Below are 288,358 nucleotides of genomic sequence, written 5' to 3'. Positions count from 1 at the left end.
AAGGTGAGGACTTTCGCTGCTAGGCCACGGCACCAGGCCCGCTGCTCATCCTTAAATAGCTATTTACAAACATGATTTACTAGCTTATACACCAAGTTCCTTGCTGTATATTATAGTGACATTCTTTATAAAATGCCTTTTGAACCTGGTGATATGGAAATTGTCTTCATAATAAGAACACTCCTGAGGAAGAAGGCTAATTTTTGAAAAGAGAAGCGCTCGGGGAAAGATGTCTGATTTTTGTTCCAGAAGGCACGGATGCATCCAGGATGCAAGGTACGAAGGAATACAGAATATAGGAACACATGTGTTTAAAACAGATCAAAGACAGGAAAGGGAAAGAGAAGGAAGAAGTTCATTGGGAAGGCCTCACGTCACTGCTTTATGCTATTATTTATGATATTTGCCCTCAAATTTGGCCATCTTAAGTGGTCTTATCACTGTACATTAAACAGGACCTAAGGATGGGATTTTGTGGGCAATCAGAGAGCTTCTCGATGCTAACAGGGATGCTTTGAAGACAAGAAAGGTGCCACAGGAGGTGTGCCAGCTTGTGGGTGGCTTTCAGGAGGCACGGTGATGTCTGGAAATCAGTAACAGATGGAGAAATTATTGCGGGTGTTTAGGCATTTGGAATAATTAATAGGTCCAGTATGCTAGCACCAAATATTAGATGGATTCAAAGGAAATAACAGGAGGAAAATCTCCAAGAGACCTGCAAAATAAACCTCTAAGGTAGAAAAAACATCTTGAATTCTTTTTCAGGTTTAAACCACAGGTTATGACTATCACAGAAATTTCTCAGCTCTCTTCCAGTATTTTATTTATCCATATTTCCCCTCCCATAAGCATTATCTTTGATTTGCCCAATGGTCGTACCTGCTCTTTTGCAGGATGATGGATGGGGTTGGCAAGTTAAAACTACATCCAGGCTTTAAATTCAAATCATCTGCACTTCCACTCTAGTTTTTCTACTGACATGTTCTCTCAAGACGTGGTGCATTAATACTATCCTATAAACACAGGGACACACACAACTACTCACAGGAACTGAGGACATTAAATGAGATAATGCTGATGAACTACCTCACCACCAGTAAAGCATCTGAGGACATTCTCTTCTCCAGTTTATTTCTTTGGTGTGCCCAACCTTATCTGAGTCTTAGTTCTCCACCATCTTGACACGCTTCCACTCGTCACCCTGCCATTTTCAATATAAACCCACCAATGGGCACTTTTCCCTTCTGTAAGGCTTTGCTCAACTAAGAAAATCAGCGCTTAGAGCCACAAACACCCCCTCTCTGCACAACCAGCAAGACTCGGGGAAACTAAAGCTCCTGATTTAAATGACCCAGAATAGCAGCTGTTTCCTTCTGACTCTTCCGAGCCCTTTCAAAAGAGAATTTCCAGAAAGATTGGGGCTAAAGGCAGCAGATAGAGACTGTAGAATAACCAAGGTATTTTATTATCCCTCCCTCCATCTGCTCTCAGTTGTTGCCAGGAGTCACTGCTGGGGGGAAGGGAAGACTCTAGGTCTGAATCAGAAAAACAGCTTCCCCCTAATAGAGTTGAATTTTTTACTGGGAAGTAGAAAATTTAGCATTGTAACCCTATTAGACAAAAAAAAAATCTCTCCAGTGTAACACTTTTTGTCCAGAATGAAAGATTCCTTAATGAAATGTACTATGTATTAATTCACTGAGTTTTTAGAAAACGCTGGTATAGATTTTAAAAGTTACAATTTTCCCATTCAAATATTGTGCTACTTTTAACCTGTCAGGTTATAAATATCCAAGTAGGCTCTTCTCTATTTTTAAATGAATTTTTTTCAATCAGTTGCCCTAAAAATACAGATAGGATACAAAACCAGCCAAGCCTAGTAAATTTTCCCAGTGGCAGGTTTTCCAGATAAATCATCTCTCCATAGCTTATATATTCATTGGCAATCTGAAATAATAGTAAATCCATGTAATTGCTACAACCATAGGAGAATAATTAGATTCATTCACTTATTCATTCAGTACCCCACGAAACACCTTTGTAACACATACTGATTACTTTTGGAATGCATGCTAAAGACAAAGGGCAGCTGTATAGGTAAAAGTCACCAACACATAGAACCTAATATTTTACTATAAAGCTTTGCCTCTCACTTGGGAAACTGAAACACAAATCCCCTGGTCCCAGTCCAGATCCTCTGAATCGGACACCACTGAGGAGTGAGGTTCAGCAATTGTTTCACCAAGACCTCATATCTCACTCTGAGATGTGTGTCCTACTGCTTCCCCTCCCCACACCTGCCTCTCTCCACCTTGGTGATTAGTGCACATCCCGGTGACTTTTCTGTGATAATACAATGTATATGTTATTCTCCATTAGCTCTACAGCATCCACAGTGATGTTTAATATAATATAAGTAATCAATATATATTTAGTGCATAAATGAATAAGTGATATCACATGTGAGTAAGTAGAGATTTACAATCCAGGTGTAGTGTCATGTATATTAACTGTCTCAGGAAGTCGAGAAGAAGAGGAAATAAAAATAATGTGAAGAATTTTAATGATATTTTCCTCTATCAATGAGCTATCTAATAAGATATCTAATAAGATAGCAAGTTTGTTATATGAGCAAAACTCAGAGACATTTATTTTGCATGTAATATTCAATCCTGAAGAATTAAGTTTTTCTTCTGAATCATCAATAACAATTTCATCCAGGACACATTTTGATTTAAACAAAATCAGAAAGGTAAATGAAACAGCAAGTATATGACATAGAAAACAACAACCCATTGGACTTGCAATACAGATTTCAACCCTGCTTCTGTTACAATCTTTCATCGTCCTTTGGGGGATTCAATTCCCCTTGATTACTCAATCTGTAAGATGGGATTTATTAACACCTGCCAATCCATAAGAGGTTAGCAAAACACATCAAACTAAATGGTACATACGAAGTGTCCTAATGAAATTTGAAAGCACAACTTCCCTGGCTAATCTAACTAGTCTTCACAAAATATCTTATTTTAAAGAATTTAGTGATTTTTTTTTTTACTTGAAACCCAGAGTCACAGAGATCTTCCATCCTGTGGTTCACTCTCAAGGCAGCCTCGATGGCCACCTCTGTGCTGACCCAAAATTTCCAGGTCCCTCATAGAGGTGCAGGGGCCCAAGCACTTGCGCCTTCTTCTAATGCTATCCCAGTCACATTATTAGGGAGCTGGATGGGAAGTGGAACAGCCAGGACATTAACAGGCAACCATATGGGATGCTGGCATGTTAGGCAGAGGATTTGCTTGCTATGCTATGTCACTAGCTCCACACAATATTTTGTTTCCAAAAAAATCTTCTAGGTGTTAATGTTGTAAAATCCTTTTAACAGTCTTTGATTAGAAGCTATAATACCCTACTGAGTTTTTAATGAGAATTCTAAACGAAACTAAGTAAAGCTTCTAGTTACACTCTAAATTATTTTGAAATTTTAAATAGAATAAAATTATGCATGTGAATATTATGTAGGTACTGGAAAATAACCTGAAAATGAGGTTCACTCATATTAGGTCAGGAAATGACTGGACTCTCCTTCTCATCAGGAAGTTTATCACTATGCCAAGCTCAGTTTAAGCCCCATTTCTCCCATGGAGCTTATCCCACCTTTGCAATCCCATGACAATGTTTGGCTTCCACTAAATTCTTTACTGGTTTGTAGCAGAAATTGCCAATGCTTAGTAAACATCAACTTATAAACCTATGTACCCACGGCTTCCTCGGAAGGCTCATCCGCTGGTCAGTGAACTCGAGAGCAGGTAGAGAACTAATACTTATCTCCTCAATTGTTGATCCACCTTGGGAGCCACAGATTTCTCTAAATATGTAGGAGGAACAAGTGTTTGGCACAGTGGTTAAAATGCCACTTGCTCCAATTCCAGTTCACTGCTAATGCACACTGTGACAGGCAACAGATGTTGGTCAAGTGGTTGGGTCCCTGCTGGCTACTGGGCAGATCTGGATTGAATTTCCAACTACTGGGAATTTGGGAAGTGATCCAGTGAATTGCAGTGATTCTCTCTCTCTCTCTCTCTCTCTCTCTCTCTCTCTCTCTCCTCTCTCTGTGTGTTTTTGTGTGTTTTGTGTTTTGTGTCTAATAAAATCAATAATTGTTTCAAATGCAGAAGCAGTCTGAGTCACGGAAATCTGAACAGAAAAGAGATAAGATAAAAACTAGCCCAACCTGCTCCAACTTATGCATGAATGAGAAGTATACTTTCATCTTGTAGCCACTAAATTTAAAGAAGTATTCATATCATCACACTATGCCCCTTATCGATCTATCCTCAATAATAAAAGCATGTAATAGATGCTACAGAACTCTTTAGTTAATTTGGTTACTCGTAACAGAAATGAGTATTTCAATGTTTCTCCACAGGAATCTATAATCTAATAACACACACATATGTGAATAAATGCATTATTTCCACAAACATGCCCACGATCAGGAAAAATGTACAAACTTACATTTAACTCTTTCTATACAGGGACAAATCTAGAACAGGTTACTGAAAGAGGTAACATATTCATTCCGATAATGAAATGTGTTGCACACGTGATTTGTGCCAAGCACTAAGACAGTAGTTAAATTTTCAATAATAAAATTTAGTAGCAGAGAAAAATAAAGGTATTCTGAGTACAGGGGTCAATAAGCTCTAAATCAAAAAGACTAGAAATAAGCAACCTGATTCAGAATATACACATTATTGAAAAACATGAGTATGGAGGACTGGCCAATTCCACAAGTCTTATAACTACTATGTCAGATTTCAAGCTTTTGACAATGGAAAGAGGGCAGGAGACATACCTAAGCTATGCAGTAAACAGATCATAATCTTGTCATTTTTATTCAGGAGGTGACTAAATATCTCAGAGATCTTTACTAAGAGGTTATTCTGCAAGAAGAGCTGAGGGATTGAGATACAGTCATATTCTGGTAAATTTTCAACAGCATGATCTTCAGAGGGGGGGAAAACCCTGGCTTATGCCCATTGTTGAGCTCCAAATTGATGTCACTGTACACAAAGCAGAGGAATATGTTCACAGCTGTACAAGCCAGCTTCACCACACAAGTGCCATGGAAGGCATTGCTGGAGACTCGTTAAAATCAGACAGTTGTGGCAGAAGTCACAGCCACAATGGAAAAGGCTACAGGGTTTTGAGAAAACAGAAAGTTTTCAGAAAGCAAGGTAAACAGGACTTGATGTTACACAGCTAGCGAGGGTAAGATGAAGGAGTAACAGAAGCTAGTCTCCACGCTCCTATTTTAGAAGCGAAGAAACGTGACACCACTCCACCAGAATGATGGGAAAAGGAAGAAGAGGAAGTTTGCTGGGGATGATCATAAATTCATCTGCTGAATGTGTGAAACTTGCTGCTTCCCTCTATCCTATAGAGGCAACTCCAGGAAGTTTAGAATTCTGAGGTGAGGAAGCTCCTTTTAGTAATAATTATCTCATGTGCAGGACTGTAAAGTCACAGCCTACGTCCCATGATGAAATGGGTTGGTGTCCTGTCTGTCCACTTCTGATCCAGCTTTCTGCTAACAGCCTAGCAAAAGCAGCACCTTCTGTGGGAGACCCAGCTGAAGCTCCTGGCTTTGGCCTGGCTCTACCCCCTAGCTGTTTGTGCCCATCTGGCCAGTGAACCAGCAGATAGGAAATCTTTCTCTTGGTCTCCCTGTCTCTCATGTAATTCTTTCAAGTAAATGAATAAGTCTTTAAATGAGAGTAAGAATCAGCATCTCCTTCAAACAGTCCTATGTAGGTTAGATTTCATGGAAATTCTAGTAAAAGCTGCATGTTGATGAGCAAAGAGTCGTAGGAAGCATAAAAACATTTTAATTGCATCCCTCCCCCAAATCCCAAGAAAATAGAAAAAAAGTGTGTGGGGAAACACCAGCAATAACTGGTGTTCATATCACCAAAGAAAACAATGCTGTCTAAATGCTTAGCTCAGGTTTCAGGTATGAAACTGAGTGAGAAGTCCTAAAACGTCTTCAATCTTTGTCTTGTTCACTTCTAATCCCACCTTTGGAGAAGACAGGGAATCTTGCCATATTTGTCTTCTTCACATAAGACCAGGACCAGTTTCAGAGATAATAGTTTCCTGGGTAGCTGTTCAAAACCAGAAAGTGGGACAGTAGAGATCCAAGAGGAATTTTTTTTTTAAGTATGCTTATTATAGCCCACCAGGGCATTATCTGCAATGGCGACAAAAAGTCTTTAGAGAGCAGAGGAAATGTTCATTGCTTATTTTATAAATCTCCCGAAAGTTCCTGAAGGCTAATTCTATTCTCAACCAGAGTTCAAAGTCTAACCACCAGACAATGTAGTTTGAAGTAGAAAAGTAGGATGGAACAATTCCTATACTTTGAAGACCAGAGAAAGAAGATCATTTCAGGGGCTTGCAGCATACATACCAAATGCTTTCTTTCTCAACACCACTGCAATCAAAGAGTAACGCTGAATGGAACTTAGAAAACCTTAGAGGAAAATTAATTTGCTTCCTTTCAAATTAAATTTTTTTCCAATGCTAAGGGCCTGCTTTCATTGCCCTAAAGCATACTGAAGTCATAAAAATGAGTAAGTGGAAAGCAAAGTGACTCCCTGTATCTGGAGTAGCTGAATCTTTTGTTCCTTGTTGTTTTGCTTCCAAAAGAGAAATAAATATGTGTATTTTAAGCCCAAGGGATATAAAATGGTACACGTTATAGGCAAATGATACAAAAGACAACAGCATCACTATGAAGTTTTCCTTTTCATCAGCATTTGATGCATTCCATGTGTGCTTCTCACTCACAAAGCTGCACAAGGTTATTAAATAATCTTTCCATCTCTCTTCATACACTCTCCATGCTATCTTCTTTAAGGCAGCAAGAGCTATTTAAATTGTATATCCTTATGCTTGTAATTAATGGTTATAAACTGGCTTTCAAATAATTAATGGCCTTCTAGAAACTGTGCAACCATGGTAGAGTTTCAAAAGAATAAAATTTATTTGATTAGCAGGCCTAGTGGTTTTAATCTAAATTGATGGCAGGAATTGGCTTGTAGTTTCTTGGATCTGTGATATCATGAAGCCAAGTGCTCTGCATATAACTGATACTCATTTTAAAGAGACATTATCGCTGCTCTCAGAATGTGAGTAGGCATTCTAGAAGGACTGTTATGCATTTCACATGATCCCTGCCTACTGTTTCAAGGAAAAGCAATGGGGAAATGCAGACAGTTCTTTTGGCTTTGTAAAACACTTATAGGCACCAGAACCAAAAACCATCTACTGGACTGATGACTGGGCAGGGAGGAAGCTGAAGCTAAGAGAGCTGTGTGATCAAGTAGACTGAGCACCAAACTTCAGAAGGAGAATGTGACTCTTAAGCAGCATGTGAGTGAGCCGTGATTCTCCTTCGATATGTGTTTCTGGAAACCCCAACTGATCTCAGCATGAGTGAGACTGATGAGGGTGACCGTAAGGGAGGTGTAAGGCTGGTAGATTTTGTGGCTTGTTTGCAGCTTCAGCTTTGTGGTGTCAGTTGCTACACTGCTAATCTTCTCTGGGCCAGCATGAGCTGAGCACTAACTTGGGGTTCCTGCCTGCCTCTGACAGATGACTGAAATAGCTGACTGGCCTCTGCATGCTGGTGCTTTTGAGTGTAACTCACTTGTTTGCTGCGACCTCCACGTCCCTCCCCAGATGAGCCACTGCTCCCATCAGGGCTACTGCCAGAAGGTTAGCATCAGATCTGCTTAATGTCACTCTCCTGTAAATGGACCACAGTAAACATATTGGGCAGTCTACAAGAAACGCCAGAGATGAACAGTTCAGCCTTAATATCTGTCAGTGAGAGCCAGGACCATCTGGACAAGGCGGTTAATGATCAGCATTAGAGCAGCATGCATTGTGAAGCTTAACTATAATCTCGAGGCCTCCATTTAAGAAATGTAGGGGAACTGAGAGCTGATTTGAGCAATACATGCAAAGATTCCCCCGAGATCCTGAAAGAATGAGATGAAAAAGGGTCTCAACTGACCATAAATAAAATGTCCACACACTGTCACTCTAAAAAACCACCAGTATTACTGAGGCAAACGCAGTAGAGGATTAGGCTCCATATTCTGGGAATTTAAGTACTCATCTTCACCTCTCTTTATTGCAACTCTCCCCTAGAAGGAAACAGCTTTCACTCTGAAGTTCTTAGATACCAGAAATCTACTCTTGACCAACATGATCAATAAATTCTTACAGGGGTCCCATGGAGTAGACGGCAAAGAAGAGCCTCTATTTATTTATTAACTTGAGTGTTTGAAACAGCTCTAGGAAGAAGAATAGAAGAAGCTTTTATCCAGAGGTGCAAGACTGTGATCTATTGTAAATAGTCCTGCAGGTCAAAGGGAAGCATCCCCAAATCATGAAAATCCATTTCTGAAAAGTGTGTTTAATACTTCTAGAAACTAACACTACAATCATGTCTGGTGATAGGTTGTTTTATTTATTATGGTGCAACGGAGTTTCCAAAGCATTATCTGTTTGATTTTTCAAGTCAACGAACAAATACAGAAAGTGAGGCTGGCAACACTTTGGAAAACAATGCTCCTCTTGATGTAGGTAATGCCCACCCAAGGTGGCATGATTATTTTAGTTGCTTTGCTTACTTTTTTTTCTTTGAGATTTCCATTATCAACAACCAGTCTAAATAATCATGACAGAAATTCAACTTCATAAACAGAATCAAGACCCCCTGGCTTCTAAAATAAGCATATATTTTTGGGCTTGTCATTGGACTCTAAGTATTTATCAGTGCATTTCACGGAGGGTTGCCCTTGAATCATTCCAGAAACATTTGCATGGGTGAACCACATATCATCTGCATATATCAAGGTTAGAAAACACATTGCTTGCCTGCTGCCAACACTGCTATAGAATTTCCATTGCACATGTTATTAATTGCCTATGCCCTCCTGCCCAATGAGCTCAGACATAATTTCCCAATCCTCTATAAGATGGTCAGTTCCACTCACTGTCTCAGTAGGGTAGACAAATCTATGTGACCTATAAAGTATTTTTATTGGAGATACTCTATATCCTAAGGGAAAATGAGGTTGGACAACAGAAGAAAGGAAGGAAAGAAGAAAAGAGTAAGTTGATCTGTGGCGCAAACTTTAGAAACATCACCTTGTGGGTACTTAGCTTTAACAACAACCCGTGTATACTCTCTTTTCATAAACAGATCAAAGGTCAGGAGCCATCAGCACAATGAAGTCCTCACATGTTTCCATACACATGCACACATCCAAGTTCTCCCATCATATACATATATGACTATAACATAAACTACACATACTACTGTGTAAGCTACACCATGTCCTCAGAAACTAAATCAAACTTAAAAAAAAAATAGTGGACCTGGCACAATAACCTAGTGGCTAAAATCCCTGCCTTGCATGTGTTGGGATCTCATACGGGTGCCGGTTCCTGTCCCAGCTGCCTCCCTTCTTTTCCAGCTCCCTGCTTGTGGCCTGGGAAAGCCTTGGGACCCTGCACCTGTGTTGGGAGACCCAGAATAAGCTCCTGGCTCCTGGGTTCAGATTGGCTCAGCGGTGGCCATTGCAGACGAAACATATTTCTCTCTGTCTCTCCTGCTTCTCTCTGTAAATATGATTTTCTGATAAATAAATAAATAAAACTTTGAAAAAAAAAACCCTGGTGAGATACTGGAAGGCACCAGAGTGGGAACTATTGCAGTCTTAATTCAACAAAGGAAAAGTAATGCCCAGTCATGTGTCTGTGAGTGGATGACCAAGAACGAAGGCATGAAGTAGAAGGTAAACTGTCCAATTCATATATACACCTAATAAATTTCAAACCCTAGACTCTCCTCCTCTCCTCAAGCATTACAGGGATTTGAGAGCAGCCACTGCTTATCAGCACTACCACACTGCATCCTCCAAGCCCATTTCTGGGATAGTGTACTGGCTGAACTTCCTCCAGCGTGAGAAACCCCAATTCGACTAGTGGACTAATAACTGACAACTTCCCCTTTTGGATGCTAAGGAGATGGGGGTCCTTTTTCTTTCTAGTTTCCTACAAATTCGCCATCTGAAAAGGAATGTGGGGGTCAGCAGTTTTAGCATAGCAGTTAAGATGTGATTTGGGATGCCCACATTCCCATATCAGAATGTGTGGGTTCAAATCCCAACTCTGCTAAAGAATGCCCTGCAGGAAGCCACAATGACTGAAGTAAGCAGGTCCCTGCCACTCACATGGCAGATCAGACTGAGTTGTGGACTCCTAGCTTCAGTCTGGCCCAGGCCCAGCTGTTGGAGGCGTTTGGTTAGTAAACCGGCAGACAGAAGATACTTCTCCTTTTCCCCACCTCTGCTCCTTTTTCCCTCCTCCTCCTCCTCCATTTACTTTTCCTCCTGTTTCTCTTTGAATCCCTATAGCTCTACCCCATCTGTCCCTCTGCCTTTCAAATAAAATCAAGGTTTTTATACTTTAAAAACTATAAAAGCAAATAAAAGAAATGTTGCTTCACAGCATTCATGCCTTTCATAGCAGATCTATGCAGGGTTCCACCTGTGAATTATTTCTTCAGAAAGGGAATCAAGGCTCCTTGACACAAAGTAACTTCTGTGCTACATGACAAGTGGGGAACTGCTCAATTAAGCCCAATTGTTCCCATCTCCCCCAAACCGAGCAGCTGAACTTACATGAAGATAGCAACCAAAGCTCTTTGAAAGTAGAAATAGATTATGATTGACAAAAAAATTCGGACTGCCCTCTGTCAATTGTTTATTGTGCATTATTCCAGCTCTGACCAGTTCAATCAATTTTTTTTTCAGTGACCTTGCCTTCATTGTGTCTTCAGGCTTAGTCTTGGTACCATAATCATCTTCTTGTTTCAAAACACTAATCAAGCACATTTTAGCCTTTTATAATTTAACAAGAATACACACACACTTACTTTAGAAGTGAGGAATAATGTATAATTTATGGTCAATAATGAATGAAATATTGAAAGGCCCTGCTCAATATCATAGGAAAAAGTGAACACTTGAACCTGAACCTTTCATGACAATTCTGAAATGTCTTCTATAAAATGACATCACGAGACATAGCTTGAAAAGTTCCAGAAAACAGCAAATGAAGATAAGGGCGATGGAAAATCAGGAACAAGTTGCTGATGTGATATCATCAGAAATGTTTTGAAGCACAGATAGTATCTTAACATGTAAATATAGGTAGAAAGGATTTCAAACAAAATCAAAGAAACACAAGCAGGCTTCACAGAGAACAGTATGTTTGAAAGGACTAATGAGCCCTTATGTGTGGAGCAAACTGTCTATAATAATGCTTGGTGGAAAATTAATAAAATAAAAACAGGCAAGTGACATACCATGAAGGAACACATTAACTCATGCCACGACGTCGAGACATTTTCTTCTGGTTAAGGGATTTTGAGAAGAAATTATGCTGAACAGATTATGTTTTCAGAAGATGCTTTGTTTGAGGCAGTGAAAACAACATATTGAAGACAGCCGCCCCCACCTCAATTCCCCTCAAAGTGAGTCTGAAATGAACGACAGAAAAGAAGGAATAAAGAAGCCAAGAGAAGGGTTTGTGAATGTGAGTAAGCTCCTGAGTTTGAGTACTAAGGAAAAGAATGAAATTGAAGATATAATCACTTTAACAGGAAAATAAGAAGTTTGGCATAGGACTTCATGAATGTAACTGCTTATGTCCAAATACGTGGTTGTAAATGTGGAAAAAGAGCCCATGGAACTGAAAGGGGGTAGACAAATACTGGCGAGATTTTTTAGTTGTCAAGAATAGACAGCAAGGGATCGTGCATTTAGTTTTCAAAGTGATAAGGAAAGGAGTTTTGGAAAATCTTATTGAAAAGCTGATGTGAATGTGAGAACTTTTGTTGGCTTACAGATTCTATGTTGTAGTGTTAGGAGCGCTGGGACAGAATGCTGGGTTGTGCAGGGTGGAGGCCAAGCTAATAGTAATGAGTTGGAAAAATGTGAATGTAGGCGTGTCCTGTGAGCATGCATGTTAAAAACCAATACAGAAGGTGCCCTGGCTTGGCTGTTGGCCTCGTGCGCAGCCCACAAATTCTCCTTTTGAGTTACAATGACAGCACTCAGCCTCGTGGCACGTTTCCATGCTTGGGAAGAAGTCCATTTCCAAAATTAGGTTTTTCCTCTAAAAGGTTTCTGAATCGTGCAAGATAATTAGGAAGTCATGCTTCAAAACAGAATCTGACGTAACCCACTTCGTTTTGCTGGCAAAGGCTGGCGTTTCAGAGTTGGTTGTCATCTCAGGCTTTCTTACAAGACAAAAACACCTTATTTTCTTTGTAATTTCAAGGTAGGAATTGATACTTACTATACCTGGGTTCAACTCTTGGCTCTGGCTCCCAACTCCAGCTTCCTGCTAATGCAGGCCATAGGATGCAGAGGAATGACTCAAATAACTGTCATCCTCATCAAAGATCCAGATTGAATTTCTTATTCCCAGCTTAGGATCTGGTCCAGTCCCAGCTGTTGGAAACATTTGGGATGTGAACAAGCTCTCTCTGTGTATCTCTCTCTCTTTCTCTCTATTCTCTTCCCTCCCTTCTTCCCTCCCTCTCAAATAAACATTTTTAAAAGAAAAAAAATGCATTTCTTAAAAAAAAAAAACAAGTCAACTCTTGAAATTTCCAAAATTAAATCTTATTGGGAACCCGAAATACTAGGCTCTGACAGGGAGACTCTAGTTAGGAAAGAACTCTAACACAGATTTTGTTGATACTGCAAAGCTCCCAATTGCCAGCAACTTTTTTTTTTCATCGATTTGAGGCAAATGTTAAGTGAGAAGTGACAGGAGGCTCTGCCTTCACAAGAAGTTTGTGCCCGCTGGAGAGGAGTCGGTTGTTACGACTCCAACAAGCAGCAGCTGCAGAGGCCAGAGCGGCAGAGCAGAAGCAGTGCAGCACCTGGGAATGCTGAGAATCTCAAAGGAAGTGAAATGGTGGCATTGGCCCTCCAGCTAGATAATAAATACCCCTGCTCTGGAGCCCACGTCAGGACCCCTCACAGTCCTGGAAATGTGACTGCTGTTGCTGTGTCTTGCTCTTGGCCTCACCCCTCTTCTCTGGTCTGCCCTTCACATTCGTAAATCCTCCCCATTCCTGTCAATCTAACACAGCCATCCCTCATTTGGAAAGGTTTGTTTCAATTCCTATCCAGTCCACACTCTTCACCTGCTTCACATGCTTCTCTATATCATTTCCTAAATACAAGCTCACGTGGCATTGGTGCCAGCCTTTCCAATCATTGGTATTTTGACTCCACTGCAAGGTTTGACGTTGCTGAAGGGAACTAACAGTATCCCGTGTTATTCTGTAGGACACAAACAGGTTGTAGTTACAGAGTTACAGAGTTGTGGTTAACACGTTAAGCCACTACTTGCAACCACTAGCATCCCACATCATATTCCATTTCTGTTTCAGCTTCCTGGGAAGGCAGGGGATAATGGCTCAAGTATTGGGCCCCAGCGCCTTTTTAGGAGACCCAGATGGAGTTCTCTCAGATGGCTGCTGTGGCCATTTGTATAGTGAATCGATAGATGGAAAAAAAAATCTCTCTTCTCACTGTCACATTCTCCTCATGTCTGGAATAAAACAAGAATGCCCATTTACACCAGTCTTATTCAACACAGTCTTGAAAGTAATAGCAAGAGCAATTATGGAAGAGAAAGAAGCATCAAAATTGGAAAGGAGGAAGACAAAATAACCATATTGCAGATGATGTGATGCTCTGTATGGAAAATGCTAAACACTCCACCAAAAAGCTGTTAGAACCGATGAAGCAGCTCCGTAAAGTTAAAGGATACAAAGTCAGCAAACATGAAACAGCATGTACACACATAAACAACTCTCTCTCTGAAACAGAAATCGGAAACGAAACTCTACTCACAACAGCTAAGAAAAAAGGAAAAATAGATAGGAATAAATCTGTCTTTCAAATAAGTAAATCACTTTGAAAAATACCAACAGTCCAGGGAGTACCAGGCAACCTCTCTTGTGAGGATACATTGATTGGTATGCGATCATGTGTTAACTTTTCTAATTCAGTTGCATCTAAATGTAAGGTTAATTTATGTTTGCCTTGGATAATAACTCAGATAACCATCTTCCAGGACAAATGTTTTCTAAAATCAGGTAGTAGATAAAAACAAATCAATCCTAATGGATAGCAGAGAGGAAGACTGCTTACAAAACAGAGTATTGAAATTTCTGCTTCTTAAATAGTATTTATTAATTATTTTGAAACAGGGAAGAAAGAGAGAGAAACCATCCATGAAACTATTCGCTTCCCAAAAGCCTATGATAGCTGGTCTAGGTCAGGCTGGAGTCAGGAGCCAGGAACTCCATCTAGATCTGCCATGCAGGTGGCAGGGATCCAAGTGCTTGAGCTGTTCTCTGCAGCCACTCACGGTGTGCTTTGGCAGGAAGCTGGATCAGAAACAGAGATGTATATTCCATACATAAGCAATCCGGGGGGCACCACACCATCCCTGTAATCCTAAAACCCACACTTTAAATCTTACAACTGTCCCATGTTTTAAGATAGGGAATCCTTTTGCACTAATTAGAAACCAAGGTGACCTAATAACTGGTACTACAAATGGACAGAAAGGTCAAGATGATTTTTTTTTCAAAGAGTGCATTAGCTATGCATGGTAACAGTGTGTAAGATTTGTGCCCTCATGAAGTGGCTGAAGAGTTTTCAAGGTGTATTATTAAAAGTCTTGGATAATTCTAGAACCACTGTATCTGAAAATGTCTCTTGTGTCTTGGCCCCCTGGCCAAATCTAAAAAATACTTGATTACAGAATAGACTTTTACTGTCCCTTTAACATCCAAAGTTCACAGGCCACTTGAGCACAGGGAAGGGGTAAGAATGCTTCCTCCCCTCTACCGTTTTCTTGAAATAATTTATAATGGGAGATTTTTTTGTTGCTTTTGTTGGATTTGGTGTCCTGTCCACACCTTAGGTCATGTAGCTGATAGTCTTCAAGAAAGCAAAAATTTAGACACTCTTTGTGTCTAAAGGAAGCAATCTGCCCACTAACCTTGCCCAAGTTTTGGTAGCACTAGCTAGTGTAGGCCAGATTCCCACTTCTCCACAGTGCTTCTTATATTTCATATAAATCAAGAAGAAAATACAAACGGCAAAGCAATCATAACAAATACAATACAGGTATAAACTGAGTCATTTCTAAGAGCATACAATTACCCAAAAGCAGGGGGAAAAGACAAAATGACAAATAATCCAAAAGAAGTTTATGTTTTTACTAAAACATATGTCTGGTATTTAAGCATCAAAAGCTGGTTATTTCTCTAATAGATTTTCATTGTGAATAAAAACTCACTCATGTTCCTCGAAATCCACAGAGAGAACTGTAATAATCTTCTATTGTTGTTATATCAAATTGCTACACAATATAATAGATGAAAGCAACAGTTATTTATAATCTGGACATCAGAAGACTTAAACCAGGACATTTGCATTGCTGTCCTCTGTCTCTTCCTTCCAGATACTTTCCTCTTTTTCTCTATTTTTTTTTTCTGTTTCTCTATTTTTTTTTTTCTGTTTCTGGAGGTTGTTTGCATTACCCTTCCATCATTGTCACAGCTCCATCCACTGGTCCCAAAGTCTCATCTCCTTTTTCTCCTTTGACTCTCATTTCACTGCCTCCCTCTTCAAAGAACCCTTGAGAATTCACAGGGCCACCCATTGAGTCCCAGGTAATCTTCCCAACTCAAGACATAATACATCTGCCTAGCCCCTTTTGTCATCAATTTAACATACTAACAAGACTCAGGGTTAAGGCAACATGTCTTCCCTAGGTGATGGTTCCAGTCAACATAATGGCCAACTCAATCTATGATCAATCATATAATCCAGAGAATTTAGATACTATACAAGTAATTAAGCTTCATCTACAATTAACAATCTAAGTCTCTTATTTAAGGCTACTATAATGAAGTACCTTATGTTTGGTGGTTTAAAAAAATAGGAATTTGTTTCTCACAGTTCTGGAGGCTAAGAATATAAGATAAAGATGTCAACATGGTCACGTTCCAGGGAAGATTCTATCCCAGGTTTCAGAACCCTAAGTTCTCCTTGTATCTTCACATGTTGAAAACAGATGACAGCTGTCCAGCTTCCCTTTTATAATGGCACAAATCTGCTCATGAGGTCTCCACTCTAATGAATTAATCATCTCACCAAAGCCCACTCCTAACTCCTTCACATTGTGGGTTAGGGTTCCACTGCATGAATTTAGAGGGGAACACAAACATTTTGTCCCTAACACTAAATCTTTAAAAAAAAAATCAAATAACTGTGTTGAAAAATGACATACTGCAGAGATTTCCAAATTATACTCCTCTTTCTAGCCTCAGGCATCTTTTTTTTTTCTTCTATGGTATGAGGTTACAGAGAAATACAGTATGAAATATAAGGGAAAATGACCATACAAGTTGATTTGTGTGTGGAAAAGTTCTCTTCAGTACAAACTAAGCCAAGAAAAAAAACATAAATCAAAGTACAAAAAGAAAGGTTTTTTTTTTTTAAAAAAAAAGACTGATGAAACGTTTCGAACTGCAAAACTAAAACCTATTTCTTCTTTTTTTTTCTTTTTTCTTTTTTTTTTTTTTTACAGAATTGAGTTCTCCTATCTCTCTGTCCTGCATACCTCTTTCTCCAAACACACTACTATAGTGGAGATATAAGCCTAGGAAACACTGAGCAAACGCCAGCAGATTAACCAAGGTGATTTAGATATATTATGTTGATTTAGATATCAATGTGCTATGAGAGATTACTTCCAATGATCACAGCAGTGAAGGAGACTGGGTATTAATCAGCTAAAGTCTGCAGCTCTTGGGGGGACAGAGGTAGCAGATAGAAAGTAAGAATTATAAAGGGAACAAAAGGAGCATTAGTCAGATAGGTAGGAATAAGTAAACACCATAAATTAGGTTAATAGCAGGACTCCACATTTTTCCCTTCTCTCATACCTTGAAAAAAAAAACTTTAGACCTGAAATTTAATACACTCCGTGTTATTCACATATATTTATTTAACACATGTTCTATTCAATATTAACGAAAATTAATTTCCATGGTGTTTAAATAAAGTCCAGGATAAAGTCCAAATAAAATCTTTAAATTTTCAGCTTATTTAAAATCCTTGGCTCTAATTCTTGTTCTATGCATTTAGAAATCAGTGTACAGTAATGAAAGCAAGACGGGAATAGATGATGATGAAAGATCAAGGCAATAAGCTCTCTGACTTCAAACAGATCTCTTCCCTCACTCCCTTCTTAAGATAAACAAAAATATTTACATTAGCAAAAATAACTTAATAAATCAGAAACTGTATATGCATATACAATTTAACTGTTGATGTGGGTTATGCTGTCTATATGCTAAAGCAGAAGGAACACCGTAAACAGAGTTGTAATTCACTTTTAAGAAAACATGTTCATGTGGGTCACATAGCAAAAGACAAGAAATGTCAATATTAGCAAGAGTACCAGTATTGTCTGGTAAATACTGATTGGCAAACTACAATCACAGGTCCAAATCAAGCCTATTATCTGCTTCTGTAAATGACATTTTATTGAAACACATTTCTTTATATATCATCTATAGTTAGTTTGGGGCACCAATGACAGGACTGAATAGTTGGAACAGAGACTGTAGAGCACAGAAACAATAAAGTATTTTCTCTCTGTCTTATATAGAGAGCTAGTTTCCCAATTCTTCTAATAGGAAAAAAATGATGCAGATCAACAATAATACCAAGTAAAATGAGATAAAGCACAGTTTGGCTGAATAATTATCATACAACATATAAACACTGATATCTCAAGGAGGGTATTGTGCTTCCCATTTGGGATACCTACATCCCACATTAGAACACCCGATTTGAGTACCAGCTACTGTACTTCTGATCCAGCTCCCTGGCTAATGCTTCTGGAAAGCAACCAATGATCGCTCAGGTATGTGGGACACTGCCTACTATCTGGTAGACCCATAGGGAGTCCAGCTAACCTAGGCCCAGATGTTGTAGTCATTTGGAGAGTGAGCCTGAAAATGGAAAATCTCTCTCTCTCCTTGCTCTCACCCTCCTCACTACCCCCTCATTATCAAATAGATAAGCCATTCCTCTTGAAATAGTATCTTATTAGTAAATCGTCTGTGATACGTAATACATTTGCAGCCCTCAAGTGGTTTGTGGATGTGGAAAGGGTATTTAGCTCAATGATGAGAGATCCCACATCACAGTGCCGGGGTCAATTCCAGACTCTGGCTCCCAATTTCGCTTTCCTAATGCAGACCATGGGAGGCAGCGATGAGGCTCAAGTGGTTGGGTTCCAGCAGCATCATACACCAGCATTGCATTTCTAGGTATGAGATTCAGCTTGCCCAATCTAAGTCATTATGGGTATCAAGGAAGTAAACCAGCGAATGACAGCTCACTCTCCTCTCGCCCCTCTAAACAAACAATCTTATTAGCAAAAAAAAAGTTGAAATTCATGCATAATTTTTTCATACTATGCATTTTCCATAAAATTTTGAAAACTCCACTTATTTCTTTCAGTAGGTTTTCTCTTCTGTATAGCAGCTAATCAATCTGCTCATGTTTTTGTGATTATTTATATCAAGTAAGAGTAAACAGAATTTTGTAACGGTAATAAACAGTCTTCCAGATCTTAATGGCCTATAACAAGACAGACTTAACTTCTCACATTTCTTGAATCATCTGGGGTTCCACATGCTCTGTCTCTGGGAACCCTGGTGCCAGGGACACCTCCCCTGGAGAGGCACCCTTCATTATAGCAAAAGGAAACAGAATATTGCCAAGGGCAAGCTTTTGAACCTGCTGAAGTATTCACTCAGAGAAATACATTACCTTCAATCAGTTCATTGCTTAAAAGAAGTGACATGGTCGTGGCTAATTTCAAAGGGCATGGAAAGTGCCTGCCAAATGCCCAGAAGGTAGAAAGCTGGAGTATCTTGGGCTCCTGTGCCAGTCATTGGAACCGGCCAAGATCAATCTGAAAGATGAAGGATAAATGCCTCCTGTTTTGGAGACTGCACCGAAGATGCTATTGCACAGAAAGCAAGATAACTGTGTTTCCACAACGACTGACCAAAATCTAGATTCCCTGGCCTTGATCCACATAATATGGGTAAAAGTGCTAATGAATTTTTATAAATCCTATAAGAAAGATCTCTTTAACAATATGAAGTAACCTTTCAACTAAAATGTTATTTTTCATTTTCCAAGCTCTTTGACATTTCCAAACAATTCTTTGGTTCTTTCCAATATTTAAGAAAAGTGGCTGAGGTTTAACTATGAATCTTCTTTATGTCTACAGAAATTCTGAGTAAAATGTACTTTTCTTAAAAAAAAAACTGTGAAAGCCAAAGATACAGACAGGGAGACAGATCTTCCATCTCCTGGTTCACTCCCCAAATGTCTGTGACGGCCAGAGCTGGCCATCCACAAGAGGTCAGGGGCACAAGGAATTGGGCCAACTTCCCGCCTTTCCCTGGTGCATTGCAGGGGGCAGGATCAGAAGTAGAGCAGCCAAGACTGGAACCCAAACAGAATGCCAGCACTTTTAGGCAGAGAATCAACCTGATACTATACGGTGATGGCTCCTAAATGCACTTTTCTAAAACTCATTTTTCCACTATTAAAATGAACATACAAATGGTAGTCTATTTTACTTTCCATTATTACCTTTCTGAATTTTTGAAAGAAAGTAAACAATTCAAACAGAACTCACAAATGATATTTTACATTCTTCTCATTTAAAAACCTATTAAAAGGGAATGAACGAGGCTTTACTTAACAAATTGCATTTACATATTAGTTACTTATCCTAATTTCACTTTATTGGAATAGTCAGACTTAATCAAGAAATTTGTGCCATGACTTCCTTTTGAAAGTCACATCTTTAAACCATATGAACCAATAAACTCCCAGTGATACGCAGTATGAAAAGGACATCAAAAGTATAAACTACTTCCAAATTTCAAAAATAAACAAAGGGAAGCTTTTTGTTGAAGGCTAGAAAGAGAATCCACAGCAAACCCTTAAGGCGCAGTGTACCTTCTTAAACTTGTATTTACAATGAATGTTCAGTGTTCAGGCTTGGGACTACTCCACTACTCTACACTACCGGTAGCTGTTGTTTTTGTTTTTGTTTTTTTTCCCCAATAATGGATTGAAGAAAACGATGTACCAACACAAAATGTATCATTTTCTTGGTTAGGTATAAGCTGGCTTTTTTTAATGCAAGATTATTTGCAGTCTGAAAGTCTTCACTATTGATAAAATAGACTGTGAATGGGCTCCTGGAGCTGGAGGAGGCACATGCAGAAGAAACTGCGTGCAATGAAAATGACATATGTCACACCATGTGCCAAATAGCATCCTAGATCTGTAAGTGACAATTTTCTCGTGCGTACTGGCACTTGGAGCTCTGGAGCGCTGGATTTATTCTTTTCCATGAGAACTCAAATGGCATCACGTGTGTTGCAGAAAATCTTGCTAAGAGGTTTTCTGGCAATTATAGTCCTTATTTGATGTCCTTTCGTTGGTGTGTTTGCAAACTCTTTTTATTGTACTTCTCAAATATCAAATATGGAGCCGAATTATTGACTCTATAATCTCCAGATTTCTAAGGAAAATCTAACCACACCCTTCCCTTGCACATAAAAAGCAGACAAGGTTGCTTCTTTATGTGTGAAAGTGACTTAGTTTCTCTAGAAAATGGGACTAACTCTCCTATCTCTGTTCTCTTACCATTCTCGTCAACTCACAAAAAACACAAACTCATACGCTGAATGGCTCATGTCCAGATTTTCTAATGAATCCATTCATCAAAATATGTGCTTCTAAAAAAGCAACTTCTTGAAAGGCTTAAAGCAATTTATAAGGGATGGGATGGCTTCTGACATTTGGAGGATTTCGGTCGTCTTACTTGACTGATTTTTATTTCAGAATTTCATATGGAAATTTTTCAGCTTATGCTAATGTCTCTCCAATTCTCTCCTTGATCAATGCTCTTTCAAAATTCTGATACTCGATTACCAATTTTCCAAGTAGCCAATCAGCATCAGTGTAATTAGTATTATTAGTATAATTAGTATTAGTATAATTAGTATTAATAATTAGTAGCCAAAACAAAACATATAACATGGTGATGCTTTACCTTATTAAAACTTCTTCTTTTTATCAGGTTTATGACTTCAGGATTTTTAAGGTTAATTTGTACTTTTTTATTCAATTATTTCTTTTGTCCCTTATGCTTCCTGTCTTGCCCCTGTTATTGTAAGTGTGGGAGTTTCCTATGACCTTCACTCTTTGATAGGCTTGAAGGTTTTCTGCAGCACATCTCACTTGTTACAAACTTCATTTGTGTGTATGTGTGTGTGTGACATGATTATTTTTGCATTTCTTTCACACACATTTAATAGCCATTTACTTTCTGTTCGTTTAATGGCAATGTTTAGTGTCCCTGTGTCAATTCCCTTTGTTAACACATAAGCCTTAATTTGTGTTTCTAGCAAAAAAGGCTTAAATTTCAATAGGATGTGGCTACTTTTCCATTTATAAATACCTCACACTAAAAAAAAACTGAAATGGACACTCTAAATATTTGAAGAATTGGCCAGTTAATGGATTGCTTATTGAATTGGCTTTGGCTAAATTGGCCTGCTTCCCTAGATCACAGATATGGTGATGGTTAGGATACACACACAGACAGACAGAATTATCATATTTAACTGCCTATGTTTCAAATACACACCTTAAATTTCATGGATCACCTTTCTCTAGCATATTCAGGGAAAATGAAATTTCTACCTCTTTGTTACTGGTTGTCCAGTTGGAAGTGACTACCACAAACAAATATGCTTCTCCACCATTCCCCACCATCACCCAGGATCGTGGCCCTCTTCCATGATAATCCGCAATGGGAATGCCTCTACTGAGCCATTCCAAAGGAGGCTTTTCTTTTCTGGAAACAGCAGAGACCTGTAGGGCAGCCGGCACATCCCTCTACAAGCCTGCCTTTCAGAATTGCAGCATTGGTAGTAGAGTGGTAAAGGTGCTTAATGGAGGTGATTATTTCTAGATCATGGGGGTAGAAGATATTAATCATCCAGAAAGTTTATTCTCAGGGTATTGTTCAGTCTCAACCTGGTTCTTCATTTTTTCAATCCCAGTCAAGTCAAAGAATCCAGCACCATTCTTCTAATATTTCCTCCCTCACCCCACCCCATCTCCAGTGTCTATCCTCTTCTCTAAATTTCAGTACAGACCAGTGATATTTAAACCCAGCTGTGCATTGCATGCAAATATCCTGGAAAGCCTTTGTTCGACTATCGCTGTCCAGCCTCCACAAGAAGCTATGTAGTTGTTTGGTTGCTCTTGTTTGTTTGTTTGTTTTTGGATGGGGAGTATAGAAGTACTTTTTCTTTAGTACATTTTTATATGTAAAGATCCCCAGGTTCTCCTAAAGTACAGCTGGGCCTAAGAACACCACACACACACACACGCACACACACACACACAGACACACACACACACACTAACAGAGAGAGAAATTTTCCCAAGCATTTCCACCTCATTTCATAAATGATCATGCCAATATTTCTGAGGTATACTGGACTGCTAGAGGTTGAAGGCGCTAGAGTGGTTCTAGAGCAGAGAAGCCATTACCTGCCTAAACCCCAACTTTTAACCATTTAACCATCCAGCTTCCATACATGGGAACTGTTTGTGGTACTGCCCTTTACTTGTGGGAAAGGGGTTTGGTTCTTATGATCTACACCAAATCAGGCAAGCTTCCATGTTTAGATCGGGATGACTGTGAACACTCCAAGACCATAGCATTTTCTGCTCCAGGTGTTTTATGTGGAGATCATTCACTGGTATGAAATCTATGCATACACTTTTTAAATTTGTCATGCACTTGCTCTTAACATAAACATATGTGAAAGAGCCATGTAAGTGTTCCTTCTACCACCCAGCCTGAAGTCAGACTAACAGGACATTTCTAATAAGCACCAGACAACAGATTAATCTCTATCCTGATCCACCATCACCCAAAGTCCACCATCAAACTCATCAACTATTGAAATTTGAAGAACGGGGGAAAAACAAGAACCTTGCACAAAACAAATGACAAATTCAGGAGCTGCTTTCTCTTTAAGTAACCCAGCAAATGTCATTCATTCATCCCCAACTCAGATCACAATGGGGCTGGAGAGTCAGAAGGTTCAACATTGGGGTTCAACTGTCACTGTATCATCCCACTCGAGGCTGAGCTCACGGCTTGGTTTAGGAAGAATGAGCAGCAGATTTCTCTCAATTGAAATAAGCAGACTTCATGGTGAGTATGCATGGTACACGCTCACACATGAACACATCAGCACAATGAGATGAAGAGCTTAAGCCAAGAAATAAGGTGGTGATGCTGAACAGACCATCCAGACGCCTTTTCCCAGCCAAGGTCAGAGAGTGCTTTGTTTTCACATACTAGGTTAGGTCCTCGTGCAAGGCCTAGACAATCACATAATAACACAGCTAATTGAGTAAGCAAACTCAAACACATTATGGGTTCACTGTCAAGACTTGTGCTCTGCCTTTCCCCAGATTTCTTCTTTCACTTATAGTAATTAGAATACACGTAAGATTTTTATCTCTCTGGAGACTTGTGATCATTTCCCTCAATAGGGGTAGCACCTGCAAGAAATAAGCGACGAGGAACACACAGAGTAACCCTCTCTGCAGAACCCTTTGTGTCCAGGTGGCATTACCCATGTATGCCATCCTATGCCTACATCCTAGCATAATCAGAACTGGACTTAGCTGTAAAGGATGAGATGAAGAACATTATGTACTTAGAGTAAGCAGTATCACCTTTCATTTTCCTGGTTTCAAATATTGCATAGCTTATTGAAAGCTGAATGACCATGAGACTCATTCAATCAGAGAATTGATTCAAGGAATTGATCCTTTCTGTTTGGGATGTTAGCCCCTGCCCTGTTTTCTCTAATGGAACAGTATGGCTCAGTTTTCAGTGACTGGTGGACTGTATGACAGAAGTAGAAAAAGTCCTACACAAATACAGGATGCCCTCGTAAGACCAAAAAAAAAAAAAAAAAAAAAAAACAGCTCTGTAGGATAGCACCAAGATCAAACACAGAGCTACCTCATACCGGTGAAAATCGGAGGTGAGGTGGATGGTAGTCTGTGCAGCTGCTGAAGTTCATCCAAGCACAAGGAGGGGAGGATAAGGTTGAGTTATCATCCTCCCAATCTGAAGATTCTGTGGCTGCAGCAAAGAGCAAAACTGAACTTGCATTTAGTCAGGAATAAGGGGCCAGCCTGGGGAAAAAGACATGAGGAATTCTATCAAAACAACAGTTACCCTAACTCAGTCAAACTTTCACCATCTCAATGGGAAAAAAATGCAGTATTACATAACTCAGAAATTTAGGTGTCCCCAATTGTTCGAATTATCTGATGATGTTCTGCAGAAAAAGATTCCTTTGCAATTGTGTAGACATATAAGCCCAGGGCAGAGGTAGCATAAAGAATAACTGACTTCTGAGAGCACTTATTAGAGACCTGTGAGTGTGAGTCCAATTGCATTAGCATGAAGAGCAGCGAGTTGTGATCTTACACACCAAATCTCTAATTACATTAGGAGGAATGTAATGAAAAGGGGACTTTAAAAAACACAGTTTGTTATTTTATTGCCAAAATGTGAAATAAATGCCTAGATTTTTTTATCATATGTATTTTCTATGGACTGTTTTGAACATCCTTGTGTGTATCCAAAAGAGCCCATAAAAATAACCCTCTCTTCCTAAAGTAATGCGTGGAAAATTTGCCTGTGCGTTTCCAGCAGAAGCTAAATTGGAAGCAACATGATGCGTGTGGCACTTCAGAAATTACCTACTGTAGCAGCAGTGCAAATTTACATGGAGGGGAGCCAACGGATCACAAAGAGTTCAAACCACAGGCTGTTTTTATTCTAACCAGGTAGCCCAAAACCTTTTAATTGTCCTGGTCAGAACCTTACTATTGACACTTCTGGAGTGCACTGAAATGAAATGGAAACAAGGAAATTTGCCTTTCAGCCCCCTGGCAGTAAGTGGCAAGAAAGTTTAATTTTGGAGGAGCTATTACAACAACTAAAAATGCGTTGGGGACACGGGGGAAGTCAGGTCCATTTGCCTAAGAAGACAGATATAGAAATGCTCATCCAAACGTTGTCTGTATAAACTCAACACTGGAAACAGACTAAACGCCTATCAAATGGTTAAGTGGACAGCATGGATCTTCAATAGAAGATCACCGAGGAATTACAATAGACAAAAAAAATATGAGCTGAGTGTTTCAAAATCATAATATTGCTCACAAATAAAAACTAGTTTTAAACGCTTCTTTACACAATGCCACTTGCATAAAACAGGAGTATTTATTTGTGTTAACATGTGATTGCTTTCTTTAGGATCATGTGGGGAACAATGATAAAAATACATGAATAGAGATGACAAATAACAGGCTAATATTGAAGGAGGCTGCAGTATGATTGAGAAAATAAAAACAGAAGAATCCAAGTGACTGTAATTGTTTCTGCTCTGTTTTTGGCCTTCTAAACACGCGAAACAGGTTTGAAAAAATGTCAACATTTGATTGAACTTACTGGTGAACAGGTGTTCATTGTTCCTTTCTATTACTATTCTCCATGTTTGAAATACATCACAGAAAAACACCACAAAGCAGTATGTGTGGGAAGAGGAGGGAGGATTGCAGTACAAGCTAGGAAAATACCAGGAAAACGGGACAAGAAGCAGAACAAAGTTATTTCTGACAACCAAAATATACCACTTCTGGAGTTAGCAATTAGGCCTTTTAAAAGTGGAAGTCACTTAGGGAAGAATAGAAGAGTTGCATTATCATAAGAAAATATCATGCTATAGTTTTAAGTATTCTATATGAAGAAGCATTATAAAAATAAAAGGATGAATCCTCAAAATATGTCAAAAATGGAATACTTTCTATAGAGCAATAAACTCTGGATGGCCCAAAAGTTACTAGAAGTTCCTTGGGCACAGAGGAAATTTGGATTAGAGATGGAAAATGCATCAGAACTATTAGAAGAAGAGAATGTGGAATGTCATTAGAAAGGGGTGCACAGGTCAGAAAAACCTTTTAGGAAAGCAAACATGTGAAGAGGTTGTACATTTTTGCAACAACAACAAACGCAAAAAGAAATAAGACCAGGCTAGAAGGAAATTAGAACAGGACAGTGAGTTCAAGCAAATTAGGTGCCAGTTTCCTTTGAAGATGGTTATGTGCCTGATCCTTCCTGCTTGCCTTGGCTGGGCTAATCTTTTCTGGCATTTTCCTAAGGAAGCATCTTCAAGGTGGTGAGTCAGTAGCTCTGCAAGGTGTTGGAACTTTTATACAGGAGGCTCCACTTTGGAGCAGGTTGGAGAAGTGAAGTCTCCTTCTATAAAGGATCCTGAATGTGGACCCAGTTCAGCAGCTCTCCCTCAGCCATGTTTCCGGGAAAATCCCCGTGCTGGCCAGAAACTGCAGCTCATTCTCTGGGTATCTTGTGTAAACCAGCCAGTAACAGGAAGTGCACTTATGGCACAGAACAGGGCATCAACACGCAACTTTCTGCACACTGAGATATGCATCAAATTAGGAGGGACAGATGGAGAGAAACCTAAAGACACTCATCCACAAGAGGACTCAATGTGAAGTTCTCTCTTCCCCACTGGCTATTTGCTCAGTCTCCCTGGTTCTTAAATACAAGAGCACAGAGTATGAGCCAGGAGCCGCCATCATGCTGGCTCTGCCACCAACCCGGGCCAGGAAAGCTGAGAAAAGCTGATGAACTTCATCAAAATGCCACAGGCAGTTAATGCTGTCTCTGGTCCCCAGGCCTACTTAAGAGCCACAATCTGGAAAAATAACCTGGATTCCTTTTTCAGCATATATTCCTGAATAACTGATTGTTTCCTCCATTTCGGTCATTTTAAGAAATTCAACAAAACAGGCTTGAGGAGGTTCTCTTGCTTGCTTGCTCATTGGATTGGCAAAGAGTCTCTGGATATGTTGTGCATTTTTCTGTTCTGATTAATCAATTCCATGACAAGGAGGAAAAATAAAAGATACTTTCCTAGACCATAATTTTCCAATTGAATATATTTTGAATATTCCAAGATTTTTCCTCAAAAGAATCAAAATGGTTTAACTGCATTCAGTATAACCCATGATATGGCAAAGACCACAGTGACTGGAATTGAGTGAAATGGGGTGCTTGAACTTTTGTGTTTTAGTGAAAGACACACACATTAAGAATATTTAAAAGCACAGAATGTTTGAGTTAGGTGCTCTGGTAAGAAAGGGCTATTCTAGTTTAGCATTTACTTATAGTGGTCCTTAATGCTGACACAATACAAAAAGTACCTAGACAGCTTTGAAAATATTCTGATGCCAGGGCACCACCTGGACCAATTAAAGTGGTCTCTCTGGAGTTGGGGACTAAGCATCTGCAAGTTTTGAAAACGCCCTAGGTGATTCTAGCATTCAGGGAGGGTAGAGAACCACTGATTTAGACATTGCTGTCCCAATTAATATTTAAACAGTCACAGCCCGTTGGCTCCACTAATCCAGTTGCATTACCACTGGAATATAAAAGATTATTTTTTAAATACCATATGAAAAGGAAGATCAATGGGCTCATGAAGTACAAGTTACTCTGTAATCCTTCTGAGGAACTGTCCATTCAGAGAGTCCTCTTGTGTTTTAGTTCATCGCCCTGGGCTTTTGTAGAACTGAAAGTGTTAATCCTTCTCCACAGACTCTAGTGCAAACCTTGATATTGAATAATCCTCTGAGTTGTGTGTTTAAAGCCTTTGCTTCATTAAGTCACTAGATATTCCTGGCAGTAGAAGAGTGGCAAGATGTCAACCTGAGCTTTGCTGAGCCAAAAAGAATGAGCTTTTACCGTATTTCCAAAGACGAATGTGCTCTTAGAGCATGTCCATTAGCCCTGGTACTCTAATGAATGTATGGCTTGACAGACACAATAATTGGCATAGTTCAGAGTGTAAGAGAATCAATTTGATGAATCAGAATAAGGTCAAGTGAAAGAAGAAACAAGAATTTAGTTTGCACATATTTCTAACCATAGCAACAAGGAAGATTAAATAGCAAAAAACAAGATTAGGCAGACTCTGATAATCCATCAGTGTGGGGGCCCCCTCATCTCATTAACACTAATCAATAGAAAGGTGGCTGTGCTGTAAAACGGTGGCACTCAAGTTCTTTGCAGTCCCTGAGTATCCTAGCAATGTCTTTTTCCCTTTAGAAGTCTAGGAATCTTATCTAGTGTAGCTAATCTCTGGAATTTCTGGCCTTATCTCATCATTACTACCCAATGAGATAGTTCACTTAGGGTAGTATTGACTTTTATTTCCCCACGGGTTGACCATCAACATTTTTTCCTCTTAGAACATCATCCCTGACCTTAAATGTACTAAGGCTGTCTCTGGTGGCTCCAGAAACATTTATAGCACTCAGAAGTAATTCTTCTGATTGAAATATATTTTGCTTCCACTCTTCAGTGAAACAATAAAGGTGGATTGCAGAGTAGGCCCTTTTATTTCCCCTAAAAGGGCCTGCTGTGAACTACAAAAGGGAAATACAAAAGTAAATCGCCTAAAACTAACATGAGACCTGCTCACTCATGCTGGGCTGTGCTAAAAGAGACTTCCCTCTTTCCTGGCAATAACGTAGGGGAGTCTAATTTTTAACCAAGCTTGACATGTGTCTGAGACAAGACTTTAGTTATGCTTGGCTGCTTCTTCTCAGGAATCTCTTGTTTAATTTAACTCAATGACTTCAGATTGTGCGGGAGGAGCTGCTCCTAAACCTGAGTCAGATGAAAGAAATCTAAAGAGACCTAAAGCCATTCCCATCTCCTCTGGTTTCTGAACTTACCGTAATTAAGAAAAGCAAATGAAGCTAAAACAGGATCCCTTTCCCTGATAGAATCATAGATCTGCGGGTTTAAGAAAATGGATTTCATTGTGAAAAACTATTTGGAGCTTTTGAAGGTTATTTTCCATAATTGATAACAATTGCGTGGCCCATTTTTAATAAACTTAAAACAGATTTGGAATAAAAGTGCATGCAGATAGAAAGTTGACCTGGGTACTACTGATGGACAGAACCAGAGGGCTGTGATGCATGGTCAGCTAAAACGGTATAGGCTGCATTCAGTCTTCAGTGACCCGCCTCTGTTTTTTCAATTTGTCAGATTTTTCTAAAAAAGATCTTTCATGAGTCACTCTCCGCAACACTGCAAAACACTCAGATGAACTAAATGACCACTTGCATTTGTTGACCACACATCCGATTAGGGAGCCCAAACCGCGTTAAACAAGCTGTGACTCATCAGGGGTTAGTGTGGCACCATGTTTAATTACTGAGTCCAACACTTTCTCTTCAGCAGCTCGCCAACTTTGTTTTTCCACTTTTAATTTAATTAACAAATAATAATTGTATGTATTTATGGAGTACAGTGTGATGTTTTGATATCTGCTTGCAATGTGGAATAATTAAATCAGGCTAATTAACAAATCCATTGTGGTGGAAGCATTTAAGACCTATTCCTTCAGCTAGGTAGAAACACATAATGCTTTATGATTTATTGTAGTCATCATTCTGTGCAATAGATCACCAAAGCTTATTCCTCCTGTCCGACCGAAACTTTATGTCCTTTGATCAACTTCTCTTTCGCCACAGTTTTTTGCCTTTGAATTCAGGGACAATTTAACTCTCTATTGGGACAATGGTATGCATATCCTTGGGAAAATTCTCTCTGTTAATTTTTCTTTATTTTGGGTCAGAAGAACCTAAACCAATTTAACCTAATATGCTCTGATGGCCTTCAGAAAATGTTTTGGCCCTTTTCATAATGAGCAATGCATTTTACACAATAATTCCAAACATATTGCAGTCTATAACTGACAGAAAATTCCAATGAAGCTGTTGGAAACTTTACAATGCATCATGCCCTCTGATCCTCTAGATTTGATTTGATTCTATTCTATTTCCTTTTAAAAAAAAAGAACCATCTTGCTAACCAAGGCCTACTGAGTTGATTTTATAACTTATTAGCAGATCATCCTGCTACAGTTTGGAAAATATTATACCAGAGCCTGAAATGTCATGAAACGATCATAGATGTAAGGATTGCACAGCATTTAAATAAATTACAAGTGCTGCTCTGATGGGAGCTTTACATTTTTTTAGTTGGCTTCATAAGAAATGGCATGCACTGGTCACAGTAAAGTGTTTGAATCAGCCCTCAAGTCTAAATACTCCCCATGTTTTCAGTCTGAGTGAATCAGAAGCTTGTTTTTCCAACCTTGAAACCTTCTGGGCACTTTTTCCAACTTCTAATATTAAAGCAGAAGCTTTATTGGACAAAATACTGTCCTATTGCTGAGATGTAAGGTCAATCAAAAAGCAGCCTTAAGGTCCCCCCCAAAAGCAGCCCTGGCCGTAAGTTGTCTGCTGGCCTCATTGTCAGGCATCCATCAACTCAAGGGAGGACTTTCTCAACATTCTTCTCTTACATATGAAGATCTTTATAACATTTGGCCTTAAGATTTTGAAATTAGGGCTGTCTCTCACTGAAGCAAAAGTTAGAAAGAAGGACAAGGCAGAATTATGCTTTAATGCTGAAGATCAAATGCAGTACTCAAATTAAGGACAGGAAAAAAAAAATGAAACCTATGCAATACCCACCCTGATTTCTGACTCCAGCTTTCTGGAAATGCAAACCCAGCAAGGCAACAGTGAAGACCCAACCACCTGGCTTGCTGCCATTCAGGTGGAAGGTCTAGACTGAGACTAATTTCTTGCTTTGGCCTGGCTCGATGCTGGCCAATGAGATTGTATGAAGAGCAAACTACGAAGTAGGAGTGACTCTCTCACTTTCAGTTTCACTCCTCTGCCTTTCTTTTATTTTTTTTTAATAGAAGCACATCAGAGATACTCTGTTTCATTATAGGAAAGAGAAATTCTCCCACTATTTACCTAAGGATTGCAATTAGTCAATCGAAATAGTGATAAGGCTAGAATATTTATCATGTGTTTATAGTAGTACATCTCAGGTGGAAAATGTAAAGATGATTTTTCATTCAGTACATACTTATCTGGGAAACACTACAGAGCAAGTACACTACAAACCAAATAGGCAAACAAGTCAGGCATGGTCCTGGCCATAAAAGCTAGATTTTTATGCATTTATTGCTTCAAAAGCAAGTGTATGCAGAGACTTGAAAGAGGAGCAGCTTACCCACTTTCTCTAACTGTAACTGGGTAACTCAGAGTAGCAGAGGCTTATTTAGCTCATGGCTCTGGAGGCCAGGGAGTCTAAGCGCATGCATGGCCTGCTTGGCCTCAGGTTGGGCCTGCTTGCTGTGTGGAGACATGGAAGGGCACACCACATGGAGAGACCCAGCTAGCATGGGTCAGCTTAGATCTTTTTCCTGCCATAGTGAGGCCACTTGCCTCACTATGGGGCCCTACCCTATCCATCTTAAACATCTTTCCAAAGTTCCACCTCCAAATATCACCAGTGTACAAACTGGGAGGTTCAAGTTCTAACTTATGAAATTAGGGCAACACATGCAGGCCACACCAGTGATGGGATGCTATTGCACAGTTAGTTCAAGTGAATTGGCTAGGAAGACCCTTTGTACATACGACAATGCAATCCCCAGCTCTGCGACAGTACTGGGTGGTCATGGGACAATGGGAGAGCAGCATACACAATGAAAAGAGGTGTTAGAGGAATCCAAAGGAAACTAATGGGCTTAGATTTGATGTGCAAGAGATGGAACTGTGTGCTGAGAGGGAGAAAAAGGGGATCAAATTATGTTTAGATTTTATTTTTAAATATAGAAAGCCTTTGGAGTGTTTCAGGCAAATCTAACTTGTACATTTAAAAGACTACTTTGATTGCTGTGGAGACAGTGCATTGCAGAGATAAGAATGAAAGCCGGGGAATCAATAAAGCAAAGCAGGTAGCCAGGAGAGAGCTGACATTAACTTAGATTGGGTTGGTTGGAAGTGATAATAGCATTATCACCTGGTGATAACAAATGGTAGAGCTGACTCAAGGGTGAAGGGTGAAGGCAAAATGATGCTACATTAAAAAAAATTATTTGTGTAACATGTCCTTGTGTAAATACCTCAAGAACAAAGCAGAAAACACAGGACAAGAGAATGTTGAACCTCTCATGCCTGCATGTTTTCAAGATGCAACAAGTGAAATTCAGTCATTGTGTTTGTGCTGAAAGTCTTAGGAATAAATCATTGTTCTATGTATCCTTGTTAAAATATGGCATCAAATCTGACATGGTTCAGAAATTACTCTTTCATCAAAGAACCATGGCTGCATAAAGAACTTCCCCATAACTGACTGACTGGAATGCTACAAAGGAACTAATGGAACTAGGAAGGAAAAATGGTAACAAACAAATAGGAAGTTTCTGGAAAACCAAGGAGGAATGTGGAAAGAAAGAATAAATTTTTTAAAAAATGTGTTCCAGCGCTCTGGTCCAAACTCCTTGCAACCCAATGGGCAGCAATATTGAACTACAGCTTCTGCAACTAGGTATGATACTGCAGGGGAGTCCCTGAGGTTCATGGCGCCTCAAAGTTGATTGTGGAATTAGACTGAATTTCATTTGACAAAAGGGGTTCTTTGCCTTTATCCTGACAATTTTAATGGCTATTGTAAATTCCATGCTAATCTCCAAAGTGGAGACATTAAAATAATAATTTAATTTCAAAAGTGCGTTAAGAATAGGATTTGCCATTCATGTCTCTCTACAGACATATGCTCTGGAAGTTTCCATATGAATTTCTTTTGTTACTCAATGTATAGGGATAGGATTTCTTGTTTTAAGTCAAAATTCATTCAGAGTTCAATTTTCACTGTTGGAGGGGTTTGCACCGCATTATTTGGATTACCTTTAAGTTTCATTACCTTAGTTAAATAAATCATCTCAATTCTCTCCCCTTCTAGACTCACATTTTTCTAGTCTGAAACCACTTTTCCTTAAGGCATATTCACTCTTCCCCTTCTTTGGCTGCCTGCCTTCTACCTTCATAGTAACAGGAATTAATTTTAATCAGAATCTCTCCTGTATGGGCTCTCATAACATCAACATCATAGTAATGGAGCTTTTTATTCTAAAAAGGAAAGTAGTTAATGTTCTTTAGGCCATGATATACATAATTTTCTTAAAATAAGCTTTGATAGAAGCCAAAATTCTTTGTCTTCTTCTTCTTCCTCCCCCACCCCCAGTACTCACTTGATCAAATTTTATAAATACTTTCAGGTCTAAAGCATTTATATAACCACATTTTTTCTTGTCAAGTTCTGCTTGATTCATTGCTCTTGGCTTGTTCCTAGACTGATACCTAAAAAGGCTCTGACTATGGAAACTAGAAAACTCAGAGAATGGCTTCTTGTTAATGCCAAGAGGAAACTGTGTTACCCAGCTGTGCTGTGCTGATCTCAGTCAATGTGTCAGGAATTAAACATACTAGTTTCAGTTCTGCCAAAGTCATGGTTCTTATAAAAAGTTTACCCATCTGTTCTTTGTGACTGGATATTCAACAGGTAATATTAAATAGGACAGGCTGAATTATAGAAATATTGTCCAATTCTATAAAAGAAAAGGGAGACCCCAATAAATAAAACATATTTAAAACAAAGACTAACAGAGTAGTTTCAAATATTCACTGTTGGTTTTATTGCTTCTACATTTTTCAAGAGTATAGCAATCTCAAAGTCTGAGGAAATGATATCCTAGCAATCCACTACCATTATCTCTCATTTGATGGTCAATAGGATCTTGCATCTTTGCATAGTTGTCAGTGACAGGCAAAATAGATGAATAAATTAAATATAAACAAAGACTAATGAAAGTTTAAATCTTTCTATATTATAGTTTTCAAGGTTGTGATTTCATAATGGAGATTCCACACCCAACACATCCCACCCTTTTTTTTATTTTAAATAAAGCAAATGTCCTCTAGAAAAGGTTAATTGACATAATATTGGAGGAGAGATAATCTGCCTGACTCCCACTTTCCCCTTAACTGATGATGGAAGGGGGGAGATTGATTAGAGCCAGGGGAGACTGTCTATTGGGAGTGTCTGAGCACCAGGGAGTTTTTGAACATGCAGAGTAAGGCTTGGAAAAATTCACAATGCCATCCTAACTGACCTGAAAGAGAGCTGGTGCTGGAGATATTTCTTGGGCCCAGAAGAGGACAGAGAAAAGGGATGAAATGCAAAAAGAGTCCTTCAAGGCTTTCAGGGGTAGGGGCCCACGGAAGAAGAATCACTGCATTCTAGACACCACGTCTTACTATAGGGTGGTACGCCTAAATAGTCAAGTGACTCATCAACCTGGAGGCTGCAGCTGAAGTTAGAAACACCCAGAGCAACCTGATAAGAAAACAAGAATGCAATGACCTGTGAGCTGGGTTCATCAAAGCAATGTACAGGAAAGAACAAAGGACACAGAGAGGGCAGTGATGAAGAAACAGGGCAGGAAGGCAAACATCAAGGAAGGCGGGGATGGTACTTCATGGAAATTGCAGTCTGTGTCTCTAGGATTACTTACACAAAGTGAGTTCCCTTTATAACCTGTGACCTTTCTAGCATCGCCATCTGACAAGCACAGCATCAGCCCATGGATTGAGGCATGTGTTTCTTTAATTAGCCCAACTTTAATAATGAATATATTACAGATAGTATAATGTGATTTTGAATTATTTCCCATAAGACATTTTTTTCCTGTGGGTTTTTTTTTTATTCTTTTTCATGATACAGTTCCATAGGCATAGGGATTCCCCCTTCCACCATCTCTCACTGTTTTCTCACATATCATTACAATAGTATGTATAGTGCTTTAACAACAGTTATAAGTTCATCATTCTGCTTAAGTGTATCATGGCACTGTAGGTACAGACAACAGTAGAAAGTCTAGCATCCTGTTGTCAGGGTATATTTAATAGTTTCATTGGGAGTCCTTTTTTTTTTTCGGGAATAGAGATGCATACTGCAACTTCACTTCCTGATATGCTAGTCTCCATTCTACAGTTCATCTATGAAAATACAGTTCATCTATGAACCCATCGATGAGTTCATCTATGAAAATATGAGACCATTCTCATGCATGTTTATTATATCTATTGGTTTCATATTTTACATAAAGCTTGCCTGGTATCAGAAAGAACATACAATTTTTTGGGTTTTGAGGATTGGCTTATTTCATCTAACATAATAACCTTTAGTTGGGACCATCTTGTTGCAAATGGTTGAATTTCATTCCACGGAGTAGATGTACCATGATTTCTTTATCCATTCTTCTTTTTATGGTCATCTGGGTTGTTTCCATGTCTTTGTTACTGTGGATTGTGCTGCTATAATATAAGATTGTATGTCACTTTTTATGCTGATTTCATTTTCTTTGGACGTATTCCCAGAAGTGGGATAGCGGGGTCATACAGCTCATTTCTTCAGTTGTCTTAGCACTCTCCATCTTGATTTCAATAGTGGTTGTACCAGCCTATACTCCCACCAACAGTGGAATGGGGTACCTTTCTCCTCACATCCAGGCCAGCAAGTGTTGTTAATAGATTTCCAAATGTAAGCCAATCTCACTGGAGTTAGGTACATCAATGTGGTTCTTATTTGCATTCCCCTAATAGCTAGGGAGCCTGAGCATTGCTTCATGTCTATTAGCCATTTGAATAGTTCATTACTATATGTTTCTATTTTTCTACTCATTCATTGGCTTCATAAACAACAATTCTGTTCTTCTTACTTGGTTTTTCTCACTTTCAAGTTGCATTGGATTTTAAAAATGTGTTAAATACAAAATCACTCTTCATTCATCCTGCTGCAATAGTGCAATGTGTGTGTGTGTCTGTATGTGTGCAATGTGTGTATGTGTACCATGCTGATCTGTTTGTTTTGCATTAGCTTTTTGAGTCAGGGGAACAATGACTTGACATAATTTATTACCCATGCAGTTTTGTTTTCCTGTAGCAAAGGACTTGGCACACTGTAGCTTCTTTAATCAAAAGAAAAAAAGTTGTACTCACTTGCTCTACAGAGCTTAGTTAAATAGTTGAAGCAGATATTACATATCTTGAATAGGCTGAAATGTTTACTTTCTAGCTCTTCAAGGGAAATTTGCAGACACCTGCCATAGCACATTATTAGCAGAAATGACTCCCATGGCCTTCATAGGTCCTTAGTAAAATATCTGAAGTATATTCAGGTTTCCTGAAATTTAAATTGGCTTGGGAGTTTGCCCTCATCCCTTTCATTTTATACTCCTCAGCCAAACCCTGAGCCCTGCAGCCCTGCCCTCAATGGATGCAACACCAAAGATTCCTTTCCCTTCCCCAATCTAAGGTTGGGAGGTGAGTGTGCTGCAGGGTGTTTCCTCCCACAGCTGCCTGGCAGATGTGAAGTGAACTACATGCCTTCGCTCTGGGCTGTTTGTCCTCTCTGAGGCTGCGGCCCTTGTTCTGGGCTATGATAACTGCTCCCTCTCCCACCCCTTCAGACCTACCATAACATCGAGCAGGTATTGCGGGAAGGAACGGGGATATTCCTGTCCCCATACATAACTGTGTACTTGGCTGAATTCTCAGGTGTCATGTCATGGGAGTGGATTCTTCCTGCAGGGATTTTCCCTGTTTCATATAGTAAACTTCCAGTCCCAAATAGGGCCATATAGTTGGGCATATACTCAAGGGCAGTATAGGTGCAGGAGAGCTGAGAGACTTCAGGTAATTGAAGTTACCTCACTGAGCCTCTTCTAGAGGAGGATGGCAATACTTATGGGAAAGAATTGCTAAGATCATACTGGGGTATGTGCTAAAGTAGTTCATTCACTCAGGATCTGCACTGAAGAAGACCTTGATAGAAGACCTGACTGGCAACTATTGCTCTTGCTAGTCTACATGATCAAGAAAAGAAACACTTCAAGAATTAAGTAGACGGTGTGTTAGAGCTTATTAGTTTACTAATTTGGACAATTCTACCAACATTAATTGTTCCTCCAAGAATTTTAATTCTAACAACATCCAATCAGTAGTTTCTAACTTGCAACAATCTCCTTCCCACCCACAAGACATTAACAATATGTGAAGACTTTAAAGTCTTTATTTTAATGATTTGAGAGACAGAAAAGGACAAAGAGTGATAAAGTTCTCATCTGCTGATCCATCCCCCCAAAAAACTGCAGTGAGTGGGCTGGAGCAAGGCCAGGAGCTGGCAGTACCAGCTGGCTTTCCTAGTGTGGGTGGCAGAGATTCAACAATGTGAGCAACTACCTGCTGCCTCCCAGGGTCTGCATTAGCAAGAGCTGGAATTGACTGCAGAGTCAAGACTCAAACTCATGCACTCTAGTATGAGAGGTATCTTATTCACTAGCCCAAAGAACCCCACCTGGAGAGATCAGTTATTATTATTAATAATATTAAAACAATACATTGGAGAGTTAGGAGAGCAGCACCTATAGGTATCTACTCAAGGAAGCTGATGAACTTTGTACAGTACACCAGACAGTTTCCCAGAACAAAGAATTCTCTTATTTAAAGTGTTGAGAAGTTTTGCATTACAGGATGATTTTTTGGGTTCACAGTGTTCAGAATTGAGACCAGTGTTGTGGCATAGCAAGTAAGGGCTCTACCAGTGCCGGCATCCCAGATATGTTCCAATTTAGATATTCAAACTACATCAGCAGGTGAATGAAGACTGGTTTCCTAACTTGTTCATGCCAATCAGAAGGACTTCTCATAAATACGCAAATTAATAAAAACAACAATTATCTTTAAAATGTAAGCAAATAAAAGTCTTTTGAAGAGTTTCACTGCCCACTAAATATGAAAATCAGCAAACAGCGCCAACACTCATTTTAATAATTTAAACATGGAGGAAAGCATTTCAGCTGTTTTTAATTATCACCACATGAACTAATCATAATACAGGTGGCCTCAATTATTCTTTTTATCTTATTCCCTATCATCACTGCATTCAATGAGTATAGTGGGGCCCTTTCTCCCAGTTCCCACAACATTGCCATGTATTTTTCCAAAGCCACATCCATTTCCCCATCACCCCACAACTGCACATACGATAGGTTCGTAGGCCCATCAGCAGTCGGTCCGGGCAGCAACAGTGTTTGGTTGGTGGTTGTTTGACTTTTGTGGAGGTTTTCTGGTTTTTTGTTTGTTTTTTCCCCTTACAAAGCACACAGGTGGTCTCATTCCCACTGTGTTTGTTGTGTTTGTTAGATGCGTTAGCATCTAAGCAGTACTGGAAACTGCCCCTAGCCACCTGACTCTTTTGGTTTTTATTTTATTGACCTTCCTCTCCCGTCCACCCATGCTCCTTCCACACACACTCCACAGAACTCAGAAGGTACAGGAAACAGTCTGTGAGGGAGCCGGAGAGGAAGGCAAATCAGCTACAAACAAGACTCCAGCTGAACTCTGAATGCCTGCTTCCTTCTGAAGCTGAAGCCTTTGTGACTGAGTCAAGCTTGGCTGCTTCCCTCCTTCCTGCCCTTGGGAAGAGACACCTTTTCCCTCGTCCCTCTGAAAGCATCTTCTCCTCCATCCATCATCCATCATATAAAAGGTGGGCTGAGCCCTGCAGGGCTGCGGACATGGCCAGGTATGTCTGCAGCCAAGGATTCCAGTTCAACAAGACACTACTTTTTCCTTTCAGCCGAACCAAACATTAGCATGATCCCTCCCTGACCCGAAGAAATTGGTTCATGACCAATTTTTTTTGCTCACTGAACTCTTTATTAGCTATAATTTTTACCCAATAATATCCAAATATTTATGCCAATTTAAAGAAAAAAACTACTTAGCATAGAAGCCTCTCAAGCAAACACTGAGAAAAACAAGTACTGAGATGCTTTTCCAGATAAGGCCTTGTTGGAAACAGATGCTTACTATAAATAAGGGCAAAATAGAATAAAACCCTATTATGAGTTGCTTTCCTTTACCACCAATCCAATTATACTGTGACACAAAATTGTATTTCTGCATTAAAATGAAATACACTTTATTTCTCTTTCTATGATACAGAAAGAATTTTGAGCTATTTTCCTTGGTAAAAGTGACTCAGTGGTGATAAATCACACTTGACTACCTTGAAATTAATTCCTGATATATTACATTATGTTTAAATATGTGAAATAAAAAATATGTGGGAAAAAAGCCTATTTTTCATACTGAGAAAGTTCTATCTCCTATTTATGTGCAGAGCTAGGGCAGTTCATGTATTATAATCACATGTTTCCTTTCTCTGGATTTTGCAGAGGATCTGCCAAATATTTGAAGCTCAGAGATCTGTGAAAGGGTTTTTCGAACAGTGTAGATGAAATGGGGAAGTGAATTTACAGAGAGGGAATCCACGGGGTCAACTTGGGGCTTTGTCTCCTGAGAGTTACTTCCAATGGCACCAGAACGGTTTACATAAAACAGTGCAACACAGCAGGGAGACTCTATGATCGCAGAATCTCAAAGATAGTGAGCTGCTGAAGCTCAAAGAACGCAGAAAATGGTATGTGCAATGATTTATAGTCTAAGAAAGAATGTTTCGCTAAATATAAATGTTGACTGGAGACAAAAGTAGTATTTTAGCGATTGTACAAAAAATGGAAAGAATTTAGTAAACTGAGCCTGCTACGTTCTTCTCAGGGTCAGCATTGTGAAGCCAAAATCACCCTGAATAGGGTGATTAGTTCAACATGCATTATTTCGTGTAAATGTGCTTTGCTGTATGATTAGAGTTCTTCCAAGGAGATAGTTTATTGAATCAGTTTTTCAACTTTGCATGTTCACATTCTTGGAAGGCTAATGGATCCTTCATTAAACAGATCACAGCTTTTCAGGTGTTATGCTTGAAAACACACAATGAATTGGTCATTAAAGAAATGCAGCCACGCAGAAAGGACAGGAGAACAACTGGTCGACCCTTCTAATGACTTAGACAATACTGGCAGAGTGGCTCTCATTCACATGCTGGTTTACAGTTGCAGAACAAGCATTAACTTTTCAGACGTGACAAAGAGGTGAAATAATCAACCACCTTGACAGGAAGTGTGGAAAAAGTTGAAACAGCTATTTTTCATCAAAACCTATCTCTTCTCCTGTGGCTGCTACCCCATCCTCCTTCTTTTAGCTGTACAATGTTTTGCATCCTAGACATAAGCCTAAGTAATCACACTTAGGGAACCAATTATATTCCTATTCAATCATATGCATTCAAGACAACACACCTTCTAGATTATCATGATATTTTGAAATATAAGTGCATGTTGTGTTATCTTAATTGCTTCACGTGGACTTGTTTATCTTCTGCTGAGTCAGTTTTGATTTCCTTGCTGGTAATGAAAGACACTTTATTCTCCCATTGTGGCTGGTTAATCAGGCCTTACCAGGAAGCTCTCAGGAATGAGTAAATCTGAATTCCTTTATTTTAGATTGTCTGAATATTTCAACTGAAGGCTCTTCTGTCTAACTGAATGGTGGACAAGAATTAGGAGACTAGTTCCTGCCAGAAAGTTCACAATCCCTTTGTTGCTTTTATGTCATTATCGTAGAGGGAAAAAAAAAAAAAGATTCTGGTAGAGGCTGTTCATTCAAGGATAAGTGATAGTTTGCTATGCCCGAATCAAAGCACTCTGTTTAGCTTTTTGATTAATTCAGAGAACTTTTTTTTTCACCTTGTGGTGCGTCAAGGACAAATAAGCCTTACAGGAGATCATAGGAACACAAGAAATGCCATAATAGGTCAAATTAATGAGCCAGTTAGTCTGATGTGCTTTCTACAAGAGTGGCAAAGTACATTTTGTGCATGTTGTCAACCTCAGAATATTGGAGGCTACAAACAGGAGTGTTTCCTTAAATCAAATTTCTATTTCAAATGTTCATAATTTTTGTTGTAAATCTGTAATACATCTTTAGTCACGAATTTGTTGAAATTCATTAGATGCTATTTTAAGCCCTGTGCTTTTTTTTGCATAATACGTTTTATAAAGTGGTTAACTATCGTTTTGCCTACACTACCTGTTGCGGGTTTTTAAGGGCTTTCTGGCTGGAGTATGCCTGAATCCAAGACAAGTCCTGGAGTTGTGTGCAATATAGTTGCTTAAATATTAAAGACTCCCAAACTTTCTCCTAGCACTTTATTATTGTCTCTGGGCCAATATGTCCTATCCCATGGTCTGCTCAGGTTTTTCCATTGGTTAGTGTCTTCATTTGCTTGGGCTGCTTTAATGAGACAACAGGCTAAGGTGGACTAGGCAAAAGACATGCATTTCTCAGTTTCAGAGTCTGGAATGTTCAAGGTCAAGGTTCAACCCTTTTGGTTCCTGGAAAGAGTATCTTCAAATAGGAGAGAAAGAGAAATGGGGGTGAGAGAAAGGAGAGAGAGGGAGAATGAATAAGAATACAAACTCTAGGGGCCCAGCGCAGTGGCCTAGCGGTAAAGTCCTCGCCTTGAACGCGTCGGGATCCCATATAAGCACCGGTTCTAATCCCAGCAGCTCCGCTTCCCATCCAGCTCCCTGCTTGTGGCCTGGGAAAGCAGTCGAGGACAGCCCAATGCTTTGGGACCCTGCACCTGTGTGGGAGACCCGAAAGGAAGTTCCTGGCTCCTGGCTTTGGATCGGTGCAGCACCGGCCGTTGCACTCACTTGGGGAGTGAGTGAATAATGGGATGGAAGATCTTCCTCTCTATCTCTCCTCTCTGTATATCTGACTTTGTAATAAAAATAAATAAATCTTTAAAAAAAAAAAGAATACAAACTCTAATCTCATGTCCTCTTGCAATGAGGGTATACCAAATCCTATCATGGGACACCACTCTCATCTAAACCTAATTACCCACCAAAAGCCCCATTTCCTACTCTCACCACATTGGGAATTGGAGCCTCAGCATAGTAATTCAGGAGGAATATATTCAATCAGTCCGTAGCACTTTACCTACTTCCTTCTTTTTAGCAGAAAGAGCAAATGATCATAATTCCTCTCACGAAAGAAAACAGCATTGTTTCCCAGGGCTTAACATCAGAAACCTGACTGTCAAGGAAACAGGGTGTAGAACCGGCATGGGTGCATGAGCAGCCGGGCTGTTGAGATGTGTTTTTAATTGACAACAAAGAATTAGCAATTCGGAAACCCATTGAAAAGGCAAAAATAAGGCACAAAGAAACATGTATTGAGTTATTTCATCCGCAACAGTAAAATAACGTGGGTATATCTGTGTGGCGTGTGTCCCATAAGTAAAATCCCAAGGTGCAAAGGGGTGAATATGACAATCTCACAGTCCCCGCTATGCCACCGTAGCAATTTCTGATAAATGGTCCAAAGTTAGAGATGGGAGGAGTGTGAGAGGTGTTTTGTTTGTTTGTTTTTGCTTTTGTTTCTCCTTATTAAAAACAAAGAAACCAGAGCCCAATCCATTTAGATGGTTTCTATTGCAGACACCTACCTGTTTTCTGGCAAAAACATATCAAAGACACCAGTGGGGCAGCCACCAAGCAGTCCAGTTGTAAGGTCTCTAAGGCGTGGGAATGGAGGGGATGTGTTCTTTCTTAGGACTACCTAAGGTCACGGGCAGATCTGTGTCTTCTTTTCTACAAGGCTTTGTTTTCTCCTAAACTCACACAGCACATGCACTTATTTAGTGTGTAATTAAAAAGAAAAAAGAAAAACAAATACACCTAAATCCTACTTTCATTTCTCAATCTACCAAGTAATCCAACAAATTATTTACTTTGGGATTACTTGGGTTAAACAGCATTCCCTGCATACTGTATGAGACGTCTTTGATTTTGAGCTTGCTTTAAATAAATAGTTCCATCAAAATAGAATGGCCCTAACTTTCAGCCCTGGGAATAAACAAATAGTCTCAATCAATGATGCTGAGACAACCATTTAACATTTTTCAAGAGGCTAAGAAAAGAAATATCTTCATGCCTACAACATTAAGTCAGAAATAGCCTTTGGCACATATTTAGCTTGGTCTTTTCAGAGGTTGTGGGAAAATATGGGGGTTGGGAAATATAAGCAAAATTAGCAAGGCTACCATGACAACAGCAAGTAGTCAGAATCAAAGCTAAAACCTTGGAAATCTCAAAGGGAAAGAGAGGAGGGTCCTGGGGACAGTTCATCAAGGAAGAGGCATCAAGCATAAAGAGAATTATTGCTAAATGGACAGACACTGGAACAGATACTTATTGTAATGGATTTCCTGTGGTGTGAAATTTTTACCAAAAGGGCACCATTACCAGGAAGAGACCATTTGCTTGAAATTATAAGTGTTTTTAGCTGTATTGAACTCAATCTTGAAATACATGTCTTACATTCTTGTTTGTATGGGCTGTCATTTGTTTCTGTGCAACAGACACAAGATGCTATATGTTTGAGAGTAAAGGGAAAAATATGTGATTTCTTAATTGAGTTTGTCAAAGTGGCTGAGTCAGGACTCTGGAGAAGACATTGGGCCCCCTAGAATTATTTCTCTCACAGAATGATTACTTTTCTACTTAAATTATAGGCTTACATACTTACATTCAGTTGTTCAATCGACAAATATTTACAGATAATTACTGTGTGCTGGTCCTCCATAGCTTTTGGGACTATGGGGTTGCACAGGAAGAGAAAGCAAACATTACATCCTGACTAACAGGAGCAGGAAATGAGAAAACAAAAAGGTGAGCCCATATACAAACAAGAAAATGTCTAGACAGGAGGGCCAACTCATGCTGGGGTTTTGAGTGAGGAAAGAGTTTAGCTGGAGTTGAGAACAAGAGGAAGCAAATCCACCTGGAACACATAGTCAGCCAAAAGGACTGTGGCTTGTGGTGATGTAAGTGGGAAACAGACCCTTGGAGAAGTACACTGTGAAGCTTTAATTCTTGTCCCCATCTATTTTTTCATACCTCTGCAAAATGATCTAAAAACATAAACAATCTCTTATCTGAGCAGGTATTGAAGCTGTAACTAGCAATATAATGATGACTTGAATGTGAGCTATAAAGGGAAGCATAAAACAATTCTCAGAGTTTGGCCTAACACAGTAACTTGAATCGCACCTGCTGATGACTGAGATGGGGGTGACAGAGAGGACAGATTTGAGGGAAATCTGCGTCATGGACATACCAGCTTGGGAATGTCCAACAGACATCCAAAGTTACATAGTCCACAGCTTAGGGGAAAGGCCAGGGTTGATGATATAAACTTGGATACCATTATTTGACACAAAACAATGAACCCGTGTGAGGTCATGTGATAGGCAGAGAATCCAGAGTTAAAGAGGCAGCTTTTTGATGGAGAAAAGATTCATGAGTGAAGCAGGCACAGGAAGACAAATATGTCACAATAAGAAAAAATACAAGGGGGGGCAGCATTTGGTACAGCTATGAGGTCACCATTTGATAGGCCTGCATCCTGTATCCTGGTGCAAATCCAATTCAACTTCCTGATAATGAACAGTCTGGTTGTCAACACATGATGGTTGGGTCTATGCCACTCAAATGGAAGATCTGGATTAAGTTCTAGGCTCCTAGCCCAAGCCTGGCTATTGTGATCTTCCAGGGAAGTAATTTCAGTAGATTAATTGTGTGTGTGCCTTTCTACTTTTCAAGTGAAAACTTTAAATTTTAAAGATAAGTCAAAAAAATATGTTAAAGAAACCCAAATAAGACTGACACAGAATAATCAGCTGGACCACTTAAAAAACTGAGGTTCCATTAGAAGAAAGAAGTGTGCCCTGGACTGGAAGGTTCACAGAGATGCTCAGATTTCCCTACCATGCCACAGATGACTCTCATTTTGAGAGGACTGGATTAAGCAGGAGATACAGAAAAAAGAGAAATTGACTTTAGGGAAACACTTGAATGAGGAAACAAAGTTTTATTCTACAAAAACCTACTGCATATAAACTGAAAGGAGGTTAAGTATTTAAAATCATTATGTTGACTGAAAAACACTCAGAATGTATGATCCAATGTATTTTTACCTCTGTCTTCTTTTTTAACTCTAGTTGGGGTTTACTTTCTTTCCCTTCTCCCTGTACAAAAAAAAAAGTGGGCATTCCAGAGACCTTCCTATGAACTCTTAATAGTTCTAAACTCACAAGGCATGATTTCAATTTGATAATTACAATGGCCTGTGCTATTTAAAAATAAGAACTCTCCAATTTCATTCAATGGACAGTCTTACACGTAAACTGTGACTCCTTAAAAAAATCTGTATGTAGAGCTTTAACCTTGAATCTAGTTACATCCACACAAGTAACACACTGTAAACTCCCTAGATAACCCAAGAAATATCGGGAAGAAAAATGTTTATTCTTTCTTGCTGCCCCTTCTCTCCTTCCATGGCTGTGTACTGTTGTTTTCTCTTTTTTTTCCTCCTGCTTGGGAACAGAAGGCAGAAATCATGAGTGAAAACAGACTGACACTTGTGAGCTGGCTCTGCAGCCAGTGGCTTCACCAATCTTTCAGGCCGTCTGTCTTCGAGACTTCCGCATAAGCTCCTCCATCTCCAGACCCCTGTGGCCTCCCACGTGTGTTTTCCTAGGCCAGATTGTGGCACTCTACTCCAGTTGTTCCTCCAGCACCTTCTCTACTAAGGCTTTTCCAATCCTCTCAAGATGATCTGGAGCAGCCATTTCTGCTACAGACCTCAACAAGTCCACAAGAAACCTTCATGCATTCTTTGCCCAGCTAGAGCATAGGACTGCAGGGACACCATAGGGAGCATAACATATTTTTTCACTTGTTTTGTTTTAAACCCTACCATAACTCTCTTCTGAGAGTCTCCAGAGGGAGCTGCAAATGTGAGTTCACCAAGCTTTCAAGTGGTGGTGTTGGAGGTCCTCTCAACATGTCTGGGAAGAAAAGCAGTGCAGGGGGACAAAGGCTCATCACAATAGCCTGTATTCAGTGAGGTCCATCCCAAATGCTGCTTTCTAATCTGACCCTTTTCTACACAGCAAGTGCCTGCAGCATTCAAGAATTGTGCAACAACTTTTCCAAAACTCCTCTTGAAATTCTACATATGATTTAGCACCTACTCTGAAATATAGCATCTACAGATGGTCCCTGACTTAGGATGGTTTGACTTACAATCTTTCAGTTTCACAATGGTGAGAAAGCAACAGACACTTAGTAAAACCTGTACTTCAGATTTTGAATTTTAATCTTTTCCTAGGTTAGCAATTGTGTGGTCAAGTCTTTTGAGTAAGGGTTGCTCCCCATGGTACTTACATGTTTGATTGGGAGCTGTAGCTGACTGTTGAAACAACTCAACAGTCAACTACAAAGGCATCTGTACTGCTCAGCTAAGACATGCATCATGTCAGTGGTATTAAATGTATTTTGGTCTCAGAACCTTTTCCACATATGAAAGGTTTCAAAGGGAAAGTAAACCCATTGTAAGGTAAGGAGTATGTGCTCAGCTGTGTTGGAAAGTCAGATCTTGCTGCAGATTGTTTTTTAGCACAGGGTAATCTACTGTCAGCTCATAAGTTTTTGTGAATAATTAAGAGGGAAGAAATGATTACTCAAGAAGGACGTGTCTACAGAGGGAAATTTCCTGCCATGGGAAAGAAGCAATGGAATCAAGAAAACCAGAGAAGGGACGTGATCATGACATCTCTAAAATCCTGATACTCAGAGACCACAATGAAAATTTGTGAGATTGAAATACCTAATCTCGTCTCACTTTTTCAGCTGTGGAACAAATACTTTAAATATATCATAAAAACTTTACCATTCTCTCTATTGTCAGGCACTTAAAAGCTCTATGATTTCCATGAAGTTATTGCAAAAAAGCAAAATTGAGACAAACTCATATTTTTACTTGACATTCAAAAAACTCAGAAAAATCTCAAGGATTTTCCTAAGTTTTGGTGACTTGAACTGAGGATAGGATGTTTAGGATCTTTATTTAATCCCACTTCCTATGAACATGTGCTCTTTTTTTTCTGGGAAAATTCTAACCCATTTTTATCATGAATTTTTCCCCCCAGACCTTGCTGTCAGTAACACAGATGTACAATATTACCTTTCTGAAATTTGAGGTAAGGGAGAATCAGAATTCTTTAGTTTTTTTTTAAGATACATTTTTTTATTAGAAAAGCAGATTTAGAGAGAGAAGGAATGACAGTGAGAAAGATTTTCCATCCTTTGATTCATTCCCCAAGCAGCCACAAGGGCCAGAGTTGAGCCAATCCAAAGCCGGGAGCCAAGAGCTTCTTTTAGGTCTCCCACGTGGATATAGGGTCCCAAGGCTTTGGGCCATCCTCCACTGCTTTCCCAGGCCACAAATAGGAAGCTGGAAGGGAAGTGGAGCAGCCAGGACACAAACTGGAACCCATTATGGGATCCTGGTGCTTCCAAGTTGAAGATTTAGCCATTGAGCCACTGTGTGAGGCCCCATTTGTTATCCAGGCACATTCAAGGTGGTGACTTAAGGCACTAGGCTACCTACCCCACCAGACTCAAGAATCAGAATTCTTAAGTGTTTTTGTCCCAAAAAGTTTTTAATGGCAAATTAACAACTTTTCAGGTAGATTAAAATGTAAGATTTTTGTGATTTGTGGGAAAGCCTATATATTGCTGGAAGCCCAAATGTACAAAATTCACTATAAAGGAGAAACTGCATTGGAACGATACTTTAAAAAATCTCAGAACCTTTTCTTACCTCTATCACCAGTAATACTCAAAGACTCCAAGGAGCAAAATTAAAGCAAGATAGATTGTACTGTCTCCCAAGAAAGCTGGGCTTTTCTGCTAGCTTCCTTATTTCATCTGGCTTACAACATTAAGCATGTTAATAACCAGAACACTCATAGAAATCATTTGACCGCACAATGTTTCAGATCCCTGGAGTCTCAGCAGAACTTCATGGCAAAATCTATTGTAGTACTTCACAATATGTACTACAAATACAAAAAGAATCTACATTTAATCTGCCTCTGAAAAGTCATATTTTAAAATCACTGGAGAGGCAGACGGGGTTTTTGGAGCATAATCCTGTCCTCATGGAATGTTGCTTGACCATCAAAATACCTTTTCATACCACAAATCTGTTCTAATCTTCCAGAAGTTCTGCACTAGACCAAAAAGATTTTTTTTTTTGAAAGTAATGCTGCTGACACTGGGAGTGTAGTTAGTCATTATGTGTGGAGTCCTGCACCACTCCCTGGGATATCACTAAAGGAAAAGAATTACAGCTACAAAGATGTCTGATTCTAATGTGTTAAATCTGACTCACAACTAAATTATAGAGCAAACATGGTTATGTGTAAATCCTGGGCTAATATTTTGCAACCTAAATCACAAGGAACAAACATCTTTTAAAACCCTTCAATGACAATCTATCAAAAGAGCTGAAAACTAAGTACATGGCACCTACTTGCTGCTTTATTTATTCCTCTGCAGCTTGACTGCTGAGGCAACAGGATATTAAAAAGTTCAATAATGAAAATGCAATTTTTGTTAGAAATGGATAATATTTCTGAATTTTATTAGAACTGGTGTCTAAGCATCAAGCCTATGGTGATCAGAGGAACGTCTAAGATGTTGTAAGCTCTGAGAACACATTCTAAGTTTAAACCTAGATGCTAATGATGGTTTTGCAAAAACAGGATCTAGGAAGCGACTGACATGAGAATCATCCTTCGATGCCTGCACCTCAACAGTATCAACACATTTATTTTCTATTACAGTGATATAATTTTGCTCAGATTTTATTTATCAATGGTCGACATGAATTCATAGCAATTTTTATTTACAGAAAAGAAGGTGAGGAAAGAGAACAAGATGAAGCGATAAGGGGATGTTGCCAACTCTCATCCTCTTGCTTGCACTAACCAACTGAGGGAACATGGCACTGACTGCTTTAGCCCGACACGCTAGGTAGGTTCTCCTTTTTTTGTTGGTTTGTTTTACTTACCTCATGTTTTATTTTTCCTAGATGTGCAATTGTTTTGACTCTATTTTGATTTAATAGATTCTACACTTGCCTAGAAGTATTCCTTCCTGTTTTTAATTTAATGATGTTCAAAATTTGCAAAAGTATTGAAGAGACATAGAAAACAGTTACTCTAAATATGATTTAAAAAATAAAGCTACTTATTCATCAAATAGAGTTTACCTAGCTGGCATTGGGTTTTAGACCTAAAACTCCAGTTCATTAAAAGGAAAAACGTTGTGACTGTGTAAGAACAAGACCATCAGACGATATCGTTCAGGTGATTGCCTTATTTTTTTTTTGAACTGGCAGATGAAATTTGCTTCATTCACTTCCCTTCCAGTATCTTGAGAAAATGATGTGACTTAAAACAGGAAGCTGAGCACCCAGCTGTAACAGTTTATTTTCCCACACCTGATGTTAGGCCAGGCTATGCTTCTGCACCACATGTTGTAAAATAGCACCTCGGAGGTCAGACGTATTATTACAGTTGGATTTGCCAGACTTTTAAGAGGGAAATGTATGCTTTGGTCAAGCTTACTAGGTTTTATATGCAGTCTACTGTACCGCCTCATAACTACAAATATTTTTATATAAAAGTTTTAAATGCAGAACCAATGGAAATAATGGTAACATTAGCTCTGAGGTGATACCCTGTTCCACTTAATACGGCTGAAAAGAAACCTGTAGATACGACAGAGTACCTAACTCCACAAATAGATTTCCATTCCCAGGTGAAAATGGTAGGCTTTCCTTCTGATACCTTTCCTTCTTTATTTCAAACTATAATGCCTTCTGTTTCTAGCTAGGTGTGTGTCTAATTCATTTTTCCAGTTTACCAAGCCTTGTCCTCACTCATTTCCTGTTTCTCTCCTGCTGTACAGATGGGCACATCTCTGCAAAACAGGCTTCAGTCAGGGCTTGCTCATGTCCAGCCCAGTGTGGCCAGGAAGATGTCTGATCTGCCAGGAACAGGCCTTAATTGAGAGGCCAAAAAAAAAAAAAAAAGCCAACATAGGAAATTTAAAAAAAAAAGAAAGGAAAAAAGTAATGCTCAAACTAAGGAAACCTAGCTTCAGCGTCCCTGGAAAAATAAATACAACCTTTATGGCACAGTCCTATTTGAAACTTTAGTTAAAAATTTTTAATGACATTTTATAAAACACAGATGTAGCTTCAAGCCCTGTCTGTTGTTTTAAAATTGTGTTGTTGAGACTAAAAGAAATTAAAGAATAAAGATCTGTTCTTTATTAAGAAAATAATTTAAGACTACGTCCATTTTTTGACCTCACTGCTCATTATATTTCCATTAAGGGCATTACTTTCGATTTGGCATACTAGTCACTGGAATACTAAACTTTTGCTCAAAAAGCATATACCCACATTTTATATTTTAATACATACTAGATGAAAATTACTTTATTTTGGCTTACATTTCCTTAAATAGATTTTGAAAAAGACCTTTTTGGTGTGTATTTGGGCCAATAAAAATCTTATCAAGGCTATTGAGTTCCATGTCCCTAAACTTAACTCTCTTAATTGCAACTTTAACATTCTTGTGATTTCTGAATCTCTCTCCAGCTCTGGCTCTCTCAATCTCTCTGTGTATAACGTGTCAGTGGATAGGTTGACATCCATGGAAAAATATGAAATACATCAAATAGTTATTAAATACACTTAAAATGATGTGATTTGGATTTTATTATTACATTTTTTAATGTGTACTCAGTGCAGAAGATGAAAAGTGTAAAAATTTTAAAAATCAACCAAGAGACTTGGACCTCTTAGGAATATATCTATTTTATGTTTTATTTATTTTCTTTTTCTTCTACTTGCTATGTTACGAGACTTTTACATATCGGAAAGTTAGGCTAGTTACTACAAAGTGAATGAATATAATAATCTGTGGGGTGTATTAAGGCAGAGAGAAAATTGAGAGGAGGGGAGGAATCCCTACGCTTTCAACTCGGTGTCATGGAAATGTAAAATCTACTCATTTTATATAAATTAAATAATCATAATAATGAAGTAAAAAAAGAAACTGTGGAAGCAAACTGTATCTCGTTATTAAGGATTTTGTGGTCAAAAAAAATCATCATTTAATTAAATTCAACGTATACCAGCAAAATGCACAGAAATTTCTTTGTCCTCATGTGATAATCCACTTTTTACCATACAAACAGAGTTCAGCAGTGTGGTTATTTCCCAAAGGTAAGTACATGGGCGGGGAGGAGAGGAAGGGACAGCTTATAATTGCTAAAATTTGTCTCTTAATTCCCAGTTAGTCATGCCCCCAGGTGACATGATTATCCACAGCATACTAATAGTAAAAATGGCTCATGTATTTTGCGAGCATTGCTTCAGGAAGCATCCTGTAATTCACTTTACCAGTTCTTCTCAGTTACCACATGAACCCACGCCAGGCTTCAGGGCCATTCACAAAGGTCCCATTCCTCTTCAGCTTTGTGCCATGAGACTTATTGTTCTTAAATTATCATGTCTTTACTTTTACTTTATTTGAAAGGCACAAACAAGGAGATAACAATCTTCCAATTAGTGATTTATTTTTCAAATGCCTACAACAACCCTAACTAGGCCAGTTGTAAGCCGAAGGTCCACATACTTGAGCCGACATCTCAAGCCGTGCTTCCTCTCAGGGCATAGCATTAGCAGGAAGTTCCACAAGGCAGGAGCTCCAATATGGTGGTGGGCAGATCAAGCAGCAACCTAACCTCTGTAACAACTGCCTGCTGTAACACCAATTGTTTTGGATTTTAAAATTAAGAATCCATTGCTTTCCCATTTTAACAAGAGAAACGGGGTTTTTTAAAATGCCATACACAAATGAGTTCAACAAAAGGGCTAAGATATTATTCAATAGCAATAACATTTGCACAGCACCCTACAACAATTTTCATCCATGTTTTGTAATAATTTCACTATGAGGAAAAGATTATTAGGAGGTCATTCGTTTTATTATATATGTCGTACAGGAAGTGACAGGACAATTCTTATTTCACACTGATTAAAATGTACTCTGTAAAGCAGAAGCAGAATAAGTGAATCTACTACATAAGTATTCACAATGAAATTAAGTACTATTTTATCAAAAACAGAAAATTATTCCATGCTAGATGCTCAAAGGCATTATCTGTAAGGGAGAAAAAAAGCAGTAACTCTGTTGAGGCTACCTGTCAAAACTCCTGAAAATATCTCAAAGCAATCATTTGGAACTTAAAGCGCATTTGCTCAAGGTCTCACTGTACCCTCACAGTAGCTGGCAGGGTTGTGAATCCCCTCTGAATGCTGTGGTTTCCCCAAGGCTCTCAGAAAAGTAAAATGACAAAGAAAGTCACCAAATGGTATCACGTACAAACCACAAGAATTGACAATGTCATAAAGGGACTGATCTTTCCACAAAGCCTGACAAATGATACTTCCCAGCTTCAGGCATTGGAATTAACAGAGGAAAGTGTGAACTGGAGGAAATCTTAGGACCCAGGGTCATCCAATAACATTTACAAACTCAACAGGGAAAAAGCATGTATTCTTTCAGTAATATTAATTCTATATAAAAATGTGAGTGTGTGTGTTCTGCACAACAGACCATTACTTAACAAATGTCTGTCTCATGAAGATGTGTATAGAAATTTCTGTCTTTGCCACCGTGGCCAGAATAAAGACACTTGAAAAAATCCTATCTCTTACGGGCTTCAGAACAGTACAGCCTAGATCATGCCTAGCATTTTCCATCTTTGAGGAATGACACATATTCTCAAGAGCATTTGCAAAAAGCTCATACTTTGGCTGAGGGAAAAACTTCACAGATGTTTATCTGAATGACTAAACAATGGTTAGCATAAACGTCCTCAATGTATGTTCCATACGTAAAGTTCAATTCCTGGAAATTTGCCATTCTTTATTTGGGATATTCAAAAAAGTTCCAGCAATATAGATTATTTCCTCTGCAGCATGATGAGTTGGTTACAGGAACATTGTGAATATTTCATAACAATCACTAACCTGCAATTTAAAGTATATAGCCAATGGCATACATTCTTACATGAGGATGCTTCAAAAAGCATATGGAAAATGCATATTATGGCTAAATTCCACATAATTTCAAATTTTTTTACACCAAAACAGATTTATTTTTAAATTTCATTGCTTAAAAAAAATTGGTTTGGGGCCCACTGTGACAGCTCAATGGCTAAATTCTCACCTAGCAAACACCGGGATCCCAGAATGGACTCCAGTTCATGTCCCGGCTATTCCGCTTCCCATTGAGTTCCCTGCTTGTGGCCTGGAAAGCCGTGGAGGATGGCCCAAAGCCTTGAAATCCTGCACCAGCATGGGAGACCTGAAAGAAGCTCCCAGTTCCTGGCTCCATGCTTTAGATCAGCTCAGCTGCAGCTGTTGCAGCTATTTGGGGAGTGAACCAGTGGATGGAAAATCTTTCTTTCTGTCACTCCTTCTCCCCATAAATGTGATTCACCTTTCCAATATATAATAAAGAAGTAATTTTTAAAATGTTTTGAAGTATTCTTATATATCAAAAAGTTTAAAAAATGGCCAAGATTTAAAAACTAGTATATGGGATAATGATTCTAATCATGAACATTGTAATAAAGCGTTCTATAAAGTTTGGAATGAACTCATTCTTGTTTTCTTGTTAATTAGAAGCAATGATTACATATATTAAGTAGTGTTCTCTTTAACTTCCATGGTCTTTCTATGCCAAAAAATATGATCATAGCAAATCACATTTACCAAGGTTCAACCATATGACACATGAGTATGTATGTGTATGTGTACATATATTTTTCTCTTATTCTAGCATTATGTAAAATAAAGCAGGTTATCTGGATATTTAGGTCATAAATAATGAATAAAACCTACTCAAATTTCAATAATAGTTGATAACCTCATTTATCAAGTAGGTTTGACCAATTAATTCAGTTGATCATGAATGTCCTCAAAAATTTCAGATTTATTCAAATTTTCTTTGAGCCATCCTTGCCACCTTTGCTATGGATTTAGAGGTCATCCCTGTTGAGCGCTCTTCCAAGTAGAAACAAAAGGAGGAGATGGCTTATCCGGTATGTCTTTTCATCAGTGAGAAAAATCTCCAGAATCCCTCAACATGCTCCTCCTCTCCACATCTCATCAGCTACCCTGGATCACATGCCTATGTCTAAATTCTTCAGTGCAAAGGGACTAGGGTATCTCCAGGCACTTGGTAATTGGTTATGAGTCTGCAAGAATTCAGAGCCCATGGCTACACAGAGAGCAGCAGACCCAAAGCTTTCAAAATTAGAAAGTACCCACGAAAACAAAAAGTGGATAAGAGGCAAAAAAAAGTGTCTGCTGAACGTATTTTTGTTTTGCATCTAGATTCAGTTCTGTTATTTGAGATTGCAGATTTGCAAATCCATCGACCAGCTATAATTCGTTTGTAACTGCAATACTTTTTCAGTTACTCGGGGACATAGGCAGGGCCATAAAAATTCCAAGACACTCAATACACAGGCTTGTTGTCAGCCTAACACAATAAGGAAAATGTGCAAGTTCCATAATCTATCTCACTTTAACTCTCATACTATAAGCAAATGTCCTTTCTGATTTCTAGTCACACTGAATTCTTGTACCTTTTGTTGCTGACTTCGCCCTTTTAAGATGGCCCTTACACATGGGGCTCAAATGCTGTGTCACATTTCTCAAAAGCTATGTTATATGTTAGGCAGAAAACATATGTTTTAGGTAAGCTTTTTGTGGGCTTGAATCATAGCACTGTTGATTGTGTGCTCCATTTTAATGAGTCAATAGTACGTAATAAATAAGGTTTCTGTTAAACAGAAGCATACATTTAAAAGGTTATATATTAATCTTCTGGCCAAAATACTGTGACCACGGGCTCACAAAAAAAAATTTTTTTTTAAAAACTGACCTGTATTTCCCCAAGGAGCAGTGGCTCACTATTATCCAATTCAGTGTTCATGGGAACTTTACAAATCATAACTACCACAAATAATAGAAACCAAAATATAATTAAACTGTGATATGGCTAAGTCAAGTCACACCAGCCATAAATGCCAGACCAGACCACAAATTCAAATCCTATCAACCCTGTAAGGTTTTGAATCTTCAACTTTAGAGCAGTGGAAAAACTTGAAGTAGGAGAAATATGAGCAGAGGTGTGTTTCTCGGTAAGTCCTTTTGGATATAATCTGAAGAACAAATTTAAAAGGAAGATTGGATTTATGCAGATTGGGTAAAAGGACAATCACATTATTCCAGCAAGGAGCGATGACAGAGAGGTGATGATGGAATAGGAAGCCGGAGACTTAGGTCTCTAATTATTTTCCTCTCAGAAAACATAAAGCAGAATCCTACAAAGATGCAAACTCTGGTCACCAAAAGGGGAGACAGGAAAAGCTAATTGTGAAAGGGACAGGGGTGCAGAACAGAAATTTTAAAAGGAGAGGACATCCAATTTCAAAATAGTACTGGGTATCAGTTAAAGCTGGCCATTTTCAGATTCACATCTGAAAATCTAAGCAAGAACCTAGTTCATGGCCTCTATTAATATTAGAACATCAAATTTTAATAAGTGGAAAACTAGAATTCATAAGGTTTCTCAGTTGCATCCAGTAGGGAATTGACAAGTCACTTATGATTTGACACATCCCTTAGTTGAAACAGAGTTATGATTACAGATTTCAGCACTGGGATGTATCAGAGAAGTGCTTGACTCTCCCTAGAGGACTTTCTGTCCCCAAAGTAACGGCTGAATGATAACTGAGTTATAAATATGATATTTCTACCTGTAAAACTGTGATCAATATTAAGCTTTTCCTGCCATAGTATTTAAAGTAAAAGTATCCTCCACCTCCTATTGTATTCTTGCATGCACAAAAGTAAAACGATGATTGCAAATCTTAATTTTTACTAACACATCACATTTTAGTTGAGCCAATTTGGAATTTTGATGTTTTGTCAAGTATCCGTGAAATTGAAGCTGAAGACAGGTACATGTATTCAATTTGATTCTTCCTACTGTTGACTACTTGGCATAGGATGGTGCCGAGTGCCTATGAAGTACAAAACAGAATGTTTTCTATTTTGTTGACCAAGGTCAATTTCAACTTCTCTGTGACTGACCATAACAAAGTTTACTTTCTTACATCAGAATCCATGAGGGGTCTTTCACACATCTGCCTAGGGTGTGTACTGCCTCTGTCCTGGGGCCCTGTATGCTGCTAGGCCATGAGAGCCTCTTCATTCAGCCAGTGGATGGTCCACCTGTGTCTTCATGACCGTGATCTAAAAGTCACCTCCCTTGGAGTCCCATCATCCACCTTAGGAAGGTGTTGATGGACTTCTTGGGTAGGACCCACGGGCTGTTCAGTGTGGTGTCTCTCCACATGTGTCATTTGCATTTCTTCATTTCTTGCCAATATCCTTTGCCTTCGAGGATCTAAAATTGGTTACAGAGGAAGTGAAAAATCACAATACACATGCCATATGAAATGAAACTTTTTGCTATATTGCAGAAATATCTGTTATGATTCTTCCTAAATACTAAAGTAGACTTTGCTAACATATGGATCCATAGATGAAACAGTGCTGCTACTACCGCTAACCAAATTAATAACAAAATTTGGGTGAGAAATGATTTAAAAAATCAGACTATGCAAAGAATATCCCTCTTTTTCCATCCCATTACTCACTCACTCCTCTTCAAAGTTCTGAGTTTGTGATGAAACATATACCCCATTTTATAGACAGACAGCATAGAAATGTTTAAGAATGCTGGTAGAACACTTAATCCACAGTTTAGCCTCAGTGTCATGTTAGTCCAGGTTGGTTTCCTTTATATACGTTTTGTAAGATGTTGCCAAATTGCTGAGATGCACACCACACAAGTAGGCTGCACTGCTCAAACTACCACCATTTATACAAACACTCACATAATTTCCTGAAGTTGTGGAGTCTTACATGTGCTTCTTATCCTCGGCACTAGAAAAATTAACCAAGAGGCAAGGAAAATCAGTGCTTGCCTTTTGATTTTCATGTAAATGGGAGAGTAAATTTCTAAAATATTCATGTGAATTAGAAATACAAAAATTACCCGCAGATCCTCTGGAAGACAAAGGGAACAGGAGAGACTGCATACAAAATAAGGCATATTACCTTGCAGAGAAATAGAAGAAAAGGAAGTAGTGGTATCTTCAAAAGAAATTACATTATCCCTGAGCTCCAGGATCACACAAGAAGAAATACACAAAGTTGTTGATGGTCACACTGTCATCATTAGTAAATAATGTCCTTGCTCTTGAAAGATCAGTTAATTGATACAATAAATACTTCTTTTTAAAAACAGGGCAATGAGGCAATGAAATAGTGTTTCTACTTTCTAGTAGACAGATAGTGAATGACCCCAGGTGAGGACCTCGGGCTACTCAAGTATTGATGAACTGATCACATAAAGTGGAAGCAAAGTGAGACAAAATGCTTTTCACCCCAGCACGGGGGTTGACTATAGTTCAAAAATGAATCGTATTTACCAAAAGGTGGAGATCGGTCTGTATCTTTGTCCCAAAATTGTTTCAAGCCTTCATTAAAAACACCACAGAAAAGATGTTTCTATAGAATGAGATTCTTTTGCCCTGGTTGCAACCACTCCAAGTCCATGTTGCATATGATTCCCACTTAGTGCACAACTTGTATTCAATAGGATCTTTTTAGATTTTTTTTAAAAAGTCACTTACTGGGTTTCAAGATAATCCTTTATTTAACAGCTCGATTTGGCATGCATTTCTTTTTAATTTAAACTGAATGATAATTAATTTTCTCTTAAAATGTTCACATGCCACTTTCTGCAATGATTGGAGCCACCCTGGAGGGTGATGAAGCTAGAGTTGGGGATCGCAGCTTTAGTCTTTAGAGAGTAAGAGGTAATTTTCATAATATCAACATCATTTCATTAGTGGGTATGGATGGTCTGAATTCTCAAATCTAGGGAGGTGACCATATGCTCCCTCTCTTCTGGAGGAAATAGTGGCAAACTGCCACCATCTGACATAGAAAGAATGTGTGCTGTCTAGTAACAAAGTATTATTAATGCGAACACAGGGGCACTTCAGTACCCATATTACTTAATATAAATGCATAGTCTCCATGTTCAGTGGAAGGTTTCTTTCGTTCCCAACACTTACAGAATAATATATCCTGTCTTGGAGTTACTAAGAGGTCAGGCAAGCGCTGAATATAATGCAAGAGACAACGACTGAGGAAGAAAAATGCACAGAAAAATAGGCCCTGTAATCTATTGGAAAGAGTCACTCCCCCATGAAGCAGCATCACCCGTGACTTCTATTTCGTGAATTGTTAGTAGGACATGGGGTTGCAGTGGTAACAATAGTCCCTGGGGAGCAAATTCATTCTCCTGTGTGCAAATCAACAGCACATTCCTACCAATTTGTCTAGATAATCTATAGAATGCTGCCATATACATAGCATATAGTTAAATGAGGTGTTACAAAAAAAAGATTCAGAAGCCATGGTTTTAATGAAATTAGAAAATGTAATTATGCAATTGAAATGTTATTTCTAAAAAAGCACGCATTGTTTTCCAAAACAAAATATGCTTTGTATTTAACATTTTTGTATTGAGCCATTTTAAAATCATGCTTGCATAGAGCTTACGGAATTCAAAAGAACTCGTCCACCTGATCCAGAAGCTCAGATCAGGCGTCCCTGGGAGTTCAGGAAGGTAAAATTACATTCTCCTGACTATTTCATAAAGAACGTGGCAGTGAGGAGATAGATAAGGTGGCTTATTTCAAGTCACAGGCGGCAAAGTGCAGACCAAGGAATCAAACTTGCAACAACCAATTCTGTTATGGGAAAGGGCTGTCACTCACATGCAAGGTCTAATGTGCCCTTTTACCTTCCAATATGTATAAAGCATGCATTGCCTATGCAAACAGAGCCCCAATTCATTCTTAAATTTGCAAGGTAACAAGTCTAAAATGAATTAAAAGGCATATCATGCCATGGCCTTGGGAAAAAAACAGCCTCTCTCATCGCCATTACACAGAGAGACAAAATCATATCAAAGTAAGCTAGACAGTTAAAAGGGAATAGGAAATAAAAAGGAAGTGGCCAAGCAGTGCTGGTGGCAGCTGTCTGAAAGGGAACATCAGCAGGATCAAATAACAGAACTTTCTTAGTTCATTCTTGAAAGCACAAACTACAGAAAAAAATCATACACACTGTTATGCTGAATCTAAATACATTTGCACATACACTCAGTCTGGTTTTCGAGGTGTAATGGCCAGTGTCTCACAGTAGACCAGATTAAGCACCCAAACCAGCAGCCTTTGAAGTCAGCCTCAACAGTCACTTACATATCCTAGTTTAAGATGAGTTGAAAGCTCACAGCCCTTCAAGCCTAGCATGGAACCTGAAATCTCCTCCAGGACAACCATTTCCAAGCAGTCAGGCTCAAACGCAAATATGAGTCAAGGGAGGGGAAACCAATTAAGATTGACCCCGATTGTAAGTTCGTCAGGGTATCTGGGAAAGAATCAAGCATTTGAAAAACAGAGATGAGAAAACAGTAAAGAAAAGTCCGGAGGAATTTACTGCTCCTGTCACAGGGAAGCTCAGCAAATTGCTCTATTTGGTGGAAAGACTGTGGGTTCATGAATCCTGGAGAGCACGATTCGAGCAGCTGGCTAGGTGGTGTGATAATGGAGTCTACAGATATCCCTGGGCTCCAAAGCAACATGATAAGTAACTCATCTTCCATAAGCAATTGATTATCTCCTTAAAATCTCTCACAGAGTCCCCTACTCTCCAGGCTCCAGGATGCTTTTTCCTGCCTCACCTCACTCTAAGGAAGCTTACTTTGACACTTTGGCCCCGCCTCCTTTCCAGACCTTATATCTTTTCTCTCTGTATAATGCCTATTCCTTGCATTCATATACTTGGTTCCAGAAACACTATATTTTAGGAATATTACATATTTTCTTCTCTGTGGAACTTTTTAATTCATAGTTTCTTGCAGCCATAATTCGTATACCATACCTCCTCCCCAAACAGACAAACAAATAAAAATCCACCCTTACAGGTACCAGTTCAAGTCCAAACTGCTCTGTTTCAAATACAGCTACTGGCTAAAGACCTGGAAAAGCTTGGCCTGGCCCAGAGCTAACCACTTGGTCATCGGGGGAGTGAACCAGCAAATGCAAGATTTCTCTGTCTCATCCTTCTCTCTCTCTGTAACTCTGCCTTTCAAATAAATCAGTAAATATTTCTTTAAAAATGAATCAAAATGTTTGCAAAGAATCTATTTAACAGAAAATCCTTCTTTTGTTCTTAATCATTTCCAGAACTATCAATCTTTTGTTAAAACAATGAAGTCTGGCAGGGGTTATTATGACTCTAAAGACACCGACCTTAATGGCAATAAAAAGACTGTAGCTAAAGCAAAAAAAAAAAAATCATAGGTCCTCTAGCCATTGTGCAAGTCAATCATGCATGAAAGAACATAGCTAACACGCAACTCCTAAAAGTGGAGGGACATGAGTGGAAGGGAGATTATTTTGATCTTCAAATTTAAAAATATCAGCTTGAATTTGGCCTCCTAACTTGAAAATAAATAAGCCGATATAGCCACAAGCAAATAGAAATTAACCATTAAGATAATTCACCTCAACATCAGGTTTTTCTTTAAGAACAAACCCTAGAAAACATAAAATACCAAATAATGATAAAGTTTTGCTGAAAAGTATGTGCTTTTACGTCAATTTATCATACTTCAAAGAGGTGGCCCATTTTCTATAAAGAGTACCCTATGTGACTAGGAAAAAAAGGTATTTTGGAAAGAGTGTATAATGATAGCTCATTCATTACAACTGATTCTAATCCTAGCAAGTTACACAGAAAAGGAAAGTAGATACAATGACCTTATTTATGACTCTAAGTTTGACCATGTGCAGTGACTTAATTGAAAAGCATTCTAATCAGACTGGTGGCTGAAAATTTGAAATGTATGTGTAAGAGCTGTGTCTGTTATTGGGTATGTGTCTATTACTGGGTCCCTTTTCATCTACCTTTGACAATAGTGAATGGAACTACCAGCAAACATAAATGGAGTACCCTTAATGTGAAAATTTAAAACCCAAAGAGCCCAAAATCCAAAACTTTGTGAAAGCTGACATGATTGCAAAAATAGAAAATCCTACACCTGACCTCCCATGGTAAGTTGCAGGCAGAACACAAGGGCACTGAAAAATACTGTGTCAAATTATACTCAGACCATGTAGAGCAGATGCTTACAAAACAGATGAATTTCATGTTTAGATTTAGGTCCCAACCCCAAGATATCTCATTATGTGTATTCACATTTTCCAAAATCCTTTAAGAAATTTAAAAACCTGAGCACTTTTGCTCTAAAAACACTTCCGATAAAAGACGCTAAACCCTTATGAGAAATAAAAGCTTTCCAAAATGTTGCTGAAGCCGCTGGGAAGAGTCGGTTACTGGCTTTCCTTCACCCATTAGACTCTGCTCTTCATATGGTTTTCTATCTATATAGACAGCACCCAAGTTGGGATAAATAGCCGGAACATAGGTGTAATTTCATCAAACGTCCTCGGTGCCTCGTCCGGCATTTTCAAGTTGAGAACTGAGATCCAGCTCCTGCATTTAAAAAATCAAATCCATTCTCCACAGATTTTTTTTACAAAACATCTTGGCACCTGCAATGCTTAAAATAGAATCAGTTCTATTTAAGAGAAAGTAACAGCAAATTGGGGATTTGTGCAATGGCAATAAAAAGTGCAGTTAAGTGTGGTAGTGCCAGGTTTTAGTCCAAAGACAGGAGGTTTTATAGCACGTTATAAACTCCTGCAATGGGAGGTTATTAGAGGATCAGTTCTCTAACTTTGTGTGGTTCTAGCAGGCTCTGGTCCATTGCACTCTTTATTCTTCTGCTGGGAGCTCTGTCTGCTGAGGTGCGGGACACATCCATCAGCCTGTTTGGGATGTGCAGGCACTTCATCTATTCCAGTGTTCTCTTCATCTTCTTCCCTTGCTCATGCTCCCCTGGGCCTCAGACATCTACAGTGCTCGTTGGCCTCTTAACTGGCATAACGGATCACCAGCTGAACTATCATCACAAAGCTCTTTTTGCTGGGAAAATCATTTCTTTCTTGACTCACATGTTCTTCCACTTCACTTGGTGCTGTTCACTCTGCCTCTCCTCTTGCTGTGATTATCTTTATGCAGAGAGAAAAGCTTGGCTCAAACATTGGCATCCTTCCTGAAGTTGTCACATGAGTGTTGATCCCTTGATCTTTGCCAACTGACAATACAGACAACAGACACAGGGAAATTCATCGTGAAAATCCTGGCTCGAGCCCAGTAGGGTCTGTGGTTGTTGTCCAGTACAGAGGCTACGCCGTCACTTGGGATGCCTGCATCTCAGTGTCTGGATTCTAAGATAACTTTGCAGAGTACTCCTCCAGTTTCCTTTCAGTGTGCACTCTGGAAGCATGAGAAGATGGTGCAAGTAACTGGATCCCTGGCACCCACATGTGCTACCATTTAGTTTACTTAGTTCCAGGCTCCTCCTGGCCTAGCCGAAGCTATTGGGGGTCTTTGAGGAGTGAGCCAACAAACACATGGGAAAATTTCTCTCTCCCTCTCTCTCCCTTTCTTTTTCTCTCTCCCTCTCCTTCTGCAAACACCCTTTTTCAAAAAAAGAAAATAAATAAAAATATAAGAGATGTTATTATCGTTGCATCCTTCTTTGGTGTTTCCCCCAAAGGAAAATGAGTTGTACTGTTAGTATTACAAAGAATACTATCCTAAACACAATATCCTGTTTTAGAGGAAAAAAAGCCAACTAAATTTGTCAACCAGGGAAAATACACAAAGTAGCAAGATTTCCCAAATACGGCAATCCTGAATCTTTGAGATTATTAATCATCTGCTGTACTGAAATCTGGATCTGTTCCACACAACCTTCATCAAGTAATGATGATCTGGTTGATCCAGATGATCTAATACATACAGGAAGAATCAAAATACACGTTACTGCAAACATTACTGGGTTGTGACAACAGCATGTGGACTCCAGGTTCTGATCTATGCTGACTGATCAAATGACTTTGGGCAAATCACCGAAATTCCTAGGGCCTTAGATTCTTCCTCAGGTGAAAACAGAGTGGAGTGGTCATTAAGATATCCACTGCAGAAGTAGCACTCTGGGAGGAATTTTATATCAGCTCCTCTATTTTCCATCGCCTAATTCTACCATTTTTCTTTCTTACACTGTTTTTTCATTCTCCTGCACATTTTTCTTCTCTTCTCTTTCACTCTTAAATTTCTTCCTTCGGAGCCACTACCCTCTGTCCCTCTGTCCACGATGCGTCAGTGACAAAGTGTCTTTCTTAGACCAGTTTCAGAACAGTCGCAAGCTGAAGATTTGAGGTCCTCTTGTTTCCCAAGGAGAAGGTGTCCCAAGGTGAAGGTCCCTAAGGTGACAAAATTAACCCAACCTCCTGAGTGGCCCCTGAGTGTGAAAACAATGGCTCAGGACAGAATTGAAATCCTAAGAACACCAAGCTATTCCCTCAGCCTTGTCCAAATCCAATGTTACAACATGGACACAATTGAAATGCACAGATCATTAATTCCTATCATAACCATATGAAAGAAACATAGGTATAGCCAAGAGAAATTTCTTTCTTTTAGGAACACAACTTGAGAGTCATTTTGGATATGAAAGTTGAGTTCATCCTATTCTATGTGCTGAAAAATCAAGAACCAACTTGGTTTTGGAAGGATATTTTAAGGTTCTGTCCCTGAAATAGAAGGGGAGAGTGTCCCAGAAATTTAGAAAGAGAGGATATGTTAAAGCAGCTTAAGGAAAAGGATTTCTAAACACAAACTTTAAGAAATACTTAGGCCTCTGCAGCAGGTGCAGAGGTACAGCAGGCTAATCCTCTGCCCTGTGGCACAAGCATCCCATATAGGCACAGGCTTCTGTCCTGGCTGTGCCACTTCCTATCCAGCTCTCTGCTTATGGCCTGGTCATTGGGACCCTGCACTCATGTGGGAGAACCAGAAGAAGCTCATAGTTCCCAACTTCAGATTAGCTCAGCTCTGGCTGTTGCAGTCATCCAAGGAATAAACCAGTCATTCAATGGAAGAACTTAGCTCTGTCTCTCTTTCCTACTCTATCTTCATATGTCCTCTAAAATGCTGATCCATAATAGGTTTTCAATTGAAACAATAAAAAGGCTCAGCATGAACTGTTAACCTAGAAAGAGTTGGGAGAACATATTTAGTCACTCAACTCTCTCTAAAGCATTGTTGTTCATTGACTGTATGCATCCATTGAGTTAAGACTTTTCTGAGCTCATTTGTCCATCAGTTGAGAGAAGTTATTTTATTCCTACTAGCTCTTCTGTAGCAGATTTTTCACACAATACACATACATATCTTAATTGTCCTATTTTTATACGCTTTACAATTTTCCTATTTTTCCTGTAGACTCCATTTAGTGTTGGTGTTCCAATATGCAACCAAAAGTTCCCAGTCAATGTCTGACTTCTAAGAGAGCTCCAGAAAATGTCCACCAGTGAAAGCATTGTGTTTCCTTTTTCTTCTGAGACTCAGAGCAGCAAATATAGAAACATGTTCCTGGATGGAAATTTGCCCAGTTGAGCTTTCTCAGTAGACTCTGATGGTAGTTTCCGGATCCTTAGTTCATCATCCCTTAGGCACCTGCTATGTATTAGAAATCCACACAGAGAATGCTACCACTATCAGCTCGTCCACAATCACTTCTTACTCTGTCTCATTCCCACTAACAATGCACCAGTAAAGTTTTAAATGGATCAGAGAACCCTATCAAACCGTGCAACGTTTTACAGATATTTTGGAGCAGCTAAACTTTCCTTCAACCTTCCTTTCTACATTCATTTAACAAATAATCATAGAGGGTATTCTAATGCCCAATGATTTTTTTTGTATCAATATCTGAATGTGAAGCGCAATTAGTCATTGAAATAAAATTGGTAATGAATGCTAATTGCTTCATTCAGTGGGTTTTTGGGTAATATATTCCAAGCCATTCCTCATTACTTTGAAAAATTGAGAGGTGGCTCTATAGTGATCTACAGAAATTCTGAAAAGTACTTAAAAGCATCAAGCACTAGTTGGAGCTCTGTATAACTGGATCTGTTCTGCACCCTCTTGAGTATAAGTTTTCTTGATGCAGAGCCCTGAATGCAAAAACAAAAAGATAACATGGAGAGAAGAGCAGCTTCCCTCTGCTTTGCCGTCATTTGGATCTTTTGGGTTCTGAATTCCTTTGGCAGCTCTAATCTAACAGAAGAGCTTTTCCTCCAGCGACTATACAATCCCCATTGGGAGTGCTTCTCTCACACATTCATATGGATGTTGCCAATGGTTACTTTTCTCAAAATTAATTCTCACCCCCAGTAATGATGCTCAGAAGTTTACAATCATGCTAATAGTAAACACAAGTAACTGCAAAATAGGTACCTTTGCCACTCAAGAGAAGTGCTTTCTCTATTACCCAAGAACTCAGAAATCAAGCATAAGCAGTTTCGTGAGAAGCTGAAATAAATGTTGAAAAATGAAAATGTCACTCCATGTAATACATTATATTCTGAGATTTTGTATCATTAAGTTCTGTCTATCATCACAGGAAAGGCAAATGAATCACTCTATGAAAGGGGGGCAGAAAAGGGATACTGATGCTTGGGAATACAAAGAAGACAAAAGTGTTTTCCTCTCAGTCTTACTCAAAATCCTAAGGAAAGATAGACTCTAGTTTCAGCTCTAGAAAAGGGGACTGGAAAAAGTTGCTAGATGTGCCTCAGAATTCCTTATCTAGAAAATGAATGTTAGTCACATTATTAAGAGCCATGCGCAATCCAACTTTCGCTTTGTCATTTCCTATAAAAACCTACCAAATTTTACCAGTGGCAATCAAACTAGATCAAATTTAACCCCTCTTAGTCTTCACCAATAAGGACTATTAAATATATATATATCTTTAATTGAAATTTTCCCAAGCCTTAAACAATAATAACAGTAAGGATTCCATTTTAAAATGTTAGAAATCAATCTTTGCATGAGGCAACATATGCATGTTTTGCTTTTGTGCCAAATGTATCTGCAGTAAAACTAGTGAGGAGTCATTTCTGGCAGGTAGCAGGTGCCCTGGTGATAAACCTACTATCTCCAACAGAGATGGCCTGAAAAACAGCCACATGCTCCTAAATCTCGTTCTGACCTCATGCTGTTAAAGACAGGATTTGCCATCTCCTCCTGGAGCCATGGTTATTCACCAATGCACATGTCCTCAATAAGGTCCCACGCTCTCATTACTGCACTCTGGAATGTCCCAGGTTGTGGATGAGTGACTACAGGGAACCTAACGTGTGTGCCTCTGCGGCCTGGAATGCCAGCACAATTAGCCCTTGTGCACGTCTTCAGGATCGCCAGACGATGAATAGCACGACGTGGAGTCATATTCTGTTCTATCCTAGTCCGTTTATTTCTGGTGAGCTCAGGAGCAAGTAGCTTGAACGTTAAGGTCAGCCAATGCCATGGCAAGGGGAGCACGACAGGAGAAGTGGACTTCCAGCTCTCAGCACCAGTGAACGCAAAAAGAACTAGAAGGCAGTGGGGGCGGTTCACAGTGGATTGTTGCCCATTGCAAACTAATACAGACCTGCTCCTCTTTCATTTATTTTCAACTACTACTATTGATACAATGCTCTGAATGAATCCATTGGTTCCTGTTTTTTTTTTTTCTAGAATCAAACCCTGCACAGGAGAAGGGTAATTTGTCTTTTCCTTCTCTCTCTATTCTCTCCCTGAAAACAGAAAACAATCCCCACAAGAGTAGGAGCAGAAAGACAAGGGGAAATATCTGGTAGGGAATAAATTGGCTGTGCTGAAACATTTGTAATTAAGCATGATAACCAATTACAGAAATACCTGGGGTAGTTCGGTGGTTCACTCTCCCACATAAGAGGTCTGCTAATCAGTTTGAAATAACCAGACGCTGCTATAGAAAATAAGCAAGATCACAGCGTCTGCTAATGAGTCTCAAAAATGGATTTCTCTGCATGAAAATGTTCATTGTCAGGAGAAAGACTGTTTGCACAATCTTGCAGGTCATTTGCATTTGCATTTGATTGGAGCAAAATCCTTTGTTCTTTTCTCCCTTCTTTTCATCCTTTGCAACTCTACTGGATTTTCTTTTGTTGATTTTGTTCTTGTTATTTAGGATCTTTGTATCAGAGTGTTGTATCGAGTCCTAAAGATATACCAAAATAAAACCTTTTGTGCTGCAGTAGCAAGTATCCCCGCAATAATTACTTGATTTTCCTACTTTGAATGAGTTTCCTGGAATCTGAAATTGCAAGTGTATGACATGAGAGAAATTTTTGACAGAAGTTGCAGCAGTGGAATGTAACCAATACGAACACCACATAGTATATCATGCGCAGTATAGCATTTAAACATAGCTCAAGAATAAATCTGGGCAATGCTCTCTACAGAGAGCTGAGCTATGGTGGGCAAGCATTTTGAGGGCTACCAATCAAGAGAAGAAAAAGAAAGGAAAGACCTCTCAAATGATGTGATGGGTCATACATCACAGCTGATGAGTTTCTGCAGTTTTCAGAGAAAAAAACATGGAGAGAAGAGGTATGGGCTTGCAAGAGGTGAGAACATGACATTTCTGATTTCTGAAAGGTAACATTGCTTAGACATTGGCAGCTTTGTGCTGGCCATCAGTAGATCATGTAATAAAAGGGAATCTCTTCCTTTCATTCGTAAATATCTTTGTAAACTCATAACTAATACACACCTCTCGGCAGTTTACAGTTTAAATATTCTTTCCCACATTTCAAGGGAGGATTCAGCCTGCCCCCTTCTTCTTCATCTGTCCCATCCTGTTCTGCCCTGGAGCATTCTGTCTCCCATCTTCTCTCCCAGTCCCTGCTGTCTTGCTTAACTCGGCTGGTTGTAGTTGCAGCGCTCTGTGATGACATGCAATGTGTGCATGACTGATTGTGTTTGATCTCTCTTCCTTAGGACAAAAGCAGCGCGTGTTCCAAGGCTGGTTCACCTTGGCCATTTCTGTAGTAATCCTCACCAAGCCCTTTGGCTGCCACCTTTTTCACATAAGAAAATTGAAAGGTCCACAAATAAAAGTTGTACTTGTTGAGTTATGTGGCTTGGGTTCAACAATTTATTCCCCTCTACCCAAGTGGAATATATTTCAGAATATAAACAGTTAACTATACCTTGTCATTATGATACTAAATTTTTCATCTTTGTCTTTGCCTACAATGCCATGGTGAACTTAAATAGCAGAATATCAACCCTGTAACTGTTGCTAAAGGACCAAACTATCGTGATAATATGGTGAAAATGGTACACCTAAGTGTACCATGAAAAATAATAAAGATAATTTAAAATTTGAGAATATAAGAAACTTCTATCTCAAATTATTATCAGAACTCTTATATTTTTTAATTAGCAAAGGAATCAAACTTTTGCAGGATAGTTGGGAAGCTATAACTATTCTTCACACACTTCAAAAGAAAATTATCGAATTTTATTCTTAGTAATAAAGAGAAGAATCCAGGAAGGTGCTAGGCCTAGGGAAATATCACTTGGGACACCTTTGACCCACATCTGAATGTCCAGGTTTCAATGCTGGCTTTGTATTCCATTCGAACTTTCAGTGCCCACAAGTAGGTAGGTAACTGCAACTCAGACAGGATACCTGAAGAAAGTTCTGACCCCTGATTTTAGCCCACCCTACTCCCAGTTATTGCAGGCCTTTGGAGAGTGAACCAGTAGACAAAAGACCTCTCCATGTCTGCCTGTTGTGTGTCTGTGTGTGTGTGTGTGTGTGTGTGTGAGACTCTCAAGTCAATATACATTTTTTAAATGAATGTTTCTTTTTAAAATATATATAAGAATCCTGCATCTTTAAAAAAAAAAAACTTTGGGTTCCATTTTTGAAACAGTCTGTGTAACTTTTCTCTCTTGCTTTCTCCCACCCTACCACTCCAATAATGTAAGTCATATGCACACACATAACCTAAGGAATTAATGTAATTCTAACAATTAGGTGTTAAAATGCATACCTTTGTTTGCCATGTTATTTCTTCATGCCTTCTGAGGGCTTTTGATTCTCCATCTTTGGTGACAGTCAAGTGTCTTTCGCACAGAGATGCTGCCTAACCACCTTGGGTACAGTTAATCCCCTCTGTCCAGGCTGCCACCATCAAGCTGGCTTATATTGATCTCATATATTCCAATAGCTCTTATTAGCACAGAAACGTCTCCTATTTATCTCTTTATATGCATATGCATTTGTATAAAATGTGTTTGTATATATGCATACATGTGTATATAAGTAACTACATGTGCACGTTTGTGTGTAGATGTGGCATTCTCATCAAGTAATGCTGCAGTCTGTCATGACTCCCCACAGAGATTGGAAGCTCAAGGCCAGTCAGGCCTTCTCCCTTTGAACCAGTGGTTCACACCACAGTCCTGCAGCCATGACAACTCACTAGACTTTCATTTTCCACCTTGAAAGCTTCACTCTCATATTGCCTTGTAAACTCCCCCCTGGGAACGTCTAGTTCCTCTCTATGACCTCCTGTATGTCCTGCAGACTGGATATTCAGTTCTGCTGTTATGAAGCTGCAGCCAGCTCTCTTCCCTCACTGCAATCACTACAGTCCATTATCAAAAGTCATAGGAGAAACCTCAGCCACATGGGTAACACAGTCCCTCTGTTCACTAGCTCCTACAGACATCATTTTAACACAGCTTTTAAGCTAATGAAAAAATTGATTACAGAGAGTACCCATTGAACCTCTCTACACCAACATCCTACATTACTATAGTATGCCGTTTACAATTGATGAAGCTACACTGATGCATCATTTTCTCCACAAGGCCATACCTGACATTAGCATTCACTGTTGGTGTGGTATATTCGATGGATTTGGAAATGAATGCATCCACCATCACAGTATCACACAACTTAATGTCACAGACCCCAAAACCCCTGTGTCCTACATATTCATCCTCTTCTCCTTTCTCTGCCAGCTACTCATCATTTCATTTTTCCAGAACACCTTGTAGTTGGAAGCATACAATGTATACTCTTCCCATATTAACTTCTTTCACTTCATATTTAAATTTCTTCCTTGTCTTTTCACAGTTCAACAACTGATTTCCGTTTTACCACTAAATATAATATTCTATTAAATGACTGCACCACAACTTGATTATTTGGTCGCCTATTGAAACATATCTTAGTTGCTTTGGAGTTTTGACTTTTACGAGCACAGCAGCTATGAACACAGAATTACAGAGCTTTGTAAAGACCTATCTTTTCAACCCCTTGGACAAATACTAAGAGACCAATTACTGGGTCACACAGTAAGAATATATTTGAGGTCCATGATTGTGGTATAACAGGTAAGACCATCACCTGTGATGCTGGCATTCTAGATGCTGGGCACTGGTTCAACACCTGGCTGCCACACTTCAAATACAGCTCCTTACTTAGGTACCTGGGAAAATAACAAAGATGACCCAAGTATTGGTACCCACATGGAAGATCTGGAACAAGTTCCAGCCTCCTGACTTCAGACTGGCACAAATATTGCGGCCATTTGGGGAGTGAACCCCAAATGGAAGACCTCTTTCTCTGTCCCTTGCTTTTTCTATGTAACTCTGCCATTCATATAAACAATGAATAATTATATACTTTTTAAAATAATATGGTTGCCATCTGGACAATAAGTAGCTGGACTCAATGCTTGGTATATGTTTGCAAGGAAACAATCTTGATTGAATTTGAACTGTAATATTGCATCAAGGTGGAGGAATCCACCAGGGGGGAGGGGAAGGGAAGGGTGGGGGGATTCCCAGAGCCTATGAAACTGTCACATAATGCAAAGTAATTAATAAAAAAAAATAATATGGTTGGTTTTTAGGAAACTGAAAAGCCTTCTTACAAACTAACAATACCATGGAAAGCTACCAGCAACAATGAATGTACAACCTTAGTTCTCTTTCTCCTTGCCTTCATTTGGTGTGGTCACTGCTTTGGATGCTAGACATTCTAACAGGTGGACAGTGTATCTCAGTATTATTTTCATTCAGCCTTTTCCTTATTGAAATGTTTCTTCTATTGGGAAAAAAGGTAACCTGTGGGTGACTTGTGAACTGACTATTAAAAGTTGTTTTCTGGGGCCAGTATTGTGGCACAGCAAGTTAAGGCTCCTCCTGTAACATCAGCATCCCTTAGGAGAGCCAGTTCAAGTCCCAGCTCCTTTACTTTCCACCTAGCTCCCTGCTGACAAACATATGAAAAGCAGGGCAAGAGGTCCCATATCCTTGGACTCCTGTCAGAAAGACAGGAAATATGGATGGAATTCCAAGTCCCTGGTTTTGGTTTGGCCCATACCTAGCTATTGCAAACATTTGTGGAATAAATGAGTGAATGAGATTCATTATCTCTCTCTCTCTCTCTCTCTCTCTCTCTGTCTCTGTCTCTGTCTCTCTTTTCTCTCTCTCTTCTGTCAATTTTGCCTTTTCCAATAAATAAATAAATCTTCAAAAAACAAATGCTCTTTCCTTAGATTTAGCCACAGTTGTTTGCCCTTCTAGAAAACTGTTAATCAAATCTTTGGGACCAGGTAGTCCTAGAGAGTCTCTTTTCCTCATGATGGCACATCAACTTCTTAAAAAAGAAGAGTATATCTTCTCTTATCATAGAAAGATATTCAGCTAATAGCATAGATTTCAGATCCTTTTACATTCTCTAACGACATTCCAATATGTCTATATATCTTTGAGAACAGAGACTTCAGAATCATGCTTAACATTTGGATGACTCTGATCAATGTGGGGGCTGAGGGCGTCGATCTTCAACCCCTTCTTGGATATCAAGTAAGTCTAAGAATGTAATGCTCCCTGTGTCTGTCCTAGCACAGGGGACCCTTCCTGAAAATCCCGTACATTCAGCTGTGAACCAGGAAGGCTTCTGCCTTTCGCATAGGACTTTACATTCATTCCTATTAAATGTAATCCTATTAAAAAGAAGATTGTCAAAATGTTTCCAGACTCTGATTCTGCCATCTAACATGTCGCTACCCGGTCCAGCCTCAGGTCATTTGCAAATGTGATAACCATACATTCTGTGTAGTCATAGCCATCATGGATACATGAATTTAGCAAGATATGACTAAGCATACAGCTGAGCCACCCACTGCTAGAATCACCTGCAGGCTGACATCTTCCAGTTAAGCAGCATCCATGGAGGAGCTCTCTACAAGGTATAGTGCTAGGTACTGTGAAGAAACTGAGGCAGTTCAGTTTACTCTTCCCAACAGGGAGATTTTAAAGGATCTGAGCAGAAAGAAGACATAATGGAAAAGTGATTCTAAAATATTAGCCTAGCTGAGATGCCAACGAGAACTGATAACTGGGAACATGAATATAATATCACGAATAGGAAATAGAAGAGCCTGATTTTTATTTGCAATCTTTATTTAACATGATAAAGCATTATTCGCAGAGGAAAGCATTGTATCACTTTATCCTCCATGTTCCTACTAAAATTAAGCAACCTTCATAAGTTTAGAGATGAAGCTAAGATTTATCCTTATTCATGTCAGTATGCGGTGAATATTGTGCCATGTATTGGGCTAGAAGATGAGTAAAGATACTGATAGAACTTTCTTCTTACTGCCCCCCCTCATGTCACCCAAAGGCCAGCTATATACACAACATAAGCAAATCAACCATAATATATGTGACACATTACTCGAATCATGTACCTATAGTTAGAAAATACCTCCCAGAGAGAAAAACACTACTGAATCAGAAACTTGCAGGGTAGAATCTTGCTTAATGAAATTCAGATTTCTTTTGAGATGGAATACTGGAAGCAAGCATAATTCATTCAATCTATAATATCTCTGGATTGTCCCAAATTCCAGAGAGAAAAAAAAACTCAGGCTGACAGGCTGATCAAGGTGTCTACCTATTAAGTTTAAGCATTTATTGCACCTAAAATTAGACAATGCTTAAAACTTTCAGTCAAAAGATGGAAGCAATTGTATACCTCAACAAAATAAAAGTCTGGATGCCTAGCATTCTTAGCAGAAATTAATGGTAGATGTTGGGCTGAATATAGAAGCTAAAGGGAAATATGTGGGTACTTCCTCTTTCTGCATTTTGTGTCCTTGGAGTCTCCTTTTCATGCCTTGCCCTAAGCTAATTTGTCTGGGGCAAAGTTCATTGAGGATTTGCACAAAAGAACAAAGAATGGGATCACCAAGCAGGAAGCTTCTGAATACATTTCCTATGTCCATAAAGTCCAAAGGCTCTGGAATGTCTGTCAAGGCAAGTTGTAACTTTCACTTCCTGGGGTGTCTATTCAGAAGAGAGAAGAGAAACAAGGGAAGGTGAACCTTTAGCCCAGCAGTAAAGCAGTAACTCAGACATGAAAGCCTGCAAGCAAAGCATGCCATTGAGTCACCAAGGATCCCAACAAGCTTGCTACGACCCAGGCCATTCACGGATTATTCGCTGCTTCCACACAGCTCCTTTTCTTCTCATACTGCACTTATAAAACCGAGTGGCACAATGTCTCTAAATATAAACACATCAGTACTTAAACCACAGAACCAAAATGCTTTTCCCACTGTTACCTTAACTCACCCCAAGGTGTTTGAACAAAGTTTGAGGAAACCTGTTGGAAGACTTTTTTTTTAGTATTCAACTCATTTTTCTTCAGTCTTGTAAAGTTGCCATTCATCTCTGGCAGGCACTTTAAAATTTACTCTCTTATTTTTTACTGTAATGAACTAATTTGATAAGCATCATTAAAACCAAAAAAAGTTTAGTATAATCCAATCAAATGATTCTATAGATAGCTATTAAATATCAAAACATTACTAAATAGTTTAATGCAGTGGGGCAAAAGCCACAAGAAGCATACATTAATCTCCTAGACTCTTATTGGATTTTTTTCTGAAGTGATATGCAATTATTGAATTTTAGAAGAAATATGTAATGTTTACTCCAAAACCTATTGTATCCTCTACATATAACTAATCAATAACCATTTCCTTTTAACCAGATTCTACATTTTCTACATAACACACAGTTCATTTGAATAGTATTTTCCTGTCTATGTTTCACATTGAGATCTAGTTAACAAATGTTTTTTTGAGAGCCTTCTAATATGAACAATATATTCTTGGGCCCCAGAAATACAAAGTAAGATATCAAAATTCCTTGCTTTGAAGATGATATTTGTCAGAAAAGTAAATACACAGAAAAAGTCTCTAGTCATTAGGATTTATGAAAACCCAGAAGTAATACTGACATAATATAAAGCAGAGAATAATCTCTATATGACAATCAGGGTTTAGATATATGCGTCTTAAAAATTTGGAACCTCAATCTGACCGTTCCTGAACAAATGACATTATCATTTTCCTTGGCTGTAATTCTAGGCTCTTCTAATTGACACCCTGTCTAGAAACCAGCCCAACCAAAAGAGAGATTAAAAAATTCGAGCTTGGCTCTGGCACAGTTGGTGGACTCTCCTGTTAGATTGTCAGTGTCCTCATTCTTCAAGATAACCACTACAATAGTCCAACAACCCTAGATCATAAGGGCAATGACCACTCCAATGACTCAGTGGAACAGTGTTGTAAATTCTGAGTCTCCACAACTTTCATAAGTTGCACTCTCCTTTCTTTGTACATGATGTGAACAAAAAGGCAGTTTAATTTTGAGACAGTGGAGGGAAAACAAGAAATCAGGCACCCATAAACATAGCAGCCTATACCTGGGAAGCTTCAGAAGGAGCTTTGCACTTGGAACCTTCTTCATACCCCAGTGCCGATCTCCTTACCTGTTGCCAGCATCTTAAACTGAACTAACAATACCTGTTGGTACCTTACCAAAGCATCCACCAGAAAAAAGCAGAGATGTTGCCAGACCTGCACAAAATACATGCTAATACCCACCCATGTCTTCAATCCATGACTCTTCTATGGGGCAGACCAGTACCACTTGGCTACGGGGGTGGATAAATAGGAAAGACTGGGATGACCCTCTTCAGTCAGTCCTTCCAAAACCAACAACTCAGTCACCTAGACTGCAAGACCTAAGGCTCAGTAACAGTCAGATGGCCACACTACACTCCCCGTCAACCTGTCTCTGACTGATTCTCCAACGACATCAGAGGGACCCTAGGGACTACTGTACTGTGGAAAACCAGACATTTCCTTGCCTCCCCTTCACAGAATACCTTGATGCACACTACAGCTGGGCATAAGAAATGTGTGAGTGTGAAGAAAAACTAGCTCAAAGATTATGGCAAAGATATTTTCAATATAGGGTCAGGCTTGGTGGTTCAGGAGAACTTTCTGAAGGAATAAACTGGTTTGCTGTTTCTATATACCACATGGGCAATTATCCCTATGACAGGAACCATCCAATTTGAAACATTCACACGAAATCTGTCCCTGGGGCGTGGCGTGATGGCTCAGTGGCTAAATCTTTACCCTGCACGTGCTAGGATCCCATATGGACACTGGTTTGTGTTCCAAATGCTCTACTTCCCATCCTGTTCCCTGTTTGTAGCCTGGAAAAGCAGTAGAAGACAGCACAAAGTCTTGGGACCCTGCAACAGTGTGGAAGACTGGAAGAATCTCCTGGCTCCTGGCTCCTGGCTCCTAGTTCCTGGCTCCTGGCTCCTGGCTCCTGACTCCTGGTTCCTGGCTTCAGATCAGCTCAACTTCAGCCTTCATAAGCACTTGGGGAGTGAACCAGCAGATAGAAGATCTTTCTGTATCTTCTTTCTGTCAATCTGTCTTTCCAATAAAAATAAACAAATCTTACAAATAAAATCTGTCCCTGCCTTAAGTGAACAATCACAAATCTAGGGTTCCAATACACTCAGGTAAGCTTTACCTCAATGGTCAGAATTGTAAATGACAGAATTACAGCCAGGCATCCTTCATATAAACCAAAAAGAAAGCACAACCACAGAATCATCACAATGTGACCAGATCAATCCCTTGGGCCAGGAGGAAAGTCAGTATAGAAAGTTACCTGGGCTTCTAAGAAAGACCCAAATGCCTTGTATGATGTGCTCAACCCACAGCTTCCAGGACTGTGGTAAGCATAATTAAGATTAATCCTCTTGGGCCCGGAGGCGTGGCCTAGCAGCTAAAGTCCTCACCTTGAAAGCCCCAGGATCCCATATGGGCGCCGGTTCTAATCCCGGCAGCTCCACTTCCCATCCAGCTCCCTGCTTGTGGCCTGGGAAAGCAGTTGAGGACGGCCCAATGCATTGGGACACTGCACCCGCGTGGGAGACCCGGAGGATGTTCCTGGTTCCCGGCATCGGATCGGCGCGCATCGGCCCATTGCGGCTCACTTGGGGAGTGAATCATCGGACGGAAGATCTTTCTCTCTGTCTCTCCTCCTCTGTGTATATCTGGCTGTAATAAAAATGAATAAATCTTTAAAAAAAAAAAAAAAGATTAATCCTCTTAACTGCCCAACCAGCTAAGAATCGAGCTGGACTACAACGCCCGTTGGTTCACAAGGAAGTCAGGGCTGGAAACAGAATGAACCCAGCAATCCCAACGACCAGCATGTGCGTAAGCTGATTGGTGTGACGGACGGTGTTGGGACTGTGTACTAGCAAACTCGCACAAGAATCAGGCCTGGGATCATCTCAGATGAAGTTTCTTTGGAGATCCCTCCAAGTGAACTGCTGATCTTAGAACCCCAACCATGAAGAAACTGTCAGCCAGTGGACTCTGAATAGGTTTCATTGCGATTGGAACTGAGAGATTGGCAGCAATTCAGAACTGATGAACTATCAAAACTGTTTGAGCAGGACCCTTGGAGCGCGCCTCCTGTTGGGGATCTGGGGTGGGTGGGAGGTTGGGTGGGGCTTTTCCCTTTGTTTCTCCCCTGGCCCCAGATACAGGGGAAAATGATAATATTAGTGTGGAAACAATGGTATCACCCACTTTCACCCTGTAGCTCAGACCTATATGGGCACCAGTTCATATCCCAGCTGCTCCACTTCCCTTCTAGCTCCCCATTTGTGGCCTGGGAAAAAAGTAGAGGACAGCCAAAGGCCTTGAGACCCTGCACCCATACAGGAGACCCAGTAGTAATTGACCCCTGATTTTGGATCAGCTTAGCCACTTGGGGAATGAACCAGCAGATGGAAGATCTCTCTGTCTCTCCTTCTCTCTGTAAATCCACTTTTCCAATAAAAATAATTAAATATTTAAAAAGAGAGAGAGGGGTTGCATCAAGGTAGGAAGCTGTACAGCAGAGGTAACATGCAAAAAGTAAAGAGCCAACCAAAAGAATATATCCAAAATTAAAAAGACAACCCCAAAGTTGCAAGAGAAAAGAAATAAATAACATATAAAGGAACTCTCATTTGCCTGACCACAGACTTCACAGAAACTTTATAGGCCAGACATGAGTGGGATTATCCTTCTAAGCATGAAAGTAACCACATTGCTAGCCAAGAACATTGTATCCAGCAAAGCTATTATTCAGCTATGAGAGAAAGATAAAGACATTTCCAGGCAAGCAAAAGCTGAGAAAATTTATCACCCATAGCAGACCTGCTTTATAAGAAATGTGACAGGGAGTTCTTCAAACTGAAAGATGAAAATGCTAACAAGTAAGAAGAAAACATCAGAAGGAAGAAAACTCACCAGGCACAGTAAGTATGTAAACAAATCTAGAATGTTCTAAAATTGTTAACATGGTGTATAACCTAAATCTTTACTGCAAAGATTTAAAAATGCTAGCACTGGATTAAAATGAAAAGATTTTAAAATATTGAAAAAAGTCAAAGGTAACATCCAAAATTCAAAATGCTGGAAGGGATGCAGCACAGATGTAGAACTCTTTATTTGGAGCTCTTACTCTCTTCCCCATCTTTCCAATCAATGTTAAGTTGTTATTATTTAAAGATAATTTGGTATAGCCAAAAGAATATTTCTATAAAGCTCATGGCAACCACAAATGAAGGACCTTTAATAGAATTACCAAAACTAATAAGTGCCTGAAAAGTATACACAAAAATGTCATTTAATCAAAAATGAAAATTGTAAGAGATAAAGAAACAAATACAATAAAAAGACAAAACAAAAATCAAAACTCCGGTAATAAAACTTACCTATCAATAATTATTTTGCATGTCAATGAAACAGATTCCCAAATTAAAAGACACAGACTAACTAAATGAATTTTTTTTAAAAGTCCAACTATAGGGCCCGGAGGCGTGGCCTAGCAGCTAAAGTCCTCACCTTGAAAGCCCCGGGATCCCATATGGGCGCCGGTTCTAATCCCGGCAGCTCCACTTCCCATCCAGCTCCCTGCTTGTGGCCTGGGAAAGCAGTTGAGGACGGCCCAATGCATTGGGACACTGCACCCGCGTGGGAGACCCTGAAGAGGTTCCTGGCTCCCGGCTTCAGATTGGCGCGTACCAGTCCGTTGCGGCTCACTTGGGGAGTGAATCATAGGACAGAAGATCTTCCTTTCTGTCTCTCCTCCTCTGTGTATATCTGGCTGTAATAAAATGAATAAATCTTTAAAAAAAAAAGTCCAACTATAGGCTGTTTAAAATAAAATTCACCTATAAGGATATATATATTCTGAAAGTGAAAGGATGAAATGGGATATTTCATGCAAATTGATTGCAAAAGAAATCAGAAGGTATCATAGTCCTAACAGGCAAGATAAAGTTCAAATCAAGAATACAGGGCCCAACGTGGTGGCCTAGCAGCTAAAGTCCTCAATTTGAATGTGCCAGGATCCCATATGGGCGCTTGTGAGGTCTCGGATTCATCATCATGTGAGGTCAAAAAACAAGTATAAAGAAAATTAAGAGTAGAAACAGTATCAAGTATCTTTCCTGATCAGAGTGCAATGTAACTAAACATCTAGAAAAAGAAAACTATGGAAACTGCACAAATACATGGAAAATTACATAACTTACTCCTAAAAATGACTCAAAGATGAAATTTATTTTTTAATATTTATTTACTTCAATTGTAAAGGCAGATTTACAGAGAGTAGGAGAGACAGAAAGATCTTCCACCCGCTGGTTCACTCCTGAAATGACCACAATGGCCAGAGCTGAGCTAATCTGAAACCAGGAGCCAGGAGCTTCTTCCAGGTCACCCATAAAGATGCAGGATCCCAAACAATCAGGTCATCCTCCGCTGCTTTTCCAGGCTATAAACAGGGAGCTGGAAGGGAACTGGAGCAACTGGGACATGAACTGACACATATGTGGCATACCAACTCTTCGAGGTGAAGGATTAGTTAGTTGAACAATTGTGCCAGCCCAAGGAGAAAATTCTTGAAGCAAATGACAGTGGGAACACCATATACCAAAACCTATTAACACAGCAAAAACAATACTTGAGAGGAAAGCTTATAGCAACCGATGTCTGTGTCAAAAAACCAAAGTGATGGGTAATCTCAAAAAACAACTTATCACCGCACCTTAAGAAACTGGAAAACAAAGAAAAAGTCAATCCATACCAGTAGAAGAAAACAAACAACAAAACTCAGTATGAATGAATGACATACAGACTGTAAAACGATGCCAAAATATAAATGAAAAACTAGGTCTTTGAAAACAAAACAGATAAGCTCTTATATTAATGAAGAAAACAGAGTATTCAGAAACCTAGTAATGAAAATGGAAACATTTGTATTCATGTGAGTGACATCACATTAATACAAAGTATTGTTAGAGACCACTATGAACAATTATATAGCAACAAATTCAATAAGCAAGAAGAAATGGACAAATTATTGAACACATATACCTTAACAAGATTGAATCATGAGGAAATAGAGTACCTAAACAGACCAGTAATGAGTTGCAAGATTCAATCAGTCACAAAAAAAAAATCTTCCAAGAAAAGTCCAGGACCAGATGGCTTCACTGATGAATTCTAAGAGACATTTAAATAATTAACAACAATTCTTAAGTTATTCCAAAAACAAAAAAAAAAACAGAAAGAAGAAAGAATTGTTTCAAATCCATTTTAGGAGGAAAGCACTGTCTTAATACCAAAACTAGAAAAAGAAACACAATTAAAAAGGGGAGGTCAGCTGGAAGGGGAAGGGAAAGCCACAGAATAATTTGGGAGAGCACAGATGAAAAGTTCCTCAACCAAATATCTATAAATTGAATTAAACATCAAATTAAATAAAAATCATGGACCATGATGAACTGGAACTCACCCCAGGTTATGAAATAAAAAATAAAATATATTAATATAATAAACCATATCAGCAGAATGAAGGGCAAAAATCATATGATCACCCAACAGATGCAGGAAGACATTCAATAAAACTAAACATCCCTTCATGATAGAAAGAAAGATAAAATTCTGAACAAATTAGGTATAAAAGGAACACCCTCAACACAAAAGAGGCCATGCATATGAAGCCAAGAGCTAACATATTGAATGGACAAAAGATGAATGCTTATCCTTATCCAAGACAAGGATACCCAACTTCACTGCCTTCATTCAACATACACAGGAAGATCTATCTAGGCAAGAAAAGAGAATAAGGAGCATCCAAATTGGACCAGAGGAAGTCAAACTGATAGTATTTACAGATGACATGAATTTATGTTTATAGAAAACCAAGAAGACTCCACCAAAAGGTGCAAGAATTAATAAAAAAAACTCAGCAAAGTTGAAAGATAAAAGCCAATTTACAAGGAAAGGTAGCACTCTCATACATCAAAAGTGATTCATGTGAAAAACAAATTAAGAAAGGAGTATCATTTCCAATCGCTATACACACAAAAAAAAACTTTGAAATAGATTTAACCAGAGCAAAACAATTTCTACAACAAAACTATAAATCATTGACGAAGGAAATTGATGAGGACACAAAGAGATAAAAAGACATCCCATGTTCATGGACTGACAGAATCAATATCATTTGAAACTGCATACTACCCAAAAGGGTTTACATATTCAGTACAATTTCCATCAACATCCTTATAACATTTTTCACACAATTGGAAAAATCATACTGGGGCAAGTATTGTGAGTAAAGCTGCTACCAGCAGTGCCAGCATCTGAGTCTCAGGAGAGCTCTGGATGCTTCACCTACCATTCCAAATCGCTGCTAATGTGCCTGGGATAGCAGCAGCGGGACCTGGATGAAGCTACTGGGTCCTGTATTTGGCCTGGTCCAGCCATGGTTGTTGATGCCACTGAGGAAGTGAACCAGCAGATGAAACATTGATTTCACTCACTCATTCCTGCTATCGCTCTCTGCCTCACCCTCTCTGTAACTCCGCCTTTCAAACAAATAAGTATACATTGTTAAAAAGAGCAGACCTAAATGTGAGAACTGAAAGCTTGAAACCATTTAAAGAAATCATAGAGAAAAACACTTCTGAGTATTGAAATAGAAAAATATTGTTGATGTCAGATCCCAAATTCATAGGAATTAAAAACAAAATAGATGGAATTTTTCTCAAATGAGAGGATCTTTGCACTGCAAAGTAAATAACCAAGAGAATAAAAAGACAAGCCATAGAATGGAAAAAGCATTTGGAAGCTGTGCATCTAATAAGGAGTTAATAGCCAGAATATATAAGGAACTTAAACATTGCAAAATCAAAATACACACAGACACACACGTAAATAATTCAATTTTAAAGTGGTGCACAGATTAAGAAGTCATTTGTTGAGAAAATGCTCAATATCACTAACCATCAAACATATGCAAATTAAAAAACCCAATGGGATATTGTCTCATTTCAGTAAAATTGGCTATTGCCCAAAATACAAACAGAAGCAAGCATAGGGGATGATGCAGAGACTCTGTTGATGGAAATGTACATTAGTGCAGCAAGTGTAGAAAACTGTAGGAAGTTTCCTCTAAAATCAAATAATAGAGTTAAAGAATTACTATATAATCCAGCAACCCCACTCCTGGGGTTCTTTCCAGGGAAAGTGAAATCTGTCTGACAAAAAGACATCTCCATGACTATGTTGATCATGACACTATTCACAACAGTCAGAAAACAGAATCAACTTAAATGTCTATTCATCCATGAATGGGCATAGAATATATGGCACATACGCATAACAACATACTACTGTTCACAAAAAGGGTAAAATCTTGTCATTTTTAAGAACTCAGAACTGGAGGTAATTACACTAAGTGAAATAATCTAACCACAGAAAGACAAATAGCAGACAATCTCACTCATACACGGAGTCTGAGAAGACCTTGTTACCCTCAAAAGTTTAAAATTTCATGATGCTTTCCTCAGTAGTTGGGGAAGGAGATGTAGAGAAAAGCTCATTGATGGGTACTAGGTTATATCAATAGAGAAGTAGCAAGTTCTGGGGTTCTATTACACAGTGATAATGTTAATGTACTGTTTATTTCCGTTTATTTTTATTTTATTTTATTTAAAAAAAAAAAATCTAGAAGCCGGCACAGTAACTTAGTGGCTAAATCCTCACCTTGTCTGTGCCAGAATCTCATCTGTGCACTGGTTCGGATTCCAGCTGCTCCATTTCCCTTCTAGTTCCCCACTTGTGGCTTGGGAAAACAGTACAGAATAGCCCAAGACCTTGGGAGCCTGTGCACATATGGGAGACCAGGAAGAAGTTCCTAGCTCCTGGCTCTTGGCTTCAGATCGGTTCAGCCATGGCCATTGCAGTCATCTGGGGAGTGAACCAGCAGATAGAAGCTCTTTCTGTCTTTTCTTCCCTCTGAAAATCTACCTTTCCAAGAAAAAAAAAATCTTTAAGAAATATCTAGATGATAGGATTTTAGATGCTTTCACTAAAAATAAATGTCAAGTGTTTCAAAATATAAATATGTTTACTCTGGCTGGATGAATACATGGACAGAAGCCATACACTGTAGCTGAGAAATATGCACAATCTGTACATGTCTATTAATTTCAGTTCAAAAAGAGAAAAAAAATACAGGGAAATTAGAAAGATGGCAAAAAAAAACGTTTTACAAAACTGTTTTTTAAGCAATGTCAAAATGTTTATGTCTGGATCACATCGCTGTGTCAAAACAGTGTTTCTTAACTTTATGAAACTACTTATCATTCATGTTTACTATATTACCAAAGAAATCAATGGCTGCCTTCAACAACAACAAAGAAGACTAAAGGACCCAAAACTCAAATAAGCGTTCCTAAACCACCTAACTATGAAGTGACAGAAACAAGATGTGGCATAGCATTCTGCTTCGCGAGTTGGTACTCTTAACTACACTGCCATGCAATCTTCATTAGCACATCTATTCACCCAACAAACTTTTGTTAAATACCTACTGTCAGGTACTCTTCAAGGTGATGAATCTATAAATCTAGAGACAAACAAAATAAACATTTGTACTCTTATGGAATTTGTTCTGGTGACAGAGGACAACAGATAAGTAATTGAGTAATTATACATTTATAAATTAGTAAAATATCTATGAAATACATGGAATGCAGCAAGATAGAAAACAGAATAGCAGAGAGTTTGTGTTAGCTTCAGAAATACTCACAAGGTAACATTTAAAGCTAGACACAAAAATGTTTCCTAAAAAATAATTAAAACAGAACAAAATGATAGATGCAGATGTAAACATTACCACAGTAACTGCAATAAGCTACTTACAGATATTAGAAAATTCTAAGAACAATGATATTCTGACATAAAATAACATCGAAAGTCTGTTACTGCCTACCCATTATTGTAAGGAATCCAGACAGGAAATGGCCACATCCCAACCTTCTTTCTGCACCTTTTTTACTTTCTATACACACTCAGCATGGAGAAAAAGAATTCATTTACCTGCACTGTGTTTCCACAATCCCACGGAAGGCACAAACGGCTGCCTACTCCAGTAAATCCCTGTGGATTGTACCTTGTTATGTAAACAGATGTGAACTTTATGTTGTTGGGAGACTGTTATATATATTCAGCAGAAAGTGTACTTTAAATTCTGAATTTCAATCCTTTTTATCATTCCCCTGGCTGGTGCCCTGCAGAACTCTCCTGTAATGCTGAGCAGTGGACACAAGCACAGCTTCTAATCAACCCCACGATCAGGAGGCGAAACAAGTAAGACGTTACTGCATATTGCTAAACTATTCAGAAGAGTAGGCGTTTAAATGCATTTTCACCTCCTGATAAATTTACTACTAACTTCATTATGATTCAGGAACCCCATTGATATGTACATACACACAAAAAGGTGCATCCAGAGTCTGGTGTGAAAATGCCAGGATCCCTTATGGGCACTGGTTCTAATCCCAGCGGTCCCACTTCCCATCCTGCTCCTTGCTTGTGGCCTGAGAAAGCAGTCAAGGATGGCATAAAGCTTTGGGACCCTGCACTCTGCGTGGGAGACCCACAAGAAGCTCCTGAGTCCTGGCTTCAGATTGGCTCAGCTCCAGTCGTTGCGGCCGCTTGGGGAGTGAATCATCGGACAGAAGATCTTCCTCTCTGCCTCTCCTCCTCTCTGCATAGCTGCCTTTCCAATAAAAATAAATAAATCTTAAAAAAAAAGTGTGCATCCAAATTTTAAAAAATCTTTATGTATAATTATTTAAAGAGCAGAAAGAAAGAGAAAAGAAGGAAGGAGGGAGAAAGAGAAAAACAAAAAGCTTCCATATTCTGGTTGATTTCTCTAAACCCACACTAGCCAAGGCTGGGCCAGGCTGAAGCTAGGGGTCCTGATCTCAGCCAGGGTCTCATGTGAGTGTGGCAGGGACTTGGGTCACTTGAGCCCCCAAGATGCTCATTAGCATAAATCTAGAATCAGGAGAGAAGCTAGGACTCAGACCCATGCACTCTGAAGTGAGATAAAGGTCTCCCAAAGAACATATTAACCTCTGTGCCAAACAGTCACCCCACTGACATGAAATTCAAAGAAACAGGGCCAGTCACCTTTTCCATAAACTGCCACATGGTTGTCACCCAGGCTTCAATCTTGTGAAGTGTAAGTTTCTACAAAACTGATTTGTAGAGGTTTGGTTTGGTTTTGTTTAATTAATAGGCTATTTTTTTTTAGGATAGTTGCTTGGGTTCAACATGTGCTACCTCGAAACCCAACACCTTGGCATTTCAGAAAACAGCAGACACAAGCAGAACTATACACCCCTGACCTGTATCTTAGCCCTTGAAGTAAACCATGCAAGAATCACTCATCTGACTCCAAAGAAGGTCCCAAGACCCTCATTCAAGGGATGCCCACACTGCCTCAGGATTCGGAAGGACAGGCCCAAGAATCTGAACAAACAGGCCTCTGGGTTCACCACAGACTAGTCCCGCCTCCAGTAACATAACTGCATTATTGCCACTCCTTATCTTGGGAAAATTTTCATTTCTGAAGGTTTTTGTGTCACAGAAAACTTAAATGAATTTGTATGCTTGTCTCTTGTTGGTCTGTATGTTGTTACAAGGGTTTCAGCCAGGAACCTAGCAATATGTGAGACGTCTTTCTTCCCCTACACAGTTTTTGCCTAGCAAATAACAGGCATTCCTAGATGCCTCCCTCGCCACTCACTTCCACAATTTTCCCTAATGTAAACATCTTGCAATAATGTGATAGAATTATTCCAACTGATGAGCCAACATTGATATACTATTACCAGCAAAGCTCAGAATGTATATTAAAATACATTGCTTGTACTGTACATTACGTGTTTTTACAGCTGCATGATACTGTGTTTCTCATGAGTCAATCCAAGTAACTTTCACTGTCTTAAAGATCTCCGATGCGCCATCTGTTCAGCTCTCCCCAATGACCCTTCCTTATTCCCTGAAAACCACTCACCTCTTTCTGAATCAGTAGTTATGCCTTTCTCAGATTGCCATATGGTTGGGAAGACCACTGGCTTTATAGCTCACACTGAATACTGTCTCATTAGAAATATATGTAATGTTTATTTACCCATTTACTCATTGAGAGACATGTTGCATACTTATAAGGGATGTTATCAATAAAGTTACAGAAGAGAAGATTCTTAAAACTTTATTTCTAAGCCACCTGATGGAAGTCCCTCTGGAGTGTATCTTAAACCATGGCAAGAAACAAACAGGAGCTTTTAACTGTGATTTCACTTTCACTGAACACACAAAAAAAATTAATTTTCAACTTACACTAAGGAATTTGAGTATAAACTCAATTATTTCTGTCTAAATGTTATTAAGTTGCCTGAGACATTTATATTTCCTTTCATCCTCTCATCTCAGGAAATTTATAATGATATCCCATAAACTATGTTTTTAAAATCTGCATGTAAGCCTGTGCTCATGGAGTGAGCTGTGGCTCTTTGTGCATAAGAGAAAGATGTTTTTCTCTAAAATTCTACCTATTTGTGAAAAATATAATAACACTTACTCAAACTATTACACTGAAGCCACCACTTCTGAACGCACTAATTATGTCAATGTCTGACCCTAACAACTCAACATTATTAGAATTTCATTTATAACATATTGACAGTCTCAATTCCTTATTCTTCTGCTAAGAAGTTCAAACTAAGGCCTCATTATCCATTATTGATAGCTGTCAATAAAATAACATCATTTTATCTTGTAAGTCTCATATTGATTTCTTAACACAATGTCAGCTATATTGAAAACACTAGCTCTAAATTAAAGTGACAGAGGGCTCCCTGCCAAATAGACACAAAAACAAGAGAGAGGAAACCTAATCACCAGGTTCACAGAGGCACATGGTAGTGAGGGCCTTTGCTTGTGGTCCAACCACACCAGATCCAGAGCAACTCCTTTTCCAACTCCTGACGCACGTGAGGTGAGCTCCAGGACTGATTAAACCTCAGGAAATGGGCACAGGTCTGTGCCCTTGCATCAGTGCGAGCCACCTGCAATTCCTCCAACATGAGTGATTCAGCTCAGGATTCATCTGTCACCAAGCAGTTTTGCACATCCAGCCCTTTTGTTGGGATCTAAACGCTGCTGCAAACTTAATTATATCCCATTGTTTTTCACTTAAAATAATGCCTGTATCATTTCACTACAAAATCACATGTAAATCCTTGTTATCCCATGTCCACTCAGTGGCAGCACTTCAGTGTTATTGCAACAATTGTGTGCTTCACCCCAACCATCACCACCCTACCACCTCTTGATTTCTAGCTGACCCCGCCCCCCAAAAAACTGCCCTGCATCCACAGCAAACATTAAGGACCTCCCTGCCTAGAGTCTGAATTACGGCTACCAAACCTCGTGAATTTACCCCCAAAGTGTTGGCTTTTAAAACGCTAATTTTTACTCCCACATATAAAATTCTTACACAAATAAATATCCATTTAGCTGTCTGTTTTTTTGGAAATAGGCCTTGACTTGCAACTTTGCCATTTCATGCCTCTCTCTCTCTCTTTCTTTCTCTCTCTCTCTTTCTTTTCTCCACAGGGAAGATAAAATACATTGCTGATGTCATGGTTCTTCTTCCCTGTAACATCTACTTAAGCCATTGTGAGTTCTTTCAAGACTTGTCCTGCCACTCTCTCAGCTGTTTCTTAGCATTATCCAACCTTTCATGTCCAAAGCTGCAGTACCAGATTCTAGACAGAGCTCAGGGTAAATTTTTTACTTCATTTTGTGAAGGTCAAGATATGCTAAAGAATTGAAATATCTAAAATTTTTGAGTACTAAACTGACAACTTGAAAATAGCATTTTGGAGAGACTAATCTGCCTAATTCTTTCTAGATTTTATTACTAACTGAGGATACACCATAAATCACTCCCCATCAGTGACTACATTTATGATTGTCCTTTATAAAAAACAAAATAATTTCTCAAAAGACATCACAACAAAAGGTGGACGTTTGGATAATCTGTTAAAGCACCCCTTGAGCTGACCACAGTCCATGCATCAGTGCCAGGTTTGAGGCCCAGACACCCTTCCAGTTCAGCTTCCTGAAGGTGTATCCTGGAACAGATGATGGCTCCAGGAGAAATTACCAGGCTCCAGCTTTGGGTCTATCCCAGCCTTGTCGATTTCCGTTATTTTGTGTCTCTTTGCCTTTTGAATAAAAGAAAGTATATAAATAAAACATCTTAAAGATGAATGACAACTAGAAACTACAGATTAATAGAAGTTCACATACAATCTGGCAATGAAATATTTCCCATGTGGGGAAGAGCATCTTGAAATCATAACTACAAGTTAGGATGCTGCTTGTGCTAAAAGAGATCTATTTAAATATGAAAGTATAACTGTCTAGCTTGATGTATGCCGCATAAAAGCAGGAAAATATCCACTCCAAAGCCTGTAACTAGGAAAATGTCATATGAAAGACAGAAAAAAGTAGGAAAGAAAAAGTGATTGTGAAAGCAATTTGGCGCTTTAGAAACTAATTCCTTACTCTAAAAACATCAGAAAACAGATTTTGATTCTGCCTTATAAAAACATAACTAAGGAAAACACATTTTGCATCTTAGAAATTAGAAAAATTTTGTCATACTTTAAGAGAAACTTGAGTTCTCCCCTTGATTTAAAAGACAGTTTGACAACGTGATCTGTTAACACTGTTTAAATGAGAAATCTGCAAGGGATAAGATGCTCCTCATTGTAAAATCTTCAAGAATTATTAAAACATTGAATTTCAAAGTTAACGCTTCAAGAATTTTTTTTCCAATTTGCTATCAATGCAGAGAGGTGATAGTTATTGGCAGTTAATTTATGGTCAATAATGCATACAGACAGGAAAGGGAACCAAAGGTACAGCTGTGAAATTAAGCCCCAGCGACCAGAAGTCAAACATTCACCCAGGAGCTGAGAGACCACACTGTGCTTTGACTTACACCTCAAGAAGGGGCATTCCTCAAAACCCCGCTGATGCTCTGATCACTCACAGTGGACAGATCTGACTCGATGCTTTCATGATCAGACTAAGCTCCAATGACTGTTCCTATTTTAGACTGACTGGGAAAATGCAAGTTGACAGCAGTGTGCATGGTGCATGGCTACACGGCAAAACATCTACCTCTCAGAAAAGCCCTGAATATGAAATAAAAACACTTACTCATATTCCCAGTCACTTAAAGAAGTAAGAATCGTATCTTGGCTTCCCCAATTCAGTTACATTTTCAACTATTTTCACTTGTTAGTTACTTTGAACAATAACAGTCCTACACTTCTCAATACTTTCCTACAATTATACAGAAATGCAGGCACAAATACAAAGAAGTAGCAATACACTACAGATTTCTTCATCCTGCAATATAGCATGCATTTTTGTTAATGAATATGACTCTACCTCACTCTTTTCGTAGATGACATGGAACCCAACTGTAGAGACATTTCATAATTTGCTTTACCATTGTGTTTGTGATTGCCAAACATGTGCCTTTGAGTTCAAAACTGTAAGTACGATTTCTCAAGATGATGTTTCTGGTTATATGAAAGGTGCATTTAAAAGTCTAATATCTATAACCAAACTAATCTGGAAAGGGGTTGTAAATTTACTACAGGGACGTGAAGGTTATTTTCCTGACAGAGTTTCCCAGTATGGTGCAGCGCATGATGTTTTCAGCTTGCTTTGTACTGTCCCACTCTGATAGCCAACAGCTGCTTGTATTTTTATTCCTCCCATTAGCACTAAGATTGTGCAACTTCTTGTCAGCCATTTCTACTTGTTTGGATCTGAATTGCTTATTCATATTATTTCCATTTTTCTATTAAGTGATTAGTATGTTTTCTAGCTGCATAAAGAGCTTCAGATATCAGCAATATTTGTTACACACAACTATTACAAATGTCACGGGTATTTCCACATGATGTTTGCATTTCACTTTTGTATTTAGAATCATAGGTGCATCCAATCGACCCATATGGCCCTCTCTATGTCTCTCAGTTCATGTGTCTTGTTAAGAATGCCACTCTAAATTCAAAAGCATTCTCTTTAAATACCTTATACCTGTTCGAATTTTTTTGTCTGTCTACAGTTTGTTCTGTGTATGTGGTATGAAGGAGATTTTAGTTTTATGTTTTGCTTTAAATATCCCATGGTCCAAACATTTCATGGATATGAAATGTACTTTTAAAAATATAGTTTACTTATCTGAAAGATGAGTTACAGTGAGAAAGAAGGAGAAACATAAGTCTTTCCTCTGCTGGCTCATTACACAAATGATACGCCAGGCTGAGAATAGGTGTCAGGAGCTTCTTCAGAGTCTCCCACATGGGAGGCACCCAGGTACTTCCATCTTCCACCTCTTTCCCAGCAGATTAGTAGGGAGCTGAATGGGAAGTAGAGCAGCTGGGACTCCAACTGGCACCTACACGAGATGCTCATGTCATAACCTACGGCTTAACCTATTATGCCAAAATGCCAGTCCCAAAATATCTTCCAAAGAAATACTAAGTTTCTTCTTGTAGAAAAATTTTTGTCACTGTTTAGTTGAGTTCCATTGATCTGCCTGGTTGTTTAAATTCCAAACTCATCTCGTTTTGTTGTAATAATTCTCTTCTCTTTTCTAAGATCATGTACATATCTCATTACCATTCATTGTTTGAATTTTTTCCATATGGACTTTAATATGAACTTCTTGGATGCTGGCTAGGGTTAAGCCACATTTTATGTAGAGACTGACATCTTCAAATTATTAGTTTTTTTTCCCAACCAGAGATTTCTCTAAATTTCATTTTATGTAGCACAAAATTATTTCTTAAAAATTCTATAAGCACTGAAAAATAAACATTGATGAGAGTAATCTTAAGTAAACTTTCCAAAACAACAGAATATAACACAAAGAAACTGTGCAGCAAATTATATGATCTATTTTAAATTCTGGACTTCGCTCTCAATAAAGAGACACATCTGTCATTTAAAGGACTTTTTAAATTCTCTAATACTGATTTTGCATTTGTCCCCACAAAACTGAAGGTGTGAAACTAAATTCAACATATATAGATTCAGTCACAGAGATAATCAATGGAATTGAAGACAAGTCCTTTAAGAAAGATACAGTTTAAGTCGCGATGTGAAGTTACCTCCTCTCTGCCGATGAGATGACCTGTTACCAGGAGCTCAACAAATGAGCAATGGTGCAAGAAGAGCATTTTGTCACCTCTTCTTACGACCTCTTTAACCCTGTTGCTAAGACTATCAGCTGGGAGACAATTAGTACTAGTCACATTTTAGTCTTGTGACATGGACAGCTATGCGCTAGGAAACACACCAATTCATTTCACTCAGGTCGCTGAACAATCACTGGATCATAAAGACTTTTAGTCATTGCCAAACTGAACTCCGTTTGAACCACCAGACCCAGAAATGTGAGTTAATCTATCACTGCCATGCCAACTGGTCACCCCTACACACACTGTGTTAAATACAAGAGTCTCTGAAATGATTTATAAGTTCTCTTATAAATACAAGTTCCTATCTTGGATATGGAAAAAAAGCACACAGATGGCATGTATGGATATTTTTATATGGCTCCTGCCTCCTACTTTTAATTTGTTTTATGGACTACATCATCATTTGCTGCATGCAGTTGTGAAGCTCAAATCGTAATTATTATTTCTCTTCTATCTCAATTTTTCTTGCTTATTTTACATCGATAGAACCTAGGCAGAAGAAAGAACAAAGAGATTCAGAGTGAAAATTCATGCCATGACTATCTCATAAAACACAGAGGTTTCTATTCTAACATCCAAAAGTCAAAGCGACAAATGCTTTTACAACTAGTATTGTTCTTTTCTTCAAACCTAGATAAAAGCCATGAGGTAGCTAATTGTCCATTCAGAGTGCTTTCACAGAAATAACAGAAGCCAGAAGAGTCTCAGATGCTATGTGGGGCTGGCAGAGCATGTAGCTTGGAGTCTGGCTCTGCCTTCTAAATAAGACATGAGGTGTGAATGGGATAAATTTCTGAGCCATCCCTCTGGAATATCTACCAGTGTATCATCTTCCTGAGCACTGGATTTTTCTGGCAAGCACTACAAATGAAGACAAATCCATTCTCTAGATAAAAGAAAGGATCAGAGCCTTCCTGTTTCTTTTTCTATTTGCTGGAGTTCATCTTTAACAGATAACAGATTCTGGAGCTCAGAGCAAATATACATCACATAGCTTCATCATCACTCTATATTTTTAAAAACTGAATTAATTGCATATTTTGATGCAGGAAAAGAGATGTTTCAACCTGGTGCAAGTAATCAATGAAATCACAATTAGGTGTTTTCTGGTCATTAAGTCTGTGATTAAGATGCCAATTCACCATACAAAGATGCGATAAAGATATACCAGAAGATTCTGTTTCGAAAGTCTTCTTGTTGACACACAAAACCAGAGAAAGCAACATCCCAGATGACAGAACAGAAAGTGGTCCTCAACCTCCCACAGTCAGGAACATACTGGTGACATTCAGTGTGCAGTGGGGAAGTGCAAGATGGCAGAAGAGGGTGAAGACAGGTTAAAACACATGGAGAGGGATTGGCCAAGGAGGAAGCAGAGAAGATATGATCCTGGGAAATAGGAGAGGACAGGCCAATGGCACAGGGACACCTGGAGACCTGTGGATATAGCACAGCAGCAGAGGCAGCAGAGCAGTGCTGCAGTGAACAGATGCCCCAGCAGCAGACATTGCTCTACAGTGGCCAAGTACTGCTGGAACCAGGAGTGGGAAAAAAGACTGAGCAGACAATGGTACAGCCACAACACAGCATCACAGGAAGCAGAGCGTGGCGACCCAGAAACCATGGCTGCAGAGGTCATGAAGCAGAAGCATAGCACAGGAGCCCAGGTCTGAAATTTGCTGACGGGAGTGGCATGGGTGATGGCAAACAGAGAACTTGGCACTAAATGGGATTGGAAAAGTCAACCTGTAGATCTCTGGATGATGCAGCTTTAAAACCAGCCCAAGGATAAGAATCTGCTCATTAGCATTGCAGTGGCCAAGGGCAAAAGTAGAGGCATAGGCACAATGTATGATGTTACTGATACCTCTCCCAAAAAAGGAGCAAAAGACTATGCCAAACTCAGTGTTAACTGAGGAAGACATCAAAGAACTGCCAGAGAAAGAATTTTTTAAAATTATAAAGCTCTTGAGAACAACAAGCAGCACATACAGGAGTTCAAGAAGTACGTTATAAACAGGAAATAGCAATATTGAAACAAAGTCAAACTGAGTTATTAGAAATGAAGAATACAATACAGCAAATTAAAAGTTCAGTGGAAAGTCTCAGTAATAGAATGAGTAAGGCAGATGAGAGAATCTCAGAATTGTAAGATACTTCCTGCAAAAAGTGCTGAAACAGTCAGAAAACTAGAAAAGAAACTTTATACATGTGAGATAAGTCAATTAACTTATAGAGGAACCCCATTCAGACTCATAACTGACCTTTCAGCAGGCCAGAAGAGAATGGAATGACATATTTCCAAATCCTAAAAGAAAAAGCTTGTCAACCCGAAATAACATACCCAGCAAAGCTTTCCTTTGTATTTGAAATGTAATAAAATATTTTTAAATCAAGCAAAAGCTGAAATTCAGAGTATAGTGAGGACTTAGCTCCAGAAACCAAAAGGAATTAATGACATCTTACCCATTATGGTCCTAGTCTTATAACAAATCACTCACTTACATAAAGTGAAGCCATGTTTATTGCTCTCTTAGTTCATCTGAAAGAATTCCACTGAGAAATTTTATAGAATATAATGCATCTTCCAAGAGAAAAAAAATAACCTGTCAGCAGCAAGAAAACCCAAATTTGAAGTTAGAAAGAATCATAAAATCCAATGCAGCCATGCTATATTTTTATAAAATTAAGTTCAAAGAAATATTTGAAAAGTTATTCTGTACAGAAAGACTATCTGTATAGACTATCCAAATAAACAACACTATGTGTAAACCTTAGATTTCCAAGGTTTTAAAATATGGTCCCATATTGCAGCCATGAAAGGCTTGAACAAGTTAGCTGAAAGAAAGCTTATACTCGCGTATCAAGAACACATTACACCAGGAGTGAAAAATAGTCTTTAGTAACTATTGCTTGGAACAAGAAGCAGCACCTGCTGAAAAGAGTGTAGAATTTATACTACAAATAAAATGCAAAGCCTCAAATACAATTTTGTGAGAATGGGAGTATCATTTTACCTGCTTAATGGAAAGTATATTCAGTACATGCATTATTGTTTTTACTCTTGCTTTCCCTCCTCTGAATATATTCCTTGAGCTTGTGTTCCTGTCCCAGGAGAAAGAGAAATGACCTTCCTCTTAATGCCTTCCCACTTTAGTTTTCATCTTCCATAAAGCAAGAATAAGGGCATGATGTGAAAATGGACTTGAATATGACACACGATTGAAAAGAATGATTGGGAATGTCATGACAGAATAGGAAAACTGTATTAATAGGCTGAATTGCCTTCCCTTGATCACTTCCTACGCCCTAGAAACTGCATTAGGCCCTTTACACGGATGATCTCAATCTTACAACAAAAGAATAAGAGGTTTTAAAAATTACCAAGGTCATGAAGACAATGCAATAATTTCAGGCACAAAATTGGTATGAAAGGGCAGGACAAGTCACAAAAGCACAGAGAACGCCAGCTCTTTTCAGGCAAGAATCATCTGGAGATCAACTAATTTAACAACTGCTACCTGCCTACCATGGGCAAGCTGAAGTTGTTGGGTTACTAACACTGTGAATCAAAACAACTAAGAAAGAGAAGATGACAGGGTGACACTATCAGAACACATACAAAGCATTGAGTAGAGAGATTTTTTTTTCCTTTCAAACTGTGATGGCAATGACACCCAGAAGTGTACTACGCAAAAGCACCCTAACATTTTATTTCTCAACTAACTTACAACTTTGTTGAAGACTGGAGCAATTTCTTATAGGCCAATTATCCCCAACACAGCCCTACATACACTCAACCAAAGCAAGTTTATTACATATTGATATTAAAAACTAGGTGAGGCTGGTATGCTTAAAAAATCAACATTTGGAGTGTTTTAAATTTTATTTTTTTAAAATTTATTTATTTATTATTTTTAATTCATTAATTACATTGTATTATGTGACACAGTTTCATAGGTACTTGGATTCTCCCCACCCCTCCCCAAACCCTCGTGTTTTAAATTTTAAAAGATGACCCTGCAGATCTTCTCATGACTCCAGTTACAAGCCATGATTTATCTTCAGCTGCAAAGGGGATTGTATGCTCTGCCAAGAGTATCTAAAATATAGCTCCACTGTGAGGGCATAGCAAGAAGAGATGACATACTTTATTATTTTTTTTTTTAGTACTGACCAGCAATGAGAGAGTATTGCTTTAAAGCCAGTGGATATTCCCCCAATGGACATCTCTACATGTCTTATCATAATGGTCCTACTCAAACTCATTCTCATTCAGCACTTTTATTGTTTTTGGCCCAGAGGGGCAGTCAGCTGAGAATTAATGCTGTGCTATAGAGAAATATTACTGGTGCTACAAGGCTATGTTGCTCCCAGTCTGGTTAGTTAAGTCCTTTCTGGCTCAGTAAGTTTGTGTTACACAGCACAGCCAAAGAGAGAGACAAAAACCAACAGCCGGGGGTGGTCTTAACAGAGTTAATGTTTACTGAGTGCTCATAACATGCCTGTGAATCTACTAAACTCTGTATAGATCGATTCATTTTATCCTCACACCAAGAGGAATGGGTAGGTGGATACTGCAATGACCTCCAGTTTAGGCTGAAGAAATTTAGGCAAGGAGATCTTAAGAAACTTGCTGGATACCAAACAGCTGTGAAAGGGAAATGCTGGGATTTGATCCAGGCTTTGTGGCTCTCAGAGGTCATCTGCCAGCATACCTGTTGAGCTCACTGTCACATCACTCTTCCTTCCTAGAATTCTGACAGTTTACTCCATATTCCCCTCCAACTGCTTTGTTCCATACTGGGCATCTGGGGAGTCTATCCCAGTCTGTTTCTGATCACTAATAACACAGTGCCACAGGTTGGGCACATTTTACAGAACAGGGATTCATTTCAGCTTGTGCTTCTGGCGTTCCAAGGTGGAGGAGCTGCACCTTGTGCTGCTGCTCTTGTTTGCGGCATACTGAGCATGCATCACCTTGTGAGAAATAGGGAGTGTGTGTGTGTGTGTGTGTGTGTGTGTGTGCTCTGTTAAAGTCATCACTGCTTGCTCATTGGGGCTTCAAACTAAAGACATGCTCTAACACCAATCACTTTCAAAAGGCTCCACTTCTAAACATCATTATTGGATTAAACTCTCTTAACATTTCACAATAAATATTCAACTCCAGCAGGAGTTTCAGAAGGCACAAGCCATATTCAAACCAAAGCACCCTCACTTGACTCTCCTAAAGTCTTGCTTTTCACTCCATCTGCTCACTTTCCCCAGCATACTTCCACTATTTGCTCATTACCATGCCCTGTGGAATCCCCTGCTCATCTTCACACTCTTCCCTGGGGTGCATTTTTATGAAAGAGGTTCTAGATAAAGAAGGCATTGACCACATGGCAAAAATGCAAGAAGGCTTTGTACAGTTTGGCAAGCACAATATTGGGGAACCCTTTCATTATCTCACCAAGGGTAACAGCAATACACAGAGCTCACAGGCCAGAGAAAACTAACATTACTGAAGAAAGAAAATGTGAATTTCATTAGTAGGCATTTTTTAAACAACAGAAACACCATGAAAGCAACTCTGCTTGTTCAGAGTGAGGCCTTCATGTTGTTCCTATTTGCAAGAATATGTCCCTGGCATAACGAATATCATCCCCAAAAGTCACTTTGAAAAATTCTGAGTCTGGCTTCCAGACTCATTCATAAAGAGCGTAAAAAATTTACTGTCCACTGCAGTCAGTGTCAATGACCATCAAAGGATGATAAATTCATTCTAGTATCTTCCCCAGCTGGTGATGTGGGTTGGCCTGCCAAGGGAAGAACTGTACTGTGACCAGATTTCGCAGGCCAGTGATTAGGGAAAATTATTTTTCTGGTGTCTTCAGATTTCACTTTTTTTTCCTCATGTTGTTTATGTGTGTTGTCTGATCCACTCTTAGACACAGATGTGCAGCCTTTTTTTAGTTTTACATTTCTCACCCAAAACATTAGTCTTGGCCTCTTTAGTATCAATTCCACGGTAAACATAGGTGGTTCCATAAAATCTAAAGGCAATCGTGAGAGAAGGCTGAAGATACTGCGAGTTTGATGTCATTTCTTTACTAGGCAGGAAACTAGACTTATGACTGTCGGGTATGTTTTTATTCTTTCACTTGCAAGGAAATAAGCAGTTGTGAGACAGGGTTCTGGGAATGATCAGTTCCAAAATGGGCTTTATATTTCCTCTTCCATTTCACTCAGAATCAGGTAGAGTAACCATATGATTGTTTATTACCCAAGCCAGAACATTTCTGATAGTAAATGAAGGCACCATTCATAACGAAGTCAGCACAACAGGCATACTAGAACTTTCCCAGGCACACAAGGATGGAGTATTACCCTAAAACCAGGCAATCCTCCTATAAACTGTTTTTCCTAATAGCAACCGAGGTTGGTAGAACTTCCTATTGATGCTCTTTCCATATAGGGTAAGCCACCTGGCCAATATTTCACTGCTTCCAACCTCATCACAGCCTCTCCTTCACTCCACTGCGGCAGCTCCACCTCTTCACCCATGTCTAGTTTCCCATGTGGATATGTATCAGCTAACACTGAATCTATTGAGAACTATTGAGAACTTCCCAGGTGAAGTTCATAAGTGAATTACATAATGTACCCAATCATCATTTGAGACTTCACTACAGAAATCAAAAAGTCATTGAACTACATTGTTTCCTTTGCGATCTTTGTGTCAGTAAGTAAACAAACTCATCATGTAGTCAGAATGACCAAATCATTCATTAGCCACAGTTAGCCCTGTGGATATATGGAAGATTCCAGTGTGTTAAGCTTAGCAGAGTTCTAGGGCCTGAAAACGTGAACATTGGACAACTGTTTTGTAGAATTAAAATAATGTGAGTGAATGTATCCTCGAAATCTTCTGCCAAGGATCCAGAGCATGGAGAGAGTTATAGCTCAAGAAACACAGAGATGTCCTTTTGAAGTATAATTCTCATAATATCCTGCTGCCAGAAAAAAAAATCTAGTAATTTAATCCCTTGGGAATTATCAGGGTACAGTAGCAAAGGAATTCCCACTGATTACCAGAGTACAATTATTTTAATTTTAGCAGGTTTGTGGAAATGAAAATTCCTTCAAGGTCCCTTGGGGGTAAACCTCTAGATGATGATTACAGAACTCTGACCCATAATAGAACTCTTTGTAATATTGCTCTGGGAAAGGTAGACTTTTGGAATTTGTATGACCCAATTCAAATTAATGATTGGCACGACCAGAGACCAACTAATACACATAAGTTTATTTTTCAAATTACTGAACCGTATTCATGTGCCAGACTCCATCCCCAACTCACTCATCAACTTATTATTGAAAACACCATGAGCATTCTAAGGTAAGGGTGATGTTCCTGTGACTCTCTTGACCCTGAGACCCATCTGTGGGAGGATGCTGCAGGATGTTTCTGCTGGAACGCCCTCGGTGCCCGCCTGTTCTATGTTAGCTGTTTTGTCTCTGCACTCTAAGCTAGCTGTCATAAACCCTTCACTGTCACGAAATCTCCATACAACCTTTCATTGCCACCCCCTTCCAGTTCACTGTCGTAAGACTGCCAAGCAGCCAAAAGCTACACGGAGAAAATAACTAAGGATAGCTTGTTTTGAAAAAAAAGTCACTTGGATACCAAGTCTTTATTTTTCCCTGTTTTGAATTGTAATTATCAAGCATCCAAGATGAATCTTTTACATAGAATGAGACCGTCATCCCTTACTAAGTCTTCCTTCCAATCCCTTCTGTGAAAAGCTCTAATTTTCTTCTCTTCTCCATTGTCCCTTTTCTTTGGTTATTTTTTTTTTTAATATCCCTTTGCTTGGCTGACTACATCCAAAACCTACTTGTCCTCCCCTCACCACCTTTTTATTTACATTGCGTTTTAAAGACATCACAAGGATAAGAAATCCAAACACACACACACACACACATACGCACACACAAAGGGTTATCCATTTCCAAAAACCCAGCATGTTCTAAGGAAAGCAGACAGTGAATCAGGATTTCCTATGCTGGGCTCTAAGACTGAACAGTGATTTGGAACAGCTGTTTACCATCGCCAGTGATTGCATTCCAACTGCACATTCCACAGTGCAAAATCCTGGGCTCAAATAATGTCTTGTGAAAGTCCCATTGCCTTACCTTTGTGAAATATCCTAAAAATATCATCCATAGAAAATCCAGAACACTGAGCAATGCAGTGATTGGCTGAATTACACAGATCCTAGGAAACCCTCAGTGTGAATTTGACAGTCACCAGGGTCTCTTCCAACCCACACAAACCAGAATGTCACCAGCAAAACAAAGCTGAGCCCAGGCACAATTACCTGGCTAATCTAAACAGAAATAAATGCCTTTTATTTTTGGCTACATCATTGAGGAAATTCAGGTAAAAGTTGGATTAGCAAAACAATTACCACCAACCTTGCCTTCATTCCGAATCCTATCAAAAAACACCCACTCTTTAAATTTATAAACAATAGCATCTAAGCAAATTACTTAGACAACATTCAGATCCAGCTGTCGATCCCTCATTGGTGAAGTTCATAGCATTTGATTTTACAGCTAGCTTTGCTGAGAAAGGAAATGGCTGAAAGAAATACTAAAATCCAAGCACAAATTTGCTATAGAATTAATATCACAATTTTTCACTGATAATGAAAGCATATAAAACAGGTCCTGACAACATGTTATTTCTGTAGCGGATCATTCTTTATAAAACCCAAACGAGGTTTTCCTTTTGCAACTGTGAAAATTATTTTTCCCCTAAATTTACAAAGCAAAATAATATTAATATTGTGGTTAGTAGCCATCTGCTTCATGAGAATCCTGTGCAATCATTAGTCTAAATTGATGGCATTATGGCAAGTTGCCACGTCCCCATGGACCAGCCTCTAACCCTGTCAACAACGCAGAAGCAGTCTCTTTTCCAAGAGGGCAACCTACAAAGGGGAGAGCCGTCTCCCTACACTCTGTTTTTAGATACTTAACCCCCAAACTCTCCCCCACCCCAGTCTCCATTCAGACTCACACATTATATGGGCAACCAAATGGAGTCAACAGGAAGCAACATGCAGACATGAGGCTTTTGGGTCCAATGCCAAGTCCAACAGAGCAGCTAGCAACCAACCTGTGTTCCAGTCAACATCAGTGGTTTTCACTACAAAGTCAGGAAAGGATCAAGCTGTGTGGAGTGGTGCTTATCACAAAGTCTTGCTGAAGTCACTGCAACTTTTTAGTAGGCAAACACACACACACACACACACACACACACACACACACACACACACCAGAGACAGCAACATCCATAGGGATTCAAAGAAGACATGCACTAAGTAATATTTCTCACACGGCTTCCACCGTAAAAACTTGTGCCAGAAATAACTGAATGTAAATGGCTCCTTCAATAAGCTATGTACTCTCTTGCCATTTTTAATAGCCTGTTCTAATGATTTTCATTTAGAAATGCAAAAGGGTGCTGTATTTCTAATGTTTAATCAATCTTCAAGCACCCTATATGTTTGTAATCATGGGCTGTATGAATGCTTACAGAATAAGTTATGTGCCCCAAAAATGATTCAGCAAGACAAGCTGTAACTGCTTTTCTCCAGGATCATAATCACATAATCATTTTATGGGGATGGAATTAGGTGAGCCAAGAAGGTGGAGAAGGGGGATAAGGTAGTTTGGAATTGAGTCAGTACAGAATATCCCAGTGCAAGGCAGTTGTGGGATGGATCCACCCAAACATTCTGCCTTAGGTAGAACTGTGTGAGAAGGCCTGAGTACAAGCACTGGAGACTTGCATGTCCTGGGATTGGAGTCACTTTATGCACACATTAAACAAGTCACACTTTGAGAACGTGCTAGCTTTCCATGCAAAATTATGCCTTTTGTTGATGCTTAGGTGCTACATGCAAGTGCAAAAAAATGGTGGTATGAATAAAAATAACCAATGAAATTATGAGCTTTAAACGCAGAATGTAACTTGCATGCACATAGCCAAAGCAGTCTTAGACCAACTATCACAGATTTATAAGGAAAAATACTGCCAAAGGAAAATAATAAAGAGGCACATAACATTGTTCTGTTTCCTGGACTAATTTTATGTGTCCTGTCAGTTACTTAAAATGAAACTCTTAGAAGAATGATCCATTGAAATCTGAACAGCATATAATCTTTGAGGGTCTTCTCCTTTTCTTATGGAACCTCCAAGGAGGCAAAGAAACTAAGTGGGAGAGGCTTTGCACTCCCTTCTCCTTCCTCATTCAGCAAATATCATAGCAAAATGAATGGAAAGTGAAGGAATTCTTAATCAGTGTAAGGCTGAGGCAGCACATGGGAAGATCCTCCTCTCCCTCCAGTGCTGGGAATTGCAAGAGCCTGAGAGACTTGCTGGAACCATCCTACAAACAGGCAGTGATTGAGTTCCAAAGGCCAGGATTGACTGCTCACGGTCAACCTCCATAGAACGGCCCCAAATTGTTTTCTGATAAGATAGTTCTGCCCTAATTCTTAAAGTAAAACTATCGTGTTTTGCAAAACAAACCGTTAACTACCAGAAATCTCACCCTCTCTTCTACTGCACAGTTCCTCACATGCACAAAGCCGTGGCTGGCTGCCTTGCCAGTGCCGTTTGGACAAGCTCTTACCTGGGAGTAGGGAGTATCACCACATCCACTTAAACGTGTTCCTGAACCTCATTAAGTATATTGAATTTAATTCATACTTAAGATCTGGGTTCACTTCTGATCACTTTTTACCTGTGTGACTGTGATAAGTTATTAACTCTCTCTCTGAGGTGCATGTTTCTTATCAGCCAGTTGAGATTAATGTTGACCTTGGAAAACTTTCATGAGAATCAAACAAGTCAACTTACAAAGCACTGACTGTAGTCCCTGGCACATCATAGGCATTAGACAAATGAAACAACTATTGCTATGCAAAAATCATGAAGCCCTAGTTTTCCTAAGAAAACTGATTTTGAAAGTAGAGTCAAAAAGAATGTATGTATGTACTTTCAAAACAGAGAGGTCAGGAAATAGAAATGTTCATTCTTTAGCAAGACTCCAGATCTGAAACAGTTCAACATAAAATACTCTACTTTCCAGATTCATTCTGTGCAACTTCAAACTGTAGATTCTTGATCATGATCCCCCTCCTGCATTTTTTTGTTTGTTTGAGAGAGAGAGAGAGAGAGAGAGAGAGAGAGAGAGAGGCAGACAGCCAGAGAAATAGCAGTTTTATCACAGATTCTTGTCCTAAATTCCAGCAATGATCAGATCTGGGCCAGGCAGAAGCTAGAAGCAGGAATCCATTCTGGAGCTCCCCTAGGATGGGTAGGGATCCAACCACTCAGAGCATCACTGCTGCCTTCACAGTGTGCATCAGCAGGAAGAGCCAGGACTCACACACAGGTGCTCCGATGTGGGAGGCTAATGTTCTACGTAGGATCATAATCACTACATCAAAGGCCTAGTCCTGTCCAGGGACTCTGTACCTCTCAGAGGCTGTGTATTCTGCCTGGAATCCTGAAGGTTAAAAATATATGCACCTTCTCCTGCACAGAACTATAATAAGCATGCATGCAACAATGAATAGAATAAATAGGAAGCACTGGACATGCCGGATGGTGCTGTGTGGCACAGGCTGTCACCGTTGGACATCAATCCAACTGTTGGATAGGAGTGTGAACCACTCTGCTGTGTGAACGCCTGCCGAAGTTCAAAGCTCCACTCTGCCACCTGCCAGCTGTGTGAGGAGCCACGGTAATTAAACTTTCCAAATCCCCTGGGCATGATAAGAGTAATTACTTCCCACACTTGAGAGAATCAAAAGAATATAAACAAAAACTTTTAACACATTGCCTGGCACGTATGAAGTGTTCAGTCACGGTTAGTTACGAATATTAAAGATTATTGTGTTTGGTGGACCTTTTTCCGTTTCGAAACATTGAGTTCCTTTTCCATTTTGTAACTGAAATTTCTCATTTGTGTTGCTTTCACTTTTGTAGAAGATTAATTGTTAACAACTCTGATAACCACCAAAACATTTCAAAACATCCTTCAAGTGTCTTCATCTGCATTCTTAAAACACTGTGGTTTGTGATATTTTTCCAACAAGCCTCCCATGCCCAATCCTTAATGGGTAGAGTGAAATCTCCTACATAGTAATGCTTACAGATATACGTGATCATACTTACAATGCCTTTATGGTCACAGAAATAATAATCACTTTCCTCAAATCCTTAGAGTTCACGAAAAAAGACTAGCTCATATCACCATTTAAAACCAATTCATGAAAAGGCATTTTTAAATATTAAATGTCTCATTAAAAATATTGGCTTAAAAAAATGTATATTGGCTTTCCCTGTGGCTGTTCTTTGAGACGGCTGTTCCAAATCCATAATGGGCAGCAACTGTTCTACAGAAAGCTCTCTTTTGGCCCCCTAGTGGCCACACACAAAATAACATCCGGCAAAGAAGAAACTACAGGAACCATGTATTTCATCCCTTCATTTTACAAATAAAGAAACAAAGACCCAAATACACAATTTTTAGGCAGGTCAGCACCGATTTGAAAAAAAATGGGATTTGATTTTAAAAAACCAATACCGATTTGAAAATAATACATTTTGAGTGTTAGAATGTCTGGAATTAATTATAGTTCTTTATAAAAAAAAAAAAGATAGAAAGCTTAGCAAATAGCAAACGGAAATTTTACTCCAGTTATTTTTCCTGTTAAAGAAACCACAATATCTTCATGGGACAAGTTCCAAGACCCCTTTTGGCTGATGCCTGAAACCATCAATAGTACAAAATTTCATATCATATATATGAATTATATATATATATATATATTATATGAATACATATGAAAAAACCTTAGATATGAAATGAACATACATATATGCATTCCTGTGATAAAGTGTAGTGTATAAATTAGATGCAAAAAGAGATTAAAACAAAATAAACTGATTTATTACAACAATGTACTATAATAAAAGTCATGTGAATGTGGTCTCTCTTGAGTTGAGACAAACATTAACATCTGTGGAGAGTACCAAAGTGTGGAAAGTGCAGCTATGGACAGGAGGGGACTACTGGGACTTTGTCCCCAAGGGCAAAGAAAAGACCTCCGCTGGGACTAGGAATGTGGCCTGCGTCCTCCATGAAGGATTGCCTCTTGAGGGCACAGACTGCCCTAAGGGCCAAATGCACCAAGACTGCTCCCACACAAAGCCCAGCAAACTACCACTCTTCAGTGCAGATGGCCCAGGGTCCCACAATGAATGAGAAATAAATATCAAGAAATGGAGTAAATGTTGATTTTTCTCAACTCTAGGGCACCCCTAGATAGAGGAAAATTGAAAAAAGACAGCTCACTCACTATGGCAGAGATGAAAGCTGAAAATGTTCTGAATTTGAAAGAGAAATTCTTTGAATTATTGGTAAGCCCATTGCTAGCCCTTAAAAGGTAACAGAGTATATGTCAGTTTGAGCTTAACGCATTGGTGAACTGAACTAACTATTTGAGGTCATTAATAAAGAACATAGTAATATAACATTCAAAATATGTTTATCTTAAAATCAGTGATTTCAGATTATGGTAGGTTTTGATTTTCATATCACTGAACATTGATTCTGCAGTAAATTCTATGAAGCTCAAAGTACCTAAGAACTCAAGAATACAGGAACTCACATCAAAGAGTGTGTTTGACTCTTATCTCTGGCTCTTACTGACTGCATAACATTAAATAAATTACTTAACTTCCCAGTCCTCAATCCTCTCATGTACAGATGATAATATAATAAAATCTAGAGTCATGTTCTCCAGATTGAAGGAGATAATATGCACAAAGAAGTTCCTGTCATATCATATGGTCAAAGGTAGCTATTTTTCATATCAAAATAATGATATGCTCGTGTTCTATATTGAAGATATAAACAATGGATGAAATTAGCTCCAGAGAGTGGAAATGGAGGCATTCAAGTTCAGTCTCTCTTCTACTAATGAGATGTATGACTGTGGACAAACCATTCAAACTATGTGATCCTCATCTTCACACATGACAGGGGTGGGTCCAAATTCAAGAACCTCAAAGTTAACAAAGATGTGAAAGAACACTCAACCCCAAAGGGAAAGCTTGAAATCACTTATAAAAAGAGTTTCTCCAAACTGCAATGGAACTCATTTTTATCCTAAAGGAACCAGCACCTTTTCTCTTGAACATCACCAACCGCTTGAAAATCCTTCCATATGCTGAGCTGAAATCGACCATCTGTATGTCATCAGAGCTAAGATGCCAAGAGGAAAAAGTATAATCATCATTTGTCACTTGAAAAAGAAGAGCCCCTGTCAATCACACCATGACATGATGCTTTCTTGTCGTGTTATGTGTAGAATATCAAAATTTCAGAGAGGTTAACATGAAAATACGGTATCTTAGAATCAACAAAATTCAAGATATTCCAGTGGCTTTCTCATTTGATGCTATCTGATGCTTCTGGCACATGAAAGTTAATTTGCTTCGATTAAACAGATTCTCAAATACAAGAAGAATGATTCTGAAAAGTTGAAACTTCCCTTTTCTAGTCTTCTCATATTTAACTATGATCTTGTCTAAAACTATCTCAAGGTTGTCTACTCAACCCATTGCAGTTTAGCTGACTCTCCACTATTCATACATATAAGCACCAAACACTTATCAAGCACCAGAGACAAAATGATAACCCAATAAATGTTCCACTTTCAATAATTCAATGGTTATAGTCCAGTAGACAAAGAACATGTAAACAATTAAGTGTAGACAAAATACTATAGTGATTTTGTGAAATTCATTAGACACGCAAAGAGAGACCAAAAAAAAAGGATATTTAAGTGCCATATTCAAATAGGCTGAATGTAGGCAGAGTCCAGTCTAGTCTAAAAAGAATATTCAACAACTGCACACAGGGTAATCTTTATTTTCCATCTTCTCACCTTTGTCTTTTTTTTGACACGCATAATACATTGTAAAGTTCTCATGTTCTCACAACCTGTAAAGTCCCCATATATTTTTAACTCACACTGCAATATTGTCCTTTCCATTCCAACCTTTAATTCTCCCCATCAAATACCTCTCTTTGGAGCAGAGCTGGTAAGAAAAATTCTTTTTCCCCCTAGAGGGAAGTGTAGGATTTTTGTGTTTATTTTGTTCTACATCACTTGCTTAGAAGAACATACTGACACCTTTCCTCTCCGGGGACAATTCCCTCTAAACAGGAATATACCCCCTTCATTGCTATCGTTCAATCTTGATCCCCAGTCTACCAAACCTGAGTTGTGCATAACTGACTGGATAGATTTGTATTTTACAAGACAGTGAATAAAATATAAAAAGAATTCAGCAAGTCTGGAGTCCACTCCACCTAGCCTGAGATTCCCACAGTGCCAAAATACCCTGTGTAGGTCAATAACATTGTGCAGCTGTGTGTTTATCTCATTTGGAAATCACCCAACTTATTGTAATCTACCTATAGTGATGAATCAAATACAAGGATCAAGAGGGAAATGTCTTAATGCATTCTGGGATCCAACCCACTTTCACATGGTATTGGAAGCTCTCCCAGGCATAGAACCCTGGATAAGCACGTGCAGCTCGTGTGAATTTCTTTTAGCTTACTTTGAAATGTCCAGGGCTCTCACCAAAGGGGGATTCCATTGAGGTTTCCTGTCTTAGTTCAGTAACACCCAGAGTGGGTAAAGCCTCTTTCCCTCTTAAATACTGGTTCAGAAGCACACCATACTTGCACACATAACAGGGGTGGGTTAGCATTCATTCCTCAATGTAATATGTTCACCTGTGTGTACCACGATGTGCACTGCTTAAGTATTGTAATGTCTGGGGTCTTTCTATCAGCAACACACACAGAGTGAGTTACAGAGAAAGAAATTTTTGATTGGTGAATTAAAATGAACCTATGCCAAGACTCTTAATTAGGCACATGCTTTAAAACTTTATTTCTTCTAATCAAGAATAATTGTCAACAATCATGAAAATGTTTTCATCAGATAATCATTGCATACAGATGTATATTATTGAAAAAAGTTAGAGAACTTGTAACTATTTATTTATATGCAATCCTATTATAAGGATAAGATAGCCTCTTAATCATCTGGAGAGAGATTTAGTGGAAGTTGGAAAATCCTTCATCAAAATTAATATCCTAGTAAAGGTCTATGAAAGAGGCTTTTTAAAAATAATTAAACTTTGCAAGCTGTAAATGGATATAAGTACAAGTAATTTTGAGCGAGGAATATAAAATAACAAAGTAACCCAAAACTGGACAAAACACTTCCGCTATACTAAAGTACAAGAGAATATGGAGCATGCAACCTATTTGAACCGTGTTTCAAATCCACTAGAAAATCTGTAACTACTCTGTCGCTGTCCCGCAGCGATGGACTTGGTGCACGGAGCCGATAATAACACGCGTGGACCCCTGACTGATGGTCAAAAGCCGAGGTTTATTAGTAGCATCAGACTTTATACTCTGAGGGTCATATAGGATAAGGGAGGAAGTGCTGAGCTTATCAACAAAACCATTAATGCTTGTTTGGAACTCCTTTTGTCTTGTATATTCCACCAGGTGTTCTCATATACATATGCAGATGATATCCAATAAGGTATACAAAAGGTAGCCATTTGGTTATTCTCCTCCAAATATTATCCAACCAACTGTAGTCCTGTGCTCACTGACCTTTTCGGGTCACAATGTCCTCCTACAAATCCCCCTTCTGTGTTTTGTAAAATTAGGCCTGAATGATGTATGTAGGGGAAACATGCTCTTGGGAGAGCAGAAAAATCGGGAGAAACAATATTATTTAACCAAAAGCAGAGTGGCACAGGAACAGTGTAAAGACCAACATTGACATACATAGCAGCTGAGTTCAAGCATAACATCAAAGTTCTTTACAGTTACATCTTGTTTAGCATTAACAGTTTTAAATTAATAAAAGCTTTTCAGGGAGATTCTTAACCCAATTTAAATTTTGCAGTTTATAGAGGTTAAGCACAGTTTTGCATTTAACAATTGAAGAATAGAAAAGTTTTAGGTAGGTGAGCAGGGAAATCCCCAACAACTTAGTGAGTGAGGAAGAATTTAACTCTACATGGGACTCACAAGCAACCCTGATGGTTGGTGTAAGAGAGGGCTGGGAGCCAAGGCTGGAACTAGTTAAGAACTAGAGGAAGCTCCTCCTACAATCCTTTTCTCTCTGAGTGCCTCCCGGGGCTCCTGGCTTAAGTTCCCAGGTCACCAGACCCTATGAGCAGGGTACTGGGCTGCTTCAATCCCTTGTGAGAAATCCAATAGGAAAGGACTGACCTCAGAGTTCTCGGCCTCCAAGGGCACTCATCTTCCTTGTGATCTCCTTGGCAGTCGGGATACGGTTCTCGATGTCCTTGATGAGGCAGATATCCACTGCTTCTGCAGCGAAAGCACATGGGAGGCCTCCGGGGGTCTCCGGGACTAGGATAGAGGGCTCCTCTTATCCTCCTGCTCCACCCTGAGATCCCCCTTGCTCTATACACACAACCTCCTTTAAGAGGGTGTCAGAGTCGTCCTTGGATGCCACCACAAATTTCTATGGCTTTTCTAATGTCTAAGGTCATTAAAATCTATAAATAACAAGTTACACTTAAAGTCTTCCTCAAACATTCTAAGAAGGTGGAGAATTTCTCTGCACTCCTGACCTGTAGTAGAACCAGAGGAATATTAAACAAATTTAGCTTTTCAGTTCTTAGAGGCAGCTCCACTGGGGGTCCCATCTTCTCCAGGGGCAGCGTTGAGTTCAAGGGAATTGCAGCACTTTCGAGGTCAGATGAGCCAGTTTTGAGGATCCATCAGGAAATTCTAGGGACAAGAGCATAACCTTTCCCACGGATTATTAGTGTTTATCAAATGCATCATAATGTCAAGGACAGTTGCGCTTGATGCACCAATCTCTTAGGATCCCTCACGTCACCCGGTGTTGGAAGGGTTCTGGCCTCCTCCTCCTCCTCCAATGTCTCCTTGATGGAGATGGATCTTTCAGAATGAAGTCGCGAATTTGTCTTACTGCAGGCGCTTCCTCCGCTGAATGGAGTCCAGGGCTTTACATTACCAGCTGGCACCCACACAGGCTGCAGCTCAGTTTCTGGAAAAACACAAACAAACCCTCTTCCCACAGTTAGCAAGGGATCAGGATCTCTCCACTTGTGAGTGGCTGGGTCCCTCCATCAAACCAAAGGCATTTGTGTTGGGCCTGCAAGCAGCCTCTAGTGACGCAGAGCTGGTGCTCACCAGGAGACAAAATCTGAACAAAATTTAAGGTGAGTAAGACCAAATTAATGCATTTACAGGGGTAGCATATTCCCCCCTCTGCTTTTAAAGCATAACTTTAACATCTTTGTGATTTTACAATCCTATCAGAAAGCTCTGGGCATGGCTGCAGGTTGCCACAGCCCCAAGGCAACCTGCTCTTGATAAACAAACAGCAACACATGATAACAATTTGAAACAACTTTTTACAAAGGACAAAATGTTAAGACACACATGTATGCGCGCACACACACAGACACACACACACACTTTTGGAGACTTGAAAATATTATTCTCAACCAAGCTTAGTAGTAGTGTTCACCAAAAACCAGTAAGTGAAACCATTAAGTCAATAGTTTTGAACTGAGAAACTCAGACAAAAACATTGATCATGCTATGAAATCCCTCCATCAATCTAAAATTGCAAATTTCAGTCTTCCCAGCAATACAGCCATGCTAAGAATACATAATTAGCAACACAAACTAAAATTAAACCTTCACAACTCCATGGATGTATATAACGTTTTGACACAATAAAATTTTACTCCATTTGTTATTTGGCAATAATCTTAGTATAATCCAATAGCCTGGTCAACTGTCTCCACAAAACGGGAGATAGATCCGTTGGCATTCTTGAGGCCTCGTAAGAATACCAAGGGAATCCCTAGGATTTGAAACCTTTGAATTCTTAAATGCTTTTTTAAGGATAGCTAAAAATATCTGAAACAAGATTTGTTGTTGACATTAGCATAACACATGATAGATTACAATTGGTTATTGATGCGAGATCATCACTCAAATATCTTTAAAACAAATACAAAACCTTGACACATTAAAGGCAGTGAGAGATTTGATAACCAGCCAAAAACACAAGAATTACATTAATACATGCAATTAATACATGCAAACACTTTGTAGACAATGAATATCACATTAACTTATACCTTGAAATAATCAAATAGTGTTCGAGTTCAATTTTATACCAAATTATTTATGATAAAATTTCACATTTTTATTAAATGTCCCCCCAAAAAACCCTCAGGATTTACAAAAGCCTAGTATCTTCTTTGAATTCCAAGCTCCCAAAAGTTGCAATGGATATACAGATGAAGTCAGTTTGCTAAACATCTACCACAACAAAAGACCTTGAAATTGGTGATTATTGTGAAAGCTAGCCATCAAACTGAAGGCCAGCTTCCTCAGCATTATAAGATATTCCAAAAGACATGCGGTTACAACTTGGGTACATTAACAAACAAAACAGCAAACATTCACTTTATAATGATATAATGACATCACCCAAACACTCCTTAAAGCAAGAACATCGCTTTTGTTAATTTTAAACAATGAGAACGCAATGAGGCAGTGAACATAAAAATTAACTTAATATAAAGACTTGTACTTAAAAATTAGTATACATGATTAAGCAATGCTGTATAGGAAAAAGCACTATATGAATAACATGCATACACCACAACTGATTGGAATTTCAGCCTCCAGGATTTATACTTGCAGGGTGAGGAGCACAGGTGGGGCAATGAGACAGTGGCAGTTTTAAGTTTGTAGCTTCTCTGCAGATTCCCATTTTGTAAACCTGTGAATGTTTGGGACCTGGGGCTGGCCCCTCCCAGAGTCTTCTGGCCACAGGCATCTGCCATCACGGTCAAATTTGGATTTACATTCTTTTTTCCAGTGTTGGCACTTAGGACATATTCCAGGGGAGTGACTGTTAAAAGTATCCGCAGGGTATTTTTGAGTTGAAGGAAGCATTCGGCAATCTTTTCTAAGGTGTCCTGGCTTGCCACAATTAAAACATTTAGCCTTCATTTGTTTTTGAATAGCAAAAGTTTCAAGTGCTGCTAGGCGGGCACGGTGCTTAAATGTCCCTATGTTGCGACAGGCTTTCAAGTAACCCAGAAGATCCTCTCTTTCTTTTATAGGACGAATAACAGCCTGGCAGTCCTCATTCGCATTATCAAAGGCCAGTTGCTTTAACAACAATTTCCTAGTGCCTTCTCCCTTAACTTGTTTTTCTATAGAGTCTGTCAAACGTCTTACAAAATCAGCATAAGATTCTCTGGCTCCTTGAATGACTTTTGTATAACTGCCTGCAAATTCAGACCCAGTCTCAATTTTCTCCCATGCCCACAATGCTACGTCTCGTATATGCATGAGCGCAGCTTGAGGTAGCTGTATCTGTTGCTCTGTAGTAACCCACTGTCCATCTCCAACCAACATATCATAAGTCAGTTGTCCTCCACCAGGGAGTTGCCGACCTGATGCTCCTAAGGTTCGCAGTTTTTCCTTAGCCATATCGCTTCTCCACATTTTCCATTGTAAATATTGAGAAGGAGAAAACCCTATTTTTGCTATTACTTCAAAATCATAAGGAATCCAGTTTGCTCCCTGGCTCCAGCCATTTAAATATTCCCACACATAAGAAGAAGTAGGTCCGTAGGACACGCAAGCCTTTTTAAAAGCTATGATGGCATTAACATCTAGGCTTTCATAGGTAGGTTGGTTATTTTCTTGACTAAGTATGATTGGAAAAAGCAATCGGAATTCATGAGGTCTCCGGGGAACATCAGTCATTTGGAAACATTTTTGATCAGATTTAAGAGCAAGACGGCATGGGCTGATATTTAACTGTTGCTTTATCCCAGCCTCATTTACCTCACTAGAGAAATCCTGTGGTTTAACACTGAAAATTTTCTTTTTCTTAGTTCTGATTTCATCTTCAGTCACATTGTGGTAACATCTTCCAAGCTTTCTTTTCCTAATTTCCACATCTGTAGTATAAGGCCTTTCTCTTTTAGCTGCATTACAGTGGCATCTCCTCGTGGGAGGGTCTCTCACACATTCTTTCTCATCTTCATCTGTAGTAGAAGCCATTTCTTTCCTAGCCACATTACGGTGGCGTCTCCCGTTAGGGAAATCTCTCACGGGCTCCTCTTTGCTGTCCTCCTCATCTGTACTATGAGGCGTTTCTTTTTTAGCCATATTACAGCGTCCTTTCCTGTTAGGTGGGCCTCTTAAGGATTCCCTTTCTCTTTCTTCCTTGTCCGTACTATGAAACACTTCTTTTTTAGCTACATTCTGGGGGTGTCTCCCCTTAGAGGAATTTCTTGCAGATTCCCCTTCTAAAATTATAATAATAGCTCTAATTAAAGCCGATATAATCCAAAAACTAACTTGAATATCTTCTATCCTTCCGACCTTTTCACCATTTTTCTGAGTAAAATTCTTAAGTCCAGTTTCTAGTGTCCATTCATCTGGAGACCAAGGATTATATTCACTAACAAGCTCTAAATAAGAATGCAATTGCTGCCTAGTTATCTTCGTTCCACTTTTCACTAAAAAATTCTGCATAAGAGAGATAAAAGACTGTGCCCTACACTGGTTCTGGCCCATTGTCCCACTCACCACTTTCTGTGGGGGTCTCCGCTGCACTTTCTCTTCTTCTTTCAAGTCCCCGTTCAGGCGCCAGTTGTCGCTGTCCCGCAGCGATGGACTTGGTGCACGGAGCCGATAATAACACGCGTGGACCCCTGACTGATGGTCAAAAGCCGAGGTTTATTAGTAGCATCAGACTTTATACTCTGAGGGTCATATAGGATAAGGGAGGAAGTGCTGAGCTTATCAACAAAACCATTAATGCTTGTTTGGAACTCCTTTTGTCTTGTATATTCCACCAGGTGTTCTCATATACATATGCAGATGATATCCAATAAGGTATACAAAAGGTAGCCATTTGGTTATTCTCCTCCAAATATTATCCAACCAACTGTAGTCCTGTGCTCACTGACCTTTTCGGGTCACAATGTCCTCCTACACTACTCCTCCTCTCACGGTGGTCCTGAGGTGGCCAGTGTGTACCACACAGTTCCTCCCTCCCTAACCTCTGACCATCCACCTATGGGAGCACCTGACCAACCAGCCCACCTAGAGGAGCACCTGACCAAACAGAGCTACTATCTAAGAAACTGTGAAGGAAGCAGAAACAGCAACAATCCCCAGCTGGTCAGTGTGACCCATTCATGAACGCAGGACAGCCATGGTGTGGATGTGGCCTGTCCCCAAGGTGGCCATGTACCGGGTGCTCAGTCCTCAAGAAGGCAGTGTTGGACCTTTAAGAGCTAGAACCCAGTGGGAGACGGTGTTAGCATGACCAGGGGCTGACCATAGAAGATGCCCCAGGTGGTCAGCTCCTCTGAGAGTGAGCTGTTAGGAAAGAAGCAAGTCTGGCCACTCCCTCGCTCTGGCTTCCTGCCTGTTCAGGAGGCGCATAGTCACCTACTGTGATGCCACCTGCCGCAAGGCCCTCACCAGAGGCACAAGAGATGAAACTGTGAGCTAAAAAAACCCCCTTTGCCTTACACAGGATACAGGGCCCTTCGCTTCCGCCAGGAAACGCAGACTAATTCCAGGACAGAAGCAGCATGTGGGAAGCAAGATGAAGTGAGAGCAGCAGCACAGTCCAGAGAAAACAGCGCCCTCGGTGGCGGGCGGGTGGCTTTGCAGCGTCTGTGCTCACACCTTTCTAGAAGGCCTGTACAACTTCCCCTCTTAGGTTTCATGAGAAAATCCAGCATGAGGATAACAGTGACTGTTTCTGGTCATCTTGTGTTACTTCTGCATGTTTCTCGTGTACTGTAGAATGAACTAGAAACAGCACCCACCCAACACCAGACAATCATTTAAACTTATTGACCCAGTTCTTTGTCTGAAGCAAGGACAAGGTAACTAGATATTTATATCAATCTTGTAATTGAAAATGAATAATTATTGTGGTAACTGCTACTCAGAAGCCTCGAAAATCCCATAAAATCCATCAGGACAAGAAGTGCCATCCTTTATGCAATTTAAGGCTGTCAACTGAACTGTTGAGAAGCAAACTGATTGCTTGTCCACTCTTAATAACAAGTAGTTTTTCTAACCACCTTTGATGTGTGGTTTAATGGGGTCTGAAGAATAGCATATTGCAAACAATTAGAGATTTCCTCTGTGAGATATTAAGTGGTTCAGTGGATAGAAAATCAACCTCACTGTCATCTTTCTTATACCATAAAAATCAGTCAATTTGCCCTCCTCCTGCTAAAGGTAGTTTTAACATGGTCTTCCTCTGACTGATAGACTTACACTATGGAATCATTTAGCAACCTTTCGGAGATGTTAATTAATAAATAAAGCATACATTCACTTTTAATTGGTGGGTCTGCACATCCGCCTACACCTGTGCACATGGCTGTTTTTGGCATATGCTCCTCTTGTGCCTTGGACGGGTTGCTTCACCTCTACTGCGGAGACAGCAATCAATTACAGGTTGAAGGAAAAATAATAGAACAGCCTGCAAAATATACTGAGCAAACAGTAAAGGCCAATTTACGTAGAACTGTGTTTCCAATGAAATGTGCCTAGGACTCAGAGTCCGAGAAACGGGCAGTGCATCCGAAGCCGCTTTCCTGGTCTTGACCCTTGCTCAGTAAAGCCTTTCAAGTGGCTGCCTGAAGGAAAGATGTTCGTCCTCTTTTTGTAAATGGGTGGCAGTTCTTTATTAAGGGGAGGGTCTGTTCCTGAAAGAAACTCAAACATCTTTCTAACATCCATGTGAAGAACATCTGTGCTACAGCCATTCCATACACACTTCTGTAAAGCACTGGCTGCCAGGAGGAAACACTTTGATTTTGGCTCTACTTAGATGCCTGAGCTTCTATTGGAGAAATAAAAGGTTTTCTACTAAGAGCTCATTTGGGAACCTGATCAACCTCTGACCAGTTTAAACCTTGGGAGGCCCAGAAACCAAACATTTCTTAGAGCAGGGAGCATCTTCTGGGAAGTTACAGCAGACAAAAACAGCTGGCGTGGGATGTGCCTGGCCCGGGGTGCAATCTCTGTGGTAATGAGATTTAACGTCCCTAATCCAAGAGTGCCTGACTCCATCATGTCTACTCCTATGTTGAAAATCATGACTCTTGCTTAATAACACTTTGACATGTATATGATTTTTTTTGTAGCTTAGTCCTTTTCAGTTAGAATACACTTCTTTGTAACTGTAAATATAGCCATCCCAACAGCTCTGTGTATCAAGGAGTTTAATTTGGAGCTTATCTTACTTTGGTCACTTTCCAGAAAGATCTCGAAACGTGGAGCAGACTTTGAATACCATTATGCATTCCGCTTCCACACGTCTTCTGTATCCTTATAGGAATTCACTTAGAAGGAAGGCATCAGCCATCAAGCCTTGTGCAAGCCTGAATGGGTTTGGCTTGAGGGTATTTCTGCAAGCCCATGAGATCAGAGCTTCGTGCGACAACATCCTAGAGCTACACCCTTCCGACGAGCAGCGGAGATTTGGGGGTTCTGTAAAGCTATGTCTCCCTGGAAAGAGGAGGCAAGAACAGCGTGAATTCAGATCTGCTCGCATCTGGAGGACGCCTGCTTCGGTTGAAAAGAATCAGCCCTCTGCACTGTTCGCGCAGGGGACCGGGGTCTTTTCCAAGTGTGCATTGTTTTTGCGTGCAACCCGCTGACTGCACGACGACGAGAGACCGAATCCCTGGGAACTGTAACTGCTTGGTCCGTGAAAGGAAAAAAAAAGAGCAAAGAAAGAAAGAACGTCAGACCATTGCTGATGCTAGCACGGAGTGCATTTTGATAGCAAGAGAGAGGAAAAGAGACCCACACAAGTTCTGAGGATGTCTTAAGCACCCTCCACCCCACCCCCAAAATATAAGAAAAGCAGAAGAAGGGGGCGCCAGGGACTGAGGGAGTGTTGCACGGAGCGCCAGCTTGGGACTTAAAACACTGGGAGTCATTCTGTCGAGGGGAGGGGGCGGGCGGGGGCAGGCACTGGGCCTCTTTAACAAAGTACTCCTCTCTCTGCTCCCTCCCACTTTATTCACTTGCAAATCAGTGTGTGCCCACAAGAGCCAGCTCTCCCGAGCCCGTAACCTTCCCATCCCGAGAGCTGCAGTTGCAGCCGCGCGCCAGCAAGGACCGCAGAGCCGGTGGCCGCGGCAGTGTGGTGGCGGAGGCTGAAGCATCCTGCGCGGGTCGCAGGCCCCCGACCCTGGACACACAGCAGAGGTGGGTTCGGTCTCCGTTGGCGGTGCCAGGGTTTGGGCAAGCAGGATCTCTCTCGCGCTCTCTCTCTAATTTTGTAGCGTTGATGGAAGCCAATCAGAGAGAGAGAGGGAGAGAGAGAGAGAGAGAGAGAGAGCGAGCGAGCGAGCCCTGTCCGCCCAGTGGGTGTCACACGCCCGAGTGGGGAGGGAGTCAGCTTGAGAGCCCGAGCCCGGGTCCGGGTCCAGGTCCGGGTCCAGGTCCGGTCCGGTTGAGCAGGCGGCGCTGCTGCCGCTGCCCGAGACGCGCACGGCTGGCCGGGAAGCCTCACCGCCGCTCCTTCTTCGCCTTCTGGTAAGAGAGATGCGCGGTGAGACTGAGCTAGGCGGGGGGTGCGTGCGGCGGAACCGTGGGAGAAGAGCCTGCCGCCTCCTCGCTCTGGGCCGGCTCCGGCTCGCAAAGTTGGCTAGTCTCAAGGACCCAGGGCGCCGGTTTGCGCACAACCAGCGGAGCGGGTTGGGGTTCCGAGTATTTTCCACCTGCCCAAATCGCAAGGGTCTGTGTGGTGGCGGCTGCTGGGGCTGGGTGGCATGTCTTGGTTTTGAGGGTACCCCAGGAGAATCGCGGAGTCTCTGAGAAAGCTCTCAAAAGCTACCGAGAAGGAAAACTTCAGCTTAAAGAGGTGCTGTGGCTGAGAAAGAGGCAGAGGGAACAGGAGTTCCCGGACAACTGAGCTTGCTCCTTTGGGGCTGCGCCTGTGGGCTCCTTGAGAACGGAAATGCTTGGGTTGCAAACAAAGTCCAACACTGGACTCCGAAAATGGAGCACACTATCCAGGGAAAAGTCATGTGGAAGAGGCCGCTCTCCCACGCTCCTCCACGGCTGGCTAGGCACCCATCGGGGGTTGGAGGTGGGAGGAGGATGGGGATGCCTTCCGTGCCAGGATGGAGAGTGGATCCTGAGTGCCTGGTTGCAGGTGTCGGTGCGGGACCGGCGCAGCCCCCAGTGTGTTCATCTGGAATTGAATAGATGGGAAGTCGCGCTGTTGTGTGCCGCAGCAGCTGCAGTGTTGGATGACTTGTTCGGCAGTTAGCTGTCCTCCTGCCAAGTTACCGGTAGATCTCGAGGTGGGAGATGCTGGGAGAGGTCAGTGTGGCGTGCTGAGATGTGTGGTCGCTGCTGCTAAGATTCGTCCTTTAAGGGAAGTTAAACGCAGGGTCTCCGTTAATGCGAGGGACTGGTCACCTCGGTTCACTGCTACCAGAAACACTCAAGAACCAAGAAGTTTTCATCATCTGGGATCACCACGAGTTTCTTTTCTACTCTTAACTTTTTTTTTCTTTTTTGTCAAGATGTGAGAATGATGGTAGTGGATAGTTCACTACAGAGATGTGCCGGCCGTCTTTTCCTGGGGAAGCACACAGCACAGGAGGGGAGAGGTTTTCTTGCAAGGGTGCAGCTGGAGGGGCTGGGGCGGACCTCTGTGGCTGCTTCGCAGGGCAGCCAGAAGCTAAAGATGGGCTTTGTGCTTGGGGAATGACCCAGGGAGAGCCACAACTTCCCTGGGTTGCAAAAGGGATCTGGGCTGAGATCTCATCAAAGCACAACTCTTCCAAGAATGAGCAACAAACAAGCTTCTATGAGCCAGAGCCAAGAGTAGGTTATTTCCCCTCCACTCGGGCTGACAGCCTTACCTGAAAAGGAAAATCTTTAGAATTCTAGAGAGAGGGGGAGGCAGAGAGAGAGAGAGAGAGAGAGAGAGAGAGAGAGAGAGAGAGAGAGAGAGAGAGAGAGAGAGAGATGCTCCTCATTTAGGCTTGAGCGTTGTCCTTTGCGCATGAACCTTTATAGGGCTCTGTGCTTGCTCCTTTACAGAAGTGGAAAACCAGTTGTATGAAGACAAGGGATGCGAACAAGCAGAGTGTGCGTGATGTCAGCAAGAGGAGGGCAAAGTTTGTGCCCCAAGCCAGATTTTTTTTATAATGCAGAATCCAGGAAATTAAAAGAAATCCAACGATCCACTGAAAAATATAATCAGATCAGCTCCCCCTTTGCTCTTTGGGGTATGCTAATTACAAAAGTAATGGAAAAAAAAATAAAAGCAGATCTCTCCCCCCCTAATAGGAGGGACCCTGCCATACTCTGAACAGAGGAAGTAACCAATTTCTTTAGAAAAAAAAAACATGAAGCAACAGCAGTTTTACAGGAAAATGGCAATGGTTAATTCTACTATATTTGTCTACAATTGTCATTTGCTGCCATTATAAGAAAGTGACAGGCTGGTGTCTCCATAGGGACTTTTAGTCCCTCTACTATCTGGCTTTTACACCAATTTATTGCAATTACATTTCTCAATGCTAACTCTGCAAAGATAATACATAGAAACACTCATTTCCTACCAAGTTGCCTACAATCAAAAACCATGTACCTTGCCTTCTCCACCCACCACTTCCATCAGCTTTGCAAAGAAAAACTTAACTGTGAGGCACTCTTCCTTTTCAACAACAACAAAAAAAAAGCTATCTTGCAAAAGGCTGCTTGAGATACTTGAAAACAGCTAAAATTTCTGGAAAGCACCACTATAGTCACAGGGCACGGATTGTATCTGTAAGATGGAACAAGTTTTGAATACCTAATTAGAACTGAGCCAGTGTCCCACATAGGGATTGATAAAAGGATTGGGGGGGGGGGGCGTTGGTGGCAGGCGTAGGTGACAAGTATTCTGAACACAACCACGTATCTTCCATAGGAATTGATTTGTGTGGTTCCTCCCTTCTGCCCCTCACCCTACCCCGGCCCCCTTGCTTGGCTTGTGAATGTCAACTGCCAAGACAGGAAGCATTCTTTGAACTACTAGGACTTTTTCCAGCTGGAAGGGACCTCTAGTGGGTCACTCCATGTATTTCTCCACGTAGAGCAGTTGTGACTTAGATTTGATTTGGAGTAATGAGAGAATAACAGCATTTCCTTCCTAGACAAGTAAACATTCTCCGTGTGAGATTTTCTTATTGCTGTCCTGACCAAAGCCCTATTTCTATAAGTCTTATTTACTCAATAGTAATGATAATAATAATAATAATAATAATAATAATAGAAACTCCCGTGTGAAGAACTCACACCACTAGGAAGTCATTGCATAAAATTTTAATTATCCTTTCAGAGATCCATGAAGATTTAGACATTGTTTTGAGCAGCAGCAGCTAATTTAAGAAAACCTTCATTCAAATAGACATATGTTAAATTTCTCAGGGATATTTAGATACATGTATCTTCCTTGTTCTGTGAGCTTTTTAAACAATTTCTCTCTTCGCTGCACCACACCGTATTTTACGTACCTACCCTTTACAAAACTCTGCCTGGAACTTGGAGTAAGATGAGTTCTATGGGGTTGAGTCAGCCTCCTCTGCTGACAGTCTGCAGGTTTCAACTTCCAATTTAAAAATCTGTTCTAAGGTCTGAAATGTGTTCCAAATGAGATAACATCCAGCAGAAGCTGGTTGGTTGCCTTGTGTACTGGCTTAGTCACTGCTGCTCATTCTTTGGGGTCCATCAGAATCAGGGTCTTTCTTACAAAAATGACAGCAGTGACTCAGTCCAAAACACAGTTGTTTTTTTTAAGTGTTCAGTCTAGTTAGTGTCTTCCAAACCTACCTTATTTGCTTCACACAGAAAGTAAAAATGTAGATCATCAGAAAATCTCCTACGGCTGAATTTTTTTTCTGAGTAATGATTCTAAATACAAAGATTCATGAACCTTATGGTAATCAGAAAAATTGCAGAAAGAAGAAAGTTAAAGATGCATGTTCATAGCACCCAGGTATAAAAATGTTCCAATAATATTAAAGATCTAAGACTTGGCTTAGTTTCCCATTTTCTTCTCTCCATTAGGATTTCTGTTTTATTTTGGAGACATAAAAAAGGTTGAGACCGTTGCTAGTCCTAAACAGCAGTGTCAGCAGGAGTGTTTAGCCTAGCAGCTAACATAAACACACTGCACATCACAGTGCGGGCTCCCGACTCCAGCTTCCTGCTATTGCACGTTCTGGGAGGCAGCAAGCACTGGCTCAAGTAGTTGGCTTCCTGCCACCAACACTGAAGAACTGGATTAACTCCTCAGCTCCTGAATGCTGACTGGTTCTGTCCCAGCTGTTGCTGGTATTGGGGGAATGAACCAAAAGGTGGAATCTCTCTCTCTCTCTCTCTCTCTCTCTCTCTCTCTCTCTCTCTCTCTCTCTTTCCCTACCATCCTCCCTTCTTCCCTCCCCTTGCTTTCCTCCCCCGAATCTCAAATTTTATTTTTTAAAAAAATAGTGTAAACAGTAATATTTCTGTTCGAGCTGGCCTCTTAGAAAGTTTTGCTGGCCTACATTTTAAAAATTTTGTACCTCAGAGGATGCCAATACAGTTATAGGAGGGACTTGAAATTCCCTCTAATTAAGGACTGAACTAAGTATTTAGTCTTTGTAATGTTATCACCTACCAAGTAGGAAGATAAGGGAGGACAGGAAAGTATAAATAACTCTTCCAAGTAAAATAGGAGCAGACTCTTTAACCCAAAATAGTTGGATGCGGGGGAACCAGCTACTGTCAGTATCCTAGCTGTTCAAAACTGAACTATGCAGGAAGCTTGCATCTTTTCCAACAAAGAAAATCTAGTGAAGATGACTACCTTATGTAGTGGACTCATGGAGAGAGGGTGCTGTGTCCCCCATTCTCACGAGTTTTCAGAGAGTAAGTCTGTTTAATAGCTTTACAGTAACACTTCTGGGTGCCCATTTCCCCCTTAGAAAAGTCTAGAAGAGAAGTTTAGTAAAAATCAGGATGATACTTCTAAATTTGACATGCACGATAAATGGACAGTATTGGTAAAAAGCTTTTCCTACCAAGTGCAGTACTGTACTTGGATGAGAACAACTTAGAAAAGAGACAAGAAACCAGAAGCCAGCATACTGTAGGGTTAGATTTGTCTTCCTACTTCATTATGTGAAGCAGCACTGTGGTTTTCTCATTCTATAATTTCTTACATGGATATGTTCAGCTAAAATGGCTCAAGAGATCTCACAAGTTATAGGAATGGAGAACAGCAAGAGAGAAATATATATATATAAATTGAGGTGTCTAAGAGGATGTAAATTTTTACTTGAATAAATAACAAAAATTGGAATCAGAACCAAATTGCCATCTTTATGCACAGTAGTCATCTCCATCTTTATAAATACTTACATCAGAAACAACTTTGTAAACAAGATTACATTCTGTTTATAAGCATTACTCCTCTACATCATCGCAGGTAGGCTTGAAAATTATACTTTAAAAAATCACTGTCCAAGAGAGATGACCCTGGATGTATAAAATTAACCAGAAGAGTGTGGCTTTTATATTTTCATTTATTTTTCAATTTATTTCAAAGGCAGAGAGGGCATGACTTCCCATTCACTGGTTGATTCCTCAAATGCCTACAACCGCCAGGCTTGGACCAGACCAAAGCCAGGAGCTGGGCACACAATGACAGCCTCTCCCATGTGAGTGGAGGGATCCTACACCTTGGGGCATTGTCTATTGCCTCCCAGTGTGTGCATCAGCAGGAAGCTGGAGTTGGATTCAAACCCAGGTCCTCCTACATGACGCAGGCATCTCAAGCTGTGCTCCAGATGCCCATCCTCAAAGTACTACATTTTCAAGAAGTGATCAAGAAGAGGTTGTCTTAGTGTTCTGAAGAATGTCAATTCTTCTCTTTCCATTAGCTTTATTACTATGCTAGTAGAATAGATATACTCTGTGTTCTTCCAATGCCTACAACTCAAAACATGCAGTAGCAATATAAACCGGATACCACAATTGTTATCCAGTTGTATCATCTATGTGGTATCACCTTATGAAAGGCTGAATCAGCAAGACTACTTGATACACATACACACACACACACACACACACACACCATAAAAAAAATGAAACGACCCACAGGCTCAGAATTTTTGACACCCAAATAATGATGAAAATAAATAATAGCTTAACCCTTAGTGACCTTTTTAGTCATATACTGGTCTAAGTATTTTGTATGGCAATAATTATGCAGTAAGTCAAAAGGAAACCCATACTTTTATACTCTATTGAGCCCTTTTAGGGTTTGAATGCCCAGGAAATCTCCATTTGATTGAAGTATTTAGTGAGTATGCATTCAGTAGACACTCATCAGGTCTTAAAAATATAAGTAAGAGCCTCTCTACGAAATAAAGAGCCACTGTCCAATCCTACATCAGAATTTATAACTGTGGTTTAAAAAATATTGTGTGGCCCATGTCTGAACATAACACTGATTCTTGTAATGGTAGGATAAATAATCTCCTGCCTTTGAAGAGAGCTTCCTGATGTAGGGGGTCACTTTAATGGTGTCCTAATTGGCTGTTGCTTTCAAGGATGGGAAACAACATATCATAAGCTCACAGTCCTTTTAGGGGATTAGACCATTCTCAGCACATTAACATGTTCACTGTGTACAAGGCATTTGGAACTACGGGTAGAGCTAAGAGTAAATTCACTGCCTTTTTATATGATAAGTAAAACTACTTAATTTCTTCTTTTGTGACCCCAATTTTATTATTATTGGTGTTTTTTTTACTGAATGATTTTTTAACAAATAAAATTTCATCTCACACACACACACACACAGACTCCCACAAAATAAGGAAAGGAGGGAAAGAATACGTAAGACAGGGAAAGAGAAATCCTCTTGACAATACATCCTATTGTATATGGTTGACATTGATGGGCAGTTTTCATTGTACTCTACTGTTTCTCTTACCACCACTCAATACGTCATGTGGCTAATCCAGCCATCAAGGAAAGTTCAATCATTAGAAACACAATCAGACACTGTGAGACAGGAATGAGCCTGGAGTTTGCTCTTCCCAGCACCCATGATTTGCACCTACAATACTGATAACCAGTGAGATGAAGCCATAGATTCATGGATGTACTAAATTCATCTTGTTCTTTGATCTAGAGCCGTCTCTTCCGTAGCTTGCTTTCTCATTGTCAGGTGATCTTGCTTTTTTATCATGTCCACTTAATTTTGACATTAAAAATCAGAGAGGAAATTTAAATCTACAATATTGTTAACTATACATGATGTCAAAATTGGGTGAAAATAACATTTTGAGCTTCTTTGAGTATTTTATGTGTCTATATGTTTTTGTTCAAGCTTTTCTTGCAGAAGATAACTGAAATTTTCCTTCAAAATTTTGGTGGCTGCTTGGGAGATAAAAGATCGAGTTTAGATAATTACTTATTTGTAACAACTTAATAGCAGTTTTTAGGGAAATTTACTTTATTAGTGACTCCTGAGGATATGCTAGATCAACTATTTTTTGAGGAATTGGTCAGTGGTCAGATTGGAAAGGTGATGGCTATCTATTATGTTTTTAGTAAATCTTACTTTGATTTAAAGGATTCATTGAAGGACCTTTCCACTCCTCTGTAGCCAAAATGTCAGTTCTCTGATGAAAGTGTACAGAGAGCTGTATGGCTTTTTCCCTGGATAAAATTAAACTACAAACCACCCAGTGTTAACTATCCTCTTAAAAAAAGTTAATGTATGAATGCACCACAAATCCAGAAGTCTGATGACCAATGGCTTAATAATGAATGGCATCATGCTGGAAAAAAAATGACTGGCCTAGTTCTCTCTCCTCTTACTTAGATGAACAAAAAGCAAAAGTGATTAGAATTCTATTTAAAATAGTCAAAAATACAACCTACGTCAAAAACATCTCATCATAAGGTTCTGTTAATTAAAACTTGTGGAGATTGATACTAATGTTTGCACTACGATGATCTCTGTCATATTAACAGGTACTCTAAAACTTCATAGACAGCTATGTCATGAAAAATTAATTTTCCCACTTGATAACATAGTGAATTATTTGGTAGAAACAAAAAACCTTAATTTTACATCCAGCTTGATAAGTTAGAACAAGCACAGCTCACCTTAAAAAAAAATGTGAAAGGGTATGTCATTTTTCCTTAAAAATGGACACTATAGCGCTCAACGTGGTAGCGTAGCAACTAAAGTCCTCGCCTTGCATGTGCCAAGATTTCATATGGGTGACAGTTCTAATCCTGGCAGCCCCGTTTCCCATCCAGTCCCCTGCTTGTAGCCTAGGAAAGCAGTCAAGGACAGCCCAAAGTTTTGGGACCCTTGTATCCACATGGGAGACCCAGAAAAGCTCCGGGCTCCTGGCTTCAGATCGGCCACTTAGGAAGTGAATTAACAAACAGGAGATCTTCTTCTCTGTCTCTCCTCCTCTCTGTATATATCTGACTTGCCAATGAAAAAAATAAATAAAATAAATCTTTCAGAAAATGGACATCATAGAATGTAGACAAACAAAAATTGCCTAAAATGTTGGTTTGCACTGTACGCTATGCATTTTTACTTCAAAAAGCAATTTCCTTCTCGTATATGATAGACATGAATCATGAAAACAAATTTGTCACATTTTTAACCACAAACCTTAATTCTACTTTTGCAGTAATACGAGAGTTTTATTCATCCATCATCATTCATGTTATAAACTGTTTGAAACTACTCAAATTCATGTTCAGCTAAGATATGCTAAGTCCTCACGAGTGGGTTCTAGTTTGCCACCATTCACAATGAAGTGTGGTGAGACTAAGAATGACCAAATCCACCTTGACTCTTGTATTGCTGGTAATCCCAGCTTGAACCAAGTTAAGCCACTCTGTCTCCCAGTCATTGTTCCCATAGTAAACTCCTTGTTCAGGATCTTGTGTTTCATACAGAGACTTCTGTGAGGCTAGCTGTGTGCTAGGCAGCATTATCACAGTTTTACTGTCATACCTTTTTATGAGAGAACAAGGTAGGTGTGGGGAGGGGAAAGTGTCTGAGGTAGGTCCTGATTGGGGCAGCAGAAGGAAGTGAAGTTCCCTGCAGCTCTGTGCTCCATGGGAGGTGGTCCAGACCTCCAGACATGTGAAGTACCAGCTCTGTAATAACTTTTGCATCCCCAGGAAGTATGTTTGTCCAAAAGTAAACTGCCTTAAGAATAAAGCTCAGGCATGCCAAACATGGGTTCTTGTGCTACAAATCAAGTTCGCTTTTAATTTGCAGAATACACTCCAAAAAGCCCTGTCATTGGTTTCCTTTAAAAAACTCCCTATTCCTTGAATTTAAATGGGCACATAGTTTGTGTCCTGAAAAAAAATGAAATTAAAGGGGTATCCACAATAGGAAAGAGTGAACAGGGCAAGTTGTCTACCGATGGTCTGATAAGCACCTTCCTCCAGAACAGAACACTAAGTAGACAGTTACTTTATTTCAAATATGGAGTTGCAAGCTGGACCAAAGTAAAATGTTCTCAAGCTACTGAGGTTAGTATGCTGTAATGAAAGAGCTTTATATGGTGGTCAGAGATATGAGAAATTACTGAAACCTTTGACTGTTTAATTGGGAATCCTAGAAATAAACTTTGCTTTGTGCCTGAACTAAATGAACTTCTATATCCATTATAATTTTTCCTCTTTTTTTAAACATCTTTTTATTACTGTCAGCTAGAGAAACCAATCAGAAAGGACAAGAGCCAAACTTGCCTTGTTTGATAACTAAGAAATAGGTACTGTGTTGTATTACTTAGAAATATCCACTATCTTATGAAGAAAGATTTTAAAGCAAGGAGTGGAATTTGGACTGTGCCTTAAATACAAAAATATGGAAAAGCTACCATGGGGCTCTGGCTGCTAAGGCGACACTGTGTTTGTCAAATACCTTCCAATTTAGTTTTTACCTGATTGACAAGTGTTCCTAAGAATCATATTCAGCCAAGACTTTCAGAAAATTCATTATTTGATTCCCAGCACAGCAAAAGCCCATCTGATACAAATATAAGATGCTTTATGGAATAGATAAATCTGGATTGGAGAGAAATGAGAAAATGGTTTTAAAATATCACTTCTGCATCTTTGAGTTTCATGATGAGGCTTCACTGGTAGCTTAAGTACAAAGCACAGGCTCAAGAAATGCTTACTTGATGAAACTCTTCACATACAACAGGACTTTAAAGAGTTTGTGGAAACACGGAGTTAAAAGATAAGTGTATTTTCCTGCAAAACAAATGTTTGGAATTCGATGCATATTTTTTCCCTAATAGGCATTTTCCACAAACTTTCTGAAGCCCCCTGTAGCAGCAACAAAAGATAGTGCAAATATTTTTCCAACTTTTTTAAGTTTACTCATGCCAGTGAAATCAACTTACAGTTCCTAACCAATGCCAACAACATATTAATAAGTTGGATTTCTTGAAAAGAAGCCTCTTTCAAAGGAAACCCCATCAATGGTGCCCTGAGAGGCAGAGGGCACTAGGTCCAAAAAAACAGAACCAGCCAGCCCTCAAACCCAGCCACCAGGCCTGGCCTCTCCTTTCTACAAGTAGCCTTTCTATTGTAGCAGTCAGCATTGGTGCCTGGATCCAGAAGAACAATTTGTGCCTTCCCAAGCAGGTTAACAGACATCTGTCATTTTGATTTTTTAATTCTTAATTTGTGTTTGGAAACAAAATGTATTTCTTGAATTTACACTTCCAATATTCCTTACTTTCTAGAATTCAAACCTGAATAAAACACTGGTCTTTCTCATATACTTTTGCTTTCATTGTAAAAGCAGATTCCAGGAGTATTACTATATACTTTCCATGATAAATAAATCAATTGTTTTTATGTTATATGAATAACTTTTTTCACCTCTCATTCAATCAATCCTCTATGTTATTTTAAAAAAACATTTTTAATTCTGTTACTTAAAGAGCAAAAATAAGAAAGATGATTGGGAAATGGAGTAGGATAATTATAAAAGCTAACATTTAGAAAGCAATTACAGGATTTCAGACACTATTCTAAATGTCGTACATAAATTAAATATTCATAGCAAAGCTCTGAAGTAAATACTGTCAATCTTCTCGATTTTAAAGATAAACCAGGAAACAGAGCAGCTAAACAACATGCTCAAGATCACATAGCTACTACTTATTGAAGCTAAAATTAAAAGCTGACAGTCTGGAGAAAACGTACTGCTTTAATTATTAGATTCTTGTAGCTTCTGTCCTTAATATGGGTGTATATATGTATACAATATACATATATATATACACACACACACACATACATACATATTAATTCTCTGTGTGTGTATCTCAAATACAAAAACACTAGGTAGGGTATAATACTTGAGATATCGTCAAAATTTTTACAAAAAGCATGTATTCTAAAGAGCTATGTATGAATTTCAGCAGGGGGATTGTACCAAAAATAAACACATTTAATTCCACTTTCCACAAAATGTTTGAAATAGCCTTCTATTACTGGTCATGTATACACATTTCTCAGTATTCAGAAATAAAGTTTTTTAAAAAGACTCCTTTTTCCTTGCCATCCCTCAATGAGTGTATCAGGATATCGTATAATAAGTGAAATCAATTAATTACAGCTCAAAGCGGCAGATTTCAGCCTCACAAAGGCCACTTCGCTTTAGGCCTGCTCTTCACTTTAATTTGAGTCCTTCTTGTAATCACTTATTGTTGGTCCCGAGGGAAACCTGGTTAGAGTGTTTGGAAGGTTTGGATTCATCGTTCATTAATGTATTCATCCTCTAATATTTATGGAGAGCCCCCTGTGCTCGATGCTAGCAAGACAGTGGGTAACAAGACAAACAGGCACTACCAATTTGGGGGAAATAATTAGATTCATTTTTCACATTGCTCAACACCACTACTATCAGCTTTGCATGCAATGAGTAGAGCAGAAGAGGACACCCAGAATGAATTATTTGTTCTTTTTCCCCTTGCTTACATTTTACAGACATTCGCTTTTAGTTCCAGGTCCTGATTATATATTCCTTTTCAGGTTTGGCTTGACCACCTGCCTGGCTTAGAAGAGTGACTACATTCATCTCCACTACCAAAAACTTATTATAGTTTTGTATGTATGTCTGAAAGTGTGTCTCAGAATATTTTCATGGTGTTTATCCCACCATCCCTACAATTGTCACCATGATTGTACCGTAAAACACAAAGCCACATGGATATTGGTCAGCAGAAACACATTTCAGCAAGAAGTCATTCTACACTAGAAGACTGGCACAAATGTAGGATTTAGATGATGGGATTTTAATCTGATACCAGGTCATAAATATTCCTGTGCAATAATATTGGGTGCCACAGAGAGCAAAATACTTTCAGTATCAGGTAGGGAATATAATATGTATTCAATAATAAAAATTACTGTTATAAACTACCAGTTAGAAATTGATTGAATGAATCAATTTTCAGGATTGAGTCTTTCAGCTATCAAATAGATTAGGTTAACCCTAGAGTTTAACATATGGTTATACATTATGAATATACATTAACCTAATGTATATTCAGCCATTGTAAACTGGAACCAACCTCTTGCTGACCCTGGCTGTGCCCACTCACCTTCATCTGCCCAAACCTTACAGGACCTCCAGAAAAAGGTCAGGAGTTGGCTTCTCTAAGAAACTTCCCCTGACCCACCTACCTATCCTGCTCCTGGCTTAGTTTTCTTGCTCCAGGATCGGTAATAGGCTTCATCTGATGGTCCAGGTCTCACCTATCACACTGTATAAGCATCTTGAGAAGGCAGTCACTGAGTCTTCCTTTTAGCACTAAGACTTCGTGCTGTTTTTTGACAAACGTCAAGAACTCAGAGAATGCTACTGAAAAGAACAAATGGAGGCCGCTCATTATGAAACTGTGGACTACATTTATATGTCTTTACATTATTCATGTTAAATTTTTACATTTTCTTTTCTGATGATCTGTTTCCTTTGAATGGATGTATTATGGGATATATTTAGAAAGCAAGAGAGTTTGTGTCCTCCTTCTAGACTGCCCAGAGAGGTTTGCCTGTCAGGAGGGAGAGCTGTAGAAAATGCCCTTGCTGCCTTTGACAAAATGTCTGATATACAGCCTCAGATCCTACAACTGAAGGGTCTCTGAACAGAACAACTGAGTGTCATATCTACAAGTCAGCATTTCTTTGATCACTCATCCCAAGTACAGAACTATTGACAGGGTTTATCTATGTGGTCATTTTGAAAGCAGTGACCGTAGGTTTTTTCTCCTAGGTTGAGGCAAGGCTGATAAACCTTGGTTATTTTTTGGCTTGTTCTCCACCCATGGTAGTACATCCAACTGAATCTACAAAACCATCTGTGGAACACTCCGTATACATGCTGCATGAACAACATCAGTTTTCTCTAAAACTCCCACCTTAGAAATGTTTTCTTGGGTTTCTACAGAGTCAAACGTCAGCTTCTAAGTACCTTGCTGTAACCTTGAGCATAACCATACTAAATAGATTGAATTCAATTCAACTGATTATGTAGTCCTGTTTCATTCCTTAAGTGGCCGTCAATGCATGGAATAGGATCTTCATGAATAGTGCTTGGCAATGAAATATGCAGCGCAGCCAAATTCTATCTTAGCATGCCAAATGTTTTGTAAAGTTGTGAGATGGAGTGGGAGAGGTTGGGATGTTGCTCCTTATACTCCCCCTACTTAATGTAAAATCCTTCAGCCTGAAGTCAAAGCTGCATAAAGAATTTTGAGTCTACTAATCAATAGAATAAAATTAGCTTTTTTTTTTCTTTACATAAATAGCTTTCCCAGACTAAAATAGGTATCATGACACCTTCTGGCAAGCTTTCCCATTGTATCTGATTACGATGGGAAATATTAACTCACAAGAGGAGCAGAAACAGTGGGTGCAAGAAAATTGGAACACTGATTCCCAATATTACTTTAATGTCCCTGTGACAGCCCCTTTATTAACCCCTTCCAATCAGTAACCTCTCTCATTAACAGGAGTAACATAAGCTAGCTGAAGGGCAAAACTCTCCCACACTGCTCATCTCCAACTTTAAAACAAGAAGTACAGAATTAAAAGATCTTCACAAATGATTAAGCTAGTGGGAGCAAAGGGGAGGTCAAAGTGGAACCCCCTTTACAGGGAAAGAATCAGAAAGGCAGGCTACAGCATGTACGTTCAGCATCCTGAAGGTCTGGTTACACATTACTCTATTTCACTGTCTCCAGTCTCCTAGTATGGCTAGAAAAATTCCATCTCAAACTAGATTTTTAAATCAATTAAATGACTACTTTCCATAATGAACAATCCATAGGAATGCAGGCACCAAGTGATCTGTAGATCAGTGATCAGAACGCAAAACTGGAAATCTTTCTGTCTTCTTCCTCCTATCCTAGGCATACAAGTTTTTGTTGGGTAATTTACTTCAGAGTTTCACTTGGCTACCAGCAACAGTTGAAGCTCCCTCCTTACTTGTTCTTGTGGAGGAAAAAAAATATATCACGCAAAGATTAAGGATATTTCCCCAGGCTGCTGAGATGGCCCTACTGGCTAATCCTCAACCTACCAGTACTAGCATTCCATATGAATGCCAGATCATTTCCTGGATATTCCAGTTCTGATCCAGCTCACTGCTTATGGCCTGGGAAAGCAGTGGAGGACGGCCTAAGTCTGTGCCGCCTTACACCCACAAGGGAAACCCAGAAGAGGTTCCTGGCTCCCAGTTTAGGATCAGCTCAGTTGTGGCCATTTGGGGAATGAATCAGCAGATGAAAGATACTTCTCTCTATCTCTTCCCTCTGTAAAATCTGCCTTTCCAATAAAAATAAATGAATAAATATTTTCAAAAAACGTGGCAGTAAATGCCTTTGGGTTTCAGTGAACCAGCTCAGGTCATGTGACCACCCTCAATACAATATTAATTTTGGAAAATCCTAGGTACAGAATGTTTTTATTGCTTAAATTCCGTATGAATGTGCATGCATTCTCTTCTCTTCTCTTCTCTCTCTCTCTCTCTCTCTCTCTCTCACTCTTTCCCTCTCTCTCTCCATTACAGACACACACACACACACACACACACACACACACACACACACACAGATACTTGAACAAACCTGGAATTCTATTACGAAGAAGGAAGGTACAAAAGGCAACTTGGGCAATCAGCCAGCACCATCCACCAAAACTCAGTCACATAGAATCAATTTTTCTCTACGTGAAGCATTATATAAGTGAGGGATTCACTGGCATTCACTTTAATAAACTATAGCTTTAGAGGTAATAGATAACAAGATCAAACCTACCCACCTATTCTGCTGAGTGACAGTTACCGGCAAAATGGCAATTTAGAGCAATCCTTAACCATGTGAATAGCCTGTTCCCATCTTCCAGTCTGTGCGTGAAATGGGTTTTAGTATGTGTGTTTGAGAACAGACTAGAAATACATCACTGTCCAAAAGGGAAAACATTTTTTTTTCATCTGGGCATTTGAGGCTTAACTAGCTGGAAGGGAAATATAATTTCATTTTGTTCTCATAGGCTCATTTAGAAAATAACCCTAAGAGATTCACAGAATACAAGCCACATGAATATTGCCTGGTTCTGGGGGGGCCATGACTTGGGCCCTAGCTTTTCTAGCCTATTCTAAAGTGTTTTCTTAAGCAACATTTTTGCCTTTAGCCCTGTCTTAACCCCTGGAGCCTTAAGAAATTTTTGAAAATCATTCTTTAAAAACAGTGTCACAAAACAAGTCTTATTTTTCTTTCTTACTGTAAATATCCTAAATCCTGTTAGAAGGTGTTTTTTTCTTTAAGGTTTTCTGTGTAAGGCAAATATGCTTAAATGCACGTGTTCAGCAAAACAGTTTCACAATTAATTATAAGATGTAAAATGAGAAGGTAGAAGAATTCTACACCCGTTTTATGGGTAATTTTAGGCAAAACTAAAGTTTTAGGGTTACCTGTTTTGGACATGCTTTTTTATTGATGTGACGCATGTCACACAAAAGTAAGTTCTTGAAATGTAATAAAATCTAAAATGTGAATTTTTTTCTAACCTTATACATACCCTCTTATAACTGACCTTGCCAAAATGTGACTTAATTTTCTTACAAATATAACAAAAATGATTTCCTTTTTAAAAAGTTATTTATTTTTATTTGAAAGTAAGATATACAGAGAAGAGGAGAAACAAAGAGGAAGATCTTCACTTCCCAAGCAGCCACAACAGCCAGAGCTGCGTAGGTCCCAAACCAGGAGCCCGGAGTCTCTTCCAGGTCTCTCACACGTATTCAGGGTCCCAAGGCTTTGGGCCATCCTCCACTGCTTTCTCAGGCCGCAAGCAGGGAGCTGGATGGGAAGTGGGGCTGCTGGGATATGAACCTGTGACCATACAGGAGCCCAGCACATGCAAGGCGAGGAATTTAGCCACTAGGACCAAATGCCTTCCTTTTAATTTTTGAGTATATACTAGGGGTCAAAATTTTAAACCACCATGGAATATGTTTATTATGAAAAACCATGCCTGGGTTTCAAAACAATTTTTTTTACACCAAAACAAACTCACCCCTGGACTCTTTGAAGGACACTTGAATATGAAATATGAAGAAGGGCCATCTGTGTCATGGAACTTTAAACTGCCCTGCTTAGGTATGCCCACAGGAGTCTCAGACTGACTGTGTAGGGACAAAGACTACCTGGTCTGACAGATGTCCTGTCAGACTTTTCTTTGTAAGATTTATTTATTTTTATCTGAAAGTCAAATATACAGAGGAGGAGAGACAAAGAAGGAAGGTCTTCATCTGCTGATTCACTCTCCAAGTGGTCCCAACAGCGAGCACTGAACTGATCCAAAGCCCTGAGTCAGGAGCTTCTTCCAGGTCTCCCACATGGGTGCAGGGTCCCAAGGCTTCGGGTCATCCTTGACTGCTTTCCCAGGCCACAAGCAGGGAGCTGGATGGGAAGCGGGGCAAGCTGGAACAGGAACCCACACCCATATGGGATCCTGGTGAGTTCAAGCCGAGGACTTTAGCTGCTAGGCTACCATGCCAGGCCCCAGATATTTTTTTAAGTGCATTTTCCTCCAAGCCAGTGAGGATCATGCTAGTTCTAACTTTATCAAAGTGCTGTGAAGAGTCACTAAGATAATGCTGAAAAGCACTTTGATATGTTACCTAGGCTGTAGGCAGTATCCCAAAATATTAGCTGTTGCTGCTGCTGTCATCGTCATCACTGTTTTTCCCAAGGTTGCAGTCAACTTGGGAGTCTTGGGTATTTTAAGTGTCCTGCTTTTTTTTTTTTTTTTTTTACATTCCGCTAAATGGAACAGGGCCACACATTTCTTTCAAGTCACACTGTAATTTGCCACTGGGGCACTGTGCCCATAATTCTCGCTACAATGTGTTTTGGCTGACACAGTGAATGCACCAAATGTGGCTTCTACTTAGAACTTCTCAGAGCCTCTTCAGCACCCTTCCCCAGGAAATTCACAGTCCAAGTCAGGCTCTTTTGGGCTTGTAAAGTAATGATTTTCTGTAGCCACAATGAAACCAGAATGGAATATGTGACTTCTGTTACAAATACTGTGACCAGTTTGCCAGCCCAGGTGGTAATGACTGCAAGAAGGCAAGAGATAACAGCAATGTTACCAAAAACACATGTGCCCAAACATCACAGCGCAGCTCCATTAGCCAGAAACACCTCACGTAAAATGAGAGTTTACGATTCTAGAGGTCAAGGCCACCAACTGGCCAAGACTGGCTTTCAGTCCAACCTGTGCCTCTGAAGTCCTCCCTTTCCACTCTCAACCTCTGTCTGTGAAACAGTCACTCACTCATTGATTCACCCGCATTTTCCAATAACTATTGAGTGGTTGGCTACCATATGCAAACCACAGCAGATACAATGATAACCATAATCCCTTTTCTTCAGTGGCAAGCTTTATATTTCCTGGAAAACTCTCAACAAAAGGAATCACAGAGGATACACTGAATGCACATTCCCTCAAATCTGAAAGCTCAGGATGCAAGTTACCTCGCAGCTTGCTAACAGACGACAGGGAGGGATGTTAGCATCCGTGCAAACAAGGGCGGTATAGAATGAGGGCTGAGGCAAGCACATCACAAAGTCTCCCACGAAGCACAAGTCGCAGATATGCAGATGTGAGGCAGAGGGCAAAGTCCCAGAGAAGCTGCATCCCTGGAGTCCACGCAGGGGTGGAATCTAGCTGGGCTCTCGGTGTCTCTGTTCTATGCAACCTTCAGGGGAAAGTGAGGTGCTGCTGAGGTGCTGCTGAGCTCTTGCATGAGCTGCATGCTGTTTTGCAGGTTGATGGGAGAAGGAAAACAGCAGACAGTTCAGCGAAAGAGTCAGTCCAGGCTAAGCAATAAATCGTTGCCTAAACAGGTTTACACGGGATGTTATTGTATGTCTTCTTGACATCTTCTAAAAGTCTTTTTTTTTTTTCCTTAAGCCATTTCAGAAACAGTTCCCTCTTTTCCTGTTGGACTGTCAGCTGTCAGATGCCTGGGAGGGGAGGGGTTTGCTTTCTAAAAGGTTCTTAAATAGTGCTTATTAAATAATGCTTATTAAAAATTCTTTCTAAAGCTATCTGCTGAGCAACATACTGACCTCTCCCTCTCCGCAGGCCCAACCCTATCTGATTTGCCAATTACTTCCTTCAGAAGCCTCTCTCATTCTTTGACACCTGTGCTGACATAACACCCCCCCCCCCACCGTCCTGGCAGGCAACTGCCAAGTTTCATTGACAAATAATTCTTAAACATTTTTGCACCAGTGTCTAAGGAGAGTTCTCTCTTCTGCCCATTTGCATCATAGAAACTGACTCTGAGTCCAAGCCATGCTGCTTTGAGAATCACTGCCTGGATTCTGTAACGTGCAAGAAGGAGCAGTCCATCTTCAGAGGCCCATGCCTTACTAGAGGGTGGCTTGAGGACCAGAAAGGTGCACAGAAAGGAATGTGCACCTTTAAAATCAACTGACCAGGGAGCAAGCAGGGAGAGAAAGCCAAATACATGGGGCAATGCTGCTGACTTCAGAAAAGAGGTCATAGGGGCATGTCATACAACTCAAGCATTCTTTTAACATTTTTCAGGATTAAATTCTGCAGGCCATTTTCATACATCCTAAGGAGAACAAAATACCACCCATATATTGTTAAAAGGCATTAATTGGGTTTAGCTCTGACACCCAAGAGTAATAGTCTGTGACCTAAAGCCCCAACCTCCAACCAGGGGATTTGGATGAGGCTAATGGTTGTTGCACGATCAGATCTGTGTCACATACTGAATGTAGGTCAAAGGCTGACTGCTTCCTGCAGAAAACAAAAATAACCTTTCCAAGGCACCGCTCCATATTAGCATAGGCCCACATGCTCAGGATCAGGAAGAAATTATATTGACTCTGAAAGAAATCAAGTTGAAAGAAAATGACATTTGAAGCCAAGGCAGCTGGTACTGGAACCACACTGCCTTTTTGACTGATTGCAGATAAATCTTGACCAGAAATTAACAGGGGGAAAAAATGTGAGCATGCCATGGTACAGTTTTGGAAATTTATATGAGCTCCTACCTTCAAATGATTTCGTATTTTCTCTTGCTACTTTCAAAATGTCTAGTCTGAAACTTTGATGAGGAAAGCATCACAACTGATATTAGTTAATTCATGAAGTCCACATGAATGGATCAAGACATATATATGATAATTAGATTTGACTTTTTGTTTCAATCCAACTGCTACAATTAAAATTACAGTCCTGTCGCTGGGACAAAATCCAACCAATTTAGGATAAATTGGCAACTCCTTCCTATGGTAATTCTCACTGGATATTCTCTTGAACGATGCCTATCATTAACTTTAATATATCTTCAGTTACAATTACAAGAAAAGTCTTTTAGTGAGCACCCATCAACTAGTTGGTGAAGCTTTCTATGGCACTTTGCTTTTTTATTGAAAATACAGAATGAATTTTTTAATCCTTTAAATATAATAGCACATAGAATTAGATACTACATTCACTGAGCCACAGTAAACAGCTGTGGGTATGAATACTATTCACCTCATGATTCAATATAGCTCCTGCACTGGATCCCAGAAATCATTTAAGACATTTAATTTTCTGTTTTTGCTAATCATGCCTTTAAAAATGCAGGGAAAGAAATAGGTTTTGGAGTGACACCAAAACCTAGGTAATAGAAAACATAAAAACCAAAGCGCTTGGGGCCAATCCTGTTCTACTATAGAAAATAATCACTGATTGCAATAAACCAATGCTTTGAAGCTGTAGCGTAAGAGAATATAATTCAGAGAGTCAAGTAAATTGGAAGTTCTGTGCCGGGTGTGCAGGACTCATTTGTTGTTGCAAAATGATCATTTAATGTTTCAATCTCTACATGAAAGGATATATCCATATATGGTAATAGGAGGAGTTTTCAAAAGTCCATGGGCAAGGCAGGTATTTTTTCTAATAAGTAAGACACCAGTTATGAGTTACATTGGATTTTCTGGACTTAGTACTTGATGTTGGCTCCTGACTCCAGCTGTCTGCTAATGTGGACCTTGGGAGGCCACAGAGATGGCTCAAGTGTTTGATTTTCTGCCACTCTCCAGGGAGACCTTAAACTCATTCAAGGTCCTGGCACTGCCCTACCCTAGCCTTAACTATTGCATTTATTTGGGAATTAAAGCAGTGGATGGAGAACTCCCCACTCCACCAGCATCTGCTTCTCAGACTGTCAAACTAAAAAAAAAAAGTTTAAGGTAAAATAGATGTTATGAAGAAAATCCATGGATTTAACATTTTTAAACCAAAATAATGTATTCTGAAATTCCATTTTCCATGTACTTTCCAGAATCCCTTGTACATACAGATCAAGAGTGGCTACTACACATAGGAGGCCAAGTCTTCATCTAGGTGCCTTATCAGCAATGTGAGCTTGACAGGCCACTCAATCACTTTTTCCTCGTCACTTTCCCTTTTAATTCAGTCAGTCTGAGCCATTTTGATAATATTATTACACACACACACACACACACACACACCCCACCCATCCTTCAGGAAACCAGCCAGCTCTCCACATAGAATCAAACCTGAATCTTCTGGTATAACAATGCACAAGAAAGTTCTCCATGGATGTCAGGAGACTGATGATGCAAAACCTGTAATTCCTGGCAAGGACTGAGATGCAAAGCATAGTCATTGTTGCAGAATAAGTAGAACATTCTTTGCCTTTTCAAAATATGCCACCTCCTGCCACAGAAGCATATAGGGGTCATACATATTTATAATTTCTATCAGAGAGTCTATTGTATTATTTAAATCATCCCTTTGTATACACATGTAATATAGTTCGAGAACATATAAAACATCTGATTTGCTTTGGCAACTGGGCTGTATTTTTTATCTGTAAGGAAGAGAGACAGACAAGGAGAGAACCAGATCTTCCATTCACTAGTATACTCCTCACAAAGTCAGGAGCTTGGAACTGAATCTCGATCTTCCACATAGAAAAGGAACACAAGGGCTTGAGCCATCCCTGCAGCTCCCCAGTTTGTGCATCAGCAGGAAGGCAGAACCAGAGCAGAGCCAGGAGTCTACATCAGGCACTCCGACATGGGGTGCCTGTGTCCAAGCAGTGTCTTAACTGACAAGTGTCTTCCTCTGTTTTTTTCTTTCAATGTGATTATTTCTGGGTTTAAAAAGTTTGCTTCTAAAGTTTAGTTTTTGGTTTCAGTTGTTCAAAAATATTACATTAAATTTCTGGAGAAAAAATAATATTTGGACCAGCGTGGTAGCACAACAAGCAGCACATTACAAAGCCAACATCCCATATCAAGAGTGTTGATTCAAGTCCTGGCTACTCTGTTTCTGAAGCAGCTTCCTACTAATGCACCTGGGAAGGCAGCAGAAGATGGCCCAAGTGCTTGGGTCCCTGAAGGCCACATGGGAGACGAAAGCAGAGTTTCTGGCTCCTAGCTTAGGCCTGTTTCAGGCCTGGCTGTTTAGCCACTTGGAAAGTGAACCAGTGGATGAAATATTCCTCTTTCTCTCTCTCTTCCTCTTTCTGTATAGCTCTGCCTTTCAAATAAATCAATACACACACATGGACAGCAAAAATAAATGGCAATTTGGTAGGCTAGGCCACAAATGATGATTAATTTTTAATTTATTTGAACTATGGTGTTCAGAGTGTGAATGATGATGTCTGGAAATAGGTGGCTGTAAGTTACAGAGGACAGGAAGGCAAGATGGCCCCAATCCATCTATGTTGAAAGACCTCAGTTGCACACTGGATAGGCTGAGGGCCTTTGTCCATGTCTGCCCTCACACTCCTCCAGCAGAGGGGCCTTATGCTGTCTGTGCATTTTGATACTCCTTGCAGTATTTAGGAGAGGGCCTTAGTGTACAGCATGTACATATGCACTGAATGAAGTGGGATCCATTTCTTCCTACATTGCGTGTACTGAATGGCCAATGTGGCTTCAATTTGCCAACCCAATCTCTGTGCCTCTCATTTGGAAACTTTTCCACAAATTTGAACACTGTGCCTGATTCTGAGAAGCTCTGTAAGATACAGTATGCACAAGTTACAGTAAGACATTTCTAGCAATAAGAAAACAAATCTCAGTCCCAGGTCAAGCTTTGCATCTATTAACTAATATTTTAATTAGCTTTGGATTTAGGGCTTGGTTTCCTGTTATGCTATTTAGTTCACTCCCCAAAATTTAAACCAGTTTTTGAAAACTAAAAAAAAAGCAAAAAAAAAAAAAAACAAAACAAAAAACCTTGCAATCTGCATTTACCTTAAACACTGGTATGACTTGAGTATACCTAGAAAGGAACCTGGAATTAGATATTTAGAAAAGTACTTATTTAAGTAGAAAAAGTGCTAATTTCTTCAATTGTTACTAACAACTTGGAGTTTTTAGATTCATCTTATAACCAAACTGATAAATAGTGATATCATTATTGTTATTATTATATTATTATTATCCATTTGAAACTTCAGAGCATATGTAATCATGAAAATACCAACTTGAAATTCACTCACAATATTTTTTTGCAATGAATACTATTTTAAACTTAATTATATTATCCAATGAAGCAATTAGATATTTTGTAAGTAGAAAACTTCACAGAGACACAAAAAGGACACAATACCGATTGTTGTATTTAAAATTATAACCAAAGAATGTTGTATCTGAAAGAAGTTTATCTTACATGTCTTAAAGATTTATAGCTAATTAAAGTAAAACATGGTTAGGTAATTCCAAATGCACTGCAATTTCATCCATTTAGCAAAAGACTTATTTTACTTGTATTCAATTGTGGATGTGACAAAGCAAAAGGATGTTTTTCCTCGTTTTTAACAGGAATTATATCTACTCCTGTCAATTTTGATGCCCAATGATTCCTTCAATTTCCCCTTGTCCATCAAGGCTGGATCCCTTCTGACAGCCCCCTATTCAGGCCGGGAGAGCCCAGTTCTCTCTGCCTCCTGGACACAATTGCCATCCAGCTCTTTCTACTCTGTACACTTCAGAACCCAGTCCAAAGCACCATGCCCTCCTGCAGAAACCTTCAAGCTGCTCTTTTGCTCATTCCCCTACCCTTCTCACTGTCTGTCTGTCACTTCTGTGGTTCCCATGGCCCTACAGAAACAATCATCTGTGAGACTTAAATCAAAACATGCCCCCTCGTGCTGCCTCTAACACATCTGAGGTTCCGTGGCATTCCTCTGCACTTGTCTCGCACCACCCTTTATGTCACTGCACTTCAGTCACGTCAGCACGGTTTTTACTTTTTGTGTTTGTTTTTTTCCTTCCCAGATGTAAAGATAATTTTAGGTGTTGACTTGGCTGGGACAATGTGTTCAGATATTTACACAAACACTCCCAGTGTTCTATGCAGGTAGATTTTGCAGGTGAGGTTAATATTAAAGTGAGTGGACTTTGAATAAAGTGACTTCACCTCTATGATGTGCCTGGGACTACGGTAGAACAAACGCTGTACACACAGAGAGAGAGAAACAAGAAGGAATTCGGCCAGCAGGTGCCCTTTGAACTTAACCTGCAACTCTTTCCTGAGCCTCCAGCTCACTTGCTTACCCCATCAGATTATAGTTGACTCATCAAAACTCCATCCAAATTCTATGAGGCAGTTCCTTAAAGTCTCTGTCTCTCTCTCTCCTTCTCTCCCTCCCTCTCACTCTCCTCTCTCCTTCTCTCTCCACACATTCACATACATGCCCCAAACATGCCCAACCTGCTCTCACTTTAATTTCTTTGCTCACCCCTTGTCCCTGCATCTGTAGTCCCAGACACAGCTTACACCTGTGTGCTTCGCACCATTCATGTTTCAACTCAAAGCAGCTCACCCCAGACGTGCCATCACATCTCCCCTATAATTCATTACCTGCATGGAACTTCTCACTAATGTGACTCGTGTTTACCCACGGACTGCTTTATGTCCTGGTGGAGCCCAAGTTCTGAGAGGAAAAAGATACCTGTTCTGTTGTGTTTCCCGTTGGGTCCCCAGGACCCACAATAATACCTGGGCATAATAGACTTTGATTGAATCAATGCCTAAATTAGAGAAGCATTTTTGTTAAAGTTCAAGTTATTTCTTGAACACTGTCAAGAATCAGAATTTATTTAGTCCAAGGGGTCAGTCACCTGTTGACCTACAGAGTAAGTCTGAGGAAAGCTAGTTAATATTACCTACAATACGTGTGATTCTCATTCACAGTTAAAGCTAATCTTACATCTTTAAAAAAATTTTTTTTATTTATTTATTTTCATTTCCTTTGAATGGGAGCGGGGAATGGGAGAGACATGTTCCATCTGCCAGTTCATTCCTCAAATCCTGTTTGAACTGATACAGTCCGAAGCCAAGATTTCAATCCACAACTCCTGCCTTGATATGCTTGAACTATCACCTCTTTGCCTCCCAGAGTGTTCATTAGCAGGAATCTGAACTTGGAAGCAGAGTAGAAAGTAAACCCAGATGTCAGTGTCCCATCCAGCATCTCAGCCACACAGCACCAACCACCCATTCCAGCACTTATATCACAAATGGGAAGAAAAAAACTCAGATAAACAAAGATACAAAAATTATCCTAAATTTCTCTTTTGCCTGGCTTAGTCCAGAAAGTCTCTTAGTTGGAACAAGGCCTTTACTGTTCCTTTGTCAACTTCTACAAATGAAAATAGTTCTTTTGTTTTATTTTTTCTATTACAAATCTATGTTGGAGAGCACTAGAGGTCTTGTCGGCATTTAGACACAGATATGGAGGCGTTTCCTGCGAATTGATTTCTGTTTAGAATTGATGAGACAACACTATCCATATTGCCAAAATCAAAACGAAATCCTGATTTTTTCAAATGAGAGAACTCAGGAAGCAGAATCAGTTCCAAAAAGATTAGTTCACTCCACTTTTAAAGGTGTTTGGAATATTTTAACTTCATAAGGAAATTATACCTAATTCCTCAGATCTCATATCATCTGATACTATGGTTCTTATAATTTGCATAGGCAATTACAGCAAGGGAGAACACATTCTTATTCATTTCTTCACTATTGTATTTATTCAATACACTATAATACAATAAAAAAGAATACAATATTCTTTTTAAATTAGGAAGCATTGCTATGCACCCTATGAGAGCTAGGTGGTAAGTACACATTAATGAATAAAATAGACATATTCTCTGCCCTTGGAAAGCTTACAGTTTGGTAGAAAAGGAGAAATGGGCTAAGCAAGTCTACTAGCACACAGTCACGGTATTTTAATCTGTGTTTTAGATGTGCTGTGCGGGAGATGGTCCTGGGTAGACAGAGACTGACTGGGGAAGCACATTCAGAGAGAGCGAGGTCATGAAAGGCCTGTGAAGCCAGGCTATTTTATTGCAAAATCTGAAGGAGGAAAAGGAGGAAGCCAGAGGAGAGGGAGGTGGCGAGAACACCAGGAAGAGGGCAGCAGGAGTAAGGACTGATAGGAACAATGTTGGCTCCAACAACTGAGGGAGTCTTTTCACAGAGCATCATCCCCAACATCTTTGGAATATTTTTCTTTGCTTTAGACCTTGGCTAAGACTCTGTCTTGTCTCGATTCTCACTCTGTCCTGGACATGGGGTGTCTGCAGAGGCAGACATCTGAATGGAAACCATGTAGTTGGTCATGCAAATAGAATCTTTTGAACAGCGTTCAGTTTAATAGATGTGCTGCTCGTTCATTATGCAAGCACAGCCTGGCTGCACATTGACGAAGTCCTTTGTCAACTGCAGCAACTAGGTTTGTCCCCAGTCACTCCTCGCTCACTCCTCAAGCCTCTAGTCTGCTGACAGAAACCTTTAGTGAGCAAACACTTCTGACTGGATAGATGGAATCAATAGTCCTTTTCTTTACATACCAGAAGCGTTGATTTTGTAGGACAAATAAGAAACTTCCTATGAGTCTTGTTTCCAGCCTACAGACACGTAAGTCATTGGAAATCAACCTGGTTTCTATCCAGAAGGAAATAATGTATAATAACTCCAAGCCATACAAAAGCTTGGAGTTATGAGAGGAGTTACCCTCCAGATGCAAAGAAAATTTATCTCATTGTTTACTTTTTGAGGGGTATTGTTTTCCAGTGGCCTTGATTAAACATTTTATTAAATATACCTAGAGGAAGACTTGTTAAGGATCAATAATGCCTGGAAGGAACTGCAATCAGAAAACTAGGCTGAGACATGATAGAATTTGGTGACCGTGTGCACCTGCTCGGATGACTTTTGCCACCTTGTTCTTAATTTCTTTTATTGCTCGTTTGCTCATCTAGCAAATATGTTAAATATCTTTTCTAAGGGAAGCTGTTCATTAACAGAGGTAGGCACATTAATTAGTTAATGAAAATAGTGTTTCAGGTATTAGGGAAAAGTTGTTAATCAAAACATGATGTGGTGGTAAACCTTGAATTTCAGAGAATTAGATTTCCAACCTGATCGTGAGAGTGATGAGATTTTTTTTGAGAGAGGCAGTTCCTTGAGTTGTGCAAACTAGAGTTTTTCCATCTATAAAAGCAGAGATCAAAGCTGCTCGATTTCTAGTGTGGATTATGTGAGGAGCCAGGTGGAAAAGCAGTGGGAGCACCTTTTTCTCAGACAGTAAGCTTCCAGTGTGTGCTAGTTTGCCTTTCTTTTACTTACTAGCATTTAAAAAAAACTCAAAATATCTTTTCCTGCTGTGGTTTTAAGAATAGGAGAAACTTCCCCAAACAGATTTTCTGTAAAACTCCTTAAAAGAGAAATAAATCCAAGAGTGACAACTGATTTTAGATATGAATGCTCAAGAGATGCTTTATATTGGACATACATTGCTTTAAACAAATGATATACACGGACCAAACTCACTATCAAGTGAAATTCTATAAGACCATTTTTTCCCTTACTCTAAGAATGTAATCTTGTCATATTGTAAGAGTGATTGATGTAGATATAAAGTTAGCCCTGCATGGAAATCAGACAGTGATTTAGATATGTCAGGTATTTTTTCAATTTCTCATACATACCAAGGTGTATGCATTTTTATTTTGTCTAGGACAGTGCCACAGAGTTTAATTAAAAACAAAACCTTCCAATGTACACATTAAATTAAGCTCAACGAGAAGCCGTTTTCTTTTGATGATTCAGATGTCGATGTAGACTGACCTTTCGGATGCCAAGCTCAAGCCTCAAACTTCATCTCGCTCAGGCCTCGTCACCTTATCAGTCGATTCATTATACAGATGTGACCGCTGATGATACGTAGTTAAGTGTAAAAACAAAATGCCCACAGCAGCCACAGCTGAGCCCTATAAAGGCAAGAACCCAGAAATCAATCTGGATTTCCCATATGAGTGGCAGAGACCCAGCTGTTTGAGCATTAGTGCTGTGCACTTCCCAGGGTGCACATTAGTAGGAAGCTGGATTGGAAGCGGAGAAGCTAGAATACAGACCAGCATATCAACAGGGGATGTGGGTGCCTCTCGAGCAACCCCTTAACAAACTCATCAAATACCCTTCTTTCGGTGATGGTTTGATAACCTATTCCAAAGCCCACAAAGCCTCTATTCATTAACTGCACATGGCAGGAATTAAATTAAGCCCAGCTAATCTGAATTTTAGCTCATTTGCTGTTTCATTAGTTTGAGGCTGAACCTGACTCTTACTACGATCATTAGCTTCTTAAACAACTGTTTTCTTGCAACATCTTCATGTTTCAAAATGGTGAAATCTTTTCTTTCCCTTCCCTCCCTGTCTCTTTTTTCTCTCTCTCCTGCAGTCTTTCGTATAGCTGTCACTTCAATCTCTCAACCTACACAGTATGTTTCAGTACCTGAAAAAAAAAGTACCTCCCATTTTCTTTCCCAGTTGACTTAGCTTCAAGCTTACTGATGCCATATGGATCTTTTGAGCCGAGGAGATTTGTTTAGAAGCCTTTTTCAAAATGAACCAGCTTTTAAAGACATAGATTCACAGTGAGGGATGTAATTTGCTCTCAAGATTCACTTGATGTATTTTCCTGTCCTTTTTGTTAACTGCATTGCTCACATATATCCAACTCAGTACTTATTCCTCCTTTAAGAATTTGTTGTTGTCACAAAAATTAATTACTTTGCTACTAATAAAATTAGGGTCTCAGAAAAATGGAAGCTTTGTAACATTATTCTTCCTTCTGGGAAACATACCTGTGCTCTCTAATGTGGAACTTAGGAGTTTTATAAATCCAGTACTTTGTTTAAACAATTTAATGAGATTCTTATTTTATTCTTTTCTAAATTATTGTAGAATGCGCAGCTCTTGGTGATTTAATTCTTAAAAAACTAATTAGTGTGCCATAGAATGATTTGTCTTTTGTTAATTTCCATTAACATTACATTTTGGTTTGGGTGGTGTATACTGCAATGGGTTCCCTGTGGGCATTACTGGATGAAACGCATATTTAACTGTGTCCAATAGAATCATTGCTAATGAATGAATGAGTCAAAAGAGAAAAGAATGGAGACTTCGATGAGCCTTTTATTTGGGAGACTGAAATTTGAAATCCTATAAAGAAGCAGAAAAAAAATCAACATTTACCCAAATAACTCATCCGTAAAGCTATCCTTTATGGTTGTGGGATGGTGTCCTTCTCTTTCGAGAAGGATCTACCAGTTAGGATGATAGTAGCAGAAATTGTAATCTTCACAATAACCCTAAATGCATGAATTTTCTCCCTATTTCACCAATGAAAGAACTTAAATTCTAGGAGATTATGCAAATTATCTAGGTTACTTGGATAGAAGCAGTTAAACTCTTGAGGGGACAGAGTCCTAACCACACCCGTGGTTTTAGCTTTATGAATCTCACAACATTTATCTTTCATTCAAGCTCTCTGTATGTTTTAAGTTTGTGAATTTCAGGCAGTGACTTGCAAGCAAGGGTGATTCTTCCCCTAGGGGAACATCTGGGCTGTCACAACTGAGAGGTGCTGCTATTTCTAGCGAGTAGAAACCAGGGGAAAAAACACAATATCCCCCCATGCACGGGATAGCCCCAGCATTAAAATATCTGCCCTGAGTTAATATTACTAAAACTGTGAAGCTGTATTTTAAGGAGTTGCGAGTGAGTGATTTTTCTGATCATCATGACTTCACGTGGCTTTGTATTCTAACTCCGGGCTTTGCGTTAGAGCACTCAGCGTCCGTCCTGGACATGTGCTATCTGTGTGGCATATTCAGCTGTTCACAACAACACTGCGGGTGGACACCTTTTCATATCTTTTCACAAAGCAGATACAGACATTTGTTATCTTTTGTTTACAGAAACTATTTAGGACTGCAAATATATTGTGAGAAATTAGGGCTTCAGAGAAGAAAGATGAGTTAGTGAAACCCCCCAGTTCTCATTTTTATACCATCAGACCATTTTGTGAAACTAAGGATTTCTGTAGTATTTATGTTCCTCAGGATCAAATAGGAAAAAAAATTATCATCTAATCACCTTTCAAACTGGGGAGCTTGCTCAGATTACATAAGTCCTTAAGTTCAAAAATGTACATACACAGAATTACATATACACAAGAATATGTTATATGTACACATATATGTTTGTATACATGTGTGTGTGCATATGCTGCCAATTAATATTTTCTTGCCCAGTGCTATACTACAACATTCGACATTAGTACAAAGTACTCCTTACAACTGGCACATCTGGGGGCTGTTTGATTCGTGGTGTCTGGAGGTCACGGCTCTCCAGGCTGCAGAACAGAAGCACTTCCTGCGTCTTTTCCAGCTCCCTGGCAGTGCAACAGAGGCAAACATCCTCTTGCCTTCACCTGGTAAATTTCACAATCACGGTTTCAGCAAGGTTCCTCCAGAATTTGCACCCCTATGGTCTCCAATCCTGTACTTATTTTTGTAAAACATCCATTACAGGGATCCTGTCCCAGCCACAAGCTGTGGCTGTGCTCCTCAGATTTGCCCTGTCAACAGGCTTGACCCCCATGACCCATCCCACTGTGTGATTTAAGAGAGTCTACATCAGCCACCTACAGCTGAACAAGCAGATCTTGGGGATCTCAGAAAAGACAAGGGCTCGGTATCAGCTGCCTCTTGCTACTATAACACATTTCCACAGCTTAAAGCTTAACAAACAAGCTTAACAAGACATTCTATACGTCTGATGTCTCACTGGACTAAAATCAGCCTGTCGCTGTGGTTGTGTTCCTTTCAGGAGCTCCAGTGGAGAATCCATTTCCTTGCACCTCCTACTTCCGGTCATCACCTACATTGCTGATTATGACCCCTTCCTCCATCAGCAAAGACCACATTACAGCATCTTCCGATCTCTGAAACGAGCCATGTCAACACACCTCCTTGACCAATGTTCCTTCCTCCCTCTTAGAAGAATTTATAATGATGACACTAAATTCACTCCAGTGATCCAAGGAGAATCCCTCAGCAGAAGTGCCTTAACTTTATCACATCTGCAAAATTCCTTTTATCATATCGGGTAACACAGGCCCTTGGACTGAGACAGGGACATATCTGAGAGGAGCAGCTCCTCAAGGCCTGGGGCATGATTCAGCCGAAAAAGGAAGCTGTCCTCATTTTGCTTCTAAACTTTAAGGGACAGAGAAAATCAGGATCCCAGGGGCAAACATTATATGGATTCCCATCCCAGCTTTGCAAGTAACAAAGCTATATATATTTTAGTCATGTGATTTAATCTCTCCATCATTGTTTCTCCTCATTCAAGATGAAAAATAATAATAATAATACCTCTCTCTTAACATATAAAAAGAACAAAGAAATAGCCACATAAAGACAGACTTTAGCAAATGCACAGTAAAGGTTAGGTTCCTTGCCCCATTTTGGATCTACAGCTCTAATCTCTTGTAGTAATAATTATTTGCATTTCCAAAGTTAGCAAGTGTCCTCACCTTGTCATCATGTCTTATCTACACAATAGCCCACAGCTCTTACACATCTCCAAAACTTGAATCAACTGATAGTCAAGGGACTTGATAAGAAAGGATGGGGTGCAAAGCAAGGACCACCCACCGAGCACAGAAAGCCCTTTTAACCATGCTTTTGCTTTGCAAGGTTACAGCTGTTTGTGACCTAAAAGTATCAAAGGAAAATTACAAAAATAACCAGGCCCTAAGTTGTAAATTGTGCGTCCTTCTCATGCAGGTAGTGAAATCTCATATCATTATGCCCAGAATGTGAATCATCCTTTTGCCCTTGCTTTATCCACATTATACACTCTACCCTCTCATTGGTCCCTTAACAGCCGTCTCAGCAGATGGGACTATCAGTAATACAACGCTTGTCTTCAAGCAACTTTATTTTACTTCACAGAAGTCCAAAAGGGAAAGAATAGAGATGCCAGCATTAAGTGTTTCCTGCAAGTGAAAAAGTGAAAGTATAGTTATACATTCTGAGAAAGTGACAGATCACATTCACATAGCCCTTCTTTACAGTATATTGTTACAATTGTTCTATCTTCTGATTCGTTATTGTTGTTCAGTGCTTACTATGCCTGATTTATGTGGTAAGCTTTATCAGGGATACATATGAAAAAAATAGATATGTAAGAAAAAAACATCATGTATAAAAATCAGTAGAAGCCACAGTTGTAGAGATCCACTGGGACTCTCCTGAGATAAGGAAGACTTACTGCATTTGATTCCAAATCTGATCACTTCTGTTTTATATACCAGGCCCCTTATTTTCCACTTGTGGTCACCGCACTGCTCAGAAATTAAATGTTTGCCCTGCATAGGTTGGTGTGCAGGAAATGAAGCATATTGCCCATTATCTTTGTGAAGCAAGCAGTAAAGCAAAACAGAAAGAGAAACTGTAAGCTCAGGGAAATATTTCCTCTCTGGAGCCGTTAGGCATTTGTAACAAGTTGTTAAGGCAGCTTGGCTCTTACGACCGCATGGCTGCCAATCTGGAAGCTTTGATAGATCTCTGGTTCCCTTGATATTAATGGCTAAATCAATAACTGTGGTTAATTATTTTTATGTATAAAGGATAGCAACTCTGAAAACACTTGAGAACATTCAAGAAACTTTAGAGTCCCACCTAAGGAAATTGCTGCCATCTTAGTCACCAAATAAACACTTCCCAGAATTTCAGGTTACAGAAAATAGGAAGACACTTCTAGCTGTTTTTATAGTTGTGGTGCCTAATTGGGATTATTAAAGGGCAGTGTAATTATGGCCTGAGGCCTTCATCCTGAAGGGACACAAGGCACTCAGCTATCCGTTCTCCTGACTGGTAATGAACAAGCCAGTGATTCGGATCCTGGTATATCAATTAGGATTGAGTAGTGTTGTCTGTTTCATAATTAAATTCTATCTTCCATATCCTTTGAACGCTGTGTTGGCATTTAACTGGCAGATGCTATTTCTGCTGCCACCACAGCTTGTCTCCACAACAAAGTCAGGACAACAATGGTCCCACTCACTGCAGAATCTGCAGCTGAACAGATGCTGCTTTCTCACTGTGGCGCAGAAAGAGCCCTCACGTCCCAAGTGAAAATCTGTGGTTAAGAAGCCAAGGGCCTACAGAGCCCTCCGGGTTCCTGTCACGTGATGCTGGGGTCTCCCACCGCAAATTAAAAGATCAGCTCAACCAAATGGGAGAGAAGTCCTCTCTGTCCCATTGAGGATCTCTCCAAAGAAGAAGGAAACTTACTGAAGGACAATGTGCCTAAGCAGCAGGCACACAGGCTTGTCTATAAAGCCATCACACATAGACAAATCTGACAGGAACAAGAAGCCCAGCCCATTTCTGCTCACTTGCCAGCATAGCTCTGTGGGTACGTAGTAGGCTCTTTGCACTAAACATTATCATTACACACTTTCAAATTACTTGTTAGGAGGGAATTCGGGAGCATTAGGTTAGGCTTCCTCTGCAGATCCATCTCTTAAGATGCTCCTCAAACCCAGCATTCTTTGTGGTCCAGCAGGTTAAGCTGCCACTTCCAATGCCAGCATCTTGGATCAAAATGCTGGAGTTTGGATTACTGTGCTTACGGTGTTCCCGGGAAAGCAGCAGATGATGGGCCAAGTATTAGGCACCTGCCAACCAGGTCCTAAGTGAGAGACCAGGATGAGGTTCCTGGTTCCTGTCTGTTGTCGGCATTTGGGGAGCAAATTGGATAGAAAATATGTCCCTCTGTGTCACTCTCCCTTTCAAATAAACAAGTCTTAAGTGTTAAGGCTAGAATTGATGTGCTTAATGAAGAAATGAGAGCAGACATTTGTAGGCAAAGCAAAACAAAAGTTCTCTATAAAAACTGGGAATAGTTTTAGAAGGCAATCTATGATTTCAAAAAAAACTTTCTCAAAACAACAAAACCAAATGCAGTTTATTTAAAATTAAAATAAGGCTGAAGAGAAGTTTAAGATGCATATGTAGGAAGGTTAAACACGCAACATAGCATTCAGGTATGAATACAGTTATGTTCATCAGTAAAGAAGCACCTGGGGCAGATCCCATGAGCTGTATGAAAGGATTAACAAGAGTCTTTGTGCAAACTGCCTTAAAATATGGTAAGGGGAACAAGCTTTTTAAAATTTAAGATCTGAACACACAAAGAATATACAGAAGGCACACTTGGCCCTTTTTAATTTTCTCCTAATCACATGATTATATTTTCGTTACAGCTCCCGTTTGCTGAGCACAGACCCAAACGCAGCATCTTCCTTGTCCTCAGAATAGCAGCTTACCTTGCCATACGTTCAACCTTTTGCTGACTCAGCCTGTGATGATTTAGGGGCCAAATGTTCAAACTCTTTTTAAGAGCTCACCCATGATGCAATTAAAGTTGAAATATGTCATGCGATTGATATTTTAAGAAAAACCATTGTGTTCCTCCACAGTAGTTCAGAAATAAGGCAAGAAGAAATGGCACAGACCCTTCGGAGTCATGCCTTCATTGTCCTCTGGGAATTCGGCTCTTCTTCATGTAGAGGGCAGTTTTCTCAGGCCAAAATTCCCACGGAAAATATTTAGAGACATTTTAATACTTTTTTGGTCATTTTCTTTGTAGCTCAGCCATCAGTTGGGAAGAGACAAAGCGTGGTATTACTCTGTTTAGTTTTATAACTAACTGCCTTTGGAAGAAAAAAAATATTCATTTGAAAGAGTATAGTAAGCTTCTCATAACAACTTTCCTTTTTCCTCTTGTTCTATGGAGATTGTTTGGTATCTTCCCATTCCTGACCCCAAGTCAAATGACTTTTTCACACTTCACAACTTAGACTTTGCCATTTAGCTCCTATTTCTGGTCTTACAGTACTTTATTTCCAGCTCTTTAATTAGAACTGGTTAATTTGACTTCTTAAGGCATGGAGAAAATGAGTCTTAAACAGTATTAAGTTCCCATAAATATTTCACTTTATGCTAATTCCATGCTTCCAGCTGGGCTGTTTGAAGTTCTCAAGAAAGTGTTTCTGTTCCCCTCAGTTAAATACATAACTGGAAAACAGTAAAGTAAGTATCCATCTTACAGTCCACACTTTGTTTTTATTCAAATTCTAATTCTGGATGTTCAAAAAATTTCTCTGCAACAGTTTACATAAGCTAAGCCCAGTGTTGGTGCCCTGTCCCAAGACTAAGACCACAGCTAGGTGAAATCTTAGAGCTCCCTCAAGTGGACACACGTTTAATGCACCCTTAGGCACAAGAACCTACTACTCTTCCATAGCCCTGTTCGGGGCCGCAACACTGAGTTGTCCCTACCTAAAAGCAGAAGAGGTTTCCTCTTTAAGCTAGAAATATTCCAGAAAGAAATGAAAGTCCAAACTTGTCAAGTAAATGAATCAGTCAGTGAAAAAATATCAAGTCAGATGTTATGATTATTACTTTTATTCTGCCAGTGTAAATCGGAATTAATGATTATATTCTAATCCTGCCATTTTGATAAAATGTTATTTGTTGAGGACACTCAGAAGCAACATTTATACAGCACTTGGGCTGTGTGCCACATACGCTAGGAGCCGGGCACTGCCCTAAGAGCTTTACAGAGATTGATTCATTTAATCCTCACAATACCCTTCCAAAGAAAGCACCTTCTTAGGGTATTGGCTCCAGAATACCAAGCTCTCAGTACGCTCAAATCCCTCATATATAAAATGGGGCTGTATTTGCATAAAACCAGTATACATTCTTCCATACACTTTAATCACCTCTTGGTTTCCCAGATACCTACAATAATGTACGTGCCATACAAATAGTTGTTTGGTTGGTTTGTTTAGGTACAGGGACATAAAGTTTATGCATGTAGGCAGATAAAGTGATATTCCTGAAGATTTTTCTCTCCATAATCAGCTGAATGCAGAGGCACAGAGGGATAACCTAATTTAAGTCTCTCCTTTGTACAATGAGGAAAAAGGCACAGAGAGGTTAAATAACCTTTCAAAGGCCACAGAGCTGGAAGACACAGGCCACCCAATATAGACTGAAAAGTGTTGTTTCTTCCCATGCAATGGGCAACTGACTATACAAATACATGCATCTGCATGTACAGACACATCTATACACACATGTGTGCACCAATTCACATCACCTATGCACATATGTAGACATGTGCATATGGAGAAAATATCTATAAAGAGCACATTTTATACCAAAAGTGCATTCTAAGCTATGACAACTAAAAAGAGCAGAAACACGAGTTAAAAAAAATGGCCATCAGTGAGCTTTGTTTATCATGTTTTCTCATTATTATTTGTCATTGTCATAACAGCTTCTGGTTGTCCCACCTGGGACTCACCTGCAGGTACTCTGGTGCCTCCTTATTGAGACCGACCACTGAAAGTCTATTTCTCCACGTCTCTGGTACTGGTTATTTCCACTGCTAGAAACTGCCACCAGTTCATCCCACAACAGGCTCACTGCCATGATTTTTGTTTCCTCATAGAGAAGTCCTCCTGTGAAATACTACCACCTCCCTCTGCCACTCAGGACCCACCGCCCCATCCATTTTATCCACATCAGCTTTATCAATGATTCAAACACCTATTACCTACCTATCATGATTTGCTCAGAGTCCAGTCTGTCCCTTCTATTAGATGTCAACTCCACAAACCAGGACATATTAAGAATTCCAAAGCTACACCCCAACAAATGATTGAAGTATTAAATTGTTAATTCTATTGGAGTTTCAAGTGAGAAAAAAACACATGCTAATCACCAAAATCCAAAACTCCTTTTTTCATAATGCTATTCTGTCTGTAGTATATTCTTAAACACTTCTTAAGTATCATATTTCAAAGTATGAAAATGTTTCCATCTTTAGCCTAATGATACTTGCATTTAAGGGTACATTTAATGTATCACTCTTACCCAGTATTGTATCAAGAACTTACGATACACTAACTTTTAAATACACTCAAAAATTATGCTAAAACAGATTTGGAAAAGAATATTTGTAAATCTGTACATTGCTAGGATAATATTTGAAAAGACCATTCTTTCATTCTGAAGGGGCTGCTGTGACTTCAGAATCTTACACTGAGTATATGTCTGTCTGCAAATTAACTCAGATCCTTAACCAGCAAGCAATCACAGAGTGATAATGAGAAGATATTTGGACTCACGAGTGTACACACATGCTTGTGTGTGCATACACATACAAATGCATGTGTGTGTATGTGATTACATTAAACCTACACAAAAGCTCTTTTGTGTTCTTTTCTATTGGCCTCTGTAACCCACCGCATCACTCAAGTATCCCATTCTCCACGGGTCTGTGACACGAGGGCCCCATGGCATTCCTGTGGAAGTAAGTTGGCCACAGTTAGTCCATACTGTCTGTCAAGTGCCTTAACTTGTTATCAATTCTGAAAGTATCAGTAGTTGAGGGGCTCCTGAGTGGAAAGAAATCTTCCAATCACTCTTTCAATGTGGGGTCTTATATTGTCTAAACTCTTTCTCTATGAGAGAACCATATTTTTACAATACTGTTTTCTTTCTTTCTTTCTTTCTTTCTTTTTTGGCTTTGTATATGCCATTATCTCAAACCCAAAGTTAGAAAAATTTCACTTTTTCAGTCAATACATTACATCAGAGCTAACAACAACAGGAAAGTAATTTTGTGATCTGAGAGTGGTTTCTCTGTGCCCATATATTTGTAAGGAAATATTGTTCTGTGATTTCATTTCAAAGCCGACATTATATTGCTGTCTGCCTTCACGGCACATTTAGAGTTTTCCTCTATTTGGTTTCTACTATTCTCCCACAGTTCTCTGTCTCCGGTTTGCTGTAATGATAGCAAAAACTAACTACTCATGGGGTTTCCCTTCAAGCAGTTCCCGGATTAAACGGGGGAAAATATCAAATTTTATGCATGACTGACTGCATAAAACCTTCATTTTAGAGAAATAAGCCCCAAATGAGTAATCTATTTGTAGTAATAAAAATCAAATGAATAACTTCTTGTTTTGAGGGAACAAATGAAAGTCTCATTTCCAAACATTTTCTGTTTTGTTTTGTTTTTTTTAAACTCAAAAGGAAAGACCAAAAGCTGAATTCAGGTATAATATTCCACATACAAGAAGCAATAGTTTTGTTATATTATAAAATATTAAGAAAATTGTGGAATCTAATTTTTTTTTATAAAATAACTATTTTATAGTCTTTTTATTCTTTTGACCAGAAGGAAACTGTGGCTATTTCAATACATTAATTCAACTTATTTGTATTAATTTATACCTCTTGGTTTTGCTAATATAATTGATATTTGCATCTTATTTCCTTTCCATTTCTAAGAATTTTTTCTTTTGTGACATTCATTTGAAAACATTTGTTAAATATCTGAGTAAGAAACAGATATCTGAAAATATGCAATAATCTGTAATCATCTATTATGAGGTTCACATTTAAATACGTATAGTATAGTAATTTTATACTATGGCCAATGATGTTTCTATTCTATATTGAAGTGGTTAAATTTTGTTTAATCACAGGAAAATTATAAAATTTAAAGACATTCTGTATATAGTGACAGAACCCACACAAATACTCATCATTGTAATTTACAGCTTCCTAACAACTACTTCAATCATGGTGTCTTTCATTAAAAAAAATCATGCAACTGTATTTCTGCTGTAGCTTATGAAACATGACGGAGACTCAGGGTCAAGCAAGGCAGGGACCTGAGGCGTGTCCCTGTATGATCTAGTTAGCTCTCGGAGGTATGCAGCCCTTTCCAGGCTCAGGCATGTGGTGACCTCAGGCCACGTGCACTGCCACTGCTCTGTCCTGCCACAAACACCATCAAACTCTTTCCAGCTTCCTTGACTGGCACTGCTGCTTTAATCTACTACAACACTACTGGGGATAAAAAGGAAGGCTCTGCTTGGAAGAACTCATACCCAGTGTCGCTGTGTCCTCTACATGAACTTGAGTATGCTCTGGCGATGAACCTGTTTTGATCAGCAGAATTTGAAAAATCGGGTCCCTGGTGCTAGGATTTAAAGCCAATATTGGTGCCCAACGTCTGAATGGGGGAAAAGGGTCCCAATGCACTCACTGTCTTTTATCAGTTACTGACTGATTCGATGTGATTTCTGATGCTCGGGGAGTACTGAGGAATCATGCTGATAAGATGGTAAAGAGCCAAATTTATCTCATTTTGGAAGGAAATCCGCATAGGTTTGTACGTTGAAAAATACATTGCCATTTAGCCGTCTTATATTTTTTGAACATGCAGGAATAGAGCTTTCTGGCATGAGAGTGTGTTTAAGAATAAATGAACCCAATTTGTTTATTTAAATCTTGCCTTGCTCCAGAGAGGATTTGAGGCAGCAGAACAAGACAGGTAGTGTGAGGAATCATGTAAGTAAGTGGCTAAGTCATCAGAGGCAAATTGTCTGGAAATGAATGACGTAGGGGGTGCATTTAGCACTGACATATGTTACCACAAGGCATGAGAGGGCTCTCAGGAGACTATTGTAGATGCTCTCCGACCAGAGCAACCCCCGTGACCCCAGCAGAGGATGGAAGTGTCAGCAGATGCTAGTGGCCTGTGACTCCCCACATGCTAACAGCACCTTGGAATATATGGCACCCACTCTGAACCATGGGTTATTTATGTATTGTCCAGGAAGAATACTCCACATTGCTAACGTCAGAGTCAAGGGCAGGCTAGAGGCAGAGAGATTCCAGTCTCTACCCGACAAAAAAAAAAAGTTTTATTCTTCCATAAGCAGTAATAAATCTGAGCTTTGCTCCATATTTAGTCCACAACCTGAACTCAGCATTTTTGATGCATTCGCCCCCAGGCAACCTTTCCCATATAATTAAAAATTGACTTTTCATTCTTGAGACAGAGGTAGAAGAATGGATATGACCTCTTTCTTCTCCCAGTATTTCTTCCCATGTAAAATATGTTTCACATCCTACATTCCTCTCTTGTATGCCATGCATCTCCTCTTACACTCTTTCCTGGGAGATAAAACAGGCAAAGTAGCCAGATAAAATGAGATTCAGGGTCAGAGGACATAGAATCCATTTCTGACCCTTATATCACATAAGGTGCAAATGTGGGTCATTCATTCAACTTAGAAAGATCAGTCTTGATTTCTTCGTTAGTCAATGAAAATCATCGTGTCCACCTTGTGTAGAATTGCTTCACAAGAATTCTAGCTATGTTCAACCACCCTCGATAATTCTTTGCACATTGAAATCATTCCATGGACCATAATTTCTTTCTTTCTGAGGTTCTCTTCATGGTAAATTTACAGCAGAAAAAAACAAGATACTCTCCAAAATTAGGACCACTGAAATCTTTCTTTGTTCAGGTATTCCTGTATTGGGCTTTTTAAATAACTAGAAAATTGAGTTTTTAAATTACCTTGGTCTTACATTTAAGGATTTTTTAGTCTGGAATATAACTGTCAGATAGTGGTAGCTGAGGAAAATTTAGTCAGGTTCTGTTGTGCATTTTAAGCATTTTGGAAAATAATCTAATGAGCAAACTGCTCTGCAGCTTGAGTGGAATGCTCCCTGCAAGAACTGAAATGCACCTGGTGCAAAGGTCAAGTTCAAAGATAGAAGAGGCAAACATAAAAGTGGCCTCCACTTCCACCTCTCCCCACACCCTCTCGCCCCAAAGCTGATATACGTCTCCCTAAATCAAACCAAGTTATCCTGGCCCAGGAGTTCCTGGGAAGGCAGGAAGAACTGTCTCTCTAGATTCTTTTTGTATTTATGACTGTAGATCAAAATAACTACTACAATCATGACAATGAAGAGAGAGTATTAAAAGGATCATATACTTGTTTGTCTAAGAGGAGATGAAAAACATAAATTTTGAAATGAAAACAGACACGCAGAAAAGATGGTTTAAGTCTGTGGAAATGTCCCCAAAGTTCACATGAAAGGTCTCCATCTTCAGAACTGACAGAATTAGACAGAAATGTGTAAACAATGAATATGATTTTAAAATTCCTTTCTTATTTAATTAAATAATGGTCAACTTAATGGTAACATTTTCTAATATTTCCATTCCTTCTTTGCCATATTCTAATTGTAAAGTTTAAATAAGCTTTAGAGCTGATCTGGGAAACTAACCTATCTTTCTTAATTGCATTACTGTTAAAATTTCATATTATTTCTATTCCAAATGAGACAGAAATTACATAAAATTTTGGAACGTGGCCTATAAAGAAATTAGGAGTCACTTGTACTTGTTAACATTTCTCTTCTGTTTGTTTTATTTGAGAAGCAGATAGAGAGAATAAAATATAGTGAGACAGTGAGCAAGTTCCCATCTGCTAATTCACTTCTCAAATGCCTGTGACAGCCAAGGTAGGGCCTTGGTTGGAGAGTGGAATTGCCAATGCCATACACATTTCCATCCCGGTTAGCAGGAGCACAAGCCGGTGAGCTGCCACCACAGCTTCCAGGGGTCAGCACTGACAGAATCCACTGCTGGAAACTGAACCCATGCCTTATGCAGTCAACTGAATCAATAAATCAAATGCATATTCCCTTGATGAAGGTTTGTATGGGATTAAAGCAGAGTACAGTATTACCATCTGAAGCATCTTTACAGTGTAAAATCTCTTACAACATTGCTGTCCACTAGAAATATAATGAAAATCCTATTTGTAACTAAATTTCTAGTAATCATCTTTAAAAAGCAAAAAGAAACAAGATTCGTTTTAACATTACATTGTATTTAAACTAATGCTACCAAATGCAAATTCAATTCATAGTGATAAGAGTTTAATTTTCCTGCACCAAGTCTTCAAAATCGTGTATGTGTTGTGTGTATATCTAAATTCCAACCAACAAGATCTCAAGAGCTCCACAGACCCACGTAGCTAACAGCCGCCACACTGGTCAGCGAAATCGTGTATGTGTTGTGTGTATATCTAAATTCCAACCAACAAGATCTCAAGAGCTCCATTTTGTCTCTTCTCAGTGCTATGTACGTATCTGCTTTTCTCTAATCCTGTGCCTAACTTCACTGCAGGATAGGCAGAAGTTAAAAGCTAATCTGAGTTGCGGATCACACATTTACTTCTCTATATACATTGAGGGGGAAAAAATGACACACTTAAGTAGCCAAATGCCCAAAGACAATTTTGACCAACAGCTGGGAAAACCAAGCTGGTTTAGACTGTGAAAATAATGAGGTATGATATTGCTGCATAGGTCATCCATTTCAACATAGCATGGATGTGTAGCTCTGGAAGTCATAACCGTTCCTCTGCAGGGCATCACTGTAATAGATAATGAAACCTACTAAATGGAGAAATTGGAGGAAAATCAGTATGAGACTCAGAATTTTACAGCATGACAAGTCCCCAGAAGACATCATCTCCACCCCCTCTCATTTTACAGTTGAGGAAACTGAGGCTTCGAGAAGTGAAGAAACTTGCCAAGGGCCACACAGAACCTATTAGGAACACAGACAAAATGGAAACTCAACTTCCTGACACCGAGTACAGATTTATTTCATTTCATAAGTAGCAAGAAGTGAATTTTAATTTCATTATTGTTCAGATACCTCCAGTGATTGCTAACACCATATTCCTAATCCATATTATTTCACTGGAAATTTATTTTTTATTTATGTTCAGAAGGGCTTTTAACGAAGTCTATCTCACTCATTAGGGAAAAAATGATATAAAGATATATAAAGTGATACAAGGAAACATTCCTGGGAGCATATGGAAACACATTCATAAGTGAGTGCATATGGAAGCTAATTTTGAAAGCAAGGTAGAGGTAGCTATTTGATGTAGCAGTTAAAAATGATATTAGGAACACCTGCTTTCCACACTAAAATGCCTGGTATGCGTTCCTGCGCTGTTCTCAATTCCAGCTCCCTGTTATAATGTATCCTGAGCGACATGGATCCCTTCCAGTTACTTAGGAGACCCAGATGTAACTCATGGCCCCTGGCTTTGACCTGGCCCAATCCTGCTTGTTGTATAATTTGGGCATCTGGACAGTGAATCAGTGGACTTCACATCAAACTCATCCTCCCTCCTTCTCTTCCTCTCCTCCCCTCTCCTTTTACAACTAATGAATATTAACATGCAGAGAAAATTAAGCTATAGGGATGTGTGGATTTAGGGTTTGCCCTGATTCAAGTGCTGCTCCTCTTCTCCTTGTGGGCAGTTTAAAGGTGGAGCATGTGAAGCAAACTGAAGCATCTGACAAGGCAAAGGCATGCTGTTCATTTTCAGACTCGCTCCCACAAAGGTTATCTATCAGCAGAGTCACAGAGGGAGCCCCAGCTCTTTGGCGCTGGGATGAAATGCGCTTTGCAGCTTCACGAGCCTCCACTTTATCAAGGGATGATCTGGCTTCTCTCTCTAGTCTAGGGAAAAGGCCTATAATTTTAACACAGATAATTCTTCAAATAGTCTTTCAGGTAAATGAATAGAATATTACCATCTTTTTATTCACACGAATTCATTACCTGTGAATTTTTCTGCAAAGTGGGAGAATGAATTGAACCAGCAGGTCTCAAAGTATGGACTGATGAACACTCCATCCTCCGAAACAATCTGGGGTAGAAAGAAAGATCTAGCATAAAGAAGTCTGGGAAACCCTGCTGTTGCACTGGATTGAGAACCACACTTCAGCATACTTAAGATTAGGAACAGGAAAAAGGAAAATTCATCCCCTTTAGTTTAATCTAGCTTTCCCCAAGCCACTTCCCATCGCAACTTTTGCTTCTGTGAGCAACCCATAGAACCAGAGTGCACAGAAAAGCCTTGTCAGGAAACAGTGGCTCATATCTCCTTCTCCATTTGCAGCCTGGAGGAGCAAGTTCACCTCGCCCACATTCTCATGAATATGTCTCAGAAGCACCTTGACCTTCATCCAGTCATAGTGTTGTAGGACATGGATCATTTATGATGCTGAATAAATGACACAGCTCCATCAATACTGCCTCCCTCCATTATGCAAAATTTCATTCTTCTCAGAAAGCCCACCGCTGTCCAGAAAGAACTCAGCATTTTTTATGAATAGGAATGCATCTTTCTCATGATTATGAAACACTGCTAGGGTTCATTCCAGTTATTCTCCATGCTCATCTGGCATCGCAGAGGGAGAAGTAGATAAATGAGTTGGGTAATGATAGTGCTACACTAAGTTGTGTGCAACAGACTTGAGCAGTATGAAATAGACCTTTTTTTTTTCTTAACATTTTTCTCCACCTGCTACATTTTTTCAAGCTTTCTTGAATCTCGATTCTCCACCCTGTCAGTGACATCTTGGACAAGTTCCATAACTTTCCAGATGCCTTGTCATGTTTTAATCCTGTCCATATCCTATTGAAAACTCTTTCCAGTCCTCTTCTCAGCCAAGTGACAGCCCCAAGACCCGAAAGAGGCTGTTTCTTTCTCACTCCTGCCCCACAATGGGTTTGTTCTGTTCTCCTCATCAGATACAAAAAGGAGACAGATAGACCAAGAAAGTATCTCTTGTCTTCCTGGTCATCACAGGATCTCTTGGTGTACATCTGCTCGTCTTCAAAGCTGTTTGGCAGGCCGAATAACGTTCGAATAATGTTCCCACATGAAAGCAAAGTGACAGTTTTTAGGTATCTAGCAAAAGCTGCCAAGTGCACAACTTACTAATATTGACAGCCACTCCATCTCAGCTTCTTCCAACTCTTGGGGTTTCATCTCCTGCAGTCTTTGGCTACGTGCACCCTCTCATCTAGAAAGTATCACTTCCTGATGGAATACAGCTGTTGAAGCATTGTCCTGTGATGGGTGCTGTTGAACTAGAGAAAAATCATGTTTTTAAGAGATTCGGTACTACTTTGGGTAGTGCTAGCTGCCTTAACAGATAAACCTGAAAATTAAGTTTGTTTCTTATTTAAATTAAGCCCAAAGAAGATGTTCTTGATAAGACAGTGCTGACCTTTGGGTATCTCAGCCCTTTCTGTTCACACTGTGGTCCTTCTCTCTATGGAGTTCTGGGGTTGTCATGTTCAGCCACGGAGGAGTTAGACTGCAGCGGATTGCATGGGAATTTATTTTTAAGAGTTTTTTTTTTCTTTTGGTTTTGCTTTTGGGGTTTTTAAAATTACTTTCAGAGTGATGGGGAGATGGACAAACATGGGGTGGGTCGGGGTGGGAGCAGAAGACAGAGAGAGAGAGAGAGAGAGAGAGAGAGAGAAATTCTCCATTTCCTGGTTCACACCCCATGTGTAAGTCTCAAGCTGCAATCAGATAGACCCATTGTTACATCTTCTAGTGGAACCACTTTTCTCTACCCTGAGATCTTTAAACTAACAACAAAGCTCCAATGCGTAAGCCTGGACAATAAAATATTTACTGCAGAGGCAATTTAGAGATAATGCTGAGAGCTGTCATTCTATCCCATGCATTCCGTCTTTAGAGAAACTGTACCCTATGTTAGTCACTAGGTCAAAGCTTCTAGGACTATTACCCAAATCCCCAGTGTCGTCTTTCAACCATGGCTATGACAAAAAGTTCCATGGGAAACCTACTGTTCTTTAAAGACAGCTGCTCTGAGTAATCAAGTAGTAAAATAAATAAATAAATAAATAAATATGTTTAAAAAAAACCAGAATCCCATGATCAACAAACGTGCAATATCAGGTTATGGAGAGTATTAGTGGCAGAATCTTGGTGTGCAGGGAAAGCAATTCTGTTCCAGAAGGGAAATACTCTGGAGGAACTACCCTGCGATCCAACTATTGCCTGATCCTCCCTTTGGAATGATCAGAATTTCTTTGGGTTTGACAGACAAATAGACCCTGTTTGGCCATGATGCTCCAATTAATTCTCTGCTTATGCTCTATAACTTTAAAGAGGGCCCAAGCTCCCCAATCCTAATCAGTTCATAGAGTGATTCAATTTAACCACCTACATTAAGAAAATAATCACAGTATGTGTCCCCACACCAATGGGCTAACTGCCCACAGACAGATGGGCTTAGTCCCCAAATACCAATTTCCGCTTAATCCCAGAAGTTCTCATTCTGACCAGTGCACCATAGTGTTTTATAGATCCCAAACATTACTAGTGACACTGGTAAATGGCCATGAGTCCCTTGGGGAAAATAGGATCTGCAGTAGGTCTGACCTCAGAGATATTACACTTCCTCTTCATTCAGTGTACCTGGTCCAAGGAGCATTTGGAATTCTGTCATTTCGTTAGTGATCTGGGCTCTACATGAGAGCTGTACGCAGAACGTGATTTTTCAGCTCTACACATCAAGGAGACCTAGGTAGATTTTCTACTTCAGGCTTAAGATCTCTATGATCCATCGCTCACCAGCAAAGATTTCCAAGGGTCACCTCTCTCCATTCACCAGTCTGGATAGGGTCCCTTTCTTGATGCCACACATTGAACTGTATAATCACTCTGGCAACTAAGAAGCCCCTTTTAGGGGTGGCACCTCCATAAATCATCAGCAGACACAGAGAACAGCACTTGCAGCACTTGAGGGATGCAGGGGCACCTGGGGGCTGGGGAAAGGAGGCTCCCTAGTTAAGGTAGATGAACTGTCACAAAAGATAAGAGCATTTCAGCTTCCTATCCCACTAGGTTTGGATTCCTCCTACCATGTTATACCAACAATTTGTAGCCTCTCAACTCAATAGTTTTTAAATAGCAAATAATAATTCTTGCTATTTATGGGGTACAATGTGATTTTGGTTTTGGATTAATGTATGATACTTATACCTTTGAACAACACAACCAAGAATACCCCGGTAAGCAGACACATGCCCCATCTGAAATTGTACACTCCTCTCCAAAATGCTCTCACAATCCAATCCCACACATATGCCATGGAAAGCTCTTCATCCTTCTCAAATCAGAGCTTGCTTCTCTTGGATCTTCTCACGCAGCCTGTTGATGTCTACTACTGAATTCGGGTCTGAGGCAGTGGAGGCTGGTGAGATGGGGACATAAGGAAGACCACCACCCCCTTACCAGGTAACTGGGGTAACAGGACCTTCTCTAAGCTATACTTCCTGTGTCAAGTGCCAATGGGCAGAGAAGGAAGGCTTATTTGGCCAGCAAGGATGATACGCAGAGCAACTGGGATTTTACAACATTCACGTCATTTAATTCCTCCATGTCTCTGAAGATCTTGGTGAAAATAGCTCTTTCAGTTTCTACTTGCAATCCCCTCTCTTGTGGTACCCACACCTGAATCCCTTGGAGAGACACATCCAAATGGCAGCATCATACTGTGCTCAGAATTGGCCTTCCAATCTGACACAGAGGCTTCGTTTCTGGTTTGAGTTTGCCGTCCCTTAGCTTCTCTCCTGGGAGGTATCATGGCGCGTCAAGCCCAAACAGCACGGGCAGGCCAACCCCAAAGGCCTGCCACACACATTCAGATCTATGTGATCCCAGAGAAAACACAGCTCCGGCTTAAATGTGGGGGCCCTGCACCCTAGCCTAAAGCAAACCTGTTATTTGTTCACTTTCTGCCCAAAGTAATCAAAGACATCACATGAAAATGACTGAAGAAGGAATTGTTTGTTTCCAGTCTCACTTACAGATTAGGCATCAACCTTATAAACATTATGTTTAAAAGAAAAGTTCACAATGTAACTTTGATACAACTCTAAAGTTCCTTAAATGACAATTTCAGATCGATTTGTACAGACTTGTTTTTATGATGAAATCAAACTCCAAGTACTGATTCACCTGCCCAGAGAAGTTAAATACATTGCTGTGGCTGAGTCTCAAGTGACATTCACATTTTTTACATTTTATTTATTACAGAGAGTTCGCTTGTTTTTCCTGAGTTAAGACTTAATCGTTAGGAGGAGTGAACTGTTGAGATAACGTAGACAAGGACATAGAGCTCACTCTTGCTTTCCTAAGTAGAATTTACAGATGGGGTGAGGCAAAATCTCACAAAATTAAGGCAAAGAAATGGGGATTCAGGGGGAGGTTCCGAAGATGAAATGAAGGAGGAGATTGTTTTGAACAGCCCTGTTGCTGCCCATACTTTGTAAGAGGGACTCCTCCCTTCCCAATCCTATCATCACTTAAGGGAGACCCCAGTATTAAGGGAGCCCCAGTGGGATCAACCAGAGAGCTGAGAAATGTGTTCCCTGGGTCTGGGTTCTGACACTTGCTGCAGAGAACACAGCATGCTAGGCTGGAGTTCCAGAAAGGGGCTGCCTCACCACACAGGTGACAGACCCAGGGACATGCTTGCCTCACTGGGACTGGGAAGTTTGTCAGCAGAGAATTATGTGACAGCTTCCTCAGGATGTGGTACAGGCCACTCAGGGATGAGCTAGTATGGGGTCACCTTGGGCTCTATGCAGTAGCACTTCCTGCAAGGGTAATGCAGCTTTGGCAGAAGTTTAGAAGTGCCCAGATCTTACCAAAGGAGTCCTTGGAGGCCAACCTGTATAGAATGATGCATGCCTGGGGCAAGGGAACTGTAAGAAAATGAGCCAGAGTTAGGGGACTCCAGAGAGGACACATCCATTGTAATCATAGGTCTGAGCCACACAGAAACACAAGCTTGAACAATCTGTCAGGTTCAGAAAGCAAAGCAGTGTCCCAAGACCTCATCATGCTTCTCCACTAGCATCTTCAACATCAGCATGCAACAGAAAGCTAATGAGCCAGGAGCCCAGACAGAAAACTGAAGAACAGTGCAGGTTTGTAGCAGGAAGTAAGTCCAGAAAGGCAGGGAGGGGCACACCCAGCCGAGCGTCAATGTTTGATGGCTGCATGGCTGTGACACAGCCTAATTACTGCTTTCATAGACGGCAGCCTATGAAATAAGCAAGGGGAAAATAGCCATGGGCACCAGGAGCGAGTAAACATTACATCCACCTCATAAATTTCAGCAGACAGTGGTAGGTAAGTTGGCATTTAGATTTCCATTCTTTTGCCCGTCATTATTATTATAAATGGACCCTCGCTGAGTTTGCTCTAACGCACCCTTACTTCCTCTGTTTTCCTTCCTCTCTCCCGTGCACTTTAGTGGCTTTTGTCCTGGATGAAATGTTAGCAGCACCACCCTACCTCTGCAATTCCCTCACCCTTTGTGTCCCAGATCATGGGGTTAGAATGGTTGCTGGCTAGTAGGAGAAGCCTTGTGGCTTTTGTTGTTAAGTTGAAGAGTATTTTAATCACTCACAGTGCCAGACAGTTGAGAAGCAATGCAAACTCTAAGTGTTCTTTATCATGGACTTTTATTTTAAAAAGAGTGCAATTTAATCTAAGCAAATAATCCAGTTGCTTACATATCCAGCCTTCCAAATGACTTTTTTTCCAATCTTCTCACTAAATTTTCAAAATAACCTACAAATTTCCTTAGGTTTCTAGGATAAAATTCAACCTCTACAGAGCATATACTGTAAATTCTAGAGCAATTCTCCTGAATCTAGCTAGGTTATCTTAATATTTTCTTGAAAGACTCCAAAACATGAATATGTAAAAAGACCCCCCCACACACACACATTTCTATACTTGTATATGTATTACTTATTCATATCTTCTTCCATTTTGTCCACTAAAGAATGGAAACTGGCCCCTCCATCCCTACCCCATCGAAACCATTCTTCAATCAAATGAGTTAAAATTTTAATAAAGATGGCATGAATAAACTATAAGTACGAACCTACTCTATGTTTCAATTTGTGATGTGAGTGTGGTGGTCAGAGGGAGGGAGTGACACTTGTCACTTGCACGATGGATATTTCTCGAGGACACCTCACGTGAGGTGTCTCATGCTCAGTGAGAGTGACATCAGCACCAAGAATTTATGAAAAAGATTTGAGGAACAAAGATGTTTTGGGTAATAAAACAATATATGTAGATGTTGAAGATAAAGGTATAGACTAAAAGTTCACATTTTACATTCTACCCTACCTGCCAAAGAGCTTTGTAGAAAGATTGGAATGAACTGGCATAAATTATCAATGATCAAAAGGTTTTAATTCACTAAAACATGATGTGGTAATAGCTACGCGCTATGGATAGACCCAGTACACTTGATTATTTCATCTTCATCTTACCCCATAGGACTGGAAGACAGTCATCACCAGCCTGCAGGTGGAAAATACAACACATCACAAGATTGTATCGATTAAAGTCTGTTTAAAGGAAAGGAAACATTTCCACCCTGTATCTGGGTGATTTCAAAGCCTATTCTCTTAACCAGAACATTCCATCTGCTTCTATTTGGTAGCATATTGCTTGGCACCCTCACACTGATTGAAGAACACTGCCTTGGACTAGGAAACAGCCAGAGATGCTGTGGCAGGTGTGCTGGAGTCTCATAGGACAATTGCAGCTTCAATCTCTCATCAAAAAGATAAAGTGCCAAAGTCATTTCTCTTTACTTGTAAGCACTAGGAAATGTCATACTCTCAGACAGTCAAAGTGTTGAGCTGCTGAGTTATGAGAAAGGGATTCATATTAAAAAAAAAACTTTTGATTTTATTTTAAATAAAAACAAATATACTCCTGTTGCAATAGAATCCATAGCAGCATTCCAGAGCACTTGCACTGCAGAATTTATGGCCAAAGCTTTATGGTGACCCCCTATCTTATTCTTAGCAGTTGTTTGGGTCTTATATTGAGTGTGACTTACTCTAATTGTATTAGCAAAATAAAGGATCCCTGCAAAATTACCCTGCAGCCCAAACAGATATAACCAGAGAAGGTTCAATAACAAAGAGCTGGGAGAGCTTATTTATTTGCTAACATCTTGTTTAAGAGATTTTTTCCATGTGGTTCAATGTAATTTAGTCTTAAAAACTAAAGCCTATGTTATGTACACTAAGGTACCTCGCCAACATCAGGAAATTGTTTTAAAGGCTTTTATTAAATATGTGTTATATATTTCCTCTTCTAAGCAATTATACTATTCACTCTGGCCAAGAAAGCTTTCTTCCTAATGATATTAAAACAAGAAAAAGGATTCATTGGCATGAATATGATATTTAACTGTTCAAATTAAAAGCAGACCTCAAAGCCGTCTTTCAAAGCCAGTATTTGAAATAACTTTTCTGTGAACTAAAACTGGTAATGACTTGAGGGGGGGAGAGTCTTTTTTTCCCCACTCATTTCCAACTATTCTGGGCCAAGGTATTTCCTGCTAATCATACATATTTTATTTTCATCCAACTTACTTAGGCACCCTAATTTAAAAAAGAATCCCGTAGTAAAGTACTTACTCAACACGATGAAAGTCCCCTGACTTGTGCAATTTCTATTTCATGACAGCCATCCCTTGATACAGTTCTTTTCATCTCTTTACTTTAAGGACATGTTCTAGACGATAATTATTCTTGAGACTTCAGGTTAACACTACATTTAAATCTTGGATAGGTGGATGATAAATTGGAGGCTAACAAGTTGTGATACTTTCTTCAGAATTCTGCTTGTTTGAACTCAACCAACATAAGGCATTATGAAGAAATAACTATGCTCCAGTAACCTCACAAAAGTAAAGCAAATGCCCACACACACATACACACACAATACTATATTGCCAAAAAAATCTAGACATGAACATTAACATAAACTATGGCTTATTCACTTAAAAATCATTTCTATGGAGCCCTTGGCAGGCAAAAATGGAAAGAGATTTTGGGGTAAAATTCTCAGTAAGGTATGTCATAGTTTATAAATTTTACATTTAGTGGCTTTAGCCATTTCCAAGAGCTCCTAGTTGCCTCCTCTGGTCCCTCGGTGGAAAATCATGCAGCTCCCTTCTAGAGATTAAAATAAAATACCAACGTGTAAAAAGAGCTAACTTTAACCATTCTATAGTATGTGTACTTATCATCTGCTTCAAAATATCCTATTGTACAAGATCAATACGTACAGTTCTACCTGTTAGTACAGACAATTTAATTAGAGGAAAGCAGTGGGTAGAGAAAGTGGGGGAGGGAAAAGAAAGGACTGACGAAAGGAAGGGAAGAAAAAAGGACGGGAGGAACCTCTCAGCATAGAGAGATTTGCCACACTTTGTGATTGCATTAAGTCCCTTACCTTCTGTCCATGGACAATCCTGCTTGGTACCATCCATGGTGTGACCCTGGGAAAAAGCCACCAACATAATAATTTCTCCTCCATGTCACACCACTGACATCAATCAACTGATCTGACAATGAAACAAAAGTGACCCGGGAAAACCAAGGAATGTGCACAACAAGTGCATGTACAAGGAAGAGACTCTTGGTCTTGGCTATCCTGTGGGCTTAGAATTTCACACAGAAAGAAGAGTGCTTGAATATAAAACAAGCTGTTTGCAAACCTCAAAACTAAACAGCCGGAATCACAGTCACATTTGGAAAAGTGTTATGAAAGATGCAAAACTACCTAGAACCATATGTACTTCCACTTAAAATTCAACTTCTGCTGTGTCCTCTGAGTCCATCCCAGGCCTTAAATATTGAACTGGAGGGCCTAACCTTGGAAAGCACTGAAGTGGTGTGTGGGCTTTGCTGGATCCTGCTGAGCCTTGATTTCCAGGAGTTGCTCTATGGAATCCAGGTGACCCTTAACAAACTCTTCATGCCAGTCTCCCCCAGAGAATTTCAATGATGCTAAAGTTTTTTAATCCAAGTCTAAAAAGAATTGGTTTGCAAGCTTTCTTTTAACAGACAACTCCACACCCCCATACCATGGTTTAACTATCAGAGAAAAGCTGGATAAAGAAACTGGCATTTTCAAGCCTAGAAAGTGCTTTTTGTTTCAGAGCCAGAGAACCCCAGACCTGAATCAGTCAACTTGACACAGTAGCTCCAGACACAGGTCCAACCTCAGTCTTGATCTGGTGGCAGACAAAGGTAGCATCCACCTTTAGCACACAAATCACTATCTCCCTTCAAAGCTCTGAAGTGCTACCAGGGAAGAGATGATTAAACCAGTGGGCATCCCAAAGCCCTGAATGCAGGCATGGTTTCATAAGAACTTGCACCCAGACCAAAGCAGAGTTGGACCTTGGAATTCCCTGGAAGAAGGTCCAAGGCAGTATCTTCACAAAGCTGTGCAGCTGGAGCAAGGGAACCTATCCTATACATTGCCCTCGGTAGCTCCCATCACCTCCCTGCCTCCAGTAATGGTCATCGGGTGCCAGCTCTTTCACCACCTGCCAGGACCGTGGGTGCTCCAACCCACACAGACTTTGGCAAGAGATCATTCAGCTTCCTCTAACATCAAGAAGTCACACATCGATATCATCCATTCATGGAGTCAAGTACCATTTCAGTACCCTAAGCAGCAGAGTCTGAGCCAGGGAGACACATTCTGCCTGAAGACATGGTCAATGAGAGGCCTCAAGGCAGAAGGGTCCAGTGGGAAGTGAAGAGGCACTTAGGGCAGCCACCCCAACTGAGCCTCTGCTGTGACAACACCAAGCCCTACCAACTTTAGGAGCAAGCTTAATTGCTCTGCACACCCCTCAAGGCTTTCACATCCACTCTGGGTAACCGCCAGTTTTAGGAGAATGCACAGCCTTCCTGAATCAAGACCCACAGGGGAGAGACTCAACCAGAAGTATCCCTCATGGAGGATCAATGGCAGCTTCTGTTTCTCATGCTACTAGGCTCACCAGGGCAGCACTAGGGGAAGAGGAAGACATCCTTTGGCCATCCCAGCTATATAGGCCTCCCTGCTTTGTAAGCAGCAGCAGTGGGCCACCAGGGAGACTGAACACATGACATGCTGTATGAAGAAAACAGTGAGGGAAGATAAAGCGTTGACCGATCACAGTCCCAAAACATGGGTTCTCATGAGCTCTGCCTGGACCTGAGTCTGTTCCACTGGGTCATGAAGCCAATCCTGCAGCAGCAGACCATTTTCACAGCACGTGTCACTTCCTCCTTTCATTTGCCACTTTCTGAGCATTCTGAATAACACACCAACTAGAACTGAACTAAGTCCAGGAGAACAAGACTAAGGCGGATATGTCCAAAAAAGTCATATCTGAAGACCGGTGGTGGGTAGAAAATAGGGGAAAGGCTTCTGTTTGCCTTTCCTGTGAGTTCATGACAAAACTCGATCCAAGCTCTGGCAGCTGGAAACAGGAACCCAGATTCCTTCCCTGTACATCTCTCAGGAATTGATGCTACACGCGCTTATCTGTAATTCAGAATAGCTTCTTGTATAACTTTCTCTCTCAACAGAGAAAACAGCTTTGCATAGCCAGAATAACAACTCCATGAAATCACTGAGCAATGAATCCAAGCATTACCATGTTGTTAGCATTTTCGTATGAGAGGGTACTTACAAAGTTTATAGAAAATGGAATTAAACATTGGTTTATTTTGGGGGAAAAAGATGTTGAAATCCATACATAATTTTTTGTAATACACACTTTGCATGAACTTCCTAAAGATCCCTTATATATATTCACATGCACACCTGTCTTATCAGGGAAGTTGCCCTTTCTTGTTATTGTAAACAGATTGCTTATTAAGCTTAAAAAAGCAACCCAGGGCCAAATTTGCCACACGGTGAGTTAAGCCACTGTGTACAACACTGACATCCAATTCTGGAGTGCTGGTTTGAGTTCTGGCTGTAGCACTTCCAATCCAGTTTTCTGTTAACGCACCTGGGAAGGCAACTGATTATGGCCAAGTGCTTAGAATCCTACCACTTATGTGAAAATCCCAAAGGGAACTCCTGGTTCCTGGCTTCAGCCTGGCTCAGCCCCAGGTATTGCAGCCATTTGCAGAGTGAACAAGCAGATGGATGAAATCAGTCTCTTCTCTTTTCAAATAAATCAACCTTTAGGAAAATAATCGTTTTAAACTAAAAGATTAAAATTCTGAAATAACATTTTTCATTTTCATAAATGACACAGTTCTATCAAAAATTCCCAATCAAGAAAAAAAAAAGAGTACACCTAATTCCCCCTTTCCTATATAGCTGAAGCTGCATTTTTACATGTGTTAGCTCAAACCCATCAAAAAAAAATCTGGGACAAAAGAAAATCCCTTCCTGAGGGTGTTTAGTGCTGATCTTTTGCATCTTAATTAATGGTTGTCCATGACCTGGAACACCAAGTATTGCACTTCTGGCATTATTTGTGGTTGGCTGTTATTCAATTAATTGAAATTTTTTGCTGTGATGAAAGAAAATTTGAAATGGGGTATTTATAACCATGGATACCTGACTATTATTCACAGTTATCAGAAAGAAATTCTACATTTACCTAGAGCCATGGAATATTTTAAAGTCAGGAGCCAGAAACACTTGACTCCCAAATATGTTTTTAGATGTACTGTATGTATATATATATATATATATATATATATATACTGTATATATATATGTATATATATTCTTCAAAAAAATGTTCACTGCACAAAGACTTTTTACTGTATCCAAGAAAAAAATCTGCATTATAGTCCATTAAGCAATTGCTAATCAAATAGTAATCCTGGATGCTCCAAATGGGACCTGAGATGAGTTTGACACAAACTTATGGGCTAAGTTATATTTTGGCTTACTTTTCATATTCAGGAAAATGCATTCCATAATTGGTAGGTGTGCAAATATGCTGGGACTTCGGGTTCTTATCTCATAAGGAAAAATACACTGGGAACTTCTATTTCTCTTGCTAGCTGAAATTAAAAAAACAAGTCAATAGCATTTTTAAGTACCAAAACATGCTTTTTTAAAACAGAAAAATAACACAAGGAAGAAAGAGATGTTTGCCTCATTCATTGTTTAAGAAGGCTGCCTTTTGTGAAACTTTGACTTAATATACTTTACTGATATTAACTGGCTTCAAAGAAAATGGACCACAGTGTGTACTATTTGCACATTGCTTTTAGTAGGCAATATCAAAAGCAGTTCTGGCCTTCATGTATTTGCTGCATTTGTGACAATGCACTAAGTGTTTTACAGACCACATCATCTCAGTTTACGTGGCTGCTATAAGGGAAGTATCACTGAGCAATGAGATTTACACCTCAGATATCTGGAGTCTGGGAAGTTCAAAATCAAAGAACATGCAGAGTGGGTACTTTGGTGAGTGCTAGCTTTTCTGTTTTCTCACATGGTGGAAGGAGGCATGCCATCTGGGTATCATGGTCGTTACTCTTGCTTTAATAAGGTCCCTAACCCCATTCATGATGGCTCTGCCCTCATAACCTAGTCAATCAACCTCTCCAATAATGATCACATTGGGAATTTGGTTTCAAATTATGAGATTTGCCAAGCTAATAAATCCAGTCTATAGTACTGTATCCTATCTAACTTTTTTAAAGATTTACTTAGTTTGAAAGACAGATTAGAGAGCAAAAGAGGGACACACACAGAGAAATCTACTGATTCTTTCCCCAAATGACCACAATGACCAAGGATGGACTAGGCCAAAGCTAGCAAGCCAAGAAAAACCATCCGGGTCTCTCCTGTAGGTGTCAGGTGCTCAGGTATTTGAGCCTTCTTCTGTGCCTTCCCAAGCTCAGAAGTTAGCTTGGATGTGGAGCAGCCAGAACTCAAAATCAGTGCCCCTACAGGATACCAGTGTTGTAGGAAGCAGCTTAACCTGTAACACCACAACATGAGCCCCCACAATTAATTTGTTAAACAGTTAAGCTTAGGAGAAACCTAACTCAACTATCTCAACTAGAGTGGTATCAAATAAGACTTCTAGAAGGCCTACACCCAAGTCACTGCCGTTCCCCAGACCTGAACAGATGCGGTAGAACTTGGTGCGTTTCAGGACTGTGGTGATCAATTTCAGCAACATGAGAATCAATTATAACAGAAGTGGTGTAGGTTTTTCCAGATCTTCTATATGAATTGTCAGTATCAGAAGAGTTTGCGGAAAAAAAGTCTGAAAATGGTCTACCCTTAAAAAAAAAAAAAAGACAAACAGTAAACACTATACTGTTCAGGAAAATAAATTTAATAATAAAGTTGGTGATAATGGGATATATTCATTGTATATCTCTCAAAAGTTTTCAAAATTGGTTTGGTTATGTTTTCTAAATTTTTATAAAGTTATTGAGACATCTGGGCATATCTCAGAAAGGTTGATTACATTTTGCTGATCATCTACTGCTTTTCGAGATCAACTTTTACTACATAAGTAATCGTGGTTTACACAGATCAGGAAAACAGGGAATCTAAATGACCAGATGAGACAGTTTTAGACACATTAAAATTAGAACTAAAAGCTCAATACCATTCACATTTTGTATGCACATATGTTCCTTCTATAAAAAGTCATTTTTCTGTATTTTAAATAATTAAAAGTCCATATCAGTGCCTATTGAAAAACCAATATCTGAATCTCATGCTATTCCACCATGGAGCAAATACATGGTTGGATAAAGTTGAAAAGTGCTTGCTTTGATGGCTACAGAACATCCAACAACAATAAGCAATTATTTTGAACAATAATTTCCAGTGCATTTCCCTGCATTGTGTCTTAGTGCCCAACTGTTTGCAATTACACGTATACTGTGACAGCATAGTTGTTCAATTAGAAATGGGCATTTCTTTGGTGATATAGTTAAAATTCTCTCTAAAAATGCTTTGCATAAATTTTATGTGGAATTTGACTCCTGTAAACAGAGGTTCTAATTAAAAATTTTAAATTAGAAAGTTTTAAAGTATATATACCAGCATGCCATTCAAGAACATTTGCCTTCCTAACATGAGTTTAATTTGATGGCCAGTTAACATCTGCCTAAATTAAATAAGATGTCTCCCACCTTTACAAGCAACCTCCTATTCAACTGATCCCAGGGAAGAACACCTTTAGTGTCCCAATGTCACTGGAAGTGATTGTGTAACATTTATTAAATGAAGTTTATTTGAAGTTATTATACCAAGACAGTATGAGAAGCATCTTATTTAGCTTATGAATCCTCTGCAGATAAATTGTTACATAAGACACAGTGGATGCACAAAGCTACAAAGTACAAAGGGGCCTCTGGTGGCTTCTCCCCATGATAACTTCCTGTACACACTGCTACCCACCCCTCTGGGTGAGGCTTGCCGTGGCAGCTTTCCAGAGCTAGTAAGCAAATGACTGAAGCACATAAAAATAATACCTGATTCATTATTATTTGGGGTGTATGTGTGTGTGTACATGTGTCCTGTGGGAAAGGCAAGGTGAGTGGAAAAAAAACTCATTTTACTTGTAATGCATTGATTGACCTGCAGCAAAAGATATTTTTAGGAATCCTTTAAACTTTAAATTATTCATTCTTTTTTCCTTTTAGTGATGTTGTAAACAAACCCAAAAAGCAAAGCTTTGAATAAAAGAATTGTCTGTAAGCCATAAGTGACTAGCTGCTAGGATCACAGATATCCATAAGGATCTTGTTGAATTAGAAGGGATTAAAACAGAATCCTATGGATCGTTTTCTTCAGACTTTGGGTTCTGCATCTAAGCTGGCCAACGATGGGACAGAAAGTCACACCTCTGCTCTGAGCTGTACACCTGCAGTCTATAATTCATGGTTGAAAACTACTTCTACCTTTGTGAAAGAAAGAGCAAGATACAGTGAGATTCTGATGCCACAGGAACCGGCTCAGTTTGGGAGTTTATTTGGCAAGCCCATGTAATTCCCATTCAGCCACTCTTTCAGCCTGTTTCATTAATCATATATATTATATATTAGCATATAATACACATTATTGTACCTGCTATATATTATATATACTTGTACCATCTACCACTACTCTCCCAGGAACATTGGCAGAAAGCTGGATCAGAAATGGTGCAGTTGGTACTTGAACCAATGTCTGGGATAACAAGCAGTAGCTTAAACTCTCACACAACACTGGCTCCTCGTTTATTCCCATAGGAATAAAGGAGATATTTTGTAGCGACCTAATACTTCCTCATTTCTTAATCTTGCTGGAGTTTAGAAAAGGGAATGCTATTTATATGGCACTTTATACTTCTTAATATAAAGATGAAGAATTTGAACTAGACTCTATCAAGTGACTTGACAATGTCTCATGCTTAATACATACTGATTCTGGGATCTAAATTGGAAAAAAAAATTGCTCCAGTATGTCTTTCCATCCTGGGTATTGGCCCTAATTTCTTACATAAAAAACCAAAGCTCAAAGATATGGAATAGTTACAAAGAAAAAAAAACCTAGCACGACAAATGTCCCACAACTTTTGACAGTAATTTTCCTCACAGTATGCAGCCCATTGCATTTTCAAGCCAAATGCACAGCAGAACTTGGGTTTTTTCTTTCTTTGTCCTCTTACATCATCAGCATGAGTATCTGTGTGCTGCATTTGCAACATGGCAATGCACTCAAACACTGTTGGGCACGCACCTGGTCACCCTTAACAGGTACCAGTCTGCCATCACGCATTCAGGCAGGCAGTCCCTCTTGGATCCAGTCTCCACGCATTCACCCCCACATGCCCTTACTTCACTCATGTTTTTCTGGTATTATTATGTCAAGTCCTACTTGTGACATAGGATTGCAGGACTCTGTTAGTCTACCAAGGCCAGATTCTGACGCCCTCCATCCTGTCTTCAATTCCTCTGCTCCCTTCTGCAGCTTCTCTCCCTGAACTTTGGAGCTACTCTTTTCCGCTCATGTGGATACTCCAAGTCTCCAGCATTCCTTGCCTCATGCCTTCAGTTTGCTGGGGATTAAAAAAACTGTACAGTTGTCCAAATCTTGTCTGAAATAAGAATAAATAAGATCCAGATGCTGCTTCCATGAGCAAAACTTCAAGGAGATAGTGGGTGTTAGGGTTCAGAAGAAACCTCAGGCGCTTTGTCCAGTTCCTCCTGCTCACTAGCCATGAACCACTGGAAGCGCCCAGGCCCTCTGAGCATGACCTTGCCATCTCTAAAGTGCAGAAGACAGTCCCCATCACCAAGGGCTATTGTCAGACTTCCACATGCATAAAACATTTATCCCACTATTTGGGTAAAGAGGAAACCCTTGTATGCTCTTATTTAGTTTATACACTGTGTGACAGCTATACTCATCTCACCAAAACCTACACTGGAGTTATTTTTTGGGGGGAGTCTCAGGTGGCATCTATATTGAGAGCTTATTGTGTGGGCAGCGGCCTGTGTGTCACTGCAGTGGGTTCACAGTGAGGACAGCCTAGTTTGAGGCTTCATTTAGCACGTGGCTTCATTACAAACTCACCGCATGACCTTGCACATGTCATTCAGCCTCTCCATGCTTCAATTTCTTATCTGCAGAAGCTCAAAGAATATTATCCACCTTATGGGGCTGTCTGGAAATTAAAGGAGGGCATCTTTGTGATGTACTTAGCATGGTGCCTACCACACAGAAGCTCAGCAAGGAAACACAGCAAATGTTAACCAGCATTATCATGTGGGACTTAGATGTCCTATAAGTGACTTCAAAAAAGAGACTTAGACACCATATCAGCAAAAATAAATAAAACATCTGCACTCATCAGAACATTTTACACAGTAGAAACCGTTTAAAACCATCTGTGATGTGTCAAGTTCACAATTACCTCATAGTAAGCCCAACCATAGGACTCCTTCTGCACTTGAATAAGGTTAAAATCGGCTTTGAACTCCACATTCCCAGTAAGAAACTCTTGTTTCCTGCTGGCCCATTACTCACAGACAGTGCTCTCTGGCTGTCCTTCCACTGAGCTGTTCAAAGAAGAGAAAGCTCTGGAAGCATTCACACTAATTGGTAAATGGGTTTCTGATATCTCCCACTCTTGTATAAGCTTGTCAAAAAATTAACATGGCTGCCAAAGAAACTACCATATACATGGAGTAATATGAACCTAGTGTGTCACCATAACTTAAACATGCACTGTGCTACAGCAATGCTTACGGTCCACGCCCTGACACCTAGTTAAAAGCATAAAATGCTTCCTCCTTTGTTAACACGAGTAAATCTTTTATGGAAAAGTTGGGATCCACAAGCTAAAAGGCCATCAGAAGCCAGGCAAAATGCATCAAGAAATGACTCCGACAGATTAAAAGACACAGACACAATCACAGTGACAGTGAGATTGCGAACGGCTGCTGTGCGGGTTCAGCAGTAAGTACAGTCAGGCATGGCAGGAACTGGGGCAAGCAGGCCAGTGGCTCCAAAGTACCGGGAGGCAGCTCCCTCCACGCTAGAAATCAACTGTTGCCAGAACTTTGGCCATTTTGAGTTAATTCAGAAACAAGAACTATGGGCCTGTGAAGATGAGCAATTTATTTCAAGTTATTAACCTGTAAAAGACAAAACAAAACAAAAATGTCCAAGGGGGAAAACATGGGCTAGAAATGGCCTACATGTATCTTCTACATGGGTTCTCTGACGGTGCAAGGGGTTATGGCCATTGTTACATAGTAGCCAAGCCCTCACATGAATTCATGCCTTTTATCCTCACAGCCATTCCACAAGGTAGGCACTGCTCCTATCATCCCCCTGTTACTATCATCCCCCTGTTACCATCATCCCCCTGTTACCATCATCCCCCTGTTACCATCATCCCCCTGTTACTATCATCCCACTGTTACCATCATCCCCCTGTTACCATCATCCCCCTGTTACCATCATCCCCCTGTTACCATCATCCTACTGTTACTATCATCCCACTCCATAAAGACACCGAGGGGCAGACTGATCCCTTATGTCTACAGATTGCCCTGCGTAGGGCTTAGATTCTAACCCAGCCCTGTGTTCTGCCACTGCTCTCAAACACATCCTGATTCATCCCTCTACAATAAGACAGCCTGAACTTTTCCCCTCTGTGGAAGATGAACTTTTTCCACAGTTGGAATTCAAGTTGTGTTTGTTTGTTTTGTCCTATGTGAGTATTTCAAAGCAAATATTCCTTGAACCTAAACTATGTATAAAATCCCATTTTTATGTGCTGTAACCCATTTGATTTTATCTTCATTAATGCAATGTGTGGAATGTGATTTGAGCGCAAGGATAATATTGTTGAAATAGCTTCATCTGGAGATACATCAGTCTGCAAACAGATTGGCATATTATCCACAAATATAAACATTTATGAAAAAAATCAGGCATCATCTGATGACTGTTGCCATAATGATTCATTGGCATAAGAGCAATGCAACGTGGTGAGAAGCGCCAAAGCTGTTTGACACATTTCAGTGGGGTTCATTACACACAGAGAACGGAACCAATTTTACTCAACAGTGACTTTGACAGTCACAGAAAAATAAAACCGAGGTTTAGAAATGAAGACTTCATGTGAAATCCTTACCAAAAAGCATAAACAGGTTCTGTCCTGGGGTTGCCACTGCTAGATCTACCATATCCTAGAGATACATTCTTTCATATACACTCATATATAAGGGTTTTTTTGCTATTTTTCATGATATGGTTCCATAGGCACAGGGAGTCCCCCTCCACCCTCCTGTTCTCCCCCCCTCACTGTTTTCTCCCGTGTTATTACAATACCACTGCTCTTCAGCAAAAGTCACAAGGCCAGCAGTACTCTATCTAAGTGAAGCATGGCACTGCAGGTGTAAGCAACGGTAAATATACACTCTTAAATGTTTATTTTGCTTGAAAGGCAGAGACAGGAGTGGGGAACGGGGAAAGGGGAGGGAGACATCATGCAATGCTTCAGTGCCAGAATGCCTGCAACAGCTAGAGCTGCGTCAGGCCAGAGCCAGGGAGCCAGAACTTCATCCAGGTCTCCCATGTGAATGACAAGGGCCCAAGCCCCTGTGGCCTCTAAAGATGTATTAAAAGAAAGCTGGATTAGAAATGTAGTAGCCCAGACTCAAAAGGGCACTGCAATAGAGAATGCAAATGCCCCCAAGCAGTGGCTTAACCCACTGCACCACAACGCCTACTTGAAGATACATCTTTATGCACAGCAGGTGACAAGCTAGTAAAAACAAAGGTTCTTGGGTAATCAGAAAGCTGATCCTGTACACATTTAATTAGCAATAAAACTCTTCTCTCAGAAGATACAACCTAGACAACTTTAAAGATTTACTTGTGGGAAGTCACATTTCCCTACAGCTTCATTCAGTTTAATTCATCATAACGTGATTCGTTTTAACTTATTAGATAATTGGTTGTTCACAGAGTTGTCTTCTTTGTTTTGACATTTTAAAATGTATATCTCTGAGAAGCAGAGATAGACAGGAGGCACAGAAAAAGGGAACTCGTCTCCTAGATCAGTCCCTGAATGCCGCAGGTGTGGGGACGCTGCCAAGCCAAAGCTGGAGCAAGAAATTCTATCCACAACTACCATGTGAGTGGTCGGAACCCGTGGACTTGAGCCAACGTTGCTGCCTCCCAGGGTTTGCATGAGCAGGAAACCAGGAGTCACAGTCAAACCTCAAACTCACAGCACGCTGCGACACGGTACGCAGACATCTCAAACGGCAGCTTTACCACCAGGCCAAATGCCTGCCCTGATTGGATAGACTTTAATGGAGTCAACACCATACTAATTGCCTCTGCGCCCAAAAACAGATGAGAAAATTTCAGGCTGAGAGTGGAAGCCTGAGTGAGAAGTTAAATAGTAATAGTAAATCACGAGCTATTTTTAACTCCATTGTATAATGTGAGACACTGTTTCCAAAACACAAAAAGATTTATCCTAAGTATGCCTTAAAAATTGCTTAGCAGTCAGAGTCCAATGGGGTATACGTAAGCTTTTCAGTGGGTTGGGATGCCTACAGTATTGCCAACGTAAGGGTCTTTAAAAATACATTTAAACATTTACTTGAAAAAAACTATGCATGAATGAAAGAATCATGACTGGATTTGAACTGTAATACTGCAATAAGGTGGAGTAATCCACCATGGGGGGAGAGTACGGCGAGGGGTTGGGGGAACCCCAGAGCCTATGAAACTTTGTCATAAAATGAAATGTAATAAAAAAAACTGCATGAATTTCAAACTTTCTTGCACAAAATAAACTAATTTTTAAATTTCATTTTCCATTTTCATGAACCTTCTGAAACACTTTCACGTTTATGGAAACATTTGGTTCTGAGGAGCATCATTTAAAGGATCATGCTACCAAGCAACACCATTTACCTAAGAACAATGTAACAGCCGACTCTGAAGCATTCTCTCCCTATGTTGCATTACTGAATGCTGGCTATGCTTTCAATGCCAAAGTTCAGGCTTTGCCTACCAAAGAACGAATGGGCTTGGTTTAATCTGTATCCCTAGACAACATTTTAGTCACAGAACACTAATGAGAATTAATCAGAACTATCAGAACAAAGGTATGCCAACTGTGAATCTTTTTCTTTATTTTCTTATTTCACAATGTGGAACTTGAAATTATATCGCTTTCAAACCTAATATTTACTTGTTGATCTGTAAACAGTGTGATGGAATCAGTATCTCAAAACAAAATAATGCGTTGAATCTTCGAAACTGTTAGCAAACACCAGTCACTGGAGAAGCAATTCAATCAATCGGGAAAAATTCTAATTAGCATATCAATTATTTGTGAAGAAAAGGTGATTTCAAAGTACTCTAGGGAACTTGAAGACATTGTAGTTTGTCTTCTCATTCTACGAATACTATGAGATATTTCTACATTATTCATTTCTAATAATGTAGGGGAAAGGTTTTGCTAATCAGAGGAAAAATTCAGCCCAGCTCCTGCATTAATTATCACATATTCTAGATTAGAAAAACTTGAATTAATAAGGTCTAGGCTAACCCTAAATGACACATATTAAACAAAACCTGGACTTGACAAAGTCATCTTGTGCACATGAAAGCATATATGCTTATTACCCAACAGGAAAATAAACTGTCGAGGTATACAATTATCAAGGCAACTTGGGTCTTCTCCCACTATCCATACACATCTTAATCACCTCCTACACATCAGTAAGGTAAAGTTGCTGCAAATATTTGAACTTGTTTCCTGAATCAACCACTACTGCATATTGAATTTCAAAGTGCACAAATGATTGTATCCAAGAAATGGAAAGCGCCCCTCCTAGAAGAATATCCAGCTCCCAGTGCAAAACAAAAACACTAAAGTTAGAAACATGGTGTATGAGTCTGTTAAGTCCATTGTGAGAGGGTCATTAGACTCTAATCAGACAGCTCACTTTTGATCTTTAAGAGCTGTGGCTGTGGCCGATTCTGATGGGCCCTGATGTCCAAGAGGGCAGGGTGAGCAGGAACACACATCTGCTCTTTGTGTTGCTTCTCCCTCTCACTCCCTCACCTCCTTGCTCTTTCCTGATGGAATAGCCAAGTCTACTACTTCCGAATTCTATCTGCCTCTGCCCCTACTTCTTAGTCACTTCAGTTTACATCCCAGCATCTCCCAGATGACCCCCCCCACTACCGCCAATTCCTCCTGGCCACCACCCTGCCCCTCTTGCCTTTCCACCACCCAGAAATCCACAGCTTCTCCCACTTCTCAAGGCTGCATCAGGCCCTGCCCTGCACCTGCGCCCTGCCCTTCCAACACTGCAACTCAAGACCATTCAGATCCTTCACAGGTGAATTTTTGCATCTTTGAACAGGATTTCAGTGTATTATAATTTGTTGGGTTTTTTTTAAATATTTATTTTTTTTTTATTTTTATTACAAAGTCAGATATACTGAGAGGAGGAGAGAGAGAGAGGAAGTGGAGCTGCCGGGATTAGAACCAGCGGCTATGTGGGATCAAGGCAAGGACCTTAGCCACTAGGCCACGCTGCCAAGCCCCATTGTTGGGTTTTTTTAAACATTTCATTTCTTATGAAGTAAAATCTAAACTACACCATTCATTTTATTTTCACTTTTTACCTTATTTTTTAAAGATTTTTTTGAATTTTATGACACATTTTAATAGGTCCTGGGGTCTCCCTTCCCCTTCCCCAAGTTCCCACTCTTCCTCCGTTCTCCCCTCCAGTCTTAGAATGAGTGTCTTTCATGAGTTTTCACAAGTCCATCATGCCACCACTGAGACACCATTCATTTTAACTGCATAAAATTTTCATCTGGTACAACATTAGGATTATATCAGCATGTTTGTCAGCTGTCCCTGATTACAAAGACAGAATTAACTTTTGTTCAATCTGAATCAAGATGATTTTTTTTAACATTTTGACATATTAGAGACCAGTGCAGCGAGTGGCATAGCAGACCTGTAGTGTCCGCATCCCATTTGGGCACCAATTCATGTCCCGGTGCGTCCCAGCTGCTCCACCTCTGATCCAGTTCCCTGCTTATGGCCTGGGAAAGTCTCAGACGATACACCTGTGTGTGAGACCCGGAAGAAGCTCCTGGCTCCTGGCTTCGGATCAGCTCAGCTCTGACCAGTGCAGCCCTTTGGAGAATGAACTAACAGAAGGAAGACTTCTCTCTCGATCCTTCTCTATCTGTAGATATCTGCCTTTCAAATAAAAATAAGTTTTTTTCACAATAAAATGCAAAGATAAATAACTTCGATTCTATGAGTGGCTCGCTGTGTAGTGAGCTTCCGCTCCTGCCTTCTTGGTGTAGACAGAGGGCAGCAATGGGGTAACTGCCTTCTCTGCTTCCTGCCACACTACTACTGTTAAAGGCTTGCAAAGCAAAACAATTAGCACATTCATTCATTCTGATTTTTAAAGCTCTTCTATTCTTAATTGTAAAAGAATTTTTATTTGCTTGGAGACTCTCTGAGCAACAAAAACCTACTTAGGCCTAAGAACCAAGTGATCTTCTACAAACCGTTTCAATGTGTTACAGATGGCTCACCACGCAATAGAAGCAGCAGAAACAATAGTAATACATGTTGATACTTATTAATGCCTGTAAATGCCTGGCATTTGCTAAATGCTTCGCATGTGGTGACTCATTTAATCAGTACAACACCCTCCCTATGAGGTAGCTGCGGTAGCTGTCTACCTTTACACATGAGGCAACTGAAATACAATGAAATGAAGCCATTTTCTCAAGTTCAAGAGATTAAATTGCAAGCAACTACATCTCTTGTGCATGCTTGCCTATTTTTATCTGTTTAAAAGTCAGAGCAGCTGATTCGTTTCACAAAAGGTCACGACAGCCAGGACTGGGGTCAGGTTGAAGCCAAGAGTGAAGAGCTCCATCCTGGTCTCCCTTAAGCACGGTGGGGCCTGAGCACCTTGGCCATCCAACACTGCCTCCCAGGAAGTTAGCAAGAAGCTGGAGCAGAGATGGAACAGCTTGGACGCAAACAAGCACGCCAATACGGGCTGTCACCATTGCAAGGAGCAGCTTAATGCAGTGTGCCACCATGGAGATCCCAAGAGCCTCCAGCTGAACTCGGGCAGTCTGGTTATAGCACCAATGATTTTGAGCTTATTGCAATCTTATCTATTAAGAAATATTAAGAGAATGGCTAACTTACACATTCAGCAGTTTAGAGGGGATATTTTAACCATAGCATTTCACAGGGAAAAGCGGCCCTCTAAAAAGCCAGCATCAGACCGAGCAGATCACAGTAATTCAGATTTACATGTTGAAATTTGAACAAGGCTTCACCCTGTCAAATTAATACAAAAAGAACTGGGATGAAGCAAAACTAGATGTTAAAGCATAGTTGGAAATAACTGCTTAAATTTGCATCACTTTACAAGCTCATTATCAACTCGGGGGAAAAAAATAGAATACTTGACATTTTGGTATCTGTGATATTAAAAAAGAACTAATATTTAATATTCAAGTGGCAACAGCTTGAAGAGTTTGCACACAATACCCCCAGGGATCAACTTTCCCGTGAAATGGCCTTTCGAGTCTGCCTTTGAACGAGCTGACACCTCCATTCTCTTGCTTCCCCCTTTGCTGCCAGCGTCATGGGGCGCATGCGGAGTGCGGCAGCAGGCGTGTAATTCTTCACTGCAGGATTTGTCTTTGCAAATAATGGGGAATGTGGGAAATTAAGAAAAGATGTAATTTCCTCCGACTCAACCTCAGTGTAATATCTACTCCCAAAATTGAACAGAAGCCTTCCTAGGGCTTTTCTCCATATGCCCTTACAGACGCCTGTAGGCACCAGCCACCAGGAAATGGAAGAATCGGGGTCTTCTGTTTGATCGTCACTCAGCCCGCACCTGTGCCAGAGTCTCATCCTGCCAAGCATAGTGTTGCCTGGCATTTTTCCAGGGTGATTAATTGTCCCAGTATTCATTTGCTCACCTGTGGAATTTTCAAGTTCCCCAGCCTGCTGTCAAGAAGATGCATAATAATGGTATAAAGGTTTCGAAATGCTGAATACCCTGAAATACTCCACTTATCATCTACCCGAACGCTTTCCCTAAGCCATGTATTAGATAGTTGCCACTGCTCATCACTGGGGAAAAAAATAGTAAACAACAACAAAGACCCGATAAAAGAACGGAATCATGGGAGCTGATCTTCCCTGGCACCAGTGGAAAAAATACTCACCAGATTATCTAAAACGCATTTTTTATCAGCATGCTTTGGAATAAATATGCCAGTTCAATTACTGTTATGTTCTACTTTTAAAAAAATACATCCTTGGGCCAGCACTGTGGACAGTAGAATAAGCCTCTATCTGCAGTGCTGGCACCTCATAGAGAAGCTGGTTTGTGTTTTGGCTATTCCAATTCTGATCCAGCTCCATACTTACGACTTAGAAAGGCAGACAAGGAAGATCCAAAACCTAGGGACCCAACACCCACACGGAAAACCTGGAAGAAGCTCCTGGCTCCCGGCTTTCTATCAGCGCAGCTCTGGCCATTCTGGGAGTGAATCAGCAAACGGAAAATCAATATCTTAATCTCTCTTCATCTCTCCTTCTCTCTGTAAATCTGCCTTTCAAATAAAAATAAAATAAATAGTTTTCAAAATGTCCTTTTACTGTAATGGTAAGAATCTGTACCCTGAGGTCCCCGGAGAGAGACCGGGAAACCTCAAGTGGGAGACGCAGGATCCCTGGGGAAGCAGAGTATTAGTATTCTGAGTCATTTTTTTCTATATCAAATGCCAAGGTAAACTTGCTGTTTCCCTCTACTCCCCAACACAGTGGAAAGTTTATAAAGGAGATAAAAGCATATTTGACTTAAATTACATGTTAGTAAACCAACTTGGATTTTTTGCCAAACAGCCTGACTTCAGGATGTCTTAAACAGTAGGATGCTTTCTTGTAAAACAGTGTCTGCCTTGGAAAATTATTTCCAGTGAGAACAATAGCTGAGTTTTCAGAATGCCCTGCCCTGGATGGCTCTCACTGCGATACTGAGCTATTTCTGAGGCATCTGTGGAAATCACATGGAAACTCTTGGACCGCTCACTTATATACTTGATTATTTATAAGACGAGTGAAATTTCACGTAAACACCCAGGATTTCCTAAACATATTTAGGTAGAATTGCTCCCCTCGTTTTTATTCTATTAAATTCTATAGGTTGTTCATTAATCCATCCTGTAATGTTACTACAAGGGGGACAAGATGCTTCTAGTTACATTCAGGAAATGCTGGGTTCCATACAGGCTTGTTATCATCGCGGCAAAAATCTCTCTTCAGCAACTTCAGTATGTAAACCTGCATTCTGAAGAGAAGTGTAAGGTCTTTTCCAACCTCGTTTGACCCAAAGTGCTCTAGCGCAGCATCTCCCTGAAGCCAAGAGTCTGCAGATCAGGCTCTGCGTTGGCTCCTATGGAAGTGCTCAATACGTCCCGGTGGAGCTCTCCCATTATCCACTTCCAACTGGGTGGGAATTTGTCTGTCGATATCCCTTGCCCTAGCCCTGTTCATGAGGAGAGAGATGCAAATAGAATCAAAAACACAAACTTGTTTCTTCTAACCGGATCTCAGCCCACATACTCCAAGGTAAGAGAACAGAGAAAGAATCCCTTCTGGCAGGTTGACCTGTACCAACACTGCTACTTGAAATAGAATTTTTAAGTGATAGGAAAGGAGAAAGGAAACAGAAGCTTCCTACATGGCATGTGCCTTCCACTCAGCAGAGCTGAAAGACCATTCTCTTCATTTCGAAATGGATAGCCAACTTTCTCTGTTGTTGTTTTGCTATTCAGATTTCTGTCCTCTTTTTCCAGCCTATTTGCTCTAACACTGAATTTTAAGCATCTCTAAAAATGCTTGATACGTTATTATTCTTTCCAGATATCCTCTGAGAGCCAAGTGGAGAACGTTAACGAAGGAAAGGGAAATGTGGCTGGCCACGGTGCAGTGAGAACAGGCGCTTCGACGAGAGGAGGCTCCCCAGCCAGACTTGACTGTGCCATCAGCATGAGAACTTACCAGTACTTCTTGCTGCTCTTTTGGGTCGGCCAGCCCTACCCAACTTTTTCAGCTCCGTTATCTGAGAGGACTAGTGGTTTTCCAGCCAAGAAAAAGGCCCTGGAGATCTCCGGAAACAGCAAAAATGAGCTGAACCGTTCCAAAAGGAGTTGGATGTGGAATCAGTTCTTTCTGCTGGAGGAATACACAGGATCCGACTACCAGTACGTGGGCAAGGTAGGATTCCTTTGGGTGTGTTGACAGTCTGGGTTTTAAAAGTCTGAAGAAGTTACTGCTTATAAATAGAGTGGGAGGGTGTGAACTCTTCGCATAAGAGTAAGAATCTTTGCTGATCTAGGAAGACCTTTTTTTCTTTCTACTTGAGTAGTTTCAGGAAGACGACTGTAGCAAGGAGCTTAGAAACGTTAGCATTGCAACAAAGGAAGAGAAAATGTTCCTATTGCAAATGAAACACCCACAACCATCCACATAGGATTATCATAAATCCTTTAATTTTTACTGCAGCCTAAAAAACGTAGCCTAACTATTCAATGAAGGAAGGTGTACTAAAAATAGGCATGGGATGATTAAGCTGTAAGGAAAGTTAGGCTCCCTTACCTCTTTCTGAAAGCGAACATACTACACTTGACTCCTTTGGCCAGTTTCATGCTCACTGTTTCTCCCTACTGCTGGCTTCTGGGTGTCCAGTCTCTCTGATCTAACACAGTCCTTCGCAGCCAAAACCCCCCATCACCTTAGTCTGGGGGCCGCTGCTGCTGATACAATGATGATTACTCCTAACTGGCAAGAGTCCAGCATTTCAAAACCTTGTGATTTAATTGTACTAAGGCTTACAAAAGAGAAAAATGGTTACATAAAGATACTATTTACGAGTATCATCCAAGATTTTATTGACTCAGAAAGTAGACCAAGGAGAAATCACTAACTGTAGCTCACGCAGAGTCAGGCAAGCAGTTTGCACTGACTGTCATCATGGGGGTCCCTGAAACTTGACCAGCAGCCATGTTCTTGTTCCAGAGTATCTGCATACTGCCACAATGCAACACAGAACAAGGCTCTTTGTACTTGCAGGTTCTAGGTTTCATGTGGTAATACAGATAAGAAAAGTTACTGTCACTCATCTCTTGAATGCACAGACTGACGATGAAAGTGAAAATACAGAGGATCAAATGTCTTCATTTGGGATTATAGCTCTGGGTTTTTTTTAATATCTTTCTTAGGACAGTATGCAAATAATTTCAAATTTGCAGATGGCAAGAGCTTCACGTTACACTTCATTCTGTCATCAAATAGCTCTGAATATCTGTGTATAAATAGTTCTTGTCAAGTATTTACCACTGCAAATGAAGACAACCCATCTATGATTTGAGCTGTGGTAACTCGTCAGTGTTCCAATGAAGTAAATTATTAATGTGGAATAAAGTAGGAAAGGAAGTACTGAGCAAAAGGGTGCACATCCACTCAGGTCCCCAAGGATCTAGCCACATATCTACCCTGAAATTCACACACTGTGTGAATACAGATGACAATTCCCTTCTCATCCTTCCTGAAGTCTGAATAACAAGAAGATAATAAGATGATGGTTCTAAAAAAAAATACTAAATTCTTTAAAGCACATCTCACAACAATGTGGCATTATTATCACAGGAGGTTTTCTTTTTTCCAAAAGTGTTTTATCTCAAAGGTTGATCTCCTCCCCACCCCCTTTTCCCTTCCTGCTTTTCTTACAAAGGTGTGATGCCAGTTCACTTAACTATAGTGTTTAGTCTAGAAGAAGGATGAGGATGTTTGGGGTCCTGAAGACAGCCGTGGAGTTGTTAACAATGATTGCTGTGGGCTGTAGCACAGCCAGGGCTGCAGTTGCAGGCTGCAAACTCCAGCAGATCCAAGAATGCGGTGATGTGCCACCACTTGCCAATTTTGTGACTAGGCAGGTTAAGGGCCTTGCCAGAATGTTTACACAGCAGTGTCTAGCCAATGGAGTCACTGTGTGTTTGAGACAGGCACTGGCAGCTGGTGCATAGTAGGTGCATAAAGTCATTACTAGCGGGGAAAAGAAATCTGGTGTGTGGGGTGTATGTTCTATGAAATCAACATGTAACTTTTTATCACTGCAGAAATGAAATGGGTTAATTAAGGAATCTCTCTGTGAGTGGGGAATGTAGAGAATTGTGACAAAAATTCCTTCACAGCCACAGCTTCACCTGGATTTGAATATTCCATCCCAACCGGACAACTTTTCCTACCTTACCAGCTTGTGAGCCATTCCCTGCTGCTCTCTTAGTTACTCCTTGGAGCTGTAACACATGGGGGAATGTTAGTCCCATCTGCTTACACTGCCCTATCAGATATGTCCAAAAAGTGTTCCTGAACAATAGCTTTGGAATTTCCCCAAAATTGTCTTTGGAAGTTAAGTGATCTCAACAGACAAAAGGATTAGCCCACAGTGTTTTTTCACTGCAGCTAAGAATAGAAAGAGACAAGAAGCCCAAAATGAGAAGATAAGGATTTTCTCCTCCCTTGTAGCAACAAACGGGACCATTTTTAACTGACGTGGGATGGAACAGACTCCTGGAGTTATCATGCAGTTCCACTAAGTCAGGAATCATTGGGAGAGGAAAAAGTTCCCAAACCTTTCTTGGTTCTCAGAGCCTATTTTCACAATGTCTATAGGCTAAGAGAAATACCAAATAGTTCCTTGTATAGACAGTGAGGTGTAAACAATTTAATCTGTTCCAACAACTTATAACCATTTGAAAAACTGATACAAATTGACAGAAAAAAATCTGTATTTTGCTTTTAAATAACTAGTTACTTACAAGTGGAACATGTGCTTGCATTAGGCATTGCACAGTTTCTCAGTTGTTTCCTTGTCTACATAGACTTGGGTGCTATGATTGCTTTTTACTACAGCAATTACTCAAAACCCAACTCTTCAATATAACAACACTGTCAAAAGGAATGCAGCGCCACCTGCTGTTGAAACTCTGGACTTATATAGGATTCTGGTACTAAAATCCTTGCTTAGAGTGGGTAAGCCAGACTTGTATTCCTGGAAGGACAGAGTTGACTGTGACCTAGTACTGCAGCTGAGCAAGCAGCACTCACAGTGGAGGGAAGACAGGGTCACACTGTCAACCTCTTTGTGATTTGTTCTAGTTACCGTGGGTTCAGGCCACGGTAGACTCAGGACAAAGTGAGACATCATGTGGGGACATGCGGGTATAGAGGAGAGAAAACAAGGAGACGAACCGAGGGTCACAGAAGCAAAACAGGGAGTGCAGTTGCAGGATCCAGGAGCAGAAGAGTGAGGACAAGATGGTACTTTGCAAAGGCGCTTCCTCCTCCTGTGTCAGCACTCCCTGGTGCACAAACATGCACACGGCATGGCTGGGAAGGGAAAGTGCTGAAGGCCTATTAGAGCTGAGAAGTTCTCACACCAAATTCTGATGTTGGAGGAAATCTCAGCACGTCACACCTAAAATGGACAAGACAAGTAGGGTTAAGGAAGAACTGCCAGGTAGGCAGAAGGGATCCTGCCTACGGAGAGAATTTGTTGGCTTGAGACACAGATGTGGATACAGCTAGGATAGCTTTCCTAAAAGGCGTGACCATTTGGAAGCCACTTAGAGATGTTTTGCCATAAGTAATACATAACAATTGCATGGACACTTGTTAAGAAGGCAGAATTTTGCCCCCTTTGTCCCCAAGATCTTATCGTATCTAAATCTACATTTTAACAAGACTCCCAGGTGAGCCATGGGTACATTAAAGTTTGGAAATGCTGCTTTCGAAAATGCCTTGCCTGGGTCGCACCTCCCCAGAGATTTGGGCTTTAATTAAGTATTTATGATTCTACTATATTGCAAAACTTGAGAACTGCTGCCCTAGGAGGATATCATTGCCAAGTATGATAACAAAGTGTGGCAAGTTCAATGACAAAATGGGGATTCACAAAAATAGCATCAAAACAAAGGAGAGGGACCAAGTGGGCTCTGGCATTTCACAGAGCTTCCTAAAAGAGCTGATGCTGTTTGAATACTGTCCTGAAGGATAAGCAGGGACTCAGTTGTCACTTGGGAGAAGAAAAGGCCAGGACTGTCCAGTTAATGGGCTGCAAGAGCCGAAAGAGAGGTTCAAAGGTTGAGGGGGTTAAGATGCAAGGGCAGTAATGTAACAGAAATATTTTAACCTCTTCTGCCAACTTGACATAAGAAATACACAATTCCTGCACAATGACTGAAACAGAGCCTAAGATTATGTTTTATATGAAAAGAACACAGGTGGATCTAGGTACGGATGAGATTTTGAAGATGTGAACATTCACAATAGCAAGATGAATATGTTTAAAATCTCAGAATTATGCCTCGTTTTCAGCAAGATTTGTACATTCTTGTTAAATACCATTTGTCTGATTCCCTTGATTCCTCATCTTTATTGTTCAGCCTCTCTTTGATAATATTTATAGAAGAGTGTTCTCCAATTGAAGCGTTTGAGATGTTTTCATTTTACTAGTGCACCAGGAGATCTGGGATTTGGGGGAGGAGAAATATGACCAACTATATACTCGTACATTCATAGATATCTTCCAGTGTTCGGTTTCTGAAAGTCGGTGAAGAGTTTCTTTTTTGGGACTTTTCCAAAAATTTGATATGCTGGTTTTTAAAAATATTATAAAAAGTTATGTTTTATTTAAGGCTGTTAATATAGCTTTCCTAATACAGCTTTCTCCTGAGCTCTTGAAGTGAGCACCTACCCAATTCAATGAAGCTACTTTTCTCAAGATAACTAGACAATAATGTCTTAATGGCCCATAAAAATAAAAGTTGTCAGCCATAAACCCCTTTACAATTAAGGATAAACAATTATTTGTTCCTATAATTACATGCTTCAATTTCAACAAACATGAAGCACTATATTACCTATCTGATAGAGTTCTTGAAAGATGCAGTCAATAAAATATTGCTTTCTTTTATTCAATTATTGTCATTTTATTATCATCATTATTATTATTAAAAGGGGCATAAACATAACAATAGAAATATCCTGGCATGAATCTGATTGGGACTCCTGTGAAGCTCCCTGCTTCGAGTGTACTATTTCATTGGATCCAACTGTGGTTTGGCTGTGGTTTGGGCCCAGCAAACCTCAGGCTAGAATTTAATTGCTCTGCAACATACTGTGGTCATGGGAGCCCTGTCCTCCTAAAGGGATTGAAGTAACTACCATGCAGCCAGGATCATTATCACAAAAATGGTGTCATAAAACATGTGGCCACCTCTGTCCGCTGTGCTTGCCTGCGAGCTTTAGCAGCCTGGGTCCCTCACCAGAAGCTGAACAGAGGCTGGCACCACTGCCCTGGACTGGCAGCCTCCAGAACCATGAGCCAAAAGAAATCTCAAGTTTTCTATTACAAACAACTGAAAATGAGCTCCAACTGATCTGCACAATAAACCTGATATGAAAATATTACTTCTATTCCCCGTTCTGCAAAGGAGTCCCCTGAGGTGCATAGTTTGTCAGCCCAGCATCTCCCACTGCTGGGAACCTGACACTGAGCCTCAACTGCCTAGCCACTCAGCGCTCTCCCCTCCCCATGTGCCCATCACCACACACAGCCACTCAGGATGCATATAACAAAGAAACCCCTAAGCACACTGAGGTATTCAGAGACGGCCATCTCTGCAGTGTCTCCTGAGAACCTACTGTGTGGAATCCAAGCGAGGCAAGAAAAGGAATGTTTAAAAAAACCACTTGCAATACCACATAATTATTATTATATATGAGTTATCCTTGTGCACATTCATTTTACTTTTTCTTGATTTTAGTTCCCAGAATACATCGGTGATATTCAAAATAGTTATATCTGAGACTTTTTAAATTAGATATGCAATTAGTGATGTTGTTGGCCATTGTGATTTTAACATGTAACTTTTTCTCTCCCTTGATAACCTTCTCAAAATTTCTGTTCTGGTTCAATGGCCTGCAATCATCTTTTCTCCTGGAGACAGAGCAAGTGCCTTGGGCACATTTTTCTTCTTCATCATTTAAATTTAATGCTGAGCCATTTAACATTTTTATATTTCGACTGGTAAGTGTATTTAAGAGCAAGTATGAGCTTGCACTCAATCATCAAATGTACTTTTAAAAAATAGTAAAGTTAACAGCTGTGAATAGTGGCAGGAATCCTCATTTATTTCTGCTGATATCCCTTTCATATTGACAAAAGCTTCAGTTTACTATTTGATGCTAAGGAAATACCATATGTAGCAATTTTATGACTTAAACTTCCCGCTATGCACCATAGCTCATGCAGAGTGCATTTAGAATGTGTGACCTTGGTCATAATCCCAAAGGCAAATATTTAACTGCCCAAGCAATAGAAATAGCAAAGGAACACAGAAAACGTTAAATAATGACCAACTCCAAATACTCCAACTTTCATGTCACTGTTTCTTGTGGAATCCTAGAGCCTCCTGCCTGATTACAATTTGTTGAACCAAAGAAGAAGGATCAAGCTGAATGAAAGAGAATTAAGAGTTCCTATCTTTGTTTCTAGTAGAGCTATTTTACATCCATTTCAAGACTCAGATACTAAATTCCTAACACGTGGTAATCAACTGTCAACTGAGGGGTGAACGTTGGGCACGGGGGTTAAACGCCACATGAGCTGCCCAAGTCCGATGTCAAAATGTCTGGTTCAAGGCTCAGCTGCATTGCTGAATCCAGCTTTTTTTATAATTCCCATCCTGGGGGCACAGCAGATCACAGTTCTAGTGATTGGATCTGCCCCCTACCCCTTGGCTGGGAGACTCAAGTTGAGTTCAGGGCTCCTGGCTTTGACCTAACACCAAACCCCAGGGTGCACTCTCTCTCTCTCTCTCTCTCTCTGTCTCTCTCTCTCTCAACCCCAGCTCTTGTAGGTATTTAGGGAATGACCTAGAGAATTAGCACTCTCACTCTCTCTTTTTCTTTCTCTCTTTCTCTCTCTCTCTCCCTTTCAAATACATTAAATAAATAAGTGATATTTTTTCAGTGCCAAGAGATACTAGAACCATTGCCTTTTTTACTTCCATAGATATGCCTGGGATACACTATGACCAGAATCATAAATTTAACTTTTAGAGCTCCTCCACCTATCTAGCCAAAATTAAAAGGTGTCTTCATTATGCTCTATGTTTTATCATAAACTATTTAGGCTGCTGGTACAGTGGTTCTTCTTTTAATCACCTTAATCAAGACTAACAATCATGTTTAGATTTTAGTGCTCCATTGGAAACTCAAGGAGGCAAGTGCTTCTATGCAGGTGTTGGCTCCTGGTAGTCAAGGGCACTGCCTATAGGTGTCTAGGCGGTCCATTATAAAGATGCTAAATTTGATCCTCATGAAGATGGGAAACATGCTAGCATTCTTTGTAAGACTCTCTTTCCAGCCTGCATCAGAGAAGAAGCTGAAAGGGAACAGAGTTCCCCATAACAGACTCAGAAAAAGATTTTTTTACTGCCATTATTGATAAATGAATAGAAATAACAAGTGTTCTCTAAGGACATAGTAAGAAATCAAATTTGAAATTATGTGACCTGGAATAGGGGGAAAAAAAGAGCTTGCTAAAATTTTTCACAGGGGAAATATTTATAGTCCATTCCAGTTTTCTCTTCACAGAGAATACATAAACCTAAGAAAAGAGGCATTTTTGAAGATTAAAATGTGTACATGTGTGAAATACATGAATACATATATTAGGTGAGTCAGTGTGCTTCAAAGGACTTGAGGGAAGTAGCAGAGGCAGAGCCAGAAGTCTGAAACATCATTCTGCATCACTAAAGGGAGCGGAGATTGGAGTTAAGAAGGCAATTGAAGGAGTTGTCTGCGCTGTGGCATTTTTTGAATAAATTTAGAAATAAAATGCTTTTCATTCACTCAATGATTATTCACTCAAGAGTCTGAGTTAATAGCTAGGCAGACTGTCTGAGTCCCAGCTATATGCAACTACCTGGGTATTGTCAGAAAGTCCTCAACTGTTTGATGAGAGGAGTTAAAAAAATGATTGTGGTGAGGATTAAATAACTGAAGACCCAGAAAACACACAGAACAGAACCTAGCATGTCATACTTCCTAGTAAGGACCCGAGGGAAGACCGCTTGGTCAGGAGGTAAGACAGTGTGTTATAAAGTGTTGCAGTGTGCCTCAGATGGGGGAGATATGCAGAGAAAGAGAAACCCAGGGTGAACTCATGACCACCCCATCAGGGTCCAAAGGTTCTGTGAAGTCAGGTCTGACTAAAGCAGCTGAGAAATGACTTATCAACTACACTTCACTGTGATAAGGATGGGGGGGAAATGAAGATATTTTCTTTTATCACCCAAAGCAAAAGCAAAAGAAAATGTACAGCACACCTCACAACATCGGAGCCTGGACAGTTTTGGTAGCTTCTTGTTATTAAGGCTTTCCATTATTTAATTGGAAAATATCAACACTTCACTCCTTTGAGTTGTATGATTTAAGATGCCATGAAATGTTAGAGTGAGTTAGGCCTTCTTCCTTTCCTTTAGAAAAAGAGTAGTTTTTTTTCCTTTTGTCTATTTGAAAGGCAGAAAGATGAAGAGAGAGAAAAAAACAGAAATGCCTTCTTCCAGTTGTACACGCCCAAATGCTGGCCACAGCCACGACTGGATGTGGCTTAAGCTGCTATCCTGTAACTCAACCTGGGTGTCCCATATGGTTGGCAGGGACAAAGTGTATGAGTTGTTACACTCTAGGTGCACATTAGCAGGAAACAGGAATTGGAAAGCCAAGCTCCCAAGCAGCCTCTTCACTCCTGCACCACTGACTCACTCCAACATCTTACATCTTTTGATAGAAAAGCTGGATAAAGAAGTTAAAATTAATATCGCTTCCTATTATTGAACCAAAGTTTTATTGTGGGGAAATTATACTTGATTCAGTTATTTGATTGCCCTGTAAATTTTACAATTCTACCTTTTTACAGGCAAAATAATTCATTCCTCTTTAAGGTGGAAATCTGGCCTTAAACATGTTGAGTTGGATTTTTTATTCACTCCCACGGCTGCTCTTTCTATTAGCAGTTGATATACTGAAGTTAAACCTGTGAATATTTAGACCTTTGTAATTCCTTCAAATCCCTAAATTACATGTCTTACTCATCTAGCACAGATTTTGCATAATGGAAATGACCAAATACTACTTGAACCAAGATGCAAACACCATGAAGATAAAAATTCATCTTGTTATCTAAACAGCCTCCCAATTTATCCCCAACTGTATTACATGTATTACACAAATTAAAAATTGCATATAAAGAGTGTAATATTTGATAGATGCATGCACTCTGAAATGATAATGACAATTATGCTAATATATAGTTACGCTAGTGTCAAATAGTTACCACAGGTGTCTATGTGATGAGAACATGGTTTGTCTCTGCCAGTTTTCAGATTATAATACAGCTTCATTAATTACATAGCAAGATATGTATCTCTCCCTGCCTTCCAATTTATTGATGCTACGGTTTGATTAACACATTATGGAGAGTGTTTTGTGTCACTGAGTTGACAACTCAAAATCTGAAGAAACTACCTATGGAAATTTTACTTCAAAACAACACAACTATTGCATGATACAACAGAAGAAACCTCAACCTTCCTATGTAAACCAGAAGCAAAAAATGAAAACACAATTATACATGCATAAACTAACCTCCCCTAAAAAAAGAAAACATATAACAAATGATATCATATCACAAATTTTGGCCCCATTAAGTCTCTTATAAATAAAAATCAGACATTATTTAGGGTCTTAGAAGAACATTTGAAACAAAATGATCAAAAGCCACCTAAAGCAATTTCTTTTTCTTAAAATTCCTCAGAAGCTACTTTACACAGACAAATGTTCAGGAGAAAAGTTAATCATTTAGAATCTGAGAATGTTGATTGTAATGCTCCCCCCAAAAATAAAATCAACCATAGAGAAAATTGATAATACAGACACAGAAAAAATCCATATAATGACTAATTCTCTTTTTTTAACCAGCTTTATATTCTAATCAACTGAGTTAGAGTTCTCCAGAGAAAAATCATTTCTGAAAAGCAATCTCACCTTCCTTCTTTCCACCACTTATGAGTACAATTTATAAGAGGAATATGCAAGAGAATTGGTAAATTCTGCTTTCAACCTGTTATGCAGCACTTTAACGTGCTTGATGGTTTAATTTTCATAAACCATAAATGCTTTTCCTTAGTTGATATGGAAAATTTTGGAAGGGAAGCGAGAAACCCAATGATGGTAAATACCTTCCAGGAACTGGCCCTCCCCTTTAACAGTCAAGTAGAGCCGCATTTTAAAAATCACACCCCTGTCTTGAATGTGCCTTCCAGCCGCCCAGTGTAGAGAACACAGGAGGGGCTGTTTGTCTTGTAGCAAAGCTACTACCTTAGTGGTCTCCTATTCATCTGCCTCTTAAAAGGAAAGGCTTTTTTAAAACCAGCTCAAGAAAATTAAGTGACATGGGCAAAGCTGTATGGTAGTATTTTATCCAATTTTATCTCCTTTCAGCAGCTTCAACATACCTCATTTGAACGTTACCATAAAAGTGTGACAGAATCTTGACCAGGGGAGGGCTCTGGATGGGGAAGGACAGCAAAAGAGAGAGAGAGAGAGAGAGAGAGAGAGAGAGAGAGAAATCATCTCCTAACAGGCTATCAGGGATGAAGGGTTTTTTCCCCAGCATTTTAATTTCATAAAAATTCTAGAGATAAGGAGTAATAATAGCATTTTCCATGGTGTTGATGGCTTTATGGTTTATAAAATGCTTTGCGTTCCTCAAGCCCATGCTGTTGCACTTGAGGACACAGAATCTAACAGGGCTTTAAGGATCACACAGCCATGGTCGACAGAGCGCCAGAGCTGGGACTGGAGCCCAACTATTTGACGAGGTTAAGTTGAATAACTCTTTCCATACACTACATCATTAAGGGACTGTTTTATACAAGGTGAACAAATAGAACAGCGGCACAAATGCTTAAGTGGAGGAGGCTAGAAGAGCACCCAAGTTCACAGCACTGACATCAGAGTGAGGACACATCACCTAGTATAGCCATTAGACAATACCTATTTCTCTTCATTCATCATTTCCATTCATTTAGTTTCCTTAAAGCAGAGGGAAACATTTTTTAAATCATTTAAGACCTTATAAGCTGGTTTTAAAGCAAAAAAAAAACCTATTGACTGAATTCACAATGCTCTTTCAATTTTACAACTTTTTAAACATTTTTCTCATTGCTTTTCATGACACAGTCCCAACGGCCCAGGGATCCCCCCTCAACCCACCAATTCCCAGCCCTCCACTATTTCCCCCATATTATTACAGTAGTATATTCCTTCAGCAACAGTCACAAGTCCAACATTCTTCTATTTAAGTGTAGCATGGCATTATAGGTATAGAAAATGGTAGATGGTCTACCATCTTATAATCAAGGTATATGTAAGTTTCACTGGGAGTCCTCCTTGATTCATGAGTAGAGATGCATACTGAAAGGTATCTTCACTTCTCTATATCCTAATCTCCATTAGGATATAGTTTCTCCATTATACAGTTTCTCTATGAGAATATATGTACATATATGTACATATATGTACATATTTACCTGCACATCTATTTATCCTGTATTTTGCATGAAGGTTGCCTGATATCAGACAGAACATATAGTATTTGTCCTTTTGGGATGACTTGTTTCACTGAGCATAATGGTCTCTAGTTGGGACCATTTTGTTGCAAATGGCAGAGTTTCATTCTTTTTAATTGCTGAGCAGTATTCCATAGAGTAGATGTACTGCAGCTTCACTGTCTACCCACTCTTTCAGATGGGTTGTTTCCATGCCTTGTTTAGATTTTTTTAGATTTGCTGCAAAGACAGAGTTGCGGATCACTTTTTCATTTGCAGATTTTGTGTCCTTTGGACATATTCCCAGGAGTAGGTTAGCTGGGTCACATGGTAAATACATTTTCAGTTCTCTTAACACTCACCATACTGACGTCCATAACAGCTGCACTAGCCTACACTCCCACAAACAGTGAAGTGGAATATATTCCATGTACATCCATGCCAGCAGATATTATGAGATTTCTGACTGTAGGTCACCCTCACTGGAGTTAGTTGGAACCTCAGTGTGGTTTTTATTTGTATTTTCCTGATAGCCAGGGAGCCTGAACTTTTTTTTTCATTTGTCTATTAGCCATTTGAATTTGTTCTTTTGAAAATGACTGTCCATTTCCTTCTCCCATTTCTTCACAGGTTTGTTTGTTTTGCTGTCATTGAGGTTCTAAAGCGCTTTGTAATTCCTGGATATTAGTCCACTATCTGCTGCATAGTGTGCTAAGATTTTCTCCCACTCTGTTGGTTGCATATTCACTTTGTTGATTGTTTCCTTTACTGTACAGAAGATTCTTAGTTTGATGTAGTTCCATTTATTTATTTTGGATTTAACTGCCTGTGCTTTTGGTAACTTTCGTAAGTTTTCCCAATTGCTATATCTTGTAGCGTGTTTCCTATGTTTTCCTGTTAACAGTTTAGTGGTTTCTGGGTTCAGATTTCGGTTCTTGATCCATTTAGTTCTTTTCTGTATAAAGTGAGTGGTAGGGATCTTGCTTTTTACCCCTGCAGGCTGCTATCCAATTATTCCAACAGCATTTGTTGGAGAAGTCCAGACTTTTTTCCCTGGATTATTTTCAGTTCTCTTGTACAGGATGAGTTGGCTGTACATGGGTAGGCTCCCTTTTGGGGTTTTTATTCTGTTGCATTGATCTTCCCTTTTTCTCTACCAGTACCAAACTATTTTAATGACCACTGCCCTATAGTATGTCTTGAGGTCTGAAATTATGATTCTTCCAACTTGATTTTTATTCTTCAGAACAGCTTTAGCTATTCTCGGTCTCTTGTGTTTCCAGATGAACTTTCATATCATTTTTTCTATTTCTGAGAAGAATGTTGTTTGGATTTTGATTGGGATTGCACTGGGTGTGTATATTACTTTTGGTATTATGGACATTTTGATTATGTTGATCCTGCTGATCTGGGAACATGGTAAATTTCTCCATCTTCTTATTACTTTTTTCATTGCTTGTAATTTTCATCATAGAACCCTTCCACATCTTTGGTTAGGTTTATTCCATGGTATTTAATATTATTCTCCACCGTTGTAAAGTGCTCTGTACTTACAAGTCCCTTCTCAACCATGGAGTTATTTGTGTATGCTAGTATCATCAATTTATATACATTAATTTTGTGCCATGCTATCCTGTCAAATTCTCTTCTTTATTGAATCTTTTGGTACTGCAAACAGAAATAGTCTGTATCCTCATTTCTGATTTTAATTTATTTAATTCCTTTTTTCTTTAATAACTCTAGTGAGGACTTTCAATACTATGTTGAATGGCAATGGTGAAAGTGAACATCCTTGTCTAGTTCCAGATCTTTGTGGAAAAGCTTCCAGTTTCCCCATTCGGTATGATACTGGAATTGGGATTTGTATATTGTTTTGATTGTGCTGTAAAATATTCCTTCTATGCCTATCTTGCTCGGGGTTTTTAGCATGAAGTGGTTGGATTTTATCAAATGTCTCTATCTATTGAAATGATCATCCAGTTTTTGTTTTTCAATTTGTGGATGTGTTATACAACATTTATTGATTTGCATATGTTAAACCATCCCTGCATGCCAGAGATGAATCTTACCTATTCCCGACAAACAGCCTGTCTGATGTATTGTCTAGTATTTAGTTGAGGATTTTTGCATCTGTGTTCCTCAGGGAAATCAGTCTGTAGTTCTCTTTCTCTGTTGTATCTCTGACTTTGGTATTGAGATGATGTTGGCTTCACAAAAAGAGTTTAGAAGGATTGTCTGCATTTGCCATTGTTTGGAGTAGTTTGTGGCAAATTGGAGTAAATTCTTCTTGGAACCTTTGGCAGAATTCAACAGTGAAACCATCCAGTCCTGGGCTTCTCTTTGTTGGGAGGGATTCCATTACTGATTCAATCTCTGTGCTGGTTATAGCTCAATTTAGATTTTTAATTACCTTATGATTCAATTTTAGTAAATTGTACATGCCCCAAAATCTACCCATTTCTTCTAGGTCTTCTGCTTTGCTGGCACATAGTTGCTTATAATAGTTCCTGATTATTCTATGTATATCTGAGGTATCTTGCTATATTTTCTTTTTTGTCTCTGTTGGTTTTCTCTAAAACCCAGCTCTTTGATCCGTTCATCTTATGTATTGTTCTTTTGATCTCAATTGGGTTTATTTCCTCCTTTATTTTGATTATTTCTGTTTTTTTCTGCTAATCTTGGAACTATTTTGCTGTTGTTTTCCCAACTCATTCAGATGTATGGTTAGCTCATTTACTTGGCTTGATTTTGATTTTTTAATTTGCTGAGGCTTGTTCTGTGGTGTACAATGTAATCATTCCTAGAGAAGTTTCCATGTACTGATGAAAAAAAGTGGATTGTGCATGTGCAGGATGAAAGGCACTGTAGATATCAGTTAAGTCCATTTGTTCTATTACCTGGGTGAGCTCTATTGTTTTCTTGCTGAGTTTCTGTCTCTCTCATTGAGGTTAGTTGGATGTTAAGGTCCCCCATTACTACTTTATTGAAATCTATTTCTTCCAGAAATGCATACTTTTTTTTTCATGTAGCTAGGAACCCTGGCACTTGTTCCATATACATTTATTACAGTGATTTCTTCTTGCCAAATGGATCTCTTGATCATTATGTGGTGTTCTTCTTCATCTCTCGGTGATTTTCATGTCAAAGTCTCTATTATCTGATATTAGAATGGCTACACCAGCTTTTTTTTTTCCTTTCCATTAGCCTGGAATATCATTTTCCATCCTTTTACTTTGCTTCTGCATATCTCTACTGGCGAGATGTATCTCCATTTGGAAAAGTTACATGAGTCCTGTTTTTTGATCCAATGCACTTTTCTGTGATTTGATTGATCCACCTCCTGAGTTCCCGGTGATCTCCGCTTCCCACCTGATCTCCGTTGGAGCTCCAATCACCACAGGAGTATCTTAGTAGTATGACCCTGCTATCTCTGCTGCTTCCCGGTGCCCATGGGTCTCCAGGTGCCCCTCTGCCATTGACCTGTCCTCTCCTAAATCCATGATCTCACCCTCTCTGCTTCTCCTCAGCTAATCCTTCTTTGTTTTAACCTGTCCTCCCTCTATTCTACCACCTTGCTCACCTTTCCACTATATTCTTTCCCAGTAGCATCCACCATTAGTTTCTATCTGTGTGAGCAGGCTATGGATTTCAATGGCAACTTCAGTTATTATACACATACACAATGCTTAAAAGCTAGGAACTTGAAGAAGAAATAGTCTCTCCTTGAAGAAAGTACCCAAAGGAAATGAAAACTGCATATGAGAAAGGGATCTGTCACCCTATATTTACAGCAGCACAATCTACAATAGCAAAGACATAGAAACAATCCAGATGCCCATCCAAAGAGGAGTGGTTAAAGAAACTGTGGTACATCTACTCCATAGATTATTACTCAGCCATTAAAAAAAATGAAATCATGCCATTTGCAACTAGATGGACCCAACTAAAGACCATCGTCCTCAGTGAAATAACTCAAATCCTAAAGGACAAATGCCATATATTCTCTCTAATATAAGAAAAACATCATGCAAATTAGGCTTTTGTGTTTTCTTTATATCACCCATGCGTTGGTTATTCAGTGATGTATTTTTTCGACTCTATGGTGCTGTGTTTTTTTCTTTTTTTATGTTGTCTTTGTTTTAACTTCATATCTGTTGTCAACATTATTTTGTGGCTTCTCACTTAAAGGAATGTAGAGTGATGAAGTAATAGACTCTACCATATCCAGATGTGAAGATACAATATAATATGCATCCCTACTTCCAAATCAAAGTTGGACTCCCAATGAAACTGTTGGACATATCTAGAAAATGGGGTACTGGATCACCTGACATTGTACCAGCAATGTTGGGGCACACTTAAATAACAGAAGGATGGAATAATAACTTGTTATGAAGGACTATACTATCATAACAACACGGGGAAAATCAGTCAGGGGGTGGAAATTTGAAGGGAATCCCAGACCCTACATAATTGCATCACAAAGTCTAAAATAAAAAATTACTGTCAAATAAATAAATAAATAAACTTATTTTGTAAAGGTATTGTTTTAACTTTTTAGATCTTAAGTAAGAATCAAAAGTTAAGAATATTACACCTGTATATTTTTAAGCTTTGATGAAAATGCATTTTGGAAAAAATCAATTAGCTAGCAAGGAACATTTTTTTTAATTTCTGCCATTTACACCCTCTAGTCTCAGATGTCTCATTTTATCTATTAATGTTTTCCTTTAAGGTGTATATGTCAGAAAAAGAGAGAGGGAGAGAGAAGAGTCAGGGGCCACAGCAGGGAGTAGGGGTGGAGAGACTGCCGGCAGTTGCTGAAGAGATCGCACTGCAAGGCAAATTTTAAGTGGTGAGTTACAATGCTGTACTAAATCAGCTTTTGACTAGGTATCAGGCTCTCAGCTTGATTTACCACTGGCTTTTTGAAAATGAAAATGTTAGACTAAGCAGGATCTGAGACTAATGTCCTTGTATGCCAAGACAACCCAGACCTTGGGCTTCAAAAGCCAAGCAAAAGACAGGAAACATAGCCTTCTTGGGGAAACAACTTCATGCACTTAATAAAGCAAAAAGCATTTGTTTAATTAATAAATCCCAAATGAACAATAACATCTATCACAGTTTGTATCATTTGTGCCAACAGAATTTACAAATAACTTAGCCTGAGGTCTAATGTAATAAATAAAATGACTCCAGAAATATCTGGAGTCATTGTGGGAAGTGCTGTTTTAGTAACTTGCTCTGATGACAACAAGCACAACCTTGGAAGTCAGGCAGATCTTGGTGTCCTTCTTGGTTCTGCCCTTCTTTTTTAAATCTTTTTAAATTTATCATTGTTATTATTATCATTTTATGATACAGTTAAAGAGGCTCCTGGAATTTCCATTATCCCCTCCCCATTTCCCCCCACACACCTAGTTCCCCTATATCATCACTGAAGTATAGTTCTTCATACACAGTCAAAAGACCATTTTTGTGGGCATGGACAATTGCAGAGTCCAGCATCCTATTGATAGAGTAAACAGTTTCATTGTAAGTCCATCTTTGCCTGGAAGTAGAGATGAATACCACATTGTATCCTCACATCTGGATATGTTAGTCTCCATTTCACAGTTACTGTACATCCCCTTAAATGAAAAGTAATAGTACAAAATCAACAACAGAAAGAAAAACAGAAATTTACAATGCCATGAAGTTACATAACATGTTACTAGATATGACAGTCTCCATTTCACAGCTACTATACATCCCTTTAAATAAAAAGTCACAAAACAAAATCAACAACAGGAAGAAAAAAGAAATTAACAACACCATGAAGTTAAATAACATGCTACAAAATGACTAATGTGTTGCTGAAGAAATGAAAAAGAAAATCAAGAACCTTCTTGAAAATGATGCTACTATATGATCTATGAGTCATTGAGGAATTTAATCAGAAGAAACTGCTTTGAAGAGATTAAGCTAACAAAAACAAAAACATCAAAATTCACTCTCCTCCTCCTGTGATACCGTGCTGAGGCTGCACCGTTGTCTCTGCAACCTTTCTCCCACTTCCAGTTGGAGCAGGTCCGAGGATTAGAGAGACACCAGGTGTCCTATATAGTTAGGTGGTTGGTGGCACTGATCTTGTCGGAACCTGTTGGACGTTAGGTCTGGGTGCCACACGGACCTATTTTGACCCATACAATGCCAAAGTCGGTATTATTTTCCTGCGGGACCAGTGCAATCAGCTGAACCCAGTGAGTTCTTGCAAGCTCAGCACATGCACTGTTGTACCTGCAGTCCTAAAATTTTTGCCACACTGTACAAAATGGCACCTAACTTGCCACTACTAGAGTTCTTGATCCGCTAACCGTCAGGTCTGAGGGCTACCCAGACCTGTCTTGGGTGGAACCTGTAGAATGCCATGTTGATGCAGTTCACTGAGTCAGAAATGAACTCACTCCCAGCTCAGTCCTTTCCCTTGCTTTTGCCTCCTTGGGCAAAATGGTGCCCAATTCGACTCTAGGGGACTGACTGGGCTGTAAAATCCACCCTGTTCTCACACTGCCCATCTGGAATCTGCTGCTCTGTCTCTGCTCCTGGTCAAATCAAACAGACCAGCAGGACAGACAGTTCTTTGTCTGGGTTCACCTCCCAAGCTCCCAGTGAAAGTCCCTCCCACCTGGTTGCTTATGGAGTTTCAGCTGCTGGTGGAGTTCAGATTGCCATTAGCTGAATGTTGCTGGATTATCAGTCAGTGCAACACCACACCGTTGTGTTCGCTGCTTTCTTGTGTCTGACAGTCTCCAGGCACCCCTCTTCTGTTGTTCTGTCCTGTCCTATTTCCTGGAATGTGTCCTCTCTGCTTCATCATGATTAAATGTTTCTCCGTTTGTTTAAGTGTGTCCTTACCCTATTCTGCCAACTTGATTCTCCTCCCTGGTTCTGCCCAGAAAGGTACTTAATTTTTAAACTACTGAAGACCTCAGACCTCAGTTTTTTACATATAAAACTGGAGAAAATAAAGATTATCTCCTGGAGTTATCACAAGTATTATCTGATGTGATACACAAAGCATCTTTCAGTGCCTGGTATGTCGCAAGAATTCAATAAGAGTTCATTTTTTTCTCTATATGCCAAGATTCTTAAAGGAGCACCTGCAGTTTTAGTTCTCCGTGCATTCCAGAACTAAGGAACTACTTCTTTAGTTTCCTATTGCTGCTGTAACAAATACATCGAGTGGCTTTAAATGACATATAGTTCTCATCTTAGAATTCTAAAAATTGTACCTTTGAAAGTCATCCATCCAAAATGGGATTCCCTGGGCTGAAATCAGGTGGTCTACAGGGTGACTTTACACAAGTTACAGCTGTTTCCTAGCCTTGTCCGGCTTCTACAAGGTGTGTACATTCCTTGGTTTTTGGGCACTTCTTCCATCTTTAAAGCCAGCAGCTTAACATCCTCATATTCATATTCATTCATTCTCTTTCTGCTCTTCCCAACTCTCTCTCTCTCTCTCTCACACACACACACACACACACACACACACCAACCCTCCATTCCCCTTTCCGTTATAAGGACCCTGTGAATAGACAGGGTTCTCTTATATTATCTATCTAAAAATTCCCTATCTTAGTCTTAATATGCAAAGTCCTTATTGCCTGCAAGGTACATAGTTACAGGTTCCAGGAAATAGCATGTGGCTATCTTGGGATGGGGAGAGGGTCTGAGGCAATCTTCTTTCCTCTGAAACTATGAAAGCACTGAAGTTCATTCACTGAGTAGTTACTCTTGTACTTGTGGCACTGAATTCTACATATTGAGTGTAAAGATAAATGTCAAGGGAATTAATACATTTCCCCCGTGTTTAGACTTAAAATTCTTTTGCTTTTAGCACTTCGTCAAAAATTCTCTTCCACACAACACAAAGCCTGTTTTGGTGTTTATTAAATCGAACAAAAGATAAAAGACTGGATTGTGCAGGGTCATACTGAATGTCTGCAAATGCAGAACCCCTTATGTTATTGTTCATGCATGCTTTCAGAGTTAGAAGGTACATGGTGAGAAAAAAAAGTGAAAGGAAAAAAGGTGGGTAGGTGAGAGATTAAAAAAATGATAGTTAGGAGTGAGTACATGATGTGGCAGTTAAGCCACTGCTTTGGATGTCTACATCCCAAAATACAGAACTTGGATTCAAGTCTTGGTACCACTCTCCAGTTTCACTTCCTGCCAATGTGCACCCAAAAAGGCAACAGGTTCACTGCCGCATTGAAGACCTGTGTTGAGTTCTGAGCTCCCAGATTCAGCTTCATACAGCCCTGGCTGTCTCATGCATTTGAGGAATAAACCAGTGAATAAAACTCTCTCTCTCTCTCTTTCTCTCTTTCTGCTCTCACCACACACAACACACATAATCTTTCCAACTAATACATAAGTAATTTTTAAAATAAAATCTCTTTTCTAAGAAACATAGTCTCTTCTTTAAGAAAAATAAAGTGGCAGATAAATAAATACATACATAGGGAATTAGAGCAGTGTTCTCAACGTTGAATTTCCCTTTGCCCCACACCCAAGGGACATCTGTCAATATCTGAAGACATTTTGGGGTGTCACAATTTAAGAATACAGTACTAGAATCCAATGGGTGGGAACCAGAAATACTTGTAAGCATCATAGAGCACACGGGGAAACTCCCAAACAGTTACCCAGTTCACAATGTCAACAGTGCAGAAGTTGAAAGCAATGGGTTACATAGTTACTTGGCACTTGAAAGACTGATGTGGCATAAGCTTTTAGTCGCTATTCATATAATTGAATGAACAGATCCACAGGAAATCAGACCATGCTGTGGGCTGCTGAGAAGTGTCGTGCATCCTGTGCTGCCTCTGTTTACTCATAACTTCAGATGGGGATAGGAATAGGCTCACGATGAGCAACAAGTTACAGTATGCATGTGCTGGCTTGGTAAATCTTCTAGCGCGCAGCACGGGTTTAATAAATATCTGGTGTTGGTATTTTCTCAAATCCCAGCCAAACCCCACTGCAAACAACAAATCATGATGACAATGTTCTGAAGATAAAAATATTACCACTGTTAGGAAAATTAATTAACTTGTTTATGTTGTATAGAAAAATAGCACGTTGTAGAGACCATCAGAAACAACACAATAGCATTATAAAATAACCAGGGATATGGCAGCAGCTTGATCCCAGAAGGGGAGAAGAAAAAAAAGCAATTTAGGCTCTTTATAGTTGGTTTAACTATCAAGAGATAGGCCTGACCAACCAAAATAAAACTCTCCCTCACATCTGTAAATGCGATCACCAAAACATTATTTGTGCCAGGTTGTGGGCTGTAGGTCATGTTTCCACCTACCTCAACCCACACAGTTATTTTCTTAGCTGTTATAGTGGAAATTGGCTCTTTCTTCCAGCCAAACTCATACAGTGGGGCATTCCTGAAACCAAGGAAGGGATTTTGCTTTCCTGGTAATTAAACACACAGGACACAAACCTCAGTCCTACTGCTGGGAGACACATACACTGAAGACCCACATCCAGGGGACAGCAGTAAAGCTGTGAAAGGAAAGCAGATTTTCCCTTCCTGTGGGCAGCCATGCAAGATAGAAGAATTCCTGCTTCATTCCCAGGAGGCTTCCTGTCTTTTAGGGTGACAGGAGGTGGGTTGACCCCATGGATGGTTCCTACCAAGGACAAAGTAAGCCTATAGCTAGGATAGCCTGTGCCCAGAACAGCAAACAAGCCACAATCAGACACTGAAAGTCACACGGGAATTAGAGCAGAGGGTGGGAAGTAGGATGAAAGCTGTTACCACGGATCCTGGAAAGACAAGGTGTGATTCCACCTGCCAAAAGTACAACCACTAGAAAGGAGAGTAATGGGTGAGGGATATGAACTTAAGAGCAGAAGGTCAAAGCAGAATAGTAGGACTGTCCTTTGCTCCCCAAGTCCCCAGAACATCCCACTGACACTGATCCCATGAGGTCCACCCCTTCCCTACACCCCTTGTCATCTTGAGCTGGATCTGACAGAAGCAGAGAGAAACCGGAAAGACCAAGATTTATCTACAAGAGTTATCTAAATAGACTGTGCTGTTGAATCAGTCAGATTTCTACTGGATTGTGCTAAGTTATTGACAACATTCAATCCACATTGCATCTTTAATAGTCAATGTGATTAGGGCTTGAGGCATAGCAATAAAAACATTTAAGAGCTGCATGTTCCCCTGCACATCGGAGTGCTTTGTGAGAAAATATGTGACCATGCAAGGAGAAGAGTGCCCCTATTTTTGCTGACTTTATGGCTTTTGCCACCCAAACACATACTCAAGGCCTCCTCTGATTTTCTCCCACACTGAGCCTTGACACCATGCCACAGGCTCATGGTTGTCACATCATTTTTCTCCCACCAGTGATCCAAGCTCCTCCAACTCTTTCTCATCCATCAAGGTTTTATATTCTCTGATTCCATCTTATTCAACTCAGGGACTCCCTCTGTGCTACTCTCCAGTTTTCCACTTACCACGTTATTTCTAACTAATACTTAATAACAGTACTCAGCTGGCTAATTTCTACTTCTATTCTAGTATTTCCAAGCCTAAATTACAAGTCTGTAGAAGGCAGGTGTTAAATATATTTTATTCATTACCTTATACATCTCTTCCAGCCACTACAGGTTTTTTAAAATGATCTTGATTGGCAGAGTCAAAATTTTAAGCATGAAATCACATTTCTGTAAAATGGGCCATTTTCCACTATTTTCTACAAGAATGACATTCAAAATACAGCTGGGCAGAGACGTGCAAATGTTTTGCCATTAAATAAACCCTACACATTTATCATGGCCAGTGAGCTCAGTGGACTTATAACTGGTCTATTCTTGTCAACAAGTCTGATGCAGATTTATTATTTAATTGAAGTTTAATTGGCTATTGAAGAAAACTATTCAGATCCGAAGCAGCAAACTGAATTACTGCCCCAGATTGTTCATTACAGACCATGTATCACTGTTGCGGACCTGTCACGCACCAGCATGTAAGGTGCTCAGAATACAGACGTAAATGGGCAGGATTGCAATCTAGAAGGGAAAACAGCTGTAAATCAAGTTATCAGCTGGGACATAATGAGCATAAATGACTTAAGAGACTTGCCTGAGAGACAATTATGTCCTTGACTCCAGATCTCAAAGAAAATGGTCTTCCCCGGGTTATGTATAGATTTGGGTACGGATGGCAAGTAGATAGCTGTTAAATCTATGAAAATCGGTAGATGATCTCATTGGTGTGTGTGTGTGTGTGTGTGAAATGAGAAAAAAACAGGGACCTGGGAATAGTCACTAGTGTTTAAGGGGCAGGTAGACATGATAGAGCTGGCAAAATTCATTTATTGTGGTTTCTTTCTTATACAAGACAGAACTAAAATCAATGGAAACGGGGATCAAAGTTCAGACCCTAATCTTCACTTTCAACATCCATCATCTGAAGGTCTATGAGTATAGGAGTAGCCTATTTAGGGTTTTCTCTGCACTGGACCCATTACTGAGCATTTTATGTACATGATTTTATTATTTTCAGGCAAACCTACTTGTAAATGAAGCATTATTATCATTCTTTCTATCATTTGAATAAGAGAACGAGTCTTGAAGAAGCTAACTAAGTTCCCCCATGGTTATAAATTAGTACATGTCCTGAATGTACATCTATTTCTTTATCCTACTTAAGTCCATGCTTTGAATCATTATTATTTTACTGGTTACAGCAGTGGTGCTAAACTTGGACAGTCACCAGAATTATCTGGAGCAGTTCTTGGAACACAGATTGCTGAGTGACCTCCACCAGCCCTCCCCCACTGAGTTTCTGATTCTGCAGACAACTTGTTACCAGGTCATGCCCGTACTGCTGGTTCAGGGACCAAACATTGATAACCACTGTGAGGATAAAAGCAGAATTACTGCAACAACAAAGAAAAACCACTCTAAAAGATACAAGAACTAAAATAAGATCTTCTAAATTATTTTAGTAATAATAATAATAATAAGCAGATACTTTGGGAAGAAACCCAAAGCTCCAAATTCGTTGATTCATTCCCCAAATGTCTACAGTGGCCAAGGCCACAGCCAGAGTTGGGAACCAGGAGCCACAGACACCATCCAGGTCTCCCACTTGGAAGGCAAGAACAAAATCACGAGGGCCTTGACAAGTGCTTTCCAGGGTCTGCACTGGCAGGAAGCTGAGAATGGTACCCAGTCACTCTCCGGTGGAACAGAAGCCTAGGAGCTAGGCTGCACACACATCCCCAGTTGTCTCTGTTTGCATTATGATATGGAGTGGTGAGATAGGAAATTATTCAGATCCTAGGTTCCTTCCACTTTATGGTTCTGCTTGTGCCTCAGGCACTGCCATCACTAGCCTGGTGGAAGCCAGGTTACCACCTTACTTAGATTATAGCCTGTGGGGAAAAATGAAAAGCAATGTCTGTGGTAAGCTAGCCAAGGCTAAGCCAAAGAATACTGAAGTTGCACCCTTTGCACTTATGCATACTACATTATGATAACTTTATCACAAAGTTCAACAGCCATTTGTCATGTGAACCACAACTGGACACCTGCCATAATCCGCTTGCAAAAATCATCATCATAATGTACAAAATAATCACCAGGTACAAATTAGTTAGCTCATACTCAATCATTAACATTCAAACACAGCATCATAAAACAGGCGGTCTGAAATTTTATTAAAAGATATTTTTATTTGCTTAATCCTATAATCTCTAAAACAGAAGTAACTTCTAATCCCCATCAAGGACTCCAAGCAGGAGTCCGTTTCTTGCTGATATAAAGGCTACCCAACAAGCTCTCCACACCTTCACACTGAGTGTGTTGATTTTCCATTGTGTATGCATGTATCATAAAGATGTATACAAATGCATGAATGCAAACTATACGTAGAGAGATAGTTAATTGATTCGAACCTTAATTTGGCCTAATCCAATCATAGACTTTGCTAATTTTAAATAATTTCCTACTTATTTAACATAAAGGTCTCCTCTCTATCTTAACTCTTTCCACATCACAATACCAGTCACATAATGTTTTTCCCTACAGCTATTCTCTGATTGCCCTATGATATCTCAGATTCACAACCATAGCATTTCTTAGAGGACCGCGTTACACTGGCAGTACACTCTGCAAGTACAGCAGCTTTAATCCCATTATCCGTCTGGGCCACACATCACATATTGCTATGGGCAACAGGATCCTCAGCTAGGTTAATTCCAAAGCAGAGCTATGGATAGAGGTAGAAGAAGGGAAAATTTATTAAAGAATGGTATAAAAATGTGAGCAAACTCTCTCCATAGGTAAGGCAGACCTGCTTCCCCAGCCTAAGTTGGGAGTAAAGATCAGGTAGAGGTTAGTGTCCTATATTCGACATGAGGTGGAGTTCAATTAGGGTACACTGACCTAGTGAACTCCAGGAAATGTCACTGCAGTCCCACCTGGTACTGTGGCATGCATGTGGTCCTATGGCATCTCATGCATAAGGCTCAGAAGTGACGCTTAAGTGTATAATGGGGAATGAGTTTGCCAAGCCTGAGGCCACATTGGATCAGCTCAGAATGGGGCGGGGAGGTAGAGGGTGCAGGGGAGCAGCACAGAGGCTTCTGGCAGCCTCTCAGCTTCCTGCTCACTAGCTCGCTGCCTGCCACGTCAATACTGCTTCCCTAAGACCCTGTCGTAAGAACCTTTCCTATATGTATTCCCCAGGTTAGCTTCTATTGATCATTTCCTTGCAAGATTCCATTTGGTCACTGATTCAGTAGTGCTTAGTTGACACACAGGAAAGAGTAGGAAGATGACAGCATTAGCTGGTCTCATCCATCACTACAAGTCTGTACACTTAGTGTTACACCTTCGAGTTGGGAGTTGGTGCATGTGCCAGATGGAAGGATTCTGATCTTCCAGGAAGGCACGTCACCCAGCAGACAAAGATGCTGCTGTCACTTGGCGCCAGCCTCCACTGGGCAGTGGCAGCAATCACAAATGCCTGTATTTATTTACCAGTGCTGATTCCTTGGTTTTTTTTTTTTTTAAGAAAAGATATCAGAGGGACAGGAGAGGTTCATTTGGGCATGAAATGCTCAAGGAACAGCAGTAAAAATAAAATTCTTGCCAGCTACAGGTGAGACACAAGTTTCTGAGGAAACGGGATAATTTCTATTTGATGGTGCATCATTAGAAGTGAACCAGATGATTAAACTTAATGGAACAGACACATTAAACTGAAATTAGTAAAAACATGCCTCGGGCAGCCTGCAAGCTTTTATTTGTTGTTGTTTAACTTCTGCCTTTTCAGTGGCCGTGATGAATAACATCACAAAAAGAAAAAATGTAATTACAATCTATGTGCTCAATAAACCCCTAATGTGTGCTTGTCACCATTGCTTTCCCAGACACGATGTCTTACGTTTCCTCTTTTCCCCAAGAATAGAGAAAAAGTACTGGCCACAGGGAGGGGAGCAGGGTCGACACATGGTGGAGGTGGAGGGATTCTGCCCTGTGTACTGCGTGACCCAGAAAATACACTCTGAGGGCAGGCTGCTGAGGGGAGAGCAGGTTACACTGTGAAAGCGTCAGACAATGCCTGAGTAGACAGGACATTTTCTCACCAGTGCTCAAATACTGATGAATCAGAATCGTGATCTTCAACACCATCCTTGCTCATACTCTTTTGGCACTTCCTCTGTGCTAGTCTGTTGTCTCGGGTGTTTGTTCTATAAGTCATCCAAATGGTTTCTCCTGACAGCTAAAAATAAGTTTCTGATTACTTTTACCTGAATAAATCTTGTAACCAGATGTGGTATTCACCTACTAAGTGTGCAACGATTACATATTGAAAGTGATGAAAGAACCAGCCAAGGAGAATATATAATCTAGTGGAATGTGGAGTATACTAAATCACCTGCTAAGACAGCACTTGCCACCAGGTAGAATACTGGCCTTGGATAATAGATTTCATCTTTGAGAGATCATGGGTTTGTAAAACTGGGTTGTCAAAGTCCTTACAACAAAGTTCTCAAAGTCAAAATAAGAACAACAGCAGGCTGATAATGAATCAGGAGCTAATGATGGTAGCCATATCCTTAGTTAGGAAGATGCTTATTATGTATAGAATTCAGTGTGCTTTTATTGCATGTTTATGGGGTGATTAATGCAGTATCTGTCCATGGTCTCTAATTAGATCCTGACAATGGCCTTATAGCTCTTATCATCTTTGTAAGGATTCTGACTCACAGAGGTTAATTGACTCTGCTGTGGCCTTGCACTTGGTGAGTGACAGAGAAGGAACATGACCTGTGCTTAGGATGGGGTGCAGTGCTCCCTGCATCATGCCAGGCTGCTGGCCACAGCTGCCCTGGAGCAAAGAATGGAAGGGCAGTGACATGGGCTGTTTCACTCAGGAGTTGATAAGATCACTTTTTGAGAGCACTCTGCAGTCATCAGCATTTGGCAATGGAGACTTAAACTTTCCCTGGTGGCTCTTTGTGTGTCATCATGGTTCCCTTAGCATGTCACAATCATGGAGCGCTCTTCTTTTATCTATCACTAATCACAAGAAATTGCATCAACTAGCCTAACCATCTCCATGCAGTCTCAGACTCTAATCCTCTGGCCCCTTCATGTGAACTGCCTGATTTTTGGAAGCACTATATGAACTGAAGCCTTGAGGGTTTTTTCACTGTACAAGAATGGACTAAATTAGCTCATGTTTTCTGAAGAAGTGTATTTCTTGGGAAACTCGTCCAGGTAGATAGATATCAATCACACCCAGAAAAGATTTTGTAAACAAGAAAGTTGTAGAATGCCTAGATTATAAACAAGGCAAGTATAGTTTCAAACAGCTACAATTCATGTCCTTTATGTGAACGATGACTCCAAGAAAGTGGCAGAATATGACGCATTTTACAAATTTACTGGCTCATAGAATTCTCCCTAGCATCTAGAAAGGCTGGGTAAGATCATTTTGTAAGCCCCTTTTGCCCTGCAGTCTATGTAATTATTTAGGGGGGGAGGAGTTGGGTGGTGAGAAATTTGACCTCCAGCTGGGCTTTTTCCAAGTTCTTTCCCCAAAGAGAGAAAAGGATTTAAGGACAAGACTAAATAAAGGGTCAGCGGATGATACGGGCAGGTGCATTGTCAGTAAGCAAACAGGTGCTGAGGGACTGCCAGCACCTGAGTCTTACGCCCCACAACCTTATTCCTGTGGGGGGTGGGGGAAGCAGAAGTCCTTCCTTCTTGGTGAATGAGGTTGCCCACACTTACACCTGGCAATGTGCCATCCCCTTCAATAAATCCTGCCCCTTGCTCCTTTTAATCAAGAGACACAGAATTGGTTTATCTGCTGTTATAATACAACCCTCTCTGTTCAGATGGGGCTGACACAGGGTAGATATCAACAGCCTTCCCATTATTACAACCTTGTCTGTTGTTACTGGTATCAAACTTGCACTTATGAATAGCCTTCCTCAATTAAAAGCATATTTTGAAAACTTGTGAATATATGATAGACAGCAAATTATCTAAAGATCTGTAACATATTGCCTGAATTTCTACTGGGTTGGGTAAAAGCAAAATTGAGGAAACAACATGAAAACCACCTTGTGAACACAATCTTCAATCCAGAAAACATGGAACCCATCATCCAAGCTACGATCGGTGTCTGTCCCTGGATCCTAGTATTCATTTATTTCAATCCTCCATGCACACCCTTCATGTCATTGAAAGAAATGGGTTAATCATCTGAGTTTCTGCCTGATTTTCTGCAGAAGCAGGGAAGTCGTTGCCTAACAAAGCAGACTACTGCCATTTTAGGAGGGCCCTCAGCATTAGAGGTCCTTTCCTAGCTGTGCTTCAATCTGAATGTTAAATCATGCTGTTCCAAGTGACCTTCAGCATGATTTGATCAGTTGGTTCTTGAGGTGTTATCCATAAAAGTACTCATAAAGTTTTTCAAATGTTTTGAGTTGGATTTCATAAGTAAGTAAATATGACATCTTTGAGAAAAAGATTACATCCCCATCACTGTAGACTTAAGGAGACTTCCTACCTTCCCTAAATTCACCAAAATAGTAAAGTGTAAAGGGAGAGTATATCTAGATCTCTCTGATTCTGAATAAAATATCTATGTGTATACAAGCATGGAGGAGATTGTATCTTATAACCTAAAATTTGTAACAAAAATAGTTTCATTTAGGCCAGGTGTGGAGTGTTGTTGCACAGCAGGCTAAGCTGCTACCTAAGGTGCCGGAATACAATATCAGACTGTATAAGACTGAATCCCAACACCACTTCCCATCCAAATATCTGCTAATGGACACTCTAGGAGGTGGCAAGTAATGGCTCATGTTCTTGGGTACTTGCCAACCATATGAAAGACCCAGATGGAGTTCCTAACTGCTGCCTTAAGGCTGCTGTGGGCATTTGGAAGCAGATGGACAATCTTCAGCCCCCGCCACACCACCACCACCACCACCACCACACACACACACCATCAAAAAAGTAAAAATAGTTTCACTTCTATGAAGATAATATATCTGTGGTCATCTTGCTATTGCTGTAGCCTTTAATCTTTTCTTCCTCAAACTAAAAGCAATTTATAAATTACCTAATTTTCCCCAAATTCTGTTCTAGTTCTGGAAAATTTGATGATTATAAGAAAATGTACTCATAAATGAATGGCATTTGTAACTGATAGGTTATTTGAATAGGAAAGCATAAAACTTTAAAAAAAACTATGGCTTACAAAAGATTTAATGAACGTTAACGTGTATGGTAAAGACAAATGCAGTTATAGCATCACATGCTTGACTTTTACTTTCTTTAATTTTTTTTTCTACACTAGTTACATTCAGACCAAGATAGAGGAGATGGATCACTTAAATATATCCTTTCAGGAGATGGAGCAGGAGATCTCTTCATTATCAATGAAAACACAGGTGACATACAGGCCACCAAGAGGCTGGACAGGGAAGAAAAACCCGTCTACATCCTTCGTGCTCAAGCTATCAACAGAAAGACAGGGAAACCTGTGGAGCCTGAGTCTGAATTCATTATCAAGATCCATGACATCAATGACAATGAACCGATTTTTACCAAGGAGGTTTACACGGCTACTGTGCCTGAAATGTCTGATGTTGGTGAGTGACACTTGATTTCAAACACAAACTGATTCTTCATCACTCATTCCCCGACGAAAGATTCCTAAGAGTCAGATTTATGGAGCTGAGAGGATTTAGATATTAATGTCCAAAGTTATCCTATTTCAAACAATGCCCATGTTTCCTCTTTTAAGTGCACCATGGATCCTAATACTACCCTTGACTCATTTTACTAATTTTCTTAAGATGACCGCATTTTCTCTAATGATGCAGTTATTAGAAACAGCAGGTGAGATGGGAGCCTGAGTACTTTCTCTTCTACCAAATCTTAGTCTGTTTGTTTGTTTGTTTGTTTGTTTGTTTGTTTGTTTTCAATGCCTGACAGCCACCATCTTCTCCATTTCTCTGTTTTTCCTTCACTTGTACTGGGCTCCAACTGAGGACCTCCTCTGAAAAATACAGCCTGCTAGGAGATAGGGTAGAATGGGAAGTATCATATGCCCCTAAATCCATATTGTGAACTATGTGAATTTTGTTCACTTTAGACAAATAAGTTAAATTTTTTTTAAACTTGTATTATTATATATTTAAAAAAAAAACAGCCTGCATTTGCATCAGATGCTGTGGCACAGGAAGCAAGCCGCTGTCTGGGATAGCCACACCCCACACTGGAGGGCCTGGGATTGAATCCTATCTCTGCTTTGAATCTACCTTCCTGCTAATGTGACTGGGTGGCAGAAAATCATGGTCCAAGTGTTTAAGTCCTTGCTGCCAAGCTGAGAGGTCTGTATGGAGTTCCTGGCTCTTGGACTCAACCTCATCCATTCCTGGGTATTGTAGGCATTTGAGGAGCAAACCAGCAGATCAAAGATTTCTTCCTTTTTCTCTCGCTCACTCTCTCTCTGTCTCTGTCTCTTTATCTATTGTTCAAATAAATAAATAATCTCAACTTGAAAAAAATTAAGAGTGGCTATAGTTACTTTAAGAAACTGTGTATGTGAGAAAGAAGCTTAAAAAAAAAAGAAATTTTTCTGCAAAAACCCATAAACCACAGTGAGGGGATGCCTGGGGAATGTAGCTTCTACAAAATTGTAAAAATTAAGAGACTTTCACGACATGACTATACCACATTAACATGTGATGTACAATTATGATAGAAAATTTTAATTTTGTACATGGAGATAACATTTAAAGTAGAAAGTACACATGCTTTAAATTAATTTTAAAAAGGTACTACAATCCTACTGACATCACTCGTAGCCACATGAAAATACTTTACATAACTCATATGAAGACCTTATGTGTTTTTATTTTCACTGTATAAAATTCTAAAAGACTGAAATTGCACATCTGTGACTCAGTCAGATACCAGCTCACAAATCCAAGGCTTTAGAAAATACCCAACCTGTAGAAATGATTGTAAAACATCTGAATTTTTCTCAAGAAGAAACTGCTGTTCTCATGACTGGAAACCACTCCATTCTGTTACAAAAATCAAAGCCATTATCAAATAAAAAGGGGGTGGAGGGTGAAATTTCCTACAGAGCAAAGTTTACTAGGAAACTATATGTTTTTTCTCTCTTGGAAGTGAAAGGCAAAATTCCTGAAGGCTAGTCTTGCCATTAGCACCACCTAGGGAGACCATAACAGATGTACAGGTCATGCACTACATAACTAAGGCTGCTAGTCCCTTTTGAAGTCATTATTGAATTAAGCCGGGATGACAAATATTCAGAGGAAACTGGCAGCAATATCTTGAAAAGGAGGAGTCATTTTCCAATGTGCACTAAGATTCAGTGGTGTTGACATATATTATATCACAAATTAGCATGCCATTGTTGTAATACATATAAATATGCAAATACATACACTCCTCAAAGAAATTACATAAAGGCAGTAGGATAGCCCAAGGGGTTAAAAATAGATGTGGGTCTCAATCAACCTAACTTTGAAACTCTCCACTCATAACCACCTGTGTAGCCTTGGGCAAATTATTTGATTCCTCTGATCCTTGAGTCTTTGATCCTCCGGTACTGTATCTATGAAAAATAGATAATAAATGCTCACTTGCATGGGTTATCTTGAGGATTAGGGGAGGAAACAGGTGAAGAGCCCCTGGTACAGAATCTGGCAACTAATAGGCACTAAAACATCTGGATAATCGTATTCCGAAGCAATCCAACTTTATATTAATAACTAACTGGGTGTTGTTGACTTCTATTAGCCCTCCATATGGTGTTTTCATTCTCCCCACCACCCCTGACAAATTACAATCGGGGGTGCTCAGCATACATCAGAACATCCAACCCTAACACAGTATAATCTGTTTGTTCAGTGAGTGAAACTGGTTAAATAATCTTTGAATGCTTCCAGCCTCTAGAAGTCCAGTGGGCTATCCATTGCACCATGGAGCCACCTTGGTTAATCAATCTTTAAAAATAGGGTAAAAATGTCAATATTGCCTGGAAGGATCTTCCCTGGCCTTTTCGTGGACGGAAAAACTCTGGCAGCATGCTTACTGCTTATCTGATTCAAATATCAAGAGTCAGCCACAAAATACAAAATGATTTTATTCAAAGGGTTTTATCCTTTTTACAAGTCACAGATCTCTTTGGGAATCAGATGAAATCTGGGGACTGTCTCTGAAAATTGGTGCGGCATTTCATGGGGGTTAAAGATACTTTGCTGGTTAGTAAGCAAATGTCATTCCTAAAATAAGAATGCTGACTTAAAATGCAGTATGTATTTTGTATATTTAGCTACAATCAGTTTTTGAATTACAGCCTTCACATATGTAGGGTCTGCTGGTCCAATTAATTTTTTATATACTTCAATATTCAGGAGAATACTTACAACGATATAAGGTTCAAAGCATCAAACTGTTTAGAAAAATCAAATACTTTTATCATTTAGTATGCTTTTATTAGCAACTAACAGGAAATCAAAGTCAAAGTGGCTCAGATAGTTAAAGTATTTACTGATTATTTGTTAATTAAATCCCCAGGGAGAGGGGGCTTTGGGCATGACTTGATCTGAACCTTTTTCTCTGTAATTTTCTACAGTACTGACTGAGTCTTGTCCTCTGCCTGGCACAGTTTCTGCATTTGGGGCTTTACATAAGCTCACTAGAGTGCAAGGAAAAAGAGCATCAATGCCATAAAATTTCCAGAAAAATTATTCCTAGCTCTTTAGCAACCCCTAAACTATTGTCTGTAGAAAAAGTAGTACAAAATCCTAAACTTGGTTTTGCATAATTTGAAAGAGCCGCTGTAACAAGAACTTGGCCAAATCTCACTGTGGGAGATGGGTTGAAATCAGTCCCACCCAAGGTCATGGTCACTGCCATGCTTTTCCTCAGCTTAATCCTTACAACATCCATCAGTGTAGATCACACTCTGTTCAAGTGAGGAATCCAAGGATTTTTAACCTGGCCTTCCACTCCAGTTCATCATTTCCCTCACCTGACAGTTTTGAGCAGACTTAATATCATTTCTTCTTGTCATGTCCACATATCAGGGATAATAATGGACCCTTCATTTGTTCTCAGTGTATGCCTCTGTCATTGCAGGCACATTTGTTGTCCAGGTCACTGCTACTGATGCTGATGATCCAACATATGGGAACAGCGCTAAAGTTGTGTATAGCATACTACAAGGACAGCCCTATTTTTCAGTGGAATCAGAAACAGGTAGGAATCTTTTCTTGATCTTTTGTACCATGTATGATTTTAGTTGACATGCTTAGTGAGCAAGTATGTTTTTTAGTAAAATATAATCCGTATGACTGAACTGTCTTATATTCATCTGTCAAACACCGAGGATGTATTTGTAAACACAATGTTTGGATCATTTCAATTCAGAAATATGGCAATGACCCTTTCATCCATTCAGTGAAATTACATACTGCTTTATTATTGTTTCATTTTGGGTGAACATAAAAGACCAGCCCTTCTGAGTAGCTGTTAGAGTTTCCCACAGATATTTAGGTTTCTCTTTTTCCAGTTACGTGTTAGAGATGGATGGCCCTGTTTCACTATACAAAGGCAGGTGAATTGTTTGAGCAAACAGCAGATGGCAGAACTTTTGGAGCCAGCGCAAAGCCCTGGCATAATTGCTGGTCACAGTGATCATGGAAACCACTGTTGAGATGGGATCCCCAGCCTGGTTGTCTGCCTGTTATCATGAGTATGGCTCCCTGTGTGCCTGCTCAGAGCACGAGCAAAAAATAAGTTTTAGCTTTATTATGTCACCGGGATTTCACATTGTTGCCCCATCACTGTCTAGCCTACCTTAACCCTAATTTTCTATTTTTTCTCTACTAATTAGCATACTGTCTGTGGTTTATTTTTTTTAGTTAGCATTTGTATTGTGTAGTAGACTCTATGCACACTTTTGCTATCACAATAGAAACGACTTTTACACAGTTTCATTTATTCATTACTGTTAGAAATCAATACCTTCCTAGGAAACTGGGGATCTGTAGGTTAAGGAGTGTCGTGGACTTGAAAAGAATCCCAAGAAAAAGAAAACGTTGAAATGAAAAACAATGAGGATGAAAAATCAGAATTGTTCAACTTAAAAGACAAAAGGCTAAGGTTATCTGTTTTTAAACAGAGAAATAGTATTATTTGGAGAAGAGAAAATAGAAGTACTTTCACTGAAATTAAGACTACAGAAATAAAATCGACCTGCTGTCTAAAGTATTCTTGGGAAAAGCAAAAGAAGGCATTTTCAGAGCCAGTAGTTGTAAAGCACTGGAATGGGCTGCTTTTTAAAGCTAATTTAAACGTACACCCTACAATGAATTTAGGAAAACTTTTACAAGTTCTTTCAGCTAATTGTTTTGTAGCTACTTAACAAGAGAGATAAACTGAACCTAACTTTAAAATGTTGCTTCCTGTTGGGAGCAGTTGAACTAATGTTCACATCAACTTCAGGAAAACCTAAATTCTCTAAGTTCTGAGAAGAGATAACTGTGAAAGAACTGATCCTATGTTTTTGTAAAACCATAGTTGCGTGGCTTAGAAAATCCTCAGAACGTTCATTACGACAGGTGTATTTGAGAAGCAATCAGCCAAATCAGTATTCTTGAAACTCCAGAGTCAATTCAAGGATATGGCTTTCTTAAGCAATTTCCTCATAATATACCTAAATGCCTTTTATGTAACAATTACCATAATATACCTCTATGAAGTATGCCAAGTTACACTTGGCTGTGTCATTGTTGTAACACTTTATACTATATGTAATCTATATGGTTGCAGGAATGAACTGTAAGCAGTACTTACATTCAGTCTCTTATAATATGGGATTTAAACAAAAGTGTCTATCTCCCATATGTGGTTATAATATCCTTCAGTGCAAATGCTGTATGTTATCATCTTTCTATCACCATGATCTCTGTAGCATTTTGTACATTATAAGTGACAGCTTATGTATGTTTATATAAGTAAATGATTCCACAATGCAACCTTAATGCATCTCCTTCCACTCCTAAACTCACATCTATAGGTATCATCAAGACAGCTTTGCTCAACATGGATCGAGAAAACAGAGAGCAATACCAAGTGGTCATCCAGGCCAAGGACATGGGGGGCCAGATGGGCGGCTTATCAGGGACCACCACGGTGAACATCACGTTGACTGATGTCAATGACAACCCTCCTCGCTTCACCCATGGTAGGAACTTTTGCTTGAATGAGCGTCTTCAATGCACTTATGTGAAAAAGAATATCTTTTTCCATTGTCATTGTTATTGGCAAAATTCACGGACCTAATAAGACCTGACACTTTGATTAACGATTAGTTGACAACACTGGTTACTTACATCCATGAAAATGTGAACATTCACGTTCTTCTATTGGTAATCGGCTGAACAATTTTTGATATGGCCATGGTTTAAAATGCAACATCACTGTTCTATTCTTTCTTATTAATCAGACTACCATGGACATAAATTTGTTTGCGCAAAACATATGTATACAAGCATGCTGCTATTTGTTAGAGAAAATTTGACTTCATGTTTTCAGAACTTAATCAGGCATGTAATCTCTTCTAAATCCTCACAAAGCTATGTAAGGGGAGGATTTATCACTTTCCTGTTTCTAAAAATACAACTGTGGAAGCAACTATGTCCTTAATCCATTTGTAATCATAAATCATTTTCCACATTCTAACCAACTGAGATGCTGAAAATCATCTTTTAAATCGTTGGCTCTCGTGATTAGAGCAGAAGAAAAAAACAGCAAGAATTAGACTCTTTCACAAAGAGCTGCCCAAGTGGGAACTGGCTTTAATGCAGGTTTTTCACTACAAACAAAATTCCTTTCTGACCATGATCTCCTAAGAAATTATCTCAGCCATTCAGTAGAAATCTACTCGCTGTATCCCAGCCTCTTCACAAGGTGGTCAGCTAATATGAGATCCCTTTAGGATGGAAGTGCACAAGCACAGATCAATAGAACAGCTTTCTTTTGTGTATTTCTCGTACTTAATCCTGGTTAGTTAAACACAGAGTAACCATTACTTTCTATACAATGAGTAATAGAATGGTTTTGTGAGCCCTCATATTTCCGCCACAGAGGATCAAAATGAAAATGACAAAATCAACAATACTTTGCCCCCTAAGCCTCTTTTTCAGCAATGAGATGCCCTGGGGAGCATAATGCTCATAATCAACTTGGTACCAGGTGGATTTGTAGCTTACCCTATTCATCTCTTATTAGCCTGTGACTTATTTACTGGACAAGGTGCCAAGGCAAGGGAGGGGAGGAGAAGAAGAAGAAGAAAAGAAACAGGTGGCCTTGGAAATCGAAGCTGAACACATTGAGGAATAACTACCCCCCATTTATTACTTTGCCAAGGGTCAGCAAAATACTTAGGGAATGAGCATTATTGAAGGCCTATTCTTCAATGGTGGCATAGCTTAAGTTTTTTTTTTTCCCAATATCATTTGTATGAAAGTGTAATAGAAGAGAATAGATCAAGTTTTTTATTTTTACTGTTTAATTTTGGGGGGTTATAAGTACATGTTGACCTGCTAGGTCTTAACTAAAATTCACTGGCACTCATCTTAAATGAATTGTGTAACCAGAATACCTAAGTTTCTATCTATGAGCCACAGATTTTGAATTATTAATATAAAAACATGCATATGAGAAAAGCCTATGCATGGCAAAACACTGTCATAATCTTTAAAAGAATGAGTATATGAAAAATAAATTAAGAGCTTTATCACTCAATGTATTTAGCTGTGTCTGACTCTAACTAGAGCCAGTTCTGCGTGAGTGGAAAAAGGTCCTTTCTTGGGTACATCCTCCAAAGTGCTGCAACTTATTTCCGCCTTCAGCTATTATTAGCAGTAGCAGAAAGAACTGTTTTAATGAATACCTAGTAATTGGCTTCAAGTGGCAATTCAGGTTAAATTCTTCTCCCTTCTGTAACATTACATTACTGGGGAGCTTTGAAACTTTCTGTAGCCTCCTCTAGAGGTTCAGTCATTCTCATAACTGCACCATAAACGTGGAAGCCTGAATACAGGATGACAAAAGCACTCCCCACTGGCAAGGAAACTTGTTATAAAATAGAAGAATCGATCTTAACAATCATGAAAGAAACAATTTGAGGGGCAGGCATTTGTACTAGTACTTAAGACAACAGTGTCCCATGTCAGAGCGCCTAGGTTCAATTCCTGCCTCCAGTATCTCACTCCAGCTTCTTCCTTAACACAGACCCTAGGAGGCGGCAGTGACGGCCAAGTGGTTGTGCCCCCTCCACCCACTTTGAGAACCTGAATTAAGCTCCTGGCGCCTGACTTTAGCTTGGCTCAACTCTAGTTGTTGCAACCATTTGAGACCTTTCTCTCCCCTCTCCCACTCAAATACATCAATAAGTTCTTAAATAGTAAAACATATAGGAAATGATGTGAATTATTTTGGGAAAAGCACCAATCTGCATGCATCCATGGTAATTCTTCTGATCATTTTCACTATTAACCACTATTATCAATCCTTTGATATGCTTGATCCATAAATTAAGCTTTATTAAATGTCTACAAGCATAGTATACTGTGTAGAGGGTCAGGTACCACCCAGCTTCTGGCATGTATCTGGGGTCTTGGAATGCATCTCTGATGACAAGGGGCCACTGCTGTATTCTGATAGTGTGCATTTCATTTGGACTTGACTTCTATCTTTCTGGTAATTGATAGGTACCTACGAGTTTAAAACCCCTGAATCTTCTCCACCTGGTACACAAATTGGCAGAATCAAAGCCAGCGATGCTGACGAGGGAGAAAATGCTGAAATTGTGTATAGTATTACAGACGAAGAGGGCCTGGGCATGTTTGATGTCATCACTGACAAGGAAACCCAGGAAGGGATTATAACCGTCAAAAAGGTAATGCCACATCTTAAATACTATGCAAATTAATGTGTGTGACTATGGTTTCCAAAGGACCAGGGACAAGGACATTCCTGGCAATTCTTATTTCACTAGCTTTGCTCTTAAAAACACTGACTTAATTACACTGTGGTATTCGTGCTTGGCCTTTGTGGCCCAGGGTAATCTTATCCACTTATTAACTTTATCTTTTCAATAATGTTTTATTAAGAGCTCTGTAAGTAAATGAATAATATAAAGCAATGGCATATTATATATATGTATGTATATGGATGCATGAACTAAATAACATAGATGAACAATGAATAGACATACAGAGGGCCTGACGACACCTTTCTGGGCACTGGAGGAACCATGGTACCTACAACAGATGACCTGTACTCCCATGGATCCTTCAGTCCAAGGAGGAAAAAGATAAAGAACGAAGCAGACAAATAAACAATTGTCTAACTGCAAATTGTGACACCTGCTCTGAAGGAAGAGTGAGGCAAGCCATAGTCCAGATGACCTGAATGTAGTGTATAATGTACACAGATTTGAATTCTATTACAGGTATTTACTGAAAACTCTTTAGCTACTTACTGGAACACAATTAGTATTTTTCTCCGGTGTACTCAGGTGTTACTTGACCCCCAAAATTAATCAGCACCACGGAGCAATATACAAAGACTATGGTAAAAATTTAAAAAACAGAAGCAGTGTGCATTAAACTTCAGAATAACAGTAATATGTTTTTTCATTTTACTCTCAAAATGCATGGCATAACATTTCTCCTTTAGCACTATCATGTTTTAGGATAAATCTAAGTTGATATAAAAAAAAAACACAAGAAAAATTTTCCCATTAAGCCATGGATTACATATCTTAGTATCTAGAAATGCAATAAGACCAATGCTTTGTAAAATAATATAATTAGGCAGCCCATTAGTGTGCATTAACCTTTTTAATTTTCTTGGGGCCTTATCAGATTCAAACTGAAATTTTGCCTAGCTGACGAAATCGCATGCACTAACATCTTGATGAACTGTGTTCCCAGTGAGCCTCGTCATGTTACCCTCTAAAACTCCACGTCAGCGATATGCCTCCACTTTACCGTGTCTCCACAAAGCAGAGATTTCCTACAGACTCCTGACAACAGGGATCATTACCTTCTCTAGTAAATAATTAGCCCAGGTCCTTATCAGAGTACCATGTGGAATATTGTTTTACTCCATGTAAAAAGAAAAAAGTCATTTTGTCTCAACAAGGAAAATGAGAAACCTATGGCTCACAATGTTGGCTGCAACTTAGAAGACTCAGGAAGGATTTGAGGATAAGACAATCTTCTCCATCTCAGATGCACTGGGTGAATGGTGCAGGATGAAGCAAGTTTAAACTTCATTAGGTGCAATTAAAGTCAGATGTGAGAACACCTGACCTGGAATACTCTGCATAGTTGCCATTTAGCCCTGGTCATTCCCCCAGTCAAATATGAGGGATCTTCCAAAAGTTCATGGGAAATGCATAGTGTGAGAAAATGCACGTACTCCAAATACTCTGCACCGAAATAAATATATCTTTGAATTCTATTTTCTATGAACTTTCGGAAGTATCCTCAAATACGGAGTTTTTCAAAGCAGCCAGAGTTGCTGTAACTAATCCCTGCTCCCTCTTTCCTCCCCTTTGTCCCCCACCCAACCTTCCCAGTGTCATGCCCTGTGCTTTGGCAACCACTGTTAAGAGCAAGCTTGGTTTCAGGCCAACTTCCATCCGGACCAGGGAAAACCATCACTCCTTGTCTTCCCTTCCTTTGCCTCATATCCCACTCAGGTAGTAGATTTCCCTAAGCAATCTGATCACAATGTACTGATCTGTGACTTGTACTAAACATGACTAGTAGCTTGACTTTCTTGCACTGGCCACTGTAATCATGTCACTTTCTTCCCCAAGCTCTTAGACTTTGAAAAGAAGAAAGTATACACTTTCAAGGTGGATGCCTACAATCCTCATGTGGAGCCCAAGTTCGACCGCCTGGGCCCATTCAAAGATTCGGCCACAGTCAGAATCATGGTGGAGGATGTAGATGAGCCTCCTGTTTTCAGCAAAATGGCCTATGTCATGCAAGTAAGAGAAGATGCTCAAGTGAACACTACAATAGGTTCAGTCGCAGCTCAGGATCCAGACACTACCAGGAATCCTGTCCGGTAAGCTCCCCGGACTGCATATCTCCCAGTAAGCTGCAGCCAGTTTGTGGTCAGCTGTCTGTACTCAAGAGAATTCCTTGCTTTCTAAGCAGACCTTCTTGTTTTTCTAAAAGACTCCTCTACAAAGCACTTTTCACCTCCATTTCTCACTGCATATATATTATTTTAGTAGCCACAGAAATCCAAAAGACCTAATGTGACAGGGCAAAGCCCAGCTACCAGGAGTTTGTTGCCTGCATAGATGGAAAAGAAGGTAATGTGGTATCTGAATGGCCTAGAATTCTATTTCAAATAGGAGACTTTTCTCGGGCATGAAATTTCCCAAGCAGTGTTGTAAAGAAATAAACCAGCCAGGCACAAACTTGAGAGATTTTTAAAAAGAAACTTAGTGGTGATCTTCAAAATGATGCAACTCATGTAGTGTGTTTACTGCTACAAGCTCATCTGTAAACAACATATTGCTCAGAATATTTAAGTTGATGTAAAGTTACAGATAGTCAATGTACACTGCAAGTAGTGGGGAAAATCTCTTCACATACATTCTGGGAATGGTTGTAAGATGTGAGAACAGCAAATACAAGTCTTTCCAAATTTTGTTCTGCATTTTCAGGTACTCTGTGGATCGACACACAGATATGGACAGAATATTCAACATTGATTCTGGAAATGGTTCCATTTTTACATCAAAACTTCTTGACCGAGAAACACTGTTGTGGCACAACATTACTGTGATTGCAACAGAAATTAGTAAGTGTGACCTTATGCAGCTGCCTTCCTGGACTGGTGGAGTGAGTGTCCCAGCATGGGCTACTGGAGCATGGTGGAGACCAATCAGCACATGGTGATGATCCTGCTCTGTAACACACATTAAGGGAAAGAGCCCTGGCGTGGCGTGCAGTGCCATTCCTTCTATTCAATCAGAAATGCAGAGAAAGCCATGGAAGCTCTGCAGTAGGGAGACAATACATTGGTGTATTTATCTCTCGTATATACCAATGAGATTAAATTGGTACTTGTAGGATTTTATTCCTAAAAGCTTTTAAATCAGAGCGTTACTGAAAAAGCTAGGAAGAAAAATGGACTCTCAGCCATTAGATATGGGAGTAGGGTACAAGAGGGGTTGCATAGATTCTAAAATATAGGCATTATTTAGAAGCCTTTGGTTATTCTCCCACTTTCTACAAAATGTAATATCAAAGACTTTGCAGTCATAAGAGACACAGATCCTTACTTATCTGTGGAATAACAATATAAGCAATATAAGCTACAAGGTAATCAATAAAATGTTTAGGATGAATTTTATAGTAGTCTCCATGAAACACAGGGCAAATAAATTGATTATACACAATGAATATGAATGCATATTATAAACAATGCATGCAATGAAGTATTTAAAGGAAAAGTATATTTTAAATGGTATTTTGATGTTTAAAAGCAGAGTTAAATCATGGCTTATGTTATGGGTTTTTAATATTAAAAGTTCTAAACATTGTTATCTCAGTGAGTTTCTAGTGTGAAATATTCCACATAAGACGGTTTATTCAGTTGTATTGTTTTTTTCAAAATAACACATGAGATTGGAAGTGGCTGAAGTATACTGGGTAGAAAAATAAATATCCTACACAGGCAAAAACAAGGCTTTGCTTTTTGAAAGTGAAAAGGATATCTCATTAGACATTTTTAGATGGGAATTTGCTCTTCAGAATTTTTGCCAAGGTAGTATTGTGCATACCAATAAAAGCAGACCCTTAAAACTTTAAAATCATGAAATCTCCCACTGAAAAGAGCCGTTTTTAGTATGAAATTTTACATTTTAATGAATAATCATTTCATAATACTTTAAGCTATATGTCTGAAATGTATTAGATTTAATGTTTCTATGGTATATGTTAAGGAATTAGTGATTAAGATCTTTTTAATAGTTTTTAAATCTAACAGATATAAAAGTTGTTACAGCTTTTTGGGGTACTATGTGATATTTTGGCATCTATAAATGCTGAACAATGTCAAATCAGGGTAAATATATTTACCTGTTCAAACATTTAACATTTCTTTATGGTGAAAACACCTTTGGTTCTTTTAAATACAGAAATACACACTGCATTAACATTATCTGTAGTTTCTCTCCTGTGCAACTGAATCCCAGAACTAAGACTTTTTAAAGTTCATATTCAGCAGCTCTAACTTTAGAATTACAGACGCAAGAGCTCATAGGAATCCTATTGTCAAACCTGCAAGGGGCCTCTGATGTCACTGAATCCAGAGCTGTGTAACTCCAGCGCACTCCCTCCCCAGGCCTTTCCGCTTGCTGTGTCCCCTACCTGAAGAGCCAGAAATACTCACCAGGCTCAGTCTTTCTCTTCATTTATGTCTCTGGCTGAGCCAAATACATACCAGAGAGATCATCTGTACATCCCATTCATCAGAGCACTTGTCTCTCTCAAACCTGTTTTTCCTTTTTGATGTCTCTGCAGCATGTACCTTTGTATACTGTGCATCTCTGTGACTACAGTTTGTCTACTCCCAACAGAGCAAAGCTCCTGGAGCAATGTGTTTGTTGTGTTCCCTGTGGTCACCGCACTTCAATTATTGGCCAGCACACAACAGGCACTGGATGATCACTAGCTAGATTCTATTATTAAAGTACCTTATAGAGTAATATCTAAAATTACTGTACAATAACAATTTCATTAGTCCCTGTGTTAAACATTTCAGGCATGAATTTACAGCACAGGAACTGATTGTTCTTCTAGGAGAGAGTCTTCCGTCAGGCTCTGGATGCTGGGGCAAAAGGAGCTGACTTCTTGAAAGCTTGCAAATATTTATCAAGTAAAGAAACATATGAGTACAGTAAGTGAAGAGCACAGAGAGAAGTGATTCCAAGGTCTCTTTCTCACATCTCAGGCTACCCATGAGATCAGCACAGAACATGTTCTCATCTCGGATCTTCAACTGATAGAAGCAGACTTCAAAGTCTGTGGAAAATTGAAATCAAAACTTGTGTTTATTTTCTTATAAAAAAAATGAACTTTTCCTGGAAATTTTCTTCTAGGAACTTTTGGAAGTACCATTGTATTATTATTTTGGGTGAACACCAGGGTTTTGGAGTCAGACAGATCTAGCTTATACCCCATATTATCTCTGTGAGCGCAGATACCTGAACTTTTTGCCTCAGTCTTCTCATATAAAAAGTTGGGATAGTAACTGTCAACCTTAGAAGTCTGTCAGGGTTAATTAAGACAGTACAGCAAAGTACTCAGCATAGTACCCAGCACCTGATCACTCACTATTCAGACTGAAAAACCATTCTTTGATCTCCTGCTGGGTCATTCATTCCCCACCTTTTTCCTTTTGGCCATATGTTTTATTCCATGTGCCTGCTTCCTTGAAAACCTACCCCCAACAATCCCTTTCTTGACTTGGTGTTACTTAGGGCTTATTATGCAGTTGTATGATATCAACATGAGGAGTTTTGTTTTCTGGGCATTTCTGTAGGTGTATCCAACTCCAGAAGTATCAGACAATCTAACTTTACTTTTTTGCCACCACATGGGTACTTAATGCCCTGTATTATTTGCAGCAGCTTTTGGAAATTGGGCATGAAAGAGTGAATGAATGTTGTTTCAAGGAGACAGGCAGTTAACATACAGAGATGCTTATGTGTTTCTTTTGGCATGTGATAGATAACCCAAAGCAGAGCAGCCGAGTGCCCCTCTACATTAAAGTTCTAGACGTCAACGACAACGCCCCAGAATTTGCCGAGTTCTACGAAACCTTCGTTTGTGAAAAAGCAAAGGCAGACCAGGTGAGTCTACCAGACAGGCATGTTCATGGTCAGCATCGGGTTAATTTTTCCCTGCTAAGGATTCAGATGATGCACAGAGCTGAGAACTAGTTTTGAATTATCTATGAAGGGGATGCTAAGAAAATGAATATTATAAATAAGAGCCAGCACGAATGTTTAACTTGTGTAAGAGGGCAAACAGTTTTTAAGCACTGCAAGCTCATCAGTCTCCAAGACAGATATCAATTCCAAATTCTTCCTAACTTTTCATTAAAATACATTAGTCTCAGCTTTACTGGAAAAATCCTTATTGGTGAACAGATAGCTTAATTACCATATGTACTTGAGAGTAATAACTAGAATATATTTTGCAATTGCCTATAATTCAGTTTCACTTATTTACATGGCCCATCTGTACAAGTAATACAAATTCATGAATGTTTTACTGTCTTACACATTTGTCCCTACCTGAAATAAGTCCTTGCTGCCAGTGATATAAAAATATGTCACAGCGTATGCGCTACTGAAGTACATGAGCAAATGGGAAGCCAAAGTTAACTGTGTTTGGAATTTTCATTTGCTCTTTAGCTTTTTTGCCATCTGATAATTTATGCTTATGCCAAGATTGCATTTCTGGGAAGGCTGTCCTAGAGGTGCCTCTATTTTGTTAATTGGCAATGCTATCACAGATTGTCACAATGTTTTATAGTCTTGAATCCCTCTAGGGCCATGTTTCTCCACCACGGAGATTTTGTTCCCCAGCAATGTTTAGGAACACTTGAAGACATTTTTGATGGTCACACCAGGCAATCCTGTACAACAAAGGGTTATTGCTTTGTGTGTAACTTCCTGATCCATAGGCTTACTGATAGAGCAGATCCATTGTATTGTTTCAAAGGGTATCATTTTTCATTACAACTAACACTCTTTCAGTCAAGTCATTTACTGGAAAACTGTTGAGTTAGCAAAGTTTGATCACAGCTTTATGGCTTTTGTTGTAGTTGATTCAGATCCTCCGTGCTGTTGACAAGGATGACCCATTCAGTGGGCACCAATTCTCCTTCTCTTTGACCCCTGAAGCAGCTGCTGGTTCAAACTTTACCATTCAAGACAACAAAGGTAAACAAGCTCACATTACCTCTGCTCTCTGTAGAGCTAGATCTACACCTGTTTGTGTGTGTATAAACAAACATTCCCTAGAGCAACGGGTCCAATATACAATGCCATGTTCGCACATATTTACCAATTTGCTTTCCGGTTCCAGACAACACTGCAGGAATCCTAACTCGGAAAAATGGCTATAACAGACACGAGATGAGCACCTACCTGCTGCCTGTGGTCATTTCGGACAACGACTACCCAGTTCAAAGCAGCACTGGGACAGTGACTGTCCGGGTCTGTGCATGTGACCACCACGGGAACATGCAGTCCTGCCATGCCGAAGCCCTCATCCACCCCACGGGACTGAGCACGGGGGCTCTGGTTGCCATCCTTCTGTGCATCGTGATCCTACTAGGTAAACTGCTTCTCCCTGCATCCTATCTCTCCATGGGGAGGGGCACCCACTGTTACTGTGACTCTCTAGATTTTTCTGCCTCCCCGATTAAGGCTTACAGCCTGATCTAGGTGAGTAGTGTCAAATGCTGAGAATCTGTATTGTTCAATGATGAACTCATTTCTTTCTTGAAAAAAAATGGCTTTGGAGAATGAACAAATGTGGAACTTACCTGTGTTTTTGCTTGCCCTGGGAATCATCCTACCCAAAGAAACTTTCATTTATCAGTCTGGGAGTGAATCTCAGAAGGATTTGAGGACAATATAAATATGCCCTTTTCATTTTGTTTGTTGTTTAACATTTAACTTAGCAAACATTGTTAAATTTTAAAGAGTGAAAGTTGTCCAGCATGGAGACTTATGATGAAGCCCTTTCTACAAAAGTAAAGTTTACAGATCAATAGGAAAGTGGGAAGAGGAGTATATAGGCTTTTTCTCTCTCCTGCAGGAAAGTAAGCTATGAAATGTTCTTTAGCCTGGCAAATTTATTTTAATCTATGCACTTCAAGTCTACTACTAAGAAACCACTGTTCTCTGACTACCATATAATGTCTATTACACTCCTATCCTGGACTCTCATACGAAATATCTGTGATTAGAGAAATAAATCTGGGACCCCAAAGGAATTAATGTAATAAAAAATGAAATGATTCAAATGAAATTTCTACCCCCAGCCAACTAATTAAGCTTACAAACTGAACTCTTAATTGCTCAAAAGGCCCTTGACCATTGTGAACTGAGAAATCAAAACGTAACTTAATAATACGGTCCTTTTGAAAATAAAAGCAAGATCTACAAAGCATGCCTATTCAAAGGAAAAGAAAAAGAGTAAGATGTTAAAGTTAACTTAGATGACAAGGAGGAAAATTTTTTCCAAAAAGCAATGAAGACAGAATCACTTTCAGAAAAGTCAAAGAGGACCTTCACTTCACCAAGAAAGGAGTGAATGCCAAGGGATCCCTGTTCGAGAACGTCACATTCCCAATCAACCTTGCTAATTATAGCAGGCGCCTTGAGACTCAACTGGAGAACTGTGATTCCTTTTGTCAACTAAGATTTGGGAGAAGTATTTTAAGATATGAGGCTAAATAAAAACTGACAGTGTGCAAAGACAAATCGGTGTTTCTAATGGTGTGAGTCTGTAAACATTCTTTTGGAAGAGAAGGATATGAGTGTTCTTTTTGATCAAAATGGTTCTTTTTTTTGGAAGCCCTGGATCTTCAGGGATTTTTTCCCAAATGTGAACCATGGACCCCATGGGTGAACCGTGGAAGGAGAGTTGAGTCTCATCTGACAAAGGTGACTCTTCCCCTCATCATCTTCCCCTTCCTCCCAACCAACTCTGTCTTCCCCTTTTGTTTCCCTCCTGCAATGAATTCACTGTCTCTTCATCCCTGCTAATTGGCCTCAATGCTTCCCACAACTTGTCTCATCTCTTTGGTAGTCAGTACCTAATAAAAAAGGAGGAAAACAGAACTTAACCTTTTATTGAGTTCACACCATAGGTCCCACAGGGTGTAAGGTATAAAAGCTTTATTTCATGCCTCATCCTCAGAGTCATCTGGTGTATATTTCTCTGCATCTTAAATATGCAAACTGAGGCTCCAAGATAGAGAGCCATGCAGCCAATTCTAACAGGTGGTAGAACTAAGCTCCAAGCCCTGCTCTTCTGCCACATGGGCCTGTCCTCCAAGTTGTAAGCTTACAAAATGTAGGGCAATTTCCAAGGCTGAAAGGGAACCCTGAGTTGGAATGGGATGACTGAAGAAAGGGGAGAAAAATATGAGAGTTTGTAAGAGAAGACAGACATTGATATATGAAAAAATATAGAGTCAATAAAGTGGATTGTGTGGTATCTTGTTTTTATAAAAAATAAATAATAATAGAAACAATTAAACTACTACATTTCATGTCTACATGGTGCCTTAACATTTGCAAAACTTTCACATTTACCAGGATACTTCAAAAATTTCACAGAAAAATAAAAAGTAAAGTTTAGGGACAGCTATTTGGCCTAGGGGTTGAAACACTAGCTAAGACATTTATACATCACATCAGAACCAGAAGGGAAGGCTGTGGTTCTCTGTCCCCAAACTCCCATTCCCCTGCAGAAGGTGAGTGGCTCCAAGGGCCAAGGATGCAACCCTTCCCTCCTCCCTACCACTGCCCAGTTCCCTCTGACCCAGCAGCAGGGATCCTGGCTTCTTCTCAAACATGTCAGGCACATTCCAGAAAGCTCTTGGATAACTCTCCCTGACTCTGCTCAGGTGATGTAAACTCTGCCCAAACAGCATAATCATCCCCTCAACCACACCCATAGCACTCCCCATCTTTCCTTCTTTCTTGTTTATGTTCCACTCACCATGTTCTAATACTTCCCTTGCTTATTTATCTGGCATTTATTTCATGTCTCCATCCCACTGCTCCCTCCACCAACTTGCTCTTTCTCCATGTTTCCCATTGATGGTGCCTAGAACCACACAGGGTACACAATGGTCACTACCTACCATTTCTTAAAAGAATGACATTTCTTTCTTGAATGTCTTGAGTGGATGTGATAAATGGGGTTTCTTTCTTGAATGTCTTGAGTGGATGTGACAAATGGGGTGTCAGAATACTCTTTGGCAGCAAAAGAGAATGTGTATAATTACTCAACACAATGGGAAAATTGCATTTCCTTCAGAAATAGTGTATGCCTGCAACATGCCTCATGCAAGTCCCTTAAGAGAGTGGGCATTTGAGGGTGATTTGCATTGCTTGTACTTATGACATCTCTAAACATCAATTTCCTCCTAAATGCAATGGCGTTATACATGATGGCACCTTCTCTGTAGAGTTATTAGAATAACTAAATGAGATTCACTACACTGGAGCACTGAGCATGGTATTCAGCACCCAGAAGGTCCTCAAGAGGAAACTAGTTGGAATGATTCATAGCATTAATGTCTGAAATGTAACATGGAGATATGTAAGAATGCATACACCTGCCTATTAGGCAGACAGATATACTTACCATGAAGAAGTCATTACTATGATTCTTGGTGTGATAATTCAGTTTTTCCAGCTCATAAACCTTGGGGCATTTATGGGGGAGATTGTAGAAAGATGTCACTAGTGTTCCCTATCATAAACTCCCTAGGACAAATGCATTTTCAGCCCTGGGTGGCTTTTTTCACTTGAAGCTGTTGCTTTGTTTTCTATCTCCCCAACCATACATCCACCCATTTGTAGATAGATGTGTCTTTCTACGGGTGGCATAGTGTTTAGTATTATACTACACTGACTGTGAAGAAAGATCAGGAATTATTTCAACACAACTCTTGAGTTGCCTCTAATTTGTGTTAGGAGTAGGAAAAAAAAAACAAAAGAACAAACATTTGGGGCAACAAACTTATAAAAAAAAACACGAACCTTTGAAAAATAAAGTTCTCACTGCCTTCCGTATTTCTCAAGTATTACCTGTAATGTTACTTTATGTGTTGGAAAGATGTGCTCATACTCACATCTGTGCTTTACAAATATTAGTATCTCAACTTTGAGTTTTCAACCAATTCTATACTTGTCACAAAAAGGGAAAAAAAGAGCATAGTGCAAAAGTTATTTTAGGTGTGGAGTTATGCAAAGCCCTCACACATCCCTCAAGGTGCCAGTCTTGTCCTAATAACCAGTGTCAGAGCTTTGTAGGTGTTCAGTATAATTTGCACACTTCTCATGAAGCTGTAGCTGAACTTTCTATTATGATTTGATTTTTCCTTACCTTGAAACTGATTTTCCAATTCAAAGCAAAAAGACACTACTGATAAAATGTGACAATGTTTTATCCCCTACTTAAATCATAACCTTCCTGCAAATATTTACTCCATCTTCCGGCTGCTGCTTTGATTATGGACGGAGGCAAGTACATCCTTAGAGAAACCAAAGTTGAGTTTGTCTTTTCTAGAGAACTTCAAAAACTTCACATTTGAACACAGTATTTTTTTTGCTGACATTAACTGGGTGCCAAATTAACTCTCCCTTCTCTTTCTGTTTTGTTTTTCTGCATCCAGTGACAGTGGTGTTGTTTGCAGCTCTGAGGCGGCAGAGAAAAAAAGAACCTTTGATCATTTCCAAAGAGGACATCAGAGATAACATTGTCAGCTACAATGATGAAGGTGGTGGAGAAGAGGACACTCAGGCCTTTGATATCGGTACCCTGAGGAATCCCGAAGCCATAGAGGACAACAAATTACGCAGGGACATCGTGCCCGAAACCCTTTTTCTACCCCGACGGACTCCAACAGCACGCGACAACACCGACGTCAGAGATTTCATTAACCAAAGGTTAAAGGAAAATGACACAGACCCCACCGCTCCGCCCTACGACTCCTTGGCCACCTATGCCTATGAGGGCACTGGCTCCGTGGCCGATTCCCTGAGCTCGCTGGAGTCGGTGACCACAGATGGAGACCAGGACTATGATTATCTTAGTGACTGGGGCCCTCGATTCAAAAAGCTGGCAGATATGTATGGAGGGGTGGACAGTGACAAAGACTCCTAATCTGTTGCCTTTTTCATTTTCCAGTACAACACTGAAATATGTGACATGGCTATTTCCTTCTATTTATCCAGTACTCTGTGAAGGGTTCAGTATTCCAGCCCAATCCAAAAGCCAATGGCTACAGTCCCTGCGGATCCAATGTTAGAGACTTTTTTCTAGTACACTTTTATGAGCTTCCACGAGGCAAATTTTTATTTTTTAGTGCATCCTGTTTACCAAGTCAGTGCAACAGGTGCGAACTGGAGGAGGGAACAGGGAGCTGCCTTCTGTACTGTCTGGGGGCAGGTTTTGAACATGCTCATTAACACTGGCCTGGAGTTTCACACACTCCAACTCAGGTCAGCTAACTGCTCTGACTGTACATTCTACAAGCCAATGGGACAAGGGGGTGTGCTTTATTGGGGAAATACAAATAAGTGAGGGATAACTGTGGAGTTGCTCCTAATATGTCAGCTCACAAGGTTGAAATGAGCTCTGGGAGGGTGTGTGTTTCTGTCACAAAGAACCTAAAATGACATCTGCCCATCCTGTTTGCTCGTCGAGAACTCTTTCTGGCACCAACTACCATTTCAAACATCAAAGCCACCACTGTTAAAGATTCCTATTCCTCTAAAAAAAAAAAAAAAAAGGTACAAGCAAATTGAATGGTAACATTGAAAGACAACAACAAAAATTTGACAAGTCCTCATTCCTTGCCACAAAGTCATAATCTATTATACATTAGACTTGAAAAAGTTTGCTGTTATATTTTAGAAAGGAAAAGAGAGAACAGCTAATAACATTAACAAAGGAAACATTTAGCATACTTCAACTTTTGGCCACCAAATATATCATGGATCACTTGAAATTCTTTCAACTACTAGTAGGTTAATGACGAATGTGTTTAAGATCATAAGAGAATTTTCCTGAGATAAATTTAACTCCCTGTCTGTAGTTGTCATCAGTATTATTCTATTAGACTTGAAAGTAGCAGTGTGAGGTATATTTCATATTTTCCAGATACTTCTTACCCAATTATGTTGAATTAGTAAAATTAAAAAAAAAAATTCAAGCCTTTCTCTCCAAGTTCAGTGAAGAGATTAGCGCCACCCTAGAAGTTCCAGCTCATTACACCCAGAAACCTCTGCTTATTTTTGTAACAACAAAGATGTACATGAACACATTGAGATCATGGTGAAAGCTCCACAGTCCATGTTCAGAAAATGCTTACAAAGGGAAAGTGTATTCCCTTCAAAAACAGCATTTAAAACGATTAAACTGAGAGTTGACTTTCAAAAGTATCAATATAATTTCATTGTTTTTAACTTTGTTTCCTTGGCAACTGTGCCAACCTTGTGTTTGAATTAATGATAAGAAAATGATCTCAAACTACAACAGAAACAATAATGCAAAATCCAGTCAATCTATTATTTCTCTAATTATGCAAGTAGCAGCATAGCCACTTATGATACAGAGGGCCCCAACTGAACTGAACTAATATTTCATCAGGTTCAAATCATTTATTTCATGTGGTTGTTCTAATGGCTTTCATCATTAGAATCTCAGATTGTGCAGTCATCAGAAATTTCCAAAGTACTGTAATGAAAACATCCTTGTTTTTCAAACTTTAAAAGGCTCTGTACATATATATATGCTATATATATATATATATATAATATACTCAAGAATAGGCTTACTTCACTTATTAGTCTTAGGGATTTATTTTTAATGTTTATTTTCTTCAGATAATCTCAAAGTCATTTCCACTTATGGTAATGTCTTCTCAGAACTTATTTTCTGTTTGGAAACACACTGTTGCCAAGTTTTCTATAGATACACTCTCTAGCAATTAAGCACTGGCGCCTTCCAAGCAAGAGAACTGTAGTACCTTGGGTCACCCAGTAAGAATGAAACCATTTTACAAACATATTATTCCTTCACTTTCCTGAATGCTTTCTTACTTTGTAACAGATGGCCCTGAATATTATCACATGTTTCGTGTTTGGGCTATATCTTATTTCTGTGGTTTTCTTTTTTAGTTCACATACAAAGATACACACACACACACACACACACACACACACACAAGAAGTGCAAATAAACCACTACAAGAATTTCACTGTAATGAATCTATACATATCAAAGCCACAGGTAAGTACTGGAAAAAAGATAGTTTAGCAAAACTAATTAAAAGGAATTAGTTATTTATTTCAATAGAAAAGCATCTTGATCACATTATTTACTATAAATTAAAGGGTACTTTATGCTATGTTTCCTGTGAGGTGATAAAGGAAACAAGGACAGTCTCCTATAAAGTAAGATATCATCAAAAGTTTATCTGTTCAAAGTCTTGGCACTAACTGGAATTTCTGAGAGTTGACACTAGAAAGTTCCAAATTAAACTTTATTTTCTCTTCTAAGTGAAAATAAGCAGCTGTATAGCAGACTATTTGATATGTAATTGGCAGGGCATTTTATCCATCCCTGAAGATGACAGAGGATACTAAGAAGAGTACACTAAATATGACTAAATATTGAAATACCTGTTTCATCTCTTTGTTACAAAAGCTGTAGATGATGAATTAAATCTACAGGAAATTGGATCATCTAAAACTGGAACAGAATATCTCATACTAGAGTCCTGTAAGTGTCAAGTTGGAGTGATATTTCCCTTTAACACTTGAGCAATATGGAAATAACAGCTACAGTTCCATCAGGCTCCCTCTTATAGCTCCGTCTCACCAAAACAACAGGTCCAAATACCATTCCATGCTCAAATATATACACTGGGCCTTGGGCAAATTCGAAAAATTGCTGGTTTCTACAGGGGAAAGAAGTCTTTGGCTCAATTTTCAAAAGTTGGTGTCCTGATTTCAGATGGCAATGATGCAAAAAAATATGGAAACAGAGTTGTAAGAAACAAAAATGTTCAAAATTGCCTGAACTACCGAGAAGCATCAACTCACTCAACACAAGCAGATTGCTTTTACATGTGCTTACATGTGCTTACATGTTGCTTCAGAAGATGTTAAAACCTTTCTGACACTTTTCCCATCTCTTTTTTTTTTTTTTTTGCCTGTTTCTTAACTCATTAACATATCCTGTGAAACAAGCTGAAATTTTAAAAACATTTTCCCACTGCAGGCTCCTTCACTTTGGGACCTGAAAAGCCTTAAAAACACTTGTCCCCAGACAACAAAGCAAATGAGAGATGAAATGTGTTTTTCCCCAGATAAGAAAACGAAGCAGCAACAGTGGTACCCTAGAATCAGAGAGAGGGAGAATCACAGTAAATATGGGACTTTTTTTTTTCTTTCTTTCTAGTTTAGGACTTTTCCCAAGGTTCAGCTACCACCTTGCTCCATTTTCGATTGCAAAAAAGGTGGTGACTCGATTTTAACCCAGTATAAAAGCATGTGGCTTAATTTTCATTTTTCAGCTCCTGAAAAGCTGTCCAAGACAGTCTTCAAAATTGAATCTGTGTCCTAGGAACATCCAAATTTTATGGTCCCAAAATAACTTCAGAATGCTCTCACTACTTTCATTTTTAAGTACTAAATTTTAGATGTAGTGATTTGCTCAATAGTATCTTCCATTAAATGGTTGGCTTTGGAATACACATGTCCTAGGAAGAGAGAGAAGGAGACTAGGAATGCGGCACTCCTAGATTCTGTTTCCTTGAGAGCCAGAAAAAGGACACAGCTGAAAGGCAAGAGTGGGGTTGGTTCCTAGAAGCAAAGGAGCATTGCGATCAGGCACTCCATCATCTGAACTCACCCTCTCTAGGGACAGAAACACATTTTCCTCTACTAGCCACTGGTTGTGCCGCGGTGCAATTACTCTGCAAGAACACTGCAAAAACATGATCCCCAGTATTTTAAAGTGTAGCCTCTGAAACAGATCGTGTTAGCACCATTTTAACTCTCTTGAAATCTTTTCTTGAATGGTGACATTCTGGCAGGGGACTCCAAATCCAAGCAGCCTGCTGTGTTCAGCTTAACACACAAGGGCCCAGCCTTCTTTATCACATCTCAAAAGTAGAAAAGGTGCGGTTGATGACTCTTCAGGAAGATGGACTGTTTCCCAGGCTCTAACAAGCAGCTTTCTTTTCCAGGGAATGCGGAATTACAGCGTGGTCTCCTTAAAAGTTCGGTGGCTATTACAGCTGCAGCATTTTTAATCTCCCTTTGGCATCTTTATGGGATGATTTTCTACAGGGATAATTCTCTACTAAAAATATCAGGCCCCAGCCATATTTAACATGGAGAGCAAAACACTCTTAGAAAGGAAATACATTGACTCATACACTTGTTAAAAGTTAATAAAGAAATAGCTCATTTTTAAAGCCACAAGTTTATGGTCTCTGCATCGTTGATTTAATTTAAGCATTGCTGAGACAATCTTTAATCCACTCCCCATTTTGTAGTATCTTATTTATGATGCATTTTCGTTTTTTAATTTGTGGGGGCACAGTGGTCCGACAGAGCCATGGATGAACATGTAGCAAGGAGGTCAGATGGAAACAAAGGCCATTACCCACAAAATTTCAGACAGGACTGGGGCACTTAGCCAATGAGCCACTAGGTAATTAGATTGATTTTAAAAAGGGCTTTTACAAGTTGCTTTAATTCCATTAAAAAAAAAAAATCGACCACAAACTCAAATTTCTCCTCCTCCACTGGGGTTAATTTGACAAATGAGGCATGGACCCAGCATTGTGGAAAAAGCCTTCTGCTATAATGAGATCTTGGTCTTTCTTATGAGACTATGCTATTTATGTAAATATGTCCGCAGGCACCTTCTATAAGCTTTTAGTTTTCTATGATCTTATTAGTTTAGTCTTTATTAAAGAATCAAATGTATAGACTCACTAGGCATTCGGGGGGATGCTGTGTAGCAAATACGCCACAGATCTGGCTCAGAAGAATTACAGGAACACTTCTGGCCCACTGCACTGTTTTGTTTGTGATTATTTTCATTGCCATGAGAGTAAACTGCATAGGGATAGGCCTTATAATAAATGCTATGTGCGTCTTCAGTAGCACAGAGCTAAGGCAACTTGGCATTCTCCCACTGTGATTTGTGATTTTCAACCCAGAAAATAAAAGCTCTTTGGTATCGATTATTTTTAATGAGAAACACTTCCATGTATCAATTGAGCCTGATGCCACCAATGAAGATGAACAAGGTGCTGTGCTCATGTTGCTTTTCTCAGTGTTGCTCATGTCTTTGGGACATGATACCTGGTAGACAAACATTCCTGCTCAGCTTCCATCCACGGTTCCAGTTAGGGAGAATCTCATCACTTTACGGCTTCCATGAGAAAGTTTCCACACTAGAAAAATGGGGTCACGACAGTTACCTGTTAGTGTGGCCGGGTCTTTTGTTTGTAGTCCAATGGCAAATATAAACTCCTTGAAATGGCTTCTTTGGTTTTGCTTTGTTTTCTTAGACTTATGAATTTGAAAAGAATGCGATTTAAAAAGCAATTGCTCATAGATTAAATATGCCTTTTGCAAATCAATTTTTGTAACAAGTTATTTATATGATATTCCTTAATAAACTGTTTTTTCTATCTGGTTTTTTTTTTTTTTTTTTTGCAATTCTCTCAAACCATTGTTTGTAATCACAGAGTTTTTTTTTTAATATTCACACTTACACACTTTATCATTCTGAATCCGCTGTTCTAACCTCTCAGCCAGCTAACTAAAGCAGACTTGTTACACAGTAATTAGCTTGTAAACAATAGCTTCTCCCAGCCAGCAACATGTATCACTGGTACTGCCCGCCAGACTTCTTATTGCTGGGACATGAAGAACTCCATGGTTGTTTATGATGGTGCTGTATCAAGAAGAAAGATGTTTATCCTCATGGTAATTGCTTTGGATAAAACAAAGGGGGAAAAAAAAGGACAGTTCTATACTTTTTTGCTCCTCCCAAATCTCCACCCTTCATTTCGCTCCCATGAAAACAATTGTCTGTGGATCTCTGATTTAACAAAAGAAAAAGCAAGAGCCAGATCAGATTGAAATAAGAAGCAAATTCTTCTAACTTTCTGATATTATGAGTAAATAAAATGCTGTTAGCATATTCAGAGCTATCATATTTTACATGTTTGTTCTCTTTGAGCTGGCTCTCCTGCCTACAGAGGCTATTTTATAATTAAAAAAAAAAAAAAACCTGGGAAAGTTCATTGCTTTGCGAAGGAGATTTTCCATCATGCATTCATGGGTTCCAATCTACTGGGTTCTCCGCTGTGTGGTGTGCCATAGCACAAGAAGCCACAGGAGGACAGGTTTCCCTCCTCCCTGGAAGCTCCTGGTTGAGGACGTGGGGCCATAATCTCATAGCGTAGGTACCCACTGGAAATAAGCCTTCAGAGCAGCCTTCTGGGGGGGGGGAAGGGCTGGAGGATGAGGAGGGGCTGGGAGTAGGGGCTTAACAGTGACTGAAACTGAGATCAAGCAGGCAAGAAATCTGAAAGAACAGCAGGAGAAAAGAGAAGCTACATAAGCAACGTAACTGGTCACGCAGCATCAGAACAGGAAGATCTTGAAACCATGCAAGTTAGACACTTCTTGGTTTGCCGTTTTTTTATATTCATTTTATTTTCTGTTTAAAAAGCAGAGTTATAGCAGAGAGAGAAAGAGAAACAGAAACAGAGAGAGAGAGAGAGAGAGACAGAAAGAACTCCCATCCATAGGCTCATTCCCCAAATGGCCACAACGGCCGGAGCTGGGACTGTCCAAAACCAGGAGCTTCTTCTGGGTTTCCCGCAATGTGCAGGAGCCCAAGCACTTGGGCCATCCTCCACTGCTGTTCCAGGCATGCTAGCAGTGAGCTGGATAGAAGTAGACCAGCCAAGACTCAACCCAGCGCCCATATGGAACGCTGGTACTGCAAGCAGCGGCCTAACATGTTGTGCCATGGCCCCAGCCCCAGCATCAACTTTTGGTTTTTGACATTTGGTTTAAATTCAACTTGGTTGGAAACTGAAAACTAGATAAGGAAACAGCATGGTCAAATATAAATATTACAGGGGCCAGGATTTGATTTAGTGGTTAAGCCAGCAGTAAAGATACCCATAACCCACCCTGCAGTGCCTCAGTTTGAGTCCAAGTTCTTTCCTGACTCCAGCCCCTGGCAAATGCAGACTTAAGGTGTGGGAGGGAGGGAATGGTGATGGCACAGGCAATTAAACTCAGGTGATGCTTCAAGGATTTGATACCGGCATTGAGTTTTTGGCTACTGGCTTCCACTCTTCTCAATCCCAGCCACAGGCTATAATTTATAGAGTACGCCAGTAAGAGCGAGTGCACTCTCATTTTCTCTCTTCCTCAAATAAATGAACATTTTTAAGCATGCAGATATTAGCTTTTTGAAGGATACATGCGTTGTATGAATAAAATGCACGCTGCTCTAGAGTCAAGCCCCTCCCCACCCCACACACCTCCAACTCTGTACAACCTGCAGGGCCATGGCTCCTCGGAGGCAGATACAGCCACCAGAATCTGTAGGACACTGGGAAAGTTCCCTGACCCAGTGAAAACACAGGCAAGAAATACAGTGAGATTTCCAAGGACCCAGTTCAGGAAGCCGAGTCCTATAAACATTTAGATACGGGAAACCCTTTCCAGTCAGCATAACAAACCACCCCCCCCCCATAATAATTCTTAGTAAGTATGTATCAGAGTAAGCAATCCTAACACCCACAATGGAAAAAATCCACAGTCTACATAAAGTTGATTTTCATTCCTGAAAAGTTCAGCCTTTCTTCTCCCCACAGCAACGCCATCTGGAGCACAATGCAGCAAGACATCTCTTGGCAGGCAGATGGCATCATATGACCCCAAACTAGTAACCAAGAAGGTGGGGTATACAGGTCAGCACTCGCGTGTCTGCTAAGCATTGTCTTTCTCAGGTTCCCCCCAGTTTTAGTCATCATCATACAAAAATCATGAGCTTGTTACCTGAAGAGAAGGTATAGAAGAAGCTCACAAGTTCAACCTTTAAGATGACAATTTGAGGCAGATGTTTGGCCTAACCATTGAGAAACACATCACAGCGCCCAGGTGTGAGTGCCAGCTGCTCTCAGTTCTGGCTTCTTGTGAAGGTGCACCCTGGGAAGCAGCAAGTGACGGCACAAGGATTTGGGTCTTTGTTGCCCTCATGGAGACTTGAATTGCCAGCTTCTGACTTCAGTCTGACCCAGCACCGGCTGTTGCAGGCATTTGGAAAGCAAATCAGCAGATTCTCTCTCGCTCTCGCTCTGTGTGTGTGTGCTTGTGTGTCTTCTTTCTGTCTCTCCATCTTTAAAATGAATAACTAGGGACCCAAGTGAAGTGTCTGCCTACAATGCCAGCATCCAATTTGAGCACCAGTTCGAGTCCCAGCTGTTCAACTTCTGATCCAACTCCTTGCAAAAACTGCAACACATGGTCCAGATACTTGGGCCCTTGCCACCCATGTGGGAAACCTTGATGGAGTTCAGGCACCTGGCTTCTTCCATCTAACCCAAACCTAGTTGTTGAGGTTATCTGGGGAGTAAACAAGCAGATGGAAGATTTCTGTCTCTCCTTTCCTCTGTGTCACTCTGACTTTCAAATAAACAAATAAAACCTTTGTGAAGAGAAAATAACACTTTAAAAAGGAAAAAAAAGACCCTTTTAGGAGCTGTTTGGCCACCATCCTTGAATTCAACCCAGGGCAGACATCACTAATCAACAAATACATGGATTTTTCATGAATCTCTTGGATGCAACCTTCGAATTGCTGATGAGAACCAGCAGTTCTCAGCAATAGAGTAACACTGACCTCCTCACCATCCCAGAGCTAATGACAAAGTTCAGCAGTGCAAAATTAATTTTCACTCACTGTAACTTTGGTTGACTTCTTACCCTGGGCATTTGTGAAGAGCATTCTTGTCTTGCAACTGTCAAAACTGTAGCACAAAGGAGCTAAAAGCCTCAGTCTGCTGTTACGATTGCTTCACATCTTTATTTCATAAATTTGAACTAGCAGGTATCTATCTTTTCTTTGCCTGATTCAGATATTAATTTCAGCTGGCTGAGCCATTGTCCCTCAGTAACATTCCCAAACTTTTACAGTCATTCTGCAAAAACACATTTTAATGTCTGCTCTGGAGGCACCGATTAAAGTAATGGGAAGTGGGTATAAAGAAGACAAGCACAGCCCCTGCCATCAGGGCCGCCAGGACTTCATGTCCGTTATTAATCTTAGATCGCCTGGCTAAACATTTTGTATTGAATGACACCCTGAGTCTTCAGAGTACTTTTCTGGGTTTCATATTCCCAAATTCAATACTTTTCCAAATATGCTATGAATAGATATGGCTCTTTAAAAGAAGTGGATTGTCTCCTCCTCCTCTCTATAATATACGTATCCCTTTTGTAAAATGTCTCCCTTGACATATTAGATCATCTTTATTGCTTCCTGAGCCATTTAGTCTCAAAAAGTTAAGTTTTAGCAGTGAATATGTCTTGTTTGCACATTGGTAGAATGTCTTCTTACAATTGGTAGTAAAGGATAGGTTTTATTAAAGCTTTTAACTTTGCTTAGCTGCCTGATAATAATGCCTTACATTTATACAGCACTTTAGATATAACTACCCTATATATCACTTAATAGAATTGGCACTAAAGCTCTGTACAATAGGCAGTATCATTCCCAGTTAACAAAAAGAGTAGGGTCATTTGCCTGTAGGTTCCGATCACACCAATTCTAATTAAGCTCACTTCTTTCAATGCAGGCTCTGCAATCCTGCCACGGATCCCACATCTCCCCTTTACAAGCGATGTCCAATCCTATCCACTTGAGAGAACATGCCCTGGGAGGAAAAATGTATGTTTTTTTCTATATATAAATTAAGATGACTGTGGACTCTTTGAATGGCTTCCAAGACATTTTCCCTCCTTCACACCAGTCGACCAGCTTTCGGAACAAAAAGAGTGTGAAAAGCAAAATTCTGCTCATTAACACCAATCATCCAACAGATTTCAGTAACAAAATCAAAACAGTTCTTAAGGATGACCATTCTAGGAAATCTAAAATTTCACCCACAAGGACAAAAGCAGTAATTGCCTACATCTGCATAATCTTTTGACGTTATCTTTACACAAACGTGACAATACTGAGCCATCTGAATGCAGAACCCCTCCACTGGGTGGCACTGGGTGGGACAGGGAGGAAGGGATTGAGGCCTTTGTCTCCCCATTGGCGATTTGGAGTGCCTGGCCAAAAGGGAAGGCCTGAAGGAAGAAGGGGGACCTGCTCTGGCCCCCATTACTCACTGCATCCATTTCTCCATCCAAGTACTGTGACATGTTATTTCCCTCAAAAAACCCAAATGCTCTGGTAGGCAAGCTGGTAACAGTGGGGCAGAGAACCGGCTACAAATCTTTATTTATATTCTATAGCCAAACTTGATTTCTGGATTTTTTTAAAGGTTACCTACTTTTATTTCTAAGACAGAGGGAAACAGAGATCTTCTAACTGCTGGTTTACTCCTCCAAATGTCTGCAACAACCAGTGCTGGGCTGGATAGAAGTCAGAGCTGTGAACTCTGAATCCATGTCTCCCACAAGGACAACAAAGACCCCCGTCATCACCTGCTGCCCCAGGGAAGAACATGGACAGGAAGTTGGCCACCACTTGCTGTCCCCCAAGTAACAGCATGCACAGGAAGCTGGCCATCACGCACTGTCCCTAAGAGTGAGCACGCACAGGAATCAGGAGCCAGGCACTCTGGCACGGGATGTGTGTGCCTAGGGCAGTGTCTTCACCACTGCACCAAACACCCATCTCCTATTTTCTGTTTGGAACCTTGACGCCTGTGAGCAGCAGCATTCAACCCGTGACATTTGGGGTTTCTCTCTGCAGTCTTCACTGATGATGCAGGTAAATTCCAAGGGGCTAAGCGAATGTCAAGGGCTGGTGTTAAGAGGAAAACATAAGGCATGGTCAAAGCTTAAAGCTAATCTGCTGAGAGAGCGGGAGCAAAAGATGGATTCTTGAAATATATGGTAATTCTCCATCCCAACCTTCCTTCTGTGCGTCCTCCCGCTCATCATAAAAGGAGAGCTGAGAAGCTTATCGATCAGCAATTGTTTTTATGTTATTGTCATTACTTCTCATTCTCAGAAGGTCAGGATCAAAAGCTTAAGAAAGACATTTGATTCCTTCCTGATTTATGGCTTTGCCATGGATTCAGAAAGGCCTCAGAGTTATCCCAGATTGTCACTACTTCCCACTGAGTGCTAATTTATAAGTGTTTTCTGATGTATTACTACCTCAACCGTTATAAAAAGTATCTATGTATAGTATTAAAATGTTCTAAATAATATATTATGGCTTGAGTCAATCTTTAATCATTTCTGAACATTTATGATGAATACCACTTACTTCATCTGTAAAACACATTGTTTTGTTATCATGACTTGAAAACATGACAAGCTGTTTTCTGGTTTGCAAATATATTTCCATGAAAAAATGTTTTAAAAATTAAGGAGCAGGTGTTCAGCCTCGCTGTTAAGATACCCCATCCCATATTGGACTGACTGGATCTGATTCCCAGCTCTGGCTTAAATGTCCTATTAATGAATTCCAGGATGCAGCACTAACGTCTTCAGTAATTGACTTCATGCCAACCATAGGTGGCCTGGGACTGCATTCCCAGCCCTAGTCAATGAAGGCATTTGGCAAGTCACAAAAATTAATCATAATTGAAAATAAACACATATCCATTGTATATAGATAAAATAAATAACTTGTGCTGAAAATACTTCACACGCTAAATTATGGTAGACTCCACTGATGGCTCAACCTCAAAGACATTGCCCTCCTTAAGAGCACCATGGCCTTGGAAATATGCCTACCTTAAAAAGAATTTGGTAAAAGGACAAAATTCAGGCTCAACACAATGGCTCAGTTGGCTAATCCTCCCCTTGCAGGCTCTAAGATCCCATAGGGGCACTAGTTCATGACCTGGCTGCTCTATTTCCCTTTCAGCTCCCTGATTGTGGCCTGGGAAAGCAGCAGTTGATAGCCCAAAGCCTTAAAACCCTGAACACACATTGGAGAACTGGAAGAAGCTCCTGGCTCATGGCTGCAGATTAGCTCAGCTCCAGCCACAGTGGCCACTTGGGGAGTGAACCAGTGGATGGAAGATTTTTCTTTCTTTCCTCTCTGTTAGGCTGCCTTTCCAATAAAAATAAATAAATCTTTTATAAAGGACAAAATTCAAGAAATTGTTATCAGGTTCCACAGTCTAACTGAAAAAATAATCCATGCTATTTTATGTGCTCTACAAGCAGCAGGCAGTGCTAACTTAAGAGGCTACATCCATTAAACCCGTTCAAATGTAAGTACATTTCACCTTACAAGTCAGAATAACTTGAAGTTACTGGTTTGCATGGCATTGTTATTTACACTATTAAACTTTCATTAATTTTATGTTTACAATTTTGCAGGTTAAACACTTTTTATGATGTAAGCTTTTTTTTTTTAGGTGTCACAATCTGAGAGCAAATATGAACTTTGTGTATCGAGCCAAATGTATTTTTAAAAAATCTTAAGGAATTTGAAGATGTGCTTTGGGACAAAGTTCAATGTGATATTGACACTTGTGTAAGTCTGAAATACAAAGCAGAACTAGTGAGATAGCAAAAGTGAAGTCACACGCAAGGAACTGTGGGTGCAGCTGTCTAACCATGAAGGTTTCCAAGATCCCACAGTTCCACACATACTGATTACTTTCCTGTGCCTGGGCCTCCCTTGAAAACAGCGTGTAAGTTTCCACTGGGAACATCAGGAGTCAGGTGCACCTCCCAACTTCCTGCCTTTTTCTTTCCCTCTCACCCAGCTTTTCTAGCTCCTTTCCCTGTGTATGTAAGTCAGTAAGTAAATAACCGAAATCCCTGCGGTGTTGAATCACCATTCGCTTCTGCTTCCGGCTTTTTAAAGTCAGCTCTTATTCCAGGAGCCCCAGCTGGGGAACTCCTCCTGTCCCAGGAGCCAATCGCAGCTCCACTTCAATTAGCTTAATTGGGAGAAGATACAACCTCGTTTCCTACTAAAGCTCTAAACGAGCTATTAGAACAGACTATTTTTGTCTTCTCAGAGTAAGCTCTCCTAATAGTCGTTTTTTAAAAGGTGAAAAAAACCCCTTACAGGATAAAAGGTGAGCACAGTCAGATCAATTATACCGTGATTAATCAATCCTAAAAAGTAAAGTTGGGAGTTTTCACTCAGGTGAATTGGAAGCAAGCCACTTACTCATTCTTTCGTTAATTTTAAATTTTATTAAATTTATGTAGATGTGTGTGTGTGTGCGTAGCTGAAGAAGCTGAGTAGTTCATCAAAGGTTAGGCAAAATATTCCCTCTCCATTCCCATTGCCTTTCACAGAGTAATGCCCTTCAACTCTTTCTAAAATGGTTTAGGGTTTACTTCTTTGTAAACATGAAGCATATACAGTTGCAGTTTTTATAGGTGACAGGGGATTAGTAGTGATGATTTCAGATGGTTGCTTTTATAGTTCTGAGCACTATCTACTGACTTCCCACCAGGGACAGAACCATACAAATGTAGGCTCTCTGTAACACCTACAGCACATACAAAGACACACAGAGTCATACATGCCCGCTTCTCTTTCATCATCCTTTCAAATACTCAAGTATCTTTCTTATTCAGCAACCATAGGCTATATCATCCCATATGTGAATACTGTTCATGGTTGAATTGTATACTCTAGTAATTTCACTTCTAGTTCAATGTTACTATTTCCTAAAATTAATAATTGCTTCTATGTTCAACAATTAGCTTAATTTTCTGTGAATCTATTATATTTAGCCACAAATTTCCTGATACAATTCTTAATTCTTTGGAACTGTTTAAGTTTCTGTCGTTGTTCTGCAATCAGGCCCCCAAAACCACCAAGAAAGTGAGGCCAAGGTGTTCTACCATTATGTGGTGTGGGCAAGATCACACCAGGCATGTCTAAGGTTTATTAAGGAGTCTTTATTAACCAAGCTTGGTGATAATAGAGCATACTAGAAATAGCAAATTACAAGTCCATATGGCAATCCAACCAATCATAATCCAACCAAACAATCCAAAAGGGGAACAAATGGTCATTACCCTTAAGTTTATCCATTAAGTTGAAGACCTATGTCCCAGCATCCCCAATAATATAAGTTATCCTAAGAGACATGCAATGAATAATCTGGACACACAAAGCTGCAGACATTTACCTTTTCCTGGCTTCTCTGCCCACATTCCATCACTGCTAGGCCTCACCTCTCTGGGAACTCCTGATAGCACACAAACCAGAAACATTACTATATCCATTGTCCTACCTAAGCAGTACACAGGGACCATGATTGCTCCGAGTAGCAGAGCTAGTAACATGGACAGCAAGAGGGTCTGGGGAGACCAGTGATAGTAGAGATCTCTGCGAAGTCTCACTTTATTGCTGCTTCACCTTTCCACATATACTCTTCCCACCCATGTCCTAATTTAGCCTGTATATTGGGTACAGATGTGTCCAATTCGTCTAGGTGTTTTTAGCCACAATCCCAGTTCCTGTTCCTGCCCAGCTCAATGAGCGCTAATCAACTCCTTATCCCATTGTCAGTGGGTACTGGCTGCACCCCATAACACTACAACCACAAGAACCACCGGAGACAGTTTGATCGAGCATGTCCATCTCCCTGCAATAGAAACCAGTTTATCCATCCTACTGAAGAACTTTCTCCTCACAGGCCCAGCACAATGCCTCACTGGCTAATTTCTTGCCTTGCAAGTGCTGCGATTCCATATGGGTGCCAATTGGTGTCCCGACTGCTCCACTCCCATCCAGCTCCCTGTCTGTGGCCTGGGAAAGCAGTAGAGGACAGCCCAAAGGCCTTGGGACCCTGCATCGGTATAGAAGACCCAGAAGAAGCTCCTGACTACTGGCTTTGGATCAGCTCAGCTCCAGCCATTTCAGCCATTTGGGACATGAACCAGCAGACAGATCTTTCTCTCTGTAAAGCTCATGGCCGCAGCCTTTGCATCAGCTCAGCTCTGTGGTCACTTGGGGAATGAATCATCAGACAGGAGATCTTTCTGTCTCTCCTCTCTGTTAATCTGCCTTTCCAATGAAAATAAATAAATCTTCTAGAAAAAAAAAAACTAGAAGGAAAGCAAGGAGGGTTGAGATTTTCAGCATGATGAAAGAAGTTAGCATAGCACAGAAAGCCCAAGAGCATCAAATGATGATCAAGGGTCAAGACAATGACTGTGAAGTCTCCAATGGACACAGGAAGGCAAGGATCCCTGTAGGCACTGGCTGCAGCAACTTCAGTGGGAGCTGGAGCTCAGCCTTGTTACAGGGAAAAATGTGGAGTCAGTGGACGTTCACACATCTCTCCAGAAGTTGACAGAGTGCGGTAGAGGGCACACATCCTCTAACGGGGATAGGTCTGGGGTCAGTAAGTTTGGAGTTCCTCTGGAAAGGCAGGTATAGTTTCCTATGTGCAGAATCCAAGAAAGAGAATGCTCCCCTGGCAGTCTTAAGGACCACCTTGATGTTCAAAATCATTAATTCATGATAGTCCCAGTCTCCAACCCAATGTGATTAAAGTGATTAAACCACTCCTTTTATTCTAAATACTTAAAAAATGTAACGAGATATAAACCCATTCACCTTTCGGTTACATACAAAGCAGAAGAAAGTACAAATAGCATATGTTCCTAGAACATATGCAGTAGTGTTAAAAATTCAGACTTTGACAATCTAGTTCACAATTTGGAAGATCATGTTTCTTCTCAATGTCAAAATTAGATTCTTAGCCAATGAGCAATTTTTGTGTACAAACAAAATTCCACCCTCTGATCATGTTACTCAATGTTGTATAGCATCAGCATCTTTTGTTTTAAATCCATACAGTTACTTCAGAAAAAAGACAATTTATATACCCAAGTAAGACTTATCTCCTTTCATGTGGAAATTTTTTTAACCACTGGTGCTTGGATTATCTATCCTCCATCAACTTTTGTCTAGTTCTACTTCCTCCATACAAATACAAACCGCCTATTTTTTTTTTTTTTAGTTCTCCTTGGTTATCAGGCAATAATATAGATTTGGAGGGTGAACAGGTTGTTAAAGGGATGCCTGTTGGTATCCCTACTCTGCATAACAAACAATTTGCATCATCATTTACAGTAATCAGTCCTCTTCTGCTTTGTTGGTAAGGCACTCTGGGAAACAGTGTGCACACAGTCAATATGCTACACTCTACATCTTTGTTATCCATCAAGGTACCTGCTGTGTTATGTACACAGTAGACTTCCAATGAATATTTATTGAATACCTGAATGGGTAAATTTTTATGTCTTTGAAAAACAGTTACTCTTTAATATCCATTCTTTGGGATCATCAAGCTGTGTCTAAAAGTAATCAAGTATCACAATTGTAATATTTTCCTAAGCTTTTGTACCTTAAATTTTACATGCTTTCATATTCATTTTCAAGTAGCAACTGCATAAAACATCTTTTTCATATTTGCAATGATTCCCGCATATTACAGATCCTCAGTGGCAACCTACCCTACCCACCGACCTTGAAATCCCTAGGTATAATACGGGGTGGGCACTTTGGAAGACATTACTTTTGTTTTCTCATGCAGGTTTTTTTTTCTGCCATGTTTAATATTGTAACTGGGTTTTTTAATCAGAAGGAAAAAAAAAGGTTGAATACCTGAGGGACAGTGTTATGCATAAACCGAAAGACAACACTCATCTCTTCTGAATACATCATAATGGAGAGGACAATGGTGCTGAGCAAGCAGAATGTTCAGGAAATTAGTGTGGACCAGGAGAAGATGCTGCACAATCAAAATTGACGGAAAAAAGCCTTGTCTAGCATCTCTGAACATGTTTCTTAAATGTTTCGGAAGTTAGGTGTTTTGGTTTCAAGATTTGGAACTGAATGCTTGGCTCTTTGTAAAAAGAAAACTTGGTTTCTGAATTCAGCTACTCACTTGTGTTACTAGGGCAAGGATATGACAAAGAGAAGCAGGATAGATTTGGCACCAGAAAGCTCTAGCAAGGGAGAAGATAGAAATTTAAGTCAGAGGTTTAGACGAAAACAATTATCTTCCCTAAGACAGTTAATGCAGAGATACCTTCCTACTTGTGCACAGTATCTTGCTTCAGATTTACACAGCATCTCAAACAGGGAACAGACTGTGCTTTCACAACATTCTCAAGCTGACTTCCCTTTGTTTGGGGATATATTTATTCATTTTTTTTTTCCAAAAGCGTTTGTCCTGCACCTGCTCTGTGCATCATTTCTTACAAAGCTTTGTCAAAGATAAAAAGAAAGTAGGATTCTTGCTTATCCTAGAGGAGTTGTTAAATATTTTCATGCTGTGAATGGTTCAGTATTGTTCATTAAAAATGGCTGTATATCCTCGCACCAGTTAGAAGAAAAGAATTACTTTATTCCTCTAGCCATTTTATCCATAATGGATGCTTTTCTAACTAGTCCGTTATTTGACTTGAGTTAATAAACCCCCAAGGAGAAATTAATAGGCTAGCTTTCCATTTGCAGGATGGGATACATTGAATCATGCTTCTAAGTATTTCAAAGTCTTTAACTTTGCATAATTTTGCATCAGTGAAGAAAAAGTTATGTAAAAAGTATTCTTTCTCATTTGTAGGAAAATTAGAATAATAGGTCAAATTGCAAATATTCTTTCTTTCTCCTATGAACTATTATTTCATGGAATTAAAGGCAAATTATTATAAAATTAAATATTTAAAGTATTTTATTAATAAAAAGTCATATTTGATACAGCTAAATATACATATCTTTTGACATGTATTATTTTGATTAGTAACTTCTTGTTTCTGCATTTTCTATGGAGGAAAAAATTACATTTTAAAAACAACTTCCAAATTTAGAGGAAAACAATACATCTTAAGTGTGCGGCAATAGTCATGATTTTTTTATAGCTATCATTATATCAATTTGATTAGATGAAATTATATTACTAAGAAATCTGTGTCAAATATTTTCTCAAGTCTCAAAATAACCTGTAATTAAACAGCATAATTAGGTTCATCATCCTTTCAAAATGTTAAAACATGACAATAAAATATATGAATAGAATACAGGATATATCATCCTTCAGTTTCCAAATTTGTTTAACATTTATTGGGCTGCCTATCATGATTGAAGTATTCAGTGGAAATAGAAAAATATCAGTAAGACTTTAAAATATTTATAAATGTTTGGAGAAATAAACAGAAAAGCCAAGGGATACAGTACGTGTTGCTGTGGACACCTGTGAAGGTGTTGGCCCAACTCTAGTTCCTACAGGACTGACAATCTCTTCCCAGCATGAGCTGATTCCTTTGGCCATAGCTGGTCAGACAAATGCTAATTAAACCCTAACACTTCACTTGAAAAATGGTAATGAGTTACAGTTTGAGCGCAAACAACACAGGCAATAGTCAAAGCCAGAGCTCCATGGCAGCAGCTAAAGGAAGGTGACTCTCTTCTTCCCTTCTCCCAGAGCGAGGAGCAGCTCTGAGTAGAAGTTGGTACGACAGTTCCTGCCCAAAGCATCATAGATGGGCCACTGCTAGTTACCAAAGCTATAATAACGACGAAGGTGTCTTCTCACTCCTCAGTGTTCCTTCAGTAAGAAGAAAATCAGGGGACTCACATTGTGGCACAGCAAGTTAAACCACTGCCTATGATACTAGCTCCCAAATGAGCACTAGTTCAAGTCCCAGCTGTCCCACTTTCAATCCAACTCCCTAATGCACCTGGGAAAACAACAGAAGTTGGCTCAGTACCTGGATCCCTGCCACCCATATGGGAGACCCAGATGAACCTCCTGGCCATTTAGGGAATGAATTAGCAGGCAGAAGATTGATTTTGCTTTTCAGGTTTTTTGTGTGTTTGATTAAGTAGCAGCGAAAAAAAAAAAGCAGCATAAACCTTCACATCAAATTTCTACCCATGTCCCTACCCAAGCAATTAGCACAGGTATGCCCCTTCATCAGGTTCTGGTGTCCATAACCTCCCAAGTACTAGGTGGTAGATATTTAGACAATAGTGCAAAGCAGTTACCTCCAGCTAAGGAAGCATTCCTAGAATAAAAATGCAATGTCATAGTGGGAGCAGGTGAGCTTTCTCAGGCTCCCCTGTCCTGCGCTGTGCACCTGCTCCATGGCACTTGTGAGAACGCTCTCCAAGGGAAGGTGGTCTAGTCTACCAAGGAGTTGCCAGGGTACTCCTGACTTACAGCTTTCTGTTCTCATATCAGCACTCCCCAGTGCAAGGAAGGCCTCAGATGAATCAGTGCAAGGCCACCTGAGCAGCATCAAACAGAGCAGAGCCACAAGCCCTGCATGCTAACCTCCCCCCAACCCCCGGACTCGTTAGCAAGCTGTGGGACATGTTATTGACCTTCTCTCTGTCTCTTCACTTCTACCAAGTCAAGTTTGGAAACCCCAGGGTCTACACAAAGAAGAGATCTACTGGTAAGTTGACCACGCTCCCCTGAAAAATCGGAGTTTCCTATGCAAACTTCCCAATGGCGGCACGAAAGCTAGACCTGAGACAATCACAGAAATGGAGTTGGACCCTTCTCACCCCTTCTGCCTGAATCTGACGTAAATGCGGGACTTGTCAGCACAGCCTTTGGCAGGGCCTTTCACCGAAGAAGGGGAAAAGTCCCCTGCAGCACCCAGCTGGTGGAGAACGAAGGAGACTCTCTGGGAGAACCAGCAGTAGTTAATTCCATAGAACTTTTCTGAAGGAATGAGGTCTATATTGCATTTTGAGAGTACGTAAAATTTCCACACAGAATTGGCAGAGTAGCCTTCCAAGCAAACAGTAGAGAGAAAATATGCGTTACTGGTTTAAAAAAAAAGTCATTTAGTTCAACAGAGGCCAATCAGTAGTGTGGGAGAAGTTACAGTGGGAATATTAGGCCAATGAGTCTGACTCTCCTTCCACAGGCCATAGGACATCCCTGAAGGACTTGAAGTAGAGAAGTGACATAATCAGCTGGGAAACAGAAAGTTCACAACAAAAGCAACGTAGAAACTTAACATAAGTCAAAATGCTATTGATGGGCCCAGCATGGTAACCTAGCAGCTAAAGTCCTTGCCTTGACCATGCCAGAATCCTATACTGACACCGGTTCATGTCCCGGTGGCCCTGCTTCCCATCCAGCTCCCTGCTTGTGGCCTGGGAAAGCGATCGAGGACGGCCCAAAGCTTTGGGATCCTGCATCCATGTGGGAGATCCAGAAGAGATTCTGGGCTCTGGGCTTCGGATCGGCACAGCTCTGATCATTGCGGCTGTTTGGGGAGTGAATCAGCAGATGGAAGATCTTCCTCTCTGTCTCTCCTCTTCTCTGTATATCTGACTTTACAATCAAAAAAAAAAAAAAAAAAAAGAAACCTAAAAAAAAAGTTATAGTAATTTAATCAAGATACCATGAGAGTTTCTAAATAAGACCACTCAATTAGGTAAGACATTTTGGATAGAAATGTTATAGCACTCATTGATTAGCTGAGGGTAAGGAAGAGGACGGCACGGGGTGAGACGGTCACCAGCCCCTTCTGGTCCACTGACCTGACAGTGGCGCTGTGTGCCCTGATCTCTTTCCATCCAAAACACACCGACAGACTTAACTCCGATGCTATTGAGCTGTGGGCACTGCATGTGTACTAACATTCCATTGCTAGGTAAAAATCCACTACTGACCTGGTGACTAAAAACAGCTTCGTGATTAGCTCATGCTTCGGTTGCTCATGCCTCCAGTCTGCCCGGAAAGCTGGGTTTTCGTCTCAAGGTCTATCAAAGCTGAAATTAAGGTGTCAGCTGAGCAGAGCTTTTCTCCGGAGACTCTGTCTCCCAAGTTCATTTAGACTGTTGGCCGAATTCAGCTCCTTGCATTTACTTGCTGGTTGTCAGCCAGGGACTGTGTCACCTGCACACAGTGGCAGGTAACAGCTTCCATTTTCAAAACTAGCAGTGGTGTCTTGAATCCTCTTGCTTCAAATCTCTCTGACTTCCTCTTCTGTCATCAGCTAGAGAAAATCTGCTTTAAAAGGGTTTGAGTGATTAGATAAAATGCACTCAGATTATCTCTTTTGTACATTGTATAACATTGTCATGGAAGTGATTTAAGGGGGACCCAATGCGATAGCCTAGCAGCTAAAGCCCTCACCTTGAATGCACCAGGATCCCATATGGATGTCGATTTGTGTCCCAGCTGCTCCACTACCCATCCAACTTCCTGTTTGTGGCCTACAAAAGCAGTCAAGGACAGCCTAAAGCCTTGGAACCCTGCACCCATGTGTGAGACCTGGAAGAAGCTCCTGGATCCTGGCTTTTAGACAGGCTCATCTCTGACCATTGTGGCCACTTGGGGAACGTGCCAGGTGATGGAAGATCTTTCTGTCTCTCCTCCTCTCTGTAAATCTACCTTTCAATAAAAATAACTAAGTCTTTAAAAAAAGAAAAGAAAGTAATCCACAAAGAAATTCAAATACATAGATTTTAAAGTTTAAAACATATATCTTAAAGTTAAAATTTAAGTCTATATCTTTAAGTTCTGACTACCACACCTTACAAGGATGGGAGCTAAAAAGAAGTGTTTCTATCCAAGACCACAATCCTGTGAAAAGGGGGTATGATGACCAGAACAGACAGCCCAAGAGAAAGTCAGAGTCAGCGCGCCAAGTGGAGAAGTCGATGGATCTCCACAGAGAAGATCCAATGGCAGAAAATAAAATACAACCATAGGCCCAGAGTAAGATCAGTGAATCAGAGGAATATGGGGAGAAGAACCTTGGGATGAAACACAGACGTGAGCAAACGTGTCCAACCTCCCACCCAACCTCTTCTGAAAATGCCATGAAGATCTGTAAAAGAGTGGAAAACAGCTGTATTGGCATTCAAACTAGGGAAAGGTCCTCCTTACATCAGAACTTCAAAGAGACATAGTAGGGCTGAAATGCAGGCCCCGGTCTCCCAAGGATTAACTCCACAGCTTAGCTTGTTTCTCAGAGCATAACAGGATTGGCAATTTTGGCCTGATACATCTAGCCACTGGCTTAACCGCAAGTTCCTGCTTCCTATTTGTCAAGTTATCTGCCAAGGGATTGGATAAACACTGGGAGGAACTCAAGGGATTTAGGGTGGCCACTACTGGGAGGAACTAGAGGATTTAGGGTGGTCACTTGAGGACTGGATAAACACTGGGAGGAGCTAGGGAGAGTATAAAAGAAAGCCTGGAGTTGCAATAAAGATCAATCTGTCATCGATCGGCATTCGGTGTACTGCGTGTTGTCTTGTCTCACTGCGTTGTCTGTGTTGTAACCCTAGTCCCTCCGCTCGGCTCGGGGTACGTGGCGACGTGGGCGTTGCCAACATGAAACCCAACGAGAATGCATAGAGAAGAGGGAGGGGGCAGGGTTAGAGCTCAGCCACTTCCTTCAAGTCGGAAGGTTGCACATTGAAGACAAGCTGAACTGTGGCAAACAGGAAGTGTGTCACAAGGGAAGCATGGCTGCTGGCAGCAGCTGTGCACAAGCCCAAAGCCTGGGTATGTCTACCAATAGAAACACCCCGGCAACAGAGAGTTGAGCCAAATGACACGACGGTTGGAAGATTTAGGAAAGGTACAGTCACACCTGGAGTACTGGTCCAGTTATGCCAAAACATTAAATGCAGATGATTCAGCCTTTGGGAAATAGCAAAGATTCAACATAGAAATAAGTGGGATTTCTAAAATACAAACTTGAACAAATGGAGGGCTCAAAAAATTGAATAACTAGCATTTACTGGGACTAAAGCAGAATCAAGGCACTAGGCTAAACACTGAGCTCATGTCTTCTGTGTCTGGACCCCTACCATCACTCACAGGGACAATCACAGTCTCACTGGTGAGCATCCAATACCACATCTTTTAGTTACTAACCAGTTCACTTCACTAAGCTCGAGCCTGTGCCAGCTGCTCGCAGAGCATCCCCACTTCCGCTTGTAACTGTAAAACACTTACGATCTCCCTGTCATGGTCCTGGTTTCCTTCAGGGTTTCTCCTGGCAGGGAAACCCCACACCACCCTTTCGTCTATGAATACTGGAAATCTAGGAATCATCTGTAACACATCCTTTGTCATCTATTCTCATAGCCAAGGCATCAACAAAGGCAACTGCATTTCTCTCTTAAATATCTTCTTTATCCTCATCTTCATTGGCACCCTGATCAAGTATAACTGTTTCCTAGCTGGTCTTGGCACATGCCCCTCACCAGGCCCTCTAGTCTGTTCTCTATGTGGTGACTAAAGAGATCTTATCAAATCATATGTTCGATTAATTTACACACACACGTATACAGTGCTCTTTGTATGAAGTAAATGGTTCTTGGCATGAGCACACATCATCCCAAATGTCTCTGTACATGCTGAGCCCATTCTTGGGGTGTTCTTCCCCATCCCCAACTTGACTGACTTCTTATTCATCCTGCAAGTGTCACCTAGACCCAACCAGGTCCCTTTCTTTCACTCAAACAGCTATAAGCATGAACATTGCTTCAAGTATTGCTGCAGCTGTTGTAGATTTTACATTTCATTTTGCCAGTTTAATGTCTGCTCCCTCTGTGTGTGAAGCTCCATAGAGTGCTGAAAGCTCTTTTGGTTTTGTTCATTTTATTGCCAACCTCAAGTGCGGCATCTAGTAAGCCACAGATGCTCCAAGAATGTACACTGACTCAATGAATATACAGTTTATTGAACGAATACATATTTTGCCTAATTAAATCAAGCAACACCAGAATAGGGCCAGACCTGAATTCTAACATGAAGGTTTCTGTATATTTCTCTTGCATTTCATACAGCATTCCACTAGGGGTTTTGAACTCACCATTTTTAGCATTCAGCCATCCATGACAGATGACTTGCTGATTTAAACTTTATTACTGCAAAATCCCTTTCTTTGGTTTTGTCCTAATTTCAATTTTGAATGACATTAACATTGCAACCCCTGCTTCCTTATTGTTTGTATAAACCTTAGTTTCTTGCAGGGCTTTGGAGGGGGACAGAATTACACCCACCTTTAATTTTCAACCTTTCTATGTTTGAGCTAAATTCTTTAATCCTTCAACTTTTGCACTTAGGTTTTTGGAAATTATGAAGTCTGATGAAGATTTTTTTTTTCTCTTTTTCAACAGACCAACAGATCACTACTCTGTATACATTTATCAATCTGATAATATCTTGGATCTTGGTCTATATTTTACATTATGTTTTTAGTACTTCCATTGACATCTGTGTTTTCCTGTATGATCTAGATTTCCCTATTTCATTTTGTGAGATTTTATGTTTAAAACAAATGTTCGGTTTTTATGTCACACTTTTAAATAGTGCATTTCAACAACTATTAAAATATATCAACTTTAAACAGTATCTACAAACTTCCTCTGCGGAAGCTGAGCAAATTGCAATGCATCACTATCCTCCAAATTTATACATCCCTCTATATACCAATTTGATTGGTTATATTGCTATTTTAAATTATTCTGGTGCTATCCTGTGCACTAAAGTAATGCCCTTAAATGCTCGTCATTTTACTTAACAGCACTGGAATTTTTCAAGCAGAGGAAATGAGGAGCTACGCTTGTCCTCCTGTCTCTACTTCCTTCTGAACCCCTGACCACCGCCCTGAAATCATTATGTCCAGGTTGTTACAGTTTACAGCCTTCCCGTCTCTACTAATGCCATAATTCTCAGCTGTTTAGTTTTGCTGCCATGTCTACGTAGTTTCAGTACTCCCATCAAAGTATTCTCATTTCCTATTCCAAAGGTTTTGTTCCTATTTATCTTTTAGCTCTTGGTGACCTTCATTTCATAATCAAGTAGGGCATTTTTGCCCTTAGCACACTAGTTGTTCCTCCAAGGGGGTGTACCAATCCTAGAGGTATGCAATACCAGGTTGGTACACAGAGTCGACAGAGCAAACTCTGCTCCCAAAATCCATTTAATACATTGTCCTCAGATAGAGGCTGTATCATATATTAAACTAATAAGAATGGATACTACACTTGATCTTAGTCAAAAGGCCAAGAAGCAATTCCATTTGAAATCTGAGAGTCCCTTGTTGACCAAAATGTAGTCATCTGGCACATGACTGCTTGGAATGCATTTAACTGAGACTAAAAGTCGCAGCACCTAGGGTTGGCACTGTGACACTGCAGCTTAAGTCACCATCGGAGACTCCAGCATTCTGTATCCAGAGTGCCAGCTGAAGTGCTAGCAACTCCACTTCTGATCCAACTTACTGCTAATCTGCTCAGGAAGGAAGGAAGCAAGCGATGGCTAGAGCATGCAGGCCCCTGCCACCCAGCTGAGCGGCCTGAATGGAGTTCCTGGCTCCTGGCTCAGCTTGGCCCGGCTCTGGCCATTGTGGACATCAAGGGAGTAAAGCCAGCAGACAGAAGATTTCTCTGTCTCCTCTGTCCTTAACTCTTTCAAATACGTAAATCTCAAAATACACATTATTTCCCCGAACTTTGTGATGATTACCGTATCACTTTCTAGCAAAAAATTTTGGTTTTCCCTTACTAGGGAGATTACCCCATTTCCTAGCTTGATCTTACTCCTTTCCTCAGTAAGTATGTGCTGAGTGCCTACTACGCAAACCACTAGGTCCATACAGGTTCTTTATTCTTGAGGTCCCACAACTTAACCATTATCAACTATCTTAAGACATAAGGACACAATGGCATCTTCAGTCCACAGAACTAAGCATTGATTTATGGCAGCAATATTGGTTTCACCATTAACATCTTGAGGGAAGGGTTTGCTTCTTTGGAGAAAAGTGTCCGGATTCATATTCAGTTTAAGGTTTGTCTTCTGGTGTCTGTCATCCAATTGTATTTGTGCTGTTTTCCTCTCTACTTACCCTCTGTGCTTCTTTCCTGTATCTTTCAATCTCTCAATTATTCTGTGCTACTCTCTGATTATGATTCGCTTAAACTATTTAAAAATTGGAGAAAAATCAGCTCAGGCATTCATCTGCTAGTTCATTCCCCAGTCGCCCACAACAGCCAGAACTGGGCTAGGCTGACCCTAGGAGGTGGAAACTCAATCCAGATATCCCAAGTGGGTGGCATGAACCCAGTCACTTGAGCCATCATGACTGCTTCCCAGGGTCTACATTAGCAGGCAGCTGGAGTCAGGAGCCAGAGTTAGGCATTTAACTGAAGGAAGGGCACTGATCTGTGCAATGGGCAGCTTAATTGCTAAGCAAAACACCTACCCCATGACTCACTTTCTAAATGAGTAACTATCTTGTTTAGCTTTCTGCCCAGCAGCTGTTTGACGGAGGGAAGCAAGAGAAACCCAAGTGCCCAAAACAATATTGCCTCAGATAACTTTCTCATAGCTCTGCTGTGCCTTCTGCTCCAAAGACCCATCCCCTCCCAAACACCCACACACATTCTGGAAGTGAGCAGAAGGCTTTGAAGGCAGCTCAGTTTCTTGATTTTATCACTTCGGGTTTATTTTCATTGTCCTCAACTTGCGCAGCTCCACCAATCAAAGCCGAGTCTCTGAACATTACAGAATTGCAGCAGGGCATGCGGTTCAAGAGCACGGGCTTGGAAGCCAGGCCAGCGTCCACACTGGACCGCTGGTGCAAGTCCCAGCTGCTCCACTTTGGATCCAGCTCCCTGCTAAGACACGGTGAAACAGCAGAGGCCAGCTCAAGTGTTTGGGCCTCTGCCACACATGTGACAAATGTGGAGAGAATTCTGGGTCCTGACTTCAACCTGGACCAGCTCTAGTCAATGTGGCCATTTGGAGAGTAAGCCAGAGGATAGAGGCTCTCTCTCTTTCTGTCTCTCCCTCTTTTCAGTCGTTATACCTTTCAAACAAATCTTAGAGGGGAAAAAAAGGCCTGGCATTTGAATTCTGGGCTGTAACTAACTAATAAAATTGTAATAGCAGTACTACCCACATCACAGAGTCACTACAAGGCTGCCTGAGGTCACGTATGTCTGCCATTTGAATTGGTGCCTCGCACATAGTGAACACTCAATGCATAAGAATCACTGTTATCATCCAAGTTGGTATTATTGCCATGATATGTCTCGGCATGTTTACTGCAAAGCTAATGGATTTTTCTCTTGCCAGTCCCATCTGGCCTGCAGTTCCTTAGTGTGGGATGTGGAATTCCTAGCTCCCGATAAGGGATAACGGGACAAGCCTTTTTGAGAGGTGCTGACTACTCTGGGAGAACTACACTGCACGTGCATGGAATATCTACCCTGAGTCCACTTTTAGCATCCTCTGGGATTGGGGCCAAATGTTCCCATACTTAGAAGCATTTCTTCCTGGTTTGGGGTTTCATCTGTCTCCTGGTTTCATTAAAGACGGGCACACCTGTTAAAATTTGTGTAGCTTTCAGTTGATATTAGAGAGTGGAGCCTAGTACAATTATCTTCATGCTGCCATCTTCAAGCAGTAGCTCTTAATATTTTTAAATGTAGGGATATTTTTAAATCAGTGAGAAAATGGTGAGCTCCTCTTTCTCTACTGAAGCTTAAATACAAAGACATTATAAGAAGGATTTAAGAGTTCTTAATGCAGTGCTCATAAAAGGACAGTTTAAAACTCAAAATCAGCTCCTAAGGGGGATTATTAAATCTTATTCCAATTTTGTACTTATGACTAAATATTTTCTTTATTTAGAAAATGGTTTTGCATGAAAAGTAGAAGTTTAGTTATAACATGGTAAATACATTTCAAGTTGTTACATAAAACTTCCATGAAATTTTAACTGAGTATAAAAATATATTTTATATAAGTATATGCATATATATGTAGATGAGCATGTGTGTTTATAAATATGAATATAAATATTCAAAGAATGTCTTTCAGAAATATAATCTGGTGTCAACTCATCTTGTCTAAGAAAGAGTGTTAATTTTATAAGTTTTCCATTGTGTCTATGTCACACTTATCATGTTAGGGAAAGCAAAAATAATAAAGCCAGTTAATAGCTGCTTGTTATTTTCATATTAATGATGATGATGCTGATGAACTCACATTTATATGCTGACAGGCATAATGCTTGTAAATTATTTCATTTTCAAATCTTCAACATGACATAAGGATTCGTCATTTTGCCAGCTTTACGGATAAGAAAACTGGGTCCCAGTGGGATCAGTCACAAGCCCAATATCAGCTGACCAGCAAGTGCCAGACTTAGAAAACTTTTTCAGACTCATGAACAATGTGTGAAACAACCTCTACCTGCCTTCCAAGTGAGCCTCCCAAGTGAGCCCCCAATAACACATACAACACAAAATTCATTGTATGGGGCGCAGGAGTAAACATTCCGCTCAATAATTTGTTCAACTTCATCCAAATCAAAAGAGAGAATCTTTACACCGACACTACTTTCGTAAAGCCCCTTAAAAATTAGAAAACTAACATTTTGCATCCCAAATTACAGAGCAAGTGAGAAACTCTAAAGAAAACTATTTTCAATTCATTTCTAATTATTTTTAAGAACCATTTCAAAATTCTGTGACAAGAGGAAAGAGGACTCTCATGGGTGCCCTTTTCAATGGGAGGCCACATCTTCCAAAGCGTGAATGCGTCTCCAAAACAAATGATCACTGACTATTAAATGCGGGGTAAAGAAACTGCTCTGAACAATGGTGCATAGACACTGAATTTTTAGGTACAATAAATGCTGTTCTCCTTGAAGGTGATTTTTTTAAATCCTGGTTGCTGAAGCAAGTCAAAAGAGACAAATATAGCTCTTGGCTTCTACATGTGGAGGTTAATCATAAAACGCATCTTTGTTTTAAAACCCTATGAATGTCAGAAGAGGAAGCCATCCAGTGTTGGCTCATAAATGGACCATTCTGTTTGAAGCTTTGACAAACGACTCCCCGACTTACTTCTGTTTGCTGAGGAGGGAGGCAGTGGCCTTCTGGGGCAGCTCCTTACGATATTTCTGTGAGATTTATGTGGCACAAAGTGCTCTCAAAGACAAGTCAATGTATCCAAGCAGAGCATTCTAATATAATCACACTGATGAAGAACAGTGTTTCATCCCCACCGATCTGTCATTCCTCCCTTCCTTTCATTGTGTGGGGCTGCATAAAGGTTTATGTCCCTGAAACAGAGTTCCAAATGACAGCCTTTCATTGTGTTGGATATTAACAGAATTCCATAAAATCAGTCAGCACTTGGGATGCATGCTTTCTCTTAAGAAAACCAAGCTCACACTTGGTAAGAGAAACACCAGTAAACAAATCTACAGTAAAAACACGGGGATTCTGGGAACCTAAATCTAGACACAAGCTAATCTCCACTATGCTGACAAATGAAGTCTCTAGGATGTAGGCTTGATGATCTCACGGCACCACATTGCATCTGAGGGATGGCCTGGAGCACCAGGGGATCGGGTTCCCACCACATGCTCTCTCCAGCACGCTGCAGTTCTAGGTGATGCATAGCCTCTCGCCACCTGTCCCTTCTGGTCTCCAGGCTTTGGGCATAGCAGCTCTGCTTTTCCCTCTACAAAATGAAGCCATGTCCTGATTACATCTGTCCAATTACTTGGTACTGAAATAGACTAAGTGAAATGGAAAACTATGCCTCAAAATTGTATATGGAATGTGCTTTAGAAAGAAAATATGGTTGGGGAGGCTGCTGTGGGAGTCGTAGAGGGTCAGTAAATCCCACTCTCTGTGTTTAAGGATTGAGTTGCAACTCTCTCCACCAACTTCTGTGGTGAAGGCCCAACTCCAAGTTGCTAGAAAGTGACTGTATTTGAAGCATCTTAAAACAGGTAATCTTGAATCAGGCCGATGGGGTGCACCATTATGGAAGAGAAAATTAAGACAAAGATTGACACGGAGAGAAAACCGTGTGAACACACAGGGAGAAAAGAACCACGTGCAAGCCAAGGAGCGAGGCCTGAAGGCGTTAGTGCTGCCCACACCTGGATAACGGATCTCCCGCCTCCAGAACTGTGGAGGAAGCATCTGTTGTTGAAGCCCTCCTGCACCACTGTATGCAGCAGTGTTATGACGGCCTCAACAAACACACTGTATGCCAGAGCTCAGAACCGACCACAGGCAAGAGCCAGAACCCAGGTAGATGAGACTAACCTGGGGAGCCATGATACCCTTCACACTGACTCGAGAAATGTGGCTTCAGATCACAGCCAGCAGCGCCTGAGTGAGTGCATGCAGATGGGGAAGATGCAAAGGATGAGTGAGAGTCCAGGATGGGCAGAGGGATCACAGGCAGTAGCCAGAGTCAGCCAGGAAGCAAGAGGACTCCCTGTGGAGGGATGAGTGATGGGGAGCACAGGCTGGCAGAGTTCATTCTGTCCTTTCTGCCCCGCGCAGGGCAGTGGAAATCCCTCCCCTTCACAGAAACGTGATGAGTGGGCAGTCAGTGGCCGCCCTCTTCTATCCCCAGTGGTCACATAGAGAGGTGAGATCCTCTCGGCTCATTTTCACTCGGAAAAGCCACAAGCAACTAAAATGTCACAAAGTGAAATCTCTTTCCATCCTTCAATATGTGCATCTTTCTATAGTTCTTTTCCTGGAGGTATAATATCACTGTCACCGGAAGTCACTGGATTTTCTCTTCCTTTTGAATTCTTCCCTGCAAATGGCTCACAAACCTGTCGGGCTTGGCAGTGTGGCCTAGTGGCTAAGGTCCTCGCCTTGATCCCATATGGCCGCTGGTTCTAATCCCGGCAGCTCCACTTCCTCTCTATCTCTCCTCCTCTCAGTACATCTGACTTTGTAATAAAAATAAAATAAATCTTAAAAAAAAACAAAAACAAACAAAAAAAACAAACCTGTCTGTCCCACTCCAGCCCTGTCGTCAGTGCCTCACCCAACCGCCACGTCAGTCCTCCTCCTGGATTCCAGCCCAGGTCTCTAGTGGCCTCTCCACTTAATGTTGTCACTAGAGGAAAACATCTAGAACCTTACGTTGATTACAGCACCCCACAAACTAAAAGCCTTCCAGTTCCTCACACAAGCACTAGGAAATCTTCCTGGTCTGAGTTCCTCTGTCAAGCCAGAAGCCATGACCCAGAAGAGGCACCAGGATTTGACAACCAGGAAAAGGAGGGCAAGTTCCACAAAAGGTTTTGGGAGAATCCCCCCTGGCAATGAAAAACACTTACCTCCATCCAACCAGGAGGGGGAGCCCTGGAGTCCATGCATCTCAGCCATCCATTCTTACGCAGCAGTAAGCATTAATCAAAAAAAGATGGAAAATGGAGTAGATGAATCAACCACCTCAGCTTTATGCTTGCAGCGGAAAACTGGACAAGGGGAAACTCTAAGACGGACTATGTCAATCAGTGGACTCTGCACCAGCCTCATCATACCTGGACTGTTGCTGATGATATGTTGGAGCTTCTAATTGATCGAGGTGACGCTCTGCTGGCTCTGCCTACAAACCTGAGAGGGCCTCCCTAAGAGGCCATTGAACTTGAACTGGACAAGTGGGATGCTGGACTCTGTATGGTGTAAACTTTTAATTAGGGAATCTCAACGGAACTTGAGCTGTGGTTATGCATCAAGGTGAAGGAATTCATGATGGGGGAAGGGTTTGGGGTGAAGGGGGGGGGAATCCCAGTACCTATGAAATTGTGTCATGTAATGCAATGTAATTAATGAATAAATGAATATTAAAGAAAAAAAAAAACCTCAATGAGAAATGGAAAAAAAAAAAAAAAAGAACTTGCTCAGGGAAAAATTCTGGATTTCATTCAAATCCACTGACTCCAACACTCATTAGGGCCTGAATCTTGGCCCCGAGTTATGACTTTGCAATGGCTAAGAGCTTATGAATCAATATGGTACAAAATGTCGCAGCTAGTTACATTTGCTCCACAAAGGGGCGAATTATGGTAGAAGGACCCATCTTTGTGAATGACACCCCCTCCTTGGTTACCACCAGACACCAGAATTCTGTGTCACAGCTTCACAGCCAATTTGTTCGCAAGTCCAGGTTCTGACATGGTAAGCTTTTCACTCTCACATCTCCCTCCACTTAAGCCACTCTCCTGCAATGCTTTACATCAGAATACAACAATAACTTCCTAACCGATCTCTGGATTTTATGTCCCTCTGCTGCGATTCATCCAACTCGCTGCTGGCAGATTAACATTTCCAAAGGGCCTTTGCAGGTATATCTTCCTCCTCTCAAAAAACTGTCAGTGCATCCCAACTGGCTTCTAAATTAAATATGATTTGTCCTTCCGGATTTCAAGGGAAGACCTTTACCAGAAGACAAGACTGCAGCTTCCCTTTGCAGCTCCTTTTTCCAACACTTTGGATTGTAGTGATACTAGCTTAATTAGACTCGCCATATGATGGAATTTCAAAAGGTTAATGTAAAAATGCACTCAAAGACAAACATGATATAAGCTTGGTATCTCAACATAATCTCCATCAAGTTCAAGACACTTCTGTAAGCAATGATAATAAATAACTGTTTGGCCCATCCCTAAACACCTGAGAGTTCTGGAATCCTAGCCATGCTAATGTCATCTGTTTCTTTTTAAATTATTCATGATACAGTTCTTTCAGCACAGGGATTTCCCAGCCCCCCACCGCTGGTTTTCCCCATCTTATTACAATAGTACAACCGTCCTGGCCTTGCACGTGCCGGGATCCCATATGGGTGCCGGTTCTAATCCCAGCAGCCCCACTTCCCATCCAGCTCCCTGTCTGTAGGACCCTGCACCCGTGTGGGAGACCCAGAAGAGGCTCCTGGTTTCAGATTGGCTCAGCTCCAGCCACTGCGACTGCTTGGGGAGTGAACCATCAGACGGAAGATCTTCCTCTCTGTCTCTCCTCCTTTCTGTATATCCGCCTTTCCAATAAAAATAAATAAATCTTAAAAAAAAAACTCACCAAAGAACAGTCAAAGCCAAAATAGACAAATGGGACCACATCAAACCAAGAAGCTTCTGTACAGCAAAGGAAACGATGAACAAAGAAGCACAAGCAGATTGGGAGAAAATCTTTGCATATTGAACAGCAGACAGAGGACTAATATCCAGGATTTACAAAGAGCTTCATACATGAAACAAACAACCCTGTGAAGAAATGGCAAAGAAAATAGATATTTTTTCAAAAGAACAAATTCAAATGGCTAATAGACATATCAAAAAATGTTCAGGCTCCCTAGCTATCAGGGAAATACAAATAAAGACCACAGTGAGGGGCCACCTATTTGCAATGAGATCGACGCACATTTGGAAATTTATTAATGCCTGAATGTTGGCATGAATGTGGGGAGAAAGGTATCCTAGCCACTGTGGAAGTCAATATGGAAAGTGCTAAAGTGATTGAAAATCAAACCACAGTATGACCCAGTTATCCCACTCCTGGTAATACACCCAAAGGAAGCATCTGCATATCAGTGACCTGTAATCTTATATTTACAGCAGCACAATCTACAATAGCGAAACAATGGAAACAACCCAGGTGCTAATCAAAAGAAGAATGAATAAAGAAACTGCGGTTATGGTTAGGATTAGGCTTAATGTCAGGGTTGGGGTTACTGCATCTTCTCCATGGAATTCTACTCAGCCATTAAAAATGAAATTCTACCATGTGCAACAAAATGATTCCACCTACAAGCCATTGTGCTCAATGTAGTCTTTTTTACAGCATTAACTAAAGGGGGAAAAGGTGCTCTTCAAACATTTTTAATATTACAAAACAAAAATAAGCTAAGCCTCAGCCTACATCAAGAGCATCTCATATGGGCACTGGTTCAAGTCCCAGCAGCTCCACTTCTGATCCAACTCTCTGTTTATGGCCTGAGAAAGCAGTAGAAGATGGTTCATGTCTTTGGGATCCTGAACCATCAGGAAGACCAGAAGAGGCTCCTGGCTCCTGGCTTTAAACTGACTCAGCTCTGGCTTCTGTGGACATTTGGGAAGTAAATTGGTGGATCAAAGAACTCTATCTCTCCTGCTTTCCAAAAAAAATTAAATATTTAAGAAAAAGAAGCAAAATGAAATCAGAAGGAATAAAATCATGACTATAAAGTGAATACTTGAGTTTCCTACTAAAAATCTTGTAACATTGCCCTTGTTTGGTAGGAATCAGGATTGTCACAGGGGAAAACTTGTTAGTGAAAGTTGTTTGCATTTTTCTGCTAAAGCTTTGGCTAACTTCCTCTGAAGGCTCAATCAATAAGCAGATGTTGACATCATTTAATTCTCCATAAAGTCAATGTGTAAAATACCACAGGCTTTCCAAAACACCATTGCTATGACTTTTTCTCCTGACCAGGTTACATTTGATTTGATTAATCAAAGGTGATAATCTCTACCTGCTGTCAGCTACTGCATTGAGTTGAGTATGTATTGTCTTCAAGATAGTACTGGTAAAGCCAGGTTTTACCTCCTGTTATAATTGCAAGAAGAAATGCTTCAGAATCTTGGTCATGTTTCCTTAAAATTGCCATTGAATGCTCTGCTCTGGTCCACAGCTGATCTGGGTAGTTCAGTCTAGACACCACATTGAGCATAAGGTTTGTTCCTCAGGGCTCGAAAACTCACAAGTTCACCATATTGACTCTTGAAAATCACAGTGCTCTTCCCACATGGGCCCCTCATATTAGTCACCTCTTGCTGCAGCCTTGGCTGGTGAGCCCTTCCTAGCATCACTCTGATCTCAATTATATCACAGGGTTCCCTCCAATCCCCCTTTCTCCTCCTCATGAGGATCCCTGTGATCATGATGAGCTCTTACGGGTAATCCAGGAGAATCCTCCTATCTCAAGACCCCAGATGTAATCACCTCAGCAGAGCGCCTCGTGCCGCTAAGATTACATATCCTCCAGCTTCAGAAGTCGAATGCGGACATTTTGAGGAAGTTTTTTGTTCTTTAGTTTTTGTTTTTTTTGTTTTTGTTTTTGCTTTTGCCTATTACACTCCTATTCTTCCCATAAAGTCTCTTGTATCCCAAATACATAATAAATAAATGAGCTGTAAGAAGTCACTTCCTGAAATTCCATTTTCTGCAACCACACTCCAACCACTTCTAGTTAGAGAATATCTCCCGGAATGAACAAGAATTGCACACATTTGAATGTTCTGCTTCCTGTCCAACCACTGAGCAAGAAAACTGAAAAGCTGGCACCTCTGTACTGAGGCTGTTGCACCCTTGCACCATCCCAAATCTTTTGAAGCATTCTTGCGTTGAGCTTGCTTTTTGCCCTAAAGATATTAATGCTTAAATTTACTTTTAACTATAGATGAGTGTAAGATAACCATCGGCCCAAAATGGCTGGAGAACTGGTAAGGAAAATAGTGCAGAAAAAACAAAAATGCAATAAACCTCCGTTACACTACATTTAATGTATAAATTCTCTTTGTGCCTAACAATGGCTGTTTATTAGCTATCTGATCTTGTTATCATTATCCAATTAAAACATTTCTCTGAGAAAACTGCTTGAGTACCTTGGGGGAGGAAAGAATTCATTGCAATTAATGGAAATATTCTTTCATGTAGCAGCCTTTCACTTAATATCAGGGTTTTCAGAAAAGTACTCAAGTTGATAGAAGGTTAGGTGTGTTTGCTTCCAGGTGACTGAGCAACCCGTACAGATGGATCACCCAGAACAAAAGAGCCTTCTTCTTCAGAAAGGAATTCTGACACCTCCACCAATCTAGACAACTGCTGGCACTTTTTAAATGACAGGTTTTCCAACTCCTGCCCATCAAGACTTCACAATTTTGGGGATTGAATTTCAACTGGAGCATCCTGTTGTAGTTATAAAATATGTGCATGGAGTTTGGTTTTTATTAAACCTCCTTCCTTATCACAGGCTCAGAATAAGCCTTCTTCTGGTCGGCTAGATGAATGACCCACAGCAAAGGCCGATCTCAGGCGCGGTATTTCAGCAAAAGCAGTCCATCCCGACGCCCAGGATGCTGTGACCAGGAAAGCAAAATTACACCGCTCGAGGTCAGGAGCTCTTGTTCACCTCTCTCCAGCCACATGAAGAGAGGTGTGCTTTGGTGGGACCATAAAATAGTTGGTGGAACAGCATGATTCTACCTTTTGAAGCCATGTAAGGTTGAACTCAATTTCAGAAAATCAAGCTCAGCTCTTTCTGTGATTTTTTTTTAGAAGAGTTCTGCAAATACTTTTATGAAATTTGTCAAGCTCAAATGTTTAACTCAGTTCACCCTTTCCACCACCCTTGCACCAACTAAAGGTGCTCTGGGGGCCGTTGTATCTACATAACCCTCACCTCCTTCTGCAATCTCTGAGGACGACCTTGGCAGTTGGAGAAACTCCTTTACATGCCTATCACCTGCAGCACTAACTGGGGGCTGCTCCATTCACGTCTCCACTCTATGGTTTACATCACCCCAAAAAAGATACTGCAATTTCTTGGCCAGAGTTATTGCTCCAAAGGCCACACAGACAGCAAGCAACAGCAACAACAACAAAAGAAAGGAAAGAGGGGAGGAAGGAAAAATCACTATTACTGCACAAGGAGTCAGGTGCTCGGCACACGCCAGGAGAATTTGCTAAGCTTTTCCTAGACACCCTAAGAAGTCACAGGCCTTCGTTCCAGGAGCTCTGTTTCAAAGAAAGCGCCCAGTGACTTTAGATCTCCTCAGTAACTCCCTACCATCTGCCTAATAGTATTCGGCCTATGAGAGGTCATGGATTTGCCAGAGATTGTCACTTCCGAGGCCTCCACTTGCATTCCCCAAACCAAAGGTTAGGGTGAGAAAATGATGATGATTAGCTAAGTTAGTGCTCATGCTAAACCCAAAAGATGCATGCTTGTGTGAGTGTGTGTGTGTGTGTGTGTGTGTGTGTGTGCGCGCGCGCACATGCTCATCTAAGCCTTAGGAACCATATCCACTACATTTCACAAAAGAGAATCTGAATTCCATATTTATCAACTTCAGTCTCCAACTGCCAAGGCATCACCTTTCACACAGTCTCCATCACAACAGCTGTTCTGCAAAGCCTCCCTCCACAAGCTTTGCCATGTTCTTTGTCCTTGGCTTGTCTCCTGCCAACAAAATCTAGTTCCCTCTCTCCTGGGGCATCACATTTGTCCCTAAAGCCTGGGGATTCCTGTAGAACCTGCAAAGCCATTTCCTAGAGCACAGTGCTCTCTGTGCTCAGGGCACTCAGCTCAGACACCTCCATCTTTAGTGTGCACAGTCTATTAGCACACGCAGCTGCAGCACGCAGCTCTAACATATACAGGCCCAGGATTAATTTTTACTCATTTAATTTATATAAAAGTAACATCAGTAACTTGTAAAGAAATCAAATAATAAGATGCAAAGCAATAGTCAGTCCCGGTGCCTCTCTCAATTGTGTCTGTTAATTCTTACACTTGTTACCTTCAGAATACTAAATAACATACAGATGAGATTACATATCAAATTTATATTTAGCCTATTGTCTCCCAGAAATTAAAGATGAGGATTTAATTAACTCCTACGACTATCCTCTCCAGTACCTTCCTTCTTGTAGCAGTTGATGTCCCATCACTTTTATATTTTTTGCTTGTTTATCTTTAATTACTTTGAATAATATACTTATGCCTCAATTTCTTTTTTTATGTAGCAGGTTCAATTTTCTCAAGCTATGTTTTTAGGAGTAAAAAGGATTAGCTTGCTTTATTTTCTGTAACTGAAAGACTATATTTCATCAGCTGGCAGAAACCTTAATCATTGTTGAGTCCAAGCAATCGCAGTCATTTTACATCTAAACTGTTTAAAACCAGATTCAATTCCACCTCCAAGCCCATTCTTCCTGGGATGGCAGTTTGTTCCCAAGGGGTCAGAGAACCAATTGTCTACCATTGACCTCCACCCCACCTGACATCTCCTGGCCTTTGGTCAGCAGCACCTCTGCAGATGTCCACCGAGCTGTTTGAGGACCACCCTGCACTCTCACTCCAAGTCCACCCACCTGCTTGGCAGTTTCACCATCTGACAGGAGATCCCTATCAAGCCTGAGAGTTATAATAAACCTTCAGTGCCCATTTTAAGGCTCTACATGATTTTCCCACTGTCTTCTGCAGCTATGAGAGACACCCTTGTGTTGCAACAAAGCTACTGAAGGCCCTCTGTGCCGCAGTCAGCCCTGCTACCATCCCTACTGGAAAACTGTGGTGTCTTTCTGCTATGTGGTGCTGGGGCAACACTGCTCTGGGCTTGGCTGCTTTCCAGACAGGAGTGTGCTGCTCTCCCTTCCAGTTTTTTTTTTAGTATTTATTTCTTTTTATTGGAAAGTCAGATATACAGAGAGGAGGAGAGACAGAGAGGAAGATCTTCCATCGGCTGATTCACTCTCCAAGTGGCCACAATAGCCGGAACTGAGCCAATCCAATGTCAGGAGCCTGTACCCTCTTCTGGGTCTCCCACACAGGTACAGGGTCCCAAGGCTTTGGGCCAGCCTTGACTGCTTTCCCAGGCCTCAGACAGGGAGCTGGATGGGAAGCAGGGCCACCAGGACGTGAACCGGCCCATATGGGATCCCAGCGTGTACAAGGCAAGAACTTCAGCCACTAGGCTACCATGCCAGGCACGCCCTTTCAGTCTTAAGTTTTTTCAGATCTCTCTCTCCCACCCCAGGATTGCTTTCTTCTAACACTCTCATCTCAGAGCTGTTTCCTTAACCCAGGCAAACCTATCTTTATTCCTGGATCCCTTCAGATATGTACTCAAACCTAAGCTTTCAGAATTCAGTAACTGATTCCTTTCTCTCAAAAAAAAAAAAAATCAATTGGATTTCAAGACAATCCATTTCAAAACCATGCTTAGAATTGCAAAAGACAACAAGTTGATTGACACATGTGACCACCCACGTCAGCCTGCCCTAGGTGATAAGCTTCAGCTTAACACAACATCATTAACAGGAAAACAAAACATGGAAAGGCAGGAGGAGATATGGGCCGTCACCGGAAATCCCCATAGCTCCGGTTCAGGGACACAACTCGGTCCCTGTGAACAGCACGGCCGTGAGCCCCCCTGCCCTTAACTGCTCCTTTGCCTTTTACGTCTTCTATGTTATTCATCAGTTACTGTTTAGTTTCACATAGTCAACTACTTGACTTAAAATGCTCTAATTTACTCAAATATCACGAAGTCCAGAGATGGGCAGAGATGCTCACGTGACAGGACACAGGACGGCGCTGGAAGGACACGGACTCCGCCAACATTCCTGTGCTTTTCTTTCTTTCTTCTTCTTCTTCTTTTTTTTAATCTGAACAATGTTAGTATTTTTTTAAGATTTCTTTATTTTTCTTGGAAAAGCAGACTTACAGAGAGAAGGAGAGACAGAGAGAAAGATCTCCCATCCACTGGTTCACTCCCCAAGTTGCCGCAATGGCTGCAGTCAAGAGCTTCTTTCAGGTCTCCCACCGGATGCAGGGTCCCAAGGCCTTGGGCCATTGTCAGCTGCTTCCCCAGGCCACAGGCAGGGAGCTGGAAGGGAAGTGAGGCAGCCAGAACATGAAGCGGCACCCTCATCAGATACTGGCACATGCACAGTGGGGACTTTAGCCACTAGGCTACTGCACCAGGCCCTCTCTGTACTATTTTTAAGATGTTAGCATGCTATCTCATGGTTGCAAGATGACTGTGGTTCCAGGACCTACATCAAGAGATCCAGGAAGCAGAAACAGGAAACAAAAGTAAGGGTGGAGCCAGCTGCTTCTGTTTCCTTTATCAATAAAGAAGAGGGCGTGTCACATGGCTACCACTAGCTATGCAGGTAACTGTGCAGGTTATCCGTAGGCTTTACAGTAAAGACAGATAACTGTGAAGGAGGTTGAAGGCAGTCAGTAAGTAATGCAGTTGATGGATTTACCAAAGTCCTACCTTGGGCTCATCAATATGCAGCCACATACATATAATGAATATATGGACATATTAATATATACATACACACATATATTAGTGAAATGCACTTTATCTTGTCACCAGCATTCCCAGAGACCAAGATGCAGTAATGGCATCAAGCGTGCAGTCCATGGTCCCTGCATTAATGATCTATCCTCCCTACCAGGTATAGATGATTTTTGGAGGGGGGCCAGATGATCTACAATTAACATAAAGCACATTGATACACAGTGGAGGAAAAGAAACAGAATAACTGAAACAAACAAAACAGTAAAGCCAAAACAAGACAATATCCATCCATCTGGGACATGGAAGAATGCAAAGTTTATACAGGTTACTGTTCCACTCAGACATTAAACCCCATTACAACAAAGGCAACCTCAAACATGCTCAGTGTGACACTCCCTGGCTCCTTCTCCGACCCCTGGCTCTGCTCTCCAGTCTGCTGCTTTCCATGATGATTTTCATCCATATTCCATAGCAGAAAGCAAGGTGCCGCATCCAACTTTACTTCACCAATGTGAGTAAATCTACAGTCCAGAAGGCCCTCTCCCAAGAGAATTCTGATTAGAAAGCCTGCTCACCTGCAAGAGGCACATCAACATATTATTATTATTATTATTATTATTATTATTATTATTTCAGATATGTATGAATAGGAACAAACATAGTATATATTATCTGTAATTGTAAGCACCTGCTTGCGGTCTTGGAACAGATCCCCTATGACTATGAGGAGTGTATTACCTTCTGTTTTTCATACAGAGCTGGGGATCCCACCTTTGTAGTTGTTTCCTAACGCTGCCTTGGGTCAGGACCCCTTACTCCTGACCAAGCCCATGGTTGGACGTAGAGCCTGAGGTCATTAAGGCTCTTGGCTTCCGCTTGCACTGCTCCTTCCCTTCAATATATTTCATTGTCTTCCTATTCCCCAGAAAGTCACTGAACTTTCTTATCCACAGGTAATATGCTTTCCTTGCCCTTATCCTGGCCTTCAGGATAATGTGGATTAACTACTTCTTTTGTTTTAGTCTGTTCCCTGTTGCTATGACAAAACACCTAAGACTGGGGAGTTTTAAAAATGGAGCTTTCTTTGGCTCACACCTCTGGAGGCTGAGAAGTCAGAAACATGGCATCCGAGGGGCATCTAGCAGGAACCTTCTAGGCACACGCTAACATCATGCAGAACAACACACGGTGAGCATGCTGGCTTATCTTGCAAAGCCACTAACGCTATCATGAGGGCTCCCTCTCATCCTCTCATCCTCTCATGTAATCCTAACTACCTCCTGGAGGCCTCACCTCCAAACAGCATTAACCGGGGAACTTGAGTTTCCCATACACTAACTTTTCAGAAATGTACCCAACCACACCAAGTTTTCCTTTTTTTCTTTTTTTGGCCCCAGTGACATTTGTTCAAAGGCAGATGTATTTTCAGTCTACCAAAACATGCACTACCCAGAGCGTCTCCTGTTACACATCCCTCACTGATGAGCAACATCAAACTGAGGATGCAGTCCAAGGGAAAAGCAGGATTGTGACTCGATTTCTCAAAACTGTAGAAATCGGATGCATCATTTTTTTTTCCTCTGAGCAGGCAGGAAGGAGCTGACGGCAGCATTAGGAAAAGTTTTGCCACTAAGGTTGTGTGAACTTGAGAATTAAAACATTGGATATGTACACAATGCTGTCCATAATCTTTGTAATTTATCTCCAACAGCTAACCTATCAGTCATTCTCTTTCATTACTTTTTAATCCAGTTACATACTTCCATGGCTGACTGTCAAACAATACATGCGTCAGTAGAGGAGGAACAAAATTGAAAGGATCTGTGACGTTTATAAATCCAGCCCGGGTAACTGGAACAGAGTTTGACAAATGGGTCTCCTGGAAACTCTTTCTTTCATTAGCAATGTTACTACGGCAACATGAACAGTGGGTCTGATTTTAGGAGAAGCTAATCTCTAAATTGGAAATCCCGTGATAACTTAGATGTGAGGAGGAGATAGGAGAGAGACTTTTTGAATAATTTTTTTAAGTTTCCAGAACTATAATCTGCATATTGTTCCAACTTTCATCTCACAAAGGTAACTAGGAAGGGGTCTGAGCGTTGGACACAGATCCTGGCTCCTCACAGTAAGAGAATGTCACAGACTGTCCAAAACTCCCCAGGGTGCCTGGGTGGAAAAACAAAGATGCTGTCTGCAACTGGGGGGTGGCTGTTTTAACCTCTTGCTCTGGTGAAGTACCCAGCAGGCAGAAAGTGGGAAGGCCCAGCTGGAGGCCTGGGAACTTCCGATGACTCCCACCCTGGGCAGCCAGACCGCAAGGAGTACCTCCTTCCTGCAATGAATGCCCAGCAAGTTCTTCACTTTATTTGAGAGACAGAGACAGACCTCAAGTACCCATCAGCTGGTTGACTCCCCAGATACTTCCAAAAGCCAGGACTGAGCCTGGTCAATACAGTGAATCCAGGTCTCTCATACAGACAGCAGGGGTTCAATACTGCTTCTCAGGGGACAGCAGCGGCCAGCTCCTCTAAACCACTGCCTCTGTGCCTTCTACCAGCTGTCCCCAGCCTCTGACCTTGGTGGCTGTCCTCTTGTTTAGAAACCTAGCATTTCCAGGCACTGCTGTGCTTTGGACTCTACTTGAAACACTCCCAATGGGAAACTATTTCATATTCACTTTCCTGCATCTGTAAACACCCACATGCATTTGTGGTAAGGAGAGTTTTAACAAAACTCCAGTTAGAACCGGTCAGCTGCAGTGCCTAGTAAAGACTTTTTTCTTTAGATTGTCCGCTGAAAATGTTTCCATGGTGGACATATTATAAAGCTCTCCAGGTAAGAGAAAGCAACTACTTATTTGCAAGGTGGTACTGGGCACTAACTCCCCTATAGATCTTTGATGGCACATGCTTATCTCATTACTCTTTAATGGATAATAAGACAGGTCTGAAAGAGAAAAGACCCCATAGGGAGGAATTCTGCATGATACTGTCACAAAGCAACCTAGGTGGAAAATAACAGACTCTTAGCGAAATGCTAAACAGGAAACTAAGTAGCTAAACAATGTACTTGCAGTGTAATATAGATGGAGAGGTACATGGAACTGTTTAAGCTCTAATCCATCTAAAAAGAACACCAGAAATATCCCGAACAAGACTGGAAACCTATTAGAATTTCCCAAGTGTTCATTTTCAATTAGTATTTTCTTTCTGCTGTTGCAGATCTTCATAATTCTAAGTTTTCTCAGCAACTAATAGTTTTTCTTAAGTTCTGTGTGTGGGTTGTGTGTGCGTGTATGTGTGTGTGGTGTGCAACACACCAACTGGTTGTTAGTTCATCACCCTGTTTACACATAGTCAAGATGGTAATAGCACATTCCTGAGAGTCCCTGCTAACCACTACTTCAGCTGCCCTTTCACACCTGCCAGCTAAAATGGATAACAAGTGACCTGGTACAAATTACAGGAATTTGCAGGACCAGGTCCAGAATGCGCTCGGTCACATGTCTGCGCAGTTCTATTAGGCAACCCACAGATTGTTCTGGGATCAGGACACAGGCTCCCTTGGCAAGGAGCATTTCTGATCCAGGGCATCTTCAACCCCATCTCAACGTAAAGTCAGAGCATTACTTGGGAAGTGAGTCACTTCCAGGACTGCAGCGTGGCCATGTTTTTAATTTATCTGTTGAACTCTAGTCATGATGAGTAATCATCCCGTAGAAAATATCAGTACTGCCTCGGAATATCAATTCCTGAAGGCCACATTGCAGTCTGTGGGCTTGCTCACAGACCCAATGGCAAAGTCAAAATGCCCACAGAACCGTTACAGTCAGGTGCATACACAAGAACAGGGAACTCCTAATACCCAGTCCATGTGTTTCCTGCTTTTGAGCTCTCTGATAAGCACACTAAAATATAGTCATAAATATGCTCTTGATTTTTAAGATTTAGATCAGCAAGGAAAATGGAATCTTGCCCGCCTCTCGTCACCCATGATTGAATTTCTGCCTGCGCTGATGCTCACAAGCCAGGGAGAGAAGGACCCCGAATTTCCTGAACACTTCATCATGTCTGATCATATGTCTAAGGTGTCATGTATTTTATCACATTTAATTCATACATTACCCTGGGAGTTATTTGATTATTTCAGTTTTACAGACAAAAAAGATATCTGGCTTTCCAAGGTCGCAGTAAGTTCTGCATCATCCATGTCACTTCAAAGATCATTCATCTCATGACTTTATTATTCCAGGTCAACCCAAAGTATTCGAGATTGGTAAATGGGTTTTTTGTTTTTGTTTTTACTTCTTGACCCATCTTAGAGATGAAATCATCGTCAGCTGTGCTCTGATAGATTACATTATATTACAGTAAGCCACCAACAAGCAAAGAAACTCATTTCCTTGTTCCTTTTTTTTGTGGGATCAGCTTGCCTCTTTGTTTTATAGATTGAATTCAAGATTAATTCCCACTCTACTTCTGAGATAACCCAAAACAATTTAAGCCGCAGTACCCTATCCAACATGACATTTACATCAGAAATAGAACTGAGGCGGTCAAAAGGAACTAATCCATTCACCCACTCAGCTAATGCATACTAACCAGGCATTTCTCTGGAAGTCATCTTGCCAGGATCAAGATTAACCCATTATTACTATCCAGTATCTGGTGATATGACAGAAAGGGAAATACCACAACACTGGCATTTTCTCGTGTTAAAAGCACAAATTTCACATGAGAAATATAAGATTCCTGGGAAAAAAATCAGGTAATTTATCCATATGGATCTTTCTGGAAAGGCATTGAGTAGCCTTCCAGAGAAAATCAAAGCTACCAGCTTGCAAAGGACAAGACATACTGCTCAAATGGACAACTCTTCAATCGATCCCCTATACACTTATGCTTTATAGGAATTAATGTCTTGGTCATCAAACAACATGGATCAATAACCAGCACAGAGAAGCATTTCTGAACCATCAGACTAAGCTAGTATACATTTTCAATCCCCACATTACAAAGAGAAAAGTATCCCCACTCCAGAAAATCTGTTTTCAAAAGTGAATTCAATGAAAGATATTAAACATTCACTTTAAAAATGCTATGTTATGCTTTCACAAGCCAGATAATGCAGTGAGTATAAAATTCTCAACCCAAAGCACACAGATTAGGTATCATCGCTAGTTTGAATTATGTGGGGTTTGATTAATGTTGTAAGACAAAGAAAGAGAATGAAAAGGTATATGAAGGGCACCATTCATTTCCTTGCAGATCAGGATTCTTCCAACTTTCTGATCCCATCAACTATTTCCTAATTTGCAGGTGAGAAGGGGTACAATATAGCTTAGTTCTTCATGAAAGTGCAGGAAAATACTACACGACAAAAGTAATATAATGGCAAGATGAGGTCTGTCGGAGGACCTGGGAAAGTCGGTTTATGATTCTTTTCTTCTTAAAAGATGACAATCTTTCTCGACCTCTTCCTACTTGATATTCTGCAAGAACGTGGCATTTTTGACAACCCCATTATTTTTGAAACTCTGTCTCCACAACTTTCAGGACACAAGTGCGTTAGTGATTGTCTGCCTCCCTTTCTGACCCCTCCTCTCCCTCTTATCCTGCCTTGTCTCAAAAATACCTGGGCTGCTACGCCCCAGTGCCCTTGTCTAAAGCAGAGACCCTCTGCTCTAGATGCTTCTAAAGGGAACTTGTTCATGACTACAGCCTGAAAATTCCCTTTCACAGATGCAGCTTACTCTGTGTCATCTGAGCTCCCAGGCTGTTCTGTGGATGTGTGTGTGTGTGTGTGTGTGTGTGTGTGTCGGGGGCAGGAGGGCAATGCTTCTCTGGTCTCTCACAGTTTCCGGTTCTGTGTCCCTCAGCCTCCTCTACAGGTAATGGCATCACTTCTCTCCTTCCCATGGAAGGCTGTGAACCTCTTTGGGAACCCAGTGAAGGTGCTGGGTCCCTGCAGTAGCCTTGAGATCCAAATCTCCCAGCTGCCATGATCAGAGCTAGAGCTGTTGGCATTTGCACCCAGCCATGGGCAGCTCCCAGACAATTAAACACAGCAGGAAAAAACACAGCCACTTCTGGAAAACTTGGGGCTCCTCTGATGAGCATTTTGGCTAGATCCTACTGCTTGAATGTCCCCTCCAAAACATATGGTGAATTTTAATTGCCGGCAACAGTATTATGATCATGAGGGCTGTTGACTGGATTAGCACCTCTATTGAAGGAGCTGATCAGTTATCTCAGGAATGGGTCCCTGATTCCTAGAATAAGTTCAGCTTGATTGTCCTCCGCTTCCCTTTAGCCATGTGGCACAGCAAAGTGGCCCTTGCTAGACGCCAGCATCATTGTTCTGGATTTCTCAACCACTGTATCTGGAAGTCAAACAAACTTCTATTGATTATAGATTATACAGTCTATAATATACTTCTCTTTAAAGACTTATTTATTTTTATTGGAAAGTCACATTTATAGAGATAAGGAGTAAAAGAGAGAGCTTCCACATGTTGGTTCACTCCCTAAGTGTCCACATCAACCGGAACTGATCCGAAGCCAGGAGCTTCTTCTGGGTCTCCCATGCATGTACAGGATCTCAAGGCCTTGGATTGTCCTCTGCTGCTTTCCCAGGCCAGAAGCAGGGAGCTGGATGGGAAGTGGAGCAGCTGGGACACTAATCAGCACTGATATGGGATCCCAGTGCAGTGCATACAAGGAAAACATTTCAGCCACTAGAATATTGCACCAGGCCCATATAATACACTAGTACAGCTGAAAAAAATGGACTGACCCTGATGATTTTGCTGAAAATTCCTTTCCTGGCACAGGATTCCAGGAGACATCCAGCAACGTCTCCTGGCTTCCTTCCCCCCTCTGAGGTCTTTCCAGCCCCTTCCCCATTATTTCCTCCAGGCATTTCCCCTGAGGCATCTGTGCTAACTGGATCCTCTGTCTTGTTAAAGTCACCCATACATTTTCATAAAGTTGATCTGATGGGTCTCATCTTCCACTTGATTTTTAACACTGTCTTATCATTTTTCTCTCTGCTTTCATCTGTCTCCTTCTTAGTCCGTTTTTCATAGGCCTTCCAGATTTTTTTTTTCTGAAAAGTAACAAAATTTCTATGAGCAGCACTCTCCTGTACATAAGCCACTGATCACTTAATCTCATTTAAATATTGATTGAGCCTCTTTCTGCTTGGCCAATTTCACTACTGTCTACATTCATCCCCACTTCTCTCACCATAAGTTTCTTCTCATTCCTCATGTTGCCTCATATCATTAAATGACCTATTCTGCCAGCTGAAAATTATCTTCCATCTTCTAGTCTGGTTTGAATGTTGCTTCATCCTTCAAGCGCTCTATCTTTATCTCAGTGCTCATCATAAATATGTTTTGTAAGGGGCTGCCTTCCACTCTTCAGTGTAGATTCTACAGAAGACTATTAATCATTTCATTGTCCACCATAGGGCAGTGCACTCCCTACAGCAAGTGCCAAGTATCACTGACTGGAAAGTTATCCAAAAACCTACAGAGTAGACTCAACATTTAGCACACTGGTACCCACGGGCCTCCATCTGCATGCCCCACACAATGTTTTCTCAACCCATGGCAAGACCATCCTCCATAAATGAATGACTTTCGTATTGACAAATAACTACTGTCCAACATCGGACTATCAGCCTCAGAAACTAGAATCAGAAGCTTCCCATGAGTCAAGTTCATGAGTATGATATAGAAAATCAAAATGACACTTCACTATTTTACACTAAGAAATTATTGCACAGACTACAATACATGACATGTTCATAATCAATAACTGTCTTTCTGTAGATAAATCTACAAGGAATAAGTTATAGTCAAAAGGAAGTTGGTAAGCATGAAAGAAGAAAAACTGGAGTAAATATTTAATAATCTCATTTATTCATTTAGTTGAATATCTACTCAAGTTCCAAGCCTGGCATGGCTTCAGGTCATGCCCTTGCTAATGAGACCAGAAGATCAAAACCATTTGTCTTAAACTCCATCTTCTCTGACAGTTTTGCAGGGACATCAACTTCTGTCACTCTCCTCCAGCATATTCCACCTGTCCTTTTCCTGGAGTTTCCATTCTGAATAGTCCCCTGACACATTTTGCTCACCTTTGCCACAGCGTCTACTTCCTTTCTAGACACCTGCTTCCTCCCCATGTCTACTCCTCCAAGGCCTGCTCACACTTTAGAATCAGACTGAACTGATTCTTATGGCCATTGCCTCCTCCCATCATCCCACCCCACTGGTGAATCCTCCTAACTCCCACTCATATTGAGTATCAGGTATTGGTCACTCTATCCTGTGCAGTCTGGGCTGCTGCTTCTTCTACTTTAACTTTACTGACGATTATCACATACCATCAGCTAAATAAATCTCAGAAACAAAAACGCTGATTTGCTCCCAGCAGCAGCGGTTGTCATAGTGTCATCCCAATTGAACTCACACCACTTCAAAAATGAACTCCCCTGTCCCAGGACCTTGAGAAGGGGTGAGCATGACAGGAGACACAGGGGCCTTAGTCTGCCTGCACTATTTTCTTTACACTGACTTGGTTCCCCTCTGATGTTCACAAATGCACAGACATGAGCTTGTATATTCACACAGCTGGTTTCCACCCAGTATAGCGCGACAGTGCCGCCAAATTCTATGCACTAATTGTGCATATGCAGGCATCTTTCTTGCATGAACACATCTTGCCAAGAGAATTGTGTGTCCTGAATTTTCCTGATGTTGTTTGGACACTTTCTTTCTGGTCCACACCCTTTTTCTTCTTAGTCACACATGTAAGCCTCAGTGAGCTTCTGTGATCAAATTTTGTGATAAGCCAGGTGTTTGTTTTCTAATTTGTCCTACCAAAGGTAGTTCGACTAAATCAACCTTTTTCTCTTTTCCATTACCCATGTATTTTGGACCTATCTTTGGTGCAAACCTGTTTTTTTATTTGTTTGTTTGTTTGTTTTTGGTTTTGTTTTGTTCTAAATGGTATGATCTTACTGCTGAAATAGTATTGTTTTGAGTTTAAAATTATAATTTATGATCAATTTTAATGCATATCATGAATGTACTGGAAAACAACATTAATCCAATTCCTGGGTCAGAACTGTTATTACGAATGTACAATATTTGAAATATACATTGAAACAGATGCCAGGTCCAGAATTTTTTTTTATGTTTGGCTCTGGACTCCACACATTTCACTGGCTCCAAATACCTTTACACTATTTTGAAAGAAGTAATTTCTCTTCTTATTCTGGTTAGCTACTTCTCACCTGCACAGCAAGAGAAAGCAGACTGATGCCCTTGTTGGAAAGCCTGGTCCAGTGCTGTCCACTAGCCCAGGAGGAGAACTAAGGGATTAGCTGTGTGGTTTTCAAGAGGGTTGTGCTTCCTACATGGAGCGCTTGGCAATCTACCTGCATGTCACAGCTGAACATACGAGATGCACAATGAGTATAGCCCACTTCATAACCCCACAACATTCCAAGGGACAGAAATGGACTTTTTGCTGACAAAAGACTGGGACTCTTTTTTTTTTTTTTAAGATTTATTATTATTATTTTTTTTTTTTTTGAAAGTCAGATATACAGAGAGGAAGAGAGACAGAGAGGAAGATCTTCTGTCCACTGGTTTATTCCCCAAGTGGTCACAAGTCTCACATGTGGGTGCGGGGTCCCAAGGCTTTAGGCTGTCCTCGACTGCTTTCCCAGGCCACAAGCAAGGAGCTGGATGGGAAGCAGGGGTGGCGGGATATAAACTGGAGCACATATGGGATCCTGGCACGTGCAAGGCAAGGACTTTAGCCACTAGGCTACCGTGTCAGGCCCAAGACTGGAACTCTTAAAAGTCACCATTTGTTTGAGATATTTCCTTGATAAGATGCGCACACTTCTGGATACACTAGTGCCTTGACTGAGCAAAAACAGATAGATATACAGACATTAAGACCTCACTGCAAGCTAGATTTCTGTCGGCAGTGACTCCCGTAACTCCTGGACTTACTAACCTGGCATTCCTGCTTGTTTCATTTAATGTTTGGCCTAGGAGACGTCTCGCTTGTTTCTTTTTTCCTTGGTCACCACAATATTTTGTCTTTTTCCACGCGTCTACTAGAGCATTCCACTGAGGGGCCCTTCTTAAACCTACAACTCCCATTCTGAAACACCACGAGTAAGATAATCCTCACAGCCAGAGATTAATAGACCAAATTCTTCCAAATTACATCATGTAATGAGTAAACCCTTCTGATTCAAAGGCCCTCCAGTTAATTAATTATAGGGTCCTACTAAAACCATTTTTGGCAGACATTGTTCTAAATGTAACTGGTTCAAATTCAATTATCTCATAAAACAGGTAAATTTATTTAGAAAGGAAAGTAGATCTTTCAATTAATGTATCCTGGCAGTTTCAAATTGCTTTGATCAAAACTGTGTTATCTGTGGGAATAGCACTCTGGTGTTTTATGGTCATTTGGGGGAGCTAATAACAACCCATCTACACATTCACAGGTCCAAAGCTGCTTCTCAAGTTCAAGAGTATAAAACTTCCGAAGCCTGATGAATCATTTCCTCAAGTGCCAGAAAGGCCCCACAATGATTTCCTAAGGACAACTTTAGGTTTCTGCACCTCTGCTCCACACACAAAGTGTATGGCTATAACAATCTAATAGCAACGACTGCCTACTCACGTTTCACAAAACATTAGGTTACCACCTGTTTACTCTTTTTTAAAAAAAGGTTTTTTTTTCAAAGTCAGATCAGATTTTACAGTTAGAAGGAGAGACAGAAAGATCTCCTGTCTGCTGGTTCACTCCCCAAAGTAGCCGCAATGGCTGGAGCAGAGCCAATACAAAGCCAGGAGTCAGGAGCTTTCCCCAGGTCTCCCACATGGGTGCAAGGTCCCAAAGCTTCAGGCCATCCTCTACTACTTTCCTAGGCCAC

General features: G+C 40.1%; 1 protein-coding gene and 1 pseudogene across 2 annotated transcripts; one reads left to right on the top strand and one right to left on the bottom strand.

The window, feature by feature from the left end:
• Window positions 1-116,929: 116,929 nt before the first annotated feature.
• On the top strand, window positions 116,930-239,144 carry CDH6 (cadherin 6). Of its 2 annotated transcripts, none has more exons than XM_004583631.3 (12): window positions 116,930-117,050; window positions 186,971-187,324; window positions 216,695-216,989; window positions 220,519-220,638; window positions 222,461-222,628; window positions 225,159-225,346; window positions 227,279-227,532; window positions 228,143-228,279; window positions 231,216-231,337; window positions 232,318-232,435; window positions 232,581-232,832; window positions 236,917-239,144. In XM_004583631.3, exons 2-12 carry the CDS (start codon window positions 187,097-187,099, stop codon window positions 237,405-237,407), a joined length of 2,373 nt encoding a protein of 790 aa, XP_004583688.2. In that variant the 5' UTR covers window positions 116,930-117,050; window positions 186,971-187,096; the 3' UTR covers window positions 237,408-239,144. The 2 variants fall into 2 exon arrangements, with proteins under 2 accessions (XP_004583688.2, XP_058536015.1); XM_058680032.1 differs by lacking the exon at window positions 116,930-117,050 and adding an exon at window positions 117,281-117,380.
• A 23,227-nt stretch (window positions 239,145-262,371) lies between these two features.
• Window positions 262,372-262,547, bottom strand: LOC118758222 (U2 spliceosomal RNA; annotated as a pseudogene).
• Between the last annotated feature and the right edge of the window lie 25,811 nt (window positions 262,548-288,358).

This window comes from Ochotona princeps, chromosome 23, assembly GCF_030435755.1.
Source record: "Ochotona princeps isolate mOchPri1 chromosome 23, mOchPri1.hap1, whole genome shotgun sequence".
In the NCBI taxonomy this organism is placed as follows: domain Eukaryota; kingdom Metazoa; phylum Chordata; class Mammalia; order Lagomorpha; family Ochotonidae; genus Ochotona; species Ochotona princeps.
This window is presented reverse-complemented; position numbering and strand designations above follow the sequence as displayed.

Excerpts from the sequence above, each read along its gene's own strand:
- CDH6 (XM_004583631.3), top strand. The coding sequence starts at position 187,097 with ATGAGAACTTACCAGTACTTCTTGCTGCTCTTTTGGGTCGGCCAGCCC. Across the intron at positions 225,347-227,278 it reads GGATTATAACCGTCAAAAAG|CTCTTAGACTTTGAAAAGAA; the intron begins GTAATGCCACAT and ends TTCTTCCCCAAG. Across the intron at positions 227,533-228,142 it reads ACTACCAGGAATCCTGTCCG|GTACTCTGTGGATCGACACA; the intron begins GTAAGCTCCCCG and ends CTGCATTTTCAG.